This window comes from Podarcis muralis, chromosome 18 (genome assembly GCF_964188315.1).
Source record: "Podarcis muralis chromosome 18, rPodMur119.hap1.1, whole genome shotgun sequence".
Lineage (NCBI taxonomy): Eukaryota > Metazoa > Chordata > Lepidosauria > Squamata > Lacertidae > Podarcis > Podarcis muralis.
The window spans coordinates 11,216,633-11,486,950 of NC_135672.1; the positions used below are offsets into that span (position 1 = coordinate 11,216,633).

Below are 270,318 nucleotides of genomic sequence, written 5' to 3' on the forward strand. Positions count from 1 at the left end.
CCAACCCATCCCCCAGGGTAATGGGAGAGCTAGGTGCTGCTCCTTATATACTATACCCAATTGCTGACACAGCTTGATTAACACAACCTAGCAGCACCTGCTATGTTTCACAGCTGCAAGACTGGATCTCGTTATTTGCAGACATACACAACTTGTGAAACAATCATGAAGCTTCACATTTTACAGTGACCATTCAACAGTCAGGAGCAGGGACCGAGCAAAGGGAGCTCACCCCGTTGCAGGGATTCTGATCGGCAAGTCCTAGGCTCCCCCCGGGTATAGGGTGGTGTATAAATTGTATAAATAATAATCATTGCCAGTACATCAGTGCTCCAAACCATGCCCAGGTCTGGTTCAAGGTTTCTGTATTCATGTCCAGAGTCTTTTAACAGCTCAGTCCGGCATCCCTTAAGGACCATCTTAAGTAATAGTGCCCCTGTATTCTGCTCTTGTCAGACCTCACCTGGAGTACTGTGTCCAGTTCTGGGCACCACAGTTCAAGAAGGACACTGACCAACTGGAACATGTCCAGAGGAGGGCAACCAAAATGGTCAAAGGCCTGGAAACGATGCCTTATGAGGAACGGCTAAGGGAGCTGGGCATGTTTAGCCTGGAGAAGAGGAGGTTAAGGGGGGATATGATAGCCATGTTCAAATATATAAAAGGGTGTCATCTAGAGGAGGGAGAAAGGTTGTTTTCTGCTGCTCCAGAGAAGCGGACACGGAGCAATGGATCCAAACTACAAGAAAGAAGATTCCACCTCAACATTAGGAAGAACTTCCTGACAGTAAGAGCTGTTCGACAGTGGAATTTGCTGCCAAGGAGTGTGGTGGAGTCTCCTTCTTTGGAGGTCTTTAAGCAGAGGCTTGACAACCATATGTCAGGAGTGCTCTGATGGTGTTTCCTGCTTGGCAGGGGGTTGGACTCGATGGCCCTTGTGGTCTAGTCCAACTCTATGATTCTATTCTATGATCTGACCCCATATAATATTCCTGCCCAATCGCCAAGATCGTCAGAGGAGCCACCGTTTGTCCATACTCAGCTTGTGCCCACCTGGAGCCCTGCCGCGCTCAGTTTTATGGGGCCGGTTTCCCAGAGGGGCCCTGAGGGTCATCCAGACCAACCCCTTGCAACGCTGCAATGTTTTTTGCCCAAACGTGGGACTCAGGACCCTGAGGTTAGTAAGAGTCCCATGCTCTTCCCGACTGAGCTCGTAAGAGACCAGAGAGGCTCCTTTGCTGGGGAATTCCTGTCGTCCGAAAAAAGACCTTGGAATTTTACTGATATATCACATTTACAGTTCACCTTTCCTCCGCCCCAAAGGGGCATACGTCACAAACAACCCTGTGAGGTAGATCAGACGGAAAGAGGACCATCCCAAGGTTGCCTGCCTTCAAATCCTTTCTCCCAATCTGCCTCTCTTTCCCCAATAGGGCTTAGGGAAAAGGGACCCCTGACCATTAGGTCCAGTCGTGGCCGACTCTGGGGTTGCGGCGCTCATCTCGCTTTACTGGCCGAGGGAGCTGGCGTACAGCTTCCGGGTCATGTGGCCAGCAGGACTAAGCCGCTTCTGGCGAACCAGAGCAGCGCACGGAAATGGCGTTTTACCTTCCCGCCTGTGCTGGTCCCAGGGGGAGGTTACCGTGGGGCGAGGTCCAGGACCTGAGTCGAGGGTCGGCAGACAGTCCTCCACGGGCGAAGCGGGGTCCACAGCGAGGAGCCGGGCAAGGACAGGAACACTGGAGGGACAGGACTGGATGCTGGCCGAAACAGCTCTTCAATGACGATGACCTGGGACCGGGCTGACTGGCCTTTATCTTCTCTGAGGCCAGGGGCGGCCCCGGCCCCCAGGAGACCCGCCTCTCCTGGCCTTAAGGCGAGCACTCCTCCTGGGAGAAACCAGTTCCCTTCGCCTCTCTGCCCTGAGCCTCTGCAGATCAGGAGAGGCTGAAGGGTTACTGGGCCCAGGGGAAGACTCACCTGTAGGCACTGAGTCCTCAACCACCTCTGGAGCCAGAATGGATTCACCTGGTGCCTGCTCCTGAGGATCCGGCACAGGTGCAGGCGCCTCAGAATCAAGGCCCTGCTCCAGTTCAGCCGGCCCTGGAGGCAGGGACTCCTGTGCAGGCTGGGATTCCTCCGGTTCATCCTCTGAATCGGATTCCCAGGCCATCACACCGCCAGAGCAGTACCTATTTATCTACTTGCACTTTGGCGTGCTTTCGAACTGCTAAGTTGGCAGGAGCAGGGACCGAGCAACGGGAGCTCACCCCGTCATTGCGGGGATTCGAACCGCCGGCCTTCTGATCGGCAAGCCCTAGGCTCTGTGGTTTAACCCACAGTGCCATCCGCGTCCCTAATAGGGCTTAACCCCCCCCCCCATAAACTAAATTTCTTCCTGCAAGCAAGACTGGAACCCACCTAAATGCAAACTCCCATGAATATTTTCCCCTTATTCTCCCTGCGAAGCTTGAGGGCACAGGATTATAAACACATCACGAGATACATTTAGGAGTAATAAAAGCAGGATTCTGAAGGCCCTCCAAACCAGACACCCCCAACCTCGGCCCTCCAGATGTTTTGGGACTACAACTCCCATCATCCCTGACCACTGGTCCTGTCAGCTAGGGATGATGGGAGTTGTAGTCCCAGAACATCTGGAGGGCAGAAGTTGGGGTTGCCTGTCCTAAAACACTCTATTTCTGACAAAACACACTTGCAATATTTAAAGAGCAAGGAGGGATGAAGGCATGATCTGTTCATGAAAAAATCAGAGACAGGGGGAATTATTCAGTTAATGTGAGATCTAGCGGACAAGTTTCAAAAACTGAGTTTCTAGAGCGTTTCTGAGATACAAGTTGCAGATTCGATTGATTTGATGTTTGTATTCCCTAGTGGTAAGAGAAATCGGTTTCAGAACCAGCGTTTGTGTGTCCTGCTAATCTGGATCTCACTTTTGCCTTCATGCCATGCTGAAACCTGTAAGAAAGCGTATTCTCTTTCTCTTTTTAAAACTAGCTCAGTTTGCGAAGTGAGTATCCCAAATACCAAGCTTGCGCCCGCAAACACCCACACAGAAAGTCTTTTCCATTTCCACAGCCACCGCAGAATCGAACTTCGCCCTCAAATCAGCGAGTGGCTGAATTTGGGGGAGTGAAACATCCCCCAAATTAATCCGTCTTGGTGGGCCACAGATTCCCCTATCCCTGGTTCAGACGATTAAAAAACAGCATTCACACATGCCTGCAACTCTCAGGAATAATCACCGGTGTTTTGATTTCTGGGAATGGAGTTGAGAGATGACCTAACCCGGGGAGAAAACAGCAAAGACCCGATGAAGAGAGCACAGCAGAGGCTGTATTTTCTGAGAATCCTCCGGAAAAACAATCTCTCAAAGGACCTTTGAAGAGGAGGTGAAGGGGTGATATGATAGCCATGTTCAAATATATAAAAGGATGTCACATAGAGGAGGGAGAAAGGTTGTTTTCTGCTGCTCCAGAGAAGCGGACACGGAGCAATGGATCCAAACTACAAGAAAGAAGATTCCACCTCAACATTAGGAAGAACTTCCTGACAGTCAGAGCTGTTGGACAGTGGAATTTGCTGCCAAGGAGTGTGGTGGAGTCTCCTTCTTTGGAGGTCTTTAAGCAGAGGCTTGACAACCCTATGTCAGGAGTGCTCTGATGGTGTTTCCTGCTTGGCAGGGGGTTGGACTCGATGGCCCTTGTGGTCTCTTCCAACTCTATGATTCTATTCTATGATCTGACCCCATATAATATTCCTGCCCCATCGCCAAGATCGTCAGAGGAGCCACCGTTTGTCCATACTCAGCTTGTGCCCACCTGGAGCCGTGCCACGCTCAGTTTTATGGGGCCGGTTTCCCAGAGGGGCCCTGAGGGTCATCCAGACCAACCCCTTGCAACGCAGCAATGTTTTTTGCCCAAACGTGGGACTCAGGACCCTGAGGTTAGTAAGAGTCCCATGGTCTTCCCGACTGAGCTGGTAAGAGACCAGAGAGGCTCCTTTGCTGGGGAATTCCTGTCGTCCGAAAAAAGACCTTGGAATTTTACTGATAGATCACATTTACAGTTCACCTTTCCTCCGCCCCAAAGGGGCATACGTCACAAACAACCCTGTGAGGTAGATCAGACGGAAAGAGGACCATCCCAAGGTTGCCTGCCTTCAAATCCTTTCTCCCAATCTGCCTCTCTTTCCCCAATAGGGCTTAGGGAAAAGGGACCCCTGACCATTAGGTCCAGTCGTGGCCGACTCTGGGGTTGCGGCGCTCATCTCGCTTTACTGGCCGAGGGAGCTGGCGTACAGCTTCCGGGTCATGTGGCCAGCAGGACTAAGCCGCTTCTGGCGAACCAGAGCAGCGCACGGAAATGGCGTTTTACCTTCCCGCCTGTGCTGGTCCCAGGGGGAGGTTACCGTGGGGCGAGGTCCAGGACCTGAGTCGAGGGTCGGCAGACAGTCCTCCACGGGCGAAGCGGGGTCCACAGCGAGGAGCCGGGCAAGGACAGGAACACTGGAGGGACAGGACTGGATGCTGGCCGAAACAGCTCTTCAATGACGACTTTGCTCCCGCAACCTGGGACCGGGCTGACTGGCCTTTATCTTCTCTGAGGCCAGGGGCGGTCCCGGCCCCCAGGAGACCCGCCTCTCCTGGCCTTAAGGCGAGCACTCCTCCTGGGAGAAACCAGTTCCCTTCGCCTCTCTGCCCTGAGCCTCTGCAGTTCAGGAGAGGCTGAAGGGTTACTGGGCCCAGGGGGAGACTCACCTGTAGGCACTGAGTCCTCAACTACCTCTGGAGCCAGAATGGATTCACCTGGTGCCTGCTCCTGAGGATCCAGCACAGGTGCAGGCGCCTCAGAATCAAGGCCCTGCTCCAGTTCAGCCGGCCCTGGAGGCGGGGACTCCTGTGCAGGCTGGGATTCCTCCGGTTCATCCTGTGAATCAGATTCCCAGGCCATCACACCGCCAGAGCAGTACCTATTTATCTACTTGCACTTTGGCGTGCTTTCGAACTGCTAAGTTGGCAGGAGCAGGGACCGAGCAACAGGAGCTCACCCCGTCATTGCGGGGATTCGAACCGCCGGCCTTCTGATCGGCAAGCCCTAGGCTCTGTGGTTTAACCCACAGCGCCACCCGCGTCCCTAATAGGGCTTAACCCCCCCCCCCCAATAAACTAAATTTCTTCCTGCAAGCAAGACTGGAACCCACCTAAATGCAAACTCCCATGAATATTTTCCCCTTATTCTCCCTGCGAAGCTTGAGGGCACAGGATTATAAACACATCACGAGATACATTTAGGAGTAATAAAAGCAGGATTCTGAAGGCCCTCCAAACCTCCTAAACCAGACACCCCCAACCTCGGCCCTCCAGATGTTTTGGGACTACAACTCCCATCATCCCTGACCACTGGTCCTGTCAGCTAAGGATGATGGGAGTTGTAGTCCCAAAACATCTGGAGGGCAGAAGTTGGGGTTGCCTGTCCTAAAACACTCTATTTCTGGCAAAACACACTTGCAATATTTAAAGAGCAAGGAGGGATGAAGGCATGATCTGTTCATGAAAAAATCAGAGACAGGGGGAATTATTCAGTTAATGTGAGATCTAGCAGACAAGTTTCAAAAACGGAGTTTCTAGAGCGTTTCTGATATACAAGTTGCAGATTCGATTGATTTGATGTTTGTATTCCCTAGTGGTAAGAGAAATCGGTTTCACAGAACCAGCGTTTGTGTGTACTGCTAATCCGGATCTCCCTTTTCCTTCATGCCATGCTGAAACCTGTAAGAAAGCGTATTCTCTTTCTCTTTTTAAAGCTAGCTCAGTTTGCGAAGTGAGTATCCCAAATACCAAGCTTGCGCCTGCAAACAGCTGCAAACACCCACACAGAAAGTCCCTTCCATTTCCACAGCCAACGCAGAATCGAACTTCGCCCTCAAATCAGCGAGTGGCTGAATTTGGGGGAGTGAAACATCCCCCAAATTAATCCGTCTTGGTGGGCCACAGATTCCCCTATCCCTGGTTCAGACGATTAAAAAACAGCATTCACACATGCCTGCAACTCTCAGGAATAATCACCGGTGTTTTGATTTCTGGGAATGGAGTTGAGAGATGACCTAACCCGGGGAGAAAACAGCAAAGACCCGATGAAGAGAGCACAGCAGAGGTTATATTTTCTGAGAATCCTCCGGAAAAACAATCTCTCAAAGGACCTGTTGATGGCATTTTACCATTGTACTGTGGAGAGTGTATTAACGTATGGTCTCTGTGTGTGGTTTGGGAGCTGCAAGGCCAGGGAAAAAACAATGCTGTCCAGGGTTGTAAAGACTGCGGAGAGAATAACTGGGCGCACTCTTCCCACCTTGGATCAAATCTACGCTTCCAGGTGTCATAAGAAAGCTGCAGAGATAGCGCAGGATAGTGCGCACCCCGGAAATGATCTCTTTCAGCTTCTGCCTTCTGGAAGAAGGTCCAGGGTTATAAAGACTAGGACTAGCCGCCTGAGAAACAGTGTCTATCCAAATGCGATTTTGATTTTAAACGCAGTGTAAGGAGTCTCTATGGGAGTATATCGTATTTAAAAATACGGTTTTAAGAGGTTTTTAGGAGGCTAACAAGGCTGGGATAGCTGGCTTGTTGGTTTCTGAATGTCTGATGTAGATTTCGTTGTTCTGTACGGGACAATGACAACAAAGATTATCGTATTGTATGGCGGAGGATCTGGGCTCGGCAACTGGTCCAAGCAAACCATTTAAGAGACAGACACACTTTTTGCTTGGTGCAATGGAAGTTTTATTCTAACGTGCAAGAAACAAAGGCCCAGAAGGAACAGGTGTTAGCACGTTTCGGCAAAGTAGCACGATACCCAGATTTTGGGAGGGACCGGGGGGGGGGGGGAGGAGAGACACGCCCCGCCGCATACTCTGTCTACTTGACCTTCTTCTTGGGGCGCAGGTTGTTGGTGTGGCCGCACTTTTTCTTGCGGCAGTTGACGGCCCGGGGGTGCAGGCGGGCGTAACACCTGGAAGGGGAACAGCGCAGAAACCGTGAGGCTCCGGATTAGAGGATAAGGATCCGTCCCGGCAAGCAACCCACCCACCCAGGCAACTTACTTGCGGCAAATCATCTTGTCGCAGTTGTATTTCTGGGCCAGCTGGCGCAGAGAGGGCTCGATGATCCCACCGCGGAGACGAAGAACAAGGTGGAGAGTGGATTCTAGGCAGGGGAAGGGGGGAAAGCAAGATTAGCAGGTCCTATACTGGTGTTTCGGGGTGTTTTTTTGGGGGGGGAGACTGGGGGCAGCCAGCCTGGAAACCCAGCTTCACGGGGCCTCCAGGAATTCTAAATCAGAGTCGCCGGTTATGGGGGAACATCAGGAGTTAGGCAGAGTCCTGCGGAAAGGAGCGCAGCGAGACTGCCGTCTTGTAACGCAACACGACGGAAGAAGTAAAAAATAAAATAAGAAATGAGATCACACATGGGTGGAGGGGAACGGAACGGGAGGTATAGGGGAATTTGAAGTATTATTTATAATAGAAAAGCTTTAATATAAAATTTATAACTGTGTTGCGTTTGCATACAGCAAAGAGAAGTTTAGAGCAATTAGACATATTTTAATTTAATTATGTAATAGGTTTATGTTAGAAAATGAATGTGGATGTTGAATTTGATGTTTGTAATTTTTCATTTATTAGTTTTGGGAATAATATAATAGATGTTGGGAATCTGAATATGCGCAGCTACTCACACAGAGTCGATTAAGGTTTGGCAGACAGCCAAAAGGTCATGTGAAGGAGTAAGTCTGCCTGGTCATACAGAGGCATGGAGACAGCTCCATGATTGGTCAAGCTCTCTCACGGGAGTGATAATTAATGGCCTACTAACTGTTAGTTCAGTGGTTCAGTGTAGGAGTTGGAGGTTGAGAGTTGTGAGTGGTGTATGAGAGAGCTGATGTCAAGATCAGTGTTCTGTTATGTTCCTTTAAATAAGGTAAAGGTAAAGGGACCCCTGACCATTGGGTCCAGTCGTGGCCGACTCTGGGGTTGCGGCGCTCATCTCGCTTTACTGGCCGAGGGAGGCGGCGTACAGCTTCCGGGTCATGTGGCCAGCATGACTAAGCCGCTTCTGGCAAACCAGAGCAGCGCACGGAAATGCCGTTTACCTTCCCGCTGGAGTGGTACCTATTTATCTACTTGCACTTTGACGTGCTTTCGAACTCCTATGTTGGCAGGAGCAGGGATGGAGCAACGGGAGCTCACCCTGTCACGGGGATTCGAACCGCCAACCTTCTGATTGGCAAGTCCTAGGCTCTGTCGTTTAACCCACAGTGCCACCCACGTCCTGTTCCTGAACATAGTCCACTGTATATAATAAACACCTAAATATAAGTTCCTGGTTCGTCCATCCTGCCTGCAGCCAAGTTGCCAATTGCTTTCGTGAACTCTGCGTTTACTCTGCTAGGTCTGGCTAAGGTCCTGCAACTAGTCAGAAAGTTGCGAAGCACCAAATAGGTTTTGCCGTCTTGTGTGGCAGAAGGGGGCCGGGGTGGGGTGGGGTGTTCTCCGCCCCAGAAGCGTACCTTTCTGGATGTTGTAGTCGGAGAGCGTGCGGCCGTCTTCCAGCTGCTTCCCTGCGAAGATCAGACGCTGCTGATCGGGAGGGATACCTGCAAAAGGAGATGTGATGAAAATCCCGCTGCGGGAACGTAGGAGAGCCCTGTGCAGAGTCAGACCCACCAGCCCAGGATTGGCTGGCAGAGGCTCTCCACGGTTTCAGGCTCTTCCTCTATATCAACAAAGCCAGATTCTAGTCCTCATGGTTCTGAAGAAGCAATACAGTACAGGAATCTGCCTTGTTCTAAGCTAGGGCGTTGGGTGAACTAGCTTGCTACTGTCTGCCTCGACTGGCAAAAGCTCTCCAGGATTTCAGAAGCCGTTGGGGAGGTTAAAACGGAGACATTCTGCATGCAGAGCAGGTGTCCTGCGACTGAGCTATGACCCTTCCTTGGCAGGAAATATATCCGTGCGTGTTAACAGTATTTTAAAGGTAAAGGTACCCCTGACCGCTAGGTCCAGTCCTGACCAACTCTGGGGTTGCGGCGCTCATCTCGCTTTACTGGCCGAGGGAGCCGGCGTACAGCTTCCGGGTCATGTGGCCAGCAGGACGAAGCCGCTTCTGGCGAACCAGAGCAGCGCACGGAAACGCCGTTTACCTTCCCACTACAGTGGTACCTATTTATCTACTTGAGCTGGCATGCTTTTGAACTGCTAGGTTGGCAGGAGCAGGGACCGAGCAACGGGAGCTCACCCCGTCATTGTGGGGATTCGAACCGCCAACCTTCTGATCGGCAAGTCCTAGGCTCTGTGGTTTAACCCACAGCGCCACCCGCGTCCCAACAGTATTTTACCAGCGCTTTATTTTAACCCATGTGGCACTGTACTCATTCTGCATGCCTAGTTTACAGTTTAGTTTATCGTTTCTTAAAATTCTTGCCTGCTGTTGTAATTGTATAAGTATACACACACGCAAACACGCTTTTAAAACTTTACTATACCTAACTATCTGTATCAGGGTGGCCTAACCTGCCCTTTTTGGCAGCCCTCAGCAACATTCAAGGGGGGGAGAGAGATAATAATTATGTTTTTAGAATATAATAATAGATAATTAAGCAGCGCCTTGGTTTCCAAACGTTTTGTAAGTTGAACGGACTTCTGGAACGGATTCCGTTTGACTTCTGAGGTACCACTGTAGCTTTGTAGCCCAACTTGGTATGAAAAGTTGGGATTGCCCTGATCTATGCGTGCTGACAAATGATATTAATATATCTGAACTACTCTATAAAATGCCCCCCCCCCCAAAAAAAAACCAAGCTCTCCTCACTCCATCAGCTCTCCTTCTCCTCCCCTGAACTAGCTGGTTATTCTGAGACAAGAAGAAGAATTTTAAGAATTGGTGCCTGAGTTCGAATTCTCCCCCTTTGCCCTCCTGTAGCACGTTTTTCCTGCCTATGGGCAGAGACGATCTTGCTTTTAACTGAATCTTTTGCAGGCCCCTCTGCAAGCCCGACGCTCTGAAAAAGCAGCAGTCCCTGGGGCGCTCTGGCACCCCCAACAGATTCAACTACTCTCACCTTCCTTATCCTGGATTTTCGCCTTGACATTCTCGATCGTGTCGCTGGGCTCCACCTCAAGGGTGATGGTTTTGCCCGTCAGGGTCTTCACAAAAATCTGCATCCTGGCAGTTGAGCGTCACCTGAAGGGGGGGAAGAGATGAAGTGGTTAAACCAAATCAATATCAGGATCGCCACTTCACAGATGTGGAGAAGTGAAGCAGAGAGCGGCTTCCTTAAACCCTCCTGGTAAATTCAGAGGCACAAGAATCTCACCGCTTAAGCAAATATGCCTGGCATTTGTGTCCTCAGGCAGAGATGGGAACCTATATATTAAAATCCTGCATTGAATATTACCATGTTATGCCCCCTGCCCAATAATGACACAATAATGGTTGTGAGCAATATTGAGGGAGGGCCTAAACAAAATCAAACTGCTCTAAAGGCTGAGATCCCCTGCTTGCTTACCTGGGAGTAAGCCCCCACTGAACAAAGCAAATCCATTACCTTTATAAGATTTAACCACCAGCCCTTCAAACCATTTGAGTCCCAGGGAGGCGGTTCAGATCGCAATGTATAAAAAGCACAGCGCAAACACGTTAGGTTATATCTGTGTCCCCCAAAAATTGGGTGGCTTTTTTGTGTGTGTGTGTATAGACACACGGGTGGGTGGATGGATATAAAACAAATATAGGACGCTTTGTAATTTACAGACATGAATAAAATGAAACAGAATGCAGAAAAGCAGCTGTAGCGAGAGTCTTTCTCGATACTGCGTGCATCTCGTGTGAAGAGGCGAAACGTAAGGTGTGTTTGTGTGTGTGTAAACAAACATACATACATACACATACATACCTTTTCCGTTTTGGGGTTTTATGTCATATTCATTATATATATTTATACTGTGTGTGTGTGTGTACACCCACACACCCATATATATCTGGGTTTTATGTTATATTTGTAATTCTGTGTGTGTGTGTGTGTGTATATATATATTTGCTTTCGTAGATATATATATCCAGAAACCAACAAGGTTATAGATAGATACACACACACACACACACACCCATATATATATCCAGAAACCAACAAGGTTATAGATAGATGATAGATAATCAGATGCAGAATTATAAATGTTACATGAGGTATGAATATAACATAAAACCCAGAAACAGAAAAGGTTATATATACATATATATACATACACACACAAAATTACAAATATAACATAAAACCCAGAAACAGATGTTATAGATGGATAGATATAAAACGCAGAAATAAAAATATTAACATAAATTATGACTATAACATAAAACCCAGAAACTGACAAGGTAATACACACACACACACACACACACACATATATATATAGTATAGCCTTGTCAGTTTCTGGGTTTTATGTCCTATTCATCATTTTCTCTCTCTCTCTCTCGCTCTGTGTAATAAAACGCACAATTATAAATATAGTGCCAATTACGACCCAGAAAGTGCCCCAGATACTAAGCCCTCTCAAGAGGGGGAGAAAAATGAGATTATCCGTCCAAAGTAAATGAAAATTTTTAAAAAAGTAAATGATAGTTTAAAAAAAGATAATTAAAAATATAATAATTAAAAAATGATAATTTTTTAAAAAATTAATAATAATTTTAAAAAATGATAATTAAGTACACGAAAGGAGGAAAACCCCTCCCGCCTCCCCCTCCCGTCATGAAAGGGGGACCCAGGCGTCCGAGGCGAGGCCACCCACCCTCCACGCGGCCCTCCTGCTGCACCTCCTGCCTCGCCGAACGGAAAGAGAGAGAGAGGAAGCGCCCAGGCCGGAAGCGGAAGCCGAGCTCCCACGGGCGACTTCCGGCGCCGCCGCCGCCGCCTCTTCCTCCTTCTGCGCCTCCTCGCACTCTCTCGCTAAGCCACGCCCACCTGCGGCCTGGCGTCACAGACGTCGCCCCGCCCACGGATCCAAGCGACGCCGCACGCAGCACGCACGCCTCTCTCCCTCTCTCGCTAAGCCACGCCCACCTGCGGCCCGGCGTCACAGACGTCGCCCCGCCCACGGATCCAAGCGACGCCGCACGCACGCGCGCCTCTCTCCCTCGCTAAGCCACGCCCACCTCCGGCCTGGCGTCACAGACGTCGCCCCGCCCACGGATCCAAGGGACGCCGCACGCAGCACGCACGCCTCTCTCCCTCTCTCGCTAAGCCACGCCCACCTCCGGCCTGGCGTCACAGACGTCGCCCCGCCCACCCGCCGGATCCAAGCGACGCAGCACGCACGCATGCGCGCCCCTCTCTCTCTCTCTCTCTCTCTCTCTCTCTCTCCCCTGGGACCGCAGAGCTATGAAAAGTCAAGAGCGGAGGTATGATGGGAAGTTTCCGGGTTCAACATGCATCTTTATATATATATTTTCCTTGAAACATTTAATTGCGATTTTTAATTTGATTCTTACTCATTGCATTGAGATACCGACCTATATCCGCGATTCCTCTTCTTCTTCCTATTATTATTATTATTATTACCTGTTATATACTGCCCTATATCCGCAGTTCACATTATTCTTATTAGTATTATTATAATTATTATTATAAGTATTATAAGTAGTATTATTATTATAATAATAAGTATTTACTATTATAAGTATTATTAGTAGTAGTAATAATAATAATAATAATAATTGCATTTATATACCTCCCTAAACCCCCAGTTCCTATTATTATTATTATTATTATTATTATTATTTGCATTTATATACCCGCGATTCTTCTTCTTCTTCTTCTTCTTCTTCTTCTTCTTCTTCTTCTTCTTCTTCTTCTTCTTCTTCGCATTTATATACTGCCCTATGCCCACATTTCACATTATTAGTATTAGTATTAATAATACAGTAATTGCATTTATAGACCTCCTTATACTCGCAGTTCACATTCTTATTCTTATTAGTATTATTATTGCAATTGTTGTTTTTATTTTACTATTTCTATTGGCCGGTAGTGGGCCCTTAAACCCTGCAGTTTTGCTTATTTCCTTTATTTATTTCATCAAATCGATATACCCCGCTTGAGTGTAAGCGGCTTACAAGAAATGATAAAAATGTTGTTATTGTAACTTTTTTTTGAAAGTCTTTGATTGTTGCTGCTGATGTTTCAAATTGATGGTTTTATTGTTTCCTTGAGGTTTTCCTTGTTTGCAATCAAGCGGTGTGTAAGTTTTATGATACAAATAAACAGGCCCCAAATTGGAAATCACAGTCGTACCGTTTCCAGCAAACGGATTAGACCGGGGTCAGCAACCTTTTTCAGCAGGGGGCCGGTCCACTGTCCCTCAGACCTTGTGGGGGGCCGGACTATATTTTGGGGGAAAAACATGAATGAATTCCTAAGCCCCACAAATAACCCAGAGATGCATTTGAAATAAAAGGACACATTCTACTCATGTAAAAACATGCTGATTCCCGGACCGTCTGAGGGCCGGATTGAGAAGGCGATTGGGCTGGATCCGGCCCCTGGGTCTTAGTTTGCCTACTCCTGGATTAGACCATGTCCAACATAGCATTCTTTCCTTCCTTCCTTCCTTCCTTCCTTCCTTCCTTCCTCTCTCTTCTTTCTTTCTTTCTTTCTTTCTTTCTTTCTTTCTTTCTTTCCTTCCTTCCTTCCTTCCTTCCTTCCTTCCTTCCTTCCTTCCTTCCTTCCCTCTCTCTCCTTCCTCCCTTCCTCCCTCTCTCTCTCTCTTTCCTTCCTTCCTTCCTTCCTTCCTTCCTTCCTTCCTTCCTTCCGTCCTTCCTTCCGTCCTTCCTTCCGTCCTTCCTTCCTCTCTCTTTCTTTCTTTCTTTCTTTCTTTCTTTCTTTCTTTCCTTCCTTCCTTCCTTCCTTCCTTCCTTCCTTCCTTCCTTCCTTCCTCTCTCTCTCTCTCTCCTTCCTTCCTTCCTTCCTCTCTCTCTCTCTCTCTCTCTCTCTCTCTCTCTCTCTCTCTCCTTCCTTCCTTCCTTCCTCTCTCTCTCTTTCCTTCCTTCCTTCCTTCCTTCCTTCCTTCCTTCCTTCCTTCCTTCCTTCTTCACACACACCCCAAATTACAGGTGAGTGAATCACATGGGGCCTAAGTGCTCTAGCCAACACTAGCTTCTCCTCAGAGTAATCCCACTGAAGCTAATAGCTAGGACTAACACAGCTCCATCGATGTCAATGTCTCCCGAGCAGAATTTAGCTGGATACATTCCTAAAACAGTGAGCCAGCCTGTTTTCCTGCCAGCCTAAACTTTGGAACTGCCTGCCACTGGATATCAGGCAGGCGTCCTCAGAGTCGTATTTCTGGCACCTGCCAAAAAACGCCACGTTTTTGTTTAGACATGCTTGCCCATCTTATAAATACATTTAGAAAGTTGCTGTGGGTTTTAATCTGCCGTTCGCCTCCTGCTATTTTAACTTAGAGGAAAGGCTGGTTATAACTGAGATTGTGTTGCAAAGCACCCGGTGATCTTTGGATGAAGGACCGTGGATAAATTTAATTTCAACCAATCATTAATAATCATAATAATAATAATCCGACAGGTAAAAGCAGCATATAAAGAGATCGGGACACAAAGGTATTTTTTTTGTTTTTATAGAAAATAGGCTTTTTTAAAAAAAAATGTAGAAAGAGAACAAGAAACAACATCTTTTTTAAAAACAACAACACCCAGCTTATGAGGCACTCAGTGTGACCATAGTGGTGAATTTAAATTAGAGAGAGATATATACGTATATATATTTTTTAAAGGCTAAAAACTGGTAATTTGTCCGGGTGAGTTCCCGCCCCAAAGTGTGCCTATTGGCTTGATCCCTGTGATGTCACGGAATGTCTGTGGGGAAGAGTCAGCAACGGGATGTTAACAAACGGCGCAGCTTCGGGAGTTGGGGCGGGGCCTGAATTTCCCGCTCAGCGCAGAGAAAGGATCGTAGGGCAGGGATAGGGTGTCGCCGAGAGGCAAGCAGAGAGCAGAGAACCCCATACTGATCTGAGCTAAGCTGCTAGACCTCAAGAACTGCAGTCCCGGCTTCCCCCTCGCTCTCACAATGCGGAGTAGATCTCCCTCCGCACTATTGGAGGAGAATTCTGCAGAGTGGGGGTGTCCAAAGGAAAAACTGGGGCAGATATGCTTAGGTTACATCAGCCGCGATATCTATCTATCTGTCTATATATATATATAAATAAGGCTGTCGTCATCTTTTGGTCTTAATAAATATCAGATATATACGGTCTGTACATCGTTAACAGATAATGCCCCAGCGTGTCGTCAGGAGTCGGATAGATCACAAAGGCAGGTTCAGATGTAGTTTTCCTCGGCTTCATCCGTGTCCAGCGGGTATCGGTTCGGGGCTAAGGGAGAAATCAAAAGAGGAGAGGGCAAGATTCAGGATTTGCACAGAACGGCACCGTCAGGGTGGGCGACGAATGCAGAAGTCACTCTCTGCCCACAAAGAACTTACAACCTAGACTGGGGACTGGGAGCGGCCGCCGAGACCACATAACACCGGTCCTGAAAAACCTACATTGGCTCCCAGGATGTTTCCGAGCACAATTCAAAGTGTTGGTGCTGACCTTGAAAGCCCTAAATGGCCCAGTATCCCTGAAGGAGCATCTCCATCCCCATCGTTCAGCCCGGACACTGGGGTCCAATCTCCCGAGGGCCTTCTGGCGGTTCCCTTGCTATGAGAAGCCAAGTTACAGGGAACCAGGCAGAGGGCCTTCTCGGTGGTGGCGCCCGTCCTGTGGAACGCCCTCCTACCAGATGTCAAAGAGAACAACAACTACCAGACTTTGAGAAGACATCTGAAGGCAGCCCCGTTTAGGGAAGCTTTTAATGTTTAATAGGTTATTGTATTTTAGTGTTTTGTTGGAAGCCGCCCAGAGTGGCTGGGGAAACCCAGCCAGATCGGTGGGGTATAAATAAATAATAATAATTATTATTATTACTTTTACAACAATTTAAACAAAAAAGAAAAAGCACAGAAAAAAAAATATAATACAATACAAAGAAACACTAAAACATTAAACTAACAAGACAAAACAAAAACAGTTTAAAAACACATCAAAGCAAAAAAGAAGAGAAAAAAGGAAAAAAAGAAGAAGAAAAAAGAAATTTTTCCCAATATCTTATCTTTCTTTCTTTCACATATTTCCACGACCTCCTCACACCTCCCTTTTCGTATTCCACATCTAATAATTATCTCAGCAATTCCCTTCCATCTTCCCCTGCTTTCTATCCTGTAATTATCTTAACACATTTCAACCTTATTTTTCCTTCAATACTCTATAAATCTAGTTATACTTAATTCCTTATAACATTTCTACTAAAGCCATATCACTTCATTCCAACATTCTTCTAGCATTCATTAATTTTACAATGTTTCTGTAGATAATCTTTAAACTTTTTCCAGTCTTCCTCCACCGACTCTTCTCCCTGGTCTCGGATTCTGCCAGTCATTTCCGGCAATAATAATAATAATAATAATAATAATAATAATAATAATAAGTATTATTATTATTATTATTATTATTATTATTATTATTATTATTATCCTGCAGGGGAAACGCCTAACTCGCTGAGGTTTGAGACCCTAGGCACACTGGGGCTAGAGCCCCGCCAAACAGAGTTTCAGGTCCCGACCCCAAGGAGAAACCTACCTGTGCAGCTTCCGTAATGTCGGACGCCAATCGATCTTCCCAGGAAGCAAGTGGCTCTTCGGAGGTGGCAGGTGGAGGGGTACGTGACGTTGTTGTTCCCGCAGATCGCGTGGTCGATGTCGGTGGGGTCCGGGCAAGGGGCGGCCCGGCACATGACGCAGTGGGCGCTGGCGGTCTGGTCCACGACACACGTGTGGGTCCCGGGACACACCACAGTGGAGCACGATTCTGCACAAGGGGACACACACACACAGGCATCAGAGAAATCATAATAATAATGATGATGATTTATTATTTATACCCCGCCCATCTGGCTGGGCTTCCCCAGCCACTCTGGGCGGTTTCCAACAAAATATTAAAGTACAATAATGCATCAAACATTAAAAGCTTCCCTGAAGAGGGCTGCCTTTAGATGTCTTCTAAAAGTCTGGTAGTTGTTGTTCTCTTTAACATCTGGTGGGAGGGTGCCACCACCGAGAAGGCCCTCTGCCTGGTTCCCTGTAACTTGGCTTCTCGCAGGGAGGGAACCGCCAGAAGGCCCTTGGTGCTGGACCTCAGCGTCCGGGAAGAACGATGGGATGGAAACGCTCCTTCAGGTATACTGGACCAAGGCCGTTTTGGGCTTTCAAGGTCAGTACCAACACTTTGAATTGTGCTCGGAAATGTACTGGGAGCCAATGGAGGTCTTTCAAGACCGGTGTTATGTGGTCTCGGCGGCCGCTCCCAGTCCCCAGTCTGGCAGCCGCATTCTGGATTAGTTGTAGTTTCCAGGTCACCTTCAAAGGTAGCCCCACAGAGAGCACATTGCAGGAGTCCAAGGATCAAGATCAGCTGGATCAGCTGTCGCCGCTTTCTGTCATGAAATTCTACTCAATACAGCAGTACCTTGGTTCTCAAACTTAATCCGTTCCGGAGGTCCGTTCCGAAACCAAAGCGTTCCAAAACCAAGGCACGCTGCTTTCCCATAGAAAGGAATGCAGAACGGATTAATCCATCCCAGGCTTTTAAACGAACGCCGCAAACCCGGAAGTGAGTGTTCCGGTTTGAGGACGTTTTTCGGAAGCCGAACATCCGACGCGGCTTCCGATTGGGCACTGGAAGCTCCCGCAGCCAACCGAAATCTATGTCTCGGTTTTCGAATGTTTTCAGAAGTCGAACGGACTCCTGGAACGGATTACGTTTGAGAATTCCTTTCTATGCATTCCTTTCTATGCATTCCGTTCTGCATTCCTTTCTATGGGAAAGCAGCATGCCTTGGTTTTGGAACGCTTTGGTTTTGGAACGGACCTCCAGAACGGATTAGAGAACTGGGCCAAAACAAACAAGATGAACTTTAACAGGGAGAAATGTAAAGTATTGCACTTGGGCAAAAAAAATGAGAGGCACAAATACAAGGTGGGGGACACCTGGCTTGAGAGCAGTACATGTGAAAAGGATCTAGGAGTCTTGGTTGACCACAAACTTGACATGAGCCAACAGTGTGATGCGGCAGCTAAAAAAGCCAATGCAATTCTGGGCTGCATCAATAGGAGTATAGCATCTAGATCAAGGGAAGTAATAGTGCCACTGTATTCTGCTCTGGTCAGACCTCACCTGGAGTACTGTGTCCAGTTCTGGGCACCACAGTTCAAGAAGGACACTGACAAACTGGAACGTGTCCAGAGGAGGGCAACCAAAATGGTCAAAGGCCTGGAAAGGATGCCTTATGAGGAACGGCTAAGGGAGCTGGGCATGTTTAGCCTGGAGAAGAGGAGGTTAAGGGGTGATATGATAGCCATGTTCAAATATATAAAAGGATGTCACATAGAGGAGGGAGAAAGGTTGTTTTCTGCTGCTCCAGAGAAGCGGACACGGAGCAATGGATCCAAACTACAAGAAAGAAGATTCCACCTAAACATGAGGAAGAACTTCCTGACAGTAAGAGCTGTTTGACAGTGGAATTTGCTGCCAAGGAGTGTGGTGGAGTCTCCTTCTTTGGAGGTCTTTAAGCAGAGGCTTGACAACCATAGGTCAGGAGTGCTCTGATGGTGTTTCCTGCTTGGCAGGGGGTTGGACTCGATGGCCCTTGGGGTCTCTTCCAACTCTATGATTCTATGAGAACCAAGGTATTGGCGCAAGCCACGGTTTGTTTGATAACCTGCCGGACCACTTGCGGTTCAGTTTAACAAACCATAGTGACTAGAGCGCTTGTGCTTTTTGTTAGTCAAACTTTGGAAGATGGGAGTTTGGAGCGGGGAGACTAGCTTACTTTTGCACCGGCCTTGATACATGACTTCCAGGTCCGGCTGTCCTCTGCATTTTGCCGTCAGAAGCTCGCATTCGTCTCGGTAGGTGAAGCCATCGGATCCGCACACCTGAAGTTTCCGGGAGAGATTGGAGCAATCTGGGGCGCAGCTGCAGTGCGGGCGCCCGTATTTCATTTTGCAGACTTTTCCCGGACCGCAGTCCACACCTTCGCAGCTCTCTGAGGAAGAAGAAATTGAGAGGTTATTATTATTAATCCGAAGCACGGCAGAGCACTTAAATTAAAAGCCGCAGCAAGCAAAAGGAAATGGAGAGAAGCAAAATCGTAGCCTCCGACATTTCTCCGGTGACAATAAGGGCGTCCCGTTCAAATAATGATAATTTTACTATTTATACCCGACACATCTTACTGGGTTGCCCCAGCCAATCTGGGCAACTTCCAACACACATAAAAAACGTAACAAAACATTAAACATTTTAAAAAATACCTTCCCAATACAGGATTGCCTTCAGACGGCTCGGGGGTCGGATAACTCCATCCCCTCCAACGTTTTCCCCATGAAAATAGGGACGTCCTATTCCGTCCCTTCCAACGTTTCTCCCCTGAAAATAGGGACGTCCTATTCCATCCCCTCCAACGTTTCTCCCATGAAAATAGGGACATCCTATTCCATCCCCTCCAACGTTTCTCCCATGAAAATAGGGACGTGCTATTCCATCTCCTCCAACGTTTCTCCCTTGAAAATAGGGATGTCCTATTCCATCCCCTCCAACGTTTCTCCCATGAAAATAGGGACGTGCTATTCCATCCCCTCCAACGTTTCTCCCCTGAAAATAGGGATGTCCTATTCCATCCCCTCCAACGTTTCTCCCATGAAAATAGGGACGTCCTATTCTGTCCCCTCCAACGTTTCTCCCGGGGCAAATCAGAAACTGGGACAGCTTCTCAAAATCAAGGACTATTCCTGGAAAATAGGGACACTGGGGGGGGGGGGTGTCTGGTATTTAAGCAGAGGTCAGAAGGCCAAGAGCCCGGGATTTTTCAGTTGTGATTCCTGCATTGCACTGGGTCACCGACCCAAGTATTCCCTAAAATTCTACGCTTCTCTTAAAAAAGACGCAAGATTGCAGTCCTCATGACACCCCTGGGACAAGTTGGAGGGTCTGCAAAACCGGGGTTTGCAACGATGTGCTCGCGGCAAGCCCGAAAATTTGGGTTTTGCAGGAGAGGGGACTTTCCACGGAGAGCTTTTTCTCGCACAATAGACGCCCCTGTTCCTCCGCCGGCTTCCGTGACATGAAAACAACAAGTCGGAGAGAGGGAAGGATCTGTCTGGGGGAGGCAGCCGGGATGGGGGGAGCCCCTCCAGTCTGTGGGGAAGGAGGGAGAGTCTCCGGAGACAGACGGGTGCATTATGTTGGAGGGTCACCCCGGGGCAAAACAAAAAAAGTCTGGCGGAGATGGGAGAGGGGCAAGACGCACAGTCCCCCCCTTGGAGACGTGGGTGGGCTCTCTCTGGCTGTCTGGGAAAATGTCACCCCCCCAAGGCAAGTCTGGGGGTGGGGAAAAGCAGCGCCCGTTTTCCCGGCAGAGTCCTGCCCCGCAAGGAGGGCGCAAAGAGCCAAATCTAGGGTTGCCATATTTCAAACAGTGAAAATCCGGATACAAAAGTTATTGAGGGTGGGGGTTTTCCCCCTCCTGACAGCTCAGGGCAGGAGCTTCTTAATCCCTCGGTCGCGGGTTCGAGTCCCGTGGCGGGCAAAAGATTCCTGCATATTTCAAACAGGGAAAATCTGTTGAGCTTTTTTGGGCAAATTCCAGGGGGCAGGGAATAGTTTTTGAACTATTGTTAAGGAAGACCTGAGATTCTTAAAGCCTAAATCTAAAGTTGCCTGATTTATTTAGTTGTGGTTCTCTAGTTTTTTACTTTAATTTAGTCTTTTATATACTGTATGTGCTTGGATTATCAATGTATTTTGCCCTAAAACACAGCAGCCCTCCTTGAAATGGGTGCGATCTCTGCGCTAGGGGACTGATGGACAACGTTGCTATACCAATATGTCTCCTTGCATTCGTGGTGGCCGCAATCGAGGCTGATAAATTGGGGCGAACGCAGTACTGCCCAGCCAGACTTGGGTGGAAACTATGCATATATATAAAAAAAGACTGTGAAGATGCTTTTTTTTAAAAAAAAAATAAAGATATAAATTGAATTTGCCATTAGCTCACCACCGCCACCTAGTGTCAGATTAGTATAATGCGCTTAAAACACACTTAAAAACGACCGCTGCAAGGCAGATAAAGACATTAGCAGGATTTTAAGAGCAAATGCTATGGATAATACGGAGAGTTATAATATGTGGATTATGAAATAATCTGCAGTCGAAGATGCGATGGTGGGAAGCTGGGAGATTTAGAAAAAATCTCAATAGACGGTTATGCAGCTGGCACTGTTGTAATTTTTCTGTTTCGTAAAACCGAATGAAAATGATTCTAAAAAGACAGTTGAAACGTTTTATTTGCTGCTGTAGTCTGCCCTCGGCCAAAGAGGGCCACCTGCCTGCCTTTTCCCCCTTTGCCCTGGCGCCACCTACTGCTGGCTCCCAGCTTCCACGGCGCCTTCATAGTGGTGGCCCCTTGCAATTTTTATTTTTTTTTAAAAGAAAGGTCCTCTACCTTTGCAAGGGTGACAGGTCACGAGCCCCAGGATCCGGAGGAGGCTGATCTTGTTGTCCGGGTGCGAGGCGTTCGACCAGGCCATGTCCGTGCTGCCGTTGGCGCAACACTCCTCCCAGCTCACGCCGGTCCGGACGATCATGGTGCATTTCGCCTCGCGCCCTTGCTGCAGCCAGCAGATACCGCCTGTTGGGGAAAAGGAGCAGTGACAATGGAATATCAGCTCTTAAGAGATCGGTTAGCTTGCGGAACTCACCGCCACATGACTGGCCAGCTTACGTGGCTTAGACCAGCACCCGAGCCTCACAGTGGTCGAACGCCCATAAAATAACCTAGGAGTTCAGATAGACTGCTCCTGGGTCTGGAGGTTTCATAAGAACATTGGAAGAGGCTGCTGTTATAGGCCTATCTAGTTCTCATCAACTCTTTATGTTTATATCTATTATTATCAGTGCTTTTTTTTGGGGGGGGGCCAGGGGTACACATGCCCCGAAACATTTTGTGAATCTTTGTACTTTTGTCCATTTACTGTATTTATTTCCCCGCAGTTTGAACTATAAAATGGTGGTTTTCTTGAGTCAAAATGAGAGTACCTCTAAACATTTTTTAAGAAAAAACAGCACTGATGATGATGATGATGATGATTTACCGTATTTTTCGCTCTATAAGACTCACCAGACCACAAGACGCACCTAGTTTTTGGAGGAGGAAAAGAAGAAAAAAAATACTCTGAATCTCAGAAGCCAGAACAGCAAGAGGGATCGCTGCGCAGTGAAAGCAGCGATCCCTCTTGCTGTTCTGGCTTCTGGGATAGCTGCGCAGCCTGCATTCACTCCATAAGACGCACACACATTTCCCCTTACTTTTTAGGAGGGAGAAAGTGAGTCTTATAGAGCAAAAAATACGGTATATACCACCCTATAACCAGGGGTATCAGGGCAGTTCACAGAATAAAATCAAGATATAAAACCACAAAATACCTCATAAAAATAAAAACCACAAGCCAGTAGCTCGCCCTGCCCCCAGGAAAAAAAAAACATTTTTAAAGGGCTTAGGAGATCTAGAGCGGAGATAGACTGCGCTAGGCTACAGAAGTTCTACTTTCACGGACTTGACTATTGGCAGACTTCGCGTAAGGGCGCTTTGTGGTTTTCCAAGCAATCAGCAGGCTTCGCCTATTATTCCCAGTAGCTAGTTTTCCGTGGAGCTTCCATTCTCAGGAGCAGTCTATCACCAAATACCCTAAGTGCTTAGGGTTCCTATTTTGCATGGCGGTCCTTTTCAAAACCAGCTTTTTATTTCACGGCAGTGAGGGCCAGAAACTTGGTTAGGCGTTTAGGGTTGGAAGAGCTAGCCGGGAAGCGAAATCTTAAGCGCATTTCTGCACAGAACAAATGATAAAAAGAAAGAAGAATCACTGGCTATTCGTAGATATACTTCGACGTTAACAAAAAAAATCAGCTGATATGATATAAAACATGGGTAGGCAAACTTAAGGCCCAGGGGCCGGATCCGGCCCAATCGCCTTCTAAAACCGGCCCACGGACAGTCCAGGAATCAGCGTGTTTTTACATGAGTAGAATGTGCCCTTTTATTTAAAATGCATCCCTAGGTTATTTGTGGGGCATAGGAATTCATTCATCCCCCCCCCAAAATATAGTCCGGCCCTCCACAAGGTCCGAGGGACAGTGGACCGGCCCCCTGCTGAAAAAGTTTGCTGACCCCTGAATATAAAACAATAAATTTCGCATAGGCGACAAGAAGTTGCAGTTCTAGTCTGGGAGTTGTCAAACTTAGCGCAGAACACTAGACTCTGAATCTCAAGGTTGCGGGTTCGAGTCCCGACTCGGGCGGACATTGCAGGGGGTCGGATGACCCTGCCGGGACCTCGCTCGCCGCAGGCCTTCCAAACAAGCTGGCGAGGGCTGACCCCCTCATTCTTGCCCCCCACCCACAACAAGCCTGATCTCTTCCTCACCCCCCCCCCCAAAACCCCCCCGGACAGACAAACTGTGCTTTGTTTGGCTCTAGAAGTGAAAGATCAGGCCTGAGCGTGTGAGGTCTGTCTGGGTCTTCTGATTTGCCCGCCACCCCCCTCCCAGTGCTGATGGCATCCTCAAACCTAACCGCCCCCCCCACCCCGAAAAAAGTACTATCCAAGACAGCCTGCGGCACAGCAGCCAGCCAGCTGGCAGCCGATTCAAAAGCCTGTTTGTTCCTTAATCTGGTGAACGAATCGTTCATTTTTTTGGAGAGCAAAGCCCCCCGGGCCATTCCTGTCTGGGGTGCCCCAGACGCTCCCACGTTTCATGAGGGAGAGGGCGGGGGGGGGGGGGGAAGCTTTCCCATTCCACCCCCAGAGCTCCTCAGTTCAGGAGAGGTGCCCTTTCTCAGTTTTATAAGAAAAAAAACCGCTCCTTTTCCCCTTATGGGGTATCCAAGAGCCTGTACAAAGTCCTTATGTAGGTTCTCTTGCAGGAATTTATGTATAGGGTTTTGGGGGGGGGGGGGTTGCCCCTCCAGCAGATGTCACGCACATGCAGCCCACTACCAAAACCAGCACGATCGCTTTTGTGACTTTTGTGCTTTGTCCCCACAAAACACTTCATCGCAGTTTCTTCCTATCTATTCAAAGGGCCTCTGCTGCACGATACCAAATGTCAGAATTCGCTGATCAATGTATCTGTGTACTGGCTCACTGGGAAAACTTCAGAAATTCATATAGACAGGTGAGCTCAGCTCCTCAGCAGCCCCTCTGCCTGAGTGATGATCCCTGGCCTCCTGATACCTGAGTGCCAGACAGGTAGCCATTCCAGAAATAACAAACCCAGATGAAGACACAAAAGGGTGTGATGAACTTGGCTGGGAAACAGGGAAATGTAAATATATTTTTTGTTTCACTTGATGGGTGTTTGGTGGAGGGCAAGGGGAACCATGGGGCAGGGTCCAGGATGCTCAGATTACGGCCACCAGACCTCCCCTTTCATGATGTAACCATGATGTATGAGTGATGTAGTTTGGGGGCTGTAACATGGGGATTAGCAGCTAATAAAAGTTTGGGTTCTCTTTTGTTTGGGGCTTCCATCTTGTTCCACCTTGTGGCAGGTGGGAGTCCTGTCGTGACTGTCTTCAATAAAGACCAAGCCGACTGGCTGCTGTTTTGCTCTGGTATTCCTGGCTGGTGTCCTTGTTTTTTGTCCAAGGGAGTTCTCAGATTTCTCTGTTAACAGTTCTCTGTCGGTAGGAGAAGGACACGGATGGTGCTGTGGGTTAAACCACAGAGCCTAGGACTTGCCGATCAGAAGGTTGGCAGTTCGAATCCCCACAATGACGGGGTGAGCTCCCGTTGCTTGGTCCCTGCTCCTGCCAACCTAGCAGTTCGAAAGCACATCAAAGTGCAAGTAGATAAATAGGTACCGCTCCAGCGGGAAGGTAAACGGCGTTTCCGTGCGCTGCTCTGGTTTGCCAGAAGCGGCTTAGTCATGCTGGCCACATGACCCGGAAGCTGTCTGCGGACAAACACCGGCTCCCTTGGCCAATAAAGCGAGATGAGTGCCGCAACCCCGGAGTCGGTCACGACTGGACCTAATGGTCAGGGGTCCCTTTACCTTTACCTATCGGTAGGAGAACATAGCAGAGGCCAATGTTATAAGAAAAAAACTGCTTCTTTTTCCCTTATGGGGTATCCAAGAGCCCGTCTAGAGTCCTTAAGTAGGTTCCCTATCGGTAGGAGAAAATAACAGAGGCCAACCAGAGAATATTGAGAAGCAAAGCGGCTAGTAAGCCTGATCTTTTTTAATCTGTTGCAACAGGGTCCCCCGCTCACCCCACGCAGGGAGGGGGGAGAGGAACCCCAAACATTGGCGTGCAAGCTCTTATATAGACTTCTGAAATTGCCTCCCCTGTAGCTCAAGACCACCCCCAAAAACATCACGCACACATCACAGAAAGAGGTGGTCCCCAGCAGAAATGGGAGTGTGTTGCTTCTCTCCTGTCTGCCAGGATAACTGATCATACCTTATCAATTGCCTTTTCTGAGTAGCCTGGCCATTCCTTGGAGATAACACTTAGTTCCTGAATTTCTTAGGCATATTGATAATTTCCTTCCTCCTTGCAGAGAAATATTTGAGGTCAATTTGGGCTTCAAGATTGCTCTCCTGGACTATCACAGACACATGGTTTGTATACTTGTATACTTGTACGTTTGCCTTGTACGTTTATGAACGTTTAGTTTATATATATATAAGACCTTAGAATTCCTAGAACAATCAGCAGCGAGGACACCTTCCAGAGCCTTTTTAATTGGAGAGCTGTTTAATTTTGAAGCCGCCGGTCGTCATGGTTCTGCAGAAGGCGGAACACGCCTGGCTGGGTCTGCCAACCTGCCAGGGTCTCGGCAGATTCACAGAATCAAAGATTTAGGGTGTTTACACCCAAAGGTCATCCAGCCCAACCCTCTGCAATGACGTGCGCTCCTCCAAGTTTCCCGGTTTTCCCGGGACAGTCCCGGAATTACAGACAGGGTTGGGCTAGCTAGATGGCCCCTGGAGGCACATTCCAACTCTACAATTCTGTTGTTTTATGACTCCTTTAAATCTCAAGCAACTGCAGGGCTGTGCCGTGGGGAAAGGCGGCAAGCTTGTTTCCTTCTCTGGAGGGTAGGACTCGAACTCGTGGCTCGAAGATACGAGGAGGGAGCTTCTGACTCAACGTCAACATTGCTTTCTGATAGCAAGAGCTGTTTGATGGTGAAATGGGCTCCCTCGGGAGGTGGTGGTGGAAGCTTTTTTTGCAGATATTATTATTATTATTATTATTATTATTATTATTATTATTATTATTATTACCCTGCCCAGTTGACTGGGTTGCCGTCCGCCACGGAGAGGGGTTTCTTAAGTGTTTAAGGGCACAGGGCCTCTGGGCATGTTAAGATAGCTAGTGGCTTTGCAGAGCACCCAGTATTTGGGCGGCTGTATAACCGCAATCGCCTCCCTGCACCTAACCCCCCCCCAAAAAAAACCCTTCCTTCCCCCTCCAACATGGGTAGCTCAGTGGACAGAGCCTGACACTCTTAATCTCAAGGTTGCGGGTTCGAGTCCCACACAGGGCTGAAAAAAATTCCTGCATTTCAAGGGTCCAACCCTTTTGATTCTACGATTCTGCGATAGGATTTGACCCGCATCATCCTCACTGGGGACTTCTGTTTCCCCGGTTCTAAATCCCTTTAATTCAGGAAAGGGGCAGGAGGAGAATGTGCTAGCAATTCAACCGAATTACAGAGGGCCTTCTCGGTGGTGGCGCCCGCCCTGTGGAACGCCCTCCCACCAGATGTCAAAGAGAAAAAGAACTACCAAACTTTTAGAAGACATATGAAAGCAGCCCTGTTTAGGGAAGCTTTTAATGTTTAATAGGTTATTGTATTTTAGTGTTTTATTGGAAGCCGCCCAGAGTTGCTGGGGAAGCCCAGCCAGATGGGCGGGGTATAAATAATAAATTATTATTATTATTATTATTATTATTATTATTATTATTATTATTATTATAGTAAGGATAGGAAGCCTTCTCTTGGCCGCAGGGAACTCTCAACCCCAAAGCGAGCTTGAAGCTCTAGACGTTTTGCTGGGGGTGGAGGGAATAAAATAAAATTAGGTATTTGGCCTGCAGGTCTGTCTGCCTGCCTGTCTGACTTGGCCCCCGCTTCCCATCAAAGAGGGACGTCTTGTGCAATTTCACCCGCAGAAGAGTCTCGACCGCAGGTAAAGCCCTGTTGAAAGATTAAGTTTCCCACTTCAAAGGAAGCGTCTCCACCTGGTTCGGGAGCTCGGATTCCAGTCTCGCCATGCGAGGCTCCCCCCTCCCCAAACACCGAAGGGAGGCATGTTTTCGCTTAAAACATCCCATGATTTGCAAACGGGGAAATCAGCGCACAGATTCAACAGCTCAGAACCCATCGCCGGCAACCCTAAATTCTACATCTTCCCAGGACTTTGGGCTCCTTCCTTTAATTAATTTATTTGATCAGGGCGGTTTGCAACAACAAAATTACAGGAGGCTCCTAATCTCAGGATTTTGGCTTCAATCCCCACATTGGATTAATTGCAAAGGGTCAGGCTGGATGACCTTTGGGTTCCCTTGCGACTCTACAATTCTATCAAAATACGGCTTTTCAAACAGCGGCAGCGGGGTACTGTTGTTGGCTTCTCCTTTTGTTGGCTAGTACGTTGCGTATCTTTGTGTTTTTATATCGTAAGCAGCCTTGCGGTCCTCGGATGAAGGGCAGCGTAGAAATTTAATATACACATCATTTTTAAAAAATAAAATATTTTTTCCTCCGCAATGCAGGAATCGCAAGCATTCCTGACCCCCCCAAAGGAGCCCCCCAAATCCCCTTTTGCATTCAGTTTCTGCACCTCTTGAATGCAAAAAAACAACAAAAAACATTTACTTTTCCAGCTCTACAACACATCCATTTTGGAGAGAGGCGACCAAAACCATACGCAGTGTTCCAAGTGTGGTCACAGAATCACAGAGTTGGAGTCATCTAGTCCCCCCCATGCAAGGCTGGAATATACAGCTGTGTCGTACATGGAATTCGAACCCGCAACCCTGGCATTATCGTGCCATGGATTTTGCACCACGCCGTCAATTATCTCGGCGGAGAAAATTCATGCCAGAGCTAGCTTCCTGGACCGTCTTTGTCAAGGGTTCAGATAACAATATAATAATAATAATAATTTATTATTTATACCCCGCCCATCTGGCTGAGTTTCCCCAGTCACTCTGGGCGGCTCCCAATCAAGTGTTAAAAACAATACAGCAATAAATATTAAAAACTTCCCTGAACAGGGCTGCCTTCAGATGTCTTTTAAAGATAGGATAGCTGCTCATTTCCTTCACATCTGATGGGAGGGCGTTCCACAGGGTGGGCGCCACCACTGAGAAGGCCCTCTGTCTGGTTCCCTGTAACCTCACTTCTCGCAATGAGGGAACCGCCAGAAGGCCCTCGGAGCTGGACCTCAGTGTCCGGGCTGGAAGATGGGGGTGGAGATGCTCCTTCGGGGATACTGGGCCATTTAGGGCTTTAAAGCTCAGCACCAACACTTTGAATTGTGCTCGGAAACGTACTGGGAGCCAATGCAGATCTCTCAGAACCGGTGTTATGTGGTCCCTGCGGCCACTCCCAGTCCCCAGTCTAGCTGCCACATTCTGGATTAATTGCAGTTTCTGGGTCACCTTCAAAGGGAGCCCCACGAAGAGCGCGTGGCAGTAGTCCAAGCGGGAGATAACTAGAGCATGCACCGCTCTGGCGAGACACTCCGCGGGCAGATAGGGTCTCATCCTGCGTACCAGATGGAGCTGCCCTGGACACAGAATTGACCTGTGCCTCCATGGACAGCTGTGTGTCCAGAATGACTCCCAGGCTGCGCACCTGGTTCTTTGGGGGCACAGTGACCCCATTCAGGACCAGGGAGTCCTCCACACCCGCCCACCCCCTGTCCCCCACAAACAGTACTTCTGTCTTGTCAGGATTCAACCTCAGTCCGTTAGCCGTCATCCATCCTCCTACCAGATCTGTCTGGCATGTAAAAAAATAATACAGTACAGTAATAATAAAAAATCGACGCTTTAATGCTCATGCGCAGAAACCCATGCGCATGGTCACTAAGGCATTATGACACGCCATCAAACTAGCTGAGGGGTACGCATTTGCAGCACAAATGTGTACAAACCAAGACGGTCTCTTCCGATTCTATTGCTCCTTTTCCAAACTTCCTACCTGTATCGCTTTAGATAAAACCTTCGGAACTCCCTGCCACTTGAGATCGGGCAGGCGCATTCGCCATACTCTTTCTGCCACCCGCTGAACACATTTTCTGTTTAGACGAGCCGCCCCAGATGTTTAGAAAGTCACTGCAAGTTTCATTCGGTTTTTAGTCTATTTCAGCTTTTCGAAAGTCTTAAATCACTGTCGTTTATTTTTCTTATTGATAATTTATTGATTTTTTTTTTTACAATCAAGAACTCGGGGGGGGGGGGGCATCATTAAAAACCACCCTTTAATTCCTAACCCCCTCTTGCTTTTAAAACAATTTTAAATGGATGGAGGGCATATTTTATCCTCTCCTTTTCAAACCCTGTTAAGAGTAACCATGCCAGAACTAAAATAAGTTTAACTCCCCCCACCCTAACTAAACTAAACTAAACTAAACTAAACTAAACTGAACTAAACTAAACTAAACTAAACACCCAACTAAAAACATATCCCTTGACTTATCACCTTAAAAATCATCACAGCCGCCTTCTGCAATCCCCTAAAAGCTTGGGCTGGTTATTGATTAATTTTGTGTGTTTTTGATATTGTAATTTTAGGGAAGCTTTTAATGTTTGATGCATTACTGTATTTTAATATTTTGTTGGAAGCCTCCCAGATGGGCGGGGTATAAATTAATAATAATAATAATAATAATAATAATAATAATAATAATAATAATAATGTAATAGCGCAGAATACTACTACTACTACTACTAATAATAATAATTTGGCCCACCCACATCCATTCTAGGGAGTCAGAACTGGGTTGGGACTGACTCCCGAAAGTTTTTAAACTAGTCCAGCGATCCTCCTTGAGTCCCGCACTCTGCACATGCTTAGACGCCCCCTTTCCCATCCGATCCGACGTTCTAAGCGTCTGGGGTCTTGGGGAACACTCGCGTTCCCTTGTCACCCGGGGGCCCTGGGAAACCTCTCCACCTCGGGGTTTCCTTGGGCTCCTAAAACCTGGAAGGGAAAGGAGGTTGGGGGGCGTTGCTTAAAGCACGGCACCCCATTCCCCCCAAAATGCGCTTACCTGAGAGGGAGCCCCCGCCGGCAGCGCAGAGCGCGCTCAGCAGCAGAAGGCAGAACTTCATGGCGAGGCGCGAGGGAGAGAAATCCACAGGGGAAAAGAAAATTTGGAAGCGTCCAGGAAAGTTCAGATTCTTGTCTCTCCGAAGTAGGAGCGAAGTCTCAGCAGAGGGCGGGCACCTAGCTTGGGAATAATCCGGGGTCCCCTTTGGCACTGCCTTCCCGGGAGAGCGGTTCTCCCCCTTTTAAGAGCACCCCCGTCTCCTCTCCCCGCGTCTCTCTCTCTCTCTGTGTGTGAAGTGTGTGAGGGTGTCTGTAACAGTCTGAATCATAGCTCCACGGGAGGCGGTGTCGAGGGCAGCCAGTAACGTGTCTGGGGAGTGTATTGCGCCCCAGGCCAGCCTGAATGCGGCCAAATCCGGATCGTTAAGAGAAGCATCAATAACGCGCCCTCCCGGGTCGTGGCGCACGCCTGTGCGCTCCAGTTGCGCGCGATGGGAGAGAGAGGCGGCGCAGCTGGCGACGCGCGGCGCTCCTCTTCCCTCTCTCCCTCCTAAACTTCTGGATTGGGAAGATTAGCATCCTCCTCATTCCCAAAATTTCCCTTCCTGGAAATGCGTCTCCAAACTCGTCGTCCTCCGCGCGCCGCAGAGAATCCTCTCTCTCTCTTTTTCTGTTTTCCTCTCCCTTTCCAATGTCTGGGGCACCAAAAAACCGCCGCCTCGCAACTGTTTTTGAAACCTCTCCAGCGTGGCGACTCGTCGTGGTTTTGCAATCCGGAAGCTTGGACGGAGTGGGAGGCATAGTTCCAAAGCGCCTTCCACCAACCAAGCCCCTTCCAGAGACTCCCGGAAACTGTAGTTTCGTGGTGCTGGGAGTTATAGCTCCGCACGTGGGGCGAACCACCGCAGTCTGCTTTGTGCTTTAAATGGAACGGTGTAAGCGCAGGCTCCGTTTAGGGCAGCCGTGTCCAAAGTCCGTTTCGCGGGCCCGCTGGTCCATTTATTTTGGCCCCTGTGGTCGTATACGTCTTGGGGTAAAATCCTAAAAAAAAGCTCAGCAACTTTGGGGTAAAATCCTAAAAAAAAAAATCAACAAGTTTGGTCGGCCCTCATGCATGTTCCTGGTTTGGGCACCCCTGGTTTAGGGAATCTGTGGCATTGGATAATTTGCAAACTGACCCCTTCCGCAAATGTACTTTGCCCCTTAGGAATAGGGTGATTTTGGTCCCTGATTTGGCCTTGACACAAATATCCAGTCTCCCCCCGGTCTATTTGCATGCTTAAAGGTAAAGGTAAAGGGACCCCTGACCATTAGGTCCAGTCGTGGCCGACTCTGGGGTTGCGGCGCTCATCTCGCTTTACTGGCCGAGGGAGCCGGCGTACAGCTTCTGGGTCATGTGGCCAGCAGGACTAAGCTGCTTCTGGCGAACCAGAGCAGTGCACGGAAACGCCGTTTACCTTCCCGCCGGAGCGGTACCTATTTATCTACTTGCACTTTGACGTGCTTTTGAACTGCTAGGTTGGCAGGAGCAGGGACCGAGCAACGGGAGCTCACCCCGTCATTGCGGGGATTCGAACCGCCGACCTTCTGATCGGCAAGTCCTAGGCTCTGTGGTTTAACCCACAGCGCCACCCGCATTCATTTGCATGCTTAGAAGTCAACTAAATGGGGGGGGGGGGAGAGAGTGGGGACCAAAATCGGATGGGTCAGAGTTCACTGCAATGGGGCTGCGGCACCAGCATATTCGTCTAGACTCAGATCCAGACAATAGAAGCATAGAATTGTAGAATTGGAAGGGACCCTCATGGGAGTCCATTCCACTGCCGAACAGCTCTTCCTGTCAGCAAGTTCTTCCTGCTGTTTAGTCGGCAGCGCCTTTCCTGCAACTTGAAGCCATGGGTTCGAGTCCTACCCTCCAGGCCATCTTTCCGCAGAGACCCGCCTGCCCGCCCTGTGCCATGTTTAGCAGCTATCTTCCTGTGCCCTGCTTCCCGTTCTGCCACCAAGAGAGAGATGTGGCTGGCACTGGTTGGCGTGAGAACAGAGACTTTTCAGCGATGGCCCCGTCCCAATTTGGAAACTCCCCAAAGGAGGATTCGATTGGTCCCTGCTCTGTGCCAGCATTAAAGTGAAGACATTTCTGCCTTGCAAACCTATTCATGCATTTCAAACCTTGCTCATTTGTGAACTTGCATTTATATTCTACCTTCTCCCCCTCTCAAGGGGCTCCAGATGTCTTGCATAGTTCCCTCCCTCCCCATTTAATCCCACAACCCTGTGAGGCGGGTCAGACCGAGAGGCAGGGACTGGGCCCCCAAAGTTGCACCGAGTGAGCTTCACAGCCACTGAGTGGGGATTCGAACTCTGGTCTCTCACAGGTCCACCGCCATACATCACACAAGCTCTTTTATTGACTTGCCTTTGTGCTTTTTAGCGGTTGTGCAAATTTCAGGCTGCTTTAGAGCAGTTGACCAAACTTGCAGACTTCGCGTGGGCTGTATGGTTGTCGAAGTTGTTGTTTTGGAAACACGTTGTGCAGTTGCTTTTTGTTCCGTTGCAGAACTGGATCAGGCCAAAGAGAGCCCAGCACCCTGGCCAAATACCCCTAAGAACCTTGGAGTGCGGATAGACTGCAACTGTACCTGGAGGTTCCGTAAGAGCGAGGGGAGAAACCCCGGCTTGCTGGATCAGGCCTAAGCATTGCCACTCGTCTAGCATCCTCATCTCAGGGTGCCCCTTATGAGAAACCTGAGGGCAGGATCCGAGCGCAAGAATCTGCAAAACCAAGGCCAACGGGTGTGTTCTTCATAACCCTCTTTGTATTAGGTCATTTCCATATCCCGGTTTCCCAAGAAAGCTTCGGTGCCAGATGTTTCGAGAGCAGCCAAGCCTTTTGGAGACGGAGGGAGGGGATTTGCAGATGCAATAAAAGATAGCTTGCCTTTGCCGCGTGAGTGTGTGTCTCATCAAATCCTCTAGTTCAGACCAAACTCTAAGAGGGCGGTTTTGTTATGTCTGCCTGCAGGCGGGAGTTTCCAGCAAAATGCAAAATTCCACACCCTACCAAACACACACAGCAGCAGCAGCAGCAGAGAGAGAGAAACCGCAGCCGATTAAATTTCTGCTATGGCTAAGTTGGACCGAAATCCCTCCTGACCCAGTTTCTCTCCTCTTTGAAAACAAGACCCATTCCCTCCCGATTTTGACTAACCTTTCAAGGGAGCAGACTGGGTGCCGACTCTGCGGGAAGAGTAAGAGTCCCTTAGCGTATGGTGTTTTGTTTTTTTGAAGCTGAGGCTCCAAGACATCACCTTGCCAACAAAGGTCCGTATAGTTCAAGCCATGGTTTTCCCGGCAGTGATGTATGGAAGTGAGAGCTGGACCATCAAGAAGGCTGATGGCCGAAGAATGGATGCTTTTGAATTCTGGTGCTGGAGGAGACTCTGGAGAGTCCCATGGACTGCAAGAAGATCAAACCTCTCCATTCTGAAGGAAATCAGCCCTGAGTGCTCACTGGAAGGACAGATCCTGAAGCTGAGGCTCCAAGACTTTGGCCACCTCATGAGAAGAGAAGACTCCCTGGAAAAGACCCCGATGTTGGGAAAGATGGAGGGCACAAGGAGAAGGGGATGACAGAGGACGAGATGGTGGGACAGTGTTCTCGAAGCGACCAGCATGAGTTTGACCAAACTGCAGGAGGCAGTGGAAGACAGGAGGGCCTGGCGTGCTCTGGTCCAGGGGGTCACGAAGAGGCGGACACGACTAAACGACTAAACAACAACAGCAGCAACAACAACAACAACAACAACAGGGAGTCAGTAGTGGGGATGGCGAGGCAAAAGACCCTGGGCCCAAGCACACATGCATATTGTATAAAGGCGCAAAGCCCTTCTTTCGCACCCAGTGAAACATAAATATTTTTTAAAAACTGGGCAACGGCGCCCACCTCCCCGTGACTCCTGAGCCTACCCCAATCTCCTCCCCCCTTTGTTTTGACTGATCAGGGGACAGTACTTGGGAGTCGCAGGGTTTCCCAGTTTTTTAAAAAAACTCTGCGCATTTATGTTTCACAGGGTGCGAAAGACGGGCTTTGCACCTTGCCTGGCAGAGAAACCGCGCGCCTTGCGCCCTTCCTGGGCAACGGCCGCCTGCCCGCGACTCCTGAGCCTCCCCAATCAGTCAAAACAAAGGTGGAAGGAGATCTGTACCGCCACATGTCCCCGGTTCCCCCATGGCGGTGGCAGCGAGCAGCTCCTGAAGCCAGCCAGAGCCAGAGCTACCTGGCTGGCTGAGGCTGCCACTGCCATGTTTCCCGGGGACAGATTTGCAAATCTGGGGACTGCCCCCGGAAACTGGGGATGTCTGAATTTGAGACAGGATCCGGTAATGGAGGGAGGAACTGGAGAACTCCCTCCCACAGGAGACAGAGGGATAATAATAATAATAATAATAATAATAATAATAATAATAATAATAATTTATTATTTATACCCTGCCCATCTGGCTGGGCTTCCCCAGCCACTCTGGGCGGCTTCCAAAGAAATATTAAAATACTGTAATACATCAAACATTAACAGCTTCCCTAAACAGGACTGCCTTCAGATGTCTTCTAAAAGTCTGGTAGTTGTTGTTCTCTTTGACATCTGGTGGGAGGGCGTTCCACAGGGCGGGCGCCACCACCGAGAAGGCCCTCTGCCTGGTTCCCTGTAACTTGGCTTCTCGCAGGGAGGGAACCGCCAGAAGGCCCTCGGGAGATGGACCTCAGTGTCCAGGTAGAATGATGGGGGTGGAGACGCTCCTTCAGATATACTGGACCGAGGCCGTTTAGGATGCTTGCCAATTTGGGTGGCCTGCCGCCAACACCTTCAGGGCTCTTGTCTATGACCTAGATCTCCTGATAACTCTCAAAGCCCTTTGTCCTTCCAGGCATATTGGAAGCCAAGCGGTAAATCTGCGCCAAATGGAGCCTCCAGGCCTCAGGGGCAGTCTACCTTGAAAACGCAGGCAGGTACACTGAGAGGCGGCAGAAGGGAGCGGGTTGTTTTGAGAGCTTCCCACAAGGCCATCTGGCAGACAGGCCAGCCAACCGGACTAGACTTTTGTGATCCAGGCAGGCTTTCCGTTCATCCTTAGGAGATTTGGCATCCCCCAAAATCCCCTAAAGTCCTAGCATCAAGAGATTGAAAGCCCAGACCAAGAGAGAGAGAGGAGAAAACAGGCAGAATGTTGCAGGCTATAAAAGGAGAAAAGCAGAGCGTCGCATTCCAAGAGGGTTTGCGTAGGTTTTTCCTTTTCCAAAAAATGACGCAGTTTCGCCGTCGCCGGGTGCGTCGAGTGGCGGCTTTCTCTCGGCTCGGGGATAAACAAAGACGCTCAAGGCGGTACATTGGATTAAGTCTGGGGCTCACAAGCGATGGACCTGTAAATTTAATTTCCCCCTCTCCATTTCTAATTCCCCCCCTCTCCTCTCCCCTTTCCCCCATCAGTAATAATAATAATAATATTTATACCCCACCCATGTGGCTGAGTTTCCCAGCCACCCTGGGCGGCTTCCAACAGATTAAAATACAATAATTAATCAAATATTAAAAACTTCCCTAAACAGGGCTGCCTTCAGGTCTCTTCTAAAAGCGAGGTAGTTGTTTATTTCCTTGACATCTAAAGGGAGGGCGCCACCACCGAGAAGGCCCTCTGCCTGGTTCCCTGTAACCTCACTTCTCGCAGGGAGGGAACCACCAGAAGGCCCTCGGAGCTGGACCATCCGTTTGTGATTTGGGGAAGGGGGGACGTCCACACAGAAATTTGTACCCATTTCCACTTGTGATTCCGCCCAACATTTCCCCTCCAACGTTATTCACGCTAGCAGGAGAGTTTGTGCGAATGTTTTCCTTCAAAACGACCTTCCCAGATTGGAGAGCTGGGCCCAAGCTGGCAAAACGAATTTCGACAGGGGCAAATGTCAGGTTTTTCACTTAGGCAGGAATAACCAGATGCACAAATATAAGATGGGGGACACCTGGCTTGCTAGCAGGACATGTGAAAAGAATCTAGGGGTCTTGGTGGACCACAAACTTGACGTGAGCAGCAAAAAAAGCGAATGCTATTCTAGGCTGCATCCACAGAAGTCTAGTGTCCAGATCAAGTCATAGTCCCAATTTATTCTGCCTTGGTCAGACCACACTTGGAATAATGTGTCCAATTCTGGGCACCACAATTTAAGGAGAATATTGACAAGCTGGAAGGAGATCCAAGATGATCAAGGGTCTGGAAACCAAGCCTGATGAGGAACGCTTGAAGGAGCTGGGTACGTTTAGCCTGGAAAAGAGGAGACTGTGAGGAGATAAGATAGCCATCTTCAAATATCTCAAGGGCTGTCACATGGAAGAGGGAGCAAGCTTGTTTTCTCTTGCTCCGGAGGGCAGGACTCGAACCCGTGGCTTCAAGTTCCGACTCAAAACATCGGGAAGAACTTTCTGGTGGCATTCGGCAGCAGAATGGACTCGAGGCAGTTTGCAGCTACGGTTTTATTTCCTTTCCTTTGTTTTTCTTTCACTGTCGAAGTTGTTAGACGCAATTCCTTTCCTCGCACATTTTCCCTTTACGACAACCCTTTCGAGGTAGGCAAGGTTGGCTCAAGGTGAGCGATGTCGATGTTTAGGTGATACCTAGTATGTGTCCGGGACATGGGTGGCGCTGTGGGTTAAAAGACAGAGCCTAACACCTGCCGATCAGAAGGTCGGCGGTTCGAATCCCTGCAATGACGGTGTGAGATCCCGTTGCTCGGTCCCTGCTCCTGCCAACCTAGCAGTTCGAAAGCACGTCAAAGTGCAAGTAGATAAATAGGTACCGCTCCAATGGGAAGGTAAACGGCGTTTCCGTGCGCTGCTCTGGTTCTCCAGAAGTGGCTTAGTCCTGCTGGCCACATGACCCGGAAGCTGGATGCCGGCTCCCTCGGCCAATAAAGCGAGATGAGTGCCGCAACCCCAGAGTCGGCCACGACTGGACCTAATGGTCAGGGGTCCCTTTACCTTTTAGTATGTGTGCAGGAGATCAATCATGGGAACAGCTTTTCCTCGGGGGCAAGGGGTTGTTCCTCCAATCCCAACCAATCCTGCAACTCCTTGAGGGACCATGGCACGCCTGGGAGGTTGCCCCAGCCCTCCTGGCCTCGTCCCTAACCACTGATAGTCCCTGTCCCCTTTCCAGACACATCTTTCCTCAGAAAGGGGCGAGGGAGGCTGGCCCATCGGGACACAATTAGGAGACATGTTGTTTTTGGTGCCCTGTTGACTTGTCTCCCTCGCCCTCGCCCGACTCTTTGCTCTCATTCCCAGTTGTCCTTGGCTGGGCTGGAAAACGACGCCACAAAGTCAAAACAGATGGGAGATGCTTTCGGCCGATGGGAGGAAAGCGTTTTCCACCAGAGCCACGGGCATTTCCCTTGATTTCCTTCCGAATGGAGAGGTTCGCTTTTCCTTAGGACGCCCCTATTTCCATCGGAGAAATGTTGGAGGGGATGGAGTTATCTGACTCCCGAGCCGTCTGAAGGCAATCCAGTATAGGAAAAGGTGTTTTTTAAAAATGTTTAATGTTTTATTATGTTTTTTTATATATACGTTGGAAGCCGCCCAGAGTGGCTGGGGCAACCCAGTAAGATGTGTGGGGTATAAACAGTAAAATTATCATTATGGAACGGGACGTCCCTATTTTCATCGGGGAAATGTTGGAGGGTATGAAAGATCAAACCTCTCCATTCTTAAGGAAATCAGCCCTGAGTGCTCACCGGAAGGACAGATCCTGAAGCTGAGGCTCCAAGACTTTGGCCACCTCCTGAGAAGAGAAGACTCCCTGGAAAAGACCCTGATGTTGGGAAAGATGGAGGGCACAAGGAGAAGGGGACGACAGAGGACGAGATGGTGGGACAGTGTTCTCGAAGCGACCAGCATGAGTTTGACCCAACTGCGGGAGGCAGTGGAAGACAGGAGGGTCTGGCGTGCTCTGGTTCAGGGGGTCACGAAGAGTCGGACACGGCTAAATGACTCAACAACAACATGAAATATCTCCAAGGAAGGAGAGCACACCGACTCGTGAGGGTGTCAAAAAGGCTCTGTTCAGCAGAAAATTATTCCACAAAACCACACAAGAATAACCATTCTCTCTTTCACACACACACACTCACCGTGGAGTCTAATGGGGACGACAGTTCCTGCTTTCATAAAATGGAGAGTTTATTTTTAATTTTTTTAAAAAGCTATTGTGATTCCAACTCCATCGCTTCCTTCCTGAGGGGAGGACAGAAAATTATCCCCAACACGGCCTTCGCCAAAGACACACACACATACACAACTTGCTCCAATTCAAAACGTCTGTAGTACGTAACGGATCCAGGCGATGTATTTGGAGATGCGAGTGTAGACGTCCGGGAACCGGCGGTCTCCGCAACGGCGTCCGTTGAAAGAGACGATCCCGTGGACTCTGGAGCCGCAAAGCAGGGGTCCGCCTGAGTCGCCCTGGCATGCGAGGGAGACAAAGGTCAGTGCCACCGGTACCCACTCTGAAGGTAAATGTAAAGGACCCCTGGACGGTTAAGTCCAGTCAAAGGCGACTTTGGGGTTGCGGCGCTCATCTCGCTTTCAGGCTGAGGGAGCCGGCGTTTGTCCACAGCTTTCTGGCTCATGTGGCCAGCAGGAATAAACCGCTTCTGGCGCAACAAGACACCAGAGCGCACAGAAACACTGTTTACCAACCTGCGCCTTGGTTTTCGAACACTTCAGAAGTCAAACGGACTTCCGGAACGGATTAAGTTTGGCGCTTTTGTTTTTGCTGTTATTTTGCGTTTTTGTTTCTGAGGCTTTTTCGGTTAATTTACTTTTGTGACTGTTTTTTGGAACCCAGTTCAGCTACTGACTGATTGTTTGTGTGACTGCAGAAATGGATAAAAGCCCCCCATCCAAACAGCGACCATCATCAGTGCAGGTAAAAAAAAAAAAATTTAATTTGAATTTTTGTCATAATTCATTATTGCTTTCATTTCATGGAGCAATGGTCTCATTAGAGCATAAAATCCATGTTAAATTGCTGTTTTAGGGGTTGTTTTTAAAAGTCTGGAACGGATTAATCCGTTTCGGCTTACTTTCTAGGGGAAAGCAGCGCGCCTTGGCTTTGGAACACTTTGGTTTTGGAACGGACTTCCGGAACGGATTAAGTTTGAGAACCAAGGTACCACTGTATATGGTTTCACTTTTCATATTTTTATTTTGAGCTGTCGTTAGCAGATGGGCTCTCTCCCTCCGTTTTATATATAGATTATAAAAAGAAATCTTTTGCAGAAATGAAATAAATAAAAACCTGGCATTCGGAATTCAAGAAGGCGCCGGGTTTTCTGGTTCAGAAAATTCTGATTTGGGCACTCACCGAGCAGAATCCGCGGAGACTGGGGTCGGTGTTCGCGGCGCAGATCATGCAGCGGCGGATTTGGCCAGCCCACGATACGTTGCATGCTTTCCGGTCGACAATGGTTGTGTTGGCCTCCATCAGTATGGAGGGGATCGTCCCATAATTGGAGGTGTCCCCCCAGCCCGTCACGTGACACATGACTCCCGGGCGGGGGTCGGTGTTGGCTCGCGGGATCCTGACACGTTGAACGGCGTGATTGAAGACGGCAGAGCCGTTCAGCTGCAAGGTGAATCAGGGGACATGTTTAGCGCTGGCGTTAAGCCTCTAGTTTTTGGAGGAGGAAAACAAGAAAAAAAAATATTCTGGATCTCAGAAGCCAGAACAGCAAGAGGGATCGCTGTGCAGTGAAAGCAGCGATCCCTCTTGCTGTTCTGGCTTCTGGGATAGCTGCGCAGCCTGCATTCGCTCCATAAGACGCACACACATTTCCCCTTACTTTTTAGGAGGGGAAAAGTGAGTCACATAGAGCAAAAAATGCGGTATTTATTTCCCCAGGGTCTGAATCCATTCCTACAGCTAGCCTGCTGAGCAAAGGTCGATTCTGCAACCCTTGGCCCACCCCAATTTTACCTGTGGCCCTGTCCCCCGCTGTCATCCGGCCCCCGAAAAATTGCTCAGGAGGGATTGTGGCACCCAGGGTTGAAAAGGTAGCCCCCCCCCCAGTATGGTACTTTATAGAGCAGAACGTATTTAGCCAGAACTTCCCTCGCCCCACTCACTTTGAGCAAGCGGATGTCGTTCGTCACGGTCCCAGAGTTGTATAGCGGGTGAGCGATGGATTCTTGCACCCCGAAAATCTGCTGCGAGGCCTCGGGGGCCGCGAGGGAGTGGGCGCCCAGCACGATGCGGACGGATGGCGATCGCCTGGAGTTAAAGTTTGTAAAGCGCGGTTACAAAGCAGAAGATACGGACTGATTTGATCAGACCAAAACCAAAAAATATAACCCAGAAACAATGGAAATGTGTAAATGATTATTTATGTAGACAAAGATTCAGTGTAAGGTATTGGTTGTGTTTAGAATAGATGTGGGACGCGGGTGGCGCTGTGGGTTAAACCGCAGAGCCTAGGACTTGCCGATCAGAAGGTAGGTGGTTCGAATCCCCGCGATGGGGTGAGCTCCTGTTGCTCGGTCCCTGCTCCTGCTAAGCTAGCAGTTCGAAAGTACGTCAAAGTGCAAGTAGATAAATAGGTCCCCCTCCGGCAGGAAGGTAAACGGCGTTTCCGTGCGCTGCTCTGGTTCGCCAGAAGCGGCTTAGTCCTGCTGGCCACATGACCCGGAAGCTGTATGCCTTGGCCAGTAAAGCGAGATGAGCGCCGCAACCCCAGAGTCGTCCATGACTGGACCTAATGGTCAGGGGTCCCCTTTACTTTAGCCTTTGGACTATAAGGTAAAGGTAAAGGTACCCCTGCCCATACGGGCCAGTCTTGACAGACTCTAGGGTTGTGCGCCCATCTCACTTAAGAGGCCGGGGGCCAGCGCTGTCCGAAGACACTTCCGGGTCACGTGGCCAGCGTGACAAGCTGCATCTGGCGAGCCAGCGCAGCACACGGAACGCCGTTTACCTTCCCGCTGGTAAGCGGTCCCTATTTATCTACTTGCACCCGGAGGTGCTTTCGAACTGCTAGGTTGGCAGGCGCTGGGACCGAGCGACGGGAGCGCACCCCGCCGCGGGGATTCGAACCGCCGACCTGACGATCGGCAAGCCCTAGGCGCTGAGGCTTTAACCCACAGCGCCACCCGCGTCCCCATAATGTAACTTAAATAGAAAACTATCTTTAGAAAGATCCCGGCATTTTATTTTAAAATATATATATAAAATATCTGATTTTTTCAATTTTTTAAAAACAGGAGCACTGATTTTTTATCCCCCCTGGTTCCAACTTACCTGGGCATCAGGCAGTGAGCTGCCGTCATGACCCAGTTTCGGCGCACCAAGAACCCACCGCAGACGTGCGCCCCGTTCACCTGGATGGAGGCCATGAAGGGCTGGGAGTGGGGCACAACTTCCTTGCCCCCGATAACCCAGCCCCCCGAAGCGCTTGGGGCGAAGAACCAGAGACCTGTGCGAGAAAAGGCCGTCGGGTGAATTGGGTCCGGACGGCAGCAGGTTGCGGCAGAACTATTTAAAAGCAATTGTGCTCCAAAGCTGCGTCAGGAGACAATAGAAGGAACATTTACAGTCGGAGCTCGGAAGTCAAACGGAATCGGTTCCGGAAGTCCGTTCGACTTCCAAAACGTTTGGAAACCAAAGCGCGGCTTCCGATTGGCTGCAGGAAGATCTCGCAAAGCCGCGGAACCGGAAGTTTGGGTTCCAAAGAACGTTCGCAAACCGGAACACTCACTTCTGGGTTTGCGGCGTTCGGGAGCCGAAATGTACCAAGGCATTTGGGATCAAAGGTACAATTGTATGCAGTTTCAGCAGAGTACGGAATAGTTTAGGCCCCAAAGGATATAATTTTATTTGCAGAGAAATGGATAGGTATCTTTTCAAAATGACAGCAAGGCTGTTCTTCACGGCGTGTTGTTATGAGCAGGGATTTTCAACTCCGACAGATATGAAAAGAGAAAGACTTCCTTGTCTTGGAGGACGGATAGCGGCTAAATGGATTGAGGTCAAATCCCGACAAGACAGAAGTGCTGTTTCTGGGGGACAGGGGGCGGGCAGCTGGGGGGGACTCCCTGGTCATGAATGGGGATCACTGTGCCCCCGAAAGACCAGGTGTGCAGCCTGGGAGTCATTTTGGACCCACAGCTGTCCATGGAGGCGCAGGTCAGTTCTGTGTCCAGGGCAGCTCCATCTGGTACGCAGGATGAGACCCTCCCTTCCCGCAGACTGTCTGGCCAGAGTGGTGCATGCTCCGGTTGTCTCCCGCTTGGACTACTGCCATGCGCTCTACATGGGGCTACCTTTGAAGGTGACCCGGAAACTGCAACTAATCCAGAATGCGGCAGCTGGACTGGTGACTGGGAGATACTGCCGGGACCATATAACACTGGTTCTGAAAGACCTCCATTGGCTCCCAGGACATTTCTGAGCACAATTCAAAGTGTTGGGGCTGACCTTGAAAGCCCTAAACGGCCCAGTATCCCTGAAGGAGCGTCTCCACCCCCATCATCCTGCCCAGACACTGAGGTCCAGCGCCGAGGGCCTTCTGGCGGTTCCCTCCCTGCGAGAAGCGAGGTTACAGGGAACCAGACAGAGGGCCTTCTCGGTGGTGGCGCCGCCCTGTGGAACGCCCTCCCATCAGATGTCAAAGAGATAAACAACTACCAGACTTTTAGAAGACATCTGAAGGCAGCCCTGTTTAGGGAAGCTTTCAATGTTTGATGCTTTACTGTGTTTTTAATATCCTGTTGGAAGCCATCCAGAGTGGCTGGGGAGGCCCAGGGTGTAAGTAATAGATGATGATGATTACTGCATTGCTGGGGGTTGGACTAGATGACTCTCTTTTTTTTTTTTTTTTTTTTCTGCATAATTTTTATTGAATTTCAAAATACAAAACACAAAACAGATGAGTCAGTATTCATATTGTTCACAAAAAGCAAAAAAAAATAAGACTTCCTTCTGACGTTCCACGAATCTTCCAAAGTAACATTAAACTATACATCCGCATTTCCTTGTTTGTAATGCCACAAGCTGTTCTCGTTCCTCTATTTTCCTTTGGCATTACCCTTACTTTTTACAGAGCACCTTTATAACCCGCCAGTGTTATCTGTTCGTCCGTTAAATTTTCCAGATATTTCGTAAAGTTTTCCCAACTTTTAACAAACCTCTGATCTTTTATATATCTGATTTTACCTGTCATCCTGTCCATCTCCACATATTCTAATAGTTTTGATCTCCATTCCTCCATTGTTGGTAAACTCTCTTGTTTCCAATTCTTAGCTATCAGGACCCTTGCTGCCGTTGTAGCATATTGAAATAGTTTGTAGTCCTTTTTCTTTATCTCTGTTCCTACCAAACCTAGTAGGAACGCCTCGGGTTTTTTAACAAAGGTGTATCTTAACATTTTCTTCATTTCATTGTATACACTCTCCCAGAACCCTTTGATCTTTTGGCATTCCCACCACATGTGGTAAAAAGTCCCCTCCCTGTCCTTGCATTTCCAACATTTGTTGCAGGATCCGTACATTTTAGCTAATTTGACCGGGGTCAAATACCAACGGTAAAACATTTTCATTAGATTCTCTTTAAGTAACACACAAGCTGTAAATTTAAGATGTTGCTTCCAGAGTTTTTCCCACTCTTCAAAATAAATATTGCGGCCAATGTCTCTGGCCCAGTGTGTCATTACCGCCTTGACCTCCTCGTCAACTAAGTTCCAATCCAGTAATTGCTTATACATTTTAGATAAGATTTTTGTGTTATCCCCCAGAATCTCAGTTTGGAATCTGGAGTTTTTGTCGGCATATCCTTTGTCTTTAACGTCTTTTCTAAACATGTCGTTTATCTGGTGGTAGTGTAGCCAATCGTATACTTGGGATTTGACCTGGTCATATGGCCTCATTTTCCACTTTCCTTCCTCCTTCATCAACAGATGTTCATAAGTTGCCCATTTGTCCCTCATATTAGTCTTTTTAACAGCCATAACCTCTAATGGAGATAACCATTGGGGTGTTTTAGGTTCTAGCATGTCCTTGTATCTTTCCCATACCTCCATCAGGGGACCCCTAAATATATGATTTTCAAATCCCTTATGGCCCTTCTTTCGTCCATGCCATAGATAGGCATGCCATCCAAAACGGTTGTCGTGCCCCTCCAAGTCTAACACTTCCCTGTCTTCCAATTTAATCCATGTTTTGACCCAGCATAGGCACGATGCCTCATAGTAAAGTTTCAGATCGGGAAGGGCGAAGCCTCCCCTTTCTTTCGTGTCTGTCAATAGTTTAAACTTAACTCTCGGCTTCCTCCCCTGCCAGATGAATTTAGATATCTCTCTATGCCAGGTTCTAAATATCTTTGTGCCTTTTATAATTGGAATGTTTTGGAAGAGAAATAAAATTCTTGGTAGCACCGACATTTTGATTGTGTCTATCCTTCCCCAAAAAGATAATCTGAGCCGACCCCACACTTCTATATCTTTTTTAACTCCTTTCCATACTGGTTCGTAGTTGTTTTTGTAAAGGTCTATGTTTTTTGGCGTTACCCATACCCCTAAATATTTCACCTTCTTTGCCGTATCTATTCCTGTTTCTTTCTGTAATTCCTCAATCTTATCTGCCTGCATATTCTTAGCTAGTATTTTTGTTTTCCTTTTGTTTAACTTAAAGCCCGCAACTTCCCCAAATTGTTCAAATTCTCTGAGTACCTCTTTTATTGAGCCCAGTGGGTCTTCCATTGTTACAACCAGATCGTCTGCGAAAGCTTTAATTTTGTGTTCATGCTGACCAACCCTGATTCCTTTAATTTCTTTATTATCTCTGATGGAATTTAGCAAAACCTCTAGTATCATTATAAATACCAGTGGGGACAGTGGGCATCCCTGTCTTGTTCCTTTGGATACTGTTATTTCTTCCGTTTCCACCCCGTTTATTATCAGTCTTGCTTTTTGTTCCGTATAAATAGCTTTTATCCCATTAAGAAATTCAGTGCCTACTTCCATGTGATCCATGTGCTTCAACAGGAATTCCCAATTTACGTTATCAAACGCTTTCTCAGCGTCTACGAATAACAGTGCACCTTGTTTGTCGCATCTTTCTGTTAGATATTCTATAATGTTTATAATATTCCTTATATTGTCTTTAATCTGCCTGCCCGGCAAGAAGCCAGCTTGGTCTCTATGTATGTTTTTTACCAAAATAGTTTTAAGTCTTCTTGCCAGGACTCCCGTAAAGATCTTGTAATCTACATTTAGTAAGGAGATCGGCCTGTAATTTTTAATTTGTTCTAAGTCTGAATCTTGCTTTGGGATTAATGTGATCAGTGCCTCCTTCCACGTCTCTGGTGTTTCTCTTTCCTTTAGAATTTTATTCATTACTTCCTGTAGTGGGTTCAACAAGACCGATTCCATCTCTTTATAGTATCTGCTGGTGAACCCATCTGGGCCTGGGGCTTTCCCATTTTTTAGATCTGATATGATTGCTTTTATTTCCTCCGTCTTAATTGGGGCGTTTAAATTTTCTTTGTCCGCTGTGGGGATCTTATTGATGTTCTTAGATGTTAAATATCTCTCTATTTTCCTTGTCTTACTCTTTTCCGTATTCCTGAAGAGGCCTCCATAAAAGTCCAAGAAGGCTCTTCTTATTTCTTTAGGTTTGTTTATCTCTTCTCCTTCCACCACTATCCTATTTATAGTATTCTGTTCTTTTCTCTTCTTCAGTTGCCAAGCTAATAGTTTCCCAGTTTTATTAGCGTATTCAAAATTTCTCTGTCTCAGTCTTTTGATTTTCCATTCTATCTCTCTATTTATCAGCATTGTATATTGGGATTGTAGAACTTTTATGTTCTCTTTTACTTTCTTGTTTTTTGGGTTTTGAGTTAATTTCTGTTCGTTCTCTGCTAGTTGTTGTATAATTTCTTTTTTCCCTTTTTCTCTTTTTTTGTTTTTAATTGCGCTCTGTTGAATGAAGAATCCCCGCATCACCGCCTTACCTGCGTCCCACACAACCCTTGGTTTTATATTGCTGCCTAGATTATCTTCGAAGTACTCTTTTAATCTATTTTGGGCTTTTTCTATTATCTCTTGGTCATCCAGCAGGTAATCCTTCAGTTTCCATCTATTTAATCTGCTCTCCTGCCCTTTCAATTCCATTTTAATTGAATTATGATCTGAGATTGTTCTAACCTGGATCTCCACCCGTGCAGATCTTGGGACAAGTTCTTTTGAAATCCACATCTGATCTAGTCTCGATGATGAATCGTTAGGTTCTGAATGGAAAGTGTATTGCTTTTCTAAGGGATGTTTGAATCTCCAAATATCTACTAAATTACAGTTTTGAACCAGGGAGAAAAAGGTTCTGGGTAACTTCCCTTCTTTACCTTTTGAATCCCTCAATCTGTCCGCTTCTAACGACACCACGCCATTCATATCTCCTAATAGTATAATTTTCTGGTCAGCGTACTCCAATAGTTTTGTTTCCAACCTCCCGTAGAATTCTGACTTATTCTCATTTGGCGCATATATACCCACTATTATTATCTTTTCTCCCTGCCATTTTATTTGTACTGCTGAGATCCTTCCTTCTTCATCCTTAAAAAGATGTTTCGCTTCAATTTGTTTGTTTATATAAATGACCACCCCCCTTTTTTTACTCCGATCTGAGGATGTGAATTCATTCCCTAGTCTTTGATTGATCAGAATTCTTTTATGCTTCCTCGCTATATGTGTCTCTTGGAGACAAATGACGTCCAAACTTTCCTTCTTCAAAATATGCTCAATTCGGTTCCTTTTTCCCTTATCGTTCATCCCATTGACATTCCAACTGTACACCTTTAACGTCATTATAATTTACATCGGTAGAAGAGAAAAAACAAGAAAAACAAAAGAAAACAGAAGATGAATAACACCTGTTGTCACCTTTTGGACTTTTTAAACTTCCTCCTCGGTCCCTCCTTCCTCCCCCTCCTCCCCTCTCCCACTCCCCGCTCCCCCCCCCAAAACTCCCCCAGGTCCCACCTCCTCTCCCCTGTCCCTTTCTTTTTGCGGTCTTAGTTCTTTATATTTCCTAAGAAATTTTTCTATTTCACCTGGATTTGTCACTTTTTGTCTCTTGCACCTGTATGTGAAGGAGACACCTTCCGGAAACTCCCACTTGAACTCAATATTATTTCTTCTAAGTGTCTGTACCAATTCTTTGTAGGAGTCCCTACGTTTTAGCAGCCTGACTGGTATATCTTTAAAAATAATTATGTTGTTTCCTCCAACGTTCAACCTTTTCTCTCTATTCTTATAGAGAATCCTATTCCTTATTTCCCTGTTTTTAAATATAATTAGGCAATCTTCTGTAAATTTTTTGTTTCTTGGAGGCTTGGCTTTTAGCCTGAAGGCCGATTGTATTGCCTTATCTACCTCTTCTGTTGGTATCTCCAGCCAGAGAGCTAATTCTATTATTAATTTTTCCTTTATATTTTCTCCCTGATCTTCAGGTATGCCTCTAAATCTAAGGTTAGCCTCCCTCTGTCTTAGTTCATTTAAAGCAATCCAGTCTTTCATATCCTCTTGGCTTTTACTCAAGTCTAAAATATCAGCTTTGATTCTTTCTTCCTCACGTCTTACATCCTTTAATTCTGTTTTTGTCTTTTTCAGACCTTCCTCCACTGCCTGTGTCCTTCTAAAAACCTCTTTCATTTGGATCTTCAATTCGTTAACTGTTTCGTCTAGCTTCTTATCTACCTCCCCAATTCTATGGTCTACTTGTTCTAGCTTGCGCTCAACATTTTTCTCACTCTCTTTTATCTCCGCAAACATTCTCAATATCTCAGCTCTAAATTCACCTTCTTGCTTTGACCCTTTTCTATCCACTGGTGTTCCCCCTTCGGGTCTTTTCCCCGTGTTTGACATTCTTAATTTTAAACAGTCTGCAATACTTAGTACAACAATCAATATAGTTCTCAATACAGTTGCAGCGCTTCTTAGTCTGTTCCTGTTTGCCTTACTTAATCCTGGCCTTCAAGATTTTTGCAGTCTTTCAGCTGCGCCAAAGTCGGCTTACTTTTGGAGGTCTCTAAATTATGACAGAGCCAACTTGTTTCTTATCCCCTTGTTACTTCCTTGAAGGTACCCATGGATATCCTGCAGTCTTAGGTAGATATCCTAAAGTCTCAAAATCAGAGGTTGAATAGTTTGGATGTTTTATATCCACGTTTCCGACGCCGTGGACGCAGTGGGTCGACACAATAAGTTCTTAAAGAAGTTGGAAAAGATGCAGCAGGAGAGTTGGTTCCACCGGTAGTGGATAAAGGGTCTCACCGTCTGAGAGGCCCCACTCCACTCTACCTTGAAGGGGAGAGGAACAAAGGAGGGAGGGAGAGGGGGGGCCGAAGGGTGCCAAACTTTAAATGTGGAATGGTATACAAAGAAAATTACGCTGGTAGTAAAAAGTTCCAAATATAATAGTCACAGCAAACCCTCTGTCCACTAGATGGCTCTCTCTGTCACTATTTGGTTCTGGGGAGAAGCTCGCCACTCACAAAGCTGAAGGGTCCGATAGTACAGAGTAGCAGATTATTCCCCAAACACTTTACATTGGTTGAAAAATCAAAGTAAGCAGAGACGACTGCACGTCCCTATAATTTCTGGAAACAGACAAGCACGCGCCCGCTGAGCTCTCGGATCAGGTTAGTCCGTATTACCGGAATTGCGGTTTGATCTTAGTCCCCTTAATGGCGTCGCTGGTGTTTCTCTCCCGTTCTCCACTGGGCGTGGCGCCCTGAGTATGGCATTTACCGGCGTCCCTTTCGCTTTACAGATGGTTTTAAGTTAATAACTTCTTGTTCTGTTCCCTGTTTAGGCACCTCTTTTTATCGAGGACTAGATGACTCTCGTTGTCCCTTCGAATTCTTACGTAGATTCTATGAAGGCTCCCTATCAATGTTTAGACATCAATACAGAGCCAGAGTTATCTCCGTGAATTTGTTGGGTCTCCTTCCCCTACCCCTCACACGCAGCAAAGGAAAAACCAAAGTGTTGCTTCAGATTAAACTGAAACAGCCGTATGACGAAAGGCGGCACATATATGCGAACTGATGTGGTTTTACATGAGGAAGGTGGGAGATGAGAGACAGAGAAGCCTCAGGGGAAATATACTGTGTGATATCTAGAGATGGAAGAGACCACTGGGACACCTAAAAACTTGTTTGCGTTTATCTACCGATAAAAGCATTCATGTCCCTGGCCTATTACAGTGTCTCCCAAATTTTTTACACATCACTTCGGAAGACAGGCGAACGAATGCCAGTGTACTGGAAGAAGCAAAGATCACCCGTGTCAAAGCGATGATTCTTCGACATCAACTTCGTTGGACTGGCCATGTTGTGCGGATGCCTGATGATCGTCTTCCAAAGCGACTGCTCTATTCCGAACTTAAAAATGGAAAGCGTAATGCTGGCGGTCAACGAAAGAGGTTCAAAGACTCTCACAAGGGAAATCTTTAAAAATGTAGTATAAACACCGGCAACTGGGAAACACTGGCCTGCGAGCGCTCCAGTTGGAGTACCTTTACCAAAGGTGTTGTGGGCTTTGAAGACACTCGAACTCAGGACGCAAGGGAGAAACGTGCTAAGAGGAAGGCACGCTTGGCAAACCCTCACCGGGATCAACTCCCGCCCGGAAACCTATGTCCCCACTGTGGAAGGACGTGTGGATCCAGAATTGGCCTCCACAGTCACTTACGGACTCACTGTTAAAACCGTGTTCATGGAAGACAATCTTACTCGGCTACGAGGGATCGCCAAAGATGACGACAGTGTCCTCAAGGTGGCAGAGAGACTGTAACCCGAGCGCACCCAAAACTTGCCATCTTACCTGTTTGGAGAAGGATGAGGAAGAACCTTGGCGTTCTCGCGAGGAGGAACGCGCGAGAGGCTTTTGCCATCTTCAAGGAACGGGATCTGTTATTCGAGGGATCTCTGGGCGAAAGGATTCGACCGGGAGAAGAGATCTTTGGAGGGGGGAAAAGGAGCCTTGTGCAGCCTTCCTTTAGGGAAGCAGCCCAGAGCTTAAAACCAGCGCCTAACCCAACAGTGGAGGTCGGTGGTTCGCTTTCCTCCTCGTCAGCGCAAGGGAAGGATCCGGGAAGGTGTTACTCAAGCCAGTGTGGTTTCCTCATCCTGGGGGGATTAGGAAACATTTTCCACCGGGCCCCCTGAAGAGGAAGAGTGAGTCCAGGCTCAGAAGTGGCGGGCGAAAAAGGATGGGAACCATTACTCTGGTATATCTGAAGAAATTCCTTCCAGTAGCACCTTACCTATAACAAACTTCGTTGGTCTCTAAGGTGCTACTAAAAGGGATGCAGGTGGCGCTGTGGGTTAAACCACAGAGCCTAGGACTTGCCGATCAGAAGGTCGGTGGTTCGAATCTCCGCAATGACGGGGTGAGCTCCCGTTGCTCGGTCCCTGCTCCTGCCAACCTAGCAGTTCGAAAGCACATCAAAGTGCAAGTAGATAAATAGGTACCGCTCCTGTGGGAAGGTACAGCTTCCGGGTCATGTGGCCAGCATGAATAAGCCGCTTCTGGCGAACCAGAGCAGTGTATGGAAACACCGTTTACCTTCCCGCCGGAGCGGTACCTATTTATCTACTTGCACTTAGACGTGCTTTCGAACTGCTAGGCTGGCAGGAGCAGGGACTGAGCAATGGGAGCTCACACCATCAACCTGTGTACAATGAAATTAAATGAGCCTCCCTCCCCCAGCAAACACTCAATCTCTTATCGAACAACACACCACCTTGCAAGTCAATTTCGCTATGTTACGTTAATATTTCCTATTATTTATATGCCGCCCAAAGCAGTCTCATCCATGCAGTTGCCCAACCCCCTTTTGGAAGCCATCCCTGCTTACTGTGGCAGAGAGTTCCACAGTTTAATGCCGTGCTCCACGAACGACTCCGTAATCTCCCAGCTGGCTTTACAGTGTCTCTGTACTGTTTTATTTACACACGAGATCATTTCAACACATGGCGCTGCTTCATCTTTTAATTATCTCTCAAGTTTCCTTTTTTTTGGGGGGGGGGGGAGTGTGGAAAGCTCCAGGAAAGCAATTTATAAAGGAAACAAGCGGTTATATAAGAATGCTCAGCTCGATTGCAGCCAAACGGAGGAAAGGAAGTGAGGAGGCAAAAACAAACACACATAACCCAAGAAAGGAGTGCTTTTATCATTCTATTTTATTAGATATTTCCAAAAATAAAGGAGGGGAGGGGGAAATGGAATGCCAGAAGGCGGCGACGGACGACATTGCATACAAGAATTCCACCTTGTCTCCGTACGGTTCTACGCCGGGATACAGAAATCTGGTTTGTCGTCGCCTCTTTCGAAAAGAACAGAGGGGCAGGGAGGAAGAAGAAGGAGGAGGAAGCACAATGGGATTGTCCACTTACTATATCAGGCAAGAGAACTTTTTCTTTTTTTTAAAAAAAGAAACCCCAAAAAAACGAAAACCCCGAAATTCTCCTTAAATAAAGCGTTTTAATAATAAATTACAACAGTTAAAAACGAACGGGGCGGAGGGGCCCACACCCGACGGGAGCTGAAATAATGATAATAATAAAAATAATAAAATACGCTTCGATGCCCCAAGCCTTTGGGCTGAACGGGAAAAGAGGTACGTCCCTGAAGGGATCGATGGGCACGGCTGGGTCGCCAGAGACACTCCCTGCCCTTGAACACACCAAGGAAGAGGTGGGGAGATATGGGGAAGTGGAATAAATGACCCCACCCCAAGGAAATAACCTGATGTAACAGTGGGAAAGGCTCTCCTGTTTTGTAGGATGAGGTTGCATTCCTCCCCTTTTTAAAAAACGCAACAGGATTTTGCTTCCCATCCCCGAATATAAGAAGTTTTGGATCTTGGTCTATAGAAAGGATGGAGGATGAAATCATCGCACACTTCAAAAAAAAACCAACCCCACAGCTTATTTACAAAGGGCGGAGGGGTAGGAGATAAATCTTTCTTTAAAAATCAAGAGAGGGAGGAATTATTTCTTGTCGGGATGCATTTGTAGATATACGCATATATATATATATATCGAGAGAGAGAGAAAGGAAACCGCCTCTGGTTTTACAGCAAAACTACAATGGTTCATCGTCAACACAGCGGATTTACACTTCTGGAAGAGGGGCGGGCGGGGAGAAGTCCCAAACAGAAGAGGTGATATGTGACAGTCGACCTAGAGCAAGCCCTGCAGGATTTCTGCCCCCCCCCCTTCCCAAAACCCCGCGCACCCCCTTCTGTACAATGCACGTCAAAACGGGGGTGAGCGCTCAAGTTCCGAAAACACGTTGCAAAACGAAATAAGAACCGGGAGAGATATAAATATATATATATATATTTATAATGTACATACAGACACGCACACCCCACAGGTCTAATGTAGACTTCTAAGAAAATAGGTCCGACGTCGTTCCCTGCTGGCCGGTCTTTCCTGCTGAAATGGGGAGATGGGGGGGGGAGGGAGGAGCTCCCCGCTCTGACAGGGTGGGCTCAGCTGTTTTGGGGTTGCGGGTGGGAAATTTAAAAGGGTGGTGGCGAACACAGCGCAAGCAGCGTCGAGAAATGGCAGCCGGGACAGACTTGGCCAACCGGGCGCCCCCAGGCAGCTGGGACTGCAGCTCCTATCGCCCGCGACGTGGGGCAGGGCTCCAGGCTGGCGAAAGCTTCCACGGAGAGGTCTTTGAGGGCGGATTGTCAAGATGGTGGAAAGGGGGAGCCGGAAGGGCGGGCGAAGGAATCAAGTCCGCTCACCAGGAGTAATGCCCAAGGATCGCAGAGCTTTGCAACCGGCTCTCAGGCGCCCCAAATACGTTCCTGTCGTTGAATTGCAAAGCCAAATGACTCTGGAAGGTGGCAGGTTTCTTTGACAAGGAGAGAGATAGAGATCTCTCCCCTTAAGTCAAAGAAAGGATCCCTCTGAATCTGGGTGGAGGCAGATTACTAGGACACCCAGGAAGGGCAAGGAGAGCTTTTCTGTGTTTCAAAGGCAGGTTTGAGGCCCTGTCGCATGGAGAGGCACGGCCGGGCTTCCTCTTGAAGGCTGCGCTGAGAGAGAAAAGACCCTTTCGCTTCTCAAGGGCTATTTAACCACTTCCCCAAAAGGACATTTGTCTGTGCAAACAAAACAGACGGCGACCGTACGCACAGGAAAGCTAACGCAGCCTCGGCTGCAGAAATGTCTCGCCTTCGCTGTCTTTTCAGGGACATGCGTGGGGCAGCCTTTGAAAAACCTCCAAGAATCTTTGAACTGCAACTCCCGCCAGCTGGCTGGCTGGGGCGCTGATGGCAGCCGCAGCCCAAAATGTCAGGAGGGCTGGATTTGTAACGCCCGCCTGCCGTTCCGGCACGCGACAGGCCTCCTCTCGAAGGAACCGCGATCCGTGCTGCCTGGGTCTCGGTTTTGAAGAGCAGCGTACGAGACACTCAAACCGGTTCCGTCCCAAAGACCAGGTGGGCGGAGATTGTTAGGAAGGGGAATTTTTCAAGAGAAAAAAAGCTGCTCCGCCTGCAAAGCCTCGCCAGACAGCTCTTCCCTCTGCCTGTTGCGTCCTGCGGTGATAACCAACTCCGGTTAACACTCGGAGGCGCGGAAAAGCCTTCTCGTGCGGGCTGCAAGGTCCTCCAAAGTCGATACGATGTTGGAGCTGTGCAAAAACGCCACCCAAAGCTTTGGTGGAAGCGAGCTGCCTTCGGCCACCGAAACAGGGGACTGGTTTCTTGCACTTCTTTCAGGAAGGCAGATCAACATGGCAAGAGGAAGGGATAGGGCCGTCTCTCAACCTCTCCGCCAGACATGACGCCGTCTCGCCGAGATCCATGGGCCGGGCCAGCTGTGCACAGATGCTCAGCAGAAGCCTTCGCTTAGAAGACTTGTGCGCTGAAGAGCCCCTGCGGATTTGGGGGGGGGGGAGAGAAGGCCCGGCCCCAAACCGACACACAAACACACGCACAAAATGCTCAATGTTGAAATGAATGGCTCACGGGAGCCAAAATGACTGCTTCTGCGCCACGTCCGCGGAGACAGCCTTGCCAACCCTGGCACAGCAGTATTTCTGACCACGCCGAGTTCCTTGGGGGCTCCTTGATCTCTCCACTTTCTGAGCGAAAAGCCGCTCCCCACCTCCCGGGGAATCGGGGGGGGTTCGGCCACCCGGGCGACCAACCGCGCAGGTTCACAACGCCGCCCCCCCTCTCCTTCGCGCCCCCAAAAGTGCAGTAAACTGTTCCTTAATAATCATTCTTTAAAACAAACAAAAAAAAGCACGACAGTGCTACAATTCTGTGCAAGGACGGAAAAAATAAATACATGATTTTAAAATAAAACAGAGAGAGAGGAAGTTCACAGTATCACATACAGACAGGTAGCTACAATATAGTGCACTTTGAGGGGGGGGATATATATATGTATAAATTGGTCACTACCCAGAATTAAGGGGCCATTTCCCAGCATGATACACGCCCCCCCCCCCCCAAGAAGGAGGAGCTGTTTACAGGTCGTTGCTGGGATGGATATAAATACGCATCTTGAGAGGGGAGAGGAGGGAGAGAACGAGACGCGGTTGACGGAGGTTTTTCTTCCTGTCTTCTCCAGGGCCGGGTCGGGATCCAGGAGGTGCGACGACGCCCCCCCAGTCCCAGCAGAGCAGCAGCAGGACTGGGCAAGAGGGGACCCCGCGACTGGTGGCAAGAAGGACGATCCGTTTCTTGGGGTTGGGGGCTTTGCATAGAAGTTACTGCAGGAGGGAGACAAAAAATGGAAAGAGAAAGAAGTTACTAGAAGAGCAAAACAAAACAGTTTCTGGCTGGTATTACAGTGGTACCTCGGGTTACATACACTTCAGGTTACAGACGCTTCAGGTTACAGACTCCGCTAACGCAGAAATAGTGCCTCGGGTTAAGAACTCTGCTTCAGGATGAGAACAGAAATCGTGCTCCGGCAGCAGCAGGCGGCCCCATTAGCTAAAGTGGTGCTTCAGGTTAAGAACAGTTTCAGGTTAAGAACGGACCTCTGGAACGAATTAAGTACTTAACCCGAGGTACCACTGTACAATCTTGCAATCTATGCTCGGGGCAGGTGCGAAAACAGGGGTTCGGAAAAAGGCATCGACGCACGACGCCAGCCCCACTCGGCCAGCCGAGACTCATGCACCGCCTTTGTACAAATTGACACACGTATTGTGGCGTAGTAAATCCCACAGTGATTGTGGGGACAGACGGCTGCCGGCGTATGACCCTTGTTGATTTAAAGCAGGGTTTTCCCAAGCTGGGGCTCTCCCGCTGTTGTCGGACTACAACTCCCATCATCCCCGGCCGCTGGAGGATGGGAGTTGTAGTCCGACAACAGCGGGAGAGCCCCAGCTTGGGAAAACCCTGCTTTAAAGGCTGTGTTGGCCGTCGCTGCGCGAAGGTCAAAGGTTCTTTTTCAGAGTTCCACTGCGTTTTTCAACAACCTGCCCGCCCAAGAACGTGGAAGCTCTCGCACCTGAGAGAGAATGCAAGGTAAAATACCGCATTTGTAAGGTAACCCGCTGGCAGCTAGAACGGCTTAGGAATGACACCCGACTACAAAATTCTCCATTTTGTTCACTGATTTAAACCATGAAGGGGTAAACAGGCAATGGAGAAATGTTCCTGTAGTTCAAGATTCTTGGATTAATTTAAAGGTAAAGGGACCCCTGACCGTTAGGTCCAGTCGTGACCGACTCTGGGGTTGCGGCGCTCATCTCGCTTTATTGGCCGAGGGAGCCGGCGTACAGCTAACGGGTCATGTGGCCAGCAGGACTAAGCCGCTTCTGGCGAACCAGAGCAGCGCACGGAAACGCCGTCTACCTTCCCGCCAGAGCGGTACCTATTTATCTACTTGTACTTTGACGTGCTTTCGAACTGCTAGGTTGGCAGGAGCTGGGACCGAGCAACGGGAGCTCACCCTGTCGTGGGGATTCGAACCGCCGACCTTCTGATCAGCAAGCCCTAGGCTCTGTGGTTTAACCCACAGCGCCACAAGACCCTTAAAGTACCACCTGACCCCTTATATCCCTCCCTGGTCGCTGAGATCTTTGGGGCGGTCACTCTCAATGCTTGCTCCTCCCATGGCTCAAAGGCATGGTGTGTTGGCCACACCAGGAGCTTTGGAGTTAATTTTGGGGGTCCGACTCTGCAGCGCTCCCTGCTGGCTGAGATCCGACAGGTGCCCTCCCTGCTAAACGTCACAGCTGGGTTCTCAAGTTCAAAAACGCGCTACGCCCATTTTTTTAAACTTTAGGTTTCGCCACGTGGTTTTTGTATGCTACAGTGGAACCCCTGTTTCCGAACGTAATCCATGCCGGAAGAGCTGTCCGACTTCCGAAGCGTTTGAAAACCAAAAGTGGAAGCCTCGATTCAATAGGGAAACTCAAAACAGAAGCCGCGTCAGACGTTCGGGTTCCGATAAAACCGGAACGTTTACTTCCAGGTTTTCAGTGTTCGGGAGCCGAAACAAACGGAGCCGTTTGAGAAACGAGGTTTGACTGTATATACACGCACGCTGTTGTTTCGACCAGTTTGTGGCGCAAACCGGTTTTGTGTGGCCGTCCACAGCAAAACATGATTTACAAATTTTGAGGATAGTAAGGCAAGCTTTTGGCCGTCCACAGCAATACAGGATCTACAAATGTTGGGAATAATAAGGCAAGCTTTCGGGGACATGCAACGAGTCCGCTTCATCAGGACGCGATCAGAGAAGGAGCTTTCCCCCCCCTGCGACCCACAGGGTTATCTCATGCACAAACCCCAGCGACTTACTGTATCGCTCTCCTCGTCGGAGACAGAGTGGATCTGAGTGTTATAATGGAGCGGCGAATACACCCAGCTCCGTTCGTCTGTTGGCTGCTGCACAGCAAAGGAAGAGGAAAGGCAGGCAGGAGAGGAAAACGAAGAAAGAGAAAGAGAGAGACAGACAGATGAGAATAAGGACAGTTCGGAGCACAACTGTGTAGCAGGAGAGAGAAAGAGAGCGCACAGAGCACAGGCCAGCCTTTCTCCAAACAAAGGGGTGCCTTTCGGATATTTTAGGGCTGCGGCTTCCCTATCCGCTGGCCTCGAGAGGGGAGATGGGAACGCTCCCCTGCAAACGCCTTAACTAGGAACACAGCACAGCTGGGTTTGAGTCCTGATGGAGGTGCCACTACCGAGAAGGCCCTCTGCCTGGTTCCCTGTAGCTTTGCTTCTCGCAATGAGGGAACCGCCAGAAGGCCCTCAGAGCTGGATCTCAGTGTCCGGGCAGAACGATGGAGGTGGAGACGCTCCTTCAGGTCTACTGGGCCATTTAGGGCTTTAAAAGTCAACACCAACGCTTTGAATTGTGCTTGGAAACGTACTGGGAGCCAATGTAGGTTATCTGCGCCCCACCTTCCAGAATCTACGGGTGCTACTAGAGAGGCAATGAAGCCCTGAGCCGCCAATGGAGGGCTGTGAGTCTCCCCGACTCAATACTGAAGTAGATTCTATAAATATGTGTGTGCGCATGTACATATCTTTCTTTCATCGGAGTCTCCTTCCTGCGTACCACCAAGAATTCGCTCTCCACCACCTTGCAACAGAAACTAAAGAATTTCTGCCGTGGGGAAAGACCAACGCAGCTGGAAGAGTCTGCCATGAGCTCACTATGAATACCGTCTCCTGGTCTGCCCCGCAGAGGACCTTAAGGTCCATGAACAACCATAGTTTAGAGGTCCCGGGCCCTAAGGAAGTCAGACTATCCTCCACCAGGGCCAGGGCCTTCTCAGTGGTGGCTCCGACGTGGTGGAATGCTCTGTCCCGTGAGACCAGGGCCCTGCAGGATTTAACCTCCTTCCATCGGGCCTGTAAGACAGAGCTATTCCACCTGGCCTTTAATTTGAATTCAGCCTGATCTTTTATTTCCCTTCCCTTCCTTCCCTCTCCCCTTCTTTGAAGATCACCTGCTCTGAGACCCCACAGCTAATTCTCCCCTGGGCTCCTCGCTGGCCCAAGTAGGACCAATTCAGCCAGCTAGCCCTGGGGATTAACTAATGCTTATTTCCCCTAAATTGATTTCTGAATGTGATTGCTATTCATGTTTTTATACTGTATTTTATACTGCTTTTATAATGAAGTGTTTTAAATTTAGCCTGGAGAAGAGGAGCTTAAGGGGTGATATGATAGCCATGTTCAAATATATAAAAGGATGTCATATAGAGGAGGGAGAAAGGTTGTTTTCTGCTGCTCCAGAGAAGCGGACACGGAGCAATGGATCCAAACTACAAGAAAGAAGATTCCACCTCAACATTAGGAAGAACTTCCTGACAGTAAGAGCTGTTCGACAGTGGAATTTGCTGCCAAGGAGTGTGGTGGAGTCTCCTTCTTTGGAGGTCTTTAAGCAGAGGCTTGACAACCATATGTCAGGAGTGCTCTGATGGTGTTTCCTGCTTGGCAGGGGGTTGGACTCCATGGCCCTTGTGGTCTCTTCCAACTCTATGATTCTATGATTCTATGAAATTTGTTGTTAGCCGCCCTGAGCCCGGTTTTTGAACTGGGAAGGGCAGGGTATAAATAAAATTATCATTATATTATTATTATTATTATTATTATTATTATTATTATTATTATTATCATTATTATCATTATTATTATTATCCACTCCTGTCTTACCTCGGCCTCAGTTTTCCCCATCTGCAATATGGGGAGAATACCGACCTACCTTACAGGGCAGTTCTGGAAATGCTGCAACGTAACTACATAAACTAACCGTTCGTGTTAGGGCCAGCTAGCTTAGCACTGCGAGCGACATTCGGCCTCAAGGAAAAAGGGGGTCCCTCTGCCACCGCAGCCCCCGGGGCATTTCGAAGCTGCAGCTGAGCCCCGCCAGCGAATTTCACTTACGTCCCCAGAGGAAACTGAGGCGGCTCGGAGCCTGCGCAGGCGTGGGGAGTAAATCCAGTACCTTCCGTCTGTGAACTGGGTGGCGCACGGCAGGGCAGATGATGGAAGATTTTTTTGGGGGGGGAGGGAGGAATAAAGAAAGCAGGGAGAGGGAGATGGGAAAGGATGAATGGGAGGGGGAGAAAGAAAGAAAAAAAAAGATGACGTTGGAAGGGGTGAGAAAGAATGATCATGAAACAGAGAGAAAAAGCTGATGGAGGCAGTTTTTGTAGGAGGAGAGGAGGACTGTCGCTGGAACTCAAGCTGCATGGAAAAGCTTTTGCTGGAGCTCAGATGCATGAAGGAGGAGGTTGCTGCGGCAGGAAAACCACACACCCCCATTGCAGGAAGGCATGCAGGGATGCAACTCAGGTCGACACCCAAAATAAAAAATAAAGGTAAAGGTAAAGGGACCCCTGACCATTAGGTCCAGTCGTGGCCGACTCTGGGGTTGTGGTGCTCATCTCGCTTTACTGGCCGAGGGAGCCGGCATACAGCTTCTGGGTCATGTGGCCAGCAGGACTAAGCCGCTTCTGGTGAACCAGAGCAGTGCACGGAAATGCCGTTTACCTTCCCGCCGGAGCGGTACCTATTTATCTACTTGCACTTTGACGTGCTTTTGAACTGCTAGGTTGGCAGGAGCAGGGACCGAGCAACGGGAGCTCACCCCGTCATTGCGGGGATTCGAACCGCCGACCTTCTGATCGGCAAGTCCTAGGCTCTGTGGTTTAACCCACAGCGCCACCCGTGTCCCGTTAGATAGTAAAATCCACGTCAAATTGCTGTTTTAGGGGTTGTTTTTAAAAGTCTGGAGCGGATTAATCCGTTTTGCATGACTTTCTATGGGAAAGCGTGCCTTGGTTTTGGAACGGATTTATGGAACGGATTAAGTTTGAGAACCAAGGTGCCACTGTACAGAGGCTGACCCGCTTGGGCTCATCGAACTCCCGTTTCATGTACGATGACTGGCAAGGTCTCCCCTGGGATTTGGGGCAGGTTTTCTTGCCAAATTCTACCTGGAAAGGCTGAACTGAAGAAAGGGAAGCTACACCTCCCACAGTTGCAGAACCGATGAATACAGGAGAACGTTGGGTTTGTTTTTTGGGGGGGGCAGGAGAAGGAATGAAACACTCAAAAAAACCCCAAAACAAACCCCCAGGAAAGTCATAAACACAGCAATCCACACATGCCAGATGGCCAATTCTGAACAGCAAATGTTATAATGAACAAAGCAACCGAGGCAGATTGCGTTTCCACTTCTCATGCGTTTCAAACCACACGGCGCAGTTTTTTTGTTTTAAAAAAGAGCGAAACGAAAAGCAAAACAGGAGCCGATTCCCTTCTGCAGCTGTTTGGAGAAGCCGCATTGCAGAGCAAAGGAGAAAAGGAGAGGGGGCAGAAGAGGGGGGCAGAGGCAGATCCGAGGCAGGATCCGGCAAGGGGCGTGTGTGCTGCTGCAGCCCCCTTCGGCTGAAAGGGCTGGAGTCACTGAGGGGCACAAGCAAGGACAGGGGCCAAAAGCCAGTCCTCTGCGGCGGAGACCGTTCAGCTAAAGCCGTCAGAGAGGGCCAGTCAATGTCGGTCCTCCTCAGAGTAGCCCCGCTGTGGGCAGAACACTAAAAAGGTAAAGGGACCCCTGACCATTAGGTCCAGTCGTGGCCGACTCTGGGGTTGCGACGCTCATCTCGCTTTCTTGGCCGAGGGAGCCGGCGTACAGCTTCCGGGTCATGTGGCCAGCAGGACTAAGCCGCTTCTGGCGAACCAGAGCTGCGCACGGAAACGCCGTTTACCTTCCCGCCGGAGCGGTACCTATTTATCTACTTGCACTGGTATGCTTTCGAACTGCTAGGTTGGCAGGAGCAGGGACCGAACAACAGGAATTCACCCCGTCATTGCGGGGATTCGAACCGCCGACCTTCTGATCGGCAAGTCCTAGGCTCTGTGGTTTAACCCACAGCGCCACCCGCGTCCCGGGGCAGAACACTAGGCACATCCAAACCGCACATTTGGAGCATCGCTTCAAGCAGTTTGTGGCTTCCTGTCCCCAAAGGATCTTGGGAAGTGTAGTTCTGCTCAGGGTGCTGTTGGGCAGGCACAGGCAAACTCGGCCCTCCAGATGTTTTTGGGACTACAACTCCCATCATCCCTAGCTAACAGGACCAGTGGTCAGGGATTATGGGAACTGTAGTCCCCAAACATTGGCAGAGTTCGCCTGCCATTAGGAGAAGCCCTCGTTCCCCTCGCAGAACTACAATCCCCAGAGTGGCTCGGCGGTCAACCCCCTTTTCCCAGGGAATGCTGGGGATTGTAGTTCTGAGAGGGGGGGTTGCTAAGAACCGTTGACGAACTACAGTTCCCAGCAATCTTTGAGGGAAGCCACAAGTGTTTAAAGCGATAAATGCATAATGATGTGGCCGTGGTTGGATACAACCCAGGATCTCGCCTCTACCCCAGCTGGGCAGGGGGTCAGATTGAGAGGTTATGGGGCACAGGGGCAGCTAGAGAAGGACGGGCCTTCGAGGTGGGACTACGCAGAGGGAGTGGAGTGGAACTCCTCCTCCTTCCTTTCAATGGGTCTACAAGTAGAGATTAGGAACCCAAGGAGAGCGTGCTAGATCAGCCCTGCGGCCCGTCTAGTCCAGCTTCCTGCTCTCACAGGATGCACATTTAAAGCTCCCTGCTTGTAGAAAGCTAGGGCATCAGTACGATGCCAGTTTAATTACGCGCAAGGGAGTTTACCAGCCCAAATCCGTTTTAGCCACGCACTGCGTGAAGGACTTTCTCAGATTGGTCCTGAAGTTTCCGTCCCTCGCGGCTGAATACAACTGGAAGAATACGACCTAATGCGTCGAGGCCATTTGACTTGAGACAGTGGCGCCCGGGGAGTATCTCCTGTCTTGCTTGAAGAAAAACATGGCGCCACTTCCTGTCTTACTGAAGCCACTTCCGCCCTTAACCTTGCCACTTCCTCGGGGAATCGAGTCTCTTTTTCTACTTATATATGGTGGGCATTGCAAAAGCAAGATGCCATGGAGGGGCAGGGCTGAGGAATGTCTGGTTTAAGTTCTAGCAGGTTTGGCAAAAAGCGAACAGACGGGATTCGGCGTGAGAATCTGCGCCCACTCCAAACACACACACACTTTAGCACCCAGACTCACTTTCTCCCTGATTCAGCCTCCCTAGACTTCGTCCTCTGAACCCGATTCCGGCTGGAGAGAAAAGAAGCGAGGCTGCTTCACCGATAGCTCCTGGGAGTCACCGCCTCCTGGGTTGTCTACCCAACTCAGGGGAAATACAGCAAGCTTGCCTTATGACAAGTAGCAGCCCTCTGGTGTTCCAGGCAGCACCCCTTCCTGGGGTGCCCGCAGACTCTGAACTTTCCGCGTGGGAAGCAGACGCTCCACCGCTGAGCTATGTATTTTCATTTCGAGCGAAAGCTAACACCCTAGTCCTCATGGTTCTGAATAAAGCGCTGGCTTGAATGGGAGCACCAGGAAAGGAAACTGCTTTCTCCAGAGGTCAATATTGTACCCAAGCAGCTCTCTGGAGTTTTGAGCCCGGGACATTCCCAGCCCTACCCGGAGATTTGAACCCAGGACCTTCTGCCCCCCCAAACCAGATTCTGTGCCCCCCAGCCACAGTCCGGCTGGCGTTTTCATGAACTCAAGGGGGAAAGAAAAAAAGGGAGAGGAGGCACAGAGAGGCCAGTCGCTTTTCTGACCCCCCGCCGTTTTCATTCGTTTATTTGTAAAGCGGAACTTACAAAATATATATCCGGGACGGGGAGGTCCTCCTCGTCCGAAGCTTGGCTGGCGGGCTCGGAGGCCTGGCTGCCTGTCTCCACCTCCGCCGATGCCTTTGACAGCACTGTTGTGGCGCAAGCCAGAGAGGTCGCCTCCCTGGAAAAAGACCAGAGGGTGTGGAAAGCACAGCCTGAGTCTTGGCTCTTTGCTTGCAGGAGCAGCCCTCCCCACTGCGACCCCAGGGGTGGTTTCGCCAAAACCGCGAGGCCGCACAGGGTCAGGCCATTGGGTCGGCCTGGCCCAGCACTGTTTACACGGACTGGCAGCTGCCCGAGGTTTCCACGCAGCCCTGCCTGGGGACTGGTTCAGGGCCATTTTGCTTGCAAAACTGAGCTTGGCCCCTTCCCCAAACCAAGTGCCCGTCCACCTGTCAACAGAGCCGGCTCAACCCTTGCTCCAGCACGGGGGCTGCAAAGGGACAGGGGCTTTTTGAACGCCCCCCTGGGACGTTTTGCATGCATTACAAAAACGTAACTCCCGCAAATAGAAAGCTTGCACATCAAAGAGAGAAGCAGCCTTTGTTTTTTAAAACTTGGCTAACGTTAACCTCACCCCCCAAAAATATGTAGGGGAGGTTGTCAGTTTGCATTTCTTAGTGCAGAAAGTATTGGTCTGTTGCGTAGAGATTTTTCCTATTCCAATTAATTCAAGAGGGTTCTGGAAGCTCCTTTTGTGTGAAAGCAACAAGCAGAAGGTTTGTGATGTTTGGGTTATACCTTCAGAGAAGCTGAGTACAGTTGACTTAATGTGGTTCTGTTATCTTTCTCTGTCAAGGTCAGAATACCGTATTTTTCGCTCTATAGGACGCACCCAACCATAGGACGCACCTTGTTTTAGAGGGGGAGAACAAGAAAAAAAATCCTCCCCCTCTCTGCTCAGCGCCCCTCCAGCAAAGCGGCAAGAGAAATGGAGCCCCTTCCATTTCTCCTCCCACTTGGCTGAAGGGGCGCTGCGCAGCTCTCCCTCTCTGCTGAAGCCGGGAGAGTCTTGCTCTCCCGGCTTCAGCAAAAGGAACCTGAAGCCTCCGGAGCGCAGCGGGAACTCGCGCTGCGCTCCGAAGGCTTCAGCGAAAGCAATGCGAAGCCTCCAGAGCGCGGAAGGAGCGCTCCCTCTGCGCTTTGGAGGCTTTGCGTTGCTATCGCTGAAGCCAAGGAGCCTGCATTCGCTCCATAGGACGCACACACATTTCCCCTTAATTTTTGGAGGGGGAAAAGTGCGTCCTATAGAGCGAAAAATACGGTAATAAGGCCAGAAGGAGCCTGGGTTTCACTTTCTCTTTCTATCGCTTTTCCTTCTGGTGTGGCCTTCTGTACATAGTATGCTATAGCGTTAAGGTTTAGACTTATTATAAGCTAATGTAAGTTTTAAGTTAAATCTGTTGCAACTGGATTTCTTATGGACGGCGCCAATACCGAATACATTGGATACATTGGATTTGTCACCATTATGCTCATTTATTTGCCTTCAGTAGCAGTAAAGTTCTGCTGGGTGAAATATTAATTCCCTCTGGTCTTAACTTTTTGGGAATCCTGCAACGTCTTTTAAGTTTCTATTCTGCTAGCTATACGTTAGAATCTGCTTGGGAAACTGAACTCTCTCCCTGTGGTCTGTTTAGGTTTTCCAGACCCCTTGCCACCCTGGACGCGATTCGGTTTGGCCGGCGCCCTCCTGACCCTTTCAACAGGGAAACGCCAAGGAATTGGGACACGAGACGCTTCCTGCCTGCAGGGCAGGTCCTCTGCGCCCCCCCCCCCATGTGCCTGGAAAGCTTTCGCATGCGTCCCAGATCAGCAACTTGCCCTGACCCTGCGGCAGCCATGTCTGGGACCACGATCTCGACGTCACACTTGGGCTTGAGTTCCACCGTGATTTGCTGGAGGTCGTCTTCTGCCCGGAGCTGTTCGCGAGACCTGCGGGTTTGGGAGGAAAGGAGATGATGACGATGATTATCATTATTCTATTCATTTCTGTACAACTTTATACTTTTAAGAAAAAACTCAAAGCAGTTTGTTGTTGTTGTTTAGTCGTTTAGTCGTGTCCGCCTCTTCGTGACCCCCTGGACCAGAGCACGCCAGGCACTCTTGTCCTCCACTGCCTCCCGCAGTTTGGTCAAACTCATGCTGGTAGCTTCGAGAACACTGTCCCACCATCTCGCCCTCCGTCATCCCCTTCTCCTTGCGCCCTCCATCTTTCTCAACATCAGGGTCTTTTCCAGGGAGTCTTCTCTTCTCCTGAGGTGGCCAAAGTCTTGGAGCCTCAGCTTCAGGATCTGTCCTTCCAGTGAGCACTCAGGGCTGATTTCCTTCCGAATGGAGAGGTTGGATCTTCTTGCAGTCCATGGGACTCTCAAGAGTCTCCTCCAGCACCAGAATTCAAAAGCATCAATTCTGGCGTGCTCTGGTCCAGGGGGTCACGAAGAGTCCGACACGACTAAACAACTAAACAACAACAACACTGAAATGTACAGGTGGCTGTGATGATCCACTCCTGGGAGAGACAAACGAGGAGAAGCGCGCGACTCACCTCCCGTCATGTCCCGAGGACTGCGTACGCCGCCTGTGAAGGAACAAGCAGGGAGTGAAATAGCTAAAACTTTCAGCGTTGAATATTCTTTTGATCTATACACGCTGGGCGGCCCCCAACAGAATATTATTATTATTAATAATAATAATTAAAAAGGGGAAAAACATCACGCGTTAAAAATTTCCCTAAACAGGGCAGCCTTCAGATGTCTTCTAAAAGCCAGGTAGTTGTTTATTTCCTTGACATCTGATGGGAGGGCGTTCCACGGGCGGGGTGCCACCACCGAGAAGGCCCTCTGCCTTAAGAGACTTTCAACATCCCTCAAAGTATGCGCAAGTCCCCCTTTTACATACTGCACCAATATGCCACGAGCCCCCCGTTTTCCCGCAAAGGCAGTTACACTAACGAAACCTGCTAACGTTACCGTGTTTGCTGTCTCGGAAGTCCCACTCAAAGGACGGTGATCAAAAACCACCCAGAATCTGAAAAAGGCTTATCGAGAGAGGTGCCTGTTCTTACCTGTACCTGGGCTGCTCCGAGGACTCGGAAGGAGACCTCTCAGGGACGGAGAGAGAGGTGGACGAGAGCGTAGTGGCGATGGAGGCGGTGGTGGCTTCTTCGAAGGATGGAGGGGTGCACGGGAGCAAGTCTGGCCGGCCTGTCGCAGCGGAGAAAAAGGAGAGGACGTTTTTAGCTGCTGCAGGTTGTTAAAAGTTTGTGGGTCGTAAAAACTTTGACCCACTGAGTCTGCTGCAAGGGCCCTGCAATAAATTTGATTTATTGCCACTCCGACAAACTCCAGTGGCGCCCACACGCTTCCACTCGCGCGCTGCCACTCTTCTCAGTTGCCGGATACAGTGGTGCCTCGCAAGACGAAATTAATTCGTTCCGCAAGTTTTTTCGTCTTGCGATTTTTTTCGTCTTGCGAAGCACGGTTTCGGAAAAGTTTTGGAAAAGCTTCAAAAATCACCAAAGTCTTCAAAAACCTCAAAAAAGGCTACCACACCGTGTGCTATGAGTTGCTCCTCGAAGTCAAGTCGCAACTGTATTAACGGTGTTAAGAAAAAGGAAACAAACTTGCAAGACGTTTCCGTCTTGCGAAGCAAGCCCATAGGGAAAATCGTCTTGCGAAGCAGCTCAAAAAACCAAAAACCCTTTCGTCTTGCGAGGCATTCGTCTTGCGAGGTACCACTGAAATAGCAGAGTTCATTTTTTTTAAAAAAAAATATTTTTTTTATTGCTTTGTTTTCCAGGGTCAAAGTACAACGTCAATACATCGTCGATAGCACAACAAAAGCTTTTTTTTTTTTTACAAATTGAAAAAAAAAACAAAAAAGAATACACTTTTCCAAATCTTTTTTTTTCCATCATCAACTGGACTTCCCCACATCCTCCATCCCTGCATTCTTTACAATAAAAATCGACAGCAAATTAATACCTTGTTTCATGTGTTTTTGTATTTTCATCTAAATATTTACTCTAAAAGTTAAGCTTTTCTCAGTCATAACTTAGTTTCAATCATTTCCGAATCTCAATACTGAAGCCTGTTTTTCTCAAGACTTAGCAAATTCTCAACATTCATATAACTTAAAATGTTTTTGTAAATAGTCCTTAAATTTTTTCCAGTGAAATAGCAGAGTTCACACGCAGTGTAAAATGGCTTCCCTGTGTCAAAGTGGTGTCTTCTGTAACTCAGCTTGACACCAGTGCTTCTAATCTAACACTCTTTATTTAGAAGCATAACAAACAGAAAAGAAAACCTACAGAATCTAGCTGCATGCTTGCAGCTTTCTGCCTCTAACAAAAACGAAACTACCTTGCTCACGTTCTCAGACAGACTGCTCTCCCGAGAGATCTCAGCCCCCACAGAGCACAGATCAAAGGAAAATGCCCAGGTCATGTGGGCAGTGCACCCAGTTAATAAGAACGCTTCTGGAGTGTTAACTCTTGGCTGTCCAGAACCACAACATAGGTTCGTTGGCGTGAGCGCAAATAAGCGTGTGGAAGGGGGCTGGCCCATAGCTGTCAAGCGCCCCTTATTTGGCGGGAAAGTCCCTTATCCCAGCGCTGTGTCCCGCTGCTGTCCCTTATTGACGATGTCCCTTCAATTCCCCGGGTTTCAAAGGAAGCAGCTCCTCTCCCTCCCTCCCTGCCGGCCAGGGAGGAGGGAGGCTCCAGCTGTGTTGCTTGGCTGCGTTGCTCACCCAATAAGGAGTCTAAGAACGACTGGGGGGTGGAGCTTGCATGCCTTGTGCCGATCAAATCGGCCGCGTTGCCTGGGGACTCGCCTTTGCTCAGCGCTTCCCAGCGGAGAGGGGACGGTGGTTTCCCTTGCTGCGTCCCCTTTGCCGGGTTGCTGCGCTGTGGGAACCACCGCTTGAGGCTTCGTTTGGCTGCTGGCTGGGCTTTCTGCCTTTGGCTCGGAGGGGCTCAGAAGTCGCACATACCTGTGCTCCGAAAATCCCTTATTTTTGGCTGCTGATCCCTTATTTTTGTGGCTGCTGGCCCCTTATTTTCAAATCTGGAAGTTGACAGCTATGGGCTGGCCACACACACAAACACACACGTCTGCAGAGCCACCCTCTAATGACACAAGGGAAACTGAGTCCTACACAGGGCGAAAGTGACAGCACAGCTGTTCTCTCCCCTTTTTCCGGAGAAGACGTCGGTCTCGCCAGGGACGGGAAGTTGTTCTGTAGGGAGTTGAGCAGCCCCCTCGCTGCGGTGAGGTTCCTGGGAGAAGCTGGGGTGCGTGCAAGGTATCAAAACCCCTCACAGGGAGAGGCAGCGGAAGCAGCAAGCCTGGTTCTGGTTCGGCCACGAATTCATTCATAAGCACAACTGCCATCTTCGGGCCCCAGAACAGAGAAGGGACAGCTCAACTCTTTCCAGGACAACTTTCTACTAGCAAATCGGAGAGGGTGTCAGAAAGAGAATTCTTACCTTCCTCCCTATTCTGGGTAACGTTAGCACCTGCGACGGCACAGTAAGAAAATTGGAGGAGGGAGAAAGAAATAAAATTTGTGGGATGGTACTGGTATTTTGAGACACGCTATTTGCCAGTAATGATACACTGGGCACAAGATATAGGGTATAATATACCACGTGAATCGTGGCAAAAGCTGTGAAAAGAAAATTTAAAATTTACAGCCTGCAGCTCATTAAAAGAAAGCTACCGTATTTTTCGCTCTATAAGACGCACCAGACCACAAGGCGCACCTAGTTTTTGGAGAAGGAAAACAAGAAAAAAAATATTCTGAATCTCAGAAGCCAGAACAACAAGAGGGATCGCTGCGCAGCGAAAGCAGCAATCCCTCTTGCTGCTCAGGCTTCTGGGATAGCTGCGCAGCCTGCATTCGCTCCATAAGATGCACACACATTTCCCCTTACTTTTTAGGAGGGGAAAAGTGAGTCTTATAGAGCAAAAAATACGGTATATGAAAATGATGTATAGATGGTGTTTGGCACCTGTAAAGCTTGTTAAGATGTATAAAATCTCATCTAATTTATGTTGGAAACGTAAGGAAAAAGAAGTACACGTAAAAAGCTAAAGGGCTTCTTGGAAAGGATATATAGTGAAATGAAAAAGATGTTCAAAAATATGTTTGCTTAAAAGCCAGAGGCCTTTTTACTAGGGATATTAGGATTTATGTATGCAACCACAGCTGCTAGAATGTTACTTGCCCAGAAGTGGAAAGAAGAGACTAATACCTACGAAAGAAGAATGGAGGACTAAGATGATAGATTATGCCGAAATGGCAAAACCAACCGTGAAGATCAGGCACCGAGATGAAGGAAAATTTAATCAAGATTGGAAAAACTTTATAATTTTAAAGAACACTGTAAGAACGTGGAAACGTTAGCAGGACTGTTGTAGCATTTATGAACTGAAGGTAGAATTACATGGGAAAATAATTGGAAATTAAATGGAAAAATAATTACAGTGCAATGAAAATTATAAAGGAAAAATTGGAAACCGCGGACAGAGTCAATCAATGTAAATTTGGATTGGATATCTATGTATAAGAAAAATGTTATTTTTAGAAAAATTGAAAATATATATATATATATATATTTTAAAGAAGAGGCACGCTGTTTGCACTATAGGGTGTGGGGGTGCCAGAGAGCAGGTTGACCGCTAAGGAATAGCTGCAGACGAGGGGGGGGGGGAGGGCCAGCAGGCGACGTGCGTTACCTTCGTCGTCTAGGGTGGGGTAGCTCCTGGCCCCCCGGAGGTCGTACTGGGCTTCGTCCTTCTCCGAGGGGAGCTGGCTTGCCGAAAAGGCAGCCAGAGGGCCAGAGGGCTTGACGGCTAGCAAGGCACTCCGCCCTTTCTTCGAGGGAGAGACCCTCAGAGCTGCAATTGGGGGAGAGATGGAGAGCAAGAACGTCAGGTTGGCTCAGCGTTTGGAGAGGAAAGACGTACAGGGCCGGATCTCCGGGCTTGTGTCAAGAGCGTTTCCCAGCCAAAGGAATGCACACAGCAGATAAAGGTAAAGGCAAAGGAACCCCTGACCATTAGGTCCGGTCATGGCCGACTCTGGGGTTGCGGCGCTCATCTCGTTTTATTGGCCGAAGGAGCCGGCGTACAGCGGCCATTAGGTCCGGGTCATGTGGCCAGCATGTCTAAGCCGCCTCTGGCAAACCAGAGCAGCGCATGGAAACGCCGTTTACCTTCCCGCCGGAGCGGTACCTATTGATCTACTTGCACTTTGACGTGCTTTCGAACTGCTAGGTTGGCAGGAGCAGGGACTGAACAATGGGAGCTCACTCTGTCATGGGGATTTGAACCGCCGACCTTCTGCTCGGCAAGCCCTAGGTTTTGTGGTTTAACCCACAGCGCCACCTGCGTCCCCAACACAGCAGATACTTATTGTCAAAAGGTAAGACTTGCAGCTCTGGAGACCTACGTGGTTCAATCTAGCGTCTAGGCCAGGCTTCCTCAACCTTGGCCCTCCAGATGTTTTGGGACTGCAATTCCCATCATCTCTGACCACTGGTCCTGCTACCTAGGGATCACGGGAGTTGTGGGCCAAAATAATCTGGAGGGCCGAGGTTGAGGAAGCCTGGTCCAGGCAGATATTCCCAGGTCCTCGGTTTGTCCGCAGACAGCTTTCCAGGTCATGTGGCAAAGCAGGACTAATCCACTTCTGGCGCAACGGGACACCGTGACGGAAACCAGAGCGCAAGGAAACGCCGTTTACCTTCCCCGCCGCAGAGGTACCTATTGATCTACTCGCACTGGTGTGCTTTCGAACTGCTAGGTTGGCAGGAGTGGCAGAGCTTCTCCTGTGGGCTGCAATGTGGGTGGGGTGGGTGGGCATTGTGGGTGAAATGTGGGGCCAAGGACCGACACAAATGTAATAAATGCTAGGAAGAGCAATCTCCTAGCACCTGTAACCCCAAAGGGAACACGGAGGAGATGCAAAGTCGGTTTCGGCTCGCAGTTTTCCTCCCCAGCAAACAAACAGACCACACACACACACACATACTTACAGGTACTCTTCCTGAACACCGTGTTGGTCATGAATTTGAAGAACCTTTCTGCATAGAAGCTGGGCCTATGGACCGACACTGTGTCCTAGGGAAACAGGGAGGGAGATGGAGGAGCCATTATCCGCAATTCCCAGCCAGAGCAAAACCAGAGGCAAGTCACTGCTGCGATTCACCTTCGCAAAGCTATAAATTAAACGCTTTTTTGGGAGGGGTGGGGTTTGTTTCTGGGTGCCCGCCTAACAGCACCCCTGATTAAAGCTTCCTGCTTTTGATTATCATCTCGGAATGGTTATTTATTTCGTTACATCGCTCATTTAGATGATTTCTGCATTTGCTTCGCATTTCCAAAATAAAAAGAGAGAAATTCTAATCGGTTGACAACTTTCTCCCTTAAAGAAAAGAATCAAAAGCCATGTTACAAAGAAATTAAAAGAAAAAGAAATGAAGAGCGTTTACGCATTTATTTGCTTTTATTTAGTTAGTTGTAGCTTGGAAGTCGAACGGAATCCGTTCCGGAAGTCCGTTCGACTTCCAAAACATTTGGAAACCAAAGCACAGCTTCCGATTGGCTGCAGGAACAGTCGTTTTCGGGTTGGGCCATTCGGGAGCCAAAACATTCGAGAACTAAGCTGTTCAAAAAAACCAAGGTACAGCTGTATCACCCTTATGTTCCAGGGATGTACATGGTGTGTACAAACATACACACACATATATACAACAATTAGGTAAAGGTCCAGTCGGGGACGACTCTGGGGTTGCGGCGCTCATCTCGCTTTATTGGCCGAGGGAGCCGGCGTACAGTTTCCGGGTCATGTGGCCAGCAGGACTAAGCCGCTTCTGGCGAACCAGAGCAGCACACGGAAACGCCGTTTACCTTCCCGCCGGAGCGGTACCTATTTATCTACTTGCACTGGCAAAATTGACACACAAACTACGTGACCAGGATAACTCTGATTTCAAAGATGAATGGGAACCTTTTGTGAAATATCTGAAGAAGCAACGAAATGAATTGGACTCTTTGGCAGGTTTTGAAGAAACATTCACAAACTCTTTATTGCAATATATAGATAGGTAATTTGAGGACTTTTACAATTTTATAACATGCAGATGGAAATATGTGTTGAGAAACCAGAGAAAGGAGCTGAGGGAAGTCCGGTGGATGTTCTATTTGGGGAGGGGGAATGGAGGGGAGGGCAAATGTGGATGATCTATTTTCGTTAAACTATTGTGTTGAAATCTTTAATAAACAACCCCCCCCCCACAAAAACGCCGCTAACAGTCACCTGCTCGTGGCAACCAACAATCGCTCGTCCCACCTCTCAACTATCCATGTATAAGACGACCCCCATTTTTTGGCATTCTTTTAAAATAAAATAACCTCTGCTTATACATGGAAAAATACGGTATGCTCCTTCTGAGGCAGCGAGTGCTGGGAGCAGTTTTTAAACTTTGAAAATAAAACACGGCTCGTCGGGTTAAATGCTAAAGCAGCTCTGCGAACCGAGCGGCCTGTGGGGCCGAAACTCACCCCGTCGTGGACCAGAGCCTTCCACGTGTGCTCCAGCTTCTTGATGAATCTGGGATGCGAAAGGAAGAAAGGAGGGTGGGAAATTGGGGGAGGAAGACACACGCAAGTCCTGCTTACTAAACATAATAACAACAACAACAATGCGTCCCCAGGAAAGCGAGTGTTTGCGCAAGAAGCCAATCGTTTCTATTATCTCTCTCTCTTTTTTTAAATGATATTTATTAAAGGTTTAACAGTTACAGAAAAAAGAAAAAAGACAACAATAAATTACAATGCTTCAAAAATAAGAAGCACAGTAAAACAAAAAAAACCACAATACAGCAAAACAATAATAAAAGCAAAAACATTTAAAAAACAAAAACATTTAAAAACATATCCAGTATTTCCATATCTTTATCTTTCATTTACTTGTTTCATCGACCTCCTCACACCTCCCTTTTTTGTATTCTAATTCACCTAGCTATTTCAGCAAATCCTTTCCATCTTTCTCAATTTTTGTTCTATAATTTATCTTAACCCAATTTGGCCTTAAATTCTACACTTTGACCCATTAACAATCCATTTTTACTTAGTTCTTTATAAACTTTCTACTAAAACGATGTAACGTTTCTATTATCTCTAATGGGAACATTTCTAATCCGCTATCTCTCCCCGACACCGCAGCCAGCCATGGTTTCTTCCCAAAAAGCATCATTGGTGCTGGAGGAGACTCTGGAGAGTCCCATGGACTGCAAGAAGATCAAACCTCTCCATTCTGAAGGAAACCAGCTCTGAGGGCTCACTGGAAGGACAGACCCTGAAGCTGAGGCTCCAAGACTTTGGCCACCTCATGAGAAGAGAAGACTCCCTGGAAAAGACCCTGATGCTGGGAAAGATGGAGGGCACAAGGAGAAGGGGACGACGGAGGACGAGATGGTGGGACAGTGTTCTCGAAGAGACCAGCATGAGTTTGACCAAACTGCGGGAGGCAGTGGAAGACAGGAGGACCTGGCGTGCTCTGGTCCAGGGGGTCACGAAGAGGCGGACACGACTAAACAACAAATCATTGGGGGGGGGGAGTGCACAGGACCCCACAGTGGAGAGAGAACTCAGGAGGGAGGCTGCATAGAATGATAACACTGAAGAGTTGGAAGGAACCGTTCTAGTCAAACGCCCTTAAACACAGGACCAACGTGGGGCTCGAAGCCACGAGCCTGAGATCGAAAGCCCAACTTATTTTCATCGCCCACAAACGGAGGAGACACGGAGGGAACGCCTACCTGTAGGACTGGAGGATATCGATGATTCCCACGTGGAGGAGAAGGCGCTCGCCTTTGCCATTCACGGCTGGAATGCCACCCATTCTGAGAGGGAGGAGAAGAGAGAGACCAGACCTGTCAACATCCACTGGCAGCAACCAGAAACACGCTCAATGAGTCGTTCATTTATAATGATGACCATCAGGAGGTTTGGGCTGGGGGTTCTCTAATAGGCAGTTGATACCCAGCTCTACCTCTCCTTTAAATCAGAACCAGCAAAGGCAGCGAATGTCCTGTGCGAGTGTCTGGAGGCAGTTGGAAGGGGGATGGCGGTTAACGGATTGAGGTTGAATCCCAACAAGCCAAAGGTACTGTTTGTGGGGACCTCCCTGGTTCTGAATGGGGTAACTGTGCCCCCGAAGGACCAGGTGCGCAGCCTGGGAGTCATTGTGGACTCACAGCTGTCCATGGAGGCGCAGGTCAATTCTGTGTCCACGGCAGCTCCATCTGGTATGCAGGATGAGACCCTCCCTGCCTGCAGACTGTCTCGCCAGAGTGGTGGATGCTCTAGTTATCCCTCGCATGGACTACTGCCATACGCTCTCCGTGGGGCTACGTTTGAGGGTGACCCGGAAACTACAACTAATCCAGAATGTGGCAGCTAGACTGGGGACTGGGAGCGGCCGCCGAGACCACATAACACCGGTCCTGAAAGACCTACATTGGCTCCCAGGACGTTTCCGAGCACAATTCAAAGGGTTGGTGCTGACCTTGAAAGCCCTAAATGAGCATCTCCACCCCCATCGTCCAGACCAGACACTGAAGTCCAGCTCCGAGGGCCTTCTGGCGGTTCCCTCCCTGCGAGAAGCCAAGTTACAGGGAACCAGGCAGAGGACCTTCTCGGTGGTGGCGCCCACCCTGAGGAACGCCCTCCCATTAGATGTCAAGGAAATAAACAACTATCTGACTTTTAGAAGTTTCCAAGCACAATCCAAAGTGTTGGTGGGCAGCTCTTTCAGCTTCTGACAGCGTCTGCAAGGGAAGAGGGGCAATGGCAGACCCCACCCCCTGCTCCACTTACGTGTCGTCCGTGTCGATGGACTCCCCGCGGGCGGCCCCGCCCTGGATGGACTCCATCGCGGTGGAGTACAGGGCCTTCTGCCCCATTGGCCGCTTCTCGTCGGAGGTGCTCTGGGCCCCGTCCGCCTGCCGCTCCCGCTCTTGCTGGTCCATATTGTGCACCCCCAGGAGCAAGCTGTAGTCCATGATCTTGAAGCTTTCAAGCACCTGGGGAGAAGAGGGTGGCTTGACCAATAGCCCTGGTTTGGCTTCACAAGTTAAGCATGCAAGACCGGGAACTGGTGGGAGGCCGAGGAGTAGGGGCTGGGTTGCGATGAGTTGGCACCAGGAGACTGACGCATAGCTGTCAACTTACAGATTTGAAAATAAGGGACCAGCAGCCTCGAAAATAAGGGATCAGCAGCCAAAATAAGGGATTTTAGTCAACCAGCTCCCGAGCCAAAGGCAGAAAGCCCAGCCAGCAGCCAAACGAAGCCTCAAGCGGTGGTTCCCACAGCGCAGCAACCCGGCAAAGGGGATGCAGCAAGGGAAACCACCGTCACCTCTCCGCTGGGAAGCGCTGAGCAAAGGCGAGTCCCCAGGCAAGGCGGCCGACTTGATCGGCACAAGGCATGCAAGCTCCACCCCCCAGTCGTTCTTAGACTCCTTATTGGGTGAGCAACGCAGCCAAGCGACACAGTTGGAGCCTCCCTCCTCCCTGGCCGGCAGGGAGGGAGGGAGAGGAGCTGCTTCCTTTGAAACCCGGGAAATTGAAGGGACATCGTCAATAAGGGACAGCAGCGGGACACGGCGCTGGGATAAGGGACTGTCCCGCCAAATAAGGGACAGTTGATAGCTATGGACTGGCGTGGAAGAAGGGACCAGTGGTCTGGGGGAGCCTGCAGCAGCTGGGAGACGGAAACCAGAGTGCACGGAAATGCCGTTTCCCTTCCCGCCACAGCGATACCTATTTATCTGCTTGCGCTGGCGTGCTTTCGAACTGCTAGGTTGGCAGGAGCTGGACAGAGCAACGGGAGCTCACTCCGTCGCGGGGATTCGAAGTGCCGGCCTTCCGATCGGCAAGCCCAAGAGGCTCAGTGGTTTAGACCATAACGCCACCCATCTCCCCTGCGCAACCTACCAAGCAGTCCCTCTGCAGTGTCTTGACCACGGCGCTGAAGGTGTCCGTGTCCAGCATGATCCCGTCCGGCATGTCCTGCATGAAGTCCAGGTCCTTGTAGGTGGGGCTGGACTTCTCCTTCTCCTTCTTGGAGGCCCGGCGCTTGTAGGTCGAGCCCTTCAGGTCGTATTTCAGGTGCATCTTCACCACACGGGGCAGGATGTTGTTCATCACCACCACCCGGATGTTCTTGCCCCCGGACTGGACGCAGTAGAGGCCGTAGAATTTGGGCAGCAGCGTCCGGGGGTTCTGGTTCAAGTTCTAGAGGAGGTTTTTAAAATAACAACAGAAATTAAAAAATAGTGATGCATGGAAGTGAGAGCTGGACCATCAAGAAGGCTGATTGCCAAAGAATGGATGCTTTTGAATTCTGGTGAAGGAGGAGACTCTTGAGAGTCCCATGGACTGCAAGAAGATCAAACCTCTCCATTCTGAAGGAAATCAGCCCTGGGTGCTCACGGGAAGGACAGATCCTGAAGCTGAGGCTCCAAGACTTTGGCCACCTCAGGAGAAGAGAAGACTCCCTGGAAAAGACCCTGATGCTGGGGAAGATGGAGGGCACAAGGAGAAGGGGGCGACAGAGGACGAGATGGTGGGACAGTGTTCTTGAAGCTACCAGCATGAGTTTGACCAAACTGCGGGAGGCAGTGGAAGACAGGAGGGCCTGGCGTGCTCTGGTCCAGGGGGACACGAAGAGTCGGACACAACTAAACGACTAAACAACAACAAATTTAAAAATGAGGAGCAGGATACAGCATGTCAAGCTTTGGGGAATCGGGCTTCCTCTCCCGTGGCCGTAAATGAGCAGATCAAACGGAAGGGAATTCTCACCAGTTAAGTTTCTTCTAAGAAACACAGCAAAGGAGAAAAGAAAGCATCTAACCAGAATGGCGGCGCTCCCAATTAAGGCTCACTCGCTCCCCCTCCGTCCCCATTAATCTACGTCAGTCTTACGTCTTGTAAGCTGAGCTTGGAGCCTCTGTGTTTTCTGTTCTGACACTTCCTGAGCTCTCTAGGACTTTGTGGGAGGGTGGGTGGATACTCTCCAGAGACTGTGAATCTGTTAACCCTCTCTCTGCTAGTGTTTCTTTCTGCTAGCTGTTTCCCCGTCCAGTACTTCCCAGCTTCTGCCTTCTGAGCTATGCCCCTCTGCAAACCACTCTTCCAAATCTATACTGTTGTCCTGCTTCCTGGGAAGATTCAGGATCAGGAGTAGGGGGAGGCTCCCACCATTCTTCCTCAGCGCAGCCCCTCCTCAGCACGGTCCCTGACACAGCAGTACAGAAACTGTCCTGAGCCTTCTCAGAGGGTCGGGGCAGAGCTTTGCATGCAGAGGGACCAGAGTTCGATCCCTGCTGGGGGGGGGGGAGAACCTGCCTGAAACCCTGGAGGGCTGATTGCTGCCAGTCCTAGAACCCTAAGAGTTGGAAGGGAGCACAGAGGCACAGAGTTCGAATCCCTGCAATGGAGGGATCTTTTTGCCCAACGTGGGGGTTATTATTTTTATTTTAAAAATCATTGATTTTTATCCACCCTGGCGAGTCTCTGCATCTCTGCGGATTCCCGCTGCGACAAAGGGCCCCGAGAGCATCTTCCGCTGGGACGTACCATGTAGTAGCCAGGGAGCAACTTCTGGAGGAATTCCGCCTCCTTGTGCATGACGGTCTTGATGATGAACTCGTCGTCGCTAGTGACGTAGAAGAGGGAGCCGCTGGCCCCGGGGTTGGACAGCTCGATCAGGGGCTCGTTGCACAGGGAATACTGGGCGGGAAGGAATGAGAGAGAAGGCAAAAGGCGTTCAAGGATGCAGCAAGGGTTAATGGCAACTAAGAGGCGGGCAAAATCGAGGGGCCTCTGAGACCCACCGCGAAGATGCCCAAGCCAGGGGTACCATATTTTTCGCTCTATAAGACTCACCAGACCACAAGACGCACCTAGTTTTTGGAGGAGGAAAACAAGAAAAAATATTCTGAATCTCAGAAGCCAGAACAGCAAGAGGGATGGCTGCGCAGCGAAAGCAGCAATCCCTCTTGCTGTTCTGGCTTCTGGGATAGCTGCGCAGCCTGCATTCGCTCCGTAAGCCACGCACACATTTCCCCTTACCTTTTAGGAGGGGGAAAATGAGTCTTATAGAGCAAAAAATACGGTATTTTTGCCCTTCGGAAGAGGGGAAAGGAGCCGTCCTCACCAAGTAGTCATCCGGGCGGATGCCGAACAGCTCTCGGAAGTAGCGGAAAGCGACGGGCGCGTACGTCTTGAACCTGAAGTCGGGGTAGTGGTGCGCTGGGGTGAGGTTGCTGCCTTCGCTGTGGCATGGGAGGAAGAAGAAGAAGACACAGAGAACAGCTCAAACTCTCTCTTCTCAAACCCGAAAGGTGGTCGCAATTCGACCCGCACCAATCGCAAAAACAAGCCTGGCTCCTGGGGGATTTCTAACAGGGTTCAATACTACCCCCTAGGCCACGCCTGATCCACATCCTCAAGTGACCTTGGCTGTCTGGGAAGGGTTTGCCTGGAGAGAGAGAGGGGGCTGGGTTTGCTTCTACCGCGTGCTCAGAAAACTCTGGCTTTTACATGTGTTTCCGAGCACAATTCAAAGTGTTGGTGCTGACCTTTAAAGCCCTAAATGGCCTCGGTCCAGTACACCTGAAGGAGCGTCTCCACCCCCATCGTTCAGCCCGGACACTGAGGTCCAGTGCCGAGGGCCTTCTGGCGGTTCCCTCATTGCGAGAAGCCAAGTTACAGGGAACCAGGCAAAGGGCCTTCTTGGTAGTGGCACCCGCCCTGTGGAAATCCCTCCCACCAGATGTCAAAGAGAAAAATAACTACCATACTTTTAGAAGGCATTTAAAGGCAGCCCTGTTTAGGGAAGCTTTTAATGTTTAATAGGTTATTGTATTTTAGTGTTTTGTTGGAAGCTGCCCAGAGTGGCTGGGGAAACCCAGCCAGATGGGCGGGGTATAAATAATAAATTATTATTATTATTGCATGCGGGGTGGGAATGGGGAACGTAGCTTGCTGCCCCCGGCCCGGCCACTACTGACACACAGCCCCCAGGAAGTTGACTGGGAGAGAATAAGGTCCGTGGCTTGCTCTCACTGCTATACCCCTCTAGCCATCTCTTTTGAGAATCCTCCCGTCATGTTTGTGACCAAGAGCTGCTGTTCAAATTGGGCTTCACCCTGCCGCCTCCAGCCGCCAACTTACCTGGGGAAGAAAATGCTCTCCACCACGTAGAAATCTTGCATCAAGACATCCCGCTCGGGCTTGGAGCTCAGGTTCCCCACCGTGTAGCCGATTCCCAGCTGAATGGCTCCCTTGAGCGTGGTGGACGTGGTCTGAGGACAGACAGGGTCAAAGCGGGTGGGGTTATGGCATGGTCTCCCCAAGCGGGGGTGGGGGCACCTGTTTCTGGCTCACCCCTCCCATCTATCTTCCAGGAGAACCCACCGCCGTACCCGACACTCTGCTAACATGCTGTACGTGGGGCTGCGCTTGGGCTGAAACTCCAGCTGGTGCAAAACGTAGCTGCTAAGTTACTGGCTGGGGTTAGGTCTCATTTCAAAATAGCTGCACTGGCTGACAATTCATTTCTGGGCCCGATTCAAGGTCCCAAATACCCGAAAGATCGCCTCCTTCTCTACAGGCCCCCTCAGGTGCTGGGATCGAAAACAGAGGGGCGTCCTGGTAATTCCTCCGCCCTCAAGAGGCTCAGGGTGCGTGTATGCGGTGGCCCAAGAGCGGGGCCTTCTCCGTGGCAGCCCCTAAGTTGCGGAACCGCCTTCTCGCAGAGCTGTCTCTGGCACCTTCGTTATACTGCTTCTGGAGATCGCTGAAGACACACCTCTTGAGGTGTGTATATATTTTAGGACCCACCTTGTTTTCACAATTGTCGTTTTAAACCAGCGTTTCTCAGGCTTGGGTCCCCGGCTGGACTACAACTCCCATCACCCCCGACCACCGGTCCGGCTCGCTAGGAATGATGGGAGTTGTAGTCCAACAACAAGCTGGGGAGCCCAAGTTTGAGAAATGCAGCTTTAAATACCGTGTTATAAAACTGTAACACACCCTGGTGACCCTTAGGAGAAGGGAAGGAAACATATAAGGATACCTTCTTGTAGGTCGTCTCGCCGGATGCATCAACCCCGCGGTGGCCGATCTTCTTGCCCTGTCCGGCCCCCGGCTGCCCCGTCAACGAAGGTGCCTGAGGCAGGAAGGATTTCAAGGTCAGCCAAAACATCGCCACGGTGGGTGGAAGCTGCCCCAGGGAGTGTAGGAAGAGCAGGCAGCTCCCGGGACGCCAGGCAAACTCCCCAGCAGCTGAGATAGCTCAGTTGGTGGAGCATGAGGATCTCATTTTGGGCTCCAGCCCCACCTTGGGCAAAAGATTCCTGCACTGTAGGGGGGCTGGACTAGATGAGCCCTGGGGGGCCCATCCCAACTCCTATGTTTCCTCCAGAAATGGGAGAACTAGACGATCCCCTTCTGGGTTTTCTCTTAACTGTTCCTTCCAAGCTTTCACATGGTATTTACGGGACCGCCTCTCCTGGTCTGCCCCGCAAAGGACCTTAAGGCCCATGAATAACCATAGTTTAGAGGTCCCGGGCCCTAAGGAAGTCAGACTATCCTCCACCAGGGCCAGGGCCTTCTCAGTGATGGCTCCGACCTGGTGGAATGCTCTGTCCCATGAGACCAGGGCCCTTCAGGATTTAACCTCCTTCCGCAGGGCCTGTAAGACAGAGCTATTCTGCCTGGCTTTCAATCTGAACTTAGCCTGATCTTTTATTCCCCTTCCTTCCCTCCCCCTCCCCTTTTTATGAAGACTCCCCGGTGTGGGATCCCACAGCTAATTCTCCCCTGGTCTCCTCGCTGGCCCAAATAGGACTAATTTAGCCAGCTAGCCCTGGTGATCATCTCATGTTTATTGAATGGATTTCCCCCCCTAAATTGATTTTTCATATTGTTATTCACGTTTTATACCGTATTTTATGCTGTTTTTTTTTGTAGCATCAATTAAGTGTTTTAAACTTTGTTGTTAGCTGCCCTGAGCCTGGTTTTCTGAACCGGGAAGGGCGGGGTATAAATAAAAAATTGTTATTATTATTATCCTTGCCTTCTTTGCCTCCAGGGCCCTAAAGCAGTGAAGGATCATTGAAAAACCATCCTATTATCAGCACCATACAAAGATCCTGAAGGTTCAGTAAAAGCCAACAGGGGCCGCTGAAGCAACCGGAGGATTCAAATCTCCTTCCAGTGACCTTCAGAACCATTTCCTAAAGAAATCGAGGGTTTGTTGTTGTCTGATTCTATCTTGTGCTTTTATCTTGCGAACCGCCCTGAGATATTTTGATCTAATAAATAGTATTTTTTTAAAACAACGCCTTCTTCTGCAGATCCGGGAGCGAAGCCTCTGGGACTGTTAGCTAATCAGCTGAGCTCAGGCCGCAAATCACTCTCTCAAAAACTACCGTATTTTTCGCTCCATAGGGCGCACTGGACTATAGGGCGCACCTAGTTTTTAAGAGGGGGTTGGAAATAAAGGAAAAAAAATATTCCCCTCCCCCTGAGCCCCAAAGAGCAAAGAAGCCAATACAGCGAGCGGGATCCATCCTGCTGGCTGTCTTGGCTTCCTCTTTAGCCACGCACAACCTCTCCAGCCGGGAGCGGCGGTATGGATCCCGCTCGCTGTCTTGGCTTCGTTTTTAGCCATGGGGCTGGGGCAGGGAAGCCCGAGCTTCCCCCGACCCCAGCCCCCACAACAGGTCTAGGAGCAGCGGCAAGATTGCGCGCAACCCGGGGAGCTTGCAGATAGCTGCCTGAAGCCCGGGGAGCGCAGCGGGAGTTGGCGGTGCGCTCCCGCAAGCCTTCGAGGCGCTCTGAAGGCTTGCGGATAGCTGCCTGAAGCCTGGAGAGCGAGAGGGGTCGGTGCGCACCGACCCCTCTCGCTCTCCAGGCTTCAGCGAAAGCCTGCATTCGCTCCATAGGACGCACACACACTTCCCCTTCATTTTTGGAGGGGGGAAAAGTGCATCCTATAGAGCGAAAAATACGGTATATGGAGAGAACAAGAAGCCTGCCCCCAGTACCCTGATTCTTTCTTGGAACCACCTGCCGTGGTTCGGATGACGATGGGACACCGAGTGGGACCCTTGATGTTTATCTGAGTCTCAGGAAAAGGTCAGGATAGAAGAAAGCACCTGAGCTCACCTCTGTTAAGACAGCCTTGCTCACCGCCGGCCCTGAGGAGAGAAGGAGAGAGTCGAGGTAAGCAGGGATGTCTCAGAAGCCGAACAGGGACCTGCTGCAGAGCCCAGAGTGGTGGGGAGAGGGACCCACCTAACCCTGGCAGAGAGAACCCGGCCTTCAACCCCATTGGCAAAAAAAACCCTGCCCCTCTTCCTCCAAATTAAACCGATTGACGCTTCCCTTCCGTCCTCCTTGACTTGCTGTGATGCGGAACACACGTGAGAACACGTCCCTATTCAGTGCAGTGGGATTGACGTCCAAGCAAACGCAAAAAGAATGCCTTATGTGCATTGCTCAGTAGTCTAGTCCACATCGAGGCAATCTGAGGCAGCTTATATACCAGGTGGGGACCTCACAGTGCCAAATTGGGGCGGGAAACGTCACGGTCCGGTCTACGGGTGATTGAAGTCCCTGCTGAGGACGTTGGGACTACGGGCAGGATGGGAGCAGGAACTGGAGTCCAGAAGCCAGGAGTCAGGAAGCCAAGAGTCCGAGGATCAGGAAGCAAGGAGTCACGAAGTCAAGGGTCCGAGGGTCAGGAAGCAGGGAGTCACAAAGCCGAGGGTCAAGAAGCAAGGAGTCACGAAGTGAAGTGTCCAAGGGTCGGGAAGCAAGGAGTCACGAAGTCAAGGGTCCAAAGGTCAGATAGCAAGGAGTCATGAAGTCAAGGGTCCGAGGGTCAGGAAGCAAGGAGTCACAAAGCCAGGGGTCCGAGGATCAAGGAGTCACGAAGGCAGGGGTCCGAGGGTCGAGAAGCAAGGAGTCAAGGAACTGAGGTCCGAGGATCAGGAAGCAAGAAACCAAACGCAGCAAGGCAGGAAACGAGTTGCTGTGGCAAAGAGCCGAAGGGAAATGCTGACCTTATATCCCTTCCCGGCTCTTGCCACCAGGTGCTGTGAGTTACCAAGCAGCCTCACCTGTGCGGCTGCACCTTGCCTCTCCAGAACAAACTTCGGAAAGCTCCAGTCCTGCGAAGCCCTACTGGTCACAGGGCCTGGCTCCTGCACGCACTCCTGACAGGAAATCCGTCCAGAGAAGTAATGCCTATGTTCTTTCGGAGGAAGTCTGCCTCTGAGTATCAAATGCTGGGAATCACGGGGTGCGGGGTAGAGAGTTGCTGTGGCTCTCAGCTCCTGCCTGTGGGCTTTCCACAGGGGGCATCCTGTAGGGACAGGATTCTGGGCTAGATAAGACCCCCCTTGGCCTCATTCAGCTGCTGCAGGGATCTTCCGACGTTCTTAAAACTGGTCCGTCAAGGACAAAAGTTCCAGCTTAAACCCATGATCCCCACTTCAGTACAGGACGATGAAGTGTTTGGCCGTGTGAGACACAAACCATCCAAAGTGCTGAGACCCCATCCACGTCTAGTCCCTCGGAGCAGAATTGGCAGACTACTCAATGGCTGGATTCATCTAATGAATTAGCCCTGCGAAAGGACTTCGGCTCGCACAGCGGGTCTTTCCACCGCACCCTTCACCTTCCAAAACTGATTTGTTGGGAGGAAGGTTTGTTCTGTCCGGCAAGCCGAAGTGCAGGTGCAAATGCGATGCTGAAGAGCAAATTATTATTCTTTAACGTCCATCCCCTCCGCCAGCTTTTAACAGTCCGGGAGCTAGCCTAGGCATGCACTCAGTCAACGAAAAGCTTATTCAACCATCCCATGGACTTTCAAAGTCTTGAAGTCTATCTTCATCACAGGGACTGGGAACTCTTAGGGGTGTTTTTTTGTTTGTTTTATAACAGAGTAGGGACAACAAAGGTCCGTATACTAAAAGCTATGGTTTTCCCAGTAATGATGTATGGAATTGAGAGCTGGACCATAAAGAAGGCTGATCACCAAAGAATTGATGCTTTTGAATTCTGGTGCTGGAGGAGACTCTTGAGTCTCATGGACTGCAAGAAGATCAAACCTCTCCATTCTGAAGGAAATCATCCCTGAGTGCTCACTGGAAGGACAGATCCTGAAGCTGAGGCTCCAAGACTTTGGCCACCTCATGAGAAGAGAAGACTCCCTGGAAAAGACCCTGATGTTGGGAAAGATGGAGGGCGCAAGGAGAAGGGGACAACGGAGGACGAGATGGTGGGACAGTGTTCTCGAAGCTACCAGCATGGATTTGACCAAATTGAGGGGGGCAGTGGAAGACAGAAATGCCTGGCGTGCTCTGGTCCAGGGGGTCACAAAGAGGCGGATACGACTAAATGACTAAACAACAACAACAACAACAGGGACAGGTACCCTGGGAGCTGGATTTGGCAGATTCTGTGCTGTTTTTTTCTGGCCCCAAACCAAAGCCCAGCTATACGCTCCCCAAAACTACCCATTATGATGCGGGTGAAGCCTTTTAACACATACAAACAAACACACTGCAGAGAGCACTGCTTCTGGGGAAACTGGGCTGGCTAATCCCTTCTCTGCCAACTGTCAAAATTCCAGCGCTGGAGATTAGCTTCAGTTTTGCAATAATGACCGCAATCGGCTTTGCCTTGCCGCGTTTAAGTACCTAATAAAAAGTCCCCAGGGATGAACGGAGTCCAGGTTGGGGGTGGTGGTAGAGAAAAAACCCATAGATAAGCACAATTAAAAAATAAATAAAGATGGGAGGCGGGATTGGGAGGACGAAACTAAACGAAGGAACCTCACACACAAACACGCCGGGCTATTGCGTCTCAAATGTGCAACAGCAAAAATCCTATTTGCGACACGGGCCGAAAGGAACGCCTCTCGCTGGCGACTTGCCAGGGGTATTAAGGGGGCACTTATCTGTTAAGCCAGCTGACAGATGGCCGGTTGCAAACAAATATATGCCAGTAACAGCAACTCATTTTACTCTGGTGGCGTGAGGGTGTAGCTGTGGAGACAGGGAAGCCAGGGCCATTGCAACCTAGCCTTGCTTATCGAGCGCTGCTCACGTCTCCCAAGACTGCACCAAGAAGCACCTTGCCTGTCACTATCCGGGCGCCCTCCAGATGTTGGGGGCCACCATTCCCTGCACCCCAAGTGCACACTCACCTGGAGGGCTGTTGTTGTTGTTTAGTCGTTTAGTCGTATCCGCCTCTTCGTGACCCCCTGGACCAGAGCACGCCAAGCACTCCTGTCTTCCACTGCCTCCCGCAGTTTGGTCAGACTCATGCTGGTAGCTTCGAGAACACTGTCCCACCATCTCGTCCTCCGTCATCCCCTTCTCCTTGTGCCCTCCATCTTTCCCAACATCAGGGTCTTTTCCAGGAGGGCTAACGGTAGCCAAATGGTGGCTTGCATGAACCTGCCTCCCCCTTTCCATGATGATTATTATGACGTTTAAATGCTACATTTCATCCAAGAGTGGGATAAAGGGTACTCAGTCCACCTTCTCTAACTTGAAACCATCATTATCTATAGCGCTTCTACTGCTGAGCGGTGGAGCTACTGATAAAGGTGAAGGTAAGGGGACCTCTGACCGTTAGGTCCAGTCGTGGCCGACTCTGGGGTTGCGGCGCTCATCTCGCTTTACTGGCCGAGGGAGCCGGCGTACAGCTCCGGATCATGTGTCCAGCAGGACTAAGCCGCTTCTGGCGAACCAGAGCAGCGCATGGAAACGCCGTCTACCTTCCCGCTGGAGCGGTACCTATTTATCTACTTGCACTTTGACGTGCTTTCGAACTGCTAGGTTGGCAGGAGCAGGGACCGAACAACGGGAGCTCACCCCTTCGCGGGGATTCGAACTGCCGACCTTTTGATTGGCTAGTCCTAGACTCTGTGGTTTAACCCACAGCGCCACCCGCGTCCCTGGAGCTACTGGTATTCATCATTAAATTGCTACTTACTGTGTTTCCATCCTGCCGGCCTTCCAAAGTGGCACAAGTCATCCACCCCACCACCAATCCCCTTCTCATTTTCACAACAACCCTGCAAAACAAGCTAGGCGGAGAGACTGTGGCTGCCTCCCTCTCCAAGGTCACCCAGCTGGGCGTTGGGGATTTCAAATCCAGGCCTCCCCCAGGTCCTAAACCAACACTAGGGTCTGGTTCACAAGAACCTGCTTTCTGGCTTGAGGTCGCTTACAGCCCAACTCACCCACCTCCTACTGTGCGAAACCATTCACGAGTGCCAGGTATAGGGTACTGAGTAAAGGTAAAAAAGGTAAAGGTAAAGGACCCCTGGACGGTTAAGTCCAGTCAAAGGCGACTATGGAGTTGTGGCACTCATCTCGCTTTCAGGCTGAGGGAGCCGGCGTTTGTCCGCAGACAGCTTTCCGGGTCACGTGGCCAGCAGGATTGAACTGCTTCTGGCACAGTGGGACACCATGAGGGAAAACAGAGCGCACGGAAACGCCGTTTACCTTCCCGCCACAGCTGTACCTATTTATCTACTTGCGCTGGTGTGCTTTCGAACTGCTAGGTTGGCAGGAGCTGGGACAGAGCAACGGAGACTAACTTAGTTGAGTATTAACTGGGGAAGGAAGAAGAGAAAAGGCCACGCATCTTCTCCCTGATGTTAATCTCCTTTCTTGTAACCTGAAGCCACTGGCTCCGAGTCCTAGCCTCCAGAGCAGGAGAAAACTAGCTTGCTCCATCTTCCATGCAACAGCCCTTTAGATATTTCAAGATAGCTATCATAGCTCTTTAACGGGCATCTGTCTGGCCACTGTGAGATCAGGATGCTGGCCTCAAGATGGGCCCCTGTTTTCCTCATCTGCTTATTTATTTATTTTGTTTAAACTAGTCTGGGAACCGACAAGGGAGGGTATCAAAATGCCGCTACCCCAATGCAAAAATCACATAAGTAAAAGCGACGCACTTCAGTGCCTGGTGACGGGGCGAAACTCTGGTCGGAGGTAAGAACTCACACCACGAGAACTCTGGTAAGAAGTCACGCTGCGAAGGCATTTATGTGTCATCCGGAAAGGAAAGAAAACAGGAGCAAGGAAAAGCAGGCGGCAGCAGTCCACACACACACCCCCCACAAGCGGAAGGCTGCATGTCTGGTCTAATCAGCTCAACACCCAACCCAAAATGCAGAAAGGAGACATTAATAAGGACCCACAAGCGATCTGGCAGCTCAAGTCTAGACAACTTAAAAGCATGGAGAGCCTAGCGAGCCATGCCGTCGAACCGTGTCCTTAAACGGCCGCCTAGGCATCCTGTGAAGAACCAGAGAGAGAAAGAGAGAAAGGCGGCCTTTTGTTTTAAAGGAGGGTGCCTCAACCCTACACCCCCACTGGCTTTGTAGAGAGCCCTGCTATGGGGCAGCTCCATAAATTCAGCCGGTGAAGAAATATGGGGAAAGCAAAATGGCTCTGAAATGTTTACCTTGAAGCCGGAGTGTTTCAATGGCTGTTCCAATGTGCTGTAAACCGCTCTGAGGTTTTTCTTTAAAATACGAAGCGATATAGAAATGGAACAAATAACGAAAGCGACAACAAATTCCGTCGCGAACAAAATGGCGCCTAGACGTTCCATTGTGGAGACTGTAAAGGTAAAGGGTAAAGGGACCCCTGACCATTAGGTCCAGTCATGGCCGACTCTGGGGTTGCGGTGCTCATCTCGCTTTACTGGCCGAGGGAGCCGGCGTACAGCTTCCGGGTCATGTGGCCAGCAGGACTAAGCCGCTTCTGGCAAACCAGAGCAGCGCACGGAAACGCCGTTTACCTTCCTGCCGGAGCGGAACCTAGTTATCTACTTGCACTTTGACGTGCTTTCGAACTGCTAGGTTGGCAGGAGCAGGGACCGAGCAACAGGAGCTCACCCCGTCATTGCAGGGATTCGAACTGCCAACCTTCCGATCAGCAAGTCCTAGGCTCTGTGGTTTAACCCACAGGGCCACCGTAACCTAGGTTAAAAGAGCCATTTGGTGATTAGCTTATATATCTGAGTTTGCAAACACTGGCTAGATGGACCCCCCCTCTCTTTCACCGTATAAATATATCTCTGCATAAGCTCCAAAACCAGCTCCTCAAAGGAGCTGCCCTCCACTGCCGCAGGGTAAGACCAGCCTTGAATCACGCTCTCATTACTCATCCTGCCTGGCGGAGCTTGGCGTTCCAGCCCTCTGTACCACCGCGGCAAAGGATCAGAGCTCCACCCTCCCGTCCCAAACTCCACCCCGGGGAGCCAGAATCGGTGTGGGCTAGAGATGCTTCCCTGCCTGGAGCAGAATTTACTCACACTGCGCTCACTCTGCTAGGGCCAAATGCTTTAAACGATCTCGCCACGCCGCCAAGGCATCAAACCCTGCCCATTAATCCTAGCGGCTGAGGCAGCCTTGTGCCGTGTTTCCGCAGAGTGGGGAAAACTCTGGACTTTTCTTTTTCTAAATGCAGCATCTTACTGGGCTCTCCAGCCAAAAAAAGGCTCCCAGAGCAGCTTACACACACCGTCTATCAAAATAAGGCAGTCTACTTCCTTCCCATGGGACGCGGGTGGCGCTGTGGGTTAAACCACAGAGCCTAGGACTAGCCGATCAGAAGGTCGGCGGTTTGAATCCCCGCAATGACGGGGTGAGCTCCCGTTGCTCGGTCCCTGCTCCTGCCAACCTAGCAGTTCGAAAGCACAAAGTGCAAGTAGATAAATAGGCACCACTCCGGCGGGAAGGTCAACGGCGTTTCCGTGCGCTGCTCTGGTTCGCCAGAAGCGGCTTAGTCCTGCTGGCCACATGACCCGGAAGCTGTACGCCGGCTCCCTCGGCCAGTAAAGCGAGATGAGAGCCGCAACCCCAGAGTCGGCCACGACTGGACCTAATGGTCAGGGGTCCCTTTACCTTACTTCCTTTCCATATGGAGGGAGCTCTGCACCTCAGCTCTCCCACTGCCATCATCACCAGGTGGTGCCAAGGCTCAGGTCCAGTTCCCGAAATCTGCCAGGCACATTTCTCCAACGAGCGCAGGTCCGATGGCAAACCACGTGGAGATCTCTGGATGCCATTTTTGGTGGCAGAAATCTCCATCTGGCCGGCCCCTCCATCTTTCTTAAGCAGCTCAGAAGAGCTTTTTCGCTGCATTGATATCCCAACTTTTTGCGAAAGGAGAACACGGTTCGACCTCCTCCTCAGTTAAACCCTACAACGACCCTGAGAGGTAGGCTAAGACTCTGCAACTGACTCAAATGTCATTCAGTGAGCTTCGTGACGGAGCAGGGATTCGAACCCTGATCTCCCAGGTCCTCGTCTGACACTCTAACTAGCACACCTCACTGCCTTCCTAGAGCACTTCTGCTATGGGGCAGCTCTAGAGATTAAGTGGGTAAATAAATATGGTGTCTCCTAAAATTCAGAAAGTTGTTTCATCTCCTTTACATCTGACAGGAGGGCGTTCCACAGGGCGGGCGCCACCACCGAGGAGGCCCTCTGCCTGGTTCCCTGTAACCTTGTTTTTCGCAGAGGGGGAACTGCCAGAAGGCCCTCGGAGCTGGACCTCAGTGTCCGGGCTGGACCATGGGGGTGGCGACGCTCCTTCAGGTACACGGATCTTAAAACAACCCGTTTTAAAGCAGCTGGGCCGGTCGCCAGTTTGTTTCAAGGCGCTGACAAACGACTCAGGCCCCAAACACCTGAAAAGGCCTCCTACTTCCCGGAAGACCCTCTCGGGTGCCGAGGTTGGCAGAGCGGGCCCTCTTGGTAGTACACCCTCCCTCAAAAGCTCAGGTGGGTGGCAGGGCCAGGGAGGAGAGCCTTCTCCGTGGCAGCCCCTAAGCTGTGGGACTCCCTCCGCACAGAGGTGAGTCTACAGCTTTCAGAGAATTCTGAAGATTCACCCCTTCCCCCTGGTTTTCAACGCTTGAGGACCCACCTGGTTTTCATGGTTTTTGAGTTGTTTACGTGTTTTTAACACTGTGTTCCAGGGACCCAGGTGGCGCTGTGGGTTAAACCACAGAGCCTAGGACTTGCCAATCAGAAGGTCGGCAGTTCGAATCCCTGCGATGGGGTGAGCTTCCGTTGCTCGGTCCCAGCTCCTGCCAACCTAGCAGTTCGAAAGCACAAAGTGCAAGTAGATAAATAGGTACCACTCCAGCAGGAAGGTAAACGGCGTTTCTGTGCGCTGCTCTGGTTCACCAGAAGCGGCTTAGCCATACTGGCCACATGACCCGGAAGCTGTACGCCGGCTCCCTCGGCCAATAAAGCGAGATGAGTGCCGCAACCCTAGAGTCAGTCACGACTGGACCTAATGGTCAGGGGTCCCTTTACCTTTACCTAACACTGTGTTCCAGGGTGGTAATGGGCCCTGGGACCTCAGGGTGAGCAATAAATAACATTAATGCCACAGGTTTGACAGCGGAAGAACTTCGGGGGAAGAGGAATGAAAGGACATCTGTGTACCAGGGGGAGGCCTTGAGATGTGCACAGGGCATGTTTTTAAAGCCTGTAGCAAACACCAATCCTGTTATTACCGTGAACATGATTTGAATCCCAGCATCACCCACACGCAAAGAGGGTGAAGGTGGAGGGGGGGGGAGAGAATAAACAATCTTGATTTATACAGCTTCATTGTCACATGCTGGTTAAAGGGTGTTACAAATGACTCACGGAGGGAGGGGTCCAGCTTTTCAACCATGCTATTTTTAATTGGGGGGGGGGGTTGCGAGTTCTTTTATCGTCTGAGGCTATATTTTGCATCCGATGTGCTGCCATTAACAGAGAAAGTAAGCAAGACGCTATTAAAGACGGGTTTTCTTTCCGCTGGTGAGGGTTGCATCTAAATAAATAAAAGAATATTTTATTTACACCTTCACTCTATACTGAGGTATTGATGGCCTCAAAGTTTGTTTAAATCCAACCAGATTAAATGGTTTAAGAGGCAGCTGAGATCTTTCTGAAACTGCGGATGGGCCTGGTTTTAAAACGCCTGCCTGCTGCCTCAAATCGCAGTTCTCTCAACTCCAGGCATTTCGGAACATCTCCTCAGGGAGGGTGCGAAGAGGACAAGCTCAGTTTTTTCCTGACTTTAAAAATAAATTCCAAACTGACCTGGCCGGAGGGAACATCCACTGAAGACTCAGTCAGCAGGAGTAGAAACGGGGGTGGGGACAGCGTCAGAAACTCAGATATATAATCTGTTTGCCAAATGGCACCTTAAACCTGGCTTACAGTCGCCGCGATGAATTGCCTAGGTGCTTTTTATGCAACTTATACTTATTGTTATTATTACTGTTCGTTTTATTTCCAGACCGCTTCGTATTTCGAAGAACAAATCCCAAAGCGGTTTACACCACGTGGAAACAAACAACCCAGGATAAAACAAATTCAAGCTCCAGGGGAAACGTTTCAGATCCTTCTCTAAGGGACATTTTGCTTTCTCCAGTCGCCAACGAGGCACCCACGTGGGTGCAATTGGGCACGCACCAGTCGCAAAACGTGGCTGGCACCCGGTTAATTTCTAACACTGCGTCCGGGGAGGGGAGTGTCAGCCTAGCCTACCTCTCAGTGTTGTTGAGGGGATTAAATGAGATGGGGAGAGCCGTATATGACACCCGGAGCTCCGTAGAGAAAAGGGTGGGACTGGAACAAACCCCCTTTACTTGGGTGCCAGTCCTGTTGGGACTCAATGGGGCTTACATCTGAGTAGTCACACGAAGGATCTCCTCTACTGGCCTGCGTCATGACTTGGCAACGCTTGACGGCTAATGGCCGTAATCCAAGCATGATGCAGCCCGTCACCCGTCACTAATACCTGGGTCACTGCCACTATGAGTCACGCCGGCCGAGCTGGCCAAGTGAAATAAATGATAATTAAAACCCATAACATCCAGATTTCAAGGGGCCTACCCTTGAGTATGGAAGTGAGAGCTGGACCATCAAGAAGGCTGGCCGCCGAAGAATGGATGCTTATGAATTCTGGTGCTGGAGGAGACTCTTGAGAGTCCCATGGACTGCAAGAAGATCAAACCTCTCATTCGGAAGGAAATCAGCCCTGAGTGCTCACTGGAAGGTCAGATCCTGAAGCTGAGGCTCCAAGACTTTGGCCACCCCATGAGAAGACTCCCTGGAAAAGACCCTGATGTTGGGAAAGATGGAGGGCGCAAGGAGAAGGGGACGACGGAGGACGAGATGGTGGGACAGTGTTCTCGAAGCTACCAGCATGAGTTTGACCAAACTGCGGGAGGCAGTGGAAGACAGGAGTGCCTGGCGTGCTCTGGTCCAGGGGGTCACGAAGAGGCGGACACGACTAAACAACTAAACAACATCCTTGAGTAGGACTCAACACTGCCCATGACGGCTAATGCGCTAGGTAATGGGTTGATTCCCACCCTAAGATGATGAGGGTAATAATAATACTAATACTAATAATTTATTATTTATACCCCACCCATCTGGCTGGGCTTCCCCAGCCACTCTGGGCGGCTTTAGGTTAGAGGGTAATCCCCCTCTAACCTATCCCACCCAGTGTTCGAAATTTGCCAGGGACCGAACACATTTTGCATGCAACTTTCAACCTGGGAAGACGCCGGGGTGTCAGGTTGGCACCTGACATCTCCTTCATCTGAGGATCATTGGGTCTCGGCTGTTTCCACACACTAATACACCCTGCAGAATCAGTTGTATTTTATCTGCGCAATTGCAATGAGTTTTAGAAACCGAAACGCTTTTCTCCATGCACCCAAGTAGGAGCAGGAGCAGTTCAGGAAAAGAGGTTGGAATATAAGGCCAATATACGACTGTCCCCGGATCAAGGGACTTTTCATCGTTTAAGTTCTCACAGCTCTTCACCAGGGGTCAGCAAACTTTTTCAGCAGGGGGCCGGTCCACAGTCCCTCAGACCTTGTGGAGGGCCAGACTATATTTTTTTTGGGGGGGGGGGGAATGAACGAATTTCTGTGCCCCACAAATAGCCCAGAGATGCATTTTTTTTAAAGGACACATTCTACTCATGTGAAAATACACTGATTCCCGGACTGTCCACAAGCCGGACTGAGAAGGTGATTGGGCCTGATCCGGCCCCCGGGCCTTAGTTTGCCTCCCCGTGCTCTTGACGTAGCTCAAAGTTGTCATCTGAACTAGCCAGATTAATTTAATTGAGAAGAAATCATTTGAACTAGCCCATCATTTGAAAAATGAGACTTTATAGAGCCGTCGAGCCCAAAAATGGCAACTAGGTATTGCGTTTTCGTGACTACAACCTTTGTTTAAGGAGCTGTTTGGTGCCCCCATAATATTATTAGTAAACAAGAATCGAAGCGTTAGGCTGGCAGCGCTGATTCCTCCCTCCTCTTCCCCAAAGCACACCATATGACTATTACTTATTACTTTCCGCGCTTAGCAGTAAACTAGAATTATGGTAATAGGATGATGATTTTCCCCTCAGCCACCCAGAGTACAGCATATTATTATTAATATTCACACACACACATACACACACACACACACACACACACACAGAGAGAGAGAGAGTATATATACATATATACAGTATATACATCTCTATATATTTCCATATATAAAAACATATATTTTTTGTGTGTGCATGTATGTGTGAAAAGTCCGGTTCCCCCCTCCTACTATTAAATTTTTATATATATATATATATATATATATATATATATATATATATATATATATATGTATATATGTATATATATATATATATGTATGTATATATACACACACACACGTATACAGTATACAGTATATGCATCTCTACATATTTCTATATATAAAAACATATATTGTTTGTGTGGAAATATATACAGTATCGATATCTATATCTGACTACCAATATTGAATATGATTATCCCCCGAGGGGGGGGGGGAGTCCGGTTCCCCCTCCTACTATTAAATATATATATATATATATATATATATATATATATATATATATATATATATGTGTGTGTGTGTGTGTGTATGTATATATATATATATATATATATATATGTATGTATGTATATATACACACACACACACACGTATACAGTATATATACAGTATATGCATCTCTACATATTTCTATATATAAAAACATATATTGTTTGTGTGGAAATATATACAGTATCGATATCTATATCTGACTACCAATATTGAATATGATTCCCCCCCCCCGAGGGGGGTGGAGTCCGGTTCCCCTTCCTACTATTAAATTTATATATATAAACATATATTTTTTGTGTGTGCATGTATGTGTGGAAATAGCTATATCTGATTACCAGTATTGAATATGATTATCCCCCCGAGGGGGAGGGGAGTCCGGTGCCCCCTCCTACTATTTATATATATATAGATAGATAGATAGAGATAGATATATAGATATATATAGAGATATATATATAGATATAGATATACACACACACACACACACACACACACGTATACAGCATATATACATATATACAGCATATACATCTCTATATATTTCTATACATTTATTGTTTGTGTGGCAATATATACAGTATCGATATCTATTATCAGATTACCAATATTGACTATGATTAAACCCCCCCCCCGTTGCCCCCTCCCCTCGCCGCCCCCCCCCCCCCGCTCACCTGCTCCGGCCGCCTGAGGCTCCCTCAGCACCGGCGCCCCCCAGCTGCCGCCTCCTCCTCCTGCCTCGGCCTCCAGGGCTCCCGCCCCGGCCTCTGCCCCTGCGGCCTCGTCGGGCGCCTCCAGCTCCATGGCCGGCGAGGGAGGGCGGCAGGCAGCCCGCGAGGCAGGCCGGGCCTCGGCTCTCCTCAGCTCCGCCGCCGCTTCCCCTCCTGAGGAGACGCCGAGAAAGAGCCAGGCGGTAACGCGCAGGCGCGGACTCGCGAGCCGCTCTGGCCGCCGCCGCTCGCTAGGATGGGGCTTCGGGTTCTCCTGCGCAGGCGCGAGATCGGAGGTTCCCGGGATGTGTTCGGGAGGGCGGCCGCTCCTTGTGCGCAGGCGCGCCCGCTCGCCGCAGGACGCGGGCTGGAGGAGGGCTTTCCGGAGGGGCCGCTCTGGCCGCCGCCGCTCGCTCGCTCGCTCTGAAGCGCAAAAAGGAACGTTCGGAAGGGCTTGGGAAGGGCTCCTTGTGCGCATGCGCGCCTAGGCTGCTCGCCCGCTGGTGCACGTGGGGCAGGTGCAATTATTTATTATTATTATTATTATTATTATTATTATTATTATTATTATTATTTACACCAATCCTGGTCTGCACGTTGCACATAGCATGGGTGGTGATGACGATGATAATAATAATAATAATTTTATTATTTATACCCCGCCCATCTGGCTGGGCTTCCCCAGCCACTCTGGGCAGCTTAAAAAAAATATTAAAATACCGTAATACATCAAACATTAAAAACTTTCCTAAACAGGGCTGCCTTCAGACATCTTCTAAAAGTCTGGTAGTTGATGTTCTCTTTGACATCTGGTGGGAGGGCATTGATGATGATGATGAGGATGATGATAAAAATAATAATAATTATTAAGTCCAGTCAAGGGCGACTATGGGCTTGTGGCGCTCATCTCGCTTTCAAGCCAAGGGAGGCGGCGTTAGTCAGCAGACAGCTTTCTGAGTCATGGGGTTGCGGCGCTCATCTCGCTTTACTGGCCGAGGGAGCCGGCGTACAGCTCATGTGGCCAGCAGGACTAAACCGCTTCTGACGAAACCAGAGCAGAACACAGAAACGCCGTTTACTTCCCACCGCAGCGGTACCTATTTATCTACTTGCTTTCGAACTGCTAGGTTGGCAGGAACTGAGACAGAGCAACAGGAGCTCACCCCGTTGTGGATTTGAACCGCCGACCTTCCGATCGGCAAGCCCAAGAGGCTCCGTGGTTTAGGCCACAGGGTAAAAGGTAAAGGTACCCCTGCCCGTATGGGCCAGTCTTGACAGACTCTAGGGTTGTGCGCCCATCTCACTCAAGAGGCCGGGGGCCAGCGCTGTCCGGAGACACTTCCGGGTCACGTGGCCAGCGTGACATCACTGCTCTGGCGAGCCAGAGCCGCACACGGAAACGCCGTTTACCTTCCCGCTAGTAAGCGGTCCCTATTTATCTACTTGCACTCAGAGGTGCTTTCGAACTGCTAGGTTGGCAGGCGCTGGGACCGAGCAACGGGAGCGCACCCTGCCGCTGGGATTCGAACAGCCGACCTTTCGATCGACAAGCCCTAGGCGCTGAGGCTTTTACCCACAGCGCCACCCGCGTCCCTAGGCCACAGGGTAGCCACTGTGAAAACAGAGACTGCCTAGGTACATACACGCAGAGAGCCGAACGTTGTCCGAAAACTGCATTTTAATAACAGCTCCTTAAGTTAAACCAGAGGTGAGAACCAGCAGCCTCGGGGCCTAGCTTTTCCCCTTTCGATACTGAAACACCCATCCCGACAAATGAACGAATGACGCCCCCTCCCTTTCCTCTCTGCCTCCCCCCCCCCGCCCCCAGACCCCCAGACACGGACAACTTCTGTTTCACTTTCCTGACAAATCAGCTCTAGGCACAAATCTAGTGGGAATTCCGCTCACAGTCACCATAACCCACGTCACGATGGAGCCTACGTCAAAACACCAAAATGAATCCGGAAGCCATCGAGCCGCCACACCCCTCCCAACCCTGCTCTCTCCCCGAGTCCGTCAGAGGCCGGCCCCCTTCTTTGCGCCGCTCACGCCGGAGGGGCGCGGGGTCTGCCCGCAGGGCCCTGCTTTTCGCAGGCTGGAGAGCAGCCTCTGTTTGAAGAATCTCTCGCCGTACTGGAGTCCGTTCAGGTGCCTCAGCGCCGGGGGCATTTCCTCCCGCGAGACGCCCACGTAGACAGGGATGACCTTCGCCCCCTCCCGGTGCACCGCGTGGTCAAGGTTCCACTCGGCCACCCGCCGGCACCAGGGGTCGGCCACCGAGCGGGGCGTCAGGAGGAGGATGGCCACGCGGCTCGCCTGGATGACCTCGCCCACCGCCGAGAGCTCCGGCCGCCCCGCCACGTGGTCCTGGTGCTCGACGTACCCCCGGAAGCCGTGCTCTGCCAGGAGCTGGCAGATGGCGGTGGCGACGGCGTCGTCATCCAGGCAGTACCAGAGGGAGAAGTCGTAACGGGGCGAAGGGGATGTCATGGCCGAAATGACGCAAAAATGTGGGGGAACGAAGAAAAACGGCAAAAAAAATGCGGGCTAACCCTCCCTGTTCGCCCAGCCCCTACCCTCAAAAGTCCACCTGTCCCAGCTTAGGAAGGAGGGCGCCCGGCGGTAACAGCTTGCCTTAAGTCTGTGCGGACGAAATGAAACAAGGTCCCGGAACGGAGAGCGAATGTCATGAAACCTGGGGAGGCGGGCAGCGCCGCCGTCGGGCATTTCGTGGCAAGGCGGCGTGGAACGGGGCAACTGCTTTGGCACACATTCACAAGACCGAGCACACAGACAGTGTTTGAGTGGCGTAGCTTATGCATGCTGGAGCCGCCGCAGGCAGCAGGGGCGCGATACGGGCCGGCCGCTCAGGGCGCTTGGTTGCTGGCCCGCCTCCCGGAGCGGGCGTCATCTCACAAGGCCCTTTGCTTCATCTCCAAGATCCCCTGCTCTAGAGTCGCTCCGGCCAGCTTGAGCTCCTCGCACTTCTCCTTGAGCAGGCTGCAGGCCATCTGGAGGCGGTGGTTCATCTCCACGTACGACTGGGTCAGCCGGTAGAGGCGCTCGCGTTTGGCCTCAGGGTCTTCGTTCTTGGTTGGGGAGGGCAAGTCTGAGCGCAGGTGGAGAGAGAGAGAGAAAACAATGGAGGCGTGCTTTTCAAGGGCGGATAAAAATCAATGATTTTTAAAACAAAAAGGAAGGAGAAGGCGGATTTCTTGCATGGGACTCGAACCCTCAACCCTGGGATTAAGAGTCGCACGCTCTACTGACTGAGCCATCAACAATAACACCATCGGCATGGCTGTGACTACAACATTGCTATAAAAGGTAAAGGTAAAGGGACCCCTGACCCTTAGGTCCAGTCGTGGCCGACTCTGGGACTGCGGCGCTCATCTCGCTTTACTGGCCAAGGGAGCTGGCGTACAGCTTCCGGGTCATGTGGCCAGCAGGACCAAGCCGCTTCTGGCAAACCAGAGCAGCGCACGGAAACGCCGTTTACCTTCCCGCCGGAGCGGTACCTATTTATCTACTTGCACTTTGAGGTGCTTTCGAACTGCTAGGTTGGCAGGAGCAGGGACGGAGCAACGGGAGCTCACCCCGTGGCGGGGATTCGAACCGCCGACCTTCTGATCGGCAAGCCCTAGGCTCTGTGGTTTAACCCACAGCGCCACCACCCCCACAATATCAGCTGCTAAAACTAAAGCTGTCCATCTCCTCACAGCTGTCTAAGTCTCCTCCTCTCCAGTGTTTCCTCCAAAGCAATCTGAGACTGAGCCTGGGTGTCTGGCCTTTGCTCCTCACTCTTCATGCCTCTCTTGGTTCTGGGAGGCAAGGCGCGTGAACGAGCCCTGTGGGGGAAAGGGGGGAAAGGGGGCTCCGGTTACCTTCGCTGGGCTCGGCCAGGAGGACGAAGACGGGGTCGTTGGGCTGGGCGCGCTGCACATCTTCGAGAATCTGCTCTGTGCTGGGGGGGTCGGGGCGGGTGGGCAGCACCACTCGCTTCTTGGCCTTGGAGGTCATTGCTCAGAAACAGCTGCCAGGGGGGCACTGGAGGGAGAGAAAGGAGGGGTGGGGATCAGACGAGGGTCTCATCACAAAGGGGATCACAGGGTGTCGTTCGGAGCAGGGCCGTAGCTCACCGGTAGAGATTTCACAACTCCCACCCGCTTTCTTTATCGTCTCGACAGCTAGAAACTTGGGGGCGATTTGAGTATTTTTGTCCCCCACCCCCAAAAAAGGAAAGCCAACGACTGCTGGATTTGAACGTCTGATTGTGCAGTCAGTGGCGACACCAGGTTACTCCAATTTTTTCAGAGCACACACACACAAATATAAATTCCAATTCTGTGCAACCTTGAGAGTCACCCCAATTTACAGTAATAATGAGCGCTGCAGCCATCTGCTGAATAAACAGATCACTTTAACAGGGCTGAAAACCGTATTTTTCGCCCTATAGGGCGCACCAGCCCATAGGGCGCATCTAGTTTTTTTGGGGGGGGGGAATAAAGAAAAAAATATATTTCCCCCCCAGGCGCGGGGCTGGGGCGGGGGAAGCCCGAGCTTCCACCAACCCCAGAACAGGCTGCTATCCGCAAGGCTCCCAGGCTCCCAAGACTTGCAGATATCTGCCTGAAGCCCAGGGCGCGCTCCGCTGCGCTCCCCAGGCTTTGGGAAGCAGGCTCCGCTGCGCTCCCCGGGTTTCGGGCTGCTGTCCGCAAGCCTTGGGAGCCCAGTGGGAAGTCGCACCGGTCTCCCTAGGCTTGCGGATAGCTTCCTGAAGCCTGGAGAGCGAGAGAGGTCGGTGCGCACCGACGCCTCTCGCTCTCCAGGCTTCAGCGAAAGCCTGCATAGGACACACACACATTTCCCCTTCATTTTTGGAGGGGAAAAAGTGCGTCCTAAAGGGCGAAAAAGACGGTATATCTTGATTTTGCGGGGCCAAACTCAGTTTTGATCAGACTGAAAAGGCACGCCTGAATAGCATAAACACCTGCGGAAAAACTGCAGACAGCAACTGAAAGGAAGTGAAAGGTCTTGCATTGCTGTGAGTGAAAGAGCTGTAGCTCACGTAGATTCAATTCCCGCCCGCAGCATCGCCATTTGGGCAGGGTATAAATAATATAAAATTACCTCTGGTTAAGAACTTAATTCGTTCCGGAGGCCCGTTCTTAACCTGAAACTGTTCTTAACCTGAAGCACCACTTTAGCTAATGGGGCCTCCTGCTGCTGCCGCGCCACCGGAGCACGATTTCTGTTCTCATCCTGAAGCAAAGTTCTTAACCCGAGGCACTATTTCTGGGTTAGCGGAGTCTGTAACCTGAAGCGTCTGTAACCCAGGGCACCGGTGTATCACCACCACCAGCCAATCAGCCAATGGGAGTCATAGCCCTGCAATATGTACAGCGCCACAGATTCCTGATCTAAAGATATTTTGCCGCCCAGCATTGTTTGATCAAATGCAAATTTAATCTAAAGCAACTGGGGGCTGCAACTTCTAATACTGTGTTTCCAGATGGAGCTGCAAGTGGAACAGAAGGCCTCTTCTCTGCTTCCCATAGTCCTGTTTTATTGAGAACCATGAGGAACATAGAACAGGGCTCATTTGAACAGGAGATGCCGAGTCACAGAATCATAAGTGTTCAGAGGGACCCCTGGGTCATCTAGACCAACCCCCGGCAACGCAGGAACCTTCTGCCCAACTTGAACCCACCACCCTGAAATTCAGAGTCCGGTGCTCTGCCGACTGAGCTATCCCAGCTCCTTTTAAATTTTCTTTCTTTTTTAGAAGGGCGACAGCTCAGGGGGCAGAGCTTCTGCAAAGTCCCAGATTCAATCCAAGCCCGGGATCTCCAGGTAAGGCTGGGGAGCTGCTGCCAGCCAGTGTAAGACAAGCCAGAAGGATCAGCCATCTGATTCAGCTTCTCATTTAAACCATCGCCTGATTCGGAGCCCCATGAGGACTGGAATCTTACTTTTTTTAAAAAAATCAAATAAATGAAAGTGTGTAGCTTGGAGGCACAACATTGGTTTTACATGCAGAAAGTCACAGGTTTAATCCCCCCCCCAATGCCATGGGATCTCTAGGTCAGAGGGGGAAAGACCCCCGTCCCGAAACCGTGCAGACTCTCGCTGCCGTTCAGTGCTGACGGTCTGACTTGGATAACCCCCTCACTTAATTAAAACAACAAAATTTGCACTGGTCAACCGGAGTTTCCAGAAAAACCAAACCAAAAGCCCTAGAAATATTTCCTGCGGTGGTCCTATTTCAATGCGCTGGAAGGAATATTAACTTTCCCCCTTATCAGTGTGGTGGGTAAACAGCTAGACCAAATTGCCAAATCTCTCCCCCCCCCCCCCATCCTCACTCCGGCAAACCTTCTCCCCATAACCTGCCCCCCCCGCCCCCCACAAATCCTTTCCTCCCGGTCCCTGTCTTCTCTCTGACCAGCCTCTCAGCATGCAAATCCACCGCGCGCTGCCCTAATAATCCTTCCGCAGATCCGCAGTTGAATTAAATTTGCGGATTCATGATGGGTGTGTTGGTGCCTGCTGCTATATTTTGGGTGGAAAGGGATTTTCTCGAGGGGGAGGAAGAGGAAGGAGAGGACAGTTATACGGAGAAATCCTATCCTCTTTTCTTTTTTTTAAAAAAATACTCCTGTTCCCCCACACCCTCCCCCCAGGATGGTTAGGAAGGACAGCCCATTCATCCGAAAGGGGTTCGAGAACATTCAGTCAAAGCTCTGCAGTCGTCTGTGCGAAGAAGGGGCTCGATGCGAGACGCATGCAGAGTGGGGGGAGAGATCAGGGGAATATATATATATATATATATATATATATATATATATATATATGGAAGAAAAAGAAGAGAGAATATAACGGTTCTGCAGATACCACACCCACCACCCTTTCTGCAATTTCCAGCTCTGGTTAAAACTGCAGCCTCTATTTTCTGCCCTTCGCAAAGCAAGACTCCTTTCTGGTCCATCCGCCCCCCCCCCCATCACGAAGACAACCCCCCCCCCAACCAATATTGCTTTCCTTCACACACACACCCCAGGGGGCTATTTTCCCTGTTCTTTACAGTAACGGTCCCCCCACCGCAAAAAAACCCTTAATTTTCACCACCCAGACCTGATCTCACCTCTATCATCTCCATCAAAGACCTTTCCAGCTTCCACGCCAACCCCCCCACCTCCCGGTTTTCTCTTTACCTAATTCCCCCCCCACTCCAAGTTTCTCTTCCCCCTCTCCCCAGATTCCTCCCACTCCCCCCCCATACACACAAGTCACCCCACCTAGGCGCTGTCAAACACACATACGCCGCCTCCCGTCTCTAAGCCTCTCAAGGAACGTCTATTGCAGCTTATTCAGCGCCCCCCCCAAAAAACCCCCCACACACCTGGCCCTATTAGTTCCCACCCTCCTTCCTTCAAACAGATCTCTTCCTCCATTGTCCCACCTGCACCCTCCTTTTAGGACCCCCCCCCCCACAGATTCCCTTCAGCTTCTGGGCTCTTTCTGCATCTCCACCCCCCATAATAATAATAATAATAATAATAATAATAATAATAGCACCCCACCATCAATTATTTCTATCCTTGCTCATTTCGTCCTGCTCCCCCCCAAAAAAACCCCAATATCCCACCCCATAGCAGCCTTCCACTGGGTTTCACTCCTTTTATCGACACCCCCCCCCGTGTTATCTACCCATTAGCAGCAACCACAAAAGTCCCCCCCCCCACAAGGGGAAAAAGATGCTTACTGCCTATCCTCTCCCCCCCCCCCACCAATTTTCTCCCCTGTAACCCTTTGGGGGCACTGGACACGTCGCCCACCCCCCACCCAAGACGAGTCCCGCCCCCTCCACAAATAACCATCATAGCCCCCAAGCACTTTTCCTGCGCCCCCCCCAAAAAACCACTCCCACATTTCTGCCTCCCCCCCAAAAAACACCCACTTACCTCTCCCCCCGCCCAAGTAGGACCCGTTTTCCTCATCCCTTCTCTGCCCCCCCAGCCAGAAGCCCCCACCCCTCATAATTTAAGGCCCCCCCACATATTTGCGACCCCACAAAAAAACCACTCCCACATTTGTGCCCCCCCAAAAAACACCCACTTACCTCTTTCCCCCCCCAAGTAGGACCCGTTTTCCTCATCCCTTCTCTGCCCCCCCAGTCAAAAGCCCCCACCCCACATAATTTAAGGCCCCCCCACATATTTGCGACCCCCCCAAAAAAACCCCATATTATACCCCCCCAAAATAAGACCCATTTCCTTCCTCTCTCTTCCCCCCCCCACAAGTCCACAAAGGTTTAAACCCCCCCCCAGGTTAAGCCCCCCCAAAAAAACCTCCCCCTCCCCCCCAGGTAGCCCCCCTTCCTTCCTCACCTGCTCTTCCTCCCTCCTCCTCCTCCTCCTCCTCACCTGAATCCCTCCCTCCCTCCTGGCCCCGCCCCTCCTTTGGGCCCCGCCCACTTCCTCCTGGGGAGGGCAGCCACTTCCGCTTTCCGGCCGCCGCCGCCTCACTTCCGGTATTGTTGGTTTTTTTTTCCCCTATGGGAGCGAAGCGCCGGCAAACAGCGACGCTCTATTCCTCCGGCGTCCGTCTCTGTGGTCCCCCGCAAAGCCTTCCTCTCTTGCCAAGGCGGGCGAGCTGCGGACGGGAGCGTAGAGCTAGGAAAGGGGAAAAAAGGGTAGAGGGGTAGGTCCCGCGGCGGGACGGCGAGTCCAAAGGAGAACTTTGCTATTCTCCAGTTGCCATCAAAAATGTTCCATTGCAAATCGGGTTTATTATCAAAATACGAGGGGTTTCCCCCAAAATTCAGCTGAAAATGCAACTTTGCTCCTTGCAGACAGCTGAAAGTCTGCGCATTTTGATTATAACCATGAGATACGATACGATATCTTTATTGTCACTGTCCCATGCAGAACAATGAAATTGAAAAACTACATAAAACATTCAAAAACGCCTAAAAACTCTGAAACACCATTTTAAAATACACTATACTATACTATACTACACTACACTACACTACACTATACAGTGGTGCCTCGCAAGACGAAATTAATTCATTCCGCGAGTTTTGTCGTCTTGCGATTTTTTTCGTCTTGCAAAGCACGGTGTCGGAAAAGTTTCGGAAAAGCTTCAAAAATCACCAAAGTCTTTAAAAACCTCAAAAAAGGCTACCACACCGCGTGCTATGAGTTGCTCCTCGAAGTCAAGTCGCAACTGTATTAACGGTGTTAAGAAAAAGGAAACAAACTTGCAAGACGTTTCCGCCTTGCGAAGCAAGCCCATAGGGGAAATCGTCTTGCGAAGCAGCTCAAAAAACAAAAAAAACCCTTTCGTCTAGCGAGTTTTTTGTCTTGCGAGGCATTCGTCTTGCGAGGTACCACTGTACTATACTATAAAAACCCCTTAAAAACTCTGAAACCCCATTTTAAAATACACTATACTATACTATACTATACTATACTATACTATACTATACTATACTATACTAATTACTATAAAATACACTATACTATAAAATACACTATACTATAGAGACCCCTTATGCTGCGTTTAGAACCAGAATTGCATTTGCGTCGAAACTGTTTCTGATTCGCAAAGGGGGAATAAGTTTGGATCATTTTTGAGGCAACTGTATGTGAAATATATTGTACGTATATCTGTGTATTATGTTTATTTGATTGACATGTTTGAAATATCTGGGGAAGCCCATGTCAAAAGCGAAGGTTCTTTGGGCGAATTTCCTCAAAAAGCCCAGGGACTTTAGGCATTCTGACGGTTAGCATCCCAAATGAAAATTAAAGAGTGTTTCTTTACGCGACAGCAGCAGCCAGAATGCTAACAGCATAATACTGGAAGAGTGACTGAATACCTACAAAAGATGAGCGGCAACTAAAGTTAGGAGAGTTCCTTCAACTGGCTAAAATGACAGAATTAATAAGAGATCACTCAGGTGAGAAGGTAAAAAAAGGAATGGGATTGCTTTAAAAATATCTGAAAAGATTCGGTTCCGTAAATAGTACTTGATTGTGCTTATGATTAATTTCACAGACAAAAGGGGGGGGGCTGATTTAAATAAATGAACACAGAATACTTGTTATGTAAGAGAAGCGTTGAAGCCGCAAAGAGATAGAGGGAAGTCAATCAATATAGCAGGTATTCAAACTAGTTTTCCGTAGCAGAAAGAAAAAGACCGTAAAGAAAGAAAGAAAAAGAAGGGATGAAAACGCATCTCTTTCTGAGAACCTAGTGTACAGAATATTTAAATTAGTGTTTGTATCCTTTGATAAACTTGTATTTGACAAATTCTTTATTTTTCTCTTTTTCTATGTATTGTTTCTGTTATTTATGGATATCTGGACGTCATGTTTAATTTATGTTTCTTTTTTTTGCGATCTAAAAAACATGCCATAAAATAATTTTGAGTCAGAAGAAGAGGAGGAAAATCACAGGGACTACCCCTGCAGGGTCGAGGTTTTTATTGGCCAACTTTTTACACCAAAGGGAGACATCGAAATAGAAAACGAGGTCCTTTCCCAGCAGCCAACCGCCGCTTCCACAGCTCTCCGCATCACAACGACCGGACCTTCTTGAGTTTGTTTTCCTGCCAAATGTTCAGCTTCCGCAGTTTCCGCCAGTATTCGTGGGTCTCTGGGTCCAGCTCTTCCAATTTCTTGGGGGGCCCGAGGTACATCTGGAAAAGCCTGGAAGGGAAAGGCGACGGGGTGAGCCGAGAAAGCGGCAGAGGGAATTGCGTGGCGGTCGAGAGCGCATCATTGCGCCTAGAGGCTAATCTTCCCTCGGTAGAATGATCTGGCGCAGGACACTTACCACATTTTTCACTCTATAAGATGCACCAGACCACAAGACGCACCTAGTTTTTGGAGGAGGAAAACATGAAAAAATATATTCCGAATCTCAGAAGCCAGAACAGCAAGAGGGATCGTTGCGCAGCAAAAGCAGCGATCCCTCTTGCTGTTCTGGCTTCTGGGATAGCTGCGCAGCCTGCATTCGCTCCATAAGACGCACACACATTTCCCCTTACTTTTTAGGAGGGGGAAAGTGAGTCTTATAGAGCAAAAAATACGGTAACTCTTGGCTTCGCCTAAACTCAAATCCCCCCGGTCTAATATCCCTAGCGCTGCAAGATCCCAAAAGCGCCTGAACTAAAATGGTCTATCAAAAACTTCCCTCTTGTGGTTTATCCCGACAACAGCTGCTCACTTTGGGTTTTAGTAAAGCAAACAGTCTAATTTGTCAGCGCCTAAATGATCTTCGCTGTGGGTTAAACCACAGAGCCTAGGACTCGCCGATCAGAAGGTCGGCGGTTCGGATCCCCGCAATGACGGGGTGAGCTCCCGTTGCTCGGTCCCTGCTCCTGCCAACCTAGCAGTTCGAAAGCACGTCAAAGTGCAAGTAGATCAATAGGTACCGCTCCGGCGGGAAGGTAAACGGCGTTTCCGTGCGCTGCTCTTGTTCGCCAGAAGCGGCTCAGTCCTGCTGGCCACATGACCCGGAAGCTGTACGCCGGCTCCCTCGGCCAGTAAAGCGAGATGAGCGCCGCAACCCCAGAGTCGGCCGCGACTGGACCTAATGGTCAGGGGTCCCTTTACCTTTAAATGATCTCGAGTGTCAGAACTACTTGACCACAATACGGACATTTTGCCCATGGCATGACTGTTTTCCACCTTCACATTTTGTCTCTCTGCCACCCTATCTGCATCACCTAGCAATTCTAAATAATAGACGCGCTTTGACTCTCGCAAGATTGAATGTCTTGCCCTCGGCTGGACTTGAGGGATGAATCCAACAGATCCCACAGGGAAAATGTCCCTGTGGAGACAGCAGTCCCCTCTTTCAGTCACCCCTCTTTTATCGTCCATTCCGGGTCGCCCAGCCACTGCCCCAGGGTCCTTTCTCCTGGCAGATCAAGATGAGCAGATGACAGCAAAGGTGGGAAGGTTTTTCACTGGGGCAATCAGAATAAGGTCCACTATTTGACCAATGATTCAAAACCGTTACTTCTATGCTATGGATTCAGGTCAAAAGTATTTTTGGCTACTGGATATATTTTGGGCATGGGGGTGGGGTGGGGGCAAAAGACCTTTCCGAAAAAGCTGTTCCTCTGATTCAAAACGGGAACCGGAAAGCTGAGGTTCCTCAACGCACCGCCCCCCGAATCTCTATCTCTTTGCACACATCCTGTGGACTAGAAACTTGATTTGTTAATTTAAAAAAATGATGTCTGCATTTCTACAGAAGGTTGGCTCTTCGTCTGCTGCAAACTCACCATTCCGGATATTCCGAGTCCGGCTTCAACGCTACCTCTGGGCCTTCCTTGTAGATGTTGACTCCCACGGCGTGGGTGGTGAGGATCGCGGCGTCTTTGCAGACTTCGGGACCCTTCATGTCTTCTTTGGCGGGACCTTTCCCTCTGAACTTTACACCTGGATGAAAACACCAAGAGAAGGGAAATGATCCATAATGAATTGGGGGGGGGGGGGGACTTTGCCTCCGTTGTCCTTGAGGTTACTGGTTGTACTGGGAAGGGAGCAAAGAGGAACAGGTCTTAAAATTGGCTGGGAAACAAAAGAACTCTATGAGACACTGGGGAATAGATATAGGTCATAACATAGATTTTAATATCTGGGGGAAACTTTGGAAGAGCGATCTGAAGTCTACAGCATGTTATTCCTTGAAGGAGAAGTACTTGAAAATGATTTACGGATGGTATTTTACTCCGAGTAGGCTTGCTAAGATGTATAAGACGCGGGTGGCGCTGTGGGTTAAACCACAGAGTCTAGGGCTTGCTGATCAGAAGGTCGGGCGGTTCGAATCCCCACGACGGGGTGAGCTCCCGTTGCTCAGTCCCTGCTCCTGCCAACCTAGCAGTTCGAAAGCACCTCAAAGTGCAAGTAGATAAATAGGTACTGCTCCGGCGGGAAGGGAAACGGTGTTTCCATGCGCTGCTCTGGTTCGCCAGAAGCGGCTTAGTCCTGCTGGCCACATGACCCGGAAGCTGTATGCCGGCTCCCTCGGCCAATAAAGTGAGATGAGCGCCGCAACCCCAGAGTCGGCCACGACTGGACCTAATGGTCAGGGGTCCCTTTACCTTTAGGCCTGCTAAGATGTATAAGACGGAATTGGATAAGTGCTGGAGATGCAATGAGAATGAGGGTACATTTTATCATATGTGGTGGATCTGTAAAAGGGTATTGGGGAAATAATTCATAATGAATTGAAAAAAATTGTTTAAAAGCACTACCCACCCCCCCAAAAAACCCCAGAGTCCTTTCTGTTGGGGATAATTCAGATGGAAATTCTCAGGTGCCAAAAAAGGCTATTTATGTACGCAACAACTGCAGAGTTCCCCCAACCAGCCTCCCCTTTAGGGGGAAAGGACAGAAGCAGAGCCTCCAGAGTGCATTGCAGTCTACCTGCAAATTGGCCAATACAATGCAATGCATGGTCTACCTGCAACATTGTCTACAGTCTGCCTGCAAATTGGCCAATACAATGCAACACATTGGCCCTCTGACCATGTGCAGAGTTCACCCCAACAAGCCTCCCTTTTAGGGGGAAAGGAAGGAAGCAGCAGAACCTCCGCAGTGCAGTGCAGTCTACCTGCAAATTGGCCAATACAATGCAATGCATTGTCTACCTGCAATGCTGTATTGTCCACAGTCTACCTGCAAATTGGCCAATACAATACAACACATTGGCCCTCTGACCTTGTGCAGAGTTCCCCCGACCATCCTCCCTTTTAGGGGAATAGGACGGAAGCAGAACCTCCACAGCGCAGTGCAGTCTACCTGCAAATTGGCCAATACAATGCAATGCATTGTCTACCTGCAACATTGTCCACAGTCTGCCTGCAAATTGGCCAGTACAATACAACACATTGGCCCTCTGACCATGTGCAGAGTTCCCCCAACCAGCCTCCCCTTTAGGGGAATAGGACGGAAGCAGAACCTCCACAGCGCAGTGCAGTCTTCCTGCAAATTGGCCAATACAATGCAATACATTGTCTACCTGCAATATTGTCCACAGTCTACCTGCAAATTGGCCAATGCAATACAACACATTTGCCCTCTGACCATGTGCAGAGTTCCCCCAACCAGCCTCCCTTTGCAAAGCCCCCCCCCCCGGGATCCTGGCTTACCGCCGGCCTTCTTGGCGTAGTTGCGGAGCCCCGGGCCGGGCCAGAGGACGCTGCGGGCCGGGGAGAGGCGGAGCACGGCCCGCAGCTGCAACCCGGGGAGAGCCATGAGCGAGGAGAGGCTGCCCGGGCTCCGCGGAGGCGCAGGGAGTCTGCGCGGGGGCCGGAGAGCATCCTGGGAAATGTAGTCCGCTTCTTTGAATTGTTATTTTATTTTTTTGCAACGCCGAATGCAATTGCGTTGGACCGCCTGTGTGGCTGGTTTTAACTGATAACATTTTAGTAATTTTCAAAAAAAAAAACAAAACCAGAATAAAAACAACAGTAAAAAAATCATAGACAAATTTTTAATTATTTTATTTTATTTTCTGAAGTTGTGATGAACTCTCTTTATATATATATATATATATATGTGTGTGTGTGTGTGTGTGTGTGTATGTATATCTATATATATATATATGTGTGTGTGTGTGTGTGTGTGTGTGTATATGTATATATATATATGTATATATATTGCAAATTGCAATTAGCGGAGAATTATTTGTATTGGCTGCATAGGGTGATATAATCCAATATTAGAAATAGAGTAGACCTATTGATAAATTCCAGGAATAGAAATACTCAAGAGTTACACCTATTAATGGGGACTCTGGCCCTTAAATTATATTGGCTGCATAAATTCCAGTATTAGGAATACTCAAGAGTTAGACCTGTTGGAATTAATGGAGACTCTAGCCATTAAATTATATTGCCTGCATTTTTTGTGGTTGTTTAGTTGTGTCCGCCTCTTTGTGACCCCCTGGACCAGAGCACGCCAGGCCCTCCTGTCTTCCACTGCCTCCCCCAGTTGGGTCAAACTCATGCTGGTAGCTTCGAGAACACTGTCCCACCATCTCGTCCTCTGTCGTCCCCTTCTCCTTGTGCCCTCCATCTTTCCCAACATCAGGGTCTTTTCCAGGGAGTCTTCTCTTCTCCTGAGGTGGCCAAAGTCTTGGAGCCTCAGCTTCAGGATCTGTCCTTCCAGTGAGCACTCAGGGCTGATTTCCTTCCGAATGGAGAGGTTGGATCTTCTTGCAGTCCATGGGACTCTCCAGAGTCTTCTCCAGCACCAAAAGCATCCATTCTTCGGCCATCAGCCTTCTTGATGGTCCAGCTCTCACTTCCATACATCACTCCTGGGAAAACCAGAGCTTTTACTATACAGTATGGACCTTTGTTGGCAAGGTGAGTGTCTCTCCACTGGGGTGTAAAGGGTAAAGGGACCCCTGACCATTAGGTCCAGTCGTGGCCGACTCTGGGGTTGTGGCGCTCATCTCGCTTTATTGGCCGAGGGAGTCGGCGTACAGCTTCTGGGTCATGTGGCCAGCAGGACCAAGCCACTTCTGGTGAACCAGAGCAGCGCACGGAAACGCCGTTTACCTTCCCGCCGGAGGGGTACCTATTTATCTACTTGCACTGGTGTGCTTTCGAACTGCTGGGTTGGCAGGAGCAGGGACCGAGCAACAGCAGCTCACCCCATCACTGCGTGGATTTGAACCGCCAACCTGCTGATCAGCAAGTCCTAGGCTCTGTGGTTTAACCCACAGCGCCACCCGCGTCCATGCCTTCTGCGTGCCCAGCAGTTGCTCCCCTCATCCTGGGGCCCTGCATGAAATGTATTGCCTGTGAATTTTGTTGTACAGTGGTACCTTGGTTTACAACCATAATCCGTTCCGGAGGTCCGTTTGTACGTAAAGCAGAACTGGTTGTAACCCAAGGCACGCTTTCGCTAATGGGGCCTCCAAAATTTTTTGTTCGTAATCCAAAAAAAAAAAGGGTTATAATCCCAAAAAGAGTTTGCAAAAGCGGGACACGCATTTCCAGGTTTGATGTGTTCGTAATCCGAAACATATGCAAACCAGACTGTTTGCAAATCAAGGTACCACCCTTCTTATATTTGGGTAAACCTTGGGTTGCAGTGACCATGCCAGGCCTGCAGAGGGCAGCAGGCGACCTTGTGCCATAACCACGTGGCTGCAGCAGGAAGTGCCGGGTTGACCATAGAGGTGTTGAACATAGATCTAAGAAAATGTAGAGGTGCCTGAATTTTCCCCCAACCATCACTTTCAAGAGCACTTGGTTGGAGAAGTAAAGATGAATTGGGATCAGATCAAAAACCGAGCATTAAATCAAGAGGAGGAATTAATTAATGCATTGGTCTGTGAGTGGGGGAGGGGCACAATTATTATTTTTTGGGGGGAAGCTTCTTGTAGTGATCCAGGAAATGCCATGCCTAGGTGGAGGGAAGGGTCATCTCTATAATTTTCGTGCCTCTACGGTGGCGGTGGAGGACAGCCTGGGAAGAACCTCAATTGCTGCAATGGTGAGAGCAAAGGACCCCTTTAAATGAGGCTGGGGGCTCCCCTCTGCTTGCATGGGAGGGCCAAAGCCGCTGCAAAATTGCAATGGGCAGCAATTGCACGCGGGGGGAGGGGAAGCAGAGTCCAAAATTTAAGAGGCTTTTGCTGCAAACCCTGCAAAAAAAAAAAAAAAACACCACCAAATTCAGTAAAAGGAAATTTGGAATTAAAAGTGGCGATACCAGCAGCGGCCACCGGAGGGCGCGCGCGCGCACTTTATAAACTTCCTCGTTCTATTCGTTCCTTTCCCATCTAAGCTGTTATTCCCAGCACTGACCGGCAGCTGAGCTTTCAGACAAGCTCTATTTATTTATTTATTTTGCCAGCTTTTCTGCGGGAATCGGAGGTGGAGAGCCAGGAAGGGGACCAGGGAAGGGACATAGGGAACCATTAATGCGTGAATAAATAATAATAATAATAAAAATAAAACAAAAAACATTTATTATTTATACCCCGACCATCCGGCAGGATTTCCCCAGCCACTCTGGGCGGCTTCCAACAAAACACTGAAATACAATAACCTATCAAACATTAACAACTTCCCTAAACAGGGCTGCCTTCAGATGTCTTTTAAAAATTTGGTATTTCTTTTTCTCTTTGACATCTGGTGGGATGTCAAATTGAATTGGAAAGGGAAGCAAACTCGAACCCGCGACCTTGAGATGTAAGATTCGAATGCTCTACTGACATGTAGGCCAGATCCCTTGCTTGAGCCGACTGGGGCGGTAGAGCTCGAAACCATGAGGACCGGAACCTCGGTTCATTTTTATTTGAAGCCAACGATTTCGGCATTGCCGGGGGTGGACTAGATGACCATCGGGTCCCTTCCAACCGTGTGATTCCACAATTCTATAAGTCTATTCCAGCTCACAGACTCAACCCCCAGTAGCCTGGTGCACCTCTGACTCTGTCCAAGGCTGTTTCTTCCTATTTAAAACCAGGTCTTTTACCGTATTTTTTGCTCTATGACTCACTTTTTCCCTCCTAAAAAGTAAGGGGGAATGTGTGTGCGTCTTATGGAGCGAATGCAGGCTGCGCAGCTATCCCAGAAGCCAGAACAGCAAGAGGGGTTGCTGCTTTCACTGCGCAGCGATCCCTCTTGCTGTTCTGGCTTCTGAGATTCGGAATATTTTTTTTCTTGTTTTGCTCCTCCAAAAACTAGGTGCGTCTTGTGGTCTGGTGCGTCTTAAAGAGTGAAAAATATGGTAATTCAGAACTATGAAGCCTGGAAACTTGACTTCTGGGCTTGGTCCGGTCTCAGGGAGGAGTTCCGATGTTCTCGGGTTAGGCTAATTGATGGGAGGAGAATTAGCCATCCCGCTGATGTCGGACACTGGAGTGGGGGGCAATATCTATGTCTCCCGACCCATGAAACCCCAGCCAGCGTGGTCCATGGCTGTCCAGGAGTCGTAGCTGGAATGGAGCCTCCATGCAGGGGCGCAGTCTGTTGTTGTTTAGTCGTTTAGTCGTGTCCGCCTCTTTGTGACCCCCTGGACCAGAGCACGCCAGGCCCTCCTGTCTTCCACTGCCTCCCGCAGTTTGGTCAAACTCATGCTGGTAGCTTCGAGAACACTGTCCCACCATCTCGTCCTCCGTCGTCCCCTTCTCCTTGTGCCCTCCATCTTTCCCAGCATCAGGGTCTTTTCCAGGGAGTCTTCTCTTCTCCTGAGGTGGCCAAAGTCTTGGAGCCTCAGCTTCAGGATCTGTCCTTCCAGTGAGCACTCAGGGCTGATTTCCTTCAGAATGGAGAGGTTTGATCTTCTTGCAGTCCATGGGACTCTCAAGAGTCTCCTCCAGCACCAGAATTCAGAAGCATCCATTCTTCGGCGATCAGCCTTCTTTATGGTCCAGCTCTCATTTCCATACATCACTACTGGGAAAACCAGAGCTTGAACTAAACGGACCTTTGTTGGCAAGGTGATGTCTCTGCCTTTTAAGATGCTGTCTATGTTTGTCATTGCTTTTCTCCCAAGAAGCAGGCGTCTTTTAATTTCATGACTGCTGTCACCATCTGCAGTGAAGGCGCAGTCTACCTCAGCTTAAGGCCGGCCGGCGTCCTTTAAACCCATATTCCAGACTGAGGGCAAACACATCCTGCCTGGCTGTTCCTTCTCACCCGCACTAAAGGGTCGGTGTCGGGAGGCGAGACTCGAACCCGGCACCCGCCAGCTCCAATCAGCCAGCGGGGCAGGGAAGGGGGGAAACATTAGCTTGTCTGAGATGGGACACACACAGACCCCAACTGTTGCCCCAGGATGGATGTTTTTCGGCGGCATAGATGTTTCCGCCAAAGCTGGGCGGTTTGGGCCGCGTGCCACGAAGAGCCCCGTGGCCTGGAAAGCTCATGGAAACTGTCGGTTTTAATTGGGTGGGGGAACGGAAACACCCCCCCTCCAGCTGCTGTTGTTGGGCCTGGGGGGTTCGGCGCAGGCTGTCAATTTCTCCTGCAACCCACCCACAAACTTGCTTGCAACAGGAGATGGGGGAAAAAATTGTCTGTGCATGCCAAAACCACGTCCTGGAGGTGTCTCTGAATTGATGCCGTCTGCCGCGAGGCCGGGAGTTTGTTGGAGAAACGGGACAGAGACCAGGAAGCCGCCGGGTCTGTGTTTATGGGGCATATCTCTTATTTATTTATATTTTAAAATTAATATTCAACGAGACGATTCTTGGGGTGCTGTCCAGGCAGCAGCCGGGCACGACGCAAAGGACATGTTCTTCTTAGGATAGTAAAGTCGGATGATGTCTTATTGTTAAAATTATTGTGTTGAAATTTCTAATAAATTTTTTAAAAGGAAAGTTGGAAAGGGGTCCCCGGGGTGTCATCCATCCCAACCCGTTTGCAAGGCGGGAATCTCGGCTACACAGAGGACCGCCCAACCTGTTTCAATACCTCAGAGGAAGGAGAATTGTCCACCTTCCCATCCCGTCTCAAACGCCTTGGTACTCAAACAACTTGGAACCCAAACACTGAAAACCAAGAAATAAGTGTTCCGGTTTGTGAACATTTATCGGAAGCCGAACGCGCTCCGTTTCGAGTGCCACACTTTGGTTTTGAGTGTTACGCTGAGGTCTTTCTGTTTTCGCTATTTATTTTTCGTTTTTGCGGCTCTCTCTCTTTCGTTTTTGTGACTGCGCGGAACCCAGTTCAGCTACTGATGGATTGATTCTGCGACTGCAGTACATGGATTATTGCTTTCATTTTTTGGACCAACTGTCTCGTTAGAGAGTAAAATTCGTGTTCAATTGCCGTTTTAGGGGTTGTTTTTAAAAGTCTGGAACGGATTAATCCGTCTTGCGTTGCTTTCTATGGGAAAGCAGCGCGCCTCGGTTTTGGAACGCTTTAGTTTTGGGACGCAATTTCCGGATTCAGTTTGAGAACCAAGGGACCACTGTACAATGGGAGATTAGGCTCTACCCAAAGGCGTCGTAGACTTTGGAGGCGCCCGAACCCGGGACGAAAGGGGGAAACGATCCGAGAGGAAGGCACGTTTGACAGATCCTCTCCTGGGGTCAACTTCCACCTGGAAACCACCATTAAGACCATGGGTACGCAAACTAAGGCCCGGGGGCCGGATCCGGCCCAATCGCCTTCTCAATCCGGCCCACGGACGGTCCGGGAATCAGCGTGTTTTTACACGAGTAAAATGTGTCCTTTGATTTAAAATGGGTTATTTGTGGGGCATAGGAATTCGCTCATTTTTTTGCTTTCCAAAATACAGTCTGGAAAGCGAAATACAGTGATACCTTGGCTCTCACAGCAATCTGTTCATTTATTTTTTTTTCAAAATATAGTCCGGCCCCCCAACCAGGTCTGAGGGACAGTGGACCGGCCCCCTGCTGAAAAAGTTTGCTAACCCCTGATTAAGACCATCATGGAAGACCCTCCTCCTCGCCATAGGAGGAGTAGGAGAAACACAGCCGCGGTTTTCGCCTGCGATTCCTCCATCGCAAGGGGGTTGGTTTGGATGACCTTTGGGTGTCCCTCCCAGCCCCCCAATTCTGTGCCGCCAGCCTGCTCCTTTGGCCCAGCCCAGGCTTCAAAACAGCCCAGCGGAAACTTCCTTACGAAGTGCGATCGAAAGCCGGATTTGGCACGGCGGCCAAACCGGACGCCGTCCGTTCCAAAGCTCAGGTTTTGGGGAATGGGGGCAGGAATTTAAGGTTTTGTGGACTTGCCAGCTCATATCCCCATAACCCATATCCCCAACCCCTTCCAGCCCACGATTTGCACGTAACATATATTTTTATTTCTCGAAGCGGAATGCAGCCCAAGGGTTCCTTGTTTTGCACACACGCAAAAGGGGGAAAAAAGACTTTTAAAAATGATTATTTCTTCTCCTATTTTCTTCCATCGCTTTGTTTTCTGCGACGGAGACTCTTTTAATAAAATAGAGAGAGAGACTTTTAATGTGCCGAAAAATATACAGAGCCCAAGGTCTGGCAAGAGCCGATTTTGGCAAGGAGAACATGGCCAAAGTCAAAGTGGCAGGAAGATTTAAAGACAATAAAAGAATAACATTTAAGCATTTCATTGTAGAAATGGTTTTTTTTTATTTGTTTGCAGAATACGGGTAGATATTCGAGAGCTGCTGGCGGTTCTGCTACAGAACAGTTGTGCGAATACGAAAGCTCAGAAAAGTGAAAGGCTCTTTGTTTGTCTCAAATTAGACCTGATATAAATTAGTCCTGACGCCTCTCTCTGTGAGTTTCTGTACGTATTTAAGATATGTATGCAAGAGGCTAATTTATAATGGTCTTTTGGAAATCACTCGTGTTCTTACGGGGCTGCGTGGTTTTACACTTTCTGGGTCGCCCGTGACCACATTATCAGAGAATTGTCAAATTGGAAGGGACCACGGCGGTCATCCAAACCAACCCCCGGGCGAGGCAGGAATCCTTTGCCTAGAGATCTGCGTGACAGAGTCAGGATTCGAACCCTGATCTCCCAGGTCCTGGTCCGACACTCTCTTAACCACTACTCTCCCCCACTGTCTTCCTAGACTTTTTCTGCTATAGGGCAGCTCTATAAATTAAATGGGGGGGGGGGTCAAAACGTCCCTTAAGGATCAGAAATATTATCAATCAATCAATCAATCAGTTCTTTATCGCAGTCCAAAGACCCGCAAACGGAACCCGGTACATAAAAATATTCTAATTGAAGCTTGTTTTATTTGATGCTTTATCCGCTTCGATAAAGAGGTACCCAAGAACTTAATTCGTTCCGGAGGTCCCTTCTTAACCTGAAACTGTTCTTAACCTGAAGCACCACTTTAGCTAATGGGGCCTCCTGTTGCCGCCGCGCGGTTTCTGTTCTCATCCTGAAGCAAAGTTCGTACTATTTCTGGGTTAGCGGAGTATGTAACCTGAAGCGTCTGTAACCCGAGGTACCACTGTATTTTGCCTTTGAAATTGAAAGCGATAAAGAAATGAAATGGAAATGATAATATTGGCGAATGTCACCGCGGGGAAAATAAACGGCACTTTGACATTCTGTCGGGGAGCGGCCGCAAACAAGGTTCAAGGTGCCGTTTGGCGAATCGCGGGTATTATCTGAGTTTTTTAACGCTGAGTAGACCTGGAGGAAAGGGACGCAGGTGGCGCTGTGGGTTAAACCACAGAGCCTAGGACTTGCCGATCAGAAGGTCAGCGGTTTGAATCCCCGCAATGACGGGGTGAGCTCCCGTTGCTCGGTCCCAGCTTCTGCCCACCTAGCAATTCGAAAGCACACCAGCGCAAGTAGATAAATAGGTAGCGCTCTGGCGGGAAGGTAAACGGCGTTTCCGTGTGCTGCTCTGGTTCACCAGAAGCGGCTTAGTCCTGCTGGCCACATGACCCAGAAGCTGTACGCCGGCTCCCTTGGCCAGTAAAGCGAGATGAGCGCCGCAACCCCAGAGTCGGCCATGACTGGACCTAACGGTCAGGGGTCCCTTTACCTTTAGACCTGGAAGAAGAAAAGTTGTTCGGCGACCGTGTACAGAGGCAGCGATGCTTCTGAATCCTGGTGGCTGGGAATCGCAGGAGAGGAGAGGAGATCCGCTCTTGTGTTCGAATCCTGCCACGGTACCAAGAGCTTCGGCCCCTCGCTCCATCGAAACGCATCTCCCAAGCTTAATTCCCCTTTCCCCCCAAATGCAGTTGGAAGCGGACGTCCAGACCCTCGTCCACCGCTTCTATGCCCTTCAGAGCGAACGGGTCGAAGCCTACCACCTCTTCGAAGAGTGAGTATCGCTGACCGGCTGGGGTTTTATTTATTTGGGGTGCGGGACGTAGCCAGGTTTCTAGAGAAAAAGCAGCTTTCATGTCCCGCTCGCGGGCTTCCCGTCGAGGCGCCCGATTGAGGATGCCTGGCCTGGAACTGACGTTATGGGACTACAAAGCCCATCATCCACTGCCAGCTCGGCCAGTCGCAGTGGACGATGGGAGTTGTAGTCCAACTTCTCAACACGATCTCATTGTGCGGCGCTCACGACGACGCATTGGGTACATACATGCGCGTTCCACTATGGGGTGCATTTTGCGCCGCTTTCTTATCCCGCAATCTTATTCTTCCTGCTCTCAACGGCTGTTTATTATTATTTCTTTGTTTTGTTTGCATGGTTCGTTTTCAAATAAACGACGACAACAAATAGACTTGAAAACGCCAGGACCCCGGCAACCCACGTTCACCGCCGGCCCGTTTTCAGAACCCTAAAAAGGTGGTTTCGAGACCCCCCCCCCCAAGGACCTCATCCCCGTTCTTTTCTGTGTTGCCCCCAATTTCCGTGCCTCTCCGTCCAACGGGGGAAGGAGGCCCAGAAGGGGTGGGGGGGTTCCCTCCCCGCTTTTCCTGCCGCACCCAGGGCTTTTTTTGGCTCGGGTGCCCCTGATGAATACCAGATGAGCCGAACAGGGGGTGGAAAAACCTCCCTCCCTAGACACCTGTCTTCGATTTGCAGAGAGAAGGCGCTCTGGAGCGGGGTCTCTGGGCAGGGGGGCGGTAATTGACTTCTGGGGAATCGAGAACCGAGACCCTCTGGCAACCCCCCACGACTCCGACCGAGGGGGCCTGGCTTCCCAACCGCCCCCCTCCCTCCAACCCACATGGCAGGGGTGACGCCCCCCCCTTTGCCAGGCAGGCTGTTTTGTGCGGGGCGATTCCTAATTCACCCATGCCTCTTGCAAACCCAGCCCACCGAGGTCACGCCAAAGGGGTGGGGGCTTTTTGTAGAATCATAAGATTTGGGAGAGGGATGTGGGTTAAACCACAGAGCCCAGGGCTTGCAGATCAGAAGGTCGGCGGTTCGAATCCCCGCAATGACGGGGTGAGCTCCCGTTGCTCAGTCCCTGCTCCTGCCAACCTAGCAGTTCGAAAGCACATCAAAGTGCAAGTAGATAAATAGGTACCACTCTGGCGGGAAGGTAAACGGCATTTCCGTGCGCTGCTCTGGTTCGCCAGGAGCGGCTTAGTCCTGCTGGCCACATGACCCGGAAGCTGTACGCCGGCTCCCTTGGCCAGTAAAGCGAGATGAGCGCCGCAACCCCAGAGTCGGCCACGACTGGACCTAATGGTCAGGGGTCCCTTTACCTTTACCTTTATCTTTAAGATTTGGGAGATACCCCCAAAGGGCATGTAGGCCAACTCTCTGCAATGCAGGGTTTTTGTTTAAATCCCTGAACGGGGTGCCTTCAGATGTCTTCTAAAAGTCAGATAGTTGCTTATTTCCTTGACATCTGATGGGAGGGCGTTCCACAGGGCGGGCGCCACCACCGAGAAGGCCCTCTGCCTGGTTCCCTGTAACCTCATTTCTCGCAGGAAGGGAACCGCCAGAAGGCCCTCGGAGCTGGACCTCCGTGTCCGGGCTGGACGATGGGGGTGGAGACGCTCCTTCAGGTATCCTGGACCGAGGCTGTTTAGGGCTTTCAACGTCAGCACCAACACTTTGAATTGTGCTCGGAAACATCCTGGGAGCCAGTGTAGCTCTTTCAGGACCGGTGTTATGTGGTCTCGGCGGCCGCTCCCAGTCCCCAGTCTGGCTGCCGCATTCTGGATTAGTTGCAGTTTCCAGGTCACCTTCAAAGGCAGCCCCACATAGAGCGCATGGCAGTAGTCCAAGCGGGAGATAACCAGAGCATGCACCACACTGGAGAGACAGTCTGCGGTCAGGGAGGGTCTCATCCTGCGTACCAGATCGAGCTACCCTGGACACAGAACTGACCTGCGCCTCCATGGACAGCTGTGAGTCAAAAATGACTCCCAGGCTGCGCACCTGGTCCTTCAGGCGCACAGTGACCCCATTCAGGACCAGGGAGTCCCCCACACCTGCCCATCTCCTGTCCCCCCAAAACAGTCCTTCTGTCTTGTCAGGATTCAACCTCAATCTGTTAGCCACCATCCATCCTCCAACCGCCTCCAGGCACTCACACAGGACCTTCACCGCCTGATTTAAAAGAGGCCATTGAGGTCCTTTCCAACTCTGCGATTCTGTGCCAGGAGACAAGAAGCCGGGACGTTCTGCATTCGGCCTTGACCTCGGTCTTCACGTCCAGGCAATGGGTACACCGCTGCTTCTCTCAACCGTTTTCTTCCTCGCTCTTTCCCGCCAGGGGCCACCGGGCGTATCTCCGAAGCGGCCCTGACTACGACTTCGCCCGCTACCGCCAGCTGGTGCATGAGATCACCCAGGCCTTCAGTGGGATCTCGCGGGAGATCCTGCAGATCAAGGAGCAGCTGGAGGGACCCCGCGGGCGGCCCGACCTCGCACAGCACCTGGGGCGCCTCCAGGAGAAGGAGAAGCAGAAACTCGAGCTGGTGAGAGAGATAACTTTGCGCCCATTTTACAGGTGCAAAACTGATCCCCTTCCGGTTTCGTGCCGGAAGAGTGTTTCGATCTTGTAATCAGGATCGGTGGTGTCTGGAATTTCAGGTGCGGACGTCCCTTGAGAGATTTGTGGGTTTTTTTGAGGGGCTTATATGTATTCATAGGGACGCAGGTGGCGCTGTGGGTAAAAGCCTCAGCGCCTAGGACTTGCCGATCGAAATGTCGGTGGTTCGAATCCCGGCGGCGGGGTGCGCTCCCGTCGTTCGGTCCCAGCGCCTGCCAACCTAGCAGTTTGAAAGCACCTCCGGGTGCAAGTAGATAAATAGGGACCGCTTTATAGCGGGAAGGTAAATGGCGTTTCCGTGTGCTGCACTGGCTCGCCAGAGCAGCGATGTCACGCTGGCCACGTGACCCGGAAGTGTCTGCGGACAGCGCTGGCCCCCGGCCTATAGAGTGAGATGAGCGCACAACCCTAGAGTCTGTCAAGACTGGCCCGTACGGGCAGGGGTACCTTTACCTTTACCTTATGTATTCATAGAATCATGCCGTTGGAAGGGGCCCTGACGGTCATCCAACTCAACCCCCCCCCCCGCAATGCAGAAATATGCAGCCGCCCCGTACAGGATTCGAACCCGCCACCCCGGCTTTGTCTCCCATCTGCAACGGATGCTTTGGCTTAAAGTTTCCTTCTTTGCAAGGGGGTTTGACTAGGTGACTCTGGAGGTCCCTTTCCAGCCCTACGATTCTATAATTCCGCTGAGCTACCCAGCTCGGAAAAAAAAAGTCAGAACTCCCCTTGCACAATAAATGCCTCGTTCATCGTTTTGCCGTTTCCGTTTCAACCGCTTGCCGTCGTTTCCGCCTTGCAAACCGGCCTGATTTCTTTTCAGACGACCGGACAAATATTATTTATAGCAAAAACAGGGGGGGCGGGGGGGGGGAGAAAGCGATAAAAGACGGAAAATCATCAGAAGTCTGAAATAACGTATAAGACAAGAAGTTACACATGTGGTTGTTGGAAAAGATATGTTAAAAAAACTAATGAAAATATAAAAGGGGGGGAAAGAAAGCTATAGCAAAAACATTATTTTGTTAGGTAAATCCTGAAATTCTGGCTTATTTCGTTCTATACTAAAACATTTCTTTTTTTAAAAAAAATAAATATTATTTATAAATGAATTTTATTGCATTTATAGCCGACCTTTGCTCTCAGGGGCTACTTCCCTCTCTATGCCTTCCCGTTTAATCCTCACAATAGACCTGCAAGATTGGTTAGCGACCAGCCAGAGGTTGAATTCACACCCAGGTCTCCTCCCGCCTTTCGGGTCTGGGTCTCTAACCACTGAACGGCACTGCCCCTCTGGCAAATTGCCGTCCCAGCAAACTGGGGAGAGGGGGGACTGGTGATTTCTGCGCCCCCTTTCGTCTCGTCCAAGAGGGTCTCACCTCCTTGTTTTCCCCCCTTCCCAGACGGCTCAGCTACAGCTTGCCAAACAGAACGCTCAGGACCACCCCGGCGTAGAAGCCCACCCGCAAGAGGTTCGAGAGCTCAAGCAGAGGTAAGTGAGGGGGACCCCAGTAGTTGCAAATCGGAAAGAGGGGTGCGACGCTTTTGCTTTTAAACACGCCCCCCCCCCCCCGGATTGCATCAAGGCTCTCCAACCGGAAAAGCAAATGCGTTTATTTTTATTTCCGAAAACTCGGCCGTAACTCTCACAAAGTCTCTGCATGCAGAGACGTCTCTCAATCCTTGTTTTAAGAGGGGAGTCCTGTTGGTTTGAGGCTTGTTGTTGTTGAGTTGTTTAGTTGTGTCCGCCTCTTTGTGACCCCCTGGACCAGAGCACACCAGCCCTCCTGTCTTCCACTGCCTCCCGCAGTTTGGTCAAACTCATGCTGGTAGCTTCGAGAACACTGTCCCACCATCTCGTCCTCCGTCGTCCCCTTCTCCTTGTGCCCTCCATCTTTCCCAACATCAGGGTCTTTTCCAGGGAGTCTTCTCTTCTCCTGAGGTGGCCAAAGTCTTGCAGCCTCAGCTTCAGGATCTGTCCTTCCGGTGAGCACTCAGGGCTGATTTCCTTCCGAATGGAGAGGTTGGATCTTCTTGCAGTCCATGGGACTCTCCAGAGTCTCCTCCAGCACCAGAATTCAAAAGCATCCATTCTTCGGCCATCAGCCTTCTTGATGGTCCAGCTCTCACTTCCATACATCACTACTGGGAAAACCAGAGCTTGAACTATTCAGACCTTTGTTGGCAAGGTGATGTCTCTGCTTTTTAAGATGCTGTCTAGGTTTGTCATCGCTTTTCTCCCAAGAAGCAGGCGTCTTTTAATTTCATGCTACAAAAGTAGAAATTAACGATTTGGGGAGAAAGTAAATGCGGAGTTCATTTGGGAGAAAGTCATTGTCTGGGGGGGGGGTAAACTCCCCCCCCCCGGCAGACCCCGTGCCATATCTGTGGAGGGAAGAGCGAGTTGGGGTTTTTCCCCCCCAGATCCTGTATATTTTGTCAAATAGATCTCCGACAGAAGTTCAGGAATCTGTGTTGATTTGCCAGAAGATGGGCGGCTGGTTCTTGCTAGTTCCAGATTTGACCCGAATCTGCAAGAAACTCACCTAAAATCGCCCTGATTTTTTAAAAAGTGGCTGAGAAGACAAACTGGCTCCCTTTCCTGCCCAAGTCACCCTGTGGAAACGATCAGATTTAATTTCCACGCGCCCAACTCCAATTCGCACCCCCTTCAATCCGTTGGCCATCCCAGTTCATTTCTCACAAAAACGTAACCTTGAGAAAAAGCAATCTTAAATCTGTTTATGCGGACAGCTCAGTCAGTAGAGCGTGAGACTGTTGAATCTCAAAGGTCGTGGGTTCGAGTCTCACGCTGGGCGAAAGGTTCCCGCATTGCAGGGGGTGGGCTGGATGACCCTCGGGGTCCCTACGATTCGCTGCAAAATAGTATCCTACCCAATAAACTCACGCCTCCCTGCTCTAATACAGCACCTAAGTCTTTTCTGCCACGACAAATCTCTGAGAAAAGGGGAACATTTCCACATCTTGGGGTACTCTTTTTGGCCCGACGGAGCCTGATCTCCCACAATACCCCTTGCTGGCAACCTCCCACAATCCCCCTTGGTCACAATCTCCCACAATCCCCCTTGTTTGCAATCTCCCACAATCCCCCCCTGGCTGCAATCTCCCACAATCCCCCCTGGTTGCAATCTCCCACAATCCCTCTTGGTCGCAATCTCTCACAATCCCTCTTGGTCGCAATCTCCCACAATCCCCCTTGCTTGCCACCTCCCACAATCCCCCCTGGTCGCAATCTCCCACAATCCCCCTTGCTTGCAATCTCCCACAATCCTGCTTGCTCGCAATCTCCCACAATGCCTTGGGTGGAGGGGCAGAACCGCTCTCTCTCTCTTGAGACCCAGATCCCTTTACAGGATAGTTTTTGCGGGGTGTGGGTTGGTGTGCAAATTCAGCGCCCGGAAAAAAACAACCCCTGTTTATTTTTGCAGTAGAGGGGTCTTTGGAGAGATCCCTCCCCCCCCCGATTGCTCTGCTTCGGCTCTCGGGATTTTTGGCTTCCCACGGGCCATTGGATCGCTGCGTTTCATAAACAAGCGGCGAGGGCCGGGGAGGGAGGCGGGCAGGGCCGGGCGGCCTGAGCCAAGAGCGTGCCTAATCGCCTCCATATGCTCCTTTATTTATCGTTTCCATCCGCCCAAAACAGGCTAATTCAAACCATCGAGGCAATCAGCGAAATTCTCCAAGATTTCAAGTACGATTCCGAAGAAAGCTCTTGACGGGACGTCCCACAGGAGGAGGAGGAAGGAAGGGGGCGAGTGGAACACCCCCTGCAAGCGAGCAACGTTCGGATCGCTCTCTCCCCCCAGCCCCCCGCCCCTCTGCCCGCTTCCTTACCCGGTCTGGGTTCTGACCTGCCTCGCACGCAGGCCCCGACGCGAGGGGCTCGGCCGGACGTGCCTTGGCCCTCCGCCCGGCACGAAAGGCTCCAGACCCACACCGAACGAGCCCAATAAAGACTTCTCCCTAGACTGGGGGGGTCGGCTGGAGCTGGAGATGTGGGGCAAGGGGGTGGGAACGTTCTCCTCGTTCGTTTGGAGTCAATAAAAGCTTCTTGTTTACTTGAGTATCTGCGGGACTCTTTCTCCAAAGCCGAATCCGTTCCACCGGGACGTGCGATGGTTGGGCAGGGCATGGGCGGACGGACAAGGTGAGAGGGCGAAATTTGCCGGCCATTTGCTCGCCCCCGTTGTTAGAGGTTTATTGGCAGCTGTGCGTCTCGAGAGGCAATGGAGTGTGCTTCCATGGGTAAAGCCCAAATGGCTGTGTTAGCGGCACGGAAGTGACGTCCCCGGGGCACAAGCCAGGTCTGGGAGATCCTGGGCCGCCCAGCCTCATGGAGAGGGTACTGGCACAGTCCGGTTCGTGGGCTATCGAAGTCCCGGCGGGGGACGTCAGGACTGGGGGCAAGATGGTGGGGTGGGAGCAGGAACAGGAGTCAGGAAGCCAAGAGTCCGAGGGTCAGGAAGCAAGGAGTCATAAAGTCAGGGGTCCCAGGGTCAGGAAGCAAGGAGTCACGAAGTCAGGGGTCCGAGGATGAAGAAGCAAGGAAACGTCGTTTACCTTCCCGCCGGAGCAGGACCTATTTATCTACTTGCACTTTGAGGTGCTTTCGAACTGCTAGGTTGGCAGGAGCAGGGACCGAGCAACGGGAGCTCACCCCGTCATTGCGGGGATTCGAACCGCTGACCTTCTGGTCGGCAAGTCCTAGGCTCTGTGGTTTAACCCACAGCGCCACCCGCGTCCCAAATAAGTAAGTACTGTATATAAATAATTTTCACAAAAGTTATGCTGACAAATAATGGGGAATCCGCCCGCCACCGCCTTTGCGCCTCCGCGTTCGCCCCAGTGCATCCCCTGCGATTGTGAATATGCTGACCGAGGCCCTGTTTGGAATCGGAGGCCCGGGCCAAGTGGCCCATATGGTGCCCCCTCTGTCTGGACCTACACGGGTGGCACTGTGGGTTAAACCACAGAGCCTAGGACTTGCCGATCAGAAGGTCGGCGGTTCGAATCCCCGCAATGACCAAGAAAGCACAGTTCGAAAGCACGTCAAAGTGCAAGTAGATCAATAGGTACCGCTCCGGCAAGAAGGTAAACGGTGTTTCCATGCGCTGCTCTGGTTCGCCAGAAGCGGCTTAGTCCTGCTGGCCACATGACCCGGAAGCTGTACGCTGGCTCCCTCGGCCAATAAAGTGAGATGAGTGCCGCAACCCGAGTCGGACACCACTGGACCTAATGGCCCTTTACCATTTTACTGTCTGGACCTGCGCTTTGGCCTCATCAAGAGCTGGGCTCTTTGGTTTAGAGACATTCCTGGTCTAACTAGCTAGACGATTTCCTACGCCTAGATTCCTGTGGTCTTGGTAAGACCCTCTCGGTAACGAAGGGGATATTTGGGCTCCAACGGAGCCTGCGTAGATTATGGGGTTTGGGAAAATAACCAGAAGGAGCACAGAAACAACTTGGAAACTCGGCTAAGAGACAAACACACACGTCATAACATTTATTTGGAGAAGTTTGCAGAACAAAACGAAATCCACGGGGCTCCGTTTTCTGGGTTGGCTTATATCCCCGTCTCCCAACTCGGAGAAAGGACTTCTTCGCCACACCAGTCCCCAAATTTCAGTGGTACCTAAAACCTCCCTGCAGCATATATATATATATGGGGAAAGGTGGGGGATATTTGCGACTCTCCCTTTTTCTGCATCTTCGAAAGGAGAGCCTGGGGGTGGTTTGCCGGTTGGTGGTGGGTTCGGGCGCTGACGCGGCTCCACGCGGTTCTTCCGCCCCCTCTTCCGGCGACGCTGCCCGATTCCTCAGCTCGCCACCCGGGAGAACCAGCCGCCCCGCTGCCTTTACTCCTCTTCGGCCCTTTTCGGACGCCGCTAGGACTTATCGCCGGAGAGGACCTGGGAAGGAAAGAGAGAGCACGTGAAATGTCCGGTCGCTGCGAGGTTCGCCTCCGCTGACCTCGCTCCCTGGTGAGCTGTATTAAAATCGCGGAGCCGTAGAATTTCCGCGTTGGGAGGCGAGGGTCATCTAGTCCAACCCCCTGCAGCGGAACTCGAACTCGCGACCCAGGGTTAATTGTCTCGTGCTCTATTGACGGAGCCATCCCAGGGGGTGACCATCATTGTTATTATGCCTTAAGATGGGAGGATTTAAGGAGGATTCCAACATTTAAAAACATGATCAAGGAGAGAAACAACTATCTGACTTTTAGAAGGAACCTGAAGGCAGATTTTCATGTTTGATGTCTTACTGTGGTTTTGTAATTTGCTGGGAGCTGCCCAGAGTGGATGGAGCAACTTAATAATAATAACATTAGTATTATTAGTATTATTTTTGAAAATGATTTTTTATTAATTTTCAGATACAAAAAAAATCCAATATATGCCACATTGTATCAATACCAAATGTACCATTCCAATTAAAGTATCAAATCAATTTAAAAGCCAATTGCACGTTTTAGATGGCCCTCCGCGTGCCGGCTTTCAAGGGAAGATAATTTCATTTAATTCTGCTTCCAGAGTCTTACTGGTTCAATTTCTGGAATTGCTCTTAATCTGAGGTTATTCTCACGATTTTTCAATTCCACCATAGAAAGATAGGCTTGTTGTTCACCAATTTGTTTGTGCAAAGGCCTGACTTCTCCTTTAACTTCCTCAAACTCTTTTTTAGCTGCCGTTGCAATTTGAATAGCTTCCCCAGCTAGATTACGATTTTCCGCTGTAGCTCCTTGCAATTTTTCAGAGTCTTACTGAAATGGAATTACATTTCAACCTTCGTCATGATAACTTATACAACAGCTACAATGTTTTTGACTTCCATTCGTATTAACACGTTTAATAATTTGTATTCCTGCAAGCAAAGTTCTATATCCTTTATTGTTGCTGTTTTCTATTTATGTTTATTTACTTTGCCCATACAGTGGTGCCTCGCAAGACGAAATTAATCCGTTCCGCGAGTCTCTTCGTCTTGCGGTTTTTTCGTCTTGCAAAGCAAGCCCATAGGGAAATTCGTCTTGCGGAACGACTCAAAAAACGGAAAACCCTTTCGTCTAGCGAGTTTTTCGTCTTGCGAGGCATTCGTCTTGCGGGGCACCACTGTACTGTTTCTTTCTGTCCTTACAAATAATAATTTATTATGTATACCCCGCCCATCTGGCTGGGTTTCCCCAGCCACTCTGGGCGGCTCCCCACAGAATATTAAAAGCACGATAAAACATCCAGCATTAAAAACTTCCCTTCAGATGTCTTCTAAAAGTCAGATAGTTGTTTATTTCCTTGACATCTGATGGGAGGGCGTTCCACAGGGGAGGCGCCACCACCGAGAAGGCCCTCTGCCTGGTTCCCCGTAACCTCGCTTCTCGCAGGGAGGGAACCGCCAGAAGGCCCTCGGAGCTGGACCTCAGTGTCCGGGATGAACAATGGGGGTGGAGACACTCCTTCGGGTCTACTGGGCCGAGGCCGTTTAGTGATAAAAATCAGCTCATTAAAAACAATATAATGCACCGAAGCATTTAGGGCCAGCAATTAAAACATAGCCAAACGTTCTCCCTCGGGAGGTAGTGAACGCTGCTTCCTTGCAGATTTTTAGGCAGAGCTTGGATGGCCATCTGTCTGGGATACTTTGACCGAGATTCTTGCCTTGCAGTGGGTTGGACTAGATGACCGCTGGGGTCCCTTGCAGCTCTACAATTTGGGCATCTGTTGGAAGCAAGCTCCGCGGCAGAAGTCACTAGTCCTCAACAGTTTTCACTGGAACACCCCTGCTTGCAAAAGGCAGGTCATAGAGGAGCTTTTTCTTCCTCCTCGCTTGTTCGCCATCGGCATGAGCCGACTCGCCATAGGCGAGCGGCCGCTTTTGTTTCTTTTTAACAGCGCCAAATTCACAGCACGGATCCTTTCTCCTTCTGCAAGGACAACTCAGGGGACGGACGGACGGACGGACAGGGGTTTGTTTTCCTTACCTACCTGGTTCCGTGTTTTGTGCGACTTCTGGAGCGATACCCGCCACTGATCGTACATTTTGATACTCAGGCTTGCGCAACTTCCATGTTTGCGCATCCAGCCGAAAAACTGCTTCAGCTCCCGGCGCAACGTGTTGTTGTGCTCCCCGCTTTTGGGTTCGCAGACCCCCGGCGCCCGTCCTGAGAAGGTTGGGAGAGGGAGGGGAAAGAATTAGATAAATTGACTTTATTACCTGGGTTATGAAGGCGCCCTAAAGACATTAAAGCAAAGATTATGGGATAATGCACACAGTGACTTGCGATCTCGATCACACGCAGTCTGTAGTCCTCTGGCAGTAGGGGTACAATATGGGCATGTCTTTAAGTTAACACCTTACATTAAAAACCTGACAGTACCAAACTATCGGGCAGCGGGTGGCGCTGTGGGTTAAACCACAGAGCCTAGGACTCGCAGATCAGAAGGTCGGCGGTTCGAATCCCCGCGATGACGGGGTGAGCTCCCGTTGCTCTGTCCCTGCTCCTGCCAACCTAGCAGTTCAAAAGCACACCAGCGCAAGTAGATAAATAGGTACCACTCCGGCGGGAAGGTAAACGGCGTTTCTGTGCACTGCTCTGGTTTGCCAGAAGCGGCTTAGTCCTGCTGGCCAAATGACCCGGAAGCTGTACACCGGCTCCCTCGGCCAATAAAGCGAGATGAGCGCCACAACTGCAGAGTCGGCCATGACTGGACCTAATGGTCAGGGGTCCCTTTACCTATGTAAATGAAAATATCGAATGCTGTGGAACAGTGCTTATGTAATAATGTAGTCAAAGGAATTCTTTGTCGCCCTAAAGATGTTAAAGCAAATCTCTTGCGATCTCGATCACACGCAGTCTGTAGTCCGCCGGCAGTAGGAGTACAATATGGGTATGTCTTTAAGTTAACATCTTACATTAAAAACCTGACAGTACCAAAGTATCGAAGGCTTTTCCGCAAAGCCAGACTAAACATCTTTCCTTCTGCAGTGTTGAGAGGAGTTCCCTACCAGGACAGACTTTGCTCGTTCGCTCAAGACATCGATTCCGTAAAACATATTTCACTGCACTGTGCAAAATACGAGCAAGCCAGGCCTGAACTGATATTCCCCTTGCTGGTACCTTTCCCGGGAAATTCAGAGGCTCACTATGTCAGGTTCCTACTGCAAGACCGGACAACCGCTAGAACATTAGCAGTGGCAAAGTTTTTATCGGTGGTTGCAAGAACCAATGATCCCTATATTCTGAACAAAATGCTTGTTTAACCTGGAGGTAGGCTGTATGAATTGTGTATTGCTTTGCAATGATTTGTTGGGTCTCTGGACCGTAATAAAGATTGATTGATTGATAAATTAACAGGAAGGATTCGAAACCTGCGGGACCAGAGATTCTTAGAAGACTGGAGTAAATATATGAACTGCCTGAAAAGTGATGATAACGAACAGATCGCGCTAGAAGTTTTGTAAGGAGGGCTATTTGAAATATTGCAAGAAGAATTGTTAGTTAAGGATGATCAAGAGCAATAGAGAAATTAAGAAATGCAGAATAAGTGATGAAGAACGAAAAATCACCAGAGGTGTTGAGGGAAGTCTAAAATGTTGTATAAGATAAGAAGTTACGTTATATGATTGTTGGAAATGGTATGTTAAAAATAAAAATGTATTTTAGAAAGGAGAGGGAGGGAAGAGATGTGAGGAAGGCAGGAAGGAACTCGCCCGCGTAGCTCAAGTCGGGAGAACGCAAGACTCCTGAATGTCAGGGTTGTGGGTTCGAGACAAACGTCCGGGGTCGGATTTAGGTTTGATGAGGCCCTAAAAAGTCTGGGAGCATCTACTCTGAACCACAAAGAGCCAGACACTCTTCCTTGTAGGGGAAAGCTGCTCCTTCCCCCTTGATCATTTTGACTGCCCTTTCCTGGACCTTTCGCTTTCCCTGCCTTGAAGCGAAAATCAGGTGTCCCCCTCCAGTAACCAGGAAAATGACATCATTTGCAAAAGTCTGGCCTGCGAAGGGTGTGAGCTTTTGGGGACGACTTCCAAGCTGGGAAATAAGAACAAGACCTCCAGCCTGGCCCCAGGACAAAATATCCAGGTGCTGGGCATACGAGGAGACTGGGATTTCTCCGGAGACGATTTCTCCCCATCCCCAAAGCCTGAGTTTGGCACGGGTCCGGTTCTCCGGACGCCTGCTCGGATTTCTGGGGAGGGGGGAAGAGGCGGCCGCGGCCGGGGAAGACCCCCGAGTGAGGGGATCGCGGATGCAGCTGCGAGGACCAAACCGCCGGGGCGAGGGAAGGGGGCCACGCACCGTTCCGAGGGGTCGAGGCGGCTGTGGGGTTGCTCCATTCGCTCCAGATACCGGCCTTCTTGGAACCATAGATACCGAAGGGGTTGCAGCGCACCTGGACGAAGTAGACCGTGCCGGGCCTCAAACCTGCGAGCCGGCACGAGGTTTGGTTGCCCACGTTGTCGACCACCTGCGGCGGGGGAGAAAGAGGCGTCGGAAAGGGGGCCTTTTTTCCAGGACGGAGACATGGCCAGTCTTACCTGGAAATGTCGGGGGTTGAGGTCTAGGCCCAGCCCCTCCAACATTTCTCCCATGAAAATAGGGACGTCCTATTCCATCCCCTCCAACGTTTCTCCCATGAAAATAGGGCCGTCCTATTCCATCCCCTCCAACGTTTCTCCCGTGAAAAGAGGGAAGTCCTATTCCATCCCCTCCAACGTTTCTCCCCTGAAAATAGGGACGTCCTATTCCATCCCCTCCAACGTTTCTCCCCTGAAAATAGGGACGTCCTATTCCACCCCCTCCAACGTTTCTCCCCTGAAAAGAGGGACGTCCTATTCCATCCCTTCCAACGTTTCTCCCCTGAAAATAGGGACATCCTATTCCATCCCCTCCAACATTTCTCCCGTGAAAATAGGGACGTCCTATTCCATCCCCTCCAACGTTTCTCCCCTGAAAATAGGGACGTCCTATTCCATCCCCTCCAACGTTTCTCCCCTGAAAATAGGGACGTCCTATTCCATCCCCTCCAATGTTTCTCCCATGAAAAGCGGGACGTTCCGGGATAAAATCAGAAACCGGGGCGGCTTCTCTAAATCAGGGACGTCCCCAGAAATTTGGGATACTTGGTGGGTGTGCTTTTGCCCCCAAACATTTCGGGTTTAGCTGGCGCTGCCCGCCATGGGCTCTTCTCTCCGCACGTCACTGCCTCTGGCTCCGCCCCCTTCGGTTGCCCCTCCCGTCGCCCCCCAAGGAGTTCCCGTGGGTCCCAGGCACCCGCCGGCGGGCGAGACCCTCACCTTCCACTCGGTGCTGTCCTCTACGCGGTACTGAATCTGGTACTTGGCTTGGAAGAGGAAGTCCTTCAGGGCCGGAGGGGCACTCCAGCGGACACTTAGCTGGTCCTCGAGGTCACCGACACGGTTGACGTGGACGTCTGAGGGCGGGTCGGTCGTGACTGTTGGGGGAGCACAACAGGATTTATGTATAACCTAAACAAGCTATAGATTAGGGCTCCGCTCTCTTGGGGGCCCCAAAAAATTTTTAAAGGAAAAAAAACCTGGATGTACATTTCCAAAATATAAGATAAAATCTAAATAAAATAAAACCTACCTACAGCAACAGTGTTTTGTGTTGTGTCGTGAAATAGACTTGGAGTCGAGAGTGGATTTCCTGCTCTTTATTCAGCTCATAGTGGTGAGGAGGAATGGAAGTTCCCCCAGAATGTCTGCTTTATATACATTATTTACACAATGGGCCCCACGTGATTGGCTAATTCCGGGATTCTCCTGTAGGCCAATCAGGTTGCGGATTCACTTCCACCTGGAGATGGATTGGGTGGCTCCTGTGGACCAATCAGGCTGCTGCATTCTGAATCCTATTGTTGTAGGACCAATCAGACTGCTGCATTCTGGGTCCTGTTGTTCTAGGACCAATCAGACTGCTGCATTCTGGGTCCTATTGTTCTAGGACCAATCAGACTGCTGCATTCTGGATCCTATTGTTCTAGGACCAATAAGGCTGCACATTCTGGGTCCTATTGTTCTAGGACCAATCAGACTGCTGTATTCTGGATCCTATTGTTCTAGGACCAATCAGACTGCTGCATTCTGAATCCTATTGTTCTAGGACCAATCAGACTGCTGCATTTTAGATCCTATTCAACTCAGTACATAGCATGTAGGCTCCTGTGATGTAAGTCAGTGGTGGCCAAACTCCGCCCTCCAGCTGTGTTGGGACTACAATTCCCATCACCCCTGACCACTGGTCCTGTTAGCTAGGGATGATGGGAGTTGTAGTCCCAAAACAGCTGGAGGGCCAGAGTTTGGCCATCACTGATGTAAGTCACGGGCCCCACCTGCTCCCTAATATATCCCTGGTTTGCTCCTTTCTATATAGAGGGTGCCTACATTCTGCATGGACTGGTTGCACGGCAACATGGGCAAATGGCTTGAGATACCTATTAGGTCCATCAATGACCATATAGCATATATTCAACACAAAAAACAGCGACAATTTGTTGTGGACAAAGGACAGCTGGACATATAAAGGGCCCCATCACCTTCAGTAGCTTAGGGCCTCATCCAGCCTAAATCCAGCCCTGGGTCAGGTGCTTATATTGGGTTGGGTATCACACACATGGACATTTTTATTTTTAATACACAAACCCTGGGAGAGAGTTCTCAAACTAGGGCTGCCATATCTCAAAAATCCAAACACCGAAAACCCAGAAGTGAGTGTTCCGGTTTTTGAACGTTTTTTGGAAGCCAAACGTCCGACGCGGCTGTCGGCTATTGTTTCCGGGGCGCCTGCACCAATCAGAAGCCACGCCTCAGTTTCTGAACATTTGGGAAGTCAAACGGACTTCCGGAACGGATTAAGTTCGAGAACTTAGTTCGAGAACTTTGGTTTTGCTAATTTTTTTGCGTTTTTGTTTTTGAGGCTTTTCCGGTGAACTTGTTTTTGTGACTGTGTGGAACCCAGTTGAGCTACTGATTGATTGATTGATTGATTGTGTGACTGCGGAAATGGATAAAAGCCCCCCCTCCAAAAAATGACCATCATCAGAGCGAGTAAGAGAAAAAAAATTAATTTCAATTTTCATCATCCACAATACCGTCTTGTTTATTTTACAGTACCTTGATTATTGCTTTCATTTTATGTATCAACGGTCTCGTTAGAGAGCAAAATTCACGTTAAATTGCTGTTTTAGGGGTTGTTTTTAAAAGCCAGGAACGGATTAACCCGTTCTGCATTCCTTTCTATGGCTCCTGGTTTTGGAACGCTTTGGTTTTGGAACGGACTTCCAGAACAGATTAAGTTTGAGAAGCAATGGACCACTGTATTCTTGTAAAATACGTGGACCGAACAGTTCGTCTCGCTGAGTTACCGTTAAGTTTCCATTGCGCAAAAAGTGCTCAGACGGTTCCGTTCCACCGTGTAAATATTTTCTTTCTTTTCTAATATATGCAAATTCTTCCCCCCAAAAAATAATAGTTCAATTTTGTTGTTCTTTTCAGTTTCGTTGTTCTGTACGGGACAGTGACAATAAAGATATCGTATCGTATAATTGTTGCAGATGAAACCGAGATATCTCCAGAACAGACTTCCATTTTGCCTTTTAAGGGAGTTAACCTTGCTTCTCGCAGACTTGGGACATGCACATCTCCCCCGCTTATGGGGCAGCCGTTACACATCGCAGCCCGCAGGCGACTCCCGGCGATCGCACGTGCAGGATCTGACCTCGGCGGGGGTCCAGGCACAAAGGGAAAGGGTTAAGGAGAACCAGATGTCTGGAAGGAGCCAGAAAGGGAGAGCGCGATCCAGGAGAGAGAGCTCCTAATTAAATTAAGAGACCAATTCCGCTCACATACAATATATTTCCTGCTTCTCCTCTCCGGGACGCCCCAGACAACCCCTGTTTCTACCCCCCCCCCCCGCACGTTTCCTGGCTCTGCTAATGAGGTCATCGCCTCCCCTCCGCGTGATGTCACAGGTGCCCGGCGGTGACATCACTGCACTGCGGAAGGCGGCGAAAGTGGGTTTTCCCCCCTTCTCGTTTTTGTTTTTATTAAAGGTTTTCTTGTTTTACAGAAGTGAGTGTAATGTTTCTCGTATTTTTTCCATGTAATGTTTTTACAAATCAGTTTCATTTGTTGAGACATTGGGGGTGGAGGGGGGGGAAGATGGGGGGGTCGGGTGGCGATGTTTCTATTATGCTTAATGTATGTAGGGTTTGGTGTCAGCGTTGCTTGTGCTGTTTTATGCGAAAATGTTTTATTTTTCCTTTTTAAAAAAACTTTCAAAAAGAAAGAAAAGATCTGCTCTGATTCTCCTCCACTAGCTATCTATATCTATATCTAACTATCTCTCTCTCTCTATCTCTATCTATCTATCAATCTGTCTGTCTGTCTATCTATCTATCTATCTATCTATCTATCTATCTATCTATCATCTATCTATCTATCTATCTATCTATCTATCTATCTATCTATCATCTATCTATCATCTATCTATCATCTCTCTCTCTCTTTATCATCTCTCTCTCTCTCTCTCTCTCTCTCTCTCTCTAGCTATCATCTATCTATCTATCATCTATCTATCTATCTATCTATCTATCTATCTATCTATCTATCATCTATCTATCATCTCTCTCTCTCTCTCTCTCTCTCTCACACACACACACACACACACTCATCTATCTATCTATCATCTATCTATCTATCTATCATCTCTCTCTCTCTCTCTATCATCTATCATCTATCTATCTATCTATCTATCTATCTATCTATCTATCTATCATCTATCTATCTATCTATAAAAATATAAATGGCAAAAACAAGCCAGTGTCTGGGGGAGAAACACACATTTTTTACATACAGAAACTCACTAAGACGGTTTTCTGGAGACGAACAGCCCATAACCCACAACAGAAGCACTGTCTGGAAGAAAGAGCTCGCGGGACTTCCTTACCTACGTCCACAATGTCCAGCATGACCACGTCGGACGTGGATTCCCCCAGCCGGTTGGTGGCTACGACCCAAATCTCGTAGGGCGTGAAGAGGGCCAGATCCTTTGGGATGTGGCAGGTGTAGGGCCCGGCTGTGTGATATTCCCGGCAAACGTTGTCTCGCCCGTACCACCTAGAATGGAAGCGCCAGGATACGTCGTCGTGGGATGTGATACAGAAGTAGCAGCCAAGTAAAGGGACCCCTGACCATTAGGTCCAGTCGTGGCCGACTCTGGGGTTGCGCCGCTCATCTCGCTTTATTGGCTGAGGGAGCCGGCGTACAGCTTCCGGGTCATGTGGCCAGCAGGACTAAGCCGTTTCTGGCGAACCAGAGCAGTGCACAGAAACGCCGTTTACCTTCCCGCCGGAGCGGTACCTATTTATCTACTTGCACTTTGAGGTGCTTTCGAACTGCTAGGTGGGCAGGAGCAGGGACCGAGCAACGGGAGCTCACCCCGTCATTGCGGGGATTCGAACCACCGACCTTCTGATATGCAAGTCCTAGGCTCTGTGGTTTAACATTAAAAAGAGGAAATAAGCTCGGGCACTTCAGAGATAGACTGCCTCTGAACCCGAAGGCTGCATTTAGCCTCCTGGCCAACCGACACGGATAGAGCGACTCAATTTATCTAACTATACCTGGATTGTGTCTCACCTGGGAGGCATCTGCACCCTGTCAGGCTTAAAGAGAGCTTGCAATCCTTTGCCAGGCCAAGCCGCCTCCTCCTCTCAGGACCTTACCTCAATTTGTACTTCAGGGTGTAATTGGTGTGCAGGTAAGTCTCTCCCTCTGTCCCAGGGGTCCACCTGCAGGTGAGGTCCTTTAGATTTTTGGACCAGCAGGAAATGTTCGTCGGTTTCTCTGGCGGCACTAGAGGATGAAAATATAGAATAATCATGATGATTTATTATTTATACCCCACCCATCTGGCTGTGTTTCCCCAACCACTCTGGACGGCTCCCGACAGAATATTAAAATCACGATGAAATATCAAACACTTCCCTAAACAGGGCTGCCTTCAGATGTCTTCTAAATGTCAGGTATTATTTCCTTGACATCTGCTGGGAGGGCGTTCCACAGGGCGGGCGCCACCACTGAGAAGGCCCTGTCTGGTTCCCTGTAACCTCACTTCTCGCAGGGAGGGAACCGCCAGAAGGCCCTCAGGAGATGGACCCCGGTGTCCGAGATGGAAGATGGGGGTGGAGACGCTCCTTCAGGGATACTGAGCCATTTAGGGCTTTCAAGGTCGGCACCAACACTTTGAATTGTGCTCGGAAATATCCTGGGAGCCAATGTAGGTCTTTCAGGACCGGTGTTATGTGGTCTCGGCGGCCGCTCCCAGTCCCCAGTCTGGCTGGTGCGTTCTGGATTAGTTGCAATTTCCGGGTCACCTTCCAAGGCAGCCCCACGTAGAGCGCATTGCAGTAGTCCAAGCGGGAGATAACCAGAGCATGCACCACTCTGGCGAGACAGTCTGCGGGCAGGGAGGGTCTCATCCTGCGTACCAGACAGAGCCGCCCTGGACACAGAACTGACCTGCCCCTCCATGGACAGCTGTGAGTCCAGAATGACCCCCAGGCTGCACACCTGGTCCTTCGGGGGCACAGTCACCCCATTCAGGACCAGGGAGATACAAGTCATCAGAATGTGATGTTAACAGGGAAAGAAACATGCTCAGCTCTTGAAAAAGAACAGCCCGTTTTGCAAGGGGAAACAAACTCTTCTCTTGCTTGGCACCAGTGCAATGTTCAATGTTTAAACCTTGTCCTCTGTGTAGCAACGATTTGGACCGGGGCGTTTATGCGTCGCTGCGGCAGGGTGGGCGTTGGAGCAAAATCTTTCCCATTTCCCAGCCGGAGGTTCCCATCTTTCTGAGAGGAGGATCTTAAAAATAGCTTGCGATAAAAATCTTACGAATATTGATTTGGACAACTGCAATTTGGCAGTAGCTTTTTCCCGGGGAAAGAGCCCTTGCTGGCTAACGATGGCAGGCCTTGCTACGAAACTCCGGAGACCAGAAAGCGTTTTTATTACCCAAAGGCCTGGGAAGAAACGGCCGGGGCGTGTTAGCGTGGGAAAAGGGGGCTGACGGGTCTGGCAATGGGAGAATTTGAACCTGGAGGTGGTTGTGTGATCATAACAAGGCAGAAGGCAGAATCGGGATTCAAAATGGAGACTGGAGAAGAAAATGAATTTCAACAGGGACAAACGTCAGGTTCTGCAATTAGGCAGGAAGAACACAAATATAAAGATGGAGGGGACGGACATCTGGCTTACTAGCAGTACATGGGGAAAGGATCTGGGGGTCTTAGTGGACCACAAGCGGAACGTGAGCCCACAGGGTGATGCAGCAGCAAAAAGGCGAATGCTATTCTAGGCTGCATCCACAGAAGTCTAGTGTCCAGATCAAGGGAAAGGTAAAGGGACCCCTGACCATTAGGTCCAGTCGTGGCCGACTCTGGGGTTGCGGCGCTCATCTCGCTTTATTGGCCAAGGGAGCCGGCGTACAGCTTCCGGGTCATGTGGCCAGCATGATGAAGCCGCTTCTGGCAAACCAGAGCAGTGCACGGAAACGCTGTTTTCCTTCCCGCCGGAGTGGTACCTATTTATCTACTTGCACTTTGACGTGCTTTGAACTGCTAGGTTGGCAGGAGCAGGGACCGAGGAACGGGAGCTCACCCGGTCACAGGAATTCGAACCGTCAACCTTCTGGTTTAACCCACAGCGCCCAAATTTTGCAGAAACACAAGGAAATGTTAGGGGTCCCCACCCCACCCCATTTGCAAGCAGAGGGTCACAGACTCAGCCATTGAAGATCCCGCCGGACGGTGAAATGGAATGGAGTTGCCTAGGAATGGGCAAGGCCGGCTGGCTGGCTATACTGCAAAATTTTGTTGCAGGAGAGGGGAGATTTTTTTTCCCCCAGACGTACATCCTACATAGAGACAGGATCCAGCCAAAATGCCTCCGCCTTCCTTGCTGTGGCAGACCAGGTTGTCCCCCGACTGCTGCTGCGATCCGTTCAGGTTAGAGATCGTGACACCCAGGGTGTTGGCACTGAGGACCTTGTACGTCTGTGACGGGAGCCGCCGGCCGTTCAGAGTCCAGTAAAGGTCTTCGGCTCGCAGGCTCGAGTCGGCAGCAACCGAACAGTTGGCCGTGAGCGAGGAGCCGATGCGGAGAGTCGGGTCTTGGGGGAGGATGACGGCCGGGTCTGTAGGGGAGAGGAGGGGAGAGAGAGAAAGAAAATTGGGCAATGAAGATCAGGACCAGGTGCGCAGCCTGGGGGTCATTTTGGACCCACAGCTGTCCATGGAGGCGCAGGTCAATTCTGTGTCCAGGGCAGCTCCATCTGGGATGCAGGATGAGACCCTCCCTGCCCGCAGACTGTCTGGCCAGAGTGGTGCATGCTCTGGTTATCTCCCGCTTGGACTACTGCCATGCGCTCTACGTGGGGCTGCCTTTGAAGGTGACCCGGAAACTGCAACTAATCCAGAATGCGGCAGCCAGACTGGGGACTGGGAGCGGCCGCCGAGACCACATAACACTGGTCCTGAAAGACCTACATTGGCTCCCAGGACGTTTCCGAGCACAATTCAAAGTGTTGGTGCTGACCTTGAAAGCCCTAAATGGCCCAGTATACCTGAAGGAGCGTCTCCACCCCCATTGTCCAGCCCGGACACCTGGGTCCATCTCCCGAGGGCCTTCTGGCGGTTCCCTCCCTGCGAGAAGCGAGGTTACAGGGAACCAGGCAGAGGGCCTTCTCGGTGGTGGCGCCCGCCCTGTGGAACGCCCTCCCGTCAGATGTCAAGGAGATAAACAACTATCTGGCTTTTAGAAGACATCTCAAAGCAGCCCTGTTTAGGGAAGCTCTTAACGTTTGATCTTTTATCATGTTTTTAATATTCTGCTGGGAGCCGCCCAGAGTGGCTGGGGAAACCCAGCCAGATGGGCAGGGTATAAATAATAAAATATTATTATTGCTCGGCTCCCAAGCCATATCCCAGGACATTCTCGGGCGTACGGGGCGTCCCTCGCTTTGCAGATTGTTTCCATCGCTCTTCTACCGTACGTATCTCTTTCATGAGATTTGTTCCTCGCCGGGTTGCCAGAACGAAACGAGAACCTCGGAGCGGTTTACAAAGACAAGATCTCTTGACCGAAAGCTCAGGAGACGCCCTATTCCTGCGACTGCAATTTGTTCTTTAATTCTGGATTTCGGAAGGTCAACCAGATGTTTTTTTAACATCTGACGCTCTGGCAGATGTCGACAAACGCATCGGTTATATTTGCACTAGGTGCAAGGAAGATCGGGGCAACCTTTTTGGGGAATACAAGTGCCAAACCCCAGGATTAGGCAGACCAGAAGGAATGTTTTCTGAAATTCTGGACATTGTAGATTTGTCTTGGTCTGGTGTATGCAAAGCCTTCCATTCTGTAGCTCGGTGATTTGAGCTTATATGGTCTCGCCATGGCCATTGGCTGTAAACAATTAAAAAAACACAAAACTGCTGGGATTGAAATTTTAAAATCTTGCAACCCACCTTGGGACTGCTGGCGAAGGGTGACTTATTTTGGAGCTAAATGGGACCCTGAGGGGCATCCATCCCAACCCCCCCAGAAATGCAGGAATCTTTTGCCCAACTTGAGATTCGAACCCACGACCCCTGAGATGAAGAGACTCATGCTCTACCAAATAAATGAATTAATACTCCTCCTCTTTTATTACGTTTATTATATGCACTTTAAATGTGCTTTATATGTACGGTTTGGATTAATAAGAATAAACAAACAAATATTAGCAGTAATAATAATAATAATAATAATGAAATGATTTTAGAATGTTATAAGAATGCGGCTAACAATAAAATAATACAACATTCTAAAATCATTTCATTATAAAATTAAATCAAATCAAATAAATATTCCAAACCATACCTTGAAAGTAAGTTCTCCTCTCTCTCTCTCTCTCTCTCTCTCTCTCTCTCTCTCTCTCTCACACACACACACACACACACACATATATATATGATTTTATAATTTACATTTCAAAATATTTATTTAAACAACCTTAAATCAATGGCTTTCCTTCTTCTCTGCATATCATCCATCGCCGCATGTTTTACATGCACAAAACCATTCAGTAATCCATTGTTACATCCATCAAAACTTATTTACGCTGCTGAGTTTATCTTAATGCTCAATGAACACAATTTTCACCCATATATTCAATCAACATTTCCTTCTTTAAACGTGCTTTCGCAACATCAGAGTCTTTTCCAGGGAGTCTTCTCTTCTCCTGAGGTGGCCAAAGTCTTGGAGCCTCAGCTTCAGGATCTGTCCTTCCAGTGAGCACTCAGGGCTGATTTCCTTCAGAATGGAGAGGTTTGATCTTCTTGCAGTCCATGGGACTCTCAAGAGTCTCCTCCAGCACCAGAATTCAAAAGCATCCATTCTTCGGCCATCAGCCTTCTTGATGGTCCAGCTCTCACTTCCACACATCACGACTGGGAAAACCAGAGTTTTGACTATACGGACCTTTGTCGGCAAGGTGACGTCTCTACTTCTCAAGATGCTGTCTAGGTTTGCCATCGCCTTCCTCCCAAGGAGCAGGCGTCTCTTAATTTCGTGGCTGCTGTCACCATCTGCAGTGATCATGGAGCCCAAGAAAGTAAAATCTCTCACTGCCTCCATTTCTTCCCCTTCTATTTGCCAGGAGGTGATGGGACCAGTGGCCATGATCTTCGTGTTTTTTTAAGTTGAGCTTCAGACCATAATTTGCGCTCTCCTCTTTCACCCTCAATAAAAGGTTCTTTAATTCCTCCTCACTTTCTGCCATCAAGGTTGTGTCATCTGCCTATCTGAGGTTGTTGATATTTCTTCCAGCAATCTTAAAACTTGGAAGCTCAAAAATGAGATCATAGTATCATCGAATTGTAGATTCGATAGGGACACCCAGGGTCATCTAGTCCAACCCTCTGCAGGGTCATCTAGTCCAACCCTCTTCAACTGAAGATGCCCCCCCCAGATTAAAAGTGGGGAACCTTTGACCCTCACAATGTTCCTGAGCTATCACCCCGCAAGTGTGGGGTGCAAGTTGTAGCCATCAACATCTGGAGGGTGCAAGGGGTTGGCATCACAGACTAGGACCTGGGAGAGACACGAGTTCGAATCCAGATCACGTGGGTGGCTTCGGGGGCCGGTCACTGCCTCCCAGTCTAAACTACCTCGCAGAGTTATTGGGTGGGGTTAAATGGGGGGGGGGAGAGCAACGCACAGCCCACCTCAAGCCCCTCCGGAGGAAATGCCAGGATGTAAACATACAGAGGTTTCTTTCGCTCTTGCGGAATGCCAGCTTCCACCACCGCTCAGAGTCCGACAACATCTGGAGGGAAAGCGCCAATTCTTCTCTCCCCCTCCCACAGAAAAACCCCATGCCCTGATCCTTTGCAAGGCTAATTGATCCTTTGGTGGGAATACGGCCCGCAACATCTGGACCCACTCAGCGAAAGGGCAACCAAATATTGAGGTAATTGGTTCCGTCTGCGGAGAGCCAAGACGAATTCTGCTTAGTGTCCGTAGCAGCAGAGGGGAAAAGCCTCCTCCTTAGTTGTTCCGATTGTTCCATCCAGCCTAGTATTGTCCACACGGGCTGGCAGCAGACCCGCAAGGGTTTCAGGCAGGGTGCCTCTAGCCCACCCTGTCTGGGGAGGGCGGGTTTGGAACCCGGGGCTTTCCGCATACGGAGCAAAAACTCTGCCCATACAGAGCGGCGATTCTTCCCTTAAAAACAAAGGAAGATTCCAGTCCTCATGGGGTTGCCAGTTCCTCCCCCCCAGATACACCCTTTTTTCATGTGTAAAACGAGAGTCGTCATAGCAATCCACAGTTAAAACTTGGCCGTTGTGTCCTCTTTTTTCCCATACAGTGGTACCTCGCAAGACGAATGCCTCGCAAGACGGAAAACTCGCTAGACGAAAGGGTTTTTTGTTTCCTGAGCTGCTTCGCAAGACGATTTTCCCTATGGGCTTGCTTCGCAAGACGGAAACGTCTTGCAAGTTTGTTTCCTTTTTCTTAACACCGTTAATACAGTTGCGACTTGACTTCGAGGAGCAACTCATAGCACGCGGTGTGGTAGCCTTTTTTGAGGTTTTTGAAGACTTTGGTGATTTTTGAAGCTTTTCCAAAACTTTTCCGACACCGTGCTTCGCAAGACGAAAAAAATCGCAAGGCGGCAAAACTCGCGGAACGAATTAATTTCGTCTTGCGAGGCACCACTGTATTCAAAATATGGCAAGCCTAGTCAGGAAGTGAGAGCTGGACCATAAAGAAGGCTGATCGCTGAAGAATGGATGCTTTTGAATTCTGGTGCTGGAGGAGACTCTTGAGAGTCCCATGGACTGCAAGAAGATCAAACCTATCCATTCTGAAGGAAATCAGCCCTGAGTGCTGACTGGAAGGACAGATCCTGAAGCTGAGGCTCCAAGACTTTGGCCACCTCCTGAGAAGAGAAGACTCCCTGGGAAAGACCCTGATGTTGGGGAAGATGGAGGGCGCAAGGAGAAGGGGGCGACGGAGGACGAGGTGGTGGGACAGTGTTCTCGAAGCTGCAAACATGAGTTTGACCCAACTGCGGGAGGCAGTGGAAGACAGGAGTGCCTGGCGTGCTCTGGTCCAGGGGGTCACGAAGAGGCAGACACGACTAAACGACTCAACAACAACAACAACAGAGTACAGGACGTCCCCAAAACACAGCAATTACCAAAGGATGTCAGGTCCGTCAGTCCCCGACGAAGGAGGAGAGGGATGGGGCAGGAAAACAGCGGAGGAGTCTACACAAATCTGCGACGCAGGCCAAAATCTTTCCAGGATCTGTTTTCCGGAGGGATTTCGAGGCTGGCGGAGATGGAGAGCCCCTCTGCAGGGGACCCCTAATTTTCCATCCGTCGTTCTAAATTCTAGCAAAAAAACCCCAGTGGTCCGGAGGACGCCTGCTATTTTCCTCCCATAGCCTTCCTTCCCCCAGATGCAATAACCCCCCAAAACATGTGTTTTAAAAGGGAAAGGTGTGAAATTTTCACACCGGGAGAGGAAAATCTTGGAGCTGCGCTGGAGAGATTATGGGGAGTTTCAGTCCCACTATACCTGTGAAGGATTTTATCACTTTCTCCTTCTATTTTTATTTATTTTCTCCTACTGATCAGGTGTTAAGTTATGCTGGGAAGTGAAACCAGATTTCCAAGGTGTCGGAGACATTTATTCGCTTTTTCTTTTTTCGAATGGCTGGCTTTTACGGCACACCTCTCTCTCTCTCTCTCTCTCTCTCTCTCTCCTCTCTCTCTCTCTCTCTCTCTTGTTATTGGTACTTTTCAAAACAGCTGGAGAATTGCAGCGATTGAAATTGCAAACTTTCCCTCCTCTATCCCTCCTTCTATTATTATTATTATTATTATTATTATTATTATTATTATTATTATTATTATTATTATTACTACTACTACTACTACTACTATCCCGCCTTTCCCCTCAGACCCAGGAGCCAAAGTCCGCTTGCACAAAGCAACACGGCACAGATAAAACGCAAAAAGCTAAAAACATATGCGAGATCGTCATTGGCAAGCAATCAAACGATAACGGAATCCAAGCAATATCGCAAAAAAATCTGTTCAAAATGCAGATAACAGCGGCGGTAAAAACATCACCACGTTTTTCTTTCCTTAATAGCGGTCGGTTGGAAGAAGAAAGCCTTCATCTACCGGCAAAAGGACAGCACGGAAAGAGCCAGTCTGGCTTTCCTAAGCAGAGAGTTCCAAAGTTGCCTGAGAGGAGCCACCACCGATAAGGCCCTGCCCACATTCCCAATAAGGATAAAGCAGTTTTTTCCCTGTTTTTTCTGTGTTTTTGTATTTTATCTGCAAGCCGCAGATTGGGCCCTGACCTGGAGAAAAGGCAGGATATTTATTATTATTATTATTATTATTATTATTATTATTATTATTAGTGTGGCTGCCCCCGTTCTGGCCCCTGCAATCCACAATCTCAAGGCATTTTTGTCCTGGTGAGATTTCCCAGTTTGGAGAATTGGGTCTTTTTACCACGAGTGTCTATCTGCAAGGGCATCCGTTTGGTTTTACATTGGTGCCTTGGTTCTCAAACGCCTTGGTGCTCAAACGACTTGGAACCCAAACCCTGCAAACCCAGAAGTAAGCGTTCCGGTTTGCGAACCTTTTTCGGAAGCCGAACATGCTCCGATTTGAGTGTTACGCTTCCGAGCTGAGTATATCGCTGAGGTCTGTCTGTTTTTGCTATTTCTTTTGCGTTTTCGTTTTTGCGGCTTTGTCGTTTTGCTTTTGCGACTGTGCGGAACCCAGTCCGGCTACTGATGGATTGATTGTGCGACTGCAGTACATTGTTTATCGCTTTCCTTTTATGGATCCATGGTCTCCTTAGTAAAATCCATGTTCAATTGCTGTTTCAGGGCTTGTTTTTAAAAGTCTGGAACGGATTAATCCGTTTTGCATGGCTTTCTATGGGAAAGCAGCGCGCCTCGGTTTTGGAACGCTTTGGTTTTGGAACAGACTTCTGGAACGGATTAAGTTTGAGAACCAAATGCAATTTCCGCTTTTGTGTTATTAGCTGTTTTCATGCGCATCGGCATGAGATCGCTTAGAAGGCAGTTGAGGACAAAAGAAGGGCAGTTTTGGAATCGCAGAGTTGGCCGGAACCTAGTCCAACCCCTTGCGATTTAGGAATCTTGTACCCAACATAGAATCTCGAACCCACAACCCTTAGATGAGACATTTCATGCGCTACGAACAGTGCCACCCCAGCTTTAATAATCATAACGATAATACTGCAAATGATATAATATAATAAAAATATAGGCAACCGTCGGGAGACAACGGACCGCACCTTTAGGGGTGAGGTCACGCTGCTAAATAAAAATCGAATAATATGGAAGGTTTCTAGATTTATCTACTTTTTGCTTTTCCGGACAGAAAGGGATGAGTGAGCAAATTAACATATCTTGCTCCTCCCACTTTCCCCTCTGGCCCCGCCCACCAATAACACGCGGCCCCCGAAAACCGCCGAGAAGGGAATGCTGGCCCTCAGTTCCCTCCTCCTCGGCTAGGCCCCCTAAAATCAGCAGACAGGACGAACTTACAGTAATCCTGTTCCTTTCAATGGGTCTACTCTGAGTAGGGCTGCCGTACGCCCAGAATTTCCTGGGGTTCGGCAACCGAAAGTTGCGACATGTGAAATTTTCGGCAGCCATTTAAAATTGCTCAAAAACTGGGGTGTTTTTTTTGAGGGGGGGAGCTCAAGAACTTTGACACACCCACCCACATAAAAAATGGTCAATAACTTTTTTGTCTGGATTTTAACTTCCTGAAATACGGCAACCCTAAACTCTGAGTATAACTGGGCTGGATTGAGGGACCGAGAATTCGCAACGTTAGAAATTTGCAAGCATTAAGAACAGGAAACGAGGAGTGTTTAATGTCATTTTTCAAACAAAAATCTCTCGGAAGCTGCACCAGAGGCAACAGCAGAGATTATTATTATTATTATTATTATTATTATTATTATTATTATTATTATTACTATTACTATTATTATTATTATTATTAATTTTTATTCCCCACTATTTTCCTGATGGGATTCAAGGCGGCTTACAGACAAAAATAAGATCCCCAAAAACCAGTGGTTTAAAACATTGATGGGCTTAAAACTATACGCATCTATAAAATCTCCCAAGTTCCAAAAGCTTTCCTCGCCACATATATTTAACCCTGCGTTTATTTGAACGGAAACGTCCGCTAATCCCGGGACGTTTATAGTTCTATAAAACATGACAGACATCCCTTTTATTATTTCGGCTTTTATTGCTAAAGGACTAGTCCTTTAAAAGGGGGGAAAGCAGCCAGATTCTGAACCAACAAATACATCTTTCGGGGAAAATATTCTTATTTTATTATCTATGAGCTTGGCGGATAGAAGGAAGGAAGACAGACTGCAGCCGGTTTGCCAGTCCAACCCAAGTAATTTTATTGTGCTAGCCAAGAGAATGAACGGACTGCTTGCGTTTTTTAAGAGTGCCTTTCAAGTACTGATCTGGCGCACTTATTGATTTAAAATCTCATGCATAACCTAGATGCGCACCTGCAAAGTACAGTGGTGCCTTGGTTCTCAAACGCCTTGGTTACCAAACGCCAAAAACCCGGAAGTGAGTGTTCCGGTTTGTGAACATTTTTCGGAAGCCAAACGTCTGATGCGGTTGTCGGCTATTGTTTCCGGGGCGCCTGCGGCAATCAGAAGCCGCGCCTCGGTTTCCGAACATTTCGGAAGTCAAACGGACTTCCGGAACGGATTAAGTTCGAGAACCAAGGTACCACTGTATTTGGCTCTTTTGGTTTTGCTATTCATTTTGCGTTTCCATTTCGGAGGCATTTTCGATTCGTTTGTTTTTGCGACTGTGCGGAACTCAGTTCAGCTGATTTGACTGATTTGACTAACCCTAACCACTGTGGGTTAAACCACAGAGCCTAGGACTTGCCGATCAGAAGGTCAGCAGTTCGAATCCCCGCGACGGGGTGAGCTCCCGTTGCTCGGTCCCTGCTCCTGCCAACCTAGCAGTTATAAAGCACACCAGTGCAAGTAGATAAATAGGTACTGCTCTGGCGGAAGTTAATCGGCGTTTCCGTGCGCTGCTCTGGTTCGCCAGAAGCGGCTTAGTTAGCTAGGGGGATTTGAGGTAGTCATCTGACAATGATAACAAAATTGGGGTTTTAAACGTTAGGATAAATGTTTATTTGTCTGTGTTTTTTATACTGTAATGTGGTTTTTTTGTTATGTTTGCTATAAATTTGGAGAAATTAATAATTAAAAATAAAATGGAATAAGGTCTCCTTCCGAGACTCGGCTCTTGAGAAACACGAGAAAGGTCTCCGCTCCCAAATTGCAGTTCCGCGGATCTGACCCCAGGGATCGCACGACAGCCAGACAAGGTCAGCCATGTCTGACTCGACCGGGGAGTTAATCCGGCTTTCGTGATCTCGATTAAGTCGGAGGATTTCCAGGTGTTCGGCGGTCAATTCCTAGAATGTGGGATTTAAGGGGGCAAGGGGTCACTATTGGGGTTTCCCCCCCCAACGTTCGACGTCTCCATTTCCCTGGCAAAACGGCAGCGTCGCAGAAACCTAATCCCGACGGAAGCTCGTTTGGACGTCTCGCTAATTGAAGTCAGGAGGGGCAAGGCCGGCCAAAGACAACGAGGTTATGGCCTCGGAGAGAGAGAGCTTACAAGACGTTCTGCATTTTGCAATTTGGGAGCGGAGACCCAAATTAACCTCTGGGACTCCCTGCCTCATGATAACAGGCTTCATCTCTGTGCTGTTTTTGGCACAGCCCCACTTGAAACATTTTCATTGTTTGCTAGCCTCTTGTTCTATCAACCTTCTTGCTTTTTCAAGGTGGTAATTTTATTGTCCTGGCCTGGAGAAAAGGCACTATTATTATTATTATTATTATTATTATTATTATTATTATTATTAAATTTGATGCACGTTTAAATCTGTTTCCTAGTCTGTTGTTATTTCAACTTTCCAGAAGACATAAATTATTGATTTTTCATAGGGGTTGTTATTATTATTATTAATTAATTGATTGATCGACTGATTAATTAAATTTGATTCATGTTTTAATCTGTTTCTTAGTCTGTTGTTATTTCAACTTTCCAGAAGACATAAATTAGTGATTTTTCATAGGGGTTGCTATTATTATTGATTGATTGATTGATTGATTGATTAAATTGGATGCATGTTTTAATTTGTTTCTTAGTCCGTTGTTATTTCAGCTTTGAGGAAGCCATAAATTATTGATTTTTCATAGGGGTTTTTGTTGTTGTTGTGGTTATTATTATTTGTATACCGCCCTTCATCCACAGATCTCACCAACTAAAATTACAATAAAAGCCCCCACAAAATATATCCTGGATACATTCCACAAATGAGGAGCCACCACAGAAAAGGCCCTGTCTTTCCCAGCTCTTTCAGCTAAGAATCTGGAGACGACAGGCGTTTTCTGCGTGCAAAACAGGCCTTCCTCCACTTGCTTCAAGGCCTTAAAAATAAGGATTCTAGTCCTCCTGGTTCTGGATAAACAGGAACATTGTTGTTGTTGTTGAGTCGTTTAGTCGTGTCCGCCTCTTCGTGACCCCCTGGACCAGAGCACGCCAGGCCCTCCTGTCTTCCACTGCCTCCCACAGTTTGGTCAAACTCATGCTGGTCGCTTCGAGAACACTGTCCCACCATCTCGTCCTCTGTCGTCCCCTTCTCCTTGTGCCCTCCATCTTTCCCAACATCAAGGTCTTTTCCAGGGAGTCTTCTCTTCTCAGGAGGTGGCCAAAGTACTGGAGCCTCAGCTTCAGGATCTGTCCTTCCAGTGAGCACTCAGGGCTGGTTTCCTTCAGAATGGATAGGTTGGATCTTCTGGCAGTCCATGGGACTCTCAAGAGTCTCCTCCAGCACCAGAATTCAAAAGCATCCATTCTTCGGCCATCAGCCTTCTTGATGGTCCAGCTCTCACTTCCATACATCACTCCTGGGAACATAGGCACTGCTTATACCAAGACACACCTGCAGCTTAGTATTGCCTGCAGTGGCTGGTAGCGTCATGCAAAAAAGACCTGGAGACTGAACCCAGAGCCTTCTGCATGCCAAGCAGGTGTCCGCCCCCTTGCCCTTCCTTTGAAACAAACTAAGTCTCCAGTCCTCAAGGGAATAAACGCTTTCGAACGGAGGCCTTTTCCCGGCCCTACCTGAAGTCACCAGAAATCCAACCTCGTGCCTTCTGCATGCCAAGCAGGTGTCCTCCCACTTGCCCTTCCTTCAAAACAAACCAAGTCTCCAGTCCTCAAGGGAATAAATACTTTCAAAGAGAGGCGTTTTCCCGGCCCGACCTGAAGTCGCCAGGGATGGAACCTGGTGCCTTCTACATGCCAAGCAGGTGTCCACCCTCTTGCCCTTCCTTCAAAGTGAACCAAGTCTCCAGTCCCCAAGGGAATAAACGCTTTCGAACGGAGGTCTTTCCCGGCCCGACCTGAAGTCGCCAGAGATCGAACCTCAGGCCTTCTACATGCCAAGCAGGTGCTCTCCCCCCGAGCCACCCAGAGGGGGTCAAGGAAGGGAGCCTTTTCGCCGAAATCCCCCAGAGTGGGGCCCAGCTGCGGACGGACACAGGTGTAGCTCTGTCCCGGCACTGTCTCGGTGTTCAGTTTCATTCCAGATCCTCGCTTTGTATGTGTGCAGAAACTGTGTTTTTCCCCCCAAACAAGCTTCTCAGCTTTGTGTATTTGTGTTGCGACTGTCCCACCAGCCACAAGGAGTTTTTATTGGCCTGCGCTGGCCCATCGCACCCTGGGGGTGTGTGTGGTAAAACCCCGCCAAACTCCTTGGACAAACCTCTCACCCTGAAGAGGAAATGTAAACTTCCTGTATCAGGAGTGGAGCATTTTTGTGCTTACCAAAGAGAATCACCTCCTGTCTTTTCGGAGCGGGACGGACGAGATCCGTTCCAAGAACGAAAGCTAAATTTTGCGTTTACAACCCTCGAGGGTCTGGGGTGTGTGTGTGTGTAAGATCCACTTTCTCCTTTTCTGCGAGCTGGAGAAAGTTCGGAGGACCGAAACGCCAAATTTCGACGGCTGGGGAAAGTCCTCCTTGCAGAAATTTAATAGGGCCATCCAGCCAACTAAGGCCTTTTTTAAAAAATAACAGTGGGAGAAAGAATTAAAATAAAGCTTTTAAGGCTTTTCAAGCAAATCCCCCCCCCTCCCCTGTTTGGAGAGATTTCTGGCAAAGACCCGAGTGATTTGGCAACGGGCCACAGTTGGAGGATGAGAGTAGGCCACCCTCACGACTTCCTAACATTAATTATTGGGATTAAAAAGAAGAATTTGCTGTTGAGAATTTACTTTGATCATTGTTCTTAAGACAAAGGAGCAGGGTGGTTTTGTATGTGTGTGAGAATACGGGACAGATTTGCCCTTGTTTTCGGCATGCAGGAATATCTCGCCATTTCCAGCTTTGCAAGGTTTACACATTCTTCATTTTCATTCCCAAACTTCCATTTTCCTCTATTGTTTCCCGGTGATCATAAACTCCAATCAATGGAGGGCAGAGACCTGGCCTTCTCTTAGGGAAAAATAAATATATATACCACTGTAAATCATTGCGTACGTACGCCAATGACCCCCCCAAACAAACAATAAATATATATGTTTCATGGACAGCAAAGAGCGGACGGAGATTCTCCACTATTTTGAACCTAGGGGATCCAGTGGATTATCTCGCATCCTCTGCTATGCAGTAAGAAGACTGATTCTCTCACATTACCGGAAAATTATATCATTATTCTGGAAGCAAAGAATTGCCCTCTCTGTGGGGAATTGCAAGGTGAGGTGTGTGGATTGCTATTATTATTATTAAAGTGAGGTGCAGAGTATATATTTTTAAACAGGACATTTTTTGCTACAAACTTTGGCCCCAGGGATCTGCGAGGTTTGACGAAAGGTCTCTCTATAAGAAAGCAACGCTGAAAATAAAAGTGTTTCAGGTATAAAAACGATAAATCCAGAGCGAAGCAGCAGTTTGCTGCCCCTAGAGATCTGTCTGGGGGATTAGATGAGAGATACAGAAAGCAAGAGATCTCAGTCCTGTGGGATTCTATGGGGCTTTGAATTCTTTGGCGGGTGCGTAGATTTTTACTCTTATACTCTAAGGCTTCTGGAGGGTGTACGGTAAATTGCAGGGTAGGATTGGCCCAGGATTTAATGTGCATTAGTCATTATCGCTTTGGGAAGTTCTGGGTTTGGAAGAGGGAATTGTTCTCTTCTGATGGACTGCAGTAAAATTAGGACTGATTAACCATTTTGATCCGGCCTCAAAAGTGGATGCCAATTTTCCACCTTCCATTCCAAGTTCCTGCCCCCCTCCCTGAAAAAATACTGTTTTTTGGGGGGTACTATTATATGGATTTTTAAACACACGCTTATACAGGAATAAAGAACAGGTCCTGGGACGTGCCTTTTGCAGGGGTTTTGTGACTGGCAGAAACTATATATAGGAAGGTTGCACGAAGGAGTTTTATTCTTACCGGAAAAGGGGAGAGAGAAAATGAATTGCAAAGCGGAAGGCGGTTGCTTAAAAACAGCAGGTTTAAGGAAAAAAGAAGAATATTCGCTATTTCTGGGTTGTAACGAGGCTGGGTTGGGTTTCGGGTTTTTAGATACTCTTTCCCCCAACCCAAAAATAATCAGGGAGAGAAATTTATCTCCAATACATGAGGACTGAGGTCATTATTCGGAACATGCAACAGGTTTGATTCTGAGGTTTGGGGCACCAGCTTGCGGGTCCCTATCCTGACACTTTCTGGTGTGTGAAAAACAGACCGTTTTCTTCACCTGGTTTAAAAAGAGGGACGGCTTAGCTCCACTCCCTTTGTTGTCTGGCTTTGACACAGACACACACAATTTTGGGGGCTATCCTTTCTCCCTTCACCTCCTCTCCCAAGGGTTAAAAATAATAAATAAAACAATTCGTGTGTGTGTGTGTACACAAACACACACACACAAAACACAAGCACACAAAACCTCTGGCCTGTCTTGGCCACCAACAGCCTGCACAGCTCAATTAAGGAAGACCTCACTTTCCTTTCCTCTTAACGCAAGTGAATTTCCTGACTAGGACAAAGACGCAAAGGAGGGGGGGGTGTCTTTCAATATGCCCCCCTCCCTACCGGTTTTTCCAACCACTGGCATGCTTAGGTTTATTTATTTTTTAATGCATTTTTTTGGGGAAGGGGGGGAGTGTGCGGGGGAGAGGATTCCGTGCTGGTAAATAAAAAAATAAACAAACCAAGCCAAAAAGCAAACTCTGTTGGAACAGCGGAGATGTGGAGTCTTTGGAGGTGAAGAGCAAATTCAAGGATTGAGGGGGCTTGCGGAAGAGATGGGGAAGGTGGTCCTGAATTTGGCGGACCCCCCATCCCCACATTGCAACACCCCCCCCCCTTTTCCTAAATCAATCCCCACCCAACTTCAAAAACGCATGCCCAAGTTTGCCACGCGCAGTTACCCTGAAAGGTGGTTTATAATTTTTGAGAGAGTGAGTGAAGAAGGAAGAAGGAGGAGGAAGAAGGAGAGAGGGAGGGAGATTCGGAGCCGGGGTGGGGAAGGAATTAATCCCTAGGCGTTTTAAAGGAGAGACGGGGAGAAGACCTTTAAAAATTGCGCTTTCTCTCTCACGCAGAGAGAAAATCACTGCGCTTCGAAACTCCCGGTGGCGCTTTCCCTTCCAATCCCTTATTTATGGGACTTTTTGCCTGGCACGGCTTAGATTCATCCCTCCAGCTCTCCACGACCAAAAATAATAATCAATTTTCTTGTTAAAAACAGATATTATAAGGGCTGGTATTAGCCCTTTTCACCTTCCCAAGCTGAACTACGCAGTGTCCCTCTTAAATAAAAATAAGGACACACGTTCCCAAAGAAGACCGTTGGGCATCTATTTGTTTCTTAAGTGGAAGAGGCTGCTTTTTAAAAAGTATTTAAATAGCCACGGTTCCCTGTGCCCCCGCTCCGCAAAGAAAAGGAAAACAAACGCGCCCATCACCGTCGCCTCCGGGCGCCCAAGTCTTAATTCCCCCATCTATTGCAATTCCGGCTGCGCCAGGCGCCCATCTGCCCACCAGGAATAAAATAAACGAAAAGATAGATAGATTAGAAATTACGCAGGAGAGATTCCGGAGGGCTGTACTCACACATCAGGGAATCCACGCGGAGGAGAATCCACAGGCACAGAACAAATATTTTGGTCATGATGCAGAACATTAAAAAAAAACCTATATATATATATAAAATGAAATGGGGAGGAAGAAAACCAGTCCCTTCTCTTATTCTTCCCTGAAAGTTGCTTCTTAAAAAAAAAAAAGCGCAGCTAGATAGATAAGGGTTTTTTTTTTCCTGCCCCCAAAGCTTTTTTCCTCCAAAAAAAGAGGAGAAAATTATGGAGAGACAAACAAGAGATTTCCTAAGCAAGTCTGAACAGTTCAACTTGACAAGTTCCTTAATGCGCTTTTTACACCCCGCCCACCCCGCCCTTCTGGGCTTTTTATTATTTTTTTGGGGTGGCGCGGGAGAGTCAATGAAGTTGAAATTAGCAAGTCCTTTTCTGAAACGGACCTGCAAGGCGAGAGACCCTCCTGGAGACGCGTCCCATCTTTTTGCAAAGAGGGGCGTCTCTCTCTCAAAATCTCCCCACCCTAAACCCCTTTTTCTCCTCCCGCAAAAAAAACACCTCTTTCCTTTTTTTTAATCCCGCCTGTTGCTCAATCAGCAAGCTGAAAAGATCATTTCTGACTCAGGGCAATAAATACCTACTCAACTCCCCCCCCCGCCCCGCCCCAATCCTTTTGGCTCATCTATTCAAGACTGCTTTCTTTTGTAAGGAAAATCATTTCTTTCTTGGGGAAGAAATCTCGCAAGGGAAAAAAGGTCTTTCTCTCTCTCGTGCGCAAACACCCGCGTTGTGTTCTCCGCGCAATGGCTGAGGTGAGTAATACTGTAGGGGGGGGCGCAATCCAGTCTTGCAATCCCCTGACACCCCCTCTGACCTCAGCAAGACAGAGGAACCGGACGCCTGGGTTCATTCGCGTGCCAATGCAGTTCGAATAAGCTTTCCAGCGCAGGGCGAAAACGTGCGCGCGTGTGGTTTTTTTGGGGGGTATGTCTAAACTTGATTTTTCTTTTAATGGGACTGACTCAACGGTGCAGGCTTTAGGGTTGCGCAGGGCTCCGCCGCAGGCGTTGCTGAAGAGTTGTGTGTGACTTTAAAAGCTTGCAAAGTGGTTTAGCTTCCTTCCTTTTTTCCGCCAAACCCCCCACCCAAACCCCTTATTCTGCATCCATATAGCTAACCTCAGGGATCTGTCAGTCAACAACACCCCCAAAATTGAAAGGTCAAGAAAAAGAATATCTCAGGGTGAAATGGGTGGTTTTGTTTTTTTCCAGTATTCAGGACAATTCTGTGTTGAACTTGAAATCTACACACATCCCAGAGGTTCCTGGAATGGGTGAGCTCCTCCATCTCTCTCTCTCTCTCTCTCTCTCTCTAATTGGGGCCGATTCAACTTTGTCAGCCTTTGAGTAGCACAGGGCTGGACGAAGAGTTCTGAGTAAGTTAAAAGCTTGCAAATTGCTTTGGTTTCCCTCCCTCCCTGAAAACCTTTCTGCCTCCACATATCAGTTGCTAGCCTCAGGAAACCTGTCCCATTAAAAAAAAATGCAGATAAACTTGGCTGTTAGAGATCTGTCATTGAGTTGGTAGATCACGAGACACTTAATCTCATGGTTGTGGGTTCAAGTCCTGCGATTCCTGCAGGGTTGGGATAGATGACCCACGGGGTCCCTTCAAATTCTACAATTCTATGAGGCGTAGGAAATGCTCCCTGTTTATGCCAAGGAACTTAACTGGTCTGCGAGGAATATCCTATATAACATTTTAAGTGTGTTGTAAATGCATTGTACAAATGTGACACTAGATGGCGCTGATGAGCTAAGGCCAAATTCAATATATATTTTCAAACGGTGGGTTTGTTTTTTTTGGTTGTTTGTTTTAAAGAAAGCTATTCTACTTCCAAATCTCATTTGCTGGAAACCGCAGGCAGGGAGAGTTGCTCTCATTTCAAATCCCACTTTTGGTTTCCCCATTGCGGCAACTAGTTGGCCACTCTGAGAACATGCGGCAGCCAGACAGGAGACTGGGAGCAGCCGCCAAGACCACATAACACCGGTCCTAAAGAACGTACATTGGCTCCCAGGACATTTCCGAGCACAATTCAAAGTGTTGCTGCTGACCGTGAAAGCCCTAAATGGCCCAGTATCCCTGAAGGAGTGTCTCCACCCCCATCGTCCAGCCAGGACACCTGGGTCCATCTCCCGAGGGCCTTCTGGTGGTTCCCGCATTGCGAGAAGCGAGGTTACAGGGAACCAGGCAGAGGGCCTTCTCGGTGGTGGCGCCTGCCCTGTGGATCACTGCGGATGGTGACAGCAGTCACGAAATTAAGAGACGCCTGCTTTTTGGGAGAAAAGCGATGACAAACCTGGACAGCATCTCAAAAAGCAGAGACATCACCTTGCCAACAAAGGTCCATATAGTAAAAGCTCTGGTTTTCCCAGTAGTGATGTATGGAAGTGAGAGCTGGACCATAAAGAAGGCTGATCGCCGAAGAATGGATGCTTTTGAATTCTGGTGCTGGAGGAGACTCATGAGAGTCCCATGGACTGCAAGAAGATCCAACCTCTCCATTCGGAAGGAAATCAGCCCTGAGTGCTCACTGAAAGGACAGATCCTGAAGCTGAGGCTTTGGCTACCTCATGAGAAGAGAAGACTCCCTGGAAAAGACCCTGATGTTGGGAAGGATGGAGGGCGCAAGGAGAAGGGGACGACAGAGGACGAGATGGTGGGACAGTGTTCTCAAAGAGACCAGCATGAGTTTGACCAAACTGCGGGAGGCAGTGGAAGACAGGAGTGCCTGGCGTGCTCTGGTCCAGGGGGTCACCAAGAGGCGGACATGACGAAACAACAACAAAAGTCCTCATAATTCTGAATGAAGGACTGATTTAACTAGAAATCTTGCCTTGCACTGAATAAGATCGTCGGTCCACCTGTCTCAAACTTCCAGACCAGGGTCTCTGTCTCTCTCGTCCCCTTAAACCTGGCATCCTCCACAGGCCAAAGGTCTGAGCTACAGCCTTTCCCTATCCTCACTTTCCAGGGTGCTTCTGAGCATGAACAGAGTTCTACACACACACACACACACACACACACACACACACACACACCTTTGCCGAGTAAACGCAGCCAGGCCACAAAGCTGGATTTGCAGTCTGCAAGGAACCCAAAGCGAGAAAAACGGCTTGAAGGACAATGAGCAAATTTCCTGGAAGAAAAGGGAGTAAAATTGGGTGCGAGGCGGGCAGGCAATTGTTTGTAAGGTCAGGCAATGACAGTCTCCCTCCTTTTTTTGGAAAAACCGCTTGTGCACGGTTTATTCTGGGGGGGGGGGGGCGGTTTGGTGCATCACACACCCACTGAGTCACCCAGCTGCCGGGAATGTGTGTTAGTGGCTATTTTCTCCCCTCTCGACCTTTCGCCGGATGAATCACCCATCCCACACCAAGCGGCAGAAATCTCGGACGAGGAGGAAAACCTCCCGGCCGAGTTATTCTCTTTAGCCAGGCCTCAAAAGAGGAAACCACCCCCCTGGTTCCAAAATAAAAATTTAATATTAGAATGGGAGACGAAAGATGAAGAGGTAAAATCAGTTATGATTAAATGGGCGCAAGATGTGGGTCATAACATTGGAAGATTGGGGAAAATTATGGAAAACCGATTTAAAATTTACAGATTGTTCCCTATTGAAGGAGAATTACATGGAGATGGTACACGACACCAGTGCAGTTAGGGAAAAAGTACAAAACTAGTTCAGATATATGTTGGAAGTGTAAGGAAAAGGAGGGGACATTTTATCACATGTGGTGGGATTGTAAGGTAATTTTAAAAATTTGGGAAATGATATACAACGAATTGAAGAAAATGTTCCACTTAACATTTGTTTAAAAACCTGAAGCATTTTTATGAGGGATTGTAGGGAGAGATCTGCCAAAAAAGCTGAAAAACATCTTCATCCTGCTGCCGCCATGTGATTTCTGTTCTCATCCTGAAGCAAAGTTCTTAACCTGAAGCACTATTTCTGGGTTAGCGGAGTCTGTAACCTGAAGCGTATGTAACCTGAAGCGTATGTAACCCGAGGTACCACTGTACATTTAAAGCCTATCACATGACTTCCCCCCTGAAAAAGTTCCTGGAACTGAAGTCCCCCCACCCGCACTCTTAAACTACAGTTCCCAGAATTCTCCGGAGGGGGGGTGTTTTTGCGTAGTGTGGGTCTGCCCCAATTGTGCCCTGGCTGCGTGCGCAACATACATAAAAAGCCCCCGCACCCACGAGCTCGGGGAGTTATAGTTGCGATGCTACAACTCCCGGCGCCCTTAGCAAACTGGTTCTTCGGGATGGGGTGGGAAATGTGCTTTGAAAGTACGGTGCTTCGCTCCACATAGGGCAAACTTGCATTTCTCATTTCACGGTTGCGGCGTTTACTCGGGAGTAAGACCCGCTGTGTTCGATGAAACCAGGAATCGTGGCCCATGGAAAACTCTTGGCGATTAGAAAGAAACATCTGACTTTGTGGCGTGACAACTCAGCCAATCTCTCTCTTGTTTGCTACATCCTTCCTTTCTCTTAAAGGACTTCTGGGGCAAATAAAAGAGGCAGAAATGCGAAGAATCCTGCAGACTTAGCGTGTTTCCCACTTGAAATCTTTGCTCACTACCACTGCCAGATTAATAGCTCATTTATTAACCTCCTTTCCCCCTTTTAACTCCTTTCTCTCCAAATAGGGGATGAAAAAGAGCTTTTCTCTTTTCAGAACGCAGCGGAAAACCCCATTTCCCCCCACAGTGCAAGGGGAGTGAAAGGGGCGGTGCCTTTAAGGGTTGAGGGGTGGAGCTAGGCAGTTAGGGGTGGGGCTTTGGGGTGGGTGGGGCCTGGTGGGCGCAGATCCGCCGCAGGTGAGACAAAATTCAAGAATTATCTTCATCTCCGTCGGCCAGGATGCTAAATGCAGCCTACAAGTTCAGAAGCAGTCTATCTCTGAAGTGCCTGAGCTTGCTTATTTCCTCTTCCCTCCCAAACCGCATTCCTTTTATGCCGTGTCTCTTGCGGTTATTAACATTGCAAGGGATGCATAAAAACCGTCTCCTTTTGGAAACGAAGCATTGTCTGGACCCGTTAGATATTGTTCAAAACTTTACCTACAGAACGTCCTTCGAAAGAGACATCGACTGATGCAGCCAAACAGGTCCGTAGTAAGACATATGCCAGTCCGAGGCAAAGGCTCACCATCTTACGAAATATGAAATAATTCCAACAAACCGAGAAACAGGAGGAAAATAGGGACGTCCTATTCCATCCCCTCCAACGTTTCTCCCCTGAAAATAGGGACGTCCTTTCCCATCCCCTCCAACATTTCTCCCGTGAAAATAGGGACGTCCTATTCCACCCCCTCCAACAATTCTCCCGTGAAAATAGGGACGTCCTATTCAATCCCCTCCAATGTTTCTCCCCTGAAAATAGGGACGTCCTTTTCCATCCCCTCCAACATTTCTCCCGTGAAAATAGGGACGTCCTATTCCATCCCCTACAATGTTTCTCCCCTGAAAATAGGGACGTCCTATTCCATCCCCTCCAACGTTTCTCCCCTGAAAATAGGGACGTCCTATTCCATCCCCTACAATGTTTCTCCCCTGAAAATAGGGACGTCCTATTCCATCCCCTCCAACGTTTCTCCCGTGAAAATAGGGACGTCCTATTCCATCCCCTCCAACGTTTCTCCCGTGAAAATAGGGACGTCCTTTTCCATCCCCTCCAACGTTTCTCCCCTGAAAATAGGGACGTCCTATTCCATCCCCTCCAACATTTCTCCCATGAAAATAGGGACGTCCTATTCCATCCCCTCCAACGTTTCTCCCCTGAAAATAGGGACGTCCTATTCCATCCCCTCCAACGTTTCTCCCCTGAAAAGAGGGACGTCCTATTCCATCCCCTCCAACGTTTCTCCCTTGAAAATAAGGACGTCCTATTCCATCCCCTCCAATGTTTCTCCCCTGAAAATAGGGACGTCCTAAGGAAAAGTGGGACATTCCGGAATCAAGTCAGAAACCAGCTTCTGTAAAACCAGGAAAACAGGGACACTTCGAGTTTCTGTGGCCCTATTGTGGTCATACTTATTTTGGGAGAGAAGATAAGTGATGACGGAGCGAAATAAAATAAAACTGGCTTTCCCGGGTCTTGACAGAAGGCCTTCAAGGAAGTGGCGCTTGGCACAGAGAAAGAGAGAGACGGGAGAGGTTTTTGTTTTGTTTGCTAGCGCGCAGTGCGGGGGCGATGTGGAAAATTGCTTTATCCCTCCGAAGGAGCTGTTGTGCCTGCAAGCCCGAGTGGTCTCTCTCCTCATCCCCTCCGAGACAAACTAGATTTTGCATTTGGCAAGCAGGGGGGGTCTGGACAGGGGCCAGAGTGGAAGAACAGGGCTTGGTTTGGGGGCTGTACAGAAACTGACCTCCTTCTTTTTCTTCTTAATTCCCCTTTTTAACTTCTGTGCCGAAGAGCCTTGCTGGATCAGGGCCTGTGGCCCACCGAGCTGGGTAAAGGTAAAGGTACCCCTGCCCGTACGGGCCAGTCTTGACAGACTCTGGGGTTGTGCGCTCATCTCACTCTAGAGGCCGGGGGCCAGCGCTGTCCGGAGACACTTCTGGGTCACGTGGCCAGCGTGACATCGCTGCTCTGGCGAGCCAGCACAGCACACGGAATGCCGTTTACCTTCCCGCCGGTAAGCGGTCCCTATTTATCTACTTGCACCCGGGGGTGCTTTCGAACTGCTAGGTTGGCAGGCGCTGGAACCAAGCAGTGGGAGAGCACCCCGCCGCGGGGATTCGAACCACCGACCTTTCAATCGGCAAGCCCTAGGCGCTGAGGCTTTTACCCACAGCGCCACCCGCGTCCCTCCTAGCTGGGTATCCTGTTCTAATAATAATAATAATAATAATAATAATAATAATAATAATAATAATACAGTGGTACCTCGGGTTACATACGCTTCAGGTTACATACACTTTAGGTTACACACTCCGCTAAGCCAGAAATAGTACCTCGGGTTAAGAACTTTGCTTCAGGATGAGAACAGAAATCGTGCTCCAGTGGTGCAGCGGCAGCGGGAGGCTCCATTAGCTAAAGTGGTACCTCAGGTTAAGAACAGTTTCAGGTTAAGAACGGACCTCCAGAACGAATTAAGTACTTAACCAGAGGTACCACTGTAATAATAATAATTTATTATTTATACCCCGCCCATCTGGCTGGGTTTCCCCAGCCACTCTGGGCGGCGTCCAACAGAATATTAAAAACAATACAGCGCCAGACATTAAAAACTTCCCTAAACAGGACCGCCTTCAGTTGTCTTTTAAAAGTAAAACAGTTGTTTATTGCCTTGACATCTGCCGGAAGGGTGTTCCACAGGGCGAGTGCCACCACCGAGAAGGCCCTCTGCCTGGTTCCCTGTTCGCAGGGAGGGAACCGCCAGAAGGCCTTCGGTAGAGGGACCCCGGTGTCCGGGGTGGAGACGCTCCTTCAGGGATACTGGGCCGTTTAGGGATTTAAAGGTCAGCACCAACACTGTGAATTGTGCTCAGAAACGTCCTGGGAGCCAATGTAGGTCTTTCAGGACCAGTGTTATATGGTCTCGGCGGCCGCTCCCAGTCCCCAGTCTGGCTGCCGCATTCTGGATTAGTTGCAGTTTCCGGGTTACCTTCAAAGGCAGCCCCACGGAGAGCGCATGGCAGTAGTCCAAGCGGGAGATAACTAGATGCCCAGAGAGAATGGAGGAATCAAGATAGAATGCCTCTGACCCTGGATGTTCCATGAAAACATGAGACAACCTTTCCATCTTGAGTCTCCCAGCGTTCAGCTTTCTCGGATTTCCATGCCTTCTAGCGTAACGAGACAGGGAGGGGGAACTTCCCTCTCTCTGTTTACCTCCAGGGTTTTGCATAATTTCCACAAACTTCCCAGTCGCCTTTCCTTTCAACGGGGAAGTCCCAAACGCCTGCCTTCTTTCCTCCTCGGAGTGTCTACCCATCCCCAAAGGAGCCTTTCGGGACACAAATGCCAATTCACATCCTGGCCAACTCCCAGTTGTGCAATTAAAGCAGGTTTTTAATGCTCTTAGGTAATAAAAGCGGCTTCTCTCTCTTACTCTCTCTCTCTCTCTCTCTCTCTCTCTCTCTCTCTCACACACACACACACACACACACACACACACACACCACCCCAAACTTGTTGGAGGATGCATGGCGGCTAACAGATTGAGGTTGAATCCTGACAAGACAGAAGGACTGTTCTTGGGGGACAGGAGGCGGGCAGGTGTGGAGGACTCCCTGGTCCTGAATGGGGTGACTGTGCCCCCGAAGGACCAGGTGCGCAGCCTGGGAGTCATCTTGGACTCACAGCCGTCCATGGAGGTGCAGGTCAATTCTGCGTCCAGGGCAGCTCCATCTGGTACGCAGGATGAGACCCTCCCTGCCTGCGGACTGTCTGGCCAGAGTGGTGCATGCTCTGGTTATCTCCCGCTTGGACTACTGCAATGCGCTCTACGTGGGGCTGCCTTTGAAGGTGACCCGGAAACTGCAATTAATCCAGAATGCGGCAGCTAGACTGGGGACTGGGAGCGGCCGCTGGGACCACATAACACGGTTCTGAGAGATCTGCATTGGCTCCCAGTACGTTTCCGAGCACAATTCAAAGTGTTGGTGCTGACCTTGAAAGCCCTAAACGGCCTCGGTCCTGTATACCTGAAGGAGCATCTCCACCCCCATTGTTCAGCCCGGACACTCAGGTCCAGCTCCGAGGGCCTTCTGGCGGTTCCCTCATTGCGAGCAGTAAGGTTACAGGGAACCTGGCAGAGGGCCTTCTTGGTGGTGGCGCCCACCCTGTGGAACGCCCTCCCTTCAGATGTGAAGGAAATAAGTAGCTATCCTATCTTTAAAAGACATCTGAAGGCAGTCCTGTTCAGGGAAGTTTTTAACATTTAACGCTGTATTGTTTTTAATACTTGATTGGGAGCCGCCCAGAGTGGCTGGGGAAGCTCAGCCAGATGGGCGGGGTATAAATAATAAATTATTATTATTATTAGTAGGAGTAGGAGTAATAAGGAAATTGACAGCGCCGCACCGAAAGTTGTGGGGCAACCTTTTTATTGACAAAACGTTGCCTAACCTCAACTCACAAGATATCAAGAACGAATTCTTGTTCAAACAGCAAACGTCATCTCACTTCGCTGGAAACATTCTGCCAGCCTGGCTCAATACTTCCTTCCCTGGCTGGCAGCAGCAGTGGGTCTCTATGGTTTCAGGGAGGGAACAGCCCTACCTGGAAATCATAGAGTTGGGACATCGGGGGGTCATCCATCCCAGCCCCTTCCAATGCGGGAATCTCAATTCGGTATTGATCAGTATTGACTAACAGCTGCTTTTCGGGCGTTCAGACAGCGAGTCTTCCACAGCCCTACCTTGAAATCTTCTTTCGTAGATGCTCCAGCAAAGGTTTGTCCTTTAAAAATAAGCTAAGATTCTGGTCCTCAAGGTTCTGGAATAAACAGAAGATGGTGGAAAATTGAACCCTGGGGCTTGCAGCTGCCCTGTTCGTGAGAATAAGACAATAATATTTAATCTCTGGAAAGGAAAGCCGCAAAACCGAGCCATCTTGCCTGGAGAAAGAGGGGCAGCCGAGAGGGGAACAGACTGTAAATATTAGCCTCTTGCAAAGAGACGGGAAGGTTTTTCCTATTAAAACCCGGGCAGATTTACTAGTTCTGGAGATGAGGAAGCTGGCAGCCCGGTCCTGCGAGCTGAGCATATTGTGAGCAGGTGCACAGTTTTACTGCCAGGGCGCATAAATCCCAATTCCTCTCATCTTCACCGATCGTCCCAAACACACAAATGGCCAGGGCGGCGTTAAAGGTTGCCAACTGACCTGCAAGCGTCTAAAACTGCCCTTCTCCTTTGCTTTTTAAGCCTGAGTGGGAAACGGACAGAGTTGTGCTCTTGATTTTGATGAATTTATTGTCATTGTCCGTATATACACAGTATACACAACAACGAAAATCAAACACCCACCCAAAGACCGGGTTCACATACACATTTGCACGTATCTCCAACACTCTCATCCTATTCAGACATAATCTATAAAAACATAACATAATCCAGAATATAACATAACCTATTAAAGGCATAACATAACCTAAAACCTATCTCATTCCTTCCTACTCCCTGCTTGCTATTCCTTGCAACTGGCCCTGAGATCATTATTTAGTGCAATCAGAGCTCTTGGATAGAAACTATTCAGAAGGCGTGTGGTTTGTGTTTTCATTGCCCTATATCTTCTGCCCGAAGGCAACAGTTCAAAGAAGTTGTGAGCAGGATGGGTGGGATCTCTCAGGATATTGTGTGACTTCTTCAAAGTGTGAGACGTGAAGATCTCATCCAGGGTTGGTAGTTGGAGCCCAATAACATTCTGGGCAATTTTAATTATTCTCTGTAAAGCTTTTTTATCCATTTCAGAGCTGCTCCCATACCACGATAATATACTATAGGTTAAGACACTCTTGATGGTACTGTGATAATAGGACAGAAGTAGGTGCTGAGATAGATTCTTTAAACATCAAAATCTATAATAATAATAATAATAATATTTATACCCTGCCCATCTGGCTGGGTTTCTCCAGCCGCTCTGGGCGGCTTCCAACAAAACACTAAAAACAGAATAAAACATCAAGTACCTGCCCCCTCCTCGTCCCAGGACCTTACCTCAATTTGTATTTCAGGGTATTATTATTATTATTATTATTATTATTATTATTATTATTTGGAGGTAGCGAACACTGAGGTCCAGCTCCGAGGGCCTTCTGGCGGTTCCCTCATTGCGAGAAGCAAAGCTACCGGGAACCAGGCAGAGGGCCTTCTCGGTGGTGGCGCCCTCCCTGTGGAACGCCCTCCCACCAGATGTCAAAGAGATAAACAACTAACTGACATTCAGAGGACATCTGAAGGCAGCCCTGTTCAGGGAAGCTTTTAATGTGTGACATCTCAGTGTGTTTTTGGTCTTTGCGGAAGCCGCCCAGAGTGGCTGGGGAAACCCAGCCAGATGGGCGGGGTACAAATAATAAATTATTATTATTATTTGGAGGGAGGGAACTCTGCAAAAGAAGACTTATTCAGAGCTGGAACCCACGAGGATTGCGAAACCACATCGCGCCCCCTTCCTTCTCCTCGGGCCATTGCGCCAGCTCCAATTTTCTTAACCCCTCCCATGTGTTCCCCATTAAGCCGCGGGGAGAAGAGGGGTTTGCGCAAGGCAATAAATTACGTTAATGAGGCTTGGTGGAGAAAGGGTGGTATCCGCAGCGGGGGTTGGGGGGGGAGATGAAAGGGAAAGCGGGGTTGGAGGGGGTCGGACGCTGCGGGGGGGGGGGGAGAGGCGGGCTGCCACAGGTGGGAAGAGAGATGGTCTTGTTCTCCCGTTCACATGTGTTGCGGAACCGGAGTCATAAATCACACACCTTCTGGGGTCAAGGGTGCATGTGTCTTGCAGGGGGGCCTGCAGAACTTTGCAGATCCCAGTGAAAAACACGGCTTGCACCAGACATCTGAAGCGCGTTGGAAAAGTGTGCGGCGCTCCCCCCCCCCAAGAACCTCGGGAACTGTAGTTTTCCTATCGTGGCGCTACAGTTCCCAAATATCCCAAACAATTTAAACCCCTGTGTTGCAAACCATTATCAGTAATATCCAAGGCAACATGATGACCAAGTACAACAATGCAATATCAATATAAACTTTATATTGATCTATACGGCTTTATATAATCTATACGGAACATTGAACAATCTCTTGTTATTTGGTTTACAGTGGTGCCTCGCAAGACGAAATTAATTCGTTCCGCGAGTTTTGTCGTCTTGCGATTTTTTTCGTCTTGCGAAGCACGGTGTCGGGAAAGTTTTTTGGAAAAGCTTCAAAAATCACCAAAGTCTTCAAAAACCTCAAAAAAGGCTACCACACCGCTTGCTATAAGTTGCTCCTCGAAGTCAAGTCGCAACTGTATTAACGGTGTTAAGAAAAAGGAAACAAACTTGCAAGACGTTTCCGTCTTGCGAAGCAAGCCCATAGGGGAAATCGTCTTGCGAAGCAGCTCAAAAAACAAAAAACCCTTTTGTCTAGCAAGTTTTTTGTCTTGCGAGGCATTCGTCTTGCGAGGGACCGCTGTATTGTTTATTTCGTTCTATGTTTTCAAGAGATTCCATCAAGAGTGCACATTTTGTAACTTTCAGAGATACTATAAGATTTCTGTTTGTTTGGTTTGGCAGAGAGCGCGTATTTCATATATTTCATATGGTTCAATCTTCCGTATAGATTATATAAAGAGTTGATATTGATATTGCATTGTTGTGCTTGGTCGTCGTGTTGCCTTGGATATTACTGATGCTTGCATCAAATATCTGCAGGGCCAGATTTAGGTTTGATGAGGCCCTCAGCTACTGAAGGTATTGGGGCCCTTTATAAGTCCAGCTGCTCTTTGTCAACAACAAATAGTCGATGTTTTTTGTGTTGAACATATGCTATATGGTAATTGATGGACCTAATAGGTATCTTAAGCCATTTGTACATGCAGAATGTAGGCACCCTATATAGAGAAAGGAGCAAACCAGGGATATTTTAGGGAGCAGGCGGGGCCCATGACTTACATCCTAGGAGCCTACACAACACAAAACACTGTTGCCATATGTATGCCTTATTTTATTTGTTTTTTATTTTATATTTTGGAAATGTACATCCAGGTTTTTCCCCTTTAAATTTTTTGGGGGCCCCCAAGAGAGCAGATGACACAACCTTGATGGCAGAAAGTGAGGAGGAATTAAAGAACCTTTTACTGAGGGTGAAAGAGGAGAGCGCAAAATATGGTCTGAAGCTCAACATCAAAAAAACGAAGATCATGGCCACTGGGCCCATCACCTCCTGGCAAATAGAAGGGGAAGAAATGGAGGCAGTGAGAGATTTTACTTTCTTGGGCTCCATGATCACTGAAGATGGTGACAGCAGTCACGAAATTAAGAGACGCCTGCTTCTTGGGAGAAAAGCAATGACAAACCTGGACAGCATCTTAAAAAGCAGAGACATCACCTTGCCAACAAAGGTCCGTATAGTTCAAGCTCTGGTTTTCCCAGTAGTGATGTGTGGAAGTGAGAGCTGGACCATAAAGAAGGCTGATCGCCGAAGAATGGATGCATTTGGATTCTGGTGCTGGAGGAGACTCTTGAGAGTCCCATGGACTGCAAGAAGATCAAACGTATCCATTCTTAAGGAAATCAGCCCTGAGTGCTCACTGGAAGGGCAGATCCTGAAGCTGAGGCTCCAAGAATTTGGCCACCTCATGAGAAGAGAAGACTCCCTGGAAAAGACCCTGATGTTAGGAAAGATGGAGAGCACAAGGAGAAGGGGACGACAGAGGATGAGATGGTTGGATGGTGTTCTGGAAGCTACCAGCATGAGTTTGACCAAACTGTGGGAGGCAGTGGAGGACAGAAGTGCCTGGCGTGCTCTAGTCCAGGGGGTCACGAAGAGGCGGACACGACTAAACGGCTAAACAACAACAAGAGTGTTTAGCTTATACGTAAATCCGGCACTGAATATCAGGTGCGGCTCTGATTTAATTCATGAAACTCATCCGCCATTCGATTTTTCTGAGACGGGGGGTGGCCTGTTAAAAGGGGCGGGGGGGGGGGCGTCTTCAAAACTTCCATAAGCCAGGGTGGATCAGAAGAGCGGGAACTTGCCAAATTTCAGGTTTGCGGGGGACAAAGTCGAGCTCTGATTTTATCATGTTACGTTTTTCAAAATGTCCCCTCCCTCCCAGCAGAGTGCTAGACAAATAGACCAACTAGGGGTTGCCATAGTCACAAAAATTTTCGCACAAAGTGGTTGAACTTTTCGCACAAAGTGGTTGAACTTTTCAGAAATGTGTTTTTGGGCTTTACTTGGATTTTTAAAGCATTTTTTTAAAAAAATTGCCCTACTTGACACATGTCGGAGTTCCCTGCGTCTCAGTAGGTATCAAGAATCGGTGCCTGACTTTTAAAGAAAACAGAAGCCTTTCTGTTAGCAATCTTAGGTAGAGATATTCCGAAAAATATAAGAGAAATCTTTTTATATGCAACAGCGGCTGCCCGCCTAGCGATAGCATCTAATTGGAAAGGGGGAAAGATACCGACGCTAACAGAATGGCAAAATAAATTATTAGACTACGTGGAAATGGCTCAACTAACAAATAGGTTAAGAGGTAACACCAAACAAATATATAAATTCAGTGCTTTTCTTCCTAAAAAAAATATATGTTTAGGGCTACAGTCATACTTCGGGTTGAAGTAGCTTCGGGATAAGTACTTTCGGGTTGTGCGCTGCGGCGACCCGGAAGTAACAGAGCGTGTTACTTCTGGGTTTCGCCACTCGCGCATGCGCAGATGGTGAAAATGACATCACGCGCATGTGCAGAAGCGGCGAATCGCGATTCGTGGACACAGGTTGCGTTCGTTTCTGGATGCGAACGGGGCTCTGGAATGGATCCCGTTCGTATCCAGAGGTACCACTGTAGTCTCATTTTGACTCAAGAAAACCACCGTTTTATAGTTCAAATCAAGGAAAGTAAAGACAGTATATAGACAAAAGGACAAGGATTCGCAAAATGTTTAGCCTGGGGGAAAAGGCTCTGTATAAATTCAATAAATAATTTCCCCATACACCCTAGAAGCGCAGGGCGCAGATTCCCTAAATACTCACCCAACACGACAATGGCACATCTAAGAATGCTCAGGTGCTCTGGAGGGGAAATACGAGGCGATTGCAAAATGTCTTTGATCCATAGCTGTCAACTGTCCCTTATTTGGTGGGAAACTCCCTTATCCCAGCGACATGTGCCGCTGCTGTCCCTTATTGATGATGTCCCTTAAATTTCACAGGTTTCATGCTCGCCCGGCTCGGGAGGGAAGCAGCGGCTCGGGGTCCTCCGCTGTGAGAGAGAGAGCGTGCGCTGGAGCCGTCGTCCTGGTGCAAGGAGTTCCATCGGCCCTTCCCCAACCGAGAGGGGGGGGGGAGAAAGAGAGACTCTCGCCCACGCCACCTGCCAGCCCGGAGGCGGCAGTGGTGGCGGCGGCTGAGGATGCAGCCTGAGGGAAGAGGAAGAGGGTTAGGGTTAGGGAGGGACGCAGAAGGGCGGCGCTTCAGCGGCCGCGCCACAACCGCCTCATACCGGATTGACAGCATCTGTCAATCCTTCCAATGTATGTAACTCTTTACAACAGCAAAAATCCTTATTTTGGCTGCTGATCCCTTATTTTCGAGGCTGCTGGTCCCTTATTTTCAAATCTGTAAGTTTACAGCTATGCTTTGATCGTGATTACAAATTAACGGCTCCCTCTTTCCTTGGGAAGCGAGTGATGGACCCAGGGATGGAAGCAGTGGGGTGGGGGAGAAGACACCCCCCCCCCGACAACAGGGTGGTCAAAAAAGTACGGGAGGCCAGCCCGGACCCCCACTGGTTGGTGTTTTCGCAAGCCGGGCACCCGCTGAGAATTCGGAGCGGGATGCCAAGGCGCCCGCTGCTTTCTGCCCTCGTCTTGCACGGACCGTTGGCAAGCCAAACAGATGTTCGCGATCGGGGAACAGGATCCGAGCCACATTCCTTGGCCATGATGCCATGGCGTTCCCGGACGGGCCTTTCGCCACCTCGGAAGACGGATGAGGGCGGCCGAGCTGTCGGCACTGGCCTGGTGAAAAATGGGGGAGCCAGGCACGGTGACATCATCGCCCGGGGTGTTGAAGCGACGGGGCACCTGGCATCCACATGACATCACTAGTAAAGCAGACCGTCTCATTTGTCAGCGCCAAAATGGTACTGAGCGTCGGAACGACTTGGCTGCAATAAGGAAAGCAGAGACATCACCTTGCCAACAAAGGTCCGTATAGTGAAAGCTATGGTTTTCCCAGTAGTGATGTACGGAAGTGAGAGCTGGACCATCAAGAAGGCTTATCGCCGAAGAATGGATGCTTTTGAATTCTGGTGCTGGAGGAGACTCTTGAGAGTCCCATGGACTGCAAGAAGATCCAACCTCTCCATTCTGAAGGAAATCAGCCCTGAGTGCTCATGGGAAGGACAGATCCTGAAGCTGAGGCTCCAAGACTTTGGCCACTTCATGAGAAGAGAAGACTCCCTGGAAAAGACCCTGATGTTGGGAAAGATGGAGGGCACAAGGAGAAGGGGACGACAGAGGACGAGATGGTGGGACAGTGTTCTCGAAGCTACCAGCATGAGTCTGACCAAACTGTGGGAGGCAGTGGAAGACAGGAGGGCCTGGCGTGCTCTGGTCCAGGGGGTCACGAAGAGGCGGACACGACTTAGCGACTTAACAACAACAAGACAGACTTGCTGTTAACCGATGCTTGCTGTTAACGTATGCATACAGAATCAAAAAGCTTAAAAATTACTTTCCTCTCTCGGCTGCCTCAAAATTCTCCACCACGCATCCCCAATATGCAAAGGATTGATTTAGAATTTGAGATGCATATGTTGCGACGCCCTGAGGCATGTTTGGCACCTTTCCTTGACTCCCCATCTTGCGTTGGCCATAAAACATCAGAGGTGGCGTCTAATGAATCGTTAAAATCCACATGGATTCCTATATTAAAATCGAGAACAAAGAAAGCCCCTTCTGCCTTCTGCAAGGCAGAAGCTCTGCCTCTGAGCCAACATGTTTGCGTTCTTGTTTATTTCCAAACAGCTTCATTGGTTATATTCCTGCATTAGAGAATAGCTAAACGGACCCCTGACCATTAGGTCCAGTCATGGCTGACTCTGGGGTTGCGGCACTCATCTCACTTTACTGGCCAAGGGATCCGGCGTACAGCTTCCGGGTCATGTGGCCAGCAGGACTAAGCGTTTACCTTCCCGCTGGAGCGGTGCCTATTTATCTACTTGCACTTTGAGGTGCTTTCGAACTGCTAGGTTGGCAGGAGCAGGGACCGAGCAACGGGAGCTCACCCCATCATTGCAGGGATTCGAACCGCCGACCTTCTGATCAGCAAGTCCTAGGCTCTGTTCTATATTATAGTAAAGATAAAGGGACCCCTGACCATTAGGTCCAGTCGTGGCCGACTCTGGGGTTGCGGCGCTCATCTCGCTTTACTGGCCGAGGCAGCCAGCGTACAGCTTCCGGGTCATGTGGCCAGCAGGACTGAGCCGCTTCTGGCAAACCAGAGCAGCGCACCGAAACTCCATTTACCTTCCCACCGGAGCGGTACCTATTTATCTACTTGCACTTTGACGTGCTTTCGAACTACTAGGTTGGCAGGAGCAGGGACTGAGCAACGGGAGCTCACCCCGTCATTGTGGGGATTCGAACCGCTGACCTTCTGATCAACAAGTCCTAGGCTCTGTGATTTAACCCACAGCGCCAGCCGCGTCCCTAATGCATTAGAGAATAACTTGCACCTAAATATTAGTCAGACAAAGGAGATGGTGTTGGACTTTTGGAGGAAGAGAGGGGAAGCTGCCCTGTGGTATATTGGGGGGGGCTGTGTGGCGAGAGTCTCCTACACCTACTTCTCCCTCCCTTGAGCCCCGGCACCTATATCCTCTTTCCTCCCTCTCTTGAGCTCCAGCACCTATTTCCTCTTCCCTCCCTCATTCCTTTCAGCCCCGGCACCTACTTCTCCCTCCCTTGAGCCCCGGCACCTATTTCCTCCTCCCTCCCTCCCTTGAGTCCTGGCACCTATCTGCTCCTCCTTCCCTCCAGCCCCAGCACCTATATCCTCTTTCCTCAAGCCCCGGCACCTATTTTCCCCTCCCTCCCTTGAGCCCCAGCACCTATTTTCTCTTCCCTCCCGCATTCCTTTCAGCTCCGGCACCTATCTGCTCCTCCTTCCCTCCTGCCCCAGCACCTATTTCCTCTTTCCTCAAGCCCCGGCACCTATTTCCTCCTCCCTCCCTCCCTTGAGCCCCGGCACCTATTTCCTCCTCCCTCCCTCCCTTGAGCCCCGGCACCTATCTGCTCCTCCTTCCCCCCAGCCCCAGCACCTATTTCTTCCTCCCTCCCTTGCGCCCCGGCACCTCTTCCCTCCTCCCCCCCCCTCTCTCCCAGGCTGCTCCGCTGCTCGCCCGGCGCGCCCCCGACGCTTCTCCTCCTGCGCGCGCTCCGGGCTCCCTCGGAAGCCTTCCTCCTCCTCCTCCTCCCGGTCCTCCTCTTCTTCTTCTTCCTCGGGCCTCTCCATCTTCTTCTCTATCGCAGGCGGGCAGGATGGCCGAAGGCGCGGCGCTGCTCCTTTTCCTGCTGCTCCCGCGGGCCGGGCTGGCGGCCCTCGGCGGCGCTTCTTCTTCTCCTTCTTCTTCATCATCATCTCCTTCTTCTTCTCCTCCTCCTCCGCCGCCTCCTTCGTCTTCTCCTCCGCCGGGAGACGGCGATCCTTTCTCGGCTCAGCTGGGCGATATCTCCGCTTGCCAAGCGCGCTGCGCGCCCAGCCTCCGTCTCCAGACCCCCGGCGCCAAGGTAACCCACCCAGGGGCGCGCGGCAAAGGCTCCTACTCCGAGTAGACCCCTTGCCCCCAAAGGGAGAGAAAGAGAGAGGAAAAACCCAGGTTCAAGCTCGCCCCGTGGTTCCAATGGGTCTACTCGGAGTCGGGGATGGCGTTGCAGGCAAGCCATCCACAGAAATGGCACCGCCGGACGCGCGCGCCTCAAACGCGCAAGATCCGTGCACGGCTAAAAGCGAATATTATATTTAAAAGCAGCAAAAAGATCTGCTCCTCCAGCACCCGAGATGTGCGCGCGATTAAAAGCGATCCTACTTAAAAGCAGGCGTAGATTTTGCTGCTCCTTTGAGCACCCGAAATTCGTGCGCCATTAAAAACCAGGGGTAGATTTGCTCCTCTAAGCAACCCAAGATTCGTGCTCAGTTAAAAGCGATTGTCGTGTTTAAAATCGGGAATAAATTTGGTCTTTTACAGAGTCTGGGGTTTTCGGTTGAAACGCACGCAGAAATTCCCGAGGAGAATCAAAAATAACGCAGATAAATAGCCTTTGATGCCAGTCTCTGCCTGCGCCCCCCCCCCCGCTCCTCGTGGCCCCCTAAACTGGGAAGAATACAAGCATCCATCTTTTCCAGGCTGGAAGGAAAGAGAGATGGACAAGGTTTAAGGGAAGGAAAAAAACGGAGGGGGAGCAATTTTTAAATAAAAATGAAACATGCCATTTTAAAACGATCCGTTTTGATTTGGGGGGGGCATATCTGGTGTATTGCTTTAATTAGCTGCGAGGTGCTTTAATTTAATTTTGATCCCCCCCCCCTGCATGTGGGATCTGCTTTCTGCAGGTACCAATCCATCACTGCCCCCTCCCGCTCGTCCATCGGCAGAAAAACGCTTCGGATAAAGACCCCTCGCTCTGTCTGATTTTTATTTTTGTTTGTCTATAGCTCCCCCCCCCCCCCAGCTAAAATCCGCCCATCTCTCTTCCGCAGACACGCAACCTATACTTGTTTCCAATTTCCTGGGGCTCTCGGCCTTCGCCTTTGGGGGCCCAAATACTCAGAGTAGACCCACTGGAACAAAAGGAGACGACCCTGTGTGCCGTTCCGTTAATGGGTCCACTCTGCGTAGGATTTAGCTGCAGACAACCTGAACTGTGCAAGGGATTTCATCTTCCAAAACATCTTTTGTTCTGCATTCAATTTTTATTTGGGGGGGGGGGCGTTTTGCATCAGCCGTGTTTGCGACATACACAATTAATTTTGTGCAGTGCTGCGAAAGGAGTATGGGATGCATTGAGAGAAGGGGATGCGATTAAAATAAGCAGGCCGAGTTTGCAAGCTATGCTATGATCATTTTTAAATCCTTAAATTCTTTAAGGCATTTAAAATTAATTGGCTCATTTAAATACGGCTTCTGGTTTGGAGGTTGGTGGGTGTGTGTGTGTGTGTGTCCCCGTTTTCCTCCGCCGCTTGCTGGCAATTTCCCGGTAGACTGCTCCTGTCCATGGAGGTTCTGTGGAGCCGCCACCCTCTCTCCTTGGTGCTGATCCGGAGCCAACGGAGGGGCGTGAATTGTGTTGCTGAATCAAAGAGGATGCTCTCATGTCCTTTCTGTCAGTCAAATGTTCCTGAGACAATCGCAAAGGTGATGCAGCGAAGACTTTTTTAACCGTTCCTCTGATCTCACAGGAAGGCAATTTGAAAATAACCATAATTTTTGTCTCTCTCTCTGACGGATTAATTTAAAAAACGTCCTCTTTAGGCTTGCTTTTATTTCATCTTTTTGTTTTCAAATTGAATTTTCTATTCATTAAAGAAGACTTACCCGTTCCCCTGCTAACCTGCTGTCAAAAGGCATCTATTTATCTGTTTCATAAGATGTTTGGACCGCTGGATTGTAAAAAGAAAAGCAAATGGGAAAAACCTCAGGGCAGTTTGCAAAACCCCCAAAAAACCTCGAAATTAATGCAGAAATGGACAATGCGCTTAGGTTAACAAGGAGGGTAGATTTGGGTTGAACGTTAGGTGAGAGCAATATGCAATCATTTGCAAAACACTCACTCAGAAAGCTCTCTGGAAGAAGTGTTGCAATGTCAACATAATTTGTTGTTGTTGTTTAGTCGTTTAGTTGTGTCCGACTCTTCGTGACCCCCTGGACCAGAGCACACCAGCCCTCCTGTCTTCCACTGCCTCCCGCAGTTTGGTCAAACTCATGCTGGTAGCTTCGAGAACACTGTCCCACCATCTCATCCTCTGCCGTCCCCTTCTCCTTGTGCCCTCCATCTTCCCCAGCATCAGGGTCTTTTCCAGGGAGTCTTCTCTTCTCCTGAGGTGGCCAAAGTCTTGGAGCCTCAGCTTCAGGATCTGTCCTTCCAGTGAGCACTCAGGGCTGATTTCCTTCAGAATGGAGAGGTTTGATCTTCTTGCAGTCCATGGGACTCTCCAGAGTCTCCTCCAGCACCAGAATTCAAAAGCATCCATTTTTCGGCCATCGGCCTTCTTTATGGTCCAGCTCTCACTTCCATACATCACTACTGGGAAAACCAGATCTTTAACTATACGGACCTTTGTTGGCAAGGTGATGTCTCTGCTTTTTAAGATGCTGTCATTGTGCGGGACATGCACAATGCTTTAATTTCTCTCTCCACTCTTCCCCCCCCCCCCAAATATTTTTTTCCAGGATGCCGTCCTCAACGCCTGCTACCGGGGCTGCCGGCTGTTTTCCATCTGTCATTTTGTGGACGCCACGGCCGACCTGAACGCAACGAGAGTCGAGTGCGAATCGGGTGAGCCCGCTCCCCTCCTCCTTACAAACAACGTCCCCCCCCCCCGTCCAAACCCCGTCGGTTACATTATCCAGAACTTCCTTTCCACTTAAACGGCTGTCATCTCCCCACCGCCTATATTCTGCAACCGATTCCCACAGATAGCCGAGCGGAGGGGAAGGATAATGGAAAATTGCAGGTGGGGACAGGCACGAAACAAGGGGGGGGGAAACCCTCCCCTCCTAGGATGTGATTAACTCTGCAATGGACTCTGTCTTTTTGGAGGCAGTAAAGTCTTTCGGTCGGGAGGTAGCAAAAGCAGAGCAGGGACTCGTTCGGGGAGTTGACGCATACCCTCCTTTCGGAGGCAAGTTGTTCCCACTGGGAGATTTCCCCCCAAGCTCGCAGCCAAGTGCAGAGACACAACAGTACGCCTCGCCCCATCAGAAAGAGCGCAGACTCATTCAGAGACGTGGCGGGTAACCTCTCTCCCCCCTTCCCAATCTCTTCCTCCCCACCCCCCTCGACAATTCAGCCTGTATGGAAGCTTACGCTGGTGGCGATGAACAGTTCGGCTGTACGACGGGATGCAGGACTCAGCTGCCGGAGACAGACAGCCGGGGAGAGAAGGTAATTTGTCTCCTAAACCAGTGCCGGATTTATGTATAAGCTAAACAAGCTATAGGGTGGCGCTGTGGGTTAAACCACAGAGCCTAGGGCTTGCCAATCAGAAGGTCGGCGGTTCGAATCCCTGCGATGACGGGGTGAGCTCCCATTGCTCAATCCTTGTTCCTGCCAACCTAGCAGTTCGAAAGCACAAAGTTCAAGTAGATCAATAGGTACCGCTCTGGCGGGAAAGTAAACAGCGTTTTTGTGCGCTGCTCTGGTTCGCCAGAAGCGGCTTAGTCCTGCTGGCCACATGACCCGGAAGATGTACGCCGGCTCCCTCAGCCAATAAAGCGAGATGAGCGCCGCAACCCCAGAGTCGGCCACTCTTCTGGGAGTATGCAAACAAGCCTAAAAGGGGTGCTGGAACCCCAAACCCCTCTCTCTCTGCGAAGACACGGCATCCAGATTACTACCAAATCGGCCCCTGTGTGGGTTTGGCATCGAAATCTCAGCCTAGAGGGACAGCATAGCTGCTTTCGCCAGTTTTGTGAGACTGACTGTCAGGGGGGAAATTTATGTGTGTTGGGGGATTAGAGAGCCATTCTTTAGTCTTAAAAAGAGCTTAGAAGGCTGGCTCCTCCAGACATTTCCTCCAAAGCCAAGCCGTGGGCAGGGAACATCCTGTGCCCAAACAACTCATCCTGCCACCTGTCTCTACAGGCAGTGTGTGTGTCTGCAAATGTGTGTCGGCACAGGCGTTTGGATCACAACGTGGGCGGCAGGCATTGCCCTTCTGAATCCAGAAGGGCTGTTTTGGGGGACAGAGAGCGGGCAGGTGTGGGGGACTCCCTGGTCCTGAATGGGGTAACTGTGCCCCCGAAGGACCAGGTGTGCAGCCTGGGAGTCATTCTGGACTCACAGCTGTCCATGGAGGCGCAGGTCAGTTCTGCGTCCAGGGCAGCTCCATCTGGTATGCAGGATGAGACCCTCCCTGCCCGCAGACTGTCTGGCCAGAGTGGTGCATGCTCTGGTTATCTCCCGCTTGGACTACTGCCATGCGCTCTACGTGGGGCTACCTTTGAAGGTGACCCGGAAACTGCAACTAATCCAGATTGCGGCTGCTGAACTGGTGACTAGGAGTGGAGACCATATAACACTGGTCCTGAAAAACCTACATTGGCTCCCAGGACGTTTCCGAGCACAATTCAAAGTGTTGGTGCTGACCTTGAAAGCCCTAAATGGCCCAGTAGATCTGAAGGAGCGTCTCCACCCCCATCGTTCAGCCCGGACACGGAGGTCCAGCTCCAAGGGCCTTCTGGCGGTTCCCTCCCAGTGAGAAGTGAGGTTGCAGCGAACCAGGCAGAGGGCCTTCTCGGTGGTGGCGCCCGCCCTGTGGAACGCCCTCCCAGCAGATGTCAAGGAAATAAACAACTATCTGACTTTTAGAAGGCATCTGAAGGCAGCCCTATTTAGGGAAGTTTTTAATGTTTGATGTTCTGTTGTGCTTTTAATAGTCTGCTGGGAGCTGTCTAGAGTGGCTGGGGACATTTCCCCATATACAGTCGCACCTTGGGTTAAGTACTTAATTCGTTCCGGAGGTCTGTTCTTAAACTGAAACTGTTCTTAACCTGAAGCACCACTTTAGCTAATGGGGCCTCCTGCTCTTGCCGCACGATTTCTGTTCTCATCCTTAAGTTCTTAACCTGAAGCACTATTTCTGGGTTAGCGGAGTCTGTAACCTGAAGCGTATGTAACCTGAAGCGTCTGTAACCTGAGGTACCACTGAACTTCGTCTGGGTACGGAAATCTGCATTGCACACCTGTAAGAAACCAACCTTTCAGGGTTTGGGGAGTTTTCAGATTGGCTCACACCTATCTTCACACAGGTCCTGGACCCAAAGCCCGCCTCGTTCTCCGTCTTCGACCTGGTCTCCAGCTTCTGCAACGATATCGTCAGCTCGGCGCAGAGTTTCATTTCCTCCACGTGGACCTTCTACCTTCAGGCTGACGACGGGAAAGTCGTCGTTTTCCAGGTGGGTGGTTCTGGCACGGTTGGGGGGCGGGTGGCAAAACCAGGGAGGGTAGGTGGGGGGAGACTCAAATGAAACAGAGGAAGGGTGCCTTATTATTATTATTATTATTATTATTATTCACAAAGTGATGTTGTTGATTAGTCATTTAGTCGTGTATGGGGTTGGACTAGATGCCTCTAGGGGTCCCGGCCAATTCTGCGATTCTAAAGACTGTCCTTCTTTTTGTCCTCAGTCTCAGCCAGAGATCGAGTATCCGGTTCCAGAGGTCCAGGCACCCAAATCGGAGGTTTTGGAGAAGGCGTGGGCACCATCCACCTCCAACACTTTGAAGCCCCACACAGGTAAGAGAGAGTATTGATTTTGCTAGTATTATTAATAGCCTCTCCTGGTCTGCCCCGCAGAGGACCTTAAGGTCCATGGATAATCAATAATCATAGTTTAGAGGTGATAAATTACTGCGACCCCTAAACTGCGGAGACCCCTCTCCACAGAGGTGCGTCAAGCACATACCGTATTTTTCACTCTATTGGACGCACCGGACCATAGGAGGGGGAGAATAGGGGGGATTTTTTTTTCTTGTTCTCCCCCTCAAAAACAAGGTGCGTTCAAGAGCAGGCCTTGCACTGCCCCCCAAGCTTGTGTGGCTGGCGGTGGGGGGAAGCGCTGCTTTCCCCCACTGCCAGCCTCAAAGATCCCTGAAGTCTTTGGAGCGCAGCTGCACTCCAAAGGCTTGAGGCTTCGGGGACATCCTCTGTAGCCTCCGCATGGCCTGCGGAGGCTTTGCGCAGCCATCCTGAAGCTGGAACAGCGAGACTGAGGGCTGCACAGCGCCCCGTCTCGCTGTTTTGGCTTCGGGGACAGTAGGCTGCTCTCCGCAAGCCTTGGGAGCCTGGTGGGAACTCCCGCCGGGCTCCGTAGGCTTGCGGAGAGCTGCCCGAAGCCCTGGGTGCACAGCACCGCGCTCCCCGGGCTGCAGGCAGCCATCCGCAAACCTGTGGAGCCCAGCAGGTGTTCCCGCCAGGCTCCGCAGGCTTGCGGTTTCCTTCCTGAAAGGAAGGGGTCGCAGTAATTTATCACATTGCGATTTGCACCAGCTGGAGCCTTCGGATGACGCCGAGACTGTTTGCAAACGATTTTTAACACCCTTGCAAAACCCAGGACACCGCGGGAATTTGGGAACGCCGCAAAACCGCTCCTGGGTTTATTGCAAACTTTCTTTCTCCCGGTTGGTGTCGGCGGTTTGCGTTATTTCCTCGGCCCTCCACTTTTGGGTCTCCTTTTCTGCCCCGTATTTCCCTACCCGCACGCTTTCTTCGCCCCTTCAGGCCTTCGGGAGAAACCCCCCGTGGAGGAGCCGAAAGCCAGAGGGAAATCGTCGCCCCCGGCAGAGACCCAGGCGCCCCCAGAACACGACTTTCTGGGCTGCATGTCCAAGTAAAGAAGTGGGAAGGGGAGGCGATATTTGGGGTACGGGGAGAGGAATGGGGGGTGGGATTGAGGATAAATGTGCAGACAGGCCCCAGAGGATAGGAGGAATCTATTTTTTTTAAAAAAAGGACGCCGATATCCGCTTTATTTTCGTATTTGATTTTTTTGTTTGAAAAGTCAAGTTCATAGTCCTCATGGAGGCAAAGTTAGGCTCAAAGTCTGTGGCTGGTGCCCAAGGTTCTGCAAAGCGGTTGGGCGAAAAGGAGGTGTGTGTGTGTGGGGGGGGAAATATTCCCATTTTTGCCCCCCCCCACCTTATCACCACCAGCAAACAACATAAACCATAGGCACTAACTAACAACATAATCCTTTGACGTTACACGTACGTTAACTCCCGACTTGCCTCATTGTGCATTTTGCACCCTATTATCCTATATGCACTTTTTTATTATTATTATTATTATTATTATTATTATTATTATTATTATTATTATTTCCTGTTACTCATCAAAATAAGTTTTCATTTTTATAATTTCCTTACACTTCCAGATTCAATCTAAATCTGTCAGAAGCATTGTACTGCCAAAGTACTTTTTAATATATTATCCAACCTTTATTAACTTCCTGGTTTGATTTCCCTCTCATCCTCCCAGTCCTTTTCGCAAGTTCTAAATATTCGCTTGCCAATCATTTTTTGTGTGGGAATTCTATCGCCTTCCCAATTCCCAGCTATTAAAATCCTAGCCGCTGTGGTTGCACACATGAAAAGGGTTCTTTTCCCGTACTTCATTGGAAATTGTATTGTAAGCAGACAATTGAGGGGCGGGGCCAGAGGCGAGGAGGCGGGGCCAGCTGGGAAAGTGGGCGGGGCGCAGATGGCGGAGGGGCGGAGCTCCCAGGGAAGGGATGCTCACCTGGCCAGACTCACCTGTTCCCCTCTTCCACGTTGTTGACGGTCCTTTCCCCCCACCCTTTCCCCACCCACCTACCCGCCGCCGGCCACCCTTCCCCGTTTCCCTCTCCCCCCACCAGCCAGTTCGAAGCGTCCGCCCCCTCCATGGCCGGCCATAATCTCGTCGTCTCTCTCTGGCGGGGGGCCTCTGGGTGTTACAGACGTTCGGGGCTGCCGCGATGGATCCTGGCCGCTTGTCTCTTCCTCTCCATCATGGTGATGTTGTGGCTCAGTTGCGCGAGCTTGGTGACAGCTCCTGATCAGCACGTCAAGACCCAGGTATGGTTTGGGGGCCAAAGGGGGAGATGGGCAGTGAGCCTTTTCTTCCATTTCCAATATTCTCATTCTCTCTCTATCATCTATCTATCTATCTCATCTATCTATCTATCTATCTATCTATCATCTATCTATCTATATCATCTATCTATCTATCTATCTATCTATCTATCTATCTATCTATCTATCTATCTATCTATCATCTATCTATCTATCTATCTATCTATCTATCTATCTATCATCTATCTATCTATCTATATCATCTATCTATCTATCTATATCATCTATCTATCTATCTATCTATCTATCTATCTATCTATCTATCATCTATCTATCTATATACAGTGGTACCTTGGTTCTCAAACTTAATCCGTTCCGGAAGTCCGTTCCAAAACCAAAGCGTTCCAAAACCAAGGCGCGCTTTCCCGTAGAAAGTCATGCAAAACGGAACGATCCGTTCCAGACTTTTAGGACGCGGGTGGCACTGTGGTCTGAACCACTGAGCCCAGGACTTGCCGATCAGAAGGTCGGTGGTTCGAATCCCCTTGACGGGGTGAGCTCCCGTTGCTCGGTCCCTGCTCCTGCCAACCTAGCAGTTCAAAAGCACGTCAAAGTGCAAGTAGATAAATAGGTACCGCTCCGGCGGGAAGGTAAACGGCGTTTCCGTGTGCGCTGCTCTGGTTCGCCAGAAGCGGCTTAGTCCTGCTGACCGCATGACCTGGAAGCTGTACGCCGGCTCCCTCGGCCAGTAAAGCGAGATGAGCGCCGCAACCCCAGAGTCGGCCACGACTGGACCTAATGGTCAGGGGTCCCTTTACCTAGACTTTTAAAAACAACCCCTAAAACAGCAATTGAACATGAATTTTGGTATCTAACGAGACCATTGGTCCATAAAAATGAAAGCAATAAACAATGTACTGCAGTCACACACTCCAATCATCAGTAGCTGAACTGGGTTCCAAACAGGCCCAAAACCAAAACAAAAAGAGCCGTGAAAACAAAAACACAAAATAAATAGCAAAAACAGACCTCAGCGTAACACTCAAATCGGAAGCGTAACACTCCAAACAAAGCATGTTCGACTTCCGAAAAAGGTTCGCAAACCGGAACACTTCCTTCCGGGTTTGCAGTGTTTGGGTTCCAAGTTGTTTGAGTACTGAGGCGTTTGAGAACCAAGGGACCGCTGCAACGTTTCTTTTTCAACAACTGAGCAGTGTGTGCATTTTATAAAATACGATAAATAAAATAAAATAATCACGGTTAAGAACCGGCTCTCCCCGTGGCGTTAGAACTCCCCGTGGCGTTAGCAAAACATTATTTCGAAGGAAAATAAACGGGCAAATCTTCTCCTTCTTTCTTTCCTCACAGCCCCTGAGTATCAACGGAGACAAGGAATATCTGGAAGACCTGGATAGCTCCCTTCCATATTCCCTCCGGCCCGTAATCGCCGTCGCCATCTGCCCGGCGGAGAACGAGGAAGCGGCGCTCCTGCCTGTCAAAGTGGATTTAGACAAGACCGCCCTCTAAGGACGTCCCCTGCCCCATATCCCACCTTGAACCCACCGCCAACCTCCCCTTGTACCCCCCTCCAACACCCCAGATTACCTCCTGTTTTCCATCAAGCCCCTCGCCGCCACACCACCCTTTCCGACATCACCTGCTGTCTCGCCCAGGTTTCTTGAACTCGGCACCTTACCGGCAGAGGCGAAGAAGGCAGGGCCTCCTATTTTTTAACCGTGACGTCTTGCGGGTTGGGAAGGGGCAGGTTGTCGTGGTTTTCCAAACCACGATTCGAAATCAACTCGCCGTTCTCTGGGGAAAGGCTGCAGAAGGCTAGGCAGAGTCGGTCCTGGGTTCAAATCGACGTCTCTCTGAGTAGGGCTGACATAGGGGGCAGGCACACACCCACACCCCCCTGCCTGGAACGATGCCAAACTCGACAGGCAATTTGGCTCAGTATTAAGGCAGCGTCCCTGCTTGAGTTTGGAGCGAAAGAGGACGAGAACCTCACTTTGCTTCCGAGCTCAGCGACTCAAGAGTCCGGGGGGTCCCGAGTTCAGGTCCCAACCTCTCCCAACAAGGCCTGGGTGCGAACGTCCCCTTCATATCATTCGGAACCTGTGTCGTTTTTGGTGGTGCCCGTTTTTTGTTCCGTTTTGCACTGATGTCCGCCGCAGGGGGGGTGTCCCCATCTCCTAACCCCCTCCCAGCACGCAACTCGCGACCCCCTGGCACTTAAGGAGGGGGGCCACACGCCAGCTTTGATCGCTTGTACATTTCGCCTAACGCTCGTTTCTCTTGTACAGAGGTTTAACTTATTTCCCGCCTCCTTCGATCTCTTTCTCCCGCCCTCGTCAGGTGGCCCTTGCCGTCCGTAACTTCTGAAGCGATGAGACTCTTTAAAAAAACGCGTCCCCAAATATCAGGTGTGGAAGGCAATTAGCCAGGGGGGAGAGATATATAATTCTGGGTCGTTTTGCTATCCGTATCCATCCCAGCTTCCGCAACGGGTCACTCTGTGTGTAAAAAAAGCTGAGCTGCCATTTCTACAATCTTCTCAACTGAATAAAGCTGTTTTTTCCCCAACTCTTTCAGTCTCTTCTGCTCACCGGCGTTCATTTTTTGGGGGGTTCAAAAAATAGCAAGACCTCGGTGGATCTGAGCTTGGCCCCCGCACCTATCTATCTTAACCCTATATATCTCTTTAATAAACCTTTTCGTCTGTCCTGGAAGTGTTGCAAGAGAAATGGTTTGTTCTTAAGTTGTTTTTTCCCGTTTAATAACAAAAATCAGGTCGGGATCCAAGGTGCGGAAGAAGTTGGGTAATAATAAGGATAATAATTTTGTTATCTGTTACCCTGCCGACCTGGCTGGACTGCCCCAGATCCTTTTAATCCGAAAGCGGAAGGGCAGTTTTTGTTTGTTAGGAACAAGCCAGCAGCCTAAAGCTGTGGGGTGTGTTTGGGGAGACAGAATGGGGCAGGAGTACAGGGAAAGAGAACAACAGGATTTTGGTTGTTGGGTCTTCAGCGCCAATCAGTCCTAGCTAGCACAACCGACGATGGAGGACGGTACCCCAGAAACACCTGAATTTCTAAAGGTTCCCCCTCCTCTTCGGGGTAGGGTGCAATCTTGCAAGTACAAAGAAGGAAGCCGTTGCCCGCACAAAGAAAATAACCTTGCACAAATTCTACCGGACCGACGCACCCGTTTCAAACCTGCGTATGTTTGCGTATGAATAAATATGCTTTGGAAGAATGAAGCGGGCTCTCTGGTTTTTTAAAAGCTGACGGTCCGCGAGATTCGCCCCCAAACAAGCGTACAAATTCTGCTTCCTTCCTCCTGACAACCAATGGGGACGAACCCAAGCACAGGGTCGGGGAAAACATGGCTTCGTACGGTTTATAGCTGTGTCGCTGGCCTCTTTGTGTGTGGGGCGGAAACCTTTGGTGGCAAGAGGTCGGCTTCTCTCGTGGCGCGGCGAGCGGAAAGTAAATTTCTCACTTCGGTTGGAGAAAGCCGCTGTTTTCGTCTGCCGCCCTGCTGCGAAATTCAGGCAGCAGCTGCCGTTGGCCAGGGAGGCGTGGAGGAAAGGAGATTTTTTGGGACAGCTGTGTCCAGCTGAATCCCAGCAGGTCAGCCCAGGACAACGCTCCTTTTTTGCTCTCTGGGCCTGGAAAGAGAGAGGCAAAAAGCTTTATCTCTCTCTCGCCTGGAAAGAGAAGTTTTGCAGAAGAGCGTTGGAAGGCCTGCGTCAAGCTGTGTTTAAAAATGTGTCAGTGATTAGGAATGTGGCATTTTAGGATAGGGGTGTTTTTTGGAAAAGAGAGCAGGTTAATTGGGGGACCTTGGAGATGGAGGTTAATTGGGAGGGGAGGCAAAGAAGAACCCCACTATCTGGTCTTCCCCAGCCACTCTGGGCGGCTCCCAACAAAATATTAAAATACAGTAATGCATCTAACATTAAAAGCTTCCCTAAACGGGGCTGCCTTCAGATGTCTTCTAAAAGTCTGGTAGTTGTTGTTCTCTTTGACATCTGGTGGGAGGGCGTTCCACAGGGCGGGCGCCACCACCGAGAAGGCCCTCTGCCTGGTTCCTTGTAACATGGCTTCTCGCAGGGAGGGAACCGCCAGAAGGCCCTCGGAGCTGGACCCTGGTGTCTGGGCTGGACGATGGGGGTGGAGACGCTCCTTCAGGGATACTGGGCCGTTTAGGGCTTTCAAGGTCAGCACAAACACTTTGAATTGTGCTCAGAATTGGTTATCTCCTGCTTGGACTACTGCCATGCGCTCTCCATGGAGCTACCTTTCAAGGTCCACACCAACGCTTTGAATTGTGCTCGGAAACGTCCTGGGAGCCAATGTAGGTCTTTCGGGACCGGTGTTATATGGTCTCGGCGGCTGCTCCCAGTCCCCAGTCTAGCTGCCACATTCTGGATTAGTTGTAGTTTCCGGGTCACCTTCAAAGGGAGCCCCACAGAGAGCGCATGGCAGTAGTCCAAGCGGGAGATAACCAGAGCATGCGCCACTCTGGCCAGACAGTCTGCGGGGAAGCGTATGGTCGTATTTGTGCCCACAGGATCAGGTTTAAGGTGCTGGTTTTAACCTTTAAAGCCCTATACGGCCTAGGACCCTCGTACCTACGGACCGCTTCTCCTGGTATGTCCCAGAGAGGACCTTATGGTCTTCAAACAAAAACATCTTGGAGGTCCCGGGCCACAGAGAGGTTAGGCTGGCCTCAACCAGAGCCAGGGCTTTTTCGGCCGTGGCCCCGATCTGGTGGAACGCTCTGTCACAAGAGACTAGGGCCCTGCGGGACTTGACATCTTTCCGCAGGGCCTGCAAGACAGGGCTGTTCCACCAGGCCTTTGGCCAGGGCGCAGCCTGACTCCCTGCTCTGGCATTCTGCACAGAATTTTGCTTGATGGTTGCCATTAATTTGATTTTAATTTGATTTAATTAATTTTATAATGAATGTTTTTAGAATGTCGGACTATTTTGATTGTTGTTAGCCGCCCTGAGCCCAGCTTCGGCTGGGGAGGGCGGGATATAAATAAAATTTATTATTATTATTATTATTATTATTGTAAGAATGCTGAATCAGATGAGCCCCCTTGGGCCTGATCCTGCCGCAGGACCCTCCCTGAATTTCCCGTCCATTTAATCATCGCACAAAGCACACAGAGGCTCCTCCTTTCCAGTAGGCAAACTTTTAATTCCGTTTTTATTTTTAAAGTCACCAAAAAAATCGCCGAACGAGATCGTTCCGCAATGCAAAATAAAAAATCAACGTGACGGATAGAGAGTTGAGACCCCACTCTCGCTTACCCGCCCCTCCAAAAAAGGCATCAGTTAGTTCCCTTGTGTAAACACGGTGTTACAAACGTATTTTCCTGTTTATTAAACAACAACGGAGTTATCAGTAGGTTATATTAAGACAACGACGGGACACTGTACACTCTGCATGGAGATCCAGTTTTTGAGATTTAAGAAAAACAGATCGCACGTGGCTCTGAAGGTGGATCTGTAATGCTAGAAAAAAGCAAGGGTTTTTTTCCGTTTTGGGGGAGAGACAGAGATCTTGAACGTGGGGGGCACAGCGTCGAAAAGACTACATTTCCCAGGGTTCCCTGGGGTCAAGAGAAAAGAGGGAAAAACAGACCAGTTTTGTGGGTCTCCTAGATTTCTAGGAAAGTATTTGGCGAACATTGACCGCCTTGGCTTGGTACGTAAAAAAAACCACACACACAACCGCAACACCCCCGGTGTGCGGAACATGGACCCCCCCCAAATCCAAGTCTCTCCTTCCAAGGCATTAGGTAAGTTTGTTTCGTATAAATGGGGGGAGCCCCCTCCCCCAAAATGAAACAGGAGAGTCCAGAAACTTGGCAACAAGATGGGAAAGCGATGTGGTTTTTTTAAACATAATTCTGCAACCAAGCAGAATTGGAACCCGCCGCTTCCACCTCAGAGGTCGCTCAGCACCCCTATTTGCAAGCGCTCCCCCCTCCCTGAGAGATATGGGGGGGCGGGGCGAAGGAGCCACGATCCACGCACCTCGCTGCCAACTCGGCGAGGTGGGGCGACCACCCCATCAATTCCGCAGGCGTCTTGTAAACACCCGGACGCTCTTTCGACCCCCCCCCAAAAAACACCCCGTAGGAGAAAGGGGGTGCGGGAATTCAGGAGAAAGCGCTCTAGTACTGTTCCTGCCAGGGGGGCCGGCCTTTGGCATTTTTGGGGGGGGTGGGGTGGAGCTGCAAAATAATCGTAATAATTGCAGGTGTTGATTTAAGGCAGCGGTTCTCATGTGGTCCAAAACATCTGGTTGGGGATTCCTGCTTTAGGGTATCGCAAGTGACGTCTGAGCGGTTCTCCACCTGTGGGTCCCCGGATGTTGTTGGACTACAACTCCCATCGTCCCTGAGCTCTGGCCTTGCAAGCTAGGGGCGATGGGAGTTGTAGTACAACAACATCTGGGGATGTTGAGAAAGGCTGATTTGAGGAAACCGTGGCTTGGAATGCGTGGAATCGGCCAGGTAGGGGGGACGGATGGACGACACACCTTAAGGGGTCTTTGGGGTCTGAATCTGGGGTCTCCCCACATCCCCCAAAAGCATTTCGTAGTGTGCGAGGAGAATGGCTCCGTTTGCAAGATATGTAGGAACGTCTCTGTTTAGGAGAGAGGCGATGTTGGGGCGGCGGCGACGACTGCCGCCCTGGCCCCACGGTCAAAAATGGCGCCCGTCCTTATCTGGGGTGGGGAGGGGGGCAGCCGGGTTCCTTGCCCCCCGTGCAAATCAGGCCGGGGTTGCGGCTTCTTGAGATGAGAGTCGCCGCCCCGTAAGGAGGTTTTCGTACCCCCGCGAATTTCCGGTTGCCCGGCGCAAGATTTCGCCGCGAGAGAGGGGAGAAGTTCAGAGAGTATTTACAAGACGTTGGTCCTTTCGAGTAAGAAGGGAAGGAACGCCCCCCCTCCTCAAGTGTAAACAAAACCACACACCCCGTAGCAAGGAAAATAAGAGCAAAAATCAAGTTACGACGGGGCGGGCGGGATTTTTTTTTGCAATCTCCGGTAAGGCACATGTCGTTAAAAGACCGCTGACCCAAGAGCTAAAGTCTGTACTGGAACTTTAAGGCAGTTTTGAAGTGGTCTAAGCAGTCCCCCCGAAACCAAGGCCTCTTGGGAACTATAGTTCTCCCCAGGATGTTGTTGTTAGGGAAGCCCTATTCCACTCGCAGGGCGGTTTAATTATCTTGCCTAGGGAATTCGCTGGGGACTGGAGGGAATCGGGGTCTCCTAAGCACACTGGGTGCCCCCGGGAAAACTACAGTTCCCGGGATTTTTGGGGAGAAGTCAGGGCGGCTTAAAGGGGGCACGATACCGCTTTGAGCGTTTAGGGGGCCTAAAAGACCACCCTGCTTTTTAGCCCTGCCCCAATTCCTGGCTCCGTTCCGTAAAAAAAGTTTTCACATTCGTAGCTTCCACCCAGCCGCGCCCCCCCAATCGCTCTGGGTGTTTTGAGAAACCCACGTACCCCCCCAGGAAAGTTCCTGGTTAATGCATTCGAATTCCGCTCCTCAAAGGGGGCAGCAGAATAGCTAAGGCGAGACAAGGAAACAAACGGGCGCGTTTTGATTCCGGCAAGGCGTGGGGAGGTGAAAATGAGCCGCCCCCCCAAAAACCACAAAATGTTTGCAAAAAATAAAAACAGCATGCCCGCACCACAAATTTAAAGCCCAATATGCCCCTTCATAAACAGTTCGTGGCTTCCCCGAAAGTAATCCTGGGAGTTATAGTTCGCGAAGGGCGCCGGGAGCTGTTCGGAGGCGCCTGTATCCCCCCGTTCCCGGAATCCCCCTCCAAGAGGCGTTGACCGGCAAACTGTAGCTCCACAAAGGGAACGCAAGGCGCCTGCAAGCAACCCCCGGCGCCCTCCGCAAACTATAACTCCCAGGATTCTTTGGCGGGGGCGGATGGGGAAAGCCATTTGATGCGGTCCCATGGCGTTTTTAATGGACAGGGGAATAAAGGAAAGCGAAATTCTGGGGTGACATACAGCGCCTGCTGGCTCCAAAATGAAATGTTCGACCGAGGGGTCCAGTTCTATCTCGGTTATGCTGGGAGTAGAAGCCAAAATCCGGGTGGGTTTCCAAGAGGGAGTAAAGACAGGAGAAGGCCCCCACCCTATAGGCGCCGTCACCCAGTCCTGTGGGGATCAAGGCTGCAGTGATATTTGGGTGGAAGAAGTTTAAGTGCTGTTCAGGACTTGTGGGGCAGGCCCAGTTCACCCCATTGCTTCCTGGTTATTGTGTGGGTGGCTGGGGGTCGCGGCTGGCGGCCACGGGCCCGATTCAGTGCCGAAGCGGAAACTCAGGAGGCGAAGCTTTGCTGGGTTGAAACCTGCCGGGATGCGATCCGCCAGAACCGAGGAGCCCACTAGCGTTTTGGGGTTCCCAGGCCGAACGCAAAGTCTTCCTTGTCTAGCTCAGGTAAGCTGGCGTTTGGGACGGGAATGAATAGCAGGTAAGCATCGAAAAAACATACGCAGCCCCCAAGTCCTCAACCGATCAAGACTTCCAAGAAAAGCACCCTCTTCCCCCCCCCCCCGGAGTTAACATTTCAGCGTTTCCCCGGTCACCCCGAAACAAATCCCTGCATGTAGAAATTGAACACAGAGAGAGGAGACGTTCTGGTTTTCCGCCTGCGGGGACTTCCTCCAATTTTAGCGCTTCCCCCACAATGTGTCTTGAGTTGTCACTCACCGCTGCGGCCAGAAAGGAATGGCAGGGATCGAGAACGGGTAACGCTGTTCTTGGGCACATAACAATAAAAATAAAATAGTAATAATCAAAGGCTTCTTTCTCCTCCTCTCACAACCATTTGCAAGAGCGGAGGCTCCCGAAAATGCAAAAAAGCCGGGAGGTGAAGAACGTGGCGGTGATCCGCTGCTCTCTTAGGAAAAAAGGTTGACCGCGAAGGCAGATTTTAGGAAGATTTAAGGATGTGACTTTTTCCCCTAGGCCTGTGTCATTCATCCATTGGCAAAAAAGTGAGGATGGACACAGGGAGAATAGAGGAATAGAAATGGCAGCCCGCATCCCTCAAGGCAAACTAGTCAAATGTTGGCAAGAGCCACACTTCCTGCAGTTCCAAACCAGCAAGGTCCTCCAAATTCTTCGCCAAAAGGCAAGGAGAACATTGAGATTATTTGAAACAAATTGAGAGAGATGGAAAAAAAACAACAACAGGGAAAAGACGGACGTCTTGCATGTTATTCTTCCACCCGGAATGATTTTTAAAATCCGCAAAAAACTGCAAGATGTAAAAATAAAAATTTGCACAGCGATCCGAAAAAAAACAAATGATCTGGGCGCAAGTCTGATGGGAGCTGGTTTCGAACTCACGGCCACCGGCCTCCGGGAGGGTAGTTGGGGACGGTTGGGTATTCGGGAAGGCTGTTCCCAGAGAAGTTGCTGAACTGAGCTTCCCGGCTCGGGGGGTCCCGCCACGACCCAGTCTGCCACTCGTCCTGAGCTTTCTGGAAGCTTCCGCCGCCGCCGCGGTAAAGCCGGTGGACCTGGTTTCGGAGAGGGAGGGGAGTTTAAAAGGCGGGTCGGAACCAGAGCACCTCGAACTCAAAACCCCGCGGACAGCGCTTTCGGGAAGTGCCGAGAACTTCGGAATATTCCCTGCTATCAGTTAAAAATAGAGCGCGCCATAGCTGTCAAGGTTTCCCTTTTTTTAAGGGAAATTGTGGCACTGTGGGTTAAACCACAGAGCCTAGGGCTTGCCGATCAGAAGGTCGGTGGTTCGAATCCCCGCAATGATGGGGTGAGCTCCCGTTGCTCCTGCCAACCTAACAGTTCGAAAGCACGTCAAAGTGCAAGTAGATAAATAGGTACCGCTCTGGCGGGAAGGTAAACGGCATTTCCGTGCGCTGCTCTGGTTCGCCAGAAGCGGCTCAGTCCTGCTGGCCACATGACCCGAAGCTGTACGCCGGCTCCCTCGGCCAATAAAGCGAGATGAGCGCCGCAACCCCAGAGTCGGCCACGACTGGACCTAATGGTCAGGGGTCCCTTTACCTTTACTAGAAATACAGAACTATGAAATGATTGTGAGGTTTAACAAGTTAGCTGTTTACATTTGGGCAACTTTTCCGCTGGGCTTTATTGGAAGGAGAAAAACAACCGTTTCCTTAACAGCAATTTAAACAAAACCTCGCTTACCCGCAGAAGGCAAACCAGCATCACCAGTGCCGAAAATGTGAACATGATCGCCGGGATGAGCATGATCACGGCCGCACCGACGCTCGTGCCGAAGAACGTCACGGCTGCAAGCCAACCGCTGGAAGAGAAGAAAAGGGCACCCGGTCACTGCTGAATGCAGGAAGCTCCCGCAGCCAATCGGAAGCCGCGCCGGACGTTCGGCTTCCAAAAACGGTTCGCAAACCGGAACGCTCACTTCCGGGTTTGCGACGCCCGGGAGCCAAAAGGTCTGGGAACTTTGCCGCCCGACTTCCAAAGTACGGCTGCGTATCCTCAATCTTTTCAGAAACGAATAAACTTACCACGCTCCCCAGCCGCCGATGCCGACGGCTTGAATGACGGTCAGGACGAACTGGGCTCCGAAGACGAAGAAGAAAGCCATGAAGTTAAAAGAGCTGTCCGACCTGCGGGACGAAAGGGAAAAGAGGGAGGATTCAGCGGAGGCTGGGAGTCCGCAAATGGATGAAAACACCGCAGAGAGAGGGCCTTCTCGGTGGTGGCGCCCGCCCTGTGGAACGCCTTCCCACCAGATGTCAAGGAGATAACGATTGGATTTTTAGAAGACATCTGAAGGCAGCCCTGTTTAGGGAAGCTTTTAATCTTGGATGTTTTATTGTATTTTTGATAGTCTGTTGGGAGCCACCCAGAGTGGCTAGGGAAGCCCAGCCAGATGGGTGGGGTATAGTTAGCACATTTTTTGCTCTATAAGACTCACTTTTTCTCTCCTAAAAAGTAGGGGAAATGTGTGTGCGTCTTATGGGGCGAATGCAGGCTGTGCAGCTATCCCAGAAGCCAGAACAGCAAGAGGGATTGCTGCTTTCACTGCGCAGCGATCCCTCTTGCTGTTCTGGCTTCTGAGATTCAGAATATTTTTTTTCTTGTTTTCCTCCTCCAAAAACTTGGTGCGTCTTGTGGTCTGGTGCGCCTTATAGAGCGAAAAATACGGTAATACAAACTGTTGTTGTTGTTAAAAATTTGATGTTTTATTGTGACTTCACAATTTGTTGGCTATAACAAAAAGTAAGAACGGAAACTAGCCAATAATCCCTGCCCTTCCACAACGCGTGCAAAAGTTCTCTCTGGAATTGGGACGATAAAAGGTTTAGGGAGGGCGGGAAATATTTATAGGATACATGAAAAATCATTACATAGACAGATAACCGGCTTAGGAGGCTGCGAGTTTAGTTCAGCGGTGTTTTAAGTTAGAATTAAGAGATCAGGAGAGGAGTAGAGAAAGGTTTGGGAAGGGGAAAATATAAGGAAAGAGGGGAAGGGAAGTCCTACGTTTTCCTTTTCCCCCTGAATATGTAAGAATTTTGAAATGTAATAGAAATGCAAATAGACAGAAATAAAAAATTCTCCCCGGTGGTTCAGAAGGGCTGCGTCCTAGCCGGATGGGCAGGGTGTAAATAATATAAAATAATAAAAAATATTATTAAAAGTTTGATGTTTTATTGCGGTTTCATAAGGCAGCGAGTGCGGAGGACGCCGCAAGGAGAAAGGAGCCAGTTTCTTGATGGACTAGATTTCTCCTTGCAGAGAGGTTTTAAAACAACAACAAAAAGGAGCCCGTCCACAGGGCTCTTAGCAACATCAGTCCTGGAGATTTTGGGGGAGATAAATGCAGGTGGAGGGACGCAGGTGGCGCTGTGGGTTAAACCACAGAGCCTAGGACTTGCCGATCAGAAGGTCGGCGGTTCGAATCCCCGCAATGACGGGGTGAGCTCCCGTTGCTCGGTCCCTGCTCCTGCCAACCTAGCAGTTCGAAAGCACACCAGTGCAAGTAGATAAATAGGTACCGCTCCGGCGGGAAGGTGAACAGCGTTTCTGTGCGCTGCTCTGGTTCGCCAGAAGCGGCTTCATCCTGCTGGCCACATGACCCGGAAGCTGTCCGCTGGCTCCCTCGGCCAGTAAAGAGAGATGAGCGCCGCAACCCCAGAGTCGGCCACGACTGGACCTAACGGTCAGGGGTCCCTTTACCTTAAATGCAAACGGACAGGTCATTTACCTAAAGGCTTTGTAGACCGGCCGGAACCAGCAGACGTAACCGCAGGGACTGAAAGCGAGGAGCCAGAGGAGCGCCAAGCCGAAGTTGGCCCCGGAACCGCCGGCAATCCACCAGGCCAGGCAGGCGATGAGATTGACACCCAAGGTGATGCAATAGACTGCGGAAGACGGGAGAGAGAGAAAAAGGGGAAGAAAATAAATGTCTTAAGGCAATAGAAACGGGTTTGGATAGCTCAGTTGGGTAGGGCGCGGTGCTGATTTAACGCCATGGTTGCGGGTTCGATCCCCTTACGGGACACAGCTGCAAATTCCTTTTTCTATTTTTTATATATATATATATATATATAATTTTTATGGGACGCGGGTGGCTCTGTGGGTTAAACCATAGAGCCTAGGGCTTGCCGATCAGAAGGTCGGCAGTTTGAATCCCCGCAATGACGGGGTGAGCTCCCGTTGCTCGGTCCCTGCTCCTGCCAACCTAGCAGTTCGAAAGCACGTCAAAGTGCAAGTAGATAAATAGGTACCGCTCCGGAGGGAAGGTAAACGGCGTTTCCGTGCGCTGCTCTGGTTCGCCAGAAGCGGCTTAGTCCTGCTGGCCACATGACCCGGAAGCTGTACGGCAGCTCCCTCGGCCAATAAAGCGAGATGAGCGCCGCAACCCCAGAGTCGGTCACGACTGGACCTAACGGTCAGGGGTCCTTTTACCTTTACTATAATTTTTATTTTTCACACGTTTTTCAAACATAACACCCCATCTTATACAACAGAACAAACCTTTGGCTATCACAGCCTAGGACTTCTGTCAACCTCGACTAATGAGTTTTCTGACTTTCTAATTTCGCATTTTATTTTAATACAGCGGGGGGCGGGGAGTATTTGATCCCCTGCTAAATTTGCCCTCTGGCGAAGAAATGACCAGTCCCTTATTTTAACGGTAGGTTTATTGCAGCCGTGAGAGACAGAATAAGAACAGGAAAAACCCCAGAAACCCCAGAAGACAAAAGTCATGTAACTTGAATAGAAAACTATCTTTAGAAAGATTTTTCCTTCTAAAAGCATTTTTAAAATTCCGACTTAAATTATTTAAAAATCCCTTTTTTTTTATTTACAGTGGTACCTCGCAAGACGAATGCCTCGCAAGATGGAAAACTCGCAAGACGAAAGGGTTTTTGGTTTTTTGAGCTGCTTCGCAAGACGATTTTCCCTATGGGCTTGCTTCGCAAGACGGAAACGTCTTGCAAGTTTGTTTCCTTTTTCTTAAAACCGTTAATACAGTTGCGACTTGACTTCGAGGAGCAACTCATAGCACGCGGTGTGGTAGCCTTTTTTGAGGTTCTTGAAGACTTTGGTGATTTTTGAAGCTTTTCCAAAACTTTCCCGAAACCGTGCTTCGCAAGACGAAAAATTCGCAAGACGAAAAAACTCACGGAACGAATTAATTTCGTCTTGCGAGGCACCACTGTACTTAAAAAAAAAAAATCATTGATTTTTATCCACCCCGAACGTCGTTCCCCCCCCCCCCCGGGGGGAAACTTACAGATCCATAAGTGATAGATCCGTCTGACCAGCGTCTGATGATCAATGGGAATCTCGTCGGCAAAGTTCTGGTAGAAGCACGGTTTCAGCGGGATGAATTTGGGGAGCGGAGGGAAGTTGTTGACTTTCTCTGGGAAAAGAACGAGAAAAACCAAAGTCGGGAAAAGTGGTTTTGGGGTTTGCGAAGCGGCGCTTTTGCCGCCGGAAGGTTAAAGTCGACGGCTCAAAAATTCCCCAAACACAACACATTAGAGGAGCTGTCCATTACAAACTATGTACAGTGGTACCTCGGGTTAAGTACTTAATTCGTTCTGGAGGTCCGTTCTTAACCTGAAACTGTTCTTAACCTGAAGCACCACTTTAGCTAATGGGGCCTCCCGCTGCCGCCGGAGCACGATTTCTGTTCTCATCCTGAAGCAAAGTTCTTCACCTGAAGCACTATTTCTGGGTTAGCGGAGTCCGTAACCTGAAGCGTATGTAACCTGAGGTACCACTGTACAGTGGTACCTCGGTTTTCGAGCGTCTCAGGAGCTGAACGCTTCGGTTTTCAAACGCCCAAAACCCAAAATTTGGCCCTTTTGTTTTTGCTCTTTATTTTGCGCTTCTGTTTCTGAGGCTTTTTCGGTTCATTTGTTTTTTGTGACTGTGTGGAACCCAGTTCAGCTACTGATTGATTGATTGATTGATTGTGCGACTGCAGAAATGGATAAAAGCCCCCCATCCAAACAACGACTATCATCAGTGCAGGGAAGGAAAAAATAATTATTTTTATCATCCAAAATACTGTCTTATTTATTTTACAGTACAGTGCTTCGATGATTGCTTTCATTTAATGGATCAATGGTCTCGTTAGATGGTAAAATTCATGTTAAATGGCTGTTTTAGGGGTTGTTTTTAAAAGTCTGGGACGGATTAATCCGTTTTGCATCACTGTCTATGGGAAAGCACGCCTTGGTTTTGGAACGCTTTGGTTCTGGAACGGACTTCCGTTAACGGATTACGTTTGAGAACCAAGGCACCACTGTATTCTGTAGGAGACGTGTACATTTCAGCCCGGTGAACAGCAGGCCTTTTTGCACAATTCTCGAAGCACACACAAGCGCAACGGGTGTCAGAAGTGGCCTGAGAATCACAGGGTTGCAAGAATAATCTAGTCCAAACCCCTGAAATCAAACACCGTTTTTCAGACCGGTAGGGCGGAAGGCTCAAAACCGTTCCTGTGAATATCATTACCTGCCATTTTGTCCTTCGGGTGTTTCCCACGGGGCGGTTTTCAAGTCAGAGTCGACCCTACGAGAGAAAAGACAAAAATTCTGAGCCTCAGCAGAACATTTCCCGTTTCTTCAGGGCAGAGGACGCCCACCTAAACGGAAAGAAAGTTAACTCGGCAAAGACACAAAACAGCAACGCAGCGTTTCATTGACCCCCGAACCGAATTCTTAGCAACGCGGGTGATTTAAAGCAGGCGTCAGCAAACTTTTTCAGCAGGGGGCCGGTCCACTGCCCCTCAGACCTTGCGGGGGGCCGGACTATATTGGGGTGGGGAAGGAACGAATTCCTATGCCCCACAAATAACCCAGAGATGCATTTGAAATAAAAGCACACATTCTACTCATGTAAAAACACGCTGATTCCCGGACCGTCCGTGGGTCGGATTGAGAAGGCGATTGGGCCGGATCCGGCCCCCGGGCCTTAGTTGGCCTACCCATGATTTTAAGTCGAGATATATCGCAGAATTTTACAGTTCGGAGGGACCCCAAAGGTCATCCAGTCCAACCCCGTACAATGCAGAAATCTTGACTAAAGCATCGCTGACAGATGGCCGCCCAACCTCTTCTTGAGAACCTCCAAGGTAGGTGAGTCCGTCACCTTCCATCCCACGGCCAAACAGCTCCCACTGTCGGAAAGTTATTCCTGACGTTGAGTCGGAATCTCCTTCCTTGTCACCTGAAGCCACGGGTTCGAGTCCTGCTCTCTGGAGAAGGAGAAAACGAGCTTGCTCCCTCTTCCATGTGACAGCCCTTCGGATATTGGAAGAGGGCTCTCCTATCTCCTTTCAGTCTCCTCTTTTCCAGGCTAAACGTACCCAGCTCCTTCGACCGTTCCTCATCAGGCTCGGTTTCCAGAACCTTCTGCACACCTTCCGGCCTGCCAACACCCTCCTTTAAATTGTGGTGTCCAGAACTGGGCACGGGACTCCAGGTGTGGTCTGACCAAGGCGGAATAGAGCCAAGACTATGACTCCCCTTGATCCGGACAAGTTAGAAGAAAGGAGATTCCGACTAAACAATAGGAATACAGCGGTACCTCGGGTTAAGAACTTAATTCGTTCCAGAGGTCTGTTCTTAACCTGAAACTGTTCTTAACCTGAAGCACCACTTTAGCTAATGGGGCCACCTGCTGCTGCACAATTTCTGTTCTCATCCTGAAGCAAAGTTCTTAACCTGAGGTACTATTTCTGGGTTAGCGGAGTCTGTAACCTGAAGTGTATGAAACCCGAGGTACAACTGTAACTTCCTATTGTTTGGCAGTGGAACAGGTTGTGGAAAGAGGGTCTTCGGTAACTGGGGTCCCCCCCCCCCAATTTTCCCACCCGTAAATTCCGATACATGGAATGCGGGTGGCGCTGTGGGTTAAACCACAGAGCCTAGGGCTTGCCGATCAGAAGGTCGGCGGTTTGAATCCCCGCGATGACGGAGTGAGCTCCCGTTGCTCAGTCTCTGCTCCTGCCAACCTAGCAGTTCGAAAGCATGTCAAAGTGCAAGTAGATAAATAGGTACCACTCCGGCGGGAAGGTAAATGGCATTTCCGTGCGCTGCTCTGGTTCGCCGGAAGCAGCTTAGTCCTGCTGGCCATATGACCTTGAAGCTGTACGCCGGCTCCCTCGGCCAGTAAAGCGAGATGAGCGCCGCAACCCCAGAGTCAGTCATGACCGGACCTAATGGTCAAAGGTCCCTTTGCCTTTAAACTCCGATACGCAGCTGGTTAACGCGGCCACGCTCCGCGGAAACCAGCCCCAGCCTCCTCCTTTCATCCGGGCAGACAGAAGACCCCTTTGTCCTGTGTGCCTTTTTCCAAAAAGTACCCAGGGAGAGTAATACAAAGAGGCTTGTGTGTGTCTCTCTCTCTGCCATTTTTTAATTTTTAATTTTTTGCCAAGCAATCAGGAGCAGCTCTACTAGAGGGTGGGAGGGCTGAATCCTAGCATAAAACCCCCAAACCGCAGAGAATATTCTATTATTTCGAACAGAGGCATTCCTCCAATGGGGGGAGATGAAGGACGATAACACAGGTTTCTCTTAGGAATGAATGGCTCCCCCAAAGGGAGTGTATCTCAAATTTACCACCCGCCAACGTCTAGGGATCCCGACTCAGGAGAAGGCTGATTTAAGACAGCTGCACAGCTATTGCACTACGAATTCGGCGGGCTGGACATTTCAGAGACTTATGGGGGTCCACGATGATCCCAAGGCAGCCCCGCACCAAAGCTCGCTTGTTGTTGTTGTTTAGTCGTGCCCGCCTCTTCGTGACCCCCAGGACCAGAGCACGCCAGGCCCTCCTGTCTTCCACTGCCTCCCTCAGTTTGGTCAAACTCACGCTTGTCGCTTCGAGAACACTGTCCCACCATCTCGTCCTCTGTCGTCCCCTTCTCCTTGTGCCCTCCATCTTTCCCAACATCAGGGTCTTTTCCAGGGAGTCTTCTCTTCTCCTGAGGTGGCCAAAGTCTTGGAGCCTCAGCTTCAGGATCTGTCCTTCCAGTGAGCACTCAGGGCTGATTTCCTTCTGAATGGAGAGGTTGGATCTTCTTGCAGTCCATGGGACTCTCCAGAGTCTCCTCCAGCACCAGAATTCAAAAGCATCAATTCTTCGGCCATCAGCCTTCTTGATGGTCCAGCTCTCACTTCCATACATCACTGCTGGGAAAACTGTAGCTTCTTATCCCACATAGAGATTTCTCAGGAGACAGATGAGGTGATCAGGCACTCCCATTTCTTTAAGAACTTGCCATAGTTTGCTGTGGTCGACACAGTCAAAGGCTTTTGCATAGTCAATGAAGCAGAAGTAGATGTCCTTCTGGAACTCTCTAGCTTTCTCCATAATCCAGTGCATGTTTGCAATTTGGTCTCTGGTTCCTCTGCCTCTTCTAAATCCAGCTTGCACTTCTGGGAATTATCGATCCACATACTGCTTGAGCCTTCCTTGTAGAATTTTAAGCATAACCTTGCTAGCGTGTGAAGTGAGCGCAATTGTGCGGTAGTTGGAGCATTCTTTGGCACTGCCCTTCTTTGGGATTGGGATGTAGACTGATCTTATCCAATCCTCTGGCCACTGCTGAGTTTTCCAAACTTGCTGGCATATTGAGTGTCAGCATATTGAGTGTTTACCCCTGCGTAAACCGCTTGCCGATGTAGCTGCCAAGCATCGCCTTCCCATCACAACTGTTTTTCTGCTTAAAAAAGGAAAGGAAAGGTCTATTTGAGATATCCTAGTTTCCTGCCATCTCGGATGAATGAAAAACATCCCTTGCCGAGGTTGCAAAAGCCAAGGAAACACCCGTCACCCGGAAAACGGCATGATCAGGAAACGCCATTTCAGTTAAATCTGTTTTAAAAGGACTATTTTATTTTTGCTATACAGTAGTTCCTCAGGTTAGAGGGACGCGGGTGGCACTGTGTGTTAAACCACAGAGCCTGGGACTTGCCTATCAGAAGGTCGGCGGTTCGAATCCCCGCAATGACGGGGTGAGCTCCCGTTGCTCGGTCCCTGCTCCTGCCAACCTAGCAGTTCAAAAGCACGTCAGAGTGCAAGTAGATAAATAGGTATCGCTCCGGCGGGAAGGTAAACCACTGTATTGCTGCAAAGTCAAATCTAACCAATATAATTGCACGATTCTATGGGCTTCTAACAATGATAAGGATAATAAATAGTTATTATAAAAACATAGCAAAACCAACTGTTGCATAGCAAATGCACTGCTACAAAACCAACTAAGAACAGTAACAACGAAAATGACAACAATGGGAACAATAATGACAACAACAATAATAAATATTATTAAATACCCCAAACCAACTGTTGCACAGCAAACTCAACGCACAACTACAAAGCCAACTAAAGCAAAAGCAATTATTGCTGCAAAGTCAAATCTAACCAATATAACTGCGCAAAAATAATAACAGGAACAATGATAATAATGACAACAACAAAAATAAATATTATTTACATACCCCAAACCAACTGTTGCACAGCAAACTCAGTGCACAACTACAAAGCCAACTAAAGCAAAAGCAATTATTGCTGCAAAGTCAAATCTAACCAATATAACTGCGCAAAAATAATAACAGGAACAATGATAATAATGACAATAATAATAATAATAAATATTATTTACATACCCCAATCAACTGTTGCACAGCAAACTCAATGCACCACTTTGCAAAACCAACTGAAGCAAATGCAATTCTCCCTTGCAAAGAGGAATTGCAATACCCTGGGAGCTCCCAGCCCAGCCGCCCCCCCTTGCACACGCGCCGGGCGTGCAACACGCGCCCTTTGCCCGGGCTCCTGGTGCAAGCCCCGCCCCCTCCTCCCCAGCCAGCCAATCAGCGGCGTCCCCGGGCCGGAGGGCGTTTTGGGAAGCGGGAGCCGCGGCTCCGGGTCCGTTACCTCCGCCGACGCCTCGGCCAGCATCTGCCGCCGCCGCCCACGCCGCCCTTCGCTCTTTTCCCCCGGCCCTCCGCTCCGCCGCGGTGCGCCTCTGGGAGTCGTAGTCCTCCAGGCGGCTCCCCTCATAGGGCGACGCGGGAGGCGGGACTGCAACTCCCGTCGGCCACCGCGGCCGATCACGGGACGGCTGCCCAACACCGCCCTTCGCCGCGGTGCGCCTCTGGGAGTCGTAGTCCTCCAGGCGGCTCCCCTCATAGGGCGACGCGGGAGGCCGGACTGCAACTCCCGTCGGCCACCGCGGCCGGTCACGGGACGGCCGCCCAACGCTCTTTTCCTCCGCTTCGCCGCGGTGGACTCTGGGAGTCGTAGTCCTCGAGGCGGCTCCCCTCATAGGGCGACGCGGGAGGCGGGACTGCAACTCCCGTCGGCCACCGCGGCCGCGTCGGCTTGCGGGCGCCTGGGGAAAGAGAGAGGCAAGAACATAGACTTTTCTTGTAGACTCGCACGCGGGGACGGAGTTCCGGGATTCACGTGGGAAGGAAGAAGCTTCACGCGGAGCCAAGGAGGGCCATGACTTAAGCCCAAAACAATATAAAAGCCTTATTCTGTCCAGTGGCATCGGGGGTTGCCCCGGGTTCCTCACTCGCGAGGGCGAGGAAATACTATAGGGGTAAAGTAAGGTGGGCACGTCTTGATTTTTCTTATCTCTATGAAAGGAGAAAGCAAGGGGAAAGGGAGGCTACGGTGTCTCGGTTGGGACAGAATTGCTGGAATGCAAACTAGCCTTAAGCAAAGGCAGCTAATCAATAATTTTATTATTATTATTATTATTATTATTATTATTATTATTATTATTATTATTATTATTATTATTATTATTATTATTTATACCCCGCCCTCCCCAGCCAAGGCCGGGCTCAGAGCGGCTTACAAGCAATAATAAAAACAAGATGAATGATTACAACTTAAAAACAAAAATAAAATACAACATTAAAATAGTGGAACATTTAAATATTAAAATGTAGCCTCATTGCAGGAGGAGAAGGAAAAGAAAAAAGAAAGAAAGGGAGGAACTATTGGAACTCAGATGTATCCTGCAATAACCTAAAGCAGGAATCCCCAACCTGCTGCCCTCCAGATGTTTTGGACTACAATTCCCATCATCCTTGACCACTGTTACTATTACCTAGGGATCATGGGAGTTGTAGTCCCAAAACATCTGGAGCAGACACACCCAAACTCGGCCCTCCAGATGTTTTGGACTACAATTCCCAACATCCTTGACCACTGTTACTATTACCTAGGGATCATGGGAGTTGTAGTCCCAAAACATCTGGAGCAGACACACCCAAACTCGGCCATCCAGATGTTTTGGACTACAATTCCCATCATCCCTGACCACTGGTCCTGTTAGCTAGGGATGATGGGAGTTGTAGTCCCAAAACATCTGGAGCAGGCACACCAAACTCGGCCCTCCAGATGTTTTGGACTACAATTCCCATCATCCTTGACCACTGTTACTATTACCTAGGGATCATGGGAGTTGTAGTCCCAAGACATCTGGAGCAGGCACCCCCAAACTCGGCCCTCCAGATGTTTTGGACTACAACTCCCATCATCCCTGACCACTGGTCCTGTTAGCTAGGGATCATGGGAGTTGTAGTCCCAAAACATCTGGAGGGCCGCAGGTTGGGGTGCCTGGCCTAAAGCCTTAGCGCTGTGCTTTGTGTGCAGCAACAACGATACACTGTATTGGGATCAATGCCGATTGCAAAAACGAACGCTTCCTTATTTATACCAACAAAAAACAAAATTTGCACAATAGTTACAACTTTGGAACTGGCTGCCCCTTCACATCAGGCATGAACACAATGCTTTATTCGTTTATTTATTTTAATGACACACATATTTTCTTTCTAAAATATAAAATTGTATTGACTGATTGCTTTTACAGATTTATATCCCATGTTTACAAAATCACACCTAACCATCTACAATTAAAATCTATGTAAAGGTAAAGGGACCCCTGACCATTAGGTCCAGTCGTGACCGACTCTGGGGTTGCGGCGCTCATCTCGCTTTATTAGGACTAAGCCGCTTCTGGCGAACCAGAGCAGTGCACGGAAACGCTGTTTACCTTCCCGCCGGAGTGGTACCTATTTATCTACTTGCACTTTGACGTGCTTTCGAACTGCTAGGTTGGTAGGAGCAGGGACCGAGCAACGGGAGCTCACCCCGTCATTGCGGGGATTCGAACTGCCAACCTTCTGATCGGCAAGTCCTAGGCTCTGTGGTTTAACCCACAGCGCCACCCGCGTCCCTAAAATCTATATACTCTACTCTAAAATAAAGGGCCTAAGATAATAAATGCAAATTTACAGCAAGGTTACCAGATTTTCTCCCCAGTGAATCTGGGGATACTTTTCAACTTTGGTCGGAATGGATGGATTTTCTCAGGGGGCTGATTTGTAAATCCGGAGACTGATTGGCGGAAATGACTGGCAGAATCCGAGACCAGGAAGAAGAGTTGGTGGAAGAAGATTGGAAAAAAATTAAAGTATATTTACAGAAATATTGCAAAATTAATGAATGTTAGAAGAATGCTGGAATGAAGTTATATGGCATTAGCAGAAATGTTAAAAAGAATTAAGTAAAAATAGATTGTTAATGGGCCAAAGTGGGAAACTTAAGGTTAGATTGTGCTAAGATAAATTATAGAACAAAAATTGAGAAAGATGGAAAGGATTTGCTGAAATAGCTAATTGAACTAGAATACAAAAAAGGGAGGTGTGAGGAGGTCGATGAAACAAGTAAATGAAAAGTAAAGATACGGAAATATTGGATGCGTTTTTAAGTGTTTTTGTTTTCTTATTGTTTTGCTGTATTGTTTTTTGTTTTTATTTTTATTTTTGATGTATTGTAACTTTTTATTGTCTCTTTTTTCTTTTTTCTGTAACTATTAAACTTTTAATAAATATCATTAAATAAAAAAAAAGATTTGTAAATCCGGGGACTGTCCCCAGGCAACGGGGACGTCTGGTAACCTTAATTTACGGGCCTGAGATATGTTACAAATGTCAAACTTCCAGGCCTAAGCTATCTATTTTCCCCCCTTTGTTTTATTTTCAGCACCTGCTGAAAATGTTTGATTTCACCCCCGGATGTGCACTCCATTGCTTCTCGAAACAGAAGGGTTGGTCTGGGTGGAGAATAAGGATCTCCAAAGGGGCTTTCAGCACCTCTGCTAACAAACTACAACTCCCAGAATCCTTTGGGGGAAACAGGCAAAGGTACCATGTGGCATTGAAGTGTTACGGTGCGAGTGTAACTTCAGCTGTCATGCAATCATCATCCACTGGATGTCAGGATTTCCAAACAAAAATCTCCAAATAGCCAAAAGCAAACCCCCACACCTTTCCTTAAAATAAAATAAAATACGTCAACTGCGAAAATGCAGTTGGTATTATTGGTATAACCTGTCAGAATTGTAGACGAGAGAATTGGAGAATTGGAAGGGACCTCATGGGTCATCTAGTCCAACCCCCCGATAGGAGGGAATCAAGAAGGGTCAGAAGTGAGAGAATGGACCCGATATTTGTCCTGTAGGCGTTGAGGGTTGCTACCTCATTAAAGCAGAGACCATCACCTTGCCAACAAAGGTCCGTATAGTTCAAGCTCTGGTTTTCCCAGTAGTGATGTATGGAAGTGAGAGCTGGACCATCAAGAAGGCTGATCGCCAAAGAAGGGATGCTTTTGAATTCTGGTGCTGGAGGAGACTCTGGAGAGTCCCATGGACTGCAAGAAGATCCAACCTCTCCATTCTGAAGGAAATCAGCCCTGAGTGCTCACGGGAAGGACAGATCCTGAAGCTGAGGCTCCAAGACTTTGGCCACCTCATGACCCCCTGGACCAGAGCACGCCAGGCCCTCCTGTCTTCCACTGCCTCCCGCAGTTTGGTCAAACTCATGCTGGTCACTTGGAGAACACTGTCCCACCATCTCATCCTCCGTCGTCCCCTTCTCCTTGTGCCCTCCATCTTTCCCAACATCAGGGTCTTTTCCAGGGAGTCTTCTCTTCTCATGAGGTGGCCAAAGCCTTGGAGCCTCAGTTTCAGGATCTGTCCTTCCAGTGAACACTCAGGGCTGATTTCCTTCCAAATGGAGAGGTTTGATCTTCTTGCAGTCCATGGGACTCTCCAGAGTCTCCTCCAGCACCAGAATTCAAAAGCATCAATTCTTCAGGGATCAGCCTTCTTTATGGTCCAGCTCTCACTTCCATACATCACCTTTACCTTACCTCACGAGATAAACAACTGCCATGGGGGCTGCATTAAACTGACCAGCGGGCCGGATTAGACCCCCGAAACGGACTTTGGACATCCCTGTGGCTCAGGACATTCGATACAGGGATCTCAAAGCAGCTGTCTTATTACAAAAGAACTTCAGAAATAGACTGGAAAGAGAAGTTGCTGAATTAAGAACTTATTTCCTAAACTTAAAACTGTGGAGAGACCTGGTCTGAGTAGAGATATTGGATTCTTGTCTTGTTACACATGCCTGGCTAGATTAATCAAAAGGGCCTTTAAAAATCTAAAGTACTTTGCAATGGAGTTTTGCAGAGCTTTGGGCGGTTGTTATCGTTTTTTTACTGCGAAAGAAGAAAGAAAGAAACCGGTATTTCTGGTTTACTTAATGCTTTTTTTTATATATATCCCTTCATTCCCTTTCCTGTGCCAACTTCCCTTCCTGTCGGTAGGATTTCTATAAGCCCTGAAGGGCTCTCTCTTGGCACAACATGGGTTTGGCACCAGTTGTTAAATGTCTGATGATAAGATCTGGGTTCAAATCTCCAATCTGCCATGAAACCAAGGTGTGTGTCTGTGCAACAATCTTTTCAGGCCAGGCATACCTCACTGGGTTGCTGTGAGGATAAACTAAGCGGACAGGTTGCATGTAATGAGCTCCTTGGAAAACAACAACAACCACAACAACAACAACAATAAATTTACTATTTATACCCCGCCCATCTGGCTGGGGTTCCCCAGCCACTCTGGGCGGCTTCCAACAAAATATTAAAATACAGTAAAGCACCAAACATTAAAAGCTTCCCTAAACAAGGCTGCCTTCAGATGCCTTCTAAAAGTCTGGTAGTTGTTTATCTCTTTGACATCTGATGGGAGGGCATTCCACAGGGCGGGCGCCACCACCGAGAAGGCCCTCTGCCTGGTTCCCTGTAGCTTTGCTTCTCGCAGGGAGGGAACCGCCAGAAGGCCCTCAGAGCTGGACCTCAGTGTCCGGGCTGGATGATGGGGGTGGAGAGGCTCCTCCAGGGATACTGGGCCATTTAGTGCTTTCTTGGTCAGCACCAACACTTTGAATTGTGCTCAGAAACGTCCTGGGAGCCAATGTAGGTCTTTCAGGAACGGTGTTATGTGGTCACGAACGACTCTGGGGTTGCGGCGCTCATCTCGCTTTACTGGCAGATGGAGCCGGCGTACAGCTTCCGGGTCATGTGACCAGCAGGACTAAGCCGCTTCTGGCAAACCAGAGCAGCGCACGGAAACGCCGTTTACCTTTCCGCCGGAGTGGTACCTATTTATCTACTTGCACTCTGATGTGCTTTTGAACTGCTAGGTTGGCCGGAGTTTTATCTTTCATACAAGATAAAAACACAAATAATAATAATAATAATAATAATAATAATAATAATAATAATAATTATTATTATTATTATTAATTTCTTATTTATACCCCGCCCATCCAGCTGGGTTTCCACCTCTATTAATTCCCATAGAGCATTAGAATCATGATATAAAAGAGGGAAGTTGCAGTTAAGGGTGGAAAAGAAAAGAAAATTCTAGGAAATGGGATGGGAAGCGGATAATACAAAAGGGGAAAAACTTACGTATCGGATTTTGATGTGGGATTTGTGGAATAACAACAACACCACAAAATACTTAATAAAAACAAGAACAGAAACAAACCAATCCCTCCCCCTAACTAGGAATTATCCAGGAAGTCAAAGGACACAACTAATTCAGGTCCATTCATTCCAATAAGCTTACTCTGAGTAGGATTTCCCTGCATTGTTCCTTGCATTATAATGTTTGGGTGTTTTTTTTAAAAAAAAGACATATTTGTTCTGAAATCCAAGGGGTGGGGGCACTTTTTTTTGTTTTTGTTTTAAAGAACCCAAATAATAATCTTTGTTTCCTTTGAACTTTTCCAGCCTATCCTATTCCTTTCCTTTGCACAATTCACTTTTCCTCCCGTTCTATTTTCACGATATAAAAACAAACCTAATGCAATTCCAATTATGGGGTTGGTTAGTTAGGTATTAATGGAAATTTTGAAGCTGCGGGAGGGGGCGGAAGTTGGGTGGAAAAAGGGATGCGGCTCCTTTAAATGGAGAGAGAGAGAGAGAGAGAGAGAGAGAGAGAGAGAGAGAGAGAGAGAGAGAGAAGCGGAACTGACTTTGCCAGGACTTCTAGGGAGTGTCTGCAAAGAACCAAAAATGTCACATTTTTTCATGGTCTCCCCCCCTTTTTTTTATTTTGCACAAGGGAGAGAAAGGGGACAGTTGGCAATCTCAGAGAGTTAGAGGATATGGCTGTTTTTGGACTCCAATGGGGGGGGGGCGGCGGCAGTGTGGTTTAGTGGTTAGAGCACTGGACTGGGACTGAAGGTTTCAATAATAATAATAATAATAATAATAATAATAATTTTTATTTATACCCCGCCCTCCCCAGCCAAGGCCGGACTCAGAGCGGCTAACAAGCAATAATAAAAACAAGCTGAATGAATACAACTATGGATGAATAATCACCCCTAACCATTGGCCCTGCTGGCTGCAAGCAGAGCAGTGACCCAGAAGTCAACCGTTGCGCTTCATAGCCCAGCGGGGGATTTGAACCCAGGTCCCAGTCTGGCAGTCTAACCACCAGGCCGCACTGCCTCTCCACCTTCCTGCTTAAAGCTGCCCTTAATTTGGGATCTATGTGAGCCTGGCTTTGCCACGCCGCTAGCCGCACCGCACATTTAAGGCGCCCCCAACCAAGGATACTGGAAACTGTAGTTTAAGGGTGCTGGGCGCTGCTTCAGGGCGCTGAGGACTGTGGTTAAGGGTTCTGGAAACCAGGGCATGTCAAGAGAGCTGGGAACTGTAGATTGTTAAAGGTGCTAGGAACTGAAGTTCCGTCAGGGCTCTGGGAACTGTAGTTTAAGGGTCCTGAGAACTGCCGTTTGTTAAGGGCACCAGGAACTGCAGTTTCTTCTGGGCTCTGGGAACTGTAGTTTAAGGGTCCTGAGAACTGCCGTTTGTTAAGGGCGCCAGGAACTGCAGTTCCGTCAGGGCTCTGGGAACTGTAGTTTAAGGGTCCTGAGAACTGCCGTTTGTTAAGGGCGCCAGGAACTGCAGTTTCTTCAGGGCTCTGGGAACTGTAGTTTAAGGGTCCTGAGAACTGCCGTTTGTTAAGGGCGCCAGGAACTGCAGTTTCTTCAGGGCTCTGGGAACTGTAGTTTAAGGGTCCTGAGAACTGCCGTTTGTTAAGGGCGCCAGGAACTGCAGTTTCTTCAGGGCTCTGGGAACTGTAGTTTAAGGGTCCTGAGAACTGCCGTTTGTTAAGGGCGTCGGGAACCGCAGTTTCTCTGGGGCTCTGGAAGCCGCAGCGTGCCAAGGGAGCTGGGAACTGTAGTTTAAGCATTCTGAGAACTGCGTTTTGTTACAGGCGTCGGGAACTGCAGTTTCTCCGGGGCTCTGGGAATTGTAGTTTAAGTGTTCCGAGAACCGCAGTTTGTTAAGGGCGCCGGGAACTGCAGTTTCTCTGGGGCTCTGGAAGCCTCAGCGTGCCAAGGGTGCTGGGACCTGTAGCTCTCGGTCTGCGCGCGTTTGCTATTTTTAAGCGCATTCCCGCCGCCCAAAAGAAGCTTCACCTTGAGGACTAAAACCTTGTGCGCTGGAAATGAAGTTGCAAAACCCTTTCCCTCTCTCTCTCTCTCTCTCTTTTTGAATAATATTTATTAGAATTTCGAATAATACAGAAAATAAAAAGAAAAAAGAAAAACAAACAAACATTCATTGTATTCCACATTTTCAATACCTTCTTTCCAGAACTTCACCTCCCCTTCTTGTATTCCATGTCCAAATGTTTATCCAACAAGTTCTTATCCCAAAATTTTTAACCTTGATTTGTTATAGCAATTAGTTCAATTTATATATCAACTTTTAACTTATATACGTCGATCAATTAGCTTAAAGATTTTTTCCTGAGATCGACCCAGTTTCCCTTCCACGGATTCCCCACGTTTATACTAGTAACAACAAAATTAATTAAAAAAAAAGTAAGAGAAAAATAGACAGCCTTCGGATTTCCACAAAACCCTTTCCCTCTCTCGCGCACACGCTCCTTCGGCGAGGAGCGGAATTGCGCGACGTCCCCTCGATTCCCCGGATCCCAACCCCTCTCCGGTGTCCGGGCCCTGATTCAGAGGTTAGGAATTTGCATCTGATTGCTATTTTGTCATCCTATGATTTGTCTCCCCTGAGCTGAGCACGCCTTAGGCACCCAGCGACCCAGAGGAGGAGGAGGTGGTGGCAAGAAGGAGCCAGCCAGCCGCCGCAGCCGCAGCCACCATGGCCTCCTCGCTTGTAAAAGGAAACTTGCAGATGGGAGCGCGATAAAAGAAGCTGGCTGCGCTGAAATAAAACAAGGGAGGCGCAGCTTGCGCGGGCGCGCAGGGCAAGGGCAAACGGCGACGGATCAATAAGGACCGGTCTCTTGGAAAGGTGGTTTTCCCCCCCCTCCCTTTTCTTGGATCACTTGCTTGGGCGGAGGGCGTGCGTAATTTTATTATTTTAGCCTTTGGAAGGAAAAGAGAAAGGGAGAAAAATGAAGCTGCTCCAGCCGCCGCCTTTGCAGGGTAAGACCCTATTTTCTTTTGCAACTTGCTAAATAAGAATTTGCGAAGTGTGTGTGTGTGTGTGTGTGTGTGTGTGTGTGTGTGTGTTTTTCCCCCTCTCCCCCCCAGCCCCCTCCTCCGCCTCCAAAGCTGAGTTGTAGGGCGCCGTGCGTAAATACGCGCGGGCGCGTGTTTGGCCAAGTCGTGCCAACATTTATCTATTTGTATTTTTTTCCAAAAAAACGATACTTTCTCGCAATGGGTTCGGATGTTTATTTACCCAAGTTAAAATGTTTCTTAGCTTGTTGGCTAATAACTTCCTAAACGAAGCCCAAAACGTGTGTGTGCGTGCGTGGCTCTGGATACATTTTTGCCAAGCTTAAGTTGCAAGCGCGCAGTGATCGCGGAGCTGAACCCTACACAAGAGTAGACCCGCCGAAGTTAGGCTTTTACTAAAGGGGGTCTGAGAAACGGGAGGCGAGCGTGCATTAAAAGATCGGCCAAGATCATGCGATATTTTAATTAATACTGTATTGGTTTGTATATATATATATATTTTAAAAAAATGAAAGTGTAGCTTTGCTTGGAAGGGACTTTGAGTGTGGAAGCTCTAATGGAGCTACGCCCCCCCAAATATTGTTCCTTAAGACTGTCCCTGTGGCTGGCTTTTTGGTTTTAAGAAAAGCACATTTCACATCAAATTTATCTGATGTGATTAAGCTGGGGGAAGGGAGGCGTCACACACACACACACACACTCCTAAACCTCTCCTGTCCACCCCACCCCCTTCTGGGCACAATTATTTTAGACAGTTTCCTTTCCTATGCAGAGTTTAGGCCCAATATGCTGCTATTACTATTATTAGCTTTGCAATGGCCATGGGGGATAATTTGCAGAAAATGTGCGGCTTGCTATGTGTGCTTTTTTAAAAGATCTATTTGCAAAAGGTTTGCATACGTGCAAATTATATATATATATATATGTACAGGTTTGTATCCTTCCTCTGTTAATGTTGTTTTTTTTTATACGTAGTGGCCTCTCTCCCTCCACACACAAGCTATTTTAAACTCTTGGGTGAGGGGGAAATTAAATGTACATACTGGATTATTCTAAAGGCCTCGGTGGCTGATTCACACACCCCTCTCTGATAAGAGCATGACTCTCTTTATTTTTAAAACAACACAAACCACCACAACCTTCTCAGCTTTAACCAACTCTTTATTTTCAAAACCGATCAGCCGCTCCCTCTCTTTTCTTCTCTGAAATGATCTTTATCACCTAGAATATCCTAGAGTTGAAAAGTTTCCTCAAAGGACACCCGGCCTAAACTTGCCAAGACAGGAAGTCGGCGGTTAGCACTATTTGGGCACCCTCGTTTTTTTAAATAACAGAGAAGCGGGCAGATCCCAAAAGCAGTGGTTTTATTTATTTTTTTAATATGTAAAAAGTTGGGGCGTTCTCCTGCGTGAGTCTCTGTTCTCAGGGGGGCGACTCCTCCTTGGAAGGAGACGATTCCTTCTTGGAGGAGGCGAGGAGCGGCTGTGTCTTGAGCTGGGGAGGTCGGCTTGCCCACAAAGGCTAGGAGCCACGTCCTTTGGCTCTGTGAATCATTCAGAGGGGCGACAGGGACCCTCCCCTTCCCGTTTGATTATCCTTACCTATTTCTTGGGGGTGAGGAGGTCCTTTGGCTCTGTGAATCATTCAGAGGGGCGACAGAGACCCTCTCCTTCCCGTTTAATTATCCTCACCTATTTCTTGGGGGTGAGGAGGTCCTTTGGCTCTGTGAATCATTCAGAGGGGCGACAGAGACCCTCTCCTTCCCGTTTAATTATCCTCACCTATTTCTTGGGGGTGAGGAGGTCCTTTGGCTCTGTGAATCATTCAGAGGGGCGACAGAGACCCTCTCCTTCCCGTTTAATTATCCTCACCTATTTCTTGGGAGTTAGGAGGTCCTTTGGCTCTTTGAATCATTCAGAGGGGCGACAGAGACCCTCTCCTTCCCATTTAATTATCCTCACCTATTTATTGGGGGTGAGGAGGTCCTTTGGCTCTGTGAATCATTCAGAGAGGCAGCAGGGAACCTCTCCTTCCCATTTGATTATCACCTATTTGTTGGGGTGAGGAGTTTTTGGAGTTAAAAGTGTTCCAGCCAAGGAGTCAATTGGCTGTTGTCGTGTGTATGTGTGTGTGTGTGTGTTGGTGTTGCAGAGACTTAAACAACGATTCTGGCCACTCTAAATGGGTTCCATACACCAACCGTGCAGGATAAAGCTATTAATGGTGACTTCTGTTCTCATTCCTCTGTCCGCGGCAATAAATGCCTCTGACTGTCAGCTGCTAGAAATCGGTCACGGGGTTTTCGCCATTTGAGAGCAAAATGCTGGAATTGGGGGTCCAACAGCTACACCATGGGCCGGCAAACTAAGGCCCAGGGGCCGGATCCGGCCCAATCGCCTTCTAAATCCGGCCCGCGGACGGTCCGGGAACCAGCGTGTTTTTACATGAGTAGAATGTGTCCTTTTATTTCAAATGCATCTCCAGGTTATTTGTGGGTCCTGCCTGGTGTTTTTACGTGAGTAGAATGTGTGCTTTTATTTCAAATGCGTCTCTGGGTTATTTGTGGGGCATAGGAATTCGTTCACCTCCCCCAAATATAGTCCGCCCCCCCACAAGGTCTGAGGGACAGTGGACCGGCCCCCTGCTGAAAAAGTTTGCTGACCCCTGAGCTAGACTCTTCCGATGCCCTTCTGAGGCAGGAAACTTTGAGATAATTTGTGTGTGTGTGTGTGTTGTGTGGCTCGCCACAGTGTAGAATAAACAGAGTCCCCCACTGCCAACTAGTAGATATCTCTGTGGCCATGGGGAGTGCAGTCTCTTATCTACATACAGTGGTACCTCGGGTTACATACGCTTCAGGTTACATACGCTTCAGGTTACAGACTCCGCCAACCCAGAAATAGTGCTTCAGCTTAAGAACTTTGCTTCAGGATGAGAACAGAAATCGTGCTCCGGCGGCGCGGCAGCAGCGGGAGGCCCCATTAGCTAAAGTGGTGCTTCAGGTTAAGAGCAGTTTCAGGTTAAGTACGGACCTCCGGAACGAATTAAGTACTTAACCAGAGGTACCACTGTATTAAGACAGATGAAATGCACATTTTTAAAAGTGGCGAATGGGACTTCGTCCAACCCCAATTATCCTTTTCGTATTTCTCCATAGGGGCGACTCTTAGTTGCTTGCTTCGGTGACGGAGTTTAAAGGTGACCCTCTAACTAGTTTGCGGAGCCCCACCTCTCCGGTCCTGGGTTTATTGGTCACGCAAAGGTGTGAGGGAATGTTGAAACTGCCCCTGGGTGTGTGTTCTTTTTCTTTCTTTCCTGGGGGAATCTCAGTTAGGCAATGATTTACAACGTTATTAGAGGTCCGGGGAAATATATTAAAAAGTCACCCGCAAGGTCGCGCAACACCCCCCCTCCCCGCTCTGCAAATTCTCACATCGTCGCCCGTCTAATCCAACAATTGGACAGATGGATGTTTGCAGAGAAAAGACCTTGAAGTGTCAGTTAGAGACATTTGCATGTGGACCTGAGCAGGGAAGCAAACTCCCGTCTCTGGGCCCGTTTCTTAAACCGGCTCGTGGCCGAAGCTAAAATTAAACAAACCACTTACAGGGACTTTCTGTGCGCCATGCAGCTCTCGAATGGTACACTTCCGTCCGAGCCAGGAAGTAAAATCTTCCTCCCTGCGTGCAATCGTCTCCTCTTAACTGACTCTTAAAACTGAGTTGGTCCCACAAGTCGGTGCAGAATCGGCAGGGGAGACCCGCCATTTCGACAGTGAAAACATCTCCTCTGTCCAGAGAATGCACTCTGCGCATGGAAGCGCATGGCTGCCTGTTTTATCTTAGGCAGGGAAACCAAAATGCTTGTTTACAAAGCTATTGTGCTGCCAACCTTACTGTATGCTTGTGAAACACGGACCACTTATAAACGCCATCTCCAACTCCTCGAAAGATTCCATCAACGGTGTCTCCGAAAAATGTTACACATCACTTGGGAAGACAGGCGAACTAATATCAGTGTACTGGAAGATGCAAAGATCACCAGTGTCGAAGCGATGATTCTTCAACATCATCTTTGCTGGACTGGTCATGTTGTGTGATCGTATTCCAAAGCGACTACTCTATTCCAAACTTAAAAATGGAAAGCGTAATGCTGGTGGTCAACAAAGGAGGTTTAAAGATTCTCTCAAGGCAAATCTAAAAAAAGTAGTATAAACACTGACAACTGGGAAACACTGGCCTGTGAGCGCTCCAGTTGGAGAACAGCCTTGACCAAAGGTGTCCTGGGCTTTGAAGACACTCGAACTCAGGACGCAAGGGAGAAACGTGCTAAGAGGAAGGCACGCTTGGCAAATCCTCACCGGGATCAACTCCTGCCCAGAAACCAATGTCCCCACTGTGGAAGGACGTGGGGATCCAGAATTGGCCTCCACAGTCACTTACGGACTCATTGTTAAAACCGTGTTTGTGGAAGACAATCTTACTCGGCTACGAGGGATCGCCAAAGATGTGCAACCCTCCTTATGTTCGCCGCCACTGTGGGGTGGCCGGCACCAAATATGGAAGGGACCAAATTGGAAGGGACCCACAGAGCTATCTAGTCCAGCCCCCTTGTAGTGCAGGAGATACAGTTGTTTTCTACAAGGGGCCCTCTTTGCACTTTAAAATACCGGCGTAGAGAAAGAGGACAGAGAAGAGTTTTCCTGCCTCTCTCCTAACACCAGAATTTGTGGCCGCCCGATAAAGCTGATAAAGATTCAGGAAGGGTTTCTTTGCGGAGTTAAACTGTGGAACTGCCTGCCACTGGAGGCAGGGGCAAGGCCGCCAACCTGGAGGTTTGGGCCGATGAATGGAGCAGGAGAAGGCTGGCTTGGCTTTGTGCGGACAGTTTGAGACATGTGCCGATCTTAGCGCATCTCTCCCGTCCTGTTTTCCGGCCTGAATTCCATTTACGAACCCCGATCTCAAAGTGACGTGTTTTTTTAGGGGTCCGTCAACGGGATTTGCTCGGAAGATCTCAAAAGCGATTTGTTTCTGAATCGGGAGAATCCTGTGCCCGTTGAACCGATTTTTATTTAGCTTTAGTTGAAAGCTGGGAGAGAGAGATGGTCTCTTGCAGACCACAGTCTTCCCAGATGTCTTATAACTTATTTCGCACTGTTGGGGCTTAACATCTGGACTCTGCTGGAAAAGCGGAAACGCCTGTAGGGTTTTTTCTTTTTTTGTAAGCTAGCAAGGGGCTTCTGTGAGTTCCCCTTTGTCTGTCAGCTCTGCCTCCTACAAGATCATTAAAGAATTAATGTCTTTAGCACGCGGGGTGGTTTAGGTTCCTACTGAGCCAACTCAACCATTCTTCAAATTCTCTCCTTCCCTTCCTCCTCCTCCTTTCTGAACTCAGCAGCTGGGGGGTTCCAGGTACAGAAGATTCGAGGGGACCTACGGGGTGCGAAATCTGCAGATTTTCTGTAATACTAAGAATACTTTTATTATTTATACCCCGCCCATCTGGCTGGTTTTCCCCAGCCGCTCTGGGTGGCTCCCAACAGAATATTAAAAACGCAATAAAGCATCAAACATTAAAAACTTCCCTAAGCAGGACTGCCTTCAGATGCCTTCTAAAAGTCAGATACAGTGGTACCTGGGTTACATACGCTTCAGGTTACAGACTCCGACTAACCCAGAAATAGTACCTCGGGTTAAGAACTTTGCTTCAGGATGAGAACAGAAATTGCACGGCGGCAGCAGGAGGCCCCATTAGCTAAAGTGGTGCTTCAGGTTAAAAACAGTTTCAGGTTAAGAACCGACCTCCGGAACGAATTAAGTACTTAACCCGAGGTGTCACTGTAGTTAATTGCATAATCAGCCGGTTTCTAGGGCCGAGCCGATGTAAGAGAAGCAAAAGGCAGGGGTTATGCACAAGTGCATTATTATTACAGTGGTACCTCGGGTTAAGAACTTAATTCGTTCTGGAGGTCCGTTCTTAACCTGAAACTTTTCTTAACCTGAGGTACCACTTTAGCTAATGGGGCCTCCCGTTGCTGCCACGCGATTTCTATTCTCATCTTGAAGCAAAGTTCTTAACCTGAGGTTCTATTTCTGGGTTAGAGGAGTCTGTAACCTGAAGCGTCTGTAACCCGAGGTATGACTGTACCTATTGACCATTAGGTCCAGTCGTGGCCGACTCTGGGGTTGCGGCGCTCATCTCGCTTTACTGGCCGAAGGAGTCGGCGTTCAGCTTCCGGGTCGTGTGGCCAGCAGGACTAAGCCGCTTCTGGAGAACCAGAGCAGCGCACGGAAATGCTGTTTACCTTCCCACCGGAGTGGTACCTATTGATCTACTTGCACTTTGACGTGCTTTCGAACTGCTAGGTTGGCAGGAGCAGGGACTGAGCAATGGGAGCTCACCCCGTCATTGCGGGGATTCGAACCGCCGACCTTCTGATCGGCAAGTCCTAGGCTCTGTGGTTTAACCCACGGCGCCACCAGCGTCCCGAGGTACCACTGTATCATCATCATCATTTACTATTTTTGGCACCCGTCTGTCTCTAGAGACAATGGAGTTCGCCTCCGGGGGTGAAGCCAAAGCGCTGTGTGAGCAGCCCCAAAGTGATCTCCCCAAGGCGCAAGCCTGGGCCGTGTGTCTGGGGATCCTAGCCTGCAAGTGCAATTGCCACAACTGCCTTGGGTTGGGTGGGATTGCCAGCAGCTGATATTTGGGAAGGTAGACTGCCCCTGACACTGGAAGTTCAGCCACTGGGAAGCGACTCTTCCCGATCTCAGTTCCCAGCTGCTGGGTATTTTTTCCAGAGGCGTCGCTAACCTTCCCTGATACGAGTTAAGAAGGGCGGAAAGCTCGAAGCGCCTTCGCGAGGCTCCGTCAATGAAAGCTGTTGGCTGCGGTCAATGGAGAGGCGGGGCAGCTTCCGATTGGCCGCAGCGCCCTCTGACATCAGAAAGGTTCGTGGTCGCCTTCCGTGGCAGTTGTGCGAGAGAGGAGGAGGTGTGTGGCCATGTTTTTTCTTGCGCGCGGGATCAAAACTGGTTCGTATTCATAGCCGATTCACTTGGCAGAGTCTACCCAATGCTTTTATCTGTTCTGAAAATCTACAGGCTGCATATATATATCTATATATCTGTATAACTATCTATCTATCATCTATCATCTATCATCTATCATCTATCATCTATCATCTATCTATCCATCTATCTATCTATCTATCTATCCATCTATCTATCCATCCATCTATCATCTATCATCTATCTATCTATCCATCCATCCATCCATCTATCCATCTATATATATATATGGACCTCTGACCATTAGGTCCAGTCTCAGACGACTCTGGGGTTGCGGCGCTCATCTCGCTTTACTGGCCGAGGGAGCCAGCGTTTATCCTCAGACAGTTTTTCCGGCTCATGTGGCCATCATGACTAAGCCGCTTCTGGCGAACCAGAGCAGCGCACGGAAACGCCGTTTCCCTTCCCGCCGGAGTGGTACCTATTTATCTACTTTAACTTTGACGTGCTTTCGAACTGCTAGGTGGGCAGGAGCAGGGACCGAACAACGGGAACTCACCCCGTCATTGCGGGGATTTGAACCGCCGACCTTCTGATCGGCAAGCCCTAGGCTCTGTGATTTAACCCACAGCACCACCCGTGTGTGTGTGTGTGTATGTGTGTGTGTGTGTGTGTGTGTGTGTATATATATATATATATATATATATATATATATATATATATATATATATATGAACATAGGTATCCAATGCTGTGAGACCCGTCAAAATGGCCTCGGCTAACGCAGGTGCCCATTAAATTCAATGGGTCCTCCTCTGAGTAACTCTCTTATTATAGGGTGTGCCATAAGATGCGCTTTGTCAATGCGCTCAGAAATCGAGTGAGACGGGGCCGTCGTGTGTCTGGGAATGCTCAAACCTAGCTGGAAATAGGTATTTTTTCCCCAGGGCTGAGTGTCTCGCCTTCAGGTTTATAATTTGGGTTTTTAATCCTTTGAGAGCCCAGCTAGCGATGGCCAGCGAGTGGCCGCTGAGAAAAAGATTCTCCCTTCCCCTTTTAATTTGCCGAATGCCCTTCTATAACCCTGTGGCGGACAGTTCCTGAATCTGTTTCACGAAGAGAGCGGCTGTCCTGGCGACATATTTTTTATCTCTCTGTGCCTCTAATGACTCTCTTCCTCACGTGAAAAGACCGTTTTGTTTTCGGTGAAAAGACCGTTTTGTTTTCGGTTTCGGGGGAAAGCCGGGTAAGGGGAGGTCATGACCATAGCTATCAGCTTACAGATTTTGGAAATAAGGGACCTATTTATCTACTTACCTATTTATCTACTTGCACTGGTGTGCTTTCGAACTGGTAGGTTGGCAGGAGCAGGGACCGAGCAACGGGAGCTCACCCAATCATCGCGGGGATTCGAACCGCCAACCTTCTGATCGGCAAGTCCTAGGCTCTGTGCTTTAACCCACAGCGCCACCCGCGTCCCTTGTACCTATATAAGATATCTTTAAAAACACACACCTTTCCTCTTCCTGGTGAGGAACATCATCTCAAAAAAAACGAGGTTGCTGGAGACTGTCCCTGAGACTTTCCTCTTTCCAAAGAGGAAACCATCCAGGATATTTGAAAATATGGTCCCTTGGTTTGGTCGCCTATGGCGAGTAGCAACGGGTTTCCAGGGGACCCCAGAGCAGAATTATGTGTCTGTGTTTGGTTTGCCAGCTGCCCTCTGGGATAGATATTAGGAGAGAGTGCAGGTTAAAAAAAGCATTCCTTGAGATCCGGCAACTTGAATCTGGACTCACCAGCTGGACCGGTTGCTTAATGGCTGTTGCCTCTTGAAACCTGTTTTACGCAGAAGCTGAGAAGCGACTGGCGTTTTATGACTGGCGTGGGTCCAGTTGTGACCACATGGAGATTTCGGGTTGCCGTTTTGGCGACCTGTCTGCCTTCTCCAGCTTCCCTAAGTAGCTCAGCCAGAAGACATTATTCACTGCATTTTATATCCTGTGTGAGTGCCTGGAGGCGGTTGGAGGATGGATGGCGGCTAACAGATTGAGATTGAATCCTGACAAGGCAGAAGGACTGTTTTTGGGGGACAGGGGGCAGGCAGGTGTGGAGGACTCCCTGGTCCTGAATGGGGTCACTGTGCCCCTGAAGGACCAGGTACGCGGCCTGGGGGTCATTTTGGACTCACAGCTGTCCATGGAGGCTCAGGTCAATTCTGTGTCCAGGGCAGCTCCATCTGGGACGCAGGATGAGACCCTCCCTGCCTGCGGACTGTCTTCCCAGAGTGGTGCATGCTCTAGTTATCTCTTGCTTGGGCTACTGCCATGCGCTTCTACCTTTGAAGGTGACCCGGAAACCGCAACTAATCCAGAATTTGGCAGCTAGGCTGGTGACTGGGAGCGGCCACCGAAACCATATAACACCCATCTTGAAAGACCTACACTGGCTCCCAGTACGTTTCCGAGCACAATTCAAAGTGTTGGGGCTGACCTTGAAAGCCCTAAATGGCCCAGTATTCCTGAAGGAGCGCCTCCACCCCCATCATCCAGCCCGGACATCGGGGTCCAGCTCCGAGGGCCTTCTGGCGTTTCCCTCCCTGCGAGAAGCGAGGTTACAGGGAACCAGGCAGAGGGCCTTCTCGGTGGTGGCACCCTCCCTGTGGAATGCCCTCCCATCAGATGTCAAGGAAATAAGCAGCTATCTTATTTTTAAAAGACATTAAAAAATAAAATTAAAAACACGATATAAAACACCAAACATTAAAAGCTTCCCTAAACAGGGCTGCCTTCAGATGTCTTCTAAAAGGTCTTTATCTCCTTGACATCTGATGGGCGCCACCACCAAGAAGGCCATTTGGCGATTAGCTTTTATATCTATCTTGATATCTATTTGTCTATCTATCTATCTAGGGACACGGGTGGCGCTGTGGGTTAAACCACAGAGCCTAGGACTTGCCGATCAGAAGGTCAGCAGTTCGAATCCCCGCAATGGCGGGGTGAGCTCCCGTTGCTCGGTCCCTGCTCCTGCCCACCTAGCAGTTCGAAAGCACGTCAGAGTACAAGTAGATCAATAGGTACCGCTCCGGCGGGAAGGTAAACAGTGTTTCCGTGCGCTGCTCTGGTTCCCCAGAAGCGGCTTAGTTCTGCTGGCCACATGACCCAGAAGCTGTACGCCGGCTCCCTCGGCCCATAAAGCGAGATGAGCGCCACAACCCCAGAGCCGGCCACGACTGGACCTAATGGTCAAAGGTCCCTTTACCTTTACTCTATCTATCATCTATCTATCTATCTATCTATCTATCTATCTATCTAGATTGAAAGGTCAGATTCTGCTAACTTCAAACGGCGACTGGAGTCGCCCCGTCTGTCTGTCCCTTCCTGCCCAAGCTGAACCTCCCCTTCCTTCCCTTTTGTTAATAACGAAAAGAAAAAAATTATCCCTCCCCTCCCTCTCTCTTTCCTTCCTCTTTTTGTGCGAATATGTCGAGGTCTGCTCTGGGTGTGTTCGTTCCATAACCCAACGAAGCGGCTGTAAATCAAGTTTCTAGTCCCTGTCGCTTGGAGAGGGGGAAACGAAGTCAGTTTTCTAGTCCTCATTGTGCTAACGTGCCTATTTTATTTTCTCTCTCTCTCCCCACCTCCCCTGTTCTTCCAGGCAGCGCTTTCCCTGACGCCTAGATGACGCAGAAGAGGCCCCGGCCTCGAAGCACGCCTCTCGAACCCAACACCCCCTTCGGGAAAGCCCCCGGGAGCACCGCAGGACCGCCCCGCCGGCGCGGTTCGGGGCGGCTGGGAAGCGGAGGGACCCCACGGCGAGGGATGGCGGCTGGCCTCTGAAGCCCCTGCCCTGCGAGGAACCGTTTGGCACCCGAACCCCTTTCCCACAGCCGCGAGGACCGCTGGGGCAGAAGGGCCCCTCGACGGCGTCCCCCACGGCGTTGCCTCCGCCCGGACGCTGCCCTCCGGCGCCCCCGTTGCAGGGCGAGGGCTCCTCGGTGGCGGCTCCCGCCAGGCCCGCCGCCGGCCGGGCCATGAAGCTTCAGGCGGTGATGGAGAACCTGCAGCGGCAACAGAGAGCCCGCCTTCAGCAGGAAATGGAGTCGCGCCAGCCTCCGCCGGCCGATCCGCCGGGCGCGCTTCCTGCCGCGGCAGCGATGGCCTTCTCCCGCAGCCGTAGCCAGGAGCCGGCCGCCGAGGAGGCAGGGGAACCGGAGAGCGCCCGGATCCAGCGGGCGCAGATGGCGGCGCTGGCGGCCATGCGGGAGGCGGCTGCCGGCCTGAGCCAGTCGTCGAGCCCCGGCCCGTCGGAGGCCAGCCGTGGCTCGGCGGAGGAGGAGGAAGAGGAGGAGGAGGACGAGGAAGACGACGGAGGGGTGTTCCCGCGGGAAACGGTCTCCGAAGACGAGGAGATGTGAGTATTGGCCTTTATCCCGGAGCGATGAGGACCGGCTGTGCCGGATTTACGTACAGTGGTACCTCAGGTTACGTACTTAATTCGTTCCGGAGGTCCGTTCTTAACCTGAAACTGTTCTTAACCTGAAGCTCCACTTTAGCTAATGGGGCCTCCCGCTGCCGCCGCGCCGAGGGAGCACAATTTCTGTTCTCATCCTGAAGCAAAGTTCTTAACCTGAAGCACTATTTTCTGGGTTAGCGGAGTCTGTAACCTGAAGTGTATGTAACCCGAGGTACCGCTGTATAAGCTAAACAAGCTGTAGCTTAGGGCCCCGCTCTCTTAAAAAATTTAATGGGAAAAGAAAACTGGATGTTCATTTCCAAAATATAAGATAAAAAACAAATGAAATAAGACCTACATCTAGGAACAGCGTTTTGTGTTGCGTAGGCTCCTAGGATGTAAGTCATGGGCCTCGCCTGCTAGCCTGCTCCCCAAAATATTACTGGTTAGATACCGTATCTTTCGCTCTATAAGACGCACCAGACCACAAGACGCACCTAGTTTTTGGAGGAGGAAAACAGGAAAAAAAATATTCTGAATCTCAGAAGCCAGAACAGCAAGAAGGGATCGCTGCGCAGCGAAAGCAGCAATCCCTCTTGCTGTTCTGGCTTCTGGGATAGCTGCGCAGCCTGCATTCGCTCCATAAGACGCAGACACATTTCCCCTTACTTTTTAGGAGGGAAAAGGTGAGTCTTCTAGAGCAAAAAATACGGTACCTATTAGGTCCATCGAACGTGCTCCGTTTTGAGTGTTACGCTGAAGTCTTTCTGTTTTTGCTATTTATTTTGCATTTTTGTAGCTCTTTGTGTGTGTGTGTGTGTGTGACTGCGTGGAACCCAGTCCAGCCACTGATTGCTTTTGTGACTGCAGTACATCGTTTATTGCTTTCATTATACGCACCGACGGTCTCGTTAGATAGCAAAATTCACGTCAAATTGCTGTTTTGGGGGTTGTTTTTAAAAGTCCGGGACGGACCGGTCCGTTTTGCATTGCGTTCTATGGGAAAGCAGCGCGCCTCGGTTTTGGAACGCTTTGGTTTTGGAACGGACTGCCGGGGCGGATGAAAGTTTGGGAACCAAGGTACCGCTGTACCTTTGCGCGCTCCAAAGATCCCGGCGGCAACTCTGGTTAGGGCTGGCTCCGCAAGAGGCAGCGTCCTATGAAGCCAGCCGAAAACAATGAGGACTACAGCCTTACTTGATGCTTTGATAAAGGGCTGCAGTTTCAGTGGCTGAGCACCAGCTTTTGGGAGCAGGAGGCCTCGGGTTCAGTCCCCAACAGTAGGGCCGGGAACTCTTTCCCGGCGGCCTCCAACCCTGGAGAGCCTCTGCCAGCCAGAGCGGGCGTGATGGGTGGTTTAGAACGAGGCACTTCCGAGCCCCACTGAATACACGTAATAAACAGGCCTGGCCGCAGAGAATCTCCCCTCCTCACCGCAATAAAAAGAATTGCGAAACTGTTATTACAGCGGTTCTCCACCTGTGGGTCCCCAGATGTTGTCGGACTACAACTCCCATCATCCCTGAGTCCTGGCCTTGCTAGCTAAGGGTGATGGGAGTTGTAGTTTAACAACATCTGGGGATGTTGAGAAAGGCTGCCTTAAGCTCAGCTTACATCAGGCTTCCTCAACCAGATGTTTTTGGCCTACAAGTCCCATGATCCCTTGCTAGCAGGACCAGTGGTCAGGGATGATGGGAGTTGTAGTCTCGAAACATCTGGAGGGCCGAGGTTGAGGAAGCCTGGCTTATGCAGACTCTATGGAAGAGCTTCCACTCTGTCCTCTTAGCTCAGCGGTTCTCAACCTGTGGGTCCCCAGATGTTGATGGACTACAACTCCCATCATCCCTGAGCTCTGGCCTTGCTAGCTAGGGGTGATGGGAGTTGTAGTCCAACAACATCTGGGGACCCGCAGGTGGAGAACTGCTGAGCTAAGAGGGGAAGCTCTTCCATAGAGTCTGCATAAGCCGTAGGCCCTCCAGATGTTCTGAGACTACAATTCCCATCATCCCTGACCGCTGGTCCTGCTAGCAAGGGATCATGGGAGTTGTAGTCCGACAACATCTGGGGACCCACAGGTTGAGAAAGGCTTACACCAGGCTTCCTCAACCTCGCCCCTCCAGATGTTTTTGGCCTACAACTCCCATGATCCCTTGCTAGCAGGACCAGCGGTCAGGGATGATGGGAGTTGTAGTCTCGGAACATCTGGAGGACCTACGGCTTATGCAGACTCTATGGAAGAGCTTCCCCTCTGTCCTCTTAGCTCAGCGGTTCTCAACCTGTGGCTCCCCAGATGTTGTCGGACTACAACTCCCATCATCCCTGAGCTCTGGCCTAGCTAGCTAGGGGTGATGGGAGTTGTAGTCCAACAACATCTGGGGACCCACAGGTTGAGAAAAGCCGGTTTAAAAGGTGAATAACCTGCCGTTTGCTTCTGGGGGAGAAAGATAGGGGAGGGAACAAAATAAGCTTATTTTATTTTTATTAATTTATTAAGTGTTTCTCTAAAGGAGAGAAGAAGAAATGTTTTAAAAAAGACTCAGATTGGGTAATTTAATAAAGCACCTTGCAATGTTTCTTGTTCCCCAGCTTGGGAAAATAGCAAAGAGAGTTCGTATCCTTGGGAAATAACTTGAAAAATCAGTTTCCCCGACTGGCCTCCTGTTTCTCTGCCGCTTCCTTGCCCCACCCTGATCTGCTTGGGGTCAGGAGACAATAAAAACAGGGAGGAGAGACCAGTTTGGCAGGTTCTCTGCCCCCCCCCCTCACTGCCACCCCCTTAAATGCCCGGAGAGCTTTCGATTTAAGTTCCTGATCCCTCTCTGAAAAATTTCCAGCTGTTTTGAAAGCGGCTGAGTCTTCCGAAGTTTGGAGAGATTTCCCCTCCCCTTGAAAAAATCCAAGCAACAACTAAGTGTTTATTATTATTATTATTATTATTATTATTATTATTATTATTAATATTAATCATCATAGCTGTCAACGTTTCCCTTTTTTAAAGGGAAATTCCCTTAGATGTATTAGAAATAGTTCAATTATTTGTGGGGCACAGGAATTCGTCCATTATTTTATCCCCCCCCCCAAATATAGTCTGCCCCCCCCACAAGGTCTGAGGGAAAGGGGACCGGCCCCCGGCTGAAAAAGGTTTGCTGACAGCCTGGTCTACACAGACCGGCAACAGCTCTCCCGGCCATTAAAAAAACGACCTTTCGCCTTTACAAGTTTCTGGTCCTCAAGGTTGCAATGAAGTCGATTTTAAGCGCAGGACGCGGCCTGCGACCTTCTGAAGAAACCCAGCCTGATGGGCGGGGTATAAATAATAAGACGATTGTTATTATTAGGCGTTTCAAGCTACGGAAGGTTCCTACCAAACTTTTCGAAGAGACTGAGATAGATAGATAGATAGATAGATAGATGATAGATAGATAGAGATAGATAGATAGATAGATAGATAGATAGATAGATAGATAGATAGATAGATAGATAGATAGATATAAAAGCTAATCACCAAATGGCCTTCTTGGTGGTGGCGCCCATCAGATGTCAAACAGGTAAAGACCTTTTAGAAGACATCTGAAGGCAGCCCTGTTTAGGGAAGCTTTTAATGTTTAGTAGGTTATTGTATTTTAGTGTTTGTTGGAAGCTGCCCAGCGTGGCTGGGGAAACCCAGCCAGATCAGCGTGGTATAAATAAATTATTATTATTATTATTATTATTACCGCTAAAAAGCACTCTGCACGGGCCCAGGGGCTCTGCAAAACCTGCGTTTTCCTAGGGCTGCTTTCTCCGACTCGCACCGCCAGATTGTTGGCGGGCTGCGATGGGTAGGGTGTAAATAAATTATTATTATTATTATTATTATTAAGACCATTCAACAGAGCTAGACGTTCCTTCGGCCCCCTGACCTCTTCCTCTTTCCGGACCCCCCCAGGAAAGCCAAATGGGCCGACGAGGAATTCGACGAAGACCTTGGCGAGGAGGAAGAGGACGATTACGACGAAGACGAGGAGATGGCGGAGGAGGAAGGGGTCCCCATGTCCGGGGAGGCTGCCCGCTCGAGCCCCGGCCCCCCGCTTCTCCGCAAGCAGCTGCCCACCTTGCCCTACAGAGGGGAGACGTCCAGGCTGGCCGGGGGTCCCGAGAGACTTTCGGCCTCGCTACCCCACCTGTCGCAGGTGCAGACCCAACCCCTGGACCACGGCGACTGGACCTACGAGGAACAGTTTAAGCAGGTAAGTTTCCGCGGGAAACTCTCTTTTTTTCCCTTCCAGGTTTCGGGGGGCTTTGGCTGGGGAGGGCGGGATACTGCCAAAATCGACCTCTCTTTCAAATCGGAACCAGTGAAGGCGGTGAAGATCCTGTGTGAGTGCCTGGAGGCGGTTGGAGGATGGATGGCGGCTAACGGATTGAGGTTGAATCCTGACAAGACAGAAGGACTGTTTTTGGGGGACGGCAGTGGGCAGGTGTGGAGGACTCCCTGGTCCTGAATGGGGTGACTGTGCCCCCGAAGGACCAGGTGCGCAGCCTGGGAGTCATTCTGGACTCACAGCTGTCCATGGAGGCGCAGTTCAGTTCTGTGTCCAGGGCAGCTCCATCTGGTACGCAGGATGAGACCCTCCCTGCCCGCAGACTGTCTGGCCAGAGTAGTGCATGCTCTGGTTGTCTCCCGCTTGGACTACTGCAATGCGCTCTTCGTGGGGCTACCTTTGAAGGTGACCCGGAAACTACAACTAATCCAGAATGTGGCAGCCAGACTGGGGACTGGGAGCGGCCGCCGAGACCATATAACACTGGTCTTGAAAGACCTCCATTGGCTCCCAGTACGTTTCTGAGCACAATTCAAAGTGTTGGTGCTGACCTTGAAAGCCCTAAATGGCCCAGTATCCCTGAAGGAGTGTCTCCACCCCGGACACCGGGGTCCATCTCCTGAGGGCCTTCTGGTGGTTCCCTCGCTGCGAGAAGTCAAGTTACAGGGAACCAGGCACAGGGCCTTCTCAGTGGTGGCGCCCTCCCTGTGGATCGCCCTCCCACCAGATGTCAAAGAGAAAAACAACTTCCAGACTTTTAGAAGACATCTAAAGGCAGCCCTGTTTAGGGAAGCTTTTAATGTTTAACAGGTTATTGTATTTTAGTGTTTTGTTGGAAGCCGCCCAGAGTGGCTGGGGAAGCTCAGCCAGATGGGTGGGTTATAAATAATAAATTATTATTATTATTATTATTATTATTATTATTATTATTATTATTATTGCTGAAAAGCACTCTGCACGGGCCCAGGGGCTCTGCAAAACCTGCGTTTTCCGAGGGCTGCTTTCTCCGATTCGCACCCCCAGATTGTCTGCGGGCTGCGATGTGGGAACTACAAATCCCGCTGGCTGGGAACGATGGGATTTGCAACCCAGTTTTTATAAAGGTTTGGGGCTTGAAGGGAGATTGTCGAAATCTGAAAAGGCTTCTTCGGCCTCTCCTCCCTTTGTGTGGCTTTGGCTAAGGCTGTGTGTGTGTTTATGACAAAGATAAGCCGAATTTTTCCATTTGAAATTCAGCCGTGTCAAAGTCCGCAAGAGTGGGGGGCGGGGGGGAGAGAGAATCTTGCTAGTCTGGAAATATTTATCCCCTGGCAAAACGGACCGGCGTCAGCCAGACTTTCCTGGGTGCCGCATTAAAAAAACAACAACGCCACGGTTTTTTGGAACAGGCTCGTCCGGGTTTTGCCTCGACCCGCAACTTTGCTTTATTGTGTGCTGAAGTTTAAATAGACAGCGTTCTTGCGTTTCCTTAAAGTCCCCTTTTCTAATTTCAGCCAGCAAACATATAGCAAAAATAAATAGCAAAAATATAGGGATTGGCTTCCGTATTTTATTTTATAAAGAATGCGTTTTGGGTCGCTTTGAACGGCGTCCGGAGAAAAGAGAGTTCTCCGCGGCCGATAGCTTGCTGATGTGGGGAAGCGCATTGTGTGATCCGAAAGCCTGCTGCGCCGACGAAGTGCTCTGTGCAGCCTGAAAGCTTGCTGAAATAAAAACCGGGGTATTTCCCCCACGATGCCAGAACGCACACAAGGTATTAAGAGCATAAGAAAAGCTGGGCATTATAAGATGGGGCTTTTCTTGACGTTCTTGATACGGCGCATGTGTTTCCGGCGTCCTGGGGTGTGTGTTTAAATACCCCACGTTTTCATGTTTAGCAAGCTTTCGGATCGCACACAGCTCTTCTTCGGCGTAGCGGGCTTTCGGATCGCACTGGGCGCTGCTTCTTCGGATATTGGGTCGCAGCGAGCTCTCTCCTTCCCTGCGGGTTTGAATTTCGAATCCGCCGAGGTGCGTGGCTGATCGGCGCTTCCTGCGAAGAGCAAGCTTCGCAGCATAACTGCACGCTGCGCGGAGAAGTTTGCATTTCGACAAATGTTCGTCGCATAGCTGGAATTGCAGCCTGCAAGGCATCCGGTTATCTGCGTGAATCTTCTTTCTTTCTTTCTTTCTTTCTTTCTTTCTTTCTTTCTCTCTCTCTCTCTCTCTCTCTCTCTCTCTCTCTCTCTCTCTCTCTTTCTCTCTTTCTCTCTTTCTCCCTCTCTCTTTCTCCCTCTCCCTCTCTCTCTTTCTCTCTCTCTCTTTCTCTCTCTCTCTCTCTCTCCCCTTTCTCTCTCTCTCTCTCTCTCTTTCTTTTTATTTCTCTCTTTCTTTCTCCCTCTCTTTCTACCTCTCTCTCTCTTTCTCTCTCTCTCCTTTCTTTCTTTCTCTCATTCTCTCTCTTTCTTTCTTTCTTTCTTTCTCCCTCTCTCTCTCTTTCTCCTGTTTTTTTTTTTTTTTTTTTGCCGGCAATTATTGCAAGAGATGTCGTTTGCAACAGAAACCAGAGAGAGAGAGAGAGGAAGAGAAAGCAGTAATTTAGCGGCCCCGACCTCCCCCCACCCCAAAATCTACTCTTTTTTTCATTCTTCTTTTTTTGTGGAGAAAGAAAACCTTCCTTTCTTTCCGGCAGGCTCTCTCTCGCTCCTTGTTTGATCAGCCCGGTCTGGGTATTGAATCAGGGAAGCTGTAGAGTTAAGAGAAGGAAATCGCTCTCTTTGCGAGGGCCTTCTCCCTAGAGGACCGGCCTTCCTTTGATGTCCGAGTTGTAAATACATTGGGAATTTGGGGGGAGAAGAATCAGCGGCAAACCAAACAGAAGCAGATGGGATCCAGATGGGACGAGAGAGAGAGAGAGAGAAAGAGATGTTTTTTATTATTATTATTATTATTATTATTATTATTATTATTATTATTATTATTATTATTAGCAAAGTGGCAGGAGTAGTTTGAAAACAAGCGCTTCATCGTTTCAGGAGAAAATTGCTTGCTTCTGTATATCCTCCTGATTCCATACATTGGATTTTGTTTTTTAAGGTTTCATTCTCAGATCAGGGCTGATTTGAGGACCTTGGAGGTGGGAGAGGTTCCCTGTCGCCTCTCTCGGCGAGTCTCTGCTGTGCAAGGAGACAAGCTTTCCCCCCCTGCTGATGGCGGGCGAGTTTTTGCCCTGTATTTCCCTGTGTGTGTGTGTGTCTGTGTGTGTGTGGCTGGGTTGCTGATTGCTTCCGGTGCAGAGAGGCTCCCCACTGTGTCTCTGGATGAGTCCCCGGCAGCCTCGCGCTAAGCCGGAGCGTCAGACCTAGCTCAGTAACGTCCGGCAGTGGCTATTTGGAGTCTCCGGCCATCCCCAGTCGAGCCTTGGAGGGCGGAGGGCGATTCTAGCCACCCTCCTTGGGAGAGTCTGCCCGCTGTATCTCTGTATGACTTAATCACGCTGAAGATTGTTGTTGTTGAGTCGTTTAGTTGTGTCCGCCTCTTCGTGACCCCCTGGACCAGAGCACGCCAGGCACTCCTGTCTTCCATTGCCTCCCGCAGTTTGGTCAAACTCATGTTCGTAGCTTGGAGAACACTGTCCCACCACCTCGTCCTCCGTCGTCCCCTTCTCCTTGCGCCCTCCATCTTTCCCAACATCAGGGTCTTTTCCAGGGAGTCTTCTCTTCTCATGGCCAGTCTTGGAGCCTCAGCTTCAGGATCTGTCCTTCCAGTGAGCACTCAGGGCTGGTTTCCTTCCGAATGGAGAGGTTTGATCTTCTTGCAGTCCATGGGACTCTCAAGAGTCTCCTCCAGCACCATAATTCAAAAGCATCCATTCTTCGGCGACCAGCCTTCTTTATGGTCCAGCTACCCCAGAGCTAGGGACGCGGGTGGCGCTGTGGGTTAAACCACAGAGCCTAGGACTTGCCGATCAGAAGGTTGGCGGTTCGAATCCCCGCAATGACGGGGTGAGCTCCCGTTGCTCGGTCCCTGCTCCTGCCAACCTAGCAGTTCGAAAGCACCTCAAAGTACAAGTAGATAAATAGGTACCGCTCCGGCGGGAAGGTAAATGGCGTTTCCGTGTGCTGCTCTGGTTCGCCAGAAGCGGCTCAGTCCTGCTGGCCACATGACCCGGAAGCTGTACGCCGAATCCCTCGGCCAGTAAAGCGAGATGAGCGCCGCAACCCCAGAGCCGTCCACGACTGGACCTAATGGTCAGGGGCCCCGTCACCTTTACCCAAGAGCTAAACTTGCGCGGATGTCGACCCTTTATTTTCCCTTTCGGCTTGGAAACTTTGGGGCGGTTCTGTTTGGCTCTTGTCGGCCTCCTAAGTCGCTGCCTCCAGGAATTGAGACTTTGCGGGGAAAGAGAGTTAGAGATAGCGGGCAGCATGGCAGGGTGTGTCCGAGATAAGGGGTTGCAAGCCCACTTAATTCCCTGGGTGGGGCGGACTTGGCCGGGTAAGCCAGGCCAGACGCCCTGGATTTTCGGCTGCGGGTTCCGCAGGTTGGAGCGGTCCCGAATTCGAAAATCTTGGCCGTGTGTTGTTGTTTTTCCCCTGTGCCGATGACGCAGTGCTGGTTAAAGGCAGGGGATGCGTCCGTTGGGGCCCCACCCAAAATTTCTGGGACTCTCAGCTATCTATGGTCGCCTTTTTTATTTTAAATTGCATTTGAACCTGTATTTTAAATTGGGTTCCCCCCCCATTATGATTTTACTGTAATTTTACTCCCGCAAAGCACCCCTGGATCGGATTATTTAGGTTCCCCAGGCACTGTGAGCACAATTTTGAGCTTCTCTTCACTGCCCTAGGAGCTAGAAGTCTGCTCCTTATCAACTAAACATTAATTAACTACACAGCATCTAACTCAGGGGTCAGCAAAATTTTTCAGCAGGGGGCCGGTCCACTGTCCCTCAGACCTTGTGGGGGGCCGGACTATACTTTGGGGTGGAAAATGAACGAATTCCTATGCCCCACAAATAACCCAGAGATGCATTTTAAATAAAAGCTCACATTCTACTTGTGTAAAAACACGCTGATTCCCAGACCGTCCGCGGGCCGGATTGAGAAGGCGATTGGGCCGGATCCTGCCCACGGGCCTTAGTTTGCCTAAAGGTAAAGGTAAAGGTAAAGGGACCCCTGACCATTAGGTCCAGTCGTGACCGACTCTGGGGTTGCGGCGCTCATCTCGCTTTACTGGCCGAGAGAGCCGGTGTACAGCTTCCGGGTCATGTGGCCAGCAGGACTAAGCCGCTTCTGGCGAACCTGAGCAGCGCACGGAAACGCCGTTTACCTTCCCGCCAGAGCAGTACCTATTTATCTACTTGCACTTTGACGTGCTTCCGAACTGTTAGGTTAGCAGGAGCAGGGACCGAGCAACGGGAGCTCACCCCGTCATTGCGGGGATTCGAACCGCCGACCTTCTGATCGGCAAGTCCTAGGCTCTGTGGTTTAACCCACAGCACCACCCGCGTCCCTTTCTTAGTTTGCCTACCCATGGTTAAAGGAGCACGACATCGCCGAGGTTCTAACCCCGGTCAGGACTCTCTGTCTACGCACGCTGGGTTGCAGCAACCGCCGGCTCAGCCTCTGCCCCTCCTTGGAGCCGTGCTTTGGGGTTAAGAAGTCACCCGGCTGCGCCACTGCCAAGTCCTCCTTCGTGGGACGGCCCCGGAGGTGGCGGCGGTAGCGCTTTGGCAAGCCCTGGCTTGCCGGCTCCTCCAAGAGCGCCGTTCTGTTTACATTCCTGCGTTCCTCCTCCTCCTCTCCCTCGGGCCTCTCGCTGCCAAGGTTGCGGCCGACCAGCTGAGCTTGGAGAGCGTTCAGAGCTGAGTCGTCTTCTCCTTGGAGCGGGGCCAAGTGGGACTCCCAGCCAAGCGCTTGAATGCTGGCCTGGATCCAGAGGCGAGCGCTCGCTGCTCCGCCCCGTATCGGGGAAAGGCAATCCCCAAAGCCGGCTTTTCCCTTTCGCAAACGCACAAAGTCTCATTGCTCAGACGGGTGTTGTTATTGAGTGGTTTAGCCGTGTCCGCCTCTTTGTGACCCCCTGGACCAGAGCACGCCAGGCCCTCCTGTCTTCCACTGCCTCCTGCAGTTGGGTCAAACTCATGTTTGTAGCTTCGAGAACACTGTCCCACCATCTCGTCCTCCGTCGTCCCCTTCTCCTTGTGCCCTCCATCTTTCCCAACATCAGGGTCTTTTCCAGGGAGTCTTCTCTTCTCATGAGGTGGCCAAAGTCTTGGAGCCTCAGCTTCAGGATCTGTCCTTCCAGTGAGCACTCAGGGCTGATTTCCTTCCAAATGGAGAGGTTTGTTCTTCTTGCAGTCCATGGGACTCTCAAGAGTCTCCTCCAGCACCAGAATTCAAAAGCATCCATTGTTTGGCGATCAGTCTTCTTTATGGTCCAGCTCTCGCTTCCCTCAGACGGGTAGGATTGCGCAGTTGCAAGGGACTCCCATAGGTCATCGTAAAATATGCCAGGATCTTTGATATGCAGAATGAACCGTGGAAAGAGAAGAAGTGAAGTCGTTGATATTTTAAGGATGTTTAAACTGTTCGACTTCCGAAACGTTTGGCGGTTTCCATCGAGAAAATGGAAAACACGTGCGTTCAAATACGGAAGCAATTACTTCCGGGTTTTTGGCGTTCGACTTTTGAAACGTTCAGCTCCACTGAACGAGGTTCCGCTGTCTTTCACATTATAAAACAGAAAATTTAATAATAACTGTGTGTCGGCGGGGAGGGTTCTGGGTTTTCGGCATTCGGCTTTGGAAACATTCTTCTCTCAAGGCGCTCGAAAATGAGGTTCCGCTGTATTTCACATTGTAAAACAGAAAATTTAATAATAATTGTGTGTTGGGGGGGGGGGAGAATTGCAGTCTGCCGGGCGCAGCAGTAGAGGAAAGTGCAATGGGCAGGGTGGAGGAAAGAAAGCGTCACTGCAAGGTGCCTATTCTGTGACCCAACAAGACAGGGCTGGGCTCGTCTCCACCATCTGGCCCCCCACCCAGGGCGATAGCTTCCTAGGGAGGGCCCCCCCCAGAGCAAACCTTGCGTAATTCGGATGTTGCGTGCCGGAACTTTTTGTTGTTCAAAGCGTGTTTGTGTGTCTGTTTTTTGTAGAAAACTGACCGATTTACTGGAAGGTCTTCAGTTGCGGCTGTTGATTTCTGAGCAGAACTTCCTATTTTCTCTCTCTTATTTCCTCCCCATATTCTAACTCCTGCATTGCAAACCGAGGGTTCCCACAGCACTGTTTTTCCCCTGCAACCACTTTTGGGTGAAGACATCGACTTCCTTGAGTGGCCTTGCATCATTCTGCAAAAACCCGGCTGCGTGGAAGGGGACCCCGTCCCTTCCTGGCCGTTCGCCACTGCAGCAAGCCACTCTGGGCGGCTTCCAACAGAATATTAAAATGTTGTTGTTGTTTAGTCGTTTAGTCATGTCCGCCTCTTCGTGACCCCCTGGACCAGAGCATGCCAGGCCCTCCTGTCTTCCACTGCCTCCCGCAGTTTGGTCAAACTCATGCCGGTAGCTTCAAGAACACTATCCCACCATCTCGTCCTCCGTCATCCCCTTCTCCTTGCGCCCTCCATCTTTCCCAACATCAGGGTCTTTTCCAGGGAGTCTTCTCTTCTCATGAGGTGGCCAAAGTGTTGGAGCCTCAGCTTCAGGATCTGTCCTTCCAGTGAGCCCTCAGGACTGATTTCCTTCCGAATGGAGAGGTTGGATCTTCTTGCAGTCCATGGGACTCTCCAGAGTCTCCTCCAGCACCAGAATTCAAAAGCATCCATTCTTCAGCGATCAGCCTTCTTGATGGTCCAGCTCTCACTTCCATACATCACGGCTGGGAAAACCAGAGCTTTCACTATATGGACCTAATGTCAAGCCTTTATTTGTTATCATTGTGATGACCATGGCATACAGCTGATGCAAACCCCAAATGACCATCACGATGATAACAAATAAAGGCTTGACATATCTCTCTTTGCATGTCATGAGTCTATCTCGTATATTAGTTTCACCATTTAAGTTGAATCACTGAAATAAAACTTTCCCACAGTACTCTAATTTTCACCTGTAGACGTACGGAGGGGAAGAGGCTTTTTTCTTAAGGAGGGGTGTGGAGACTCGAACTCGTGGCCCGGGTACCGAACGCCGGGAGATTTCAGGACAGGGCAGGTGAAAGGGAAGGTTGGACTATGGAACTGGCTTCTGCAGGAGGCAAGAGCGGCCGCTGACTTGGATGGCTTTGGAAATAGGGACAAATTCATAGAATCGTAGCGTTGGGACCCAAGGGTCATCTAGTCTGACCCGCCCCCGCAATGCAGGAATCTCAACTGAGGTATCCAGGACAGATGGCCGCCCGACCTCTCTGCTTAAAAACCTCCAAGGAAGGAGCGTCCGCCGCCTCCTGAGGAGGAACATTCCCAGCTCTTGCTGTCAGATGTTGAGTCGGATTCTCCTTCCTCGCAGCTTGAAGCCACGGGTTCGAGTCCTGCCCTCCGGAGCAGGAGAAAACGAGCTTGCTCCCTCTTCCCTGCGCTATCCCTTCAGACATTTGGAAGACGGCGCTCCTATTCTCTAGGCTAAACATCCCCAGCTCCTTCGACCGTTCCTCATCAGGCTCGGTTCCCAGGCCCCGGCTGCCCTCCTTCCACCTTGCCGGCACCCTCCTTAAAATGGGGCGCCCTGAACCCACAGGACTCCAGGCAGGCGTTGCGACCAAGGTGGGGCAGAACCCTCTCAATAACGCCTCCTCTTCGAGCAGCGATACTGGGGGAACTGGTGCCCTGTCGGATCTCCCAGTAGCGCCAGCCGGCCAGCTTGCGGACAGCGGCGAAGGACAATGGGAACTGTAGTTTTTCAAACTTCCGGCGAGCCACAGCTCCCTTTGTCCCTCCAGAGACAATCCAAACCGGAACGGGTCACCGTCGTGCCTTGTCAGAACCTCTCCTAATTTTCTCGCCAGCTGCAAACCTTTTTGATGCCTTGATCCCTTTTCATCTCATCCCAGTTCCCGACCTCCCTCTTACTTGCGTCCTATTTTTTATTTTCCGAGCCGACAGCAGTTCCTGTCTTCCTTTCTCCTCCGCCCACCTGGCCTCCTCGCCTTTCTAGTTTTTGTCTGTTTTATGGGAGCGTCTAGACTCTTTATGGCCTCCCCGGGAACAACAAACCTTTGCAGTCCTTCTGCTGGCAGTGACCTCTTTAAAAAACAACAACCCAAAATATTTTATTTTCCCTCTTAATGGTGGGGCAATTTAAGCCACGGCACAAGTGAGCAATAAAAGCTTTTTCCTCGCCCGCCCGAGTTTTGGGATTGATTCCCAGGGAAGTTGGGAAGGACCTGGGCCAAATGCGGCGTTCTGTTTAGGCTTGGAAGGTTGCATCACTCTGTCTCGCGGTGACCAGTGTGCTCTGTAACTTTTCTCTGAATGTTTCTGCGTTGGGTTTAACGCAGGCGTTTTTCTCCTGGCCCAAACTGGTGCCGAGGTCTCTTACGTTTAGCAAACACAGCCCATTTCACGGATAGGGAGACTGAGTCTCGCCCCACAGCCTTCCCCCCCGCAGGAACAAAATCCATAGCTGGGTTTCCACCAATCCAAGCTCAGGTGAGCTGTGCAAGAGATCATCTGCATACTTATTTCAGTAATTCAACTTAGAAGGTGAAACTAATATATGAGATAGACTCGTGACATGCAATGAGAGATACAGTGGTACCTCAGGTTACATACGCTTCAGGTTACACACTCTACTAAGCCAGAAATAATGCTTCAGGTTAAGAACTTTGCTTCAGGATAAGAACAGAAATCGTGCTCCGGCGGCGCGGCAGCAGCAGGAGGCCCCATTAGCTCAAGTGGTGCTTCAGGTTAAGAACAGTTTCAGGTTGAGAACGGACCTCCGGAACGAATTAAGTACTTAACCTGAGGTACCACTGTATGTCAATCCTTTATTTCTTATCATTGTGATGATCATTTGGGGTTTTCATCAGCTGTACGCCATGATCTTCACAATGATAACAAAAGATTGACATATCTCTCTTTGCATGTCATGAGTCTATCTCATAGATTAGTTTCGCCTTTGAAGTTGAATTACTGAAATAAATGAACTTTCCCACGATATTCTAATTTTTTGAGCTTCGTGTGTGTGTGTGTGTGTGTGTGTGTGTGTGTGTGTGTGTGTGTAGATAAAGGTAAAGGGACCCCTGACCCTTAGGTCCAGTCGTGGCCGACTCTGGGGTTGCGTGCTCATCTCACTTTATTGGCCGAGGGAGCCGGCGTACAGCTTCCGGGTCATGTGGCCAGCAGGACTAAGCTGCTTCTGGCGAACCAGAGCAGCGCATGGAAATGCCGTTTACCTTCCCGCCAGAGCGGTACCTATTTATCTACTTGCACTTTGACGTGCTTTCGAACTGCTAGGTTGGCAGGAGCAGGGACCGAGCAATGGGAGCTCACCCCGTCGTTGCGGGGATTCGAACCGCCGACCTTCTGATCGGCAAGTCCTAGGCTCTGTGGTTTAACAGCGCCACCCCATAAATGTAGATATTTTGGGTCTATTCCCTCCTCTTTTGCAAGCGTGTCCAGGGATTGGGGTGGGGGGTGGAGAGGAAGAAAAAAAGGAACCCAGTGGATTTCGGCGGATGCAGGCTGCGCGAGAGATGGATTGCGTCCCTCCTGTAATGACCGCAGGAGGGTCAATTTACTTTCTTCTAAAATATTGATTAGGGCTTTCTCTGCATTAGCCGGCCGGGCAGATAATCTGCCCCTCGCAGCCAGCAGCTGTTAGGAAATGGACTCTTGAATGTGTGATATCTGCTTCCCGTCCAACTTTTGCAAGCAGACGCGTCGCTCGCGAAAGATGCCTTAACAACGCGGAATCGGGCCATTTATTATTATTATTTTTGAGGGTCTTTTTAAAATAAAAAATTATTAGGAATAAAGATTAAGATAAAATAAATATAAATAATAATATAATAAAATGAAAATAAACAATTATTAGGAATAATAATTAAGGTAAAATAATTATAAATAATAATAAAATAAAATAAAATAAATTGTTAGGAATAATAGTTAAGATGAAATAATTATAAAGAATAATAAAATAAAATTAAAATAAAAAATTATTAGGAATAATAATTAGGATAAAATAATTATAAAGAATAAGAAAATAAAATATAAAAAAATTATTAGGAATAATAATTAAGATGAAATAATTATAAATAATAAGAAAATAAAATAAAAATAAAAAATTATTAGGAATCATAATGAAGATAATATAATTATAAATAATAAGAAAAGAAAATAAAAATTAAAATTATTAGGAATTTCAACCTAGCAATTTTAACGAAGATACACCATCCCGAATTGTTTCCCTCCCGCATTTTTCCCCACCCCTCCCCTAAACAGATACCCACCCCCTGACTTCCCTCGGCTCCTATCTCTGGTTTCTCAACGTATATTTTTATCTGCGTGTTATAAAATGGTGAAGATCCTCAGTTTATCTATCCGTCCGTCAGTCAGTTTTATTGCACATAGCCAAAGGCTGCCGCAATGTACACCAGAACCATTCAACGATTAAAAGGAAATGTCCTGAATTGATGCAAAAAACTGAAAACATTTACGTTATCAAGACATAACCTACTCTAGAATGTCTTTAGAATGTTGTATTATTTTACTGTTGTTAGCCGCCCTGAGCCTGGCTTCGGCTGGGGGAGGGCAGGATATACCGTATTTTTTGCTCAATAAGACTCGCTTTCCCCCTCCTAAAAAGTAAGGGGAAATGTGTGTGCGTCTTATGGAGCGAATGCAGGCTGCGCAGCTATCCCAGAAGCCAGAACAGCAAGAGGGATTGCTGCTTTCGCTGCGCAGCGATCCCTCTTGCTGTTCTGGCTTCTGAGATTCAGAATATTTTTTCCCCTTGTTTTCCTCCTCCAAAAACTAGATGCGTCTCGTGGTCTGGTGCGTCTTATAGAGCGAAAAATACGGTAAATAAATTTATTATTATTATTATTATTATTATTATTATTATTATTATTATTATTATTATTATTATCTAAACAGAGCTATAAGAGGACTGGCTAACACCAGTAAAATTACAATAAAAACATAATAGGGGGGAGAAGAAGAAGGGAAAAAACCAATTTAAAATACGGGTTAAAGTACAGTTTAAAATGCAGCCTCATTTTAATAATAGCCCATAGATCGTAGGCTCTGAAACAGCCCCCGAGGGGCAGTCTGCACATGTTCAGTGACATTTCAGTTACAGCTACGGGGTCTTTTTCCCCGAAGTTCCCATGGGGGATAGTTTGGGGCCGCGGTTTTGCCGCGGCCGGTCTGACCGGGAAACCGGCTCCAGCGCCGGGCTACGGTTGCCGGAGCTCCGAGTTCGAACAATCCCCCAAGTTGGTTAGGTCAGTTATCTCCCTTCCTCTCTCTCTTTCTTTTTTTATAATATTTTTTATTAATTTTAACATATAAATTATAAAATGTACCACAAAACGTATCACTTATACAATCTTTTTAGACTTCCGTCAGCACCTCTGATGATCCACCGTTTTAACCGCTTCTTATGCATTTCTTAACTTTATATTGCCTTTATATCTCTTAACAAATCATCTTTCCCCCTTGTCCATTTTTACAATACTCCTCACAAAACTTCTTGCAAACCTACAAACATCGTCTGTTCTTCACAATTACTTTTCAAATAGTCCGTAAATTGACTCCAGTCTTCCGTGAATTTCTGGTCCCGCCGGTTTCGAATCCTTCCTGTTAGTTTATCTAATTCTGCATAGTCCATTAACTTCATCCTCCATTCTTCAATCGTCGGTAACACTTCTTGCTTCCTTTTATCTTTCTCTTTCTTTCGCCTCGCCTCCGTCACAGGGTTGTCGCGAGGCTCGAGCGAGCGTCCATTCCCTTGAGCCGCTGCCTCGCATAGCCAGCCCCCGAACCTTAACAAACCGAGACAGGCGCGTGTGTGTCCTGTGAACTTCTTTGCGGTTTAATCCTGCTGCGGCGCGGGTTTCGATCCCCGTGCATAAAAACAACTGCGTATTCCTGCCTAGACATGGGGCGGGTGGGTGGGGGGGACGCCCTGGTCCTGAATGGGGCAACTGTGCCCCCGAAGGACCAGGTGTGCAGACTGGGGGTCATTTTTTCCTTTATTTTCCCCCCAAAACCAGGTTGGGGAAACCAAACCAGGTCGAGGAACAGCGGGATGGTGGCGCTGTGCCTCCCCGCTGTCCCCCGAGCTTGTGGGGCTGGCCGATGTCTGCCTGGCGCGCGGGGGCTCTGCTTCAGGGCGCCCCACGCGCCAGGCGGCAGGCTGCTATCCGCAGCCTACACAGCCCTGCAGGAACTCCCACAGGGCTGCCTAGGCTGCGGATGTGTTCCCGAAGCCTGGAGAGCGAGAGGGGTCGGTGCGCACCGACCCCTCTCGCTCACCAAGCTTCAGCAAAAGCCTGCATTCGCCCCATAGGACACACCCAGATTTCCCCTTCATTTTTGGAGGGGGAAAAGTGCGTCCTATAGGGCGAAAAATACAGTATTTGTTTGTGCAGGGGGGAAACCGGAGGGAGTTGTGGGTCTGGCCTCGTCCGCCTCCTCTCCAACTGACCCTCCGCCCGACGCTGAAGGGGTAACGTAAGCCGGACCGTATCCATGACAGCAGGTGCGCCCAGCTGCCGAAATGTCACACGAGGCTGGGAATTCTTGCGGATTCCTCTCCTGATATCAGTCTCCCCCTCCAGAGGGACGAAAAAACCCCCACAACAGGCAGCTTCCGGAAGGAGGAGGAATCCCAGAGGCCCGCACGATTAAAAAAATAAAATAAAACGAGCCCCGAACATGTCAACCCAGGAAGAACAGAGAATCGGAAGTTGGAAGGGCCCCTCCGAAGATAATCCATTCCAACCCTCTTCTAGTAATAATAATAATAATAATTTATTATTTGTACCCCACCCATTTGGCCGGGTTTCCCCAGCCACTCTGGGCGGCTTCTGCAAAGACCAAGAATACACTAAGATGCCACACATTAAAAACTTCCCTGAACAGGGCTGCCTTCAGATGTCTTCTGAATGTCAGGCAGTTGTTTATTTCCTTCACAACTGATGTTAGGGCGTTCCACAGGACAGGTGCCACCACCGAGAAGGCCCTCTGCCTGGTTCCCTGTAACCTCATTTCTCGCAATGAGGGAACCGCCAGAAGACCCTCGGAGCTGGATCTCAGTGTCCGGGCTGAACGATGGGGGTGGAGACGCTCCTTCAGATATACTGGACCGAAGCCGTTTAGGGCTTTCAAGGTCAGCACCAACACTTTGAATTGTGCTCGGAAACGTACTGGGAGCCAATGGAGGTCTTTCAAGACCGGTGTTATATGGTCTCGGCAGCCGCTCCCAGTCCCCAGTCTAGCTGCCGCATTCTGGATTAGTTGTAGTTTCTGAGTCACCTTCAAAGGCAGCCCCACGTAAAGCGCATGGCAGTAGTCCAAGCGGGAGATAACCAGAGCATGCACCACTCTGGCCAGACAGTCTGCAGGCAGGGAGGGTCTCATCCTGCGTACCAGATGGATCTGCCCTGGACACAGAATTGTCCTGCACCTCCATGGACAGCTGTGAGTCCAAAATGACTCCCAGGCTGCGCACCTGGTCCTTCAGGGGCACAGTGACCCCATTCAGGACCAGGGAGTCCCCCACACCTGCCCGCCTCCTGTCCCCCCAAAAACAGTCCTTCTGTCTTGTCAGGATTCAACCTCAATCTGTGAGCCGCCATCCATCCTCCAACCGCCTCCAGGCACTCACAAGGTACACTGCCTTGGCAGCTGGAGGTTCCACTTCTGGTTGCTGCGGACCACGCAGCCTAACTTTTTGCTTCCAACAGCTGGGGAGGGGGTTCTTTTTAGAGGAGGGGGAAACTGGATTTGGTGGGAGAGTCTCCAGGCACACACATATATATTTAACAAATTCCTTCGGCATTCCTGACATTTCTGGGAAGGCTGAAGCTGTCCGGCCGTTCACGTTTACAGCCAAGTGGGCTATCCATTTCTCTCGAACTCTGGAGTGTGGGGAGCTGATTGCAGTTCTTGGCTCACCGCTCAAGAATGTAGGTGCGATTGTAATGGAATTTTATTCTTACGGTCACAGACCAGTTCCGGCTCGCTTGCAATATCAGGAAAAGCATAAAACACGACAGGAATACATTGAATTGCAACTGGGTATAACACAGACAATACAGACATAGCGGCAGTTAAAAATATATATTGTAATAAAATATAACCTAAAATTGTCATTTAAAACCTGAATCATTTTGGTTGTACAGCTTGTTCCCTAGGTTTTATGGCAGTCGCACAGAATTTGGCCACCCTTAGCATGATCGCTTGGGACGCGGGTGGCGCTGTGGGTTAAACCACAGAGCCTAGGACTTGCCGATCAGAAGGTCGGCGGTTCGAATCCCCGCGACGGGGTGAGCTCCCGTTGCTCGGTCCCTGCTCCTGCCAACCTAGCAGTTCGAAAGCACGTCAAAGTGCAAGTAGATAAATAGGTACCGCTCTGGTGGGAAGGTAAACGGCGTTTCCGTGCGCTGCTCTGGTTCGCCAGAAGCGGCTTCGTCCTGCTGGCCACATGACCCGGAAGCTGTACGCCGGCTCCCTCGGCCAGTAAAGCGAGATGAGCGCCGCAACCCCAGAGTCGGCCACGACTGGACCTAATGGTCAGGGGTCCCTTTACCTTTACTTTACTTATCTCTGGATATTGCTTGACTACATATCCTATCGTCCCTGAGCTGGTGGGATGGGGAATGGATGGTCCCCACGACATCCTTTGCCGCCCTTAAGAGGGAATGCCTCTTCAAAACGGAGATATTCTCCCCCCTCTCGCACGCAGGGCGGCTGCCGTAACGGAGACAGCTTTTCGAACAGTCTCCTAGGGCCAGCCCCACGCCGCCCCCCCATTGTAGTAGTCAAGCCCCTCTGGATTGCAAACGGCCGCATTCACAGAAAGGAAACCTTCTCGGCTTCCCCTTTTAGAAATCCCGTCCCCCCTCCCCTTGAAAGGAAGAGAAGCAGAATCTCTTTGCATGTACGAAACGCAGCCTGGCCGTGTGGTTTTATTTTTAATAACTTGTGCAGCCCCAGCGCACCTGCTTGTTTCTGTGGCGACTCATTTAACGGGTTCGCCTGGCCTGCAAGCAGTTGCTTTCGGTTCCTCCATTTCTGTTATCTTCTTTTTGCCACCCCTCCCTCCCGATCCGCCGTGTCCTCAAGTCCGGTGGTTGCAGCGTTTCGCTGCAGGCAGCATCGAGCCTCTTTCTCAAAAGCCATGTTGTTCTCTCCCGAGCCGGGCGAGCATGAAACCCGGGGAATTTAAGGGACATCATCAATAAGGGACAGCAGCTGGAGAGATGAATTTACCAGCCCATGGGCAACAAAAATCCATTCCAAACTGTTGTCTTATGGAATCTCTCCTTCCGATATACTAAATTTAGATCTAATTACAGCAAAAAAGGTCATCAAACAAAGATCGGAGGAGGTTGATTTGCAACAAAATCTTACTACAGGTGGAGGTACATGTTCCCCGATAAATCAGGGCATTACACTTATGTCCCAGATACCTAGATATCTGTCTACCTTATCGGTTGCGTCGCATAGATTCGCTTTTGTTAGAGCCAGATTTAATGTGTTCCCCTCAAATGTGCTGAGCAATAGATTTTCTAATGGTAAAACCTCTGTTTTATGCACATGTGACAACAAATCAATAGAATCCCTTCATCATATCTTGTTTAATTGTCCTTTATATATTGTTCCCCGATCAAGGATTCTGAGTTCAATCATTTTGGAAACTGTTGCTAAACCACCTGAATTGCATCTAGCCTATCTACTCCAGGACATTGACTCTTATAGAACATTACAGGTTGCCAGATTCCTGAATTCAGTTCTTTCATATAAAAGACTTCATGGAATGCTGCATGACTATTAAAAATCTAGTATACTCTATCTACCATCTTTATATTCAAGGCCACAATATGGTACATCTAGAGATTGTATGTAACGTGAAGGAGATTATGCGTTGAAATATTTCAGTTGATATTTTAGAATGTAAAATTTTATTTATTGATTGGTTTTTACCTTGTGGGCTTATAGCCGAATAAAGTATCTGACAGGGACAGCAGCGGGACACAGCGCTGGGATAAGGGAGTTTCCCGCCAAATAAGGGACGCTTGACAGCTATGCTCTTTGACCGCCGTTCGAATGTGTTCCTGCGCCGTAGCTGCATGTAGCCAACTCGGGCAGAGCAGGGGGAATAAATAGAAGCGGGACCCCGGGGGCTTGGAAACTCCGCGCGGGGCATCTCGGCTTCCGACTGACGTGACACGTACAGGTTTCAGGGAGGGCCGGCCAGGAGGTCAGCAACTGGTGCCAGAGAGAGACATTCCTGTTGACAGCTGCCTATTAATAGCTGGGAGTAGGGGCACCCAGTTTCCGCCCGCCGGGGAGCCCACCTAGGGGAGAGGCGCGTTGCCGTCACACTCCGGAGGTTGTCGTGATTCGGTCAGCGGGGAGCCAGAATCTCCCTGCGTCGGACGGGTTCACATATCGTCTCCTCCTGCGCGCATGTTCAGCACGGTTGCGTTGTGCGCAATTTCACTTACCGTATTTTTTTCCTCTATAAGACTCCCTTTTCCCCTCCTAAAATGTCAGGGGAGATGTGTGTGCGTCTTATGGAGCGAATGCAGGCTGCGCAGCTATCCCAGAAGCCAGAACAGCAAGAGGGATTGCTGCTTTCGCTGCGCAGCGATCCCTCTTGCTGTTCTGGCTTCTGAGATTCAGAATGTTTTTTTTCTTGGTTTCCTCCTCCAAAAACTAGGTGCGTCTTATGGTCTGGTGCGGTTTATAGAGCGAAAAATACGGTACATGCTTTCAACAGTTGTAGGCGGGTGGTTGAGACTGGCACGGTTTAAAAGCGAGTGAGGCGGAGACCTTAAACCTTTTGATGTTTTATTGCTTTATTATTATTATTATGAATTTTATTAATATTCTGTTGGGAGCTGCTCAGAGCGGCTGGGGCAGGGGATAGATAATAAATTACAATGGACACTCGGGTTGCGAACGTGATCCATGCGGGAGGCACGTCTGCAACCTGCAGCGGCGCGTCTGCGCATGCACGGGTTGCGATTCAGCGCTTCTGCGCATGCATGACTGCCGAAACCCAGAAATAACCCGGCACTTCCGGGTTTCGGCGGTCTGCAACCCGAAGAAACAACCTGAAGCGTCTGCAACCCGAGTTTCAATGTACAGTGGTACCTCGGGTTACATACACTTCAGGTTACAGACTCCGCTAACCCTGAAATAGTGCTTCAGGTTAAGAACTTTGCTTAAGTACTTAATTGGTTCCGGAGGTCCGTACTTAACCTCAAACTGTTCTTAACCTGAAGCACCACTTTAGCTAATGGGGCCTCCCGCTGCTGCCTCGCCGCCGGAGCACAATTTCTGTTCTCATCCTGAAGCAAAGTTCTCAACCTGAAGCACTATTTCTGGGTTAGCGGAGTCTGTAACCTGAAGCGTATGTAACCCGAGGTACCACTGTATAGATTCCCTCTGGGGAATCTAGTGGTCAACGGTGAGGACAGGATCCTGCGTCAGGTGGCTCCCAGTTGGGCCTGATCCAGCCGCAGGGCGGTTCTTAGGTTCAAAGCATGGGAAATTGAGCAACAGCTTGCTAATTCGCCCGTGCTTTTTGATTGCTCCTCTACACGGCACACCTCTCTGTCGCCCGCAGCGGGACAACATGGGGCTCTGGACGTTGTGGTTTTTTTTTGCAGTGGTTTTTTTTTGCAGAGTTGCTAACCCTGCGGTTTTCTCTGCCCGCGGAGCCTCTCGTTACCTACAGGGCTGGGCTTGGTTCGGTTTTCGAAAACAAAAGTCTCCAGCCGTCCCCGGGTCCCCAACTCCCTTTTGCCTCGAGCCGGGCGCCTCTGCCTTTAAAGAACACCTCTTCCTGCCTAACCACCAAGGCTGAAACAAACCTGACGAGTCTCTTTCCTGGGAAACCTCGGGAAATTAGCAATTTGCCGGCTCCCCTGCATTCCCACAGAGACCAGTCTTTGGGGTTGAGGGTGTTTTTCTGACCGTGCCCTGAGTTTTCTGAGCGGGTAATTCATTTTCCTTGCTTGCTCTAAAGGTAAAGGGACCACTGACTGTTAGGTCCAGTCGTGGCCGTCTCTGGGGTTGCGGCGCTCATCTCGCTTTACTGGCCGAGGGAGCCGGCGTACAGTTTCCGGGTTGTGTGGCCAGCATGACTGAGCCGCTTCTGGCAAACCAGAGCAGCGCACGGAAACGCCGTTTACCTTCCCACCAGAGCGGTGCCTATTTATCTACTTGCATTTTGATGTGCTTTCGAACTGCTAGGTTGGCAGGAGCAGGGACCGAGCAACGGGAGCTCACCCCGTCATCGCGGGGATTCGAACCGCCGACCTTCTGATCGGCAAGCCCTAGGCTCTGTGGTTTTAACCCACAGCGCCACCCGTGTCCCTGTTTGTGTTTCTATATTGCAAACCACCCTGTGGGCAAGCCAGAAGGGCATGTGCCACTGATTCGGGTCTGCCATCTCCACAGAGACAGAAGCGTTTTTCGTATGGAATCTGTTCGAATCGTCCCTCAAGAACAGCCGAGGGCAAGACATTCAATCTTGTGAGAGTAAAAGTGCGTAAAGGGAGTAAAAGTCTATATTTTAGAATTGCTAGGTGATGCAGAGAGGGTGCCAGAGAGTCAAAGTGGGAAGGTGGAAAACAGTTATGCCATGGGCAAAATGTCCTTATTGTGGCCAAGTTGTCTGACGCTCAATATCATTTAAAGGTAAAGGTAAAGGGACCCCTGACCATTAGGTCCAGTCGTGGCCGACACTGGGGTTGCGGCGCTCATCTCCCTTTACTGGCCGAGGGAGCCGGCGTACAGCTTCCGGGTCATGTGGCCAGCAGGACTAAGCCGCTTCTGGCGAACAAGAGCAGTGCACGGAAACGCCGTTTACCTTCCCGCTAGAGTGGTACCTATTTATCTACTTGCACTAGTGTGCTTTCAAACTGCTAGGTTGGCAGGAACAGGGACCGAGCAACGGGAGCTCACCCCGTCATTGCGGGGATTCGAACCGCCGACCTTCTGATCGGCAAGTCCTAGGCTCTGGGGTTTAACCCACAGCACCACCCGCGTCTTGCTTGCTTTAGGGGTGGTGAAATCTTGGTTTATGGCGGCGATGTGGGTCCCCCCCCCCCCCGGAAGAATAAGAGAAATTGAATTGGGAAATGTTCCTGTGGAAAAGAGGCACCGGAATTTTTTCCCAAATGCTCTCTTGGAAGAGAGATGGGGGAAGCATTTTGTGGGTGCTGAGGGCCACACTGCCCTTCTGGGGGCCAGGTGGGCAGGGTCAGAGGTGAAAGTGGGCAGTGTGATGGGCGTGAATTTTACTTTTTTTGTACCGCCAGGCTAGTTTCTAAACCCCCAACCAGCCCCTCTCTACCTTACGCCCAGGTAAGCGAGAGGCGGGATCGAGAGGAGAGTTTTCCATCTGGGCCCAAACACTCCAATCAGAACCGGGGAGGGGCGTGGCTTTGGGGAGTGGGTGTGGTCTTGGAGAGACTCCTGGGGGGCCAGTTGGAAAGGACCTTTGTTGTTGTTGAGTCGTTTAGTCGTGTCCGCCTCTTGGTGACCCCCTGGACCAGAGCACGCCAGGCCCTCCTGTCTTCCACTGCCTCCCGCAGTTTGGTCAAACTCATGCTGGTAGCTTCGAGAACACTGTCCCACCATCTCGTCCTCCGTCGTCCCCTTCTCCTTGTGCCCTCCATCTTTCTCAACATCAGGGTCTTTTTCCAGGGAGTCTTCTCTTCTCATGTTGTGGCCAAAGTCTTGGAGCCTCAGCTTCAGGATCTGTCCTTCCAGTCAGCACTCAGGGCTGATTTCCTTCAGAATGGAGAGGTTGGATCTTCTTGCAGTCCATGGGACTCTCAAGAGTCTCCTCCAGCACCAGAATTCAAAAGCATCCATTCTTTGGCGATCAGCCTTCTTGATGGTCCAGCTCTCACTTCCATACATCACTACTGGGGAAACCAGAGCTTGAACTATACAGACCTTTGCTGGCGAGGTCATGGCCACCTTCCGGATCCCCTCCACTGTCCTAACTCAGCGTGTTTATTTTCCTTCTCTTTAGTCATCAAAACCAACTACTTTGAAACTCCAGGTCTCTTGCCCAACAATTGCCTAATAATCATCGTTACCGACAAAACTTGCGAAATGGATTCTTCCATCCCCCTCCGGCAGAGGAATAAAGTTTTGGGGAAATTTTCCAAGCTTCCCCCGACCCCAGACCCCAGAACAGGCTGCTATCCGCAAGGGAACTCCCGCCGGGCTCTCCAGGCTTGCGGATATCTGCCCAAAGCCCAGGGTGCACCCCACTGCGCTCCCCGGGTTTTGGGCTGCAAGCTGCTGTCCGCAAGCCTTGGGAGCTTGGCGGGAACTCCCGTGGGCTCCCAAGGCTTGCGGATAGCTTCCTAAAGCCTGGAGAGCGAGAGGGGTCAGTGCGCACCGACCCCTCTCGCTTTCCATGCTTCAGCGAAAGCCTGCATTCGCCCCATAGGACGCACACACATTTCCCCTTCATTTCTGGAGGGGGAAAAGTGTGTCCTATAGGGCAAAAAATACGGTATATCCCAAACTCTATATTTTAACTGAAAAGGTTGGGGGGGGGGCGTCTTACACGCCTAGTCGTCTTATACGCCGGAAAATACGGTAATTGGGAACTTGGTTTGTAAAGTTATCGCTTTGCTGCAGACTTGATTGCAAACCTTAAAAATACCAAAAGCGAAAACGAGATTTCTGGGTCTTGGGGCTAAGAGTTAGGGTGGCGTTTTCGTGTCTCCCCGTTGGGAAGGGTCTCCGAATAACGTGTCTCCTTCGTCTTATGTCACCTGCAGCTGTACGAACTGGACGGAGACCCGAAAAGGAAGGAATTCCTGGACGACCTCTTCAGCTTCATGCAGAAGCGAGGTGAGACGACAACCCACCCCTTTCTCCCTCCCTCCCTGTCTGTCCGGCAAATCTTTTGCAACGGATGCTTTTGCAAAGCTAGCTTTGGGTAATCTTCCTCTGTGCTTGCTAAGGTCACACACATGCACACAGCGAGGGGCGTGCCATCTTGCAGAAAAATACTTCTGTTGCATCATTCTCTTCTCCTGCTCCTCCTCCTCCTCTGATGAAAAAAGGCAATTAAAAAAAAATTCGTTTATGCATTTTTTCCAGTTTTACATTTACACGTCACGTCAACACCCTTATACAATATTTTACAAAGACCAGGCGTCAGCAGACCTTTTCAGCAGGGGGGCGGTCCGCTGTCCCTCAGACCTTGTTGGAGGCCGGACTATATTCTGAAGCAAAATTATATGAACGGATTCGTACGCCCCACAAATAACCCAGAGATGCGTTTTAAATAAAAGGGCACATTCCACTCGTGTAGAAACACCAGGCAGGCCCCACAAATAACCCAGAGATGAATCCGAAATAAAAGCACACCTTCTACTCATGTAAAAACGCTCTGATTCCCGGACTGTCCATGGGCCGGATTTAAGAGGCGATTGGGCCGGATCTGGCCCCCGGGTCTTAGTTTGCCTACCCATGACATAGACCCTAGAACTAGATCTATGTAAAATAGGTAATTTCCTATCTAAGAGGTGGAAGTGCACAAACATCTTAGAGATTATTTTATTATTTATTCATTATTATTATTATTATTATTATTAAATAAACTTACCATATTTTTTGCTCTATAAGACTCACTTTTCCCCTCCTAAAAAGTAAAGGGAAATGTGTGTGCGTCTCATGGAGCGAATGCTGGCTGCGCAGCTATCCCAGAAGCCAGAACAGCAAGAGGGATTGCTGCTTTCGCTGCGCAGCGATCCCTCTTGTTCTTCTGGCTTCTGAGATTCAGAATGTTTTTTTTCTTGTTTTCCTCCTCCAAAAACTAGGTGCGTCTTATGGTCTGGTGCATCTTCTAGAGCGAAAAATACGGTATACACCGCCGTATACCCGGAGGTCTCAGGGCGGTTCACAACAAGACCACAACATATAAAATCAAACGAAAAGCAGTAACCCAAGCCACATTCTAAAAGGGCATAGGGTGTAAATTGGATCGACCAAAGGCCTGGTTAAAAAGGAACGTTTTTGCCCGGCGCCCTAAGGTGTACAATGAACGAGTAAAGATGGTAATTAACGAGCAAGCAGTGATATAGAGACAGCATCCTTCAGGTGTCCTTAAAATTAATCAATTAGGCGAATCGTTATCTCGCCCATTCCAATTAAAAAGCAAAACCTGCGATGTTTTCAAAGATTGTCTGGGAAAAGAATTAAAAGAATTGCTTTGCTGGAGTCGCAGGGGTCGGGAGAAGAGACGGTTGGTGGCGTCACGGGTTCGGGCCAATACGCCGAGACTCCTGCTGCTATGTTGCTTAACGTGGCTTTTACTGGGCAATAAAAACCCGCGCTGGCTGGCAGCTGAAGGGAGTGTCAAGAAAAGCGGTGGGAAGAGAGATTTACCTTAAGTCAAGGAATCCGATTGTGGGGAGGGGGGTGGCGGTTGTGGGGGGGGGGTAGCAGATGGTCTTGTCCCAGGAGCTTTGCACGACCGGAATGTGCATCTAGGAAACGATTACCGGGGGTGTGCAATGGGCAAGGACGGGCATAAAGGAAATTGCAAGGTGCTTTTGTGGGTTTAAGGGACGCGGGTGGTGCTGTGGGTTAAACCACAGAGCCTAGGGCTTGCCGATCAGAAGGTAGGCGGTTCGGATCCCCGCCACGGGGTGAGCTGCCGCTGCTCGGTCCCTGCTCCTGCCAACCTAGCAGTTCGAAAGCACGTCAAAAGTGCAAGTAGATCAATAGGTACTGCTCTGGCGGGAAGGTAAATGGCGTTTCCGTGCGCTGCTCTGGTTCGCCAGAAGAGGCTTAGAAGCGGCCACATGACCTGGAAGCCGGCTCCCTTGGCCAGTAAAGCGAGATGAGCGCCACAACCCCAGAGTTGGCCACGACTGGACCTAATGGTCAGGGATGTTGTTGTTGTTTAGTCATTTAGTCGTGTCCAACTCTTCGTGACCCCCTGGACCAGAGCATGCCAGGCCCTCCTGTCTTCCACTGCCTCCCGCAGTTTGGTCAAACTCATGCTGGTAGCTTCAAGAACACTGTCCCACCATCTTGTCCTCTGTCGTCCCCTTCTCCTTGTGCCCTCCATCTTTCCCAACATCAGGGTCTTTTCCAGGGAGTCTTCTCTTCTCATGGCCAAAGTCTTGGAGCCTCAGCTTCAGGATCTGTCCTTCCAGTGAGCACTCAGGGCTGATTTCCTTCCGAATGGAGAGGTTGGATCTTCTTGCAGTCCATGGGACTCTCCAGAGTCTCCTCCAGCCCCAGAATTCAAAAGCATCCATTCTTCGGCGATCAGCCTTCTTGATGGTCCAGCTCTCACTTCCATACATCACTACTGGGAAAACCATAGCTTTTACTATACGGACCTTTGTTGGCAAGGTGATGTCTCTGCTTTTTGAGACGCTGTCTAGGTTTGTCATTGCTTTTCTCCCAAGAAGCAGGCGTCTTTTAATTTCGTGGCTGCTGTCACCATCTGCAGTGATCATGGAGCCCAAGAAAGTAAAACCTCTCACTGCCTCACATTTCACAGGCTGTAAATAAACCACCCATTTTACAGGTAGGATAGTTAAGGCTGCAAAAAGACCTCTCCTCCTTCCCACCCCCCAAGACCCCCCCCAGGATCCTCCCTCAAAGTCTTCCTCTCCTGGGATCCAAGCCACAGGCCGGCCGGCCCATCCTCTGGCCGGACACCGTTTAATCCCGGAAAATGACCCATTCCTTCCTGCAATAAAACGGTCGGACGACTGCACCATTGCACAAACATCTTCTGGCTGCCGTCGGCTCTTGTTTTCTCGCCCCGATTGTTCCTTTCGGCTTTAAGGAAGCAATAAATCAATTAGAGGGGGAAGCGGGGTGGTTTATTTTGCCCCCTTTTGAAAGCAGCTCCTTTTGTCCGCTAGCTAGGAGTGTCCAAACCCATTTGTGTGCCAAAGTGGTCTTTTTTTGTTCATGTGCTACGATTCAGTTTCCTCAGGTTTTCGCTGCTTGTTCGGGTTTCTAGACCTCATGACGGCATCATCATCATCATCATTATTATTACTATTATTATTCTTGTTAGGGATGCCCAAAATCATCCGATGAGATTCGCGGCTTGAATCGTCGCGGGATGTAAACGTTTTGAGGCGAATGCAAAACGTTGGACCTGCAGAGAGTTAAAAGCGCCCTTTCTTTCTTTCTTTCTTTCTCTCCCCCCTCCTTTCTCTCTCTCTCTCTTCCTTTTTCTTTCTTTCTCTCTCTCTCTCTCACTCTTTCTGTCTATATATATATATATATCTTTTTCTCTTTCTTTCTTTTCTTTCTTTCTTTCTTTCTTTCCTTTCTCTCTTTCTCTCTTTCTCTCTCTCTTCTCTCTCTCCTTCTTTCTTTCTTTCTTTCTTTCTTTCTTTCGCTCTCTCTCTCTCTTTTTCTGTCTTTCTTTATCTCTCCTTCTCTCTCTCTCGCTTTCTCCCCCTCTCTTTCTTTCTCTCTTTCTCTCTTTCTCTCTTTCTTTATCTCTCTCCTCTCTCTCTCCTTCTCTTTCTTTCTTTCTTTCTTTCTTTCTTTCTTTCTTTCGCTCTCTCTCTTTCTCCTTTCTTTCTTTCATTCTCTCTCTCTCTCTCTCTCTCTCTCTCTCTCTCTCGTTCTTTCTCTCGTTCTTTCTCTTTCTTTCTTTATCTCTCTCTCTCCTCTCTCTCTCTCTCCTCTCTCTCCTTCTCTCTCTCTCTCTCTTTCTTTCTTTCTTTCTCTCTTTCTTTATCTCTCTCTCTTTCTCCCCCCCCGCCCCTATCTCTTTCTTCCTCTCTTTCTGTCTTTCTCTCTTTCTCTCTCATTTCTGCCCGAGCAGATGCGGAAAGGGCGCGATTTGAATGCACCAGACCTTTCGGGGAAAAAACAGCCTGATGCAAATTGGAGGCTCTGTGGCTTGTCTTTGGTCAAAGGTGTTGGGGGAACGGGAACAGAGTCTTGTTTGCTTTCTGAAACCTGCCAGGGTGTTTGTTTCAGAGTAGGCAGGCGTGCAAACATAGCACATCCGACGAAGAGAGGCAGCGCGGTGTAACGGTTAGAGCGCTGGTCCTGGGAGAGACCAGGGAATCAAATCTAATCCCCCTTAAAAAAAACATTCTGCTCATGATAATAATAGCAGAAAGCGGCGAAATAATGTGGTCGGTTCTGTCAAGCACTGAACGTTGAATGAAAAACGTCACGCAACTTTCAAAATAACCCAGATCTACACTATGAACCAGCTTGGGTTCCTAATAGGGGAGAAAGGTGGAATACAACAACTAATAATAATAATAATAATAATAATAATAATAATAATATGTTACTTATACGCCACCCATCTGACTGAGTTGCCCCAGCTTCTCTGTGCAGATTCCAACAAGTTAAAACACCCAACACATTAAAACATAAAACTTTAAGAACTTCCCTGTGTTTCAGGGTCACCGTGGAGATTAAATTTGGAGCCAGGACAGCAGGGGGGAAGAACAATGAGCCCCGAAACACAAAGCACTCCAGTTTTGAGAGTTAATAATAATAACAATAGCAATAATTTTATTATTTATTCCCCGCCCATCTGGCTGGGTTTCCCCAGCCACTCTGAGCAGCTTACAGCATATATAAATAAAGCATCAACCATTAAAAACTTCCCCAAACAGGGCTGCCTTCAGGTGTCTTCTAAAAGTTCTTTATCTCCTTGAGACTTGATGGGTGCCACCACCGAGAAGGCCTTGTGCCCGCTTCCCTGCAACCTCGCTTCTCACAGGGAGGGAACCGCCAGAAGGCCCTCGGAAGTGGACCCCGGCGTCCGGGCTGGACGATTGTGGTGGAGACGCTCTTTCCAGGGTCATTTGGACAGGCACAGTGGTGGTCTATGTTAATCACTGCAATGCCTCCCTAATCCTTATAATTGTCTAATTACATCAGGAAGGGAACCTGCCCTTCTGATTTTGCCACTGCGCGCCTGGTTCTGCCGGCGGAGGCTGTGCCCCGCAACTCAGAAACTCGAGGGGCGAGTCAAGGGAGCTGCCGGTTCGAATCCCGCCTCGTAACCCGAACTTGCTGGTCTGGTCCGTCATAGCAGCAGCAATTGTAATAAAAATAAAAAAGAAAGGAACTTTTAAAGGCTTTGATAGAATCATTTCACAACAAGCTTCCAGGTGCGCAGCCTGGGGGTCGTTTTGGACTCACAGCTGTCCATGGAGGCGCAGGTCAATTCTGTGTCCAGGGCAGCTCCATCTGGTACACAGGATGAGACCCTCCCTGCCTGCGGACTGTCTGGCCAGAGTGGTGCATGCTCTGGTTGTCTCCTGCTTGGACTACTGTCATGCGCTCTCCATGGGGCTACCTTTGAAGGTGACCCGGAAACTGCAACTAATCCAGAATGTGGCAGCTAGACTGGGGACTGGGAGCGGCCGCCAAGACCACATAACACCAGTCCTGAAAGACCTGCATTGGCTCCCAGTACGTTTCCGAGCACAATTCAAATTCTTGGTGCTGACCTTGAAAGCCCTAAATGGTCCAGTAGACCTGAAGGAGCATCTCCACCCCCATTGTTCTGCCCGGACACCTGGGTCCATCTCCCGAGGGCCTTCTGGCAGTTCCCTCCCTGCGAGAAGTGAGGTTACAGGGAACCAGGCAGAGGGCCTTCTCGGTGGTGGCGCCCTCCCTGTGGAACGCCCTCCCACCAGATGTCCAAGAGAAAAATAACTACCAAACTTTTAGAAGACACCTGAAGGCAGCCCTGTTTAGGGAAGCTTTATAATGTTTAATAGGTTATTGTATTTTTGGAAGCTGCCCAGAGTGGCTGGGGAAACCCGGCCAGATGGGCGGGGTATAAACAATAAATTATTATTATTATTATTATTATTATTATTATTGGTCATGGATATTTTTAGCTGAGATTCCTCCATGGGCTAGGATGGGCCCTGGAGGTCCCTTCCGATTCTGTGATTCCGTGCCGAATTCGGTTGCCGCAGTCTTTAGGAGAGTTATCGGAAAGCACAGAGACTTTCACCGCCGCCACGGTCAGCTTCAACCAGTGAGCGAGGCTGCGATTCGGCCCCCGCCCAACTGCTATTTTTGTTCCTTTCTCTTTTCGTCTGCAGGGACGCCGGTCAACCGCATCCCCATCATGGCCAAGCAGGTCCTCGATCTGTACATGCTCTATGTCCTGGTGACCGAGAAGGGCGGCTTGGTGGAGGTGATCAACAAGAAACTCTGGCGGGAGATCACAAAGGGTCTGAACCTTCCCACGTCCATCACCAGTGCTGCCTTCACCTTGCGCACTCAGTAAGTAATAATAATAATAATAATTTATTATTTATACCCCGCCCATCTGGCTGGGCTTCCCCAGCCACTCTGGGCGGCTTCCAAAAATATATATTAAAATACTGTAATACATCAAACATTAAAAGCTTCCCTAAACAGGGCTGCCTTCAGATGTCTTCTAAAAGTCTGGTAGTTGTTGTTCTCTTTGACATCTGGTGGGAGGGCGTTCCACAGGGCGGGCGCCACCACCGAAAAGGCCCTCTGCCTGGTTCCCTGTAACTTGGCTTCTCGCAGGGAGGGAACCGCCAGAAGGCCCACGGGAGATGGACCCAGGTGTCCGGGGTGGACGATGGGGGTGGAGATGCTCCTTCAGGTCTACTGGGCCTTTGAGGCCGTTTAGGGCTTTCAAGGTCAGCACCAACACTTTGAATTGTGCTCAGAAACGTACTGGGAGCCAATGTAGGTCTTTCAGGACCGGTGTTATGTGGTCTCGGCGGCCGCCCCCAGTCACCAGTCTGGCTGCCGCATTCTGGATTAGTTGTAGTTTCCGAGTCACCTTCAAAGGCAGCCCCATGTAGAGCGCATTGCAGTAGTCCAAGCGGGAGATAACCAGAGCATGCACCACTCTGGCCAGACAGTCCGCAGGCAGATAGGGTCTCATTCTGCGCACCAGATGGAGCTGGTAAACAGCTGCCCTGGACAGAGAATTGACCTGCGCCTCCATGGACAGCTGTGAGTCCAAAATGACTCCCAGGCTGCGCACCTGGTCCTTCAGGGGCACAGTCACCCCATTCAGCACCAGGGAGTCCCCCACACCCGCCCGCCCCCTGTCCCCCCCAAAACAGTACTTCTGTCTTGTCAGGATTCAACCTCAATCTGTTAGCCGCCATCCATCCTCCAACCGCCTCCAGACACTCACACAGGACCTTCACCGCCTTCACAGGTTCTGATTTAAAGGAGAGGTAGAGCTGGGTATCATCCACATACTGATGTCTTGCCCCGCAACCCAGAAACCCTTTAGGAAAAACCCAGTTCCCTTTAGAAAAGGGGCACAGCTGCCGGTTCATAACGGTGGTTTTCGACCCGTGAAATTGTCATAATCTCAAATCCTGCGTAGTTTTCCCTGTTGCAAAGCTGCAGAGTGAGTGGTACCCAGAGTCCAGTTTTAAGAATTAAAGCTGTTTTTCGTTGATCTGCAATTATTATTTGAGCTGCCCGGGGTATATAGAATAATAATAATAATAATAATAATAATAATAATAATAATAATAATAATTCTTATATATGTCGCGCTCTCCGCAGCCGAAGCTGGGCTCAGAGCGGCTAACATCAAATGTATAACACATTAGCATAAGATCAGACAATCAATTAAAATAGAAGACCAGTTCTTTTGACAATACACTGGTACCTTGGGTTACATACGCTTCAGGTTACACACGCTTCAGGTTACAGACTCCGCTAACCCAGAAATAGTACCTTGGGTTAAGAACTTTGCTTCAGAATGAGAACAGAAATCGTGCTCCGGCGGTGCGGCAGCAGCAGCAGGCCCCATTAGCTAAAGTGGTGCTTCAGGTTAAGAACAGTTTCAGGTTAAGAACGGACCTCCGGAACGAATTAAGTTCTTAACCCGAGGTACCACTGTATATCAAACCACTACAGTGGTACCTCAGTCCGGTTTAAGAACGATTCGGTTTATGAACTCCGCAAAACAGGAAATAGTGTCCCGGTTTGAGAACTTTATCTTGGTCTAAGAACGGACTCCAAATGGTGGAAGGGCACCGGCGGCAGGAGGCCTCATTAGGGAAAGCGCGCCTTGGTTTTGGAACGGTTTCGGTTTAAGAACGTACTTCCGTTCTTAAGGTACCGCTGTAGAAGACCAGTTCTTTTGACAGTATATCAAACCGGTACAGTGGTACCTTGGTTCTCAAACTTAATCCGTTCCGGAAGTCCGTTCTGGAACCAAAGCGTTCCAAAACCAAGACCCATAGAAAGCAATGCAGAACGGATCGATCCATTCCAGACTTTTAAAAACAACCCCTAAAACAGCACTTTAACATGGATTTTACTATCGAACGAGACCGTTGATCCATAAAATGAAAGCAATAAACAATGTACTGCAGTCACACAATCAATCAGTAGCTGAACTGGGTTCCACACAGTCGCAGAAACAAAACCAGAAAGAGCCGCAAAAACGCAAAATAAATGGCAAAAACAGTCAGACCTCAGAGTAACACTCAAATCGGAAGCATAACACTCAAAACGGAGCATGTTCGGCTTCCAAAAAAAGTTCACAAACCGGAACACTTCCTTCCGGGTTTGCAGTGTTTGGGTTCCAAGCTGTTTGAGTACCAAGGCGTTTGAGAACCAAGGTACCCCTGTATATCTCTATAGTATAGAGACATTATCTATAACCTGACGCCAAACGGCTCCTTTAAACCAGGGTCGCGGCTGCCGAAACGGAAAGCCGCGGTGCCGCTTTCGGGCCGGAGAAAACGGAGATGGGAGGGCCGTCTTCAGAAATAAATAAATCTCAAGAGCTGTCCTGCGGAAGACGGAGCGAGCTTCTTTCCTCCTGCTTTGGAGGGCAGGACTCGAACCCGTGGCTTCACGTCAGAAGGAAGGAGATTCCGACTCCACGTTCGGCCGTGGGGTGGGAGGCGGTTTTCATCCTGTTTTCTTTTTTGGGGGGGTTCGTAATTCTTTAGGAAGGCTTACCGTATTTTTTGCTCTATAAGACTCACTTTTCCCCTCCTAAAAAGTAAGGGGAAATGTGTGTGCGTCTTCTGGGGCGAATGCAAGCTGCGCAGCTATCCCAGAAGCCAGAACAGCAAGAGGGATTGCTGCTTTCGCTGCACAGTGATCCCTCTTGCTGTTCTGGCCTCTGAGATTCAGAATATTTTTTTTCTTGTTTTCCTCCTCCAAAAACTAGGTGCGTCTCGTGGTCTGGTGCATCTTATAGAGCGAAAAATACGGTAGTTTCCAGTGGATCAAAGGCTCTTTGGGAAGAAATTTACGTATAGTTCTATATGGAGACGCACCCTTTAATTTTTGGAAGCAGGGGAATGGGCTCATTCTGACCCCATCCTTTCTCCTCCTCCTCTCTCTCTCTTTCTCTTTCTCTCCCCTTCTTCCTTCTCTGCCATTCGCTTCCCCCACCTATTACATCCACCCTAATCAAGGCTAATGTTAATTAGTCTGGAATTCAGAGGACCAGGTGGCGGAAAAAGGATTTGTGGGTGGGGAGGGAGGGGTGGGCCGGTGGGGGGGGGAGGTGAGTGGATGGAGGGCTGTTAACTCCTTCGTAGCTGTAAACCCAACTTCCTTTCTCTTAAAAAAAGAAGCAGTGTCTTGCCTGTCCTTAAATGCTGCCAGAAGATTCGAAAAAGCACCTGGTTTTGTGTTTGTGTGTGCAGAATACAAATAAAAACACAATAAACCATCAAACATTAAAAAAACCTTCCCTATCTCCTTGACTTGGGGTTTGCATAGCTCCATCCCCTCCAATGTTTCTCCCATGAAAATAGGGACGTCCTATTCCATCCCCTCCAACGTTTCTCCCCTGAAAATAGGGACGTCCTATTCCATCCCCTCCAACGTTTCTCCCGTGAAAATAGGGACGTCCTATTCCATCCCCTCCAACGTTTCTCCCCTGAAAATAGGGACGTCCTATTCCATCCCCTCCAACGTTTCTCCCCTGAAAATAGGGACGTCCTATTCCATCCCCTCCAACGTTTCTCCCCTGAAAAGAGGGACGTCCTATTCCATCCTCTCCAACGTTTCTCCCCTGAAAAGAGGGACGTCCTATTCCATCCCCTCCAACGTTTCTCCCCTGAAAATAGGGACGTCCTATTCCATCCCCTCCAACGTTTCTCCCGTGAAAATAGGGACGTCCTATTCCATCCCCTCCAACGTTTCTCCCCTGAAAATAGGGACGTCCTATTCCATCCCCTCCAACGTTTCTCCCATGAAAATAGGGACGTCCTATTCCATCCCCTCCAACGTTTCTCCCGTGAAAATAGGGACGTCCTATTCCATCCCCTCCAACGTTTCTCCCCTGAAAATAGGGACGTCCTATTCCATCCCCTCCAACGTTTCTCCCATGAAAACAGGGATGTCCTATTCCATCCCCTCCAACGTTTCTCCTGTGAAAAGAGGGACGTCCTATTCCATCCCCTCCAACGTTTCTCCCCTGAAAATAGGGACGTCCTATTCCATCCCCTCCAACGTTTCTCCCCTGAAAAGAGGGACGTCCTATTCCATCCCCTCCAACGTTTCTCCCCTGAAAATAGGGACGTCCTATTCCATCCCCTCCAACGTTTCTCCCCTGAAAATAGGGACGTCCTATTCCATCCCCTCCAACGTTTCTCCCCTGAAAACAGGGACGTCCCATTCCATCCCCTCCAACGTCCAATAGGGACGTCCCATTCCATTGGAATAGGGGGCCAACTCTGTCCATCTTGGCAGTGTACGTTGAATCGAACAAAGCGCGAATGGTTGATTTTTGTGTGTGTCTGTTTTTCCCTGGAAAGGTACATGAAGTATTTGTACCCCTACGAGTGTGAGAAGAGAGGTCTGAGCAACCCCAATGAACTGCAAGCCGCCATCGACAGCAACCGCCGTGAGGGTCGCCGGCAAGGGTTCAGCGGATCCATATTCACGTACTCGCCCAGCGGCACCCATGGCATGCTGTCCTCACCCAAGCTCCAAGTGCCAACGCTGGGGTTGCCCTCGACCACTAATGGCAGCTCCTTGGCCTCCATCCCGAAGATCAAAAAAGGTACGGCAGCCTATTGCCTCGCGCGTTTGGTTCCACACACAGCCCCGGAGCATTTTGTGCCCCGCTCTTCAACCTAAAAGGTCTCCCGGGTTGGCGTAAAGGTAAAGGGACCCCTGACCATTAGGTCCAGTCGTGGCCGACTCTGGGATTGCGGCACTCATCTCGCTTTACTGGCCGAGGGAGCCGGCGTACAGCTTCCGGGTCATGTGGCCAGCAGGACTAAGCCGCTTCTGGCGAACCAGAGCAGCGCACGGAAACGCCGTTTACCTTCCCGCCGGAACGGTACCTATTTATCTACTTGCACTTTGATGTGCTTTCGAACTGCTAGGTGGGCAGGAGCAGGGACCGAGTAACGGGAGCTCACCCTGTCAAAGTGCAAGTAGATAAATAGGTACCGCTCCGGCGGGAAGGTAAACGGCGTTTCCGTGCGTTGCTCTGGTTCGCCAGAAGCGGCTTAGTCATGCTGGCCACATGACCCGGAAGCTGTACACTGGCTCCCTCGGCCAGTAAAGCGAGATGAGCGCCGCAATCCCAGAGTCGGCCACGACAGGACCTAATGGCCAGGGGTCCCTTTACCTTTACTATCTGAACGATAGTCTTGGTCATTTAATTGCCCTTGATCATTTGATTGCTTGTTTTATGTTGCTATGGCCGTTGGCTAATGCGAATAAAGTTTATCTCTCTATCTAAGATAGATAGATAGATAGATAGATAGATAGATAGATAGTTAGTTAGTTTATTACGGCCATGGGCCCATATTCAATACATCATACAGCAAAACAGGTATAACAAGATAAAATTAATAAATTAAATTACGTTTAAATCAAGTACATCTTAACCCATAAGTTTCTAAATTCCATTAAAATAAGAACAATATAGCGCTTAAAATATCAAATTATCAGTATAAATCAATATTATTTAGGCAAAATCAATAATCATACAGTAATCCATTTTTCCTTTTATAGGCTAATACTGTTATCAGAAATCTGGCAACAGAAAGGGACCTACTCGGATCAGAATCTTGCAATAAATGTATTAGCTGTGTTTCCAAGGAGTCACCTGAGATTTCCAATAATAAAGGGGACAGAAATCTGATCCGAGAAACTGAATGTAGTGGACAACAGAATAGTATATGTTGTCTATCTAAAAAAACAAAACAAAATCTCCCTTTATCGCTCTCTCCGTCTCACCTGTTTGCACCTCTCTGCGCTAAAGGAGCTTTCCTATTTGTTGTTGTTCTTGCAACCCCTGCAGAGGAGGAGACGGCCATCCCCATCGGTGTGCCCGGACGCCTGCCCGTCTCGCTGGCAGGCCACCCGGCCATCACGGCCCAAGCCGTCCAAGCTGCGGCGGCCCAGGCGGCGGCGGTGGCTCAAGCAGCAGCGCTGGAGCACCTGCGGGAGAAGCTGGAGTCCGGGGAGCCCCCGGAGAAGAAGATTGCTCTCGTGACGGATGAGCAGCAGCGGTTGATGCAGAGAGCGCTGCAACAGAACCTCCTGGCCATGACTGCTCAACTGCCCATGAGTATCCGCATCAACAGCCAAGGGACTCGCTCGCCAGGTATCCTTGATCTCTTGCCTTGCCCAGATGGAGGTCAGAGAGAATGATCTGTGTGTGGACATTTGTTGTTCTTGTTTAATCGTTTAGTGGTGTCCGCCTCTTCGTGACTCCCTGGACCAGAGCACGCCAGGCCCTCCTGTCTTCCACTGCCTCTCGCAGTTTGGTCAAACTCATGCTGGTAGCTTCGAGAACACTGTCCCTCCGTCTCATCCTCTATCGTCCTCTTCTCCTTGCGGCCTCCATCTTTCCCAATATCCGGGTCTTTTCCAGGGAGTCTTCTCTTCTCCTGAGGTGGCCAAAGTCTTGGAGCCTCAGCTTCAGGACCTGTCCTTCCAGTGAGCACTCAGTGGGCGCTCATCTCGCTTTACTGGCCAAGGGAGCCGGTGTACAGCTTCCGGGTCATGTGGCCAGCAGGACTAAGCCGCTTCTGGCGAACCAGAGCAGCGCACGGAAATGCCGTTTACCTTCCCGCCGGAGCGGTACCTATTGATCTACTTGCACTTTGAGGTGCTTTCGAACTGCTAGGTTGGCAGGAGCAGGGACCGAGCAATGGGAGCTCACCCCGTTGCGGGGATTCGAACTGCCGACCTTCTGATCGGCAAGCCTAGGCTCTGTGGTTTAACCCACAGCGCCACCTGCATCCCTTAGGCACCTGTACAGGTGTGGAAATTTGCATGTGTTCCCCCGCCCACTTTTGCCCCTGGCCCCGCCCCCCGGAAGGAAAATGGCTGTCTGCCTGCCTCTGTCTTACCCGCCTCCTGTTTTGCCTTCCAGAAAACCGCCAAGACTCCGCCATGAATTTGGCCACCAACGGAACGAACAGCATCAACATGTCGGTGGAACTCAACGGCATCGTTTATACAGGTAAACCCCGGTTGAAGGAACCTTGGAAAGGAGGTTTCAGACAGCCTCACAAAACCAGTCTTTTTTTTTATTTTTAAGAAAAATCATTTTTACAGTGGTCCCTCGCAAGACGAATGCCTCGCAAGACAAAAAACTCGCAAGACAAAAGGGTTTTTTGTTTTTTGAGCTGCTTCGCAAGACGATTTTCCCTATGGGCTTGCTTCGCAAGACGGAAACCTCTTGCAAGTTTGTTTCCTTTTTCTTAACACCGTTAATACAGTTGCGACTTGACTTCGAGGAGCAAATAGAACGCGGTGTGGTAGCCTTTTTTTGAGGTTTTTAAAGCTTTTTGAGGTTTTTGAAACTTTTCCAAAACTTTCCCGACACTGTGCTTCGCAAGACGAAAAAAATCGCAAGACGACAAAACTCGCGGAACGGATTAATTTTGTCTTGCGAGGCACCACTGTATTGATTTTCCAATAAAAACCATCCAATTAATAAATCCAATCATAATACTACTCCAATTAAAATAAAAAGCTAAAATAAAAAAGACCAAATTATAGCCCAGTCTTAAGTTTGCTAAGGTCGCAAGCTCAGAAGGTTGCGAGATGAGCGCCGCAACCCCAGAGTCGGTCACGACTGGACCTAATGGTCAGGGGTCCCTTTACCTTTACCCTATCTCCTCTCAAAGCAATTGCTGAAAGGCGGCAGCCCTGGCTTTTGTAGGGAATAATAATAATAATAATAATAATAATAATAATAATAATAATAATAATAATAATAATTTACTTATACCCCGCCCATCTGGCTGGGTTTCCGCAGCCACTCTGGGCGGCTTCCAACAGAGTATTAAAATACAATAATCTATTAAACATTAAAAGCTTCCCTAAGCAGGGCTGCCTTCAGATGTCTTCTAAAAGTCAGGTAGTTGTTTATGTCCTTGACATCGGACGGGAGGGCGCCACCACCAAGAAGGCCCTCTGCTTGGTTCCCTGTAGCTTTGCTTCTCGCAATGAGGGAACCGCCAGAAGGCCCTCAGAGGTGGACCTCAGTGTCCAGGCTGGACGATGGAGGTGGAGACGCTCCTTCAGGTGTACTGGGCCGTTTAGGGCTTTCAAGGTCAGCACCAACACTTTGAATTGTGCTCGGAAACGTCGTACGGCAACCGGGATTAAGGGACCAGTCGGGTGTTTAGGTTGGTGAGAATGAACAGGTCCAGGGTTCCGGTGGCCCACCAAGTGTCTTCTTCCATCCTCCTCCAGGTGTGCTGTTTGCCCAAACTCCGGGGCCGTCGTCCTCCCTCAGCAAAGGAAACTCCAACAGCGGCCGCGGCGGCTCGCAGGGCGGGCAGGCCGCCAGCGCCCCGCAGACTGCTTTCCCCGCCGCGCCGACGTCTACCTCAACCAATTCCTCGTCGCCTTAAGGAAACCCTCCCCGCTTCTCCTCTTCGCCCTGCCAAAGCCGAAAGCCCCCGGCGACGCACGGCCGACGAGAAAACATCCCCGGTTTGGACCCTTATCCGCCTGTCTGGACGGGTATTTCCTGGGGGCGTTTTTCCGGAGAGAGGGGAGAGATGGACCCGCTGGATCTTAACGCACGCGCCTTGTTTGTTCCCGGGGGTGCAAGGGGGGTCTGGAAGGTGCCATCTTCTGTCCCCCAAATCCCCCCCCCAAAATAAAGGAACCTCTTTGCCATTGCTGCAGGGAGATGTTTTGACCCTGCCCCAATTGGGAACGGAGGGAGGTATCCCAACCAATCTCAGCTTGACACCAAAATAACCAAACCTTTTTGGGGGAAACAGGTGGGGGAGCCACTGGGTCCTAATCTCTCCCTCCTCTTTCTCTCCCCGCTTCCACCAAATATTTCCCCCAATGCCCAGCATTAAAGATATCAATAGAAGAACCAAAAAACGAAAACAAAGCTTTTTCAGCCTGGATTTTGGAGGGCAGGGGGTGGCGCGCCGAGCGCCGACGATTTCTGAGCCAGATGGAAAACACTGTGTGGTTTTAGCTCTCTTGTTTTATTTGACGTAATGCATTGTAGACACAGAACTCCTTACCTCATGCGAACTCACACTTTTGCACTGTGTGGTATTTTTATTTTTATTTTGTCTGGGGCGGTGGCAGAGAGGCGCCTCTCGTCAGGCGGTCTCAGGGTGCAGGGTGGTCTCAGAACGAAATCCTTTTTTTTAAACCGCACCCCAAACAGCATTTACAAAAGGGGGTGGCGGGGGGGGAGGTGGGCGGGGGGAAAGCTTTTAGCTATTGCGTTTTTGTGTTGTTTCCTTTTTTTTACAAAAAACCAACCGCTCTTGAAACATAGTATAAGGAAAATTCAGGGGTGTGTGTAAATAGAAACTTCTTTTGTTTTTGGAATACTATTCTCAACAGACAACCAAAAAAGAAAAAGCGAAAGCAGATCTATAGAGCAAATTCTGTAAGTTTTAATTTTGGCGGTTATCCTCTTAACGCGTGTTGCTTCAGGCGTGTTTTCCGATGGCGATACGGCTGCACTTTTCCTCCCAAAATCTTTTCGCGTAACACTGGCAGGGGCTTTTTTTTTGCAAGGGGGGGGGGTCTCGGGGGAAATTGTCTTTGACGAACGAGCTCAGGTGGGGTTTTTTTTCTACATATTGGGGTGGGTCGGGGGCGGCGCGCAAGCAATTGCTTTGGGATTTCACGGGGTGATATTTTTGTACGGAGATTTCTTTGCGTGGAAATTGGAGGATCAGATGGGGCAGCCTTGGCTGCGTCTTAGCGCCTCGCTCCCCTGACCCTCAAACTTTTCTCCTTTGCGATGGCAAAACAACGACACCAAAAAACCCACTGGGTTGTTTCTCCTTGCCTCCATCCCCCAAATAATTTAAAAACCACAGCGTTAACCTCCGCAAAGTGTGCGGGGCTTGACGTTTCCCCAACGCCCGGGAAAACTGGGGACCTCAGACGTCACCATTTCCAGAACTGGCTCTTGCCAGTACAAAACCCTTTTTTTAACATCGCATCCTCCGTGTGCATTTGAATCGCGTGGCTTCCCTGCAAATAATCCCGGGAAACGTAGTTTGCAGAGGGTGCTGGGGACCTCAGACGTCCGACTGGCTTTTGCCAGGACAAAACCATTTTTTAAACTTAGCTTCCAGACATCGCATCTTCCGTGTGCATTTGAAGCGCGGAGCTTCCTTGCAAATAATCCCGAAAACCGTAGTTTGCAGAGGGCGGGCAGTTCTTTCAGATTTCCCGCAACGGTGTGTTGCTGAGGAGTAGCGTGGCGAGCTGGGGGTTTTGGCAAAGTTTTGGGGGCGCAACTGGCGGAGAGGATAAAATTTGGGGTTGTGGTTTTTCTCCCCATGCTCCCACCAAGCTCACTTGTGGTTTCCTTTGAATATAGGGCGGGGGGAAGCCCACCATTTCGGATGCAGACGAAGAGGGGGTCCAAATATTTGCGGCTAGCCGCCAGAGAACCCCCTCGACTTAACAACGACAGTTTGTTGTGTTGGCATATCTACCTCATCGTACCCCTTTCTCCTCCTTTCCAGTTCCCAGTGGGCAAATTGGAGAGGATTCTTGAATCAGAACATCTTTCCCCCCCCCACACACCAATGTCTTCTCTTTGCCGGACCCCCTCCCGGGAAATATTTCTAGAAATTCAGTTTTCCTTTAACGGAACGCAGCAAAACGCTCAAAGTAAGCAACTACTACTAACGTGGGCTCTCAAAACATCTATCCATCACTCCCTTGTCCTCTCATGTGCTGGTTTTAATTTCTTAACTGGGGTTTGGGGGGCTGGGAGAAGACCACCACTGGGCCCCCCTCAACAAAACAGATTATTGTGCCCCTAAAGGAGACCCCATTTTGATCCAGTCCTGTTTTGTTTCAGCCGGCACCATTAAGCGGTCGGTAGCTTTCGGGAACGAACAGAAGTCTTCGCCCTCCCTCTCTCTCTCCTTATATTTTTAAAAATGATTTTTAGAATTTGTCGCTTTCTGGGATCAAATAGCGACAACTTTCTCTCTCCCTCTCTCTCTCTCTCCCTTTTTATATTTTTTAAAATGATTTTTAGAATTTGTCGCTTTCTGGGATCAAATAGCGACAACTCTCCCTCCCCCCCCCTCTCTCTCCCCCCCCCTCTCTTTCTTGGGGTTAATAAAAAGGCTGTAGAACCCAGACATTTGCTTGGGAATGTTTTTAAATTTTCTGTTCAAGGCTCTAGGAATTTTAACAGGCTTTCCGACCGGCGGGTGCATCTCCTCGCTTCTATTTTCCCCAAAGCCACAATATATATCTCTATATATTCCATTGGGTGTCGACCTGGCGCCCTCTGGACTTTGGGTGCCGTGCACTCTGGGAGTTGTAGCGCAACACACCCGGACGGCTTCTAGATTGGCGGCGAACCCTGTAGACACTGAGCGCCCTCGTCCCCTGCGCTGCGATACCCTTTGAAACCGTTGTGGTTTCTGGGAGCTGTAGTTTTGTGCCGGGCGCTGAGCGCTGTGGGGTGAGCGCCCTGTTCCCCCTCGCCAGAGCTACAGTTCCCGGAGCTCCCTGGGGAAAGAGGGGTTGGTTTCTATGCCATTCTTAAGATGTTATAGAGGGGAATTTCCTGGGTCTCCTGACAGCTCCCGGCGCCCCTAACAAAACTACAGCTCTCTTTGGGGAAAACCACGACGGTTTCCAGGAGCTTGACTCTTCCGGAGCCTATTTTGAAGCCTGCGTTCAAAGAACTCTCCCCTGCCTTATATTTAGACGCTGGCCAAGGAACCGACAAAGGGATATTTCTTCTCCACGAACCCCAAAGAATGCTGCCACCCAGAAAAACAAAAAAAAAACCATTTTCTGTCCACATCGTTCCCGCTTTCGGAACGTGGCCAAAGTTTTGGAGAGCCCGACCGAGAATATCTTAAGGTGGTTTTTGTGTGTGTGTTTTTAGGCTGTGTTATTAAATTAAAAGCACACGACGTCCCCCTCCCCAACCTCGCGGGAACTGTAGTTTGCCTAAGGCGCTGGGAATTGTAGCGCTGCGAGCGTTTTTTCATTTAATTATCGATTCTGCTTTTAAAAAATATAAATAATTGCGCTTGCCAATTTCTGGAATGGGAATTCCAGCCCGAGGGGCGTTGATAGCCTTTAAATTCGGCGTCCTTTTATCATTATTATTATTTTAAAATAATAATAATAAAGCTCTCTCAGATCCCGTCGGGAATAGCTCTTTGCTTCCTTGCTCCTCTTTTTTCAAAACAACCGCTCAGCAAACAGAGATGCAGATATCCATAAATCAGATTTTATACTCCTTTGCGGAACTGCTTTGGGCAGTTTTTCGGCGCACCTCAAAACCCTTTGGAGCCGGCAATGCGGTTCCGGCTATTTCTTGCACCCTGAATACGTTGGGTCCCCACTTCCAGCGTGGTAGCAGTTAACATCCCACCTACCTCTGAACTGGCCCCCATTTTCACTATTTCTCTAGGGAAGAGAGAGAGGGGCACCATTGCCGTTGAGTCTCCCTATAGTGCTTTTAAGGACTTTGCAAGTGAGCCCCGGACTTGGGGCGGTCTGGGTATGTTGGACCCTTCTTACCTCCTCCTCTGAGTAGACCCATTGAAGCAAACGGGCCCAAATTGGCGGCTGATATCAGTGGGGAGAGACGGGGCAGCGACACCCCCCCTCATCACCAAAGCAAGGTTGCATTTGTGGACTGCGTTAAGACGGTTCTCAGAATCCAGCCCCCAAGCTACCCAGCCCAGAAATATATAGAAATATATTGCCTGCAAGATCCCACCTCTGCCACCAATCCTCTTGTATCGCAAACAGGTCCCCCCCCCCTTTTTATTTTTTGGAAAGCTTACTAATCGAACCGTACGGGTACCGCGGATCACAAAAGTGTCTGCTTTGAATTGCGGGTTAAATGGCCTCGCACGGACCCAGGGCGTCCGTGGGGCAGGTATGGATCTAGGGGGAGGAGAGGGGGCAAACTGTTCCTTCAACATCTGCCTAGTATTTTTGTTTTTTAAACTCCGTTTTCAGGTGCGTCGACCCACCTCAAACCAATCTCTCTATGTGGGTCTTCCCCACGCTGACTTTCCTGCCTTCCCCACTCATGAAAATAATTTTATTTTTTAAAAAATCTACCCATTGGGCAGTCCTGCCTTCTTTCCTTTTCGGGTCCTCGAGCTGCCGCGCCGAATCCTAGGCTTGAAACCCTCCCTTTCTGCCTGGAGACGCGGAGATGGGTCAAAGATCGGTTTGCGAACCCGCAAATCTGGCTCTTTTGATGGAACCCGGTTAAACCACAGCTGTCTGTGTTCAGACTTGGAAACTATAGGATATACCTCTGTTATTAAGGCAGTATATGCACCATCCCTTTAAAAAAAATACCCCCCAAAATCCTGGAAATTCTAGTTTGAGGGTGTTTGGAACTATAGCACCGTCAGGGGGGTAAACTACAGTTCCCGGGGTTCCTTTATTTTTGGGGAGCTGCTTTGAAGGGATGTTGCATACGTTGCTATGATTTGAAGTCAGTTGGGTGAATCACCGCTTGTCCAAAAAAAAAAGAGAGGGTCTTGGGTTCGAGGTGAAACACAGAGCTTAGGCGTTTTTGCGGTCTTGGTTTGGAGGTAAAGGCCCGTAAGCCGATACAATCACCTGAATTTTAAACGGCTTTGGGCGCCGTGGGGTGTGCACAGGACCAGTCTGGTGATAATAATAATAATTTTGTCATTTATACCCTTCCCAAATGACTGGCTCTGTCCTCGTGTCGACAGCTCCGCGTCTGCGAAAGGGCCGGAGTCGTCGGGACTCGAACCCAGAACCTCCACCCGCCTTCCCCTAAAGAAGAGACCTTCCTCTCTGACATGCTACCCCCTTTCCTCGTGGGAAGGAGTAGTTGTTGCCGGGTGTGTGTGTGTGTGTTGTGTGTGTGTTTGTGTGAATTTCCCCCCACCCTAGACATATTTTTTAAAAGAGAGAGAGAGAGAAACAGGGAGGAGTTTTTAGCGCGGGTGGGCGAGAAAGTAATTCTATATCCAAATTTATATAAATATATATAAAAGTGTGTATGTTTGTGGGTTGTTGTTCTTAAAGTGTGCATGTGTGTGTGTCTCTCAAGGAACGTGGCGTAATTCCTTCATTCTCAGGCCAGAAATTTTGCTTTTTAGGGTTCGATGGCGACTCAGGGGCAACGTGAAAAATGCTATCTGGATCTTGATTGTATTCTGGAGGGGCTGCGAGGGTCGGGGTGGCGGGTGGGATACAGGTTTGGGTTGGGTGTACAGGAAACAAACCAAAATAGAATAAAATTTGCTTGCGGTGATGGTGGCTGGAGGTGTGCTGGGTGCGAATTCCGACCCAGGGCTTTCTGCGTTCCCAAGAACGGGGCGACGCTTGGGGGGAAAAACCCATTTATTTTATTTTTGGGGAATATTTCACCGCTCGATCGCACCCTGCTATCAAGAAGAACGTTTTCCGGGTTCTCGATTTCTGCGCAAATTTTCGCAAAAGAGACTCCGTTCGAGGCAAGATTCGCGGGAGCGAGATTGCAGAGGTTGGGTTTGCGGACCCCAAAAAAACTTTAAAAATAGCTGCAGGATTTTGGGGTTTTGTTGTTTTTCGATGACGCCTTTCCCACAAAAGCAAGGATTTTCCGTGCGGCCCCCCCAAACTCGCAATCCCATTTTACGTCTAATTCGCTTGCGAAAAGCGAAAACGGGAAGACTTTAGCTGGTAGTAAAAGGATTTGTGTTACATTTGTACAAACACTGTGGTTTTTTTTGCGGGGTGGGTTCTGATTTTTTTTGGGGGGGTGCAAACTCAGACCCCCTTCTTCCTTTCTCTCTCTCTCTCTGCATATCAAGTTTTTAAATAAGATGTAATTTCAGGGTGTGTTTTTTCGCCCCATTTCTGGGGTTGTGTTTGTTTGTTTTTCTTCTTCAAAGGAAATAATCAAATTTGAACGAGCAGCAAAGATATGCAATCTGTACAGCGTAGGTAGACTTTTGACTCAGGAAAGAAAATAAAAATCGAAAAATAAACCACATTCTACCTCTGAAAACAGCAGCGGGCTGCCTTTCGTCACGGCGGGGGTATTCGTTTTTTTTGGGGGGGGTTAAGGCAGCCTCTGCTTTTTGCGCTTTTTAATTTTTCGTTTCGTTTTTTTCGTTTGTTTGTTTCGTGTGTTGTTGTTGATTATTTTTTTTCCTTAAGAAAGAATATCACGTTTTCGCAAAACATTCAGGTATTATTAACCTTTGTGACTTAAGAGAGAAATAAAATAATAAAAAAAAACACTGAAAAAGTTTACATTTTATAACATTATTATTACAGATTGTATTTAAACTTCAGAAATATTTAAAACGATTGTAACCTTGTAAAGTTGGAGAAATATTAAAAAAGGAAAAAAGAGGACGAAAGGAGATTCATCCGAACGTGGTTTTGTCATCTGTGTGTGTGTGTGTGTGTCTGTCTGTTTTTTTGGAAGCCTATGAAGTTCCCAGATCCCGTTCACAGCGGTACCTTGGTTCTCAAACTTGGTCCGTTCCAAAACCAAAGCGTTCCAAAACCAAGGCGCGCTTTCCCATAGAAAGTATTGCAAAACGGATTAATCCATTCCAGACTTTAAAAAACACAACCCCTAAAACAGCAGTTTTGGATTTTACTGTCTGACAAGACCATCGATCCGTAAAACGAAAGCAATAAACAGTGTACTGCAGTCGCGCAATCGATCCATCAGTAGCTGGACTGGGTTCCGCACAGTCGCAAAAACAAAACGAAAAAGAGCCGCGAAAACGAAAATGCAAAATAAATAGCAAAAGCAGACAGACCTCAGTGTCACACTCTGATTGGAAGCGTAACACTCAAAACGGAGCACGTTCAACTTCCGAAAAAAGTTCGCAAACCGGAACACACACTTCCGGGTTTGCAGTGTTTGGGTTCCAAGTTGTTTGAGTACCAAGGCGCTTGAGAACCAAGGTACCACTTTATATGCATTTAAAGAGGTATCATACGACTTTGAACAGCCCCAATGCATCTGGGAATTGTGGTTGGATCAGGGTGCTGAGAGTCGATGGGAGAGCCCAGTTCTCCGGGAAGAGGGATTGGTTGTTGATTTGTAGCTCTGGGAAGGGAGTAGGGGGTCTTCACAACACCGCCCAGCACCCTGTAAAGGTAAAGGGACCCCTGACCATTAGGTCCAGTCATGGCCGACTCTGGGGTTGCGGCGCTCATCTCGCTTTATTGGCTGAGGGAGCCAGCGTACAGCTTCCGGGTCATGTGGCCAGCAGGACTAAGCCGCTTCTGGCGAACCAGAGCAGCGCATGGAAACGCCGTTGACCTTCCCGCCAGAGCGGTACCTATTTATCTACTTGCACTGGTGTGCTTTATAACTGCTAGGTGGGCAAGAGCAGGGACTGAGCAACGGGAGCTCGCTCCTTCGCGGGGATTCGAACTGCCAACCTTCTGATCGGCAAGCCCTAGGCTCTGTGGTTTAACCCACAGTGGTTAAAGGTAAAGGGACCCCTGACCGTTAGGTCCAGTTGTGGCCGACATGTGGCCAGCAGGACTAAGCCGCTTCTGGCGAACCAGAGCAGCGCACGGAAACGCCATTTACCTTCCTGCCACAGTGGTACCTATTTATCTACTTGCACTGGTGTGCTTTATAACTGCTAGGTTGGCAGGAGCAGGGACCAAGCAATCGGAGCTCACCCCGTCATTGCGGGGATTCGAACTGCCGACCTTCTGATCGGCAAGCCCTAGGCTCTGTGGTTTAACCCACAGCGCCACCCGCTCCCCTAAGGTAAAGGTAAAGGACCCCTGGACGGTTAAGTCCAGACAAAGACAGCTATGGAGTTGCGGCGCTCATCTTGCTTTCAGGCCGAGGGAGCCAGCGTTTGTCCGCAAATAGCTTTCCGGGTCGTGTGGCCAGCAGGACTGAACCGCTTCTGGCGCATAACGGACACCAGAGCACATGGAAATGTCATTTACCTTCCCGTCGCAGTGGTACCCATTTATCTACTTGCACTGGTGTGCTTTCTTTTTTGAATTTAATTTTAATTCTTTGCTGATTAAAAATGTACATACCTGTACAAACAGGATGTGCTATCTCTTTACATATGAAGAAAAAAGGAAATGACGTAGGGAATAGAAAATGTTTAAAGGAACAAAAAAGAGGAAAAGAAAAAAATAAAGATACGAAGTAAAAAAATTCAAAAGAGGAAAAGAAAAGAACATTATTTACACAATGAGGGGCAGCATTTCAATAATAATAACTGAAAATCTGGACACAGATTTTAGTCCTTTTGTTTTGTTTTATTTCTTTTATTTTTAGTCCTTTATTTTATTTTATTTTTAGTCCTTCATTTTATTTTATTTTATTTCTTTTATTTTTAGTCCTTTATTTTATTTTATTTCTTTTATTTTTAGTCCTTTATTTTATTTTATTTCTTTTATTTTTAGTCCTTTATTTTATTTTATTTCTTTTATTTTATTTTATTTCTTTTATTTTATTTTTGTCCTTTTATTTATTTTATTTGTTGATCTGTTAGACACATATTATTATGAAAGTGGGG

General features: G+C 49.4%; 11 protein-coding genes across 29 annotated transcripts; 3 read left to right on the forward strand and 8 right to left on the reverse strand.

Moving 5' to 3' along the window:
- Positions 1-6,778: 6,778 nt before the first annotated feature.
- Positions 6,779-12,013, reverse strand: UBA52 (ubiquitin A-52 residue ribosomal protein fusion product 1). Of its 2 annotated transcripts, none has more exons than XM_028713828.2 (5): positions 11,866-12,013; positions 10,140-10,261; positions 8,589-8,675; positions 7,123-7,225; positions 6,779-7,031 (listed from the first exon to the last, which is right to left on the reverse strand). In XM_028713828.2, the coding sequence occupies exons 2-5, from the start codon at positions 10,240-10,242 to the stop codon at positions 6,938-6,940; spliced, it is 387 nt and encodes a 128-aa protein (XP_028569661.1). In that variant the 5' UTR covers positions 10,243-10,261; positions 11,866-12,013; the 3' UTR covers positions 6,779-6,937. The 2 variants fall into 2 exon arrangements, with proteins under 2 accessions (XP_028569661.1, XP_028569662.1); XM_028713829.2 differs by having other exon boundaries at positions 11,891-11,984.
- Positions 12,014-15,228: 3,215 nt separating this feature from the next.
- Positions 15,229-31,189, reverse strand: FSTL3 (follistatin like 3). Its single transcript, XM_028713925.2, has 5 exons — positions 30,544-31,189; positions 21,695-21,880; positions 19,022-19,237; positions 16,774-17,001; positions 15,229-15,465 (listed from the first exon to the last, which is right to left on the reverse strand). Exons 1-5 carry the CDS (start codon positions 30,602-30,604, stop codon positions 15,413-15,415), a joined length of 744 nt encoding a protein of 247 aa, XP_028569758.2. The 5' UTR covers positions 30,605-31,189; the 3' UTR covers positions 15,229-15,412.
- Positions 31,190-38,752: 7,563 nt separating this feature from the next.
- Positions 38,753-51,007, reverse strand: LOC114588599 (serine protease 57-like). Its single transcript, XM_028714005.2, has 5 exons — positions 50,464-51,007; positions 41,886-42,060; positions 40,718-40,862; positions 39,957-40,217; positions 38,753-39,052 (listed from the first exon to the last, which is right to left on the reverse strand). Exons 1-5 carry the CDS (start codon positions 50,531-50,533, stop codon positions 38,900-38,902), a joined length of 804 nt encoding a protein of 267 aa, XP_028569838.2. The 5' UTR covers positions 50,534-51,007; the 3' UTR covers positions 38,753-38,899.
- A 799-nt stretch (positions 51,008-51,806) lies between these two features.
- On the reverse strand, positions 51,807-95,615 carry PIP5K1C (phosphatidylinositol-4-phosphate 5-kinase type 1 gamma). Of its 8 annotated transcripts, none has more exons than XR_013391237.1 (19): positions 95,087-95,615; positions 82,601-82,632; positions 80,505-80,597; positions 79,601-79,731; positions 78,582-78,699; positions 78,002-78,154; positions 76,355-76,654; positions 75,236-75,441; positions 74,176-74,259; positions 72,917-72,965; positions 71,389-71,473; positions 70,088-70,249; positions 66,412-66,550; positions 65,893-65,925; positions 65,169-65,279; positions 63,330-63,465; positions 62,725-62,775; positions 59,528-59,602; positions 51,807-55,383 (listed from the first exon to the last, which is right to left on the reverse strand). XR_013391237.1 is itself a non-coding variant. In XM_028713280.2 (19 exons), the coding sequence occupies exons 1-19, from the start codon at positions 95,598-95,600 to the stop codon at positions 55,381-55,383; spliced, it is 2,505 nt and encodes an 834-aa protein (XP_028569113.2). In that variant the 5' UTR covers positions 95,601-95,615; the 3' UTR covers positions 51,807-55,380. The 8 variants fall into 8 exon arrangements, 7 of the variants coding, with proteins under 7 accessions (XP_028569113.2, XP_028569112.2, XP_028569111.2 ...); XM_028713280.2 differs by lacking the exon at positions 62,725-62,775 and adding an exon at positions 57,431-57,517 and having other exon boundaries at positions 65,175-65,279; XM_028713279.2 differs by lacking the exon at positions 62,725-62,775 and adding an exon at positions 57,431-57,514.
- Positions 95,616-96,782: 1,167 nt separating this feature from the next.
- C18H19orf25 (chromosome 18 C19orf25 homolog) lies at positions 96,783-103,593 on the reverse strand. The gene is made up of 3 exons (XM_028713882.2): positions 103,513-103,593; positions 99,007-99,169; positions 96,783-98,231 (listed from the first exon to the last, which is right to left on the reverse strand). Exons 2-3 carry the CDS (start codon positions 99,140-99,142, stop codon positions 98,035-98,037), a joined length of 333 nt encoding a protein of 110 aa, XP_028569715.2. The 5' UTR covers positions 99,143-99,169; positions 103,513-103,593; the 3' UTR covers positions 96,783-98,034.
- A 2,007-nt stretch (positions 103,594-105,600) lies between these two features.
- MRPL54 (mitochondrial ribosomal protein L54) lies at positions 105,601-109,455 on the reverse strand. Its single transcript, XM_028714003.2, has 3 exons — positions 109,299-109,455; positions 107,427-107,583; positions 105,601-105,840 (listed from the first exon to the last, which is right to left on the reverse strand). The coding sequence occupies exons 1-3, from the start codon at positions 109,402-109,404 to the stop codon at positions 105,708-105,710; spliced, it is 396 nt and encodes a 131-aa protein (XP_028569836.2). The 5' UTR covers positions 109,405-109,455; the 3' UTR covers positions 105,601-105,707.
- Positions 109,456-111,577: 2,122 nt separating this feature from the next.
- Positions 111,578-124,641, forward strand: REX1BD (required for excision 1-B domain containing). Its single transcript, XM_028713963.2, has 5 exons — positions 111,578-111,657; positions 117,833-117,915; positions 120,281-120,485; positions 121,966-122,054; positions 124,227-124,641. Exons 1-5 carry the CDS (start codon positions 111,655-111,657, stop codon positions 124,297-124,299), a joined length of 453 nt encoding a protein of 150 aa, XP_028569796.2. The 5' UTR covers positions 111,578-111,654; the 3' UTR covers positions 124,300-124,641.
- A 1,417-nt stretch (positions 124,642-126,058) lies between these two features.
- Positions 126,059-153,905, reverse strand: CRLF1 (cytokine receptor like factor 1). Of its 2 annotated transcripts, none has more exons than XM_077921743.1 (8): positions 153,407-153,905; positions 138,519-138,800; positions 136,327-136,456; positions 135,549-135,718; positions 131,876-132,033; positions 130,878-131,046; positions 128,556-128,735; positions 126,059-126,492 (listed from the first exon to the last, which is right to left on the reverse strand). In XM_077921743.1, exons 1-8 carry the CDS (start codon positions 153,474-153,476, stop codon positions 126,476-126,478), a joined length of 1,176 nt encoding a protein of 391 aa, XP_077777869.1. In that variant the 5' UTR covers positions 153,477-153,905; the 3' UTR covers positions 126,059-126,475. The 2 variants fall into 2 exon arrangements, with proteins under 2 accessions (XP_077777869.1, XP_028569665.2); XM_028713832.2 differs by having other exon boundaries at positions 128,560-128,735; positions 153,407-153,902.
- A 267-nt stretch (positions 153,906-154,172) lies between these two features.
- TMEM59L (transmembrane protein 59 like) lies at positions 154,173-182,533 on the forward strand. Of its 7 annotated transcripts, none has more exons than XM_077921742.1 (8): positions 154,173-154,196; positions 174,565-174,670; positions 175,185-175,279; positions 177,145-177,291; positions 177,524-177,632; positions 178,617-178,725; positions 179,752-179,950; positions 181,316-182,533. In XM_077921742.1, the coding sequence occupies exons 1-8, from the start codon at positions 154,188-154,190 to the stop codon at positions 181,472-181,474; spliced, it is 933 nt and encodes a 310-aa protein (XP_077777868.1). In that variant the 5' UTR covers positions 154,173-154,187; the 3' UTR covers positions 181,475-182,533. The 7 variants fall into 7 exon arrangements, with proteins under 7 accessions (XP_077777868.1, XP_028569385.2, XP_028569387.2 ...); XM_028713552.2 differs by lacking the exon at positions 154,173-154,196 and adding an exon at positions 171,656-171,904; XM_028713554.2 differs by lacking the exon at positions 154,173-154,196 and adding an exon at positions 171,656-171,904 and having other exon boundaries at positions 179,833-179,950.
- Positions 182,534-189,215: 6,682 nt separating this feature from the next.
- SCAMP4 (secretory carrier membrane protein 4) lies at positions 189,216-199,545 on the reverse strand. Of its 3 annotated transcripts, none has more exons than XM_028713549.2 (7): positions 199,426-199,545; positions 194,992-195,048; positions 193,760-193,888; positions 192,224-192,380; positions 190,518-190,619; positions 190,177-190,294; positions 189,216-189,527 (listed from the first exon to the last, which is right to left on the reverse strand). In XM_028713549.2, exons 2-7 carry the CDS (start codon positions 194,996-194,998, stop codon positions 189,351-189,353), a joined length of 690 nt encoding a protein of 229 aa, XP_028569382.1. In that variant the 5' UTR covers positions 194,999-195,048; positions 199,426-199,545; the 3' UTR covers positions 189,216-189,350. The 3 variants fall into 3 exon arrangements, with proteins under 3 accessions (XP_028569382.1, XP_077777879.1, XP_028569384.1); XM_077921753.1 differs by lacking the exon at positions 199,426-199,545 and adding an exon at positions 199,155-199,271; XM_028713551.2 differs by lacking the exon at positions 199,426-199,545 and adding an exon at positions 198,822-198,903.
- An 8,334-nt stretch (positions 199,546-207,879) lies between these two features.
- On the forward strand, positions 207,880-268,173 carry ARID3A (AT-rich interaction domain 3A). 2 transcript variants are annotated; one of them, XM_028713375.2, is made up of 9 exons: positions 207,880-208,343; positions 219,053-219,808; positions 223,779-224,079; positions 246,127-246,199; positions 252,427-252,610; positions 257,119-257,366; positions 258,621-258,926; positions 259,701-259,790; positions 261,032-268,173. In XM_028713375.2, exons 2-9 carry the CDS (start codon positions 219,429-219,431, stop codon positions 261,190-261,192), a joined length of 1,743 nt encoding a protein of 580 aa, XP_028569208.2. In that variant the 5' UTR covers positions 207,880-208,343; positions 219,053-219,428; the 3' UTR covers positions 261,193-268,173. The 2 variants fall into 2 exon arrangements, with proteins under 2 accessions (XP_028569208.2, XP_028569209.2); XM_028713376.2 differs by having other exon boundaries at positions 207,880-208,209.
- The last annotated feature ends 2,145 nt before the right edge of the window (positions 268,174-270,318 follow it).

Coding starts and splice junctions, on each gene's coding strand:
- UBA52 (XM_028713828.2), bottom strand. CDS start 10,242: ATGCAGATTTTTGTGAAGACCCTGACGGGCAAAACCATCACCCTTGAG. Junction 7,226..8,588: donor CGACTACAACATCCAGAAAG/GTACGCTTCTGG, acceptor TCCCCTGCCTAG/AATCCACTCTCCACCTTGTT. Junction 7,032..7,122: donor GACAAGATGATTTGCCGCAA/GTAAGTTGCCTG, acceptor TTCCCCTTCCAG/GTGTTACGCCCGCCTGCACC.
- FSTL3 (XM_028713925.2), bottom strand. CDS start 30,604: ATGAAGTTCTGCCTTCTGCTGCTGAGCGCGCTCTGCGCTGCCGGCGGG. Junction 19,238..21,694: donor GACCTGTCACCCTTGCAAAG/GTAGAGGACCTT, acceptor CTTCTTCCTCAG/AGAGCTGCGAAGGTGTGGAC. Junction 17,002..19,021: donor GTATCAAGGCCGGTGCAAAA/GTAAGCTAGTCT, acceptor CCCCTTGTGCAG/AATCGTGCTCCACTGTGGTG.
- LOC114588599 (XM_028714005.2), bottom strand. CDS start 50,533: ATGGCAAAAGCCTCTCGCGCGTTCCTCCTCGCGAGAACGCCAAGGTTC. Junction 42,061..50,463: donor CCTCATCCTTCTCCAAACAG/GTAAGATGGCAA, acceptor TTTCTCGCACAG/GTCTCTGGTTCTTCGCCCCA. Junction 39,053..39,956: donor GTCTCCGCGGATTCTGCTCG/GTGAGTGCCCAA, acceptor CTCGCATGCCAG/GGCGACTCAGGCGGACCCCT.
- PIP5K1C (XM_028713278.2), bottom strand. CDS start 95,600: ATGCGCACAAGGAGCCCTTCCCAAGCCCTTCCGAACGTTCCTTTTTGC. Junction 72,966..74,175: donor GATATCCTCCAGTCCTACAG/GTAGGCGTTCCC, acceptor TTCGCATCCCAG/ATTCATCAAGAAGCTGGAGC. Junction 70,250..71,388: donor GGTGTTCAGGAAGAGTACCT/GTAAGTATGTGT, acceptor CCCCAATTGCAG/CTCTGAGGGTCTCTCCCTCG.
- C18H19orf25 (XM_028713882.2), bottom strand. CDS start 99,142: ATGACCTCCAAGGCCAAGAAGCGAGTGGTGCTGCCCACCCGCCCCGAC. Junction 98,232..99,006: donor CCTGGCCGAGCCCAGCGAAG/GTAACCGGAGCC, acceptor ACCTGCGCTCAG/ACTTGCCCTCCCCAACCAAG.
- MRPL54 (XM_028714003.2), bottom strand. CDS start 109,404: ATGGCTCTCCCCGGGTTGCAGCTGCGGGCCGTGCTCCGCCTCTCCCCG. Junction 107,584..109,298: donor CTACGCCAAGAAGGCCGGCG/GTAAGCCAGGAT, acceptor GTTTTCATCCAG/GTGTAAAGTTCAGAGGGAAA. Junction 105,841..107,426: donor GACTCGGAATATCCGGAATG/GTGAGTTTGCAG, acceptor TTTCCCTTCCAG/GCTTTTCCAGATGTACCTCG.
- REX1BD (XM_028713963.2), top strand. Junction 117,916..120,280: donor GCCTACCACCTCTTCGAAGA/GTGAGTATCGCT, acceptor CTTTCCCGCCAG/GGGCCACCGGGCGTATCTCC. Junction 120,486..121,965: donor AGAAGCAGAAACTCGAGCTG/GTGAGAGAGATA, acceptor CCCCCTTCCCAG/ACGGCTCAGCTACAGCTTGC.
- CRLF1 (XM_028713832.2), bottom strand. CDS start 153,476: ATGTTCTGCATCATGACCAAAATATTTGTTCTGTGCCTGTGGATTCTC. Junction 138,801..153,406: donor CCGCGTGGATTCCCTGATGT/GTGAGTACAGCC, acceptor TCTCCCCTACAG/ACCCGGCCGTCATCCTCCCC. Junction 132,034..135,548: donor GCTGGACATTGTGGACGTAG/GTAAGGAAGTCC, acceptor CTCCCCCAACAG/TCACGACCGACCCGCCCTCA.
- TMEM59L (XM_028713552.2), top strand. CDS start 171,656: ATGGCCGAAGGCGCGGCGCTGCTCCTTTTCCTGCTGCTCCCGCGGGCC. Junction 171,905..174,564: donor TCCAGACCCCCGGCGCCAAG/GTAACCCACCCA, acceptor ATTTTTTTCCAG/GATGCCGTCCTCAACGCCTG. Junction 177,292..177,523: donor GGAAAGTCGTCGTTTTCCAG/GTGGGTGGTTCT, acceptor TTTTGTCCTCAG/TCTCAGCCAGAGATCGAGTA.
- SCAMP4 (XM_028713549.2), bottom strand. Junction 192,381..193,759: donor GATCTATCACTTATGGATCT/GTAAGTTTCCCC, acceptor CGTCTTCCGCAG/TCTATTGCATCACCTTGGGT. Junction 190,620..192,223: donor CCGGTCTACAAAGCCTTTAG/GTAAATGACCTG, acceptor TTCGTCCCGCAG/GTCGGACAGCTCTTTTAACT.
- ARID3A (XM_028713375.2), top strand. CDS start 219,429: ATGAAGCTTCAGGCGGTGATGGAGAACCTGCAGCGGCAACAGAGAGCC. Junction 252,611..257,118: donor GCCTTCACCTTGCGCACTCA/GTAAGTAATAAT, acceptor TTCCCTGGAAAG/GTACATGAAGTATTTGTACC. Junction 259,791..261,031: donor CAACGGCATCGTTTATACAG/GTAAACCCCGGT, acceptor ATCCTCCTCCAG/GTGTGCTGTTTGCCCAAACT.